This window comes from Mustela nivalis (assembly GCF_964662115.1).
Source record: "Mustela nivalis genome assembly, chromosome: 3".
Classification (NCBI taxonomy): Eukaryota; Metazoa; Chordata; class Mammalia; order Carnivora; family Mustelidae; genus Mustela; species Mustela nivalis.
This window is the reverse complement of record NC_139022.1, coordinates 147,656,187-147,944,544: the sequence shown is the minus strand read 5'-3', so window position 1 is coordinate 147,944,544 and position 288,358 is coordinate 147,656,187. Positions and strand designations below refer to the sequence as shown.

The following is a 288,358-nucleotide window of genomic DNA, read 5'->3' as shown; positions in this document are numbered from 1 at the left end:
TGCATTCTTATTCTTCCACCTGGAAAACATCAAAACTTAAACAACCCATTATTATCATTTTAGGTGAGAGAACACATCTGTAGACTAACTGCTTCGGCAACAGTCAGTTTGGGTACCTCGGAGGCCAGTACTTTGGACCACTCAGTCCTACATTGTGATGGGTAGCCCTCAACCACATTAGTCATACAGTGGCAGACAACTTAGAAAGAAGGTACTAAAGAAGAAAATACAACTTGAAAAAAATTTACTACTTTTCCAATGAGAGATTAAGTCATGTTCACATTGTGTATATTAATAGAAAACTGACACTTTGGCCAGCAAGTGGGAAGCAGAATGCTCTTCTACACAGTTCTCACTTTTTTCCCAGTTTCCTATGCATCCTGAGTATGGTTTTCTAGTTCCAACGTTTACTTTTTTTCATTCTGTCAGGTTCCACAAAAAGAAGTTTCTTAATTCCTATCACTTCTCTTCAGTACAGCCCTCCAGTGCCTCATGCTCTTCTAGGGTAAAAATCTTGGCCAGTTTATGCCATGTACAGAGTCAGCTCTGTGGGGAGGGGAAACAACAACAACAACAACAAAGCTTTGGAGGAGACCAAAAAAAATAAGCTCTTGGTCCAAAATGACTGTTCCAAGTCTAGATGAGGGTAGTGCTTGAGAAAAAAAGATGCAGGCCCAAGTGTAAAGGGACCTGAAGCTACTGATTTTTGCCAGCAGCTATGTTTCAGGTTAGCTAGACTTTATTTGGAATGAAATTCACAACTCAAGTAGACTTTATTGAATTCAAAGTCTCAAAGCCTCCTCATCTCTGAGCTCCTCTTGTCTCCTGCGAAGCCACTCATTTATGACACTTATTATTACTGTAGCAGATACTACAGGATCGTTTCTAAAATAACAACAGTCATTCATTCAAACCATGGAATTAAATAGCCACACCAGTGTCCTTTCTCCATCATACTAGTTGATCAAAGGTTACATGTCAAAACCCACTGAAGACAAAATCTATAATCATGAGTTAAGGTAGTACCCTTATATGAACCAGGTAGGCCCAATTGCCTTCATTATAAATGGTCAAAAGTGCATGGAAAAGTGTAGTGAAATGGAGAATAAAAATAACTAACTATATTCAATAATCCGAGAATTCTTACTACATATGTGCTTGACTCTAAGAATAAATATTCTCACTCCTAAGGGACCAGGAGTCTTCCAGGGGCAGATACACCAACAGTTTACAAAGCATCCACATAGAAATAACTATTTAATAACTTATGTGCAGTCACCATGATAAATTATCCTTGAGAGGGACAGAAGAGAGTTCACAGCAGAAGTATACTATGGAAGAAGGCTTAAAGAATCAGTAGGAGTTTTTTTGGTATAAAAAAAAAAATCAATGACATTTCAGGGCAGAGGGAAATGGAGGAGAATAATCATTTTTCTCTTGGCAATACTTTTCTAGGCAAGTTTTGCATCTTACTTTTGTTTCCCCATCCACAGCACATGGCACCTACCACACACCGCCAGGTAATTTTGTTAATAGATTTAAAATGAAGGTTCCATATTCACTTAAGTGACATGAGATGGGAAGAAAAATGTGCTACTCAGGAAAGTCAAATATAGGTAGTTTTATTAGATTGGATATAATTGAATAAAATCATTTGATGTCGAGAGGTTCGCAGTCTTTCCCTGATATGTTTCGCCTGATTATTTATTTCTTCTTTCTCGCTTCCTCAAGGAGAAAAAGGATGAAATTGCTCCCATATATAGTTTCTTGGTAAAATAACACAGAAGGAAGTACTATACTTCCTGAGGCCTGACTTCATCCAAGTATCAGGAACATATCAGGGGGCCACAGATGGCATAGACAAGATTTGGTCTTAGAACAAAGATGACAGAGACTGGGTAGCATGGATGACAAAGTTCTTTGGGCTAGAGGAATAAAAGACCTCCAGCATGGGAATAAAGGGGAATAGAAGCAGATAGAAGAATTTAAAATAGTTGCCATGAAATATGTATCTGTATCTTTCTCTTTGTAAACAAGTAAAGATTAGACTTTCATATCTGCTTATGCAGATATGACTTTGCCCTGACATTGAATCAGATGGGGCACAGCTCTAAAAGTATTTCATACGTAAAACACCTAATTCTGAAGGGCTGAATAATGCTTAGCACTATGGAAAAGGGACCTGGATGGGGATTTACACTATTAAACACCTGCCATATTTATCACATTTTAGGCATTTTGTTAGACATTTTACACATGTTTCTCAACACTCATATTGGGTTCCTTCACCTTACTTTCAGAGTTACCTTAGCTGCTACATGAAGTTCCTGTTGTACCAGTTTTATATAGTATAGTATAGTGAGACTCCCAGTCCCAGATTTATCCTTCCCTCAACCCTTAGGCCATGGGACATATCACCTATTTTTTTTAAATCTGCAAAAATTTACCTATGTGCCAGATCTCAGCTGGAGAATTGATACATAATTTACACTTTCTTTTCCCATATATAACTCCCCCACACAGGTGTAACTTTTTTAAAGGTTTTATTTATTTATATGTCAGAGAGAGAGCACAAGCAGGGTGGGCAGCAGGAAGAGGGAGAAGCAGGCTCTTGGCTGAGCAGGGAGCATGATGCAGACCTTGATCCCAGGACTCTGGATCCTAACCTGAGCTGAAGGCAGATGCTTATATGACTGAGCCACCCAAGTGACTCAGATGTAATTTTTTAAAAATGTGATTATACATAATGAGATTTTCATTCACCCCATCCATACAGTGGTTATCTGCTCTTGGTTCCTCTCTACTAACAAATGAGGTGTTTCCAATGACTCAGAAAGCCCACCTATGCAATGGCTTCGTGAGGATTCACCATTGTTTCTGACAGCTCTACAGAGTTGCTCCCTCTTTGTATTAGTTTCCAAGAACTGCTGTAACAGATTACTACAAATTTGGTCCTTAAAAAAAACAACAACAAACAAAAACCCATTTTCTCCCAGTTCTGGAGGCCAGAAATCTGAAATCAGAAGTGTAAGGAGGGCCACACTAACTCTGAAGTCTCTAGGGGAAGATCTTTCCTTGCCCCTTCCAGCTTCTGGGGGGCTCCTGGCATTCTTTGTTATGTGGCATCATAACTCCAATATCTGTCCTTGTTTTCAAATGACCATCTTCCCTGTGTCTGTGTCCTCTCCTCTTCTGATGAGGACACCAGCCATTGGATGTAAGGCTCACCTTAAATCCAGGATGATTTCATCTTAAAACCCTTAACTATTTATTTACATCAGCATGGACCACATTTCTAGGTAAGGTCACATTTTGAGATTCTGGTTAGATGTGAATTTTCAGTGGACCCTAGTCAACACTCCATACTCGTTAACATCATCAAACCAAAGGGGGGGAAGGGAGACTGAAGGAGGATAAATGCTCCCCTGAACCATCTCAAGACACTGTTCCATGTTTTACCATCCACCTATCTCATTGGATGGCTTTGCATCAAGGCAGTTAATTCATTGCCTGGTTGCTGTCCTTTGATGGTCTGCAAAGAGGCTGCCTCCCTATATGTAGCTCAAACACTTTGCCTTCTAACTGACTTTCATCAGCTGTTTCCATAAGTCCTTTTTTTGAGACGTCCATCCACCCTAGCACACTCATGGATATTTTAAATTACTTTTCAAACTGTGACTTCTGCAGGATGACTGATGTGTGAGTTTCTCATGTATTGAGAATTGCTCTTTACAGCTATTTTTCTCTATTCCAATCTGCATTTTAATAAACTGGATTCTAGATGTGGCTCAGCTACTATCTATATGGCTTCACTACTCTTTAAGACACTTTTCCCTTTATGACAATTTTCCCATTTCAGCCAATTTCCAGGTGAAAATTGGAAAACTGGTAAAATCTACACCACTCTTGATGCTTGAGAATAATGTCCATGTTTTCTGAACACTAAGCCAAGACATATGGTCTAACCTAGATGAGTGTACTCACTGGAACTACACGTAAGATATCCAAATTTCTCTGGAGAGTCAATTTGTCATAGGAGAACTCAATAAATACTAGCTAGGTTTTGTGAAAACAGCCAACCATAGTGCCCTTGCCATCTGTGAAGACAAAAATACTTCTACAGAAAGAATATTCTCTTGTATCAAATCTCAAACTTGTTCATCAGATTTAGCATCAAAACTAAGATAGGAAATACAAAAAACACTTCAGTTCTAGAACAATTTTTTAGCAAAGCAAAATTTATCTTAATATATACATACTTAGTATTTGCCTTAATATGTGCAAACATATCATTACTCCAAACTTTAATATAGTTGATTCTAAAATCAATCATCTTACCAGTGAAAGCTTATAAAGCTGCTTAAGGTTTGTTGTTTGTTTGTTTGTTTTTTTAAGATTTATTTGTTTGAAAGAGAGAATACCCATGCATGCATGAGTAGTGGGCGGGGCAGAAGGAGAGAGAATCTCAAGCAGACTCCCCACTGCCGTTGAGGCTGAGGCAGTGTGGGTTGATCTCACAACCCTGAAATCATACTTTGAACCGGTGGCTCAACCAACTGAGCCACCCACACACCCCAAAGATGCTTAAGTTTTAATCAGTAAAGTGGCAAAGACATTCTATTTTTTTTAAGATTTTATTTATTTATTTGACAGAGAGAGAGATATAACAAGTAGGCAGAGAAGCAGGCAGAGAGAGAGAGGAGGAAGCAGGCTCCCCGCTGAGCAGAGAGCCCAATGCAAGGCTCCATCCCAGGACCCTGGGATCATGACCTGAGCCAAAAGCAGAGGCTTAACCCACTGAGCCACCAAGGTGCCCCTGGCAAAGACATTCTAGATCATTAATTTACTAATGTAGTATTCAAATTAGACAACAAAGTAGATAGACGTTTTCTAACTCATTGTAAAATACAGTATCTTTGTTTTTGTTTTTTAAAACCATTTTTAAAACTTCTCAACTCCTGATTTATTTAAGTATGCTCATTTTATTTTCTTAGTTAGCAGGATATTGTTGAATAAGGTAACTTGTCTTTCTATTCAAAATATTTAATTTCCTTCTTATAAAAAATTTTTTTAAAAAAATTTTCCCCTTCCTTCATTATTTCACCAGTTATCTGCAAAGAACTTCTCATCTCCTTAGCTACTTTTTCCAGAAAAAAAAATACATACTCATCTTTATTCATACTCTATTTCAGGTCAGAATCCTTCTTCTTGAGTCAGCTAACAGCTCGAATGAAGTCCAGCTATCATCCTTGGGGTTACAGGATAAGTAAATAAACACAATTCAAATAAAACAAAATTACTGCAGGAAATAACTGTTCTAATGCCAGCAATAAACAGCTAAATCCCAAGTTTGTTCAGTCCTCCAATACTTATTTCTGATGTTTTATTCTTAACAAATCTCTATAAATGAACATATGGTCAACATCTGGCCTCTCTGGGAAAATCCACATTGACTTCTTTGTCCCCTTTGGTCTGATCTCAGGCACATATTGAGACAGACACACTCCTGTCTTGCTCTATTCCTGCTCTCCCATGTTTATTCCTCCCTACTCCACAGTCCCTTGCACCCATGTCTCCTCAGATCAATCTTAGACAATCCCAGCTGACACAGAGAACCTGGCAAGAGTTGCAGATACAAGTTGGGGAGTCTCCTTCACCCACACTCATTGTTTCTGGAGCCTTGCTTATGCCCAGAACCTCTGCAGTAATGGGCCACTTCCTGGTCACAGGGCTGGGAACAGTGCTCAGATCAAGCAGCTCTACCCTACGATGATTCCTCAAATTTAGGCACATGAAATGATCCACTAAAAATGAGGAAAGTATCAGCTAAAAATGAAAATTCGTCTTCCTTCTCTGATTCCTACTAAGAGGATATAGCTTTGAATTCTGTAGCTTTGTTTCCTGACACATTTATAGCAAAAGAGAATGAGAGAAGCAGATGCTGGAGATCAGGAGATAATCCCATGATCACTCCCATGATCCAGTTGCCCTAGAGGATATCTCATTCCTTCTGTTGGGTACAAAAAACAAAAAAAAAACAAAAAAAAAAACAATAAATTCTCTCACTTAGATTAAATAAGACTTAGTTGGATGTGTGTCTCTTATAGCTGAAATAACCCTGACTAATATAAGGGTGGGAATCTGGGAATGAAGTTGAGCACAAGCCTTCGGTACATTGTCAACTGGGACCAACAGGAGATTTAACCTTTTGAGGGGATCTGGAGGTGGTGATAATAAGTGGAGAGGGAAATAGAGCACAAGGATGAGAGAAAGGAAGTCCAAATGCATCCCAAAGCGAAGAATGTTATTGTTAAGTAGAGGTAAGCCAAGCACTCTCCAGAGTTCCATGTATCAGAAGAACAGCCGAGGTCTGAGACAAATAAAAGATACATGGCAGCAGGTATCACAGATTTGGTCTTTGAGATACTGAAATTTTTGTCAGAAAAATGCCTGTTTAAAGTGCTCAGCTACAAGACAATAACTTGGTACAGGAAAATGAGCCATGAATAATTAGGAGTTGGTATGCCAGAATCCTACCAGGCCCAAAAAAAAGACTAACTGAATGTGCACTCCACCTGGAGATTTGATTGCCCCCAGAATCTGGGATGGAATAGAATAAGTTGCAAGGACATGTCAACTTCTCTTTGAAGACTTGATTTTAAGTCACACCCCCTGACTATTATCTTTTGCCACTTCTTAATAGATATGAGGGTCTTTCTTGCCAGTCAATTTCCAGTTTCTGAGTTGGTCAGTTTCCAAGTATTTATTGTATGAACTGAAAGAGTAATTCTTCAAAATGTATGAACTTTGCAGGTGTTTAAGGTCTAATCTGAAATTCAACCACAAAGGAAATTATTGCTATAGGAAATGGGCTTTGAGCTGAGAGTCATGAACTCCAAGGATGCATCTCACCACAGCACAGTCAAGCATAAAGGCATAGCTACTGCAGGGAGAACATGGCAAGATCAAGAAAATCCCTTCCCTACCTTGCATCTCTAACAGCTGGTGAAAAGGAAGTGTTGGATGGTCTGGTTATCTACTGCTGTATAACAAATCACACCCAAATCATTTTCCTAAATCTCTTGATCTTGAGGGTTAAGAATTTGGGCAGGGGTGCCTGGGTAGCTCAGTTGGTTGGGCAACTGCCTTCGTCTCAGGTCACGATCCCGGAGTCCCAGGATCAAGTCCCGCATCAGGCTCCCAGCTCCACGGAAGTCTGCTTCTCCCTCTGACCTTCGCCTCTCATGCTCTTTCTCACAATAAATAAATGAAATCTTTAAATTTAAAAAAAAAAAAAAGAATTTGGGCAAGTTTCTGAGGAGAAATTCTTCTGCTCACTCAGAATCTACTGGGATCATTTGTACCTGGTAGTCTATTTCCTTAAGACCTAGAAGACTCCAAGAGCTTCACTGACATGCTAAAACCTTAGCAAGAATAACTGCAAGGCTGGGTTTGGCTGGGTCCCTCTCCATCTCTGTGCAGTCTCAGAGCTTCTCGTTCCTGGAGTAGCAGGACATCTTACATGGCATCTCAGAATTCTACAAGAATAACGTAAAAGCCGCCTGTCTTCTAAAATGCCAGGTCCTCACTGACATAGCATCATCCTTATCACATTATATTCCTCAAAATGGCCCAGGCCAAGCCAGATTCAACGGGAGAGGAAATCAACTTCCACCTTTCCATGGGAGAAGGGCCAAAGAATTTTTATACATTTTTAATCCACTATGGTGTTCCTCTAGGGCTCTTAAGAGGGCTACACACTGTCATGGCCACAGCTCTGGGGTCTTGCCTCATTTTTATGTTCAAGCTCCACTTTCAACCCCCTTTTCTAGAAATTTCTTCAGATGATTTCAATAAGCCCTCACTGATTCACTATTCACTGGGAGAGAATAATGTGCCAGAAACAGTGCTAGGTTCTAAGAATATAATGATAAACAAAGCATATGGATCATTTCTACCCTTACTTAGATTACATTCTGAGAAGAATATAAGAAAATACAAAACAATCACTATACCCACTAATAAGTTTTATGATGGGGGTTTGGAGTATGGAGCACGTTCCAGAAGAGATGGCACATAAAGGGTGACCTACAGTGGACAGCAGCTAGCCAAAGAAGGGAAGAGTATTCAAGGCAGAGAGAGCAGTGTCCAAAGCACTGAAGTTTTTATACACAGATCAGTGTCAGTACAATTCTAGAATAAAGTGGGAAGGGGCCAAAAAGTATATAAGAGAAAAAGGAGTTGAGAGAGGAGGCTAGAGAAGTAATCGAAAGCCAAATCCAAAAGACTCTTGTAATCATTTCAAGAAATCAGGACTCTATTCTTAATGTGGGAACCCAAGAATAATGGAGAACTGAAGGATTTAAGCAGAGAAAAGACATGATTAAATTTTTGTTTTCAGAAGCTCTGCCTAGCTGCAATAGGGGGACAGCTTTGGAGGGTGGCAAAGACGAAAGCAAGGAGAGTGGCCAATTGTGAAATAATATAGGTGAAAGGTCATGGTAATCTGAATAGGGTAGTGCAGTCAGTGTATGAAAAAAGTGGGTAGTAGTTTTGAAAGCTATTTAGAAGAACACATCAATTGGATTTGATGATTGGATGTCATCCAGGGAGATAAAAGAGGAAAGACCACCACCCAGCCACTGATTCAACTTTTTGGGCAGATAATGGTGCCATTCACTGAGGCAGGGAACATAGGAAAAGCCCCAGGTTTGGAGACTAGAGTCAATGTAGTTTGGATGCACTGAACTTGAGGTACCAGTGAGGCATCCACATAGAGATGTCCTGTAAGTGGTAAGAAGAAACCTTTCAAAGGAGGTTTTAAAAAGTCATGGCCAAGAGAGTTAAAGAAAAACAGAAAAGGGAAATGCCACAGAAATCAAATGGGGTCAATGTTCAAGGAAGAGGGAGTAGAGTGATCAGTACATTCAAATAAACTCCTGATGCATAAAGCACTGAGCTAGAAAAGGTGGCTCCCAATGACTAAGACATTCTTCCTGCCCTTGGAAACACTATCTTGTTATTTCCTGTGTCTGTTCTCTACCTTCGCTCCCTTGGTACTGAGATTTTTATCTTTCTTCCCAGAATTCTCCTGGAATCTAAAGTCTTGGCCCAGATTCCAGTCTGTATGGCATGGTACCCATTGTGTGAACGCTTATTCTTACAAAACACCATTGCTGTGGTGCTTGACTTCTCACAGCTAAAAATTGTCTATATTCCTTTTTCTACTTGACTGGGAGGTCTGTTGTTTCTAAGTGTCATTAAGATCTGGCTGATTTTGTTTCTAATTGAGTACAAAGACCAACTAACCTTTCCACTGTCCCTACCCAGCATGAGACACTTGTTCTTATATACAGAATAATCCTAAATGGGATGTTCATAAAACAGGGAACCTGTATTCTTTTTTTTTTTTTTTTAGATTTTATATAATTATTTGTCAGAGAGAGAGCACAAGCAGGAGGAACAGCAGGCAGAGGGAGAAGCAGGCTCCCCTCCAAGCAAGGAGCCCAACGCTAGACTCAATCCTATGACCCTGGGATCATGACCTGAGCTAAGGCAAACACTTAACCAACAGAGCCACCCAGGAATCCCCAGAGAACCTGTATTCTTAAGGATAAGAGTTCAACAGGGGTCTCAAGACTTGTTTTCAGCAAAGAGTTTTTTTCTTGCTATAATTCTGGCAGCTCTCTTGGATGTCCCTTTAAGAGAGGTACTGTGAAATTTTTTACTTCTTTCAGAGGACATTTATCAGCAGGGTACTGACCCTGCAGTATCTTTGGTCAGGCAGATTTCATTCAATACTGGAGCTCTCAGCCTTTCCTCCTGTTAATTTCCTATACATTAGAGTCTCTGCAGGGTAAGAAAATCAGGGCAGTCTATGGAATCATCTGTTCCTTTGTACTGCAATATCACCTGGCAGATGGAACCTTATGGCTGGGCTTAGGAGGAAGGCATTCTTTCCTACCATTGGCAGGAATTTAGGGCAGTTTCTTTCTGGCTCATAAAGTTGTCCTTTGTAAACACTATAATTCTGGCTGTCTAGTCCTTTCTCAATTTTCCATGCTAAAATAAACTGAGCCTTGGCATAGATAATGCACAATATACTACTTGGATAATAATTGGGGAGCATATTATAATGGATGACTTTTTTGTAATAGATGTGATTTTTTATCTGTTAAATGGGCACATAGCTGCTGACAGCAGTTTTATGGAGAGAGGGGAAGGCATTGAATAAAAACCAGCCTATGATTTTTCATATTTGTGGTGAAAATTTTGCATACAGTTTATGAAGTACTGATTATGCTTTTAACCCAACAACACATAAGGAAAATTTAGTTAAAGTAAAATTCAGCATATACCAAATATTTCAGAAAAGTGGAGTCACATCATATAGAAGGTGACCTTCAAAAGGATATTCCAAAAACCAAAATTTGCATAGAAGCAGAAATATTTTTAAATTTTACCATATTTTGACAATAAGTTCCATGCTTTTGATTTGAATTGACTTTTAGTAAGTTCAGAACAGGAACATTTTCTTGTAGAGTTAATATAGGATGCTTCTCCTCTGGTACTTCGCAGGACCCTTCATACTCAAATTCTCATAGTTGCCTTGTATTTCCAGGTATTGAACAAAAATAGAAGCCTTTGAATCTTTGAATAAAATTAGCCAGGCAACAAACTTGTACAACTAGATATACACATAAGTTAGCAATCAGTAGAAGAGCAGTAGGACCCGAATAGACCTCATTTCCAAGAGACACACAAGGTGTTTACTTGTACCTTCTGGACACAGCTCAAGGATCTCACCAAGCCCTATCTCAGAGCGCCCGCCTGGATGGAGGAAGAATCACAGCTATGCTTATGTGATTCCAGCTGGCTTGCTGGTCAATGGACGCTCTGCATCAAGGAGTTAGCACAATAATCTAGTTCAATGTGGTGATAATACATAGCTAGAAACAACAGGCAGTTAAGTGAACTTCACTTGAACTTAAAAACAGTCTAAATTCTCACAATTCTGTGAGAATGGCATGGCCTACATAGTGGGGCTAAATATGTTATGTTCCAATAAGATGCAACATGACTGTAGAAAGAGCCAGTCTGGATCTCTATCACAATATGAGCAAATTTTAGTTTATCACTTTACACATGGAAAATAGCTTGCATCAAGTTGATTCTAGCAACAGCCTCAGAAAAATTTCTCCAGCATTCTCTGTTGTGAAAGATCACTGAAAACACAAATATGACACATTGTGGAGAAACTCCTCCTTATTCCAAATCCACTGCCCATCCCAATAACTACAGCATTTTTATAGGACTGCCTTTCTTTAATTTATACAGCAGTCTTCAAAACTTGGTCTAAAATATTTCATCTTCAGATATTTTATTTTCAAATTGAACCTTGTTAGTTAGTATTTTAGATTTTTTCACAGATGGAGCCAATTAGATAATGTCCTAAAAGAATTTAATCCATGTTTTTGTTTTGTTGTTGCTAGAGGCGGAAAGGTATAGTGGGGATATGTGGGCTTTAGTGTAGATGTGAAACTTCGTACTCTCATTTACTGTCTACATGACTGACTGCACAATCCTCTGTGACTCTAAGCTCTAGTATGTCCATTTATAAAATGGGGTTAGTAATATCTATGGATAAAGTTGTTGGGAAGATTACATAATATAGTTTAAACTGCTGATTCCAACTAAGCCAGTGGTCCTCAAACTTAATTCGCATAAGAATCACTTTAGGAACTTGATAAAAATAGCAGTGCATTCAGAGGTTCTAATTCAAAAGGTCTGCGGAGGATCCCAAGATCCACATCCATTAACAAACATCTCGGGTAATTCTGTTTCAAGTGTTTGAAATAGCATATTGTGAGGAACACTACTTTAGACTCTTAAATAGATGAGTAAACTATTTTCCCTTTCAGTAAACTATTCCTAGCCAAATATAGGAATTGGATTTTGGAGTTAGACATTGTGGAACTTCTCGAAGAATCTCAAAGCCCCAACTCTGTTCTACTGTCAATAACTGACCTCTTGCTGCTAATACCCAAAGAAAATAGAAGCCATATGATGAGAACTGTGCCCCTAGAAACTGAACCCTTTTTCATTCATCCAGCCAATAAATAGTCATTAAGTGACTGATACATACCAGGCACAATTCCAAGGCAACTGTCAGCAAACTATGGCCCACGAGTCAAATCCTGCTGCCTGTATTTGTAAATAAAGTTTTATTGGAACAGATCCATGTTCATTTGTTTACACATTAACTATAGCTGCTTTTGTGCTACAATGGCAGAGGTAAAGAGTTTTGACCAAGACTTTATGGCACTCAAAGTCTAAATCATTTACTACCTGGCCTTTTAAAAAAATGTTTGCAGACCTCTGTTGTAGAGATGGATTTGGGGACTTAATGTCATTATTAGTGTGTATTTCTTACTTCTTACTTGATGTCCCTAAATATTTAGCATTCCTTTTCCTTTCAAAAAGTCCCAACGGTATAAGCTGAAAGCTTCCTTTTTTACTTCAGAGTCAACAGTGCCTTGAGGAAAAATTAAAAAATTCAACATTCATTTCATTAGCTAGTGACTTAAATAAATATGGAGTTATATCAGTTTATATCCTTTACACCAGAAACTAACTTTGGCTAATGTAAACAGAACATAGAATTTGTTAGAGGTATATTTAGGAGCTAAATTCTGAATAAGCCAGAATTTCAGAACCAATTCAGGAATAAGGGCAAACCTAAAGCCTTAAGCTATAAGAACTTCTTAACCATCAGGATGAATGGCTGGATCGGTAAATCCAGTCTATGTATCATTCCCTCAAAAATCAAAGTCCTTGAGAACAGCATCTGATTAGCCTGTGTTAAATCCATGTCCACCCCCTAGAAGTGGGCAGGGCACCATGATTTCTTCCTCACCACGACTGATGGCAATGGCAAGTAGGAAATTCTCCAGAACAGAAAGAAGAGTGCTAGCAGGACAAAGTCATAATTTAAGCAGACAAGAAAGCATCAAATGCCCAACAGCAACTCTGAGAAAGGAGAGGTGGAAGCTCACTTTCTATTTCCAAAGTCCACTTCAGGCTTAGATTGAAAAAGTGATAAGAGATCTGAAAGGACTTGTTTTTTCAGAAAGCTTACCTTTACATCAAAATCACGCCAGATTTCATTTAAAATTTGGCTGTTTCATTTTTACCTTTCCAGAGCTCTTTCTCACCTATTTCACACATTCTGCAGTCTATGTAATGACTCTTAGAACAGTGCTCTTTACCTAAGTCTGTCTCAGTGTTCATCATACTATCTCACCCCCTCACCCTGTTTGGGTCCTGGAAGGCATGGGGTGGTTACCAATTATTAAAAATGTATTATGCTAAGCAAAGTAAGTCAGTCAGAAAAAAAATACCGTGTGATTTCACTCATAAGTGGAATTTAAGAAACCAAACAGATGAACATAGGGGGAAAAAAAGAGAAAGAGGTGAACCATAAAACAGACTCTTAACTATAGAGAACAAACTGAAGGTTGATGGAGGGATGTGGGTGGAGGATGGGCTAAAAGAGTGATGAGTATTAAGGAGGGCACTTGGGATGAACACTAGGTGTTGTATGTAAGTGATGAATCATTAAATTCTACTCTTGAAACTAATATTACACTATATGTTAACTAAGTGGAATTTAAATAAAAACTTGAAATGAAAAATGTTAATAAAGAAGTGGCATAATTAATAACATCTACAAAACCACTAATAAACAAATAATGTATGTATACTGCCGCCATTTCTCTTAATTCCCCCTTTTTTTAATTAAAGAAATCCATTTTATTTTTTTTATTTATTTTTATTTTTTTTAAATTTATTTATTTTCAGCATAACAGTATTATTATTTTTTCACCACACCCAGTGTTCCATGCAATCCGTGCCCTCTATAATACCCACCACCTGGTACCCCAACCTCCCACCCGCCCCCCGCCACTTCAAACCCCTCAGATTGTTTTTCAGAGTCCATAGTCTCTCGTGATTCACCTCCCCTTCCAATTTACCCCAACTCCCTTCTCCTCTCTAACACCCCTTGTCCTCCACGCTATTTGTTATGCTCCACAAATAAGTGAAACCATATGATAATTGACTCTCTCTGCTTGACTTACTTCACTCAGCATAATCTCTTCCAGTCCCATCCATGTTGCTACAAAAGTTGGGTATTCGTCCTTTCTGATGAAGGCATAATACTCCATAGTGTATATGGACCACATCTTCCTTATCCATTTGTCCGTTGAAGGGCATCTTGGTTCTTTCCACAGTTTGGCGACCGTGGCCATTGCTGCTATAAACATTGGGGTACAGATGGCCCTTCTTTTCACGACATCTGTATCCTTGGGGTAAATACCCAGTAGTGCAATTGCAGGGTCATAGGGAAGCTCTATTTTTAATTTCTTGAGGAATCTCCACACTGTTCTCCAAAGAGGCTGCACCAACTTGCATTCTCACCAACAGTGTAAGAGGGTTGCCCTTTCTCCACATCCTCTCCAACACATGTTGTTTCCTGTCTTGCTAATTTTGGCCATTCTAACTGGTGTAAGGTGGTATCTCAATGTGGTTTTAATTTGAATCTCCCTGATGGCTAGTGATGATGAACCCTAATTCCCCTTTTGATCAAGATACATCATCATTAGCCCTCAGGGAGATTCAAATTAAAACCACATTGAGATATCACCTTACACCAGTTAGAATGGCCAAAATTAACAAAACAGGAAACAACATGTGTTGGAGAGGATGCGGAGAAAGGGGAACCCTCTTACACTGTTGGTGGGAATGCAAGTTGGTGCAGCCTCTTTGGAGAACAGTGTGGAGATTCCTCAAGAAATTAAAAATAGAGCTTCCCTATGACCCTGCAATTGCACTACTGGGTATTTACCCCAAGGATACAGATGTCGTGAAAAGAAGGGCCATCTGTACCCCAATGTTTATAGCAGCAATGGCCACGGTCGCCAAACTGTGGAAAGAACCAAGATGCCCTTCAACGGACAAATGGATAAGGAAGATGTGGTCCATATACACTATGGAGTATTATGCCTTCATCAGAAAGGACGAATACCCAACTTTTGTAGCAACATGGATGGGACTGGAAGAGATTATGCTGAGTGAAGTAAGTCAAGCAGAGAGAGTCAATTATCATATGGTTTCACTTATTTGTGGAGCATAACAAATAGCGTGGAGGACAAGGGGTGTTAGAGAGGAGAAGGGAGTTGGGGTAAATTGGAAGGGGAGGTGAATCACGAGAGACTATGGACTCTGAAAAACAATCTGAGGGGTTTGAAGTGGCGGGGGGGTGGGAGGTTGGGGTACCAGGTGGTGGGTATTATAGAGGGCATGGATTGCATGGAGCACTGGATATGGTGAAAAAATAATGAATACTGTTTTTCTGGAAATAAATAAATTGAAAAAAAAAGATACAAGATTACTAACTAGGGATATTAATGGAGCCAGTAGACAAGTTTGCTTTTCATTTACTTAACAAATACTTAAGTCCTTAATGTGTATCAAATATTATTCTAAGCCCTTTATAAATATTAAAGTATTAACAACACTGAGAGGTAGGTATCATGGTTAACCCATTTTGTAGATGACCAAAATGAATAAAAGAAATGTTAAGTAACAGAATCCACCCTGGGGTCACACAGCTAGTAAGTGACAGAGTCAGTGAGTGTTTCCATACAGGCAGTCTGGCTCCCCAAATCAGGCCACCACTCACATGTGGCAAAACTAACTGATCCACAAAGAGATTAAAGACATGTCATTGACCTCATTCGCAAGTAAAGATCGTGAACAGTTTAATTCTCCAGAGTTCAGCTTTATGGAGTTCTATATAGTAAAGTTGTTATACTTCTAATTACCAATATCTACTTATGCCTGACTCAGTTATAGTACACCCTAGTATTGTTTGTTTATTTACTTATACAACAAGCACATACAGACAGTTCTGTATTCAGGCGGCCCTTAAGGTGTTGGGGATACAAAGTGGTATAAGTTTGGGATACTGGAGGAGGGGTATCTAATCCATGCTCTTGGAGGAGAGATACATAAACTATGTGGAAGCTGACCATGTAAGAAAGAGCAGCCTCCCGAATGGGAAACTTGTGCCCAGACTCTTAGGCAGGAAAATACATACTGAGTATGGCCATCATACAAGAAGTATCTCAGACTATAGTCTAGACCTGAACTATCTAGTTTGGGACCCACTTGCTATAGGTGGCTATTTAAATTAACTCATTTAAATTAATTATAATTAAAATTTATTTTCTCAGTTGCACTAGCCATATTTTAAGAACTCAATAGTTCCATGTGATTAATGGCTACCATATTGAACAGTACAAAAAGGGGGAAATTCCATTTTCATAGGAAGTTCTATTTAGATAGCACTGATCTAGACTATCAGCTTGTGATACTGTTTTGAAATGTTAATTTTCAAGTCAAACCTTAGAACTAATAAAACAAAATACCTGAGGATGGAGTCTGAGAATCTGAATTTTTAACATGTCCCCAGGTACTTCTGACTGGAATCCAGAGGTGTAAACCATGAAAAAAGATCCAACAATTGATGAAACCAGTCAGGGAGGCAGAGCGAGACTAAAAAAGACTTTTTTTTTTTTTTTGAGATTTTATTTTATTTTATTTATTTTTTGAAGACTTTATTTATTTATTCGACAGAGAGAGCACAATAGAGGGAGAAGCAGGCAGAGGGAAAGGGAGAAGCAAGCTCCCCACTGAACAAGAAGCCCCAGGCAGGGCTCAATCCCGGGATCCTGGGATCATGACCTGAGCTGAAGGCAGGCGCTTAACAACTGAGCCATCCAGGTGCCCCTGTCCAAAAACCTTTGAACACTGAGCTAAGGAACCAGGATTTGAACCTGAAAATTTGGAGATTGTTTGAGAGAAGAGAAGGAAGAGGTGCAATTAGGTAACATCCTCTAAACTTTTCTCAGTTCTGCTGCCAGAATGGTCTTCACAAAACTCAGATCTCTTATCAACAGCTGGCCAGCCCTTCTACTGCTTTTCGCTAATAACCAAAAGCTCTAATATGACCTACAGCCACCACTCTCTCAAGGATCTTTTAGACCCTGCCCTTCATCCCAACTACACTATGGCTCTGGTGGTGCTCTCACCCTTCCCACGATGTTTCTTCAAAACCCTACTCATTGTTTGCAGCTGTCCACTAAAGATTCTGGCTCCCTGAAGGCAGGGGTCCTATATGCTTAGCTGATTAATGTCTGACTAGCACCCAGGGCCTAGCTCACTGGAGGTGTTGCACAAATATTTATGGAATGAATGGATGAAACCTCACTGGCAGCAGAGTGGAAGATGAGTTGGGGTAGGATTGGGAGTGGCAAGGAATGAAGCAGAAAACCAAGCTGGGAGAGTGTTGCAATAGTCCACAGAACAATAACTGATCCAAAGAAGGGCCGTGGCAATGAGTATGGGGAGATGAGGACAAATCTAAGAAATAGTAAAACGATAGAATCAGCAAGAACTACAGAATCTGCATCAAGGTGAATCTCTACCATCATTTTCGTTCTTTAATGTTATACTCCCTTCACCCCATCCCTTCTAGATGCCTAGAGTTCCTTCTCTGATCCATCATCCTTCAGTGATCCTCATTCCCACCAGGCTCTTCTGTCCTTTACTACTTTTTTAATGGATGCATTTCCTCAAATGTTCAGGGCCATTAACCATAGGGATCTGCAGTGAAGTTTTCTCACTGGCTCTCTCAATCTATAAGCTACAGTTTGATTTTTCTGCCAAAAAGGAAACTGAAACTCAACAAGAAGCTCATTTGTCCAAAAGCACAACATCTGACAAACTCTGGGCTTGTTTTCTCTGGAAATGTCAGATCTCTTAAGACAGAGAACTATTGAAAAGGCTGTCAAAATAGCTATCTGCTTTCACCCATTCCTCATTCCACTATAGCCCAGCAGCCTATAAGGAGGTAATGTAATATATAATTATGAATGGTTTTAAATTCCAAATTCTATGTTTTATTTCTATTTTTCCCTGCTTTATCGCTCAGGATCCACTTACTCAGTCAACCACGTCAGTCACACTATTCTCTGCAACTCTATGGCCAGCACAGATGAACCATACAACCTTACATTTCATCACACCACCCTCTTTCTTTGACAATCCATGTGTGTTCCCATCTGAGCTTCCCATCTAATCAGGATCTGGAAGTGTCTGCCTCTGTTGTCTCCCCTTCCTCACTCCAAGTGCTTAAGTAAGCATGCAGCCTCTCAGTAAATCATTCCCTGTTAACAAATTGAATTGCTTTGTTTTTTCATAACACTTCCTAATTCCCTAATCTCTCTGCCATAGAACTGCCATTCTCTGAAAGAGCTACTCTATTCACCCATTTTGATTTACTCTTTAACTTGAATACCCAGACTTTTCAGCATCTCCAAAAACCTCCACATCTTTGCTCATTTTGATATCAAGCAGACATACTTCATTCACTCATCTTTACTCACCTAACTTGTACTCTTCCTTTAAGATGGATCCATTCAAGATCGTGACATAGGAGGATCTTAAACTCACCCTTCCCCACAGACACCCGGAGTCTGCAGCAAAATATGGAACAACTTCCTCAAAAAAAAAAAAAAAAAAACCTAAAAACTGTGTGATCCTACCTAATCAAGCAAAGGACAGAAGGTCCACATCAAAGTGGGCAGAAGAGGCTAGGACACAGTTTTACCTCAGGTCCCATGCCCAGGTGGCCACCCACAGTCAGGAAGGAACTCAAAACCTGAAGCTTCTCTCCCTGAGGAGCAAAGGGTTTGAACCCTACATTGAGCACCCCCAACTTTTAAGACCTGCATCTGAGAGGCAAGTCCTCAAAACATCCAGCTTTGAAAACCAATGGGGTCCATACCCACAAGAACTACAAGACTCTAGCTATCTGACAAACAGCTCTAATAAGATTTACCCACTCAGACTCACTCGCCCCAGGGCCTGGCATAGAAATAGCAGATCCAGAGGCACCCAGATTTTATGTGAACACAACTCATTTGTTAACCTTAAAGTGATGGCCTGAGGAGCAGACATCTAATTTAGTGCACATCTAGGAGGGCCTGCTGGCCAAAGAGCATTATCTTCATGCTCTCCCCTGGCCTCACTCTAGCTAGCAGGCACCATATTTATTTTATTTTATTTTATTTTTCTTACCACTGGACCTCCCCTACCCCTTTATTCCTCTAGGAAACATCTGTATACTCTCTCTGTCTTATTTTAGTGGTGGGCTCCATCTTCACGCCCTCCCTCTGCCCCACTCCAGAACACGAGTATTTCCTGAAGGGAGCTTTTAGACCCACCTGGTGCCCTGGATTTTGCTACATTCCCCCAGTGGTCCCTACATGATTGCTTGGCTCTCAAGCCAGGGGAGCTTGTGATCCTGGGCCTCATGGGACTATAACTTCCTGAGGGTTCTTGGCAGACGGCCACCACCAGTGCAATACACAGACAGCAGACTGAAAAACACCCCAGCCTTTCCATGAAAGATGCTTACTTGCTTGTCCCTGAGCTTTGGCCTGACGGGCCAGCTTCTGGTTTGGCACAAGACTGGAGGCCTGCAGCAGTGTTTTCAGGGAACAGAAGGTCAGTCTTCTGTACCTTATTCTAAGTAGGTACAGGGGGTTTTTTGGTGGGGTTTTTTTTGATGAGCATTTTGCGGGGGAAAGAATCGCCACTGGGGTGGTTCTCTCTGGTCTAGGGCAATATTCTTGAGAATTCTCCTAAGGCAATGTTCACAGCAACTGGGATATTTACTACCAGTGAAGGAGTTCTGGGTGGAGTACCAACAACTTCCACCATGGCACAAACTCTCAGTGGGGCAGTCTTCCTCCAGGAGGGAGAAATTAGTTCTTGGAGGGTGTGGGAAGGGGAAATCTTAGACATTACAATGGTTTGTGTCTCTCAAAAAGCCGCAGTATATAAGAAAATGTACAATCTATCTATAGTATTAAAATTTTATAAGAAGAGGAAACAATTAGGAAAAAGCATCTGAAAGGGGCTATAATGAAACAAATAAATACACTGAGAAACACTACAATAGAGAGTGTAAACTACTTGCTCTCTAAAGTCCTAATCCACTGATTGTTATATCAATTAATTATACATGTATTTGTATTTATTTTCTATTCCCTTCAGTGCATACAATAGGAGCATGTAATCAATAATAGTTACTCCCTATTTGTGGAATTTAAACAGTGATACAGTGTCAGCAGCTACCCCAGCTTGTGAGGAAGTTCCCACTGGATCTGTTTGGCTAATCCTTGATTAGAATGTGAGGTTTTCTCCACATGCCCTATCTCCATCCAAAGTGTTTCAGTTCAAAGCCCTCAGTTAGGTGCTAAAAACATCCAATGTTAGTCAGTGATCCTCCAACCTCATTCATTCTCCTCCTCTTCCTGGTCCCCAAAGAGATCTTCCTTCCACAGTTCCTCTCCAGTTTCATTAACTCTTTCTTTTTACCCCGTCTCTACCAGCTTCCAGAGTTCAACTAATCATTTATATCTGAAAAACTAGTTCTGCAAACAGGCACCTGTGTCTCTCAGCTCCAAACCCACTTTCCAACTCTGCTTTGTTGTGATGCTGCAACCAGGACACTAAACCACGTCTCACCTTTGCTTAGTGGCTCCAAGTTTGGCTCTAGCAGAATCGGATATACTAAGGACAGAGGCTGACCAAGGGCAGAGGGAGAAGGTACCTGCTCCTTCTTGAGTGCTCACTGTTCTTGAAAGTGTCATCTCAGCAATAGTTTGTCACTGGGCTTGACAGGGGGTTTTGCTTTCCTTTTTTTCCCCAGTCATGTAACTAGCCTCGTTGTGCCAGCAGACGGCCCAACAGCCTCTTCTCAGCAGTCTGGGTCTCAGCTCTGTGAAGTCCCCTTTCCCAGGCACCAGCTCCAACCATTTCCCTTTGATCTTCCTGAAACTACTACATCTGTACCACCTCACTGATGGCTTTTGCCTTTCCCCATCCTCCAATTCCTTATACTAAATCCTCTCTATTAAAATAACCAGTGCGATGTCTGTTTTCCTGACTAGATTCTGGGCTCTGAATCTTAATGTATTGCTTTGGCCCATGACTTCTCTGATTCCTTGTTTCTGCTTTGTAAAAACTGGGGGAAGACGGGTTTCTGGCCTTCAGGATATCTGAGAGAAAGCTGATGAGAAGGGAAATACACAAAAAAAGGAAGAGATTCATGCTCTGAGATCCTGACCACAAAATTATATCTAAGTCCCAAACTCTAGGACCTGTGAATGTGATACTATTTGGAAATAGGGTCTTTGCGGATGTCATCATGTTAAGATTAAGGTCATACTGGATTAGGGTGGGCTATAATCTAATGACAGGTCCTTATAACTAGAGGGAAATTGGGACAGAGAGACAGAGACACACACAGAAATGGCCATGTGGTAACCAAGGCAGAGACTGGAATGAGGCATCTGCAAGCCAAGGAACACCAAAGATCGCTGGTAACCACCTTAAGCTAAGAGAGAGGCAGGAAGAATTCTTCATTAGAGCCCTCAGAGAGAGCATGGCCTTGCTGACATCCCGATGTCAGACTTCTAGCCTCCAGAACTGAGAGAGAATACATTTCTGTTGCTTTAAGTTACCAGGTTTGTGGCAATTTATTACTAGCTCTAGGAAATTAACATAATTTTTTAAAGCCTTAAAGCATTTGTTTCTTATGTGTGTGGTTTTAATATATCTATGCAAATAAGCTCCTTAATTTAGGAAATAATTTTCACTTTCACCAAAATAACAGTGAAGCTAATATTAACCCCTACTTATCTCCTGGTTCTGAATGAATGATTCTTAATCATTATGACACTTAAATATAGGCCTTTTGACCTAAACATTTTACATCCTGGCATCAGGCTCTTACGTAATTCCCTAAGCTTTAATACTGAAAATGCACTTAACTACTTCTCTATTCACAACCCACAAGGACAATGCAATTTTTTACTTAAATACGCAGACAGACACAAATTAGCTATCTTTAGGCTTTGCCAATTACTTATATTTCTTTTTTAATGAGTTATTAGAAAATTATAATTAATAAGCCAGAGACATCCTGTTAACTTTGTTATTCTTTGGGAATAAAAGGCAATAAAAAGGCAAGAATTTTGACCTTGGAAGTCAGAGAGAAATGTGCTCCCAAAGTACTTTTCCATTGTTAATGAATGATGAAAATTTAGGAATTTTCTTCTACTTCAGTCAAACCAAATTTGAAATAACTAAAAGCCAATAACTGCAATCAGATCCTCAATTACACCAGGACAAAAATATATTTTACTCAGGATACTGATGCCATTAGGAGGTCAGAATCCCTAACCACTTCTTCCCAATTATAGATCCATAGACTTTGGTTTTTATCCCATGTTATGAGTTAAGTTGCTGAAGCATCATCACCTTTGATTTTCTACCAACCCCACTGATAATTCTGCCAGAATGGTGATGACTAACAACACTGTGCATGATGACCATGGCAAGCTTTCTTTGTCCTGGGAAATATAATAGGAATCATCTTCCTTTAAATAACTATATTTCTTCCCATATTCTCTTTACCGCTTTCACTGAGGTCTAGTTTCAAGCCATCCAAACATTCAAGTAGAAGTCAAAGTTGTCTTAACTCTTTGTCACATTAGCCGTCTTCTATTTATCCTTAACTCTGACTGTTCTCCAAGCCCCCCTAGAAAGGAAGGCAGTTCATCAATCTTGATATTTCTTTATGTCACTCCTTAGTTTTGTTTTGTTTTTTCTCTTTTTTTTTGTGGTGGGAAAGCTCCACAGTGTAGTAACCAAGTACATAAGCTTTGAAGTAAAGAGACTTGAGTTCAAATTCTGGCTCTGCCAATTATTAGTTGTGTGTCCTCAAGCAAACCATTTAAACTTCTATGAAACCTATAGTCCTCATCTATAAAATCATAACAGTTTCTACTTAGGGTTGTTTTTAAGGATGAGTGAGACAATATACATAAAATGGTTAGCCCTTTTAATATAATAAGTAACAATAAAAAAAAATTGGCTCCTGAATTCCTTTGCTTGATATTTCCCCACAGTCACATTTAGATTAGATGCAAGAAAACTCTGGCACACCCAATATTCCAGTGAGGCCTAACTACTAAATCTCAGGGCAAATTAAAACTCCAATTTTGTTCCACTGATTATAGCATATCCATACAGAAGCACTGTCAGGACATGGGAAATGAATGATCATTGACTGCATGGAAAAATGAGTATAGTAGGTTGAACACTAGCTTTTAAAATACACTGTATCTAAAAAAAATACACTGTATCTAAAAAAAATACACTGTATCTATACAAAAGACAAATGAGAAAGAAAATTAAAAATAAATATATTCAGTGAGATCTATAGCGATTTTCTGTTTATCTGAGTTGTCAGTATGTTTTGCTTTTAGTTTTATTTTTCCTGTAGAACAGTAAAGCTGTTGAATTTTTCTCTGAAAATCAAACCAAGAGAGCCAGAATGTGTCCTTTTTCCTCTGAGAAATATTGCAGATTATTGTGTTCTGTGAATAGTGTAATTATTTCCACAATAACAGAAGACTGAACAGTCACAGGTGTTGGGTTTTGCATTGCACACTGTGGGTGAAACCATCATTAAAAGCTTTGTTCTCAGTGTCACCCAAAACAGGCATCACTGTGCACCTCACGCTTGCCAACATTTGAGTGTGTTCAGAGAGTCAGACTCTCCCAAACACTGTGAAAACACCCCTCCTGGAGGAAGCTACTCATTTAGAATGTAGCTTTCACCATGCCCCTGTCTCCCTCATCCACACACCTGATGAGAGCAGCAGATGTCCAGAGCTACAAGACTCTTCTTAAAAGGCACACCCAGCACTGAATCTTCACTGTCAAATGTCTCCTTGGAACATACTTTCTCCAAGGCTTCCTATGGATTTATTGAGATGAGACTGGCTTGTACTGAGTCTACGTATGTCTTCCCTCTTCCTCCCACGCATCCTTCAGGTATCATGGCCTCTTTGCAATGACTAGAGAGAAACATGACTCCAATAGTTTTGACCTAGGCAAATGAAGGATGGAATTACCACTCATTTAGATAAGGAAGAATGCTTAAGAAGCAGATTTCAGAAGGAAGGGAAATGAGGACAGTCAGGTAGGTGTTTTATTTTTACCACATTCTGTTTGAAGTATCTCCAATGCATTCACGTGGAGATGGCAAGTAAATAGTTGAAAATGAGACTCTAGAATTTCTGGGAGAGGTTAGGGCTAGATATCTATCTATCTATCTATTTGTGTGTGATACCATATATATATATGTATATAAAACTATATATATATATATATATATATATATATATAGTTATAGTTATAGTTAATATGTAGATGGTATTTGAAGACATGGACCCGATGCAATGACCAAGAGGGTTAGGATAAAAGGAAAAGAGAGAAGGACAAAGAATTATAATAAGATGTAGGGGAGATTAGAAGGAATTAGCAATTAGTTTGTTTTTATTAAATCCATTTGCTTCTCTACGTTAAATATTCTTGGCTTCTCTAAGTCATTTTTGTGAGACATGTTTGCCCACTTCCAGTACCATGTTTTATTTTTCTTATGAGAAGTAAATGAACTTAACATGCTAAATGGAATAGAGCAAGCCCTGGAATGAACTGTACAGAGGAAAGAGAGACTGGTATGTCCCATAATTCGAACCCCAGACTTTTGTTATTTCAAGCCATGTTCCATTATTTTCTTTAGAAAACAAGTCACTTAAATCCCCTCTTTTTATATCTGACTCATTTTTGGCTGAACGGACTTGCTTCCTAGTAAAATGTTTATAGCAGTCAGAAATGACAGATGAAGTTTGATTAAAATAGCAAAAATTTTAGTTAATCTATGGTAAGTTTATTATTTTTTCTTTATTAATATTTCTGTTATTCAAGTTATATGTGAACAATGTAATTTTTAAATGTAATTCAAACTTTGTTCCTATCTTTATTGAGATACAATTGACAAGTAAAATTGTATATATTTAAGGTATATAATGCAATATTTTGATATACATATAAATTGTGAAAATTCTTTAGAAAGATAGTTTTGATTACCATAATCAAGAGACATCAATCACTTCACATAGTTACCATTCATGTATGCATGTGGTGAGAACACATAAAATCTACTCTTTTAGGAAATGTCAAGTATATAATACAGTATTATTAACTATAGTCACCACTCTGTACATAAGCTCTCCAGAACCTACTCATCTTACAGAACTGACACTTTGTCCCCTTTGAGCGCTAGCTCCTCATCTACTGTGCCCTTCACCCTTGACAACCATTTTTCTACTCTGTTTCCATGAGTTCAATTTTTTTAGATTACATATGTAAGTGAGATCATATACTTGTATTCCTATGGAAAAATAAAATCTCTTAGAAAAAAACACGGTAACACAAGATCTACTCTCAGCAACTTCTAAGTATACAATACTGCATTTTAAGTAGACTATGCTAAACATTAGATACTTAGGGCTTATCCTTCTTAGAACTATAAGTTTGCACTCTTTGACCTACCTGTTTCCCAATCCTCTGTAATCACTGACAGCCACCTTTCTACTCTTTTTATGAAATTGAATTTTTAAAAAAGATTTCATATGTAAGTGATAGCATACAGTATTTGTCTTTGTCTTTGTCTAGTTTACTTAACATAAAGTTCTCTCCATTCAACCATGTTATTGCAAATCAAAGGTATATATCCAAAAGAACTGCAATCAATCTTGAAGAAACATCGGCACCCCATGGTATTGCACTATTTTCTCATTCTTTTAAGCTACTTGAAATCTTGATTTATTTTTCTCATGAAATAGAAGTACTAAACAGAATTACAAAAAATCCTTTTAAAGAAGGAAGTATCATACTAATCATTTAAACAACTCCAATAAGATGAATTTAATAGTCTCTAGTTTAACAAGAACCACTAAAACCTCTTCAATTTATAGTAATAAAGTCACTAAATTATATCAAATAGAAATTGGGGCCTCTGTGAGAAGAGATACTTAAAGAAATGTCTAGTATTTTATATTGTTACCATTATAAAGAGTAGGCAATTATTTTCACCCACAGTTTTTATTGAATTATACTCAAAAATTTCTTCCATTAGCAGTTGCTATCCTCATATAAATTATGGAATAATGCTCCACTAACACTCTGGTGCCCAGAAAGTACTACCAAGTACTCCTAGATATATGAAGAGAAGGAGCATGTGAGTGTCCATCTTTGTTTCTAGCAAAATTACTTTTGACTCAACTTTCTAACCTTCAAGAAAAAGCTCCTCTAATTTCCAACCCCCTTTCCCATGGATGGTTGTAGCAGCCATCAAAAACATGGTGCTTGGGTGGCTCAGTCATTTAAGTGTCCAACTCAATTTCAGCTCAGATCTTGATCTCAGGGTCATGAGTTAGAGCCCCACTCTGGGCTCTGTGCTCGCTGGGTGTGGATCCTACTTAAATTAAAAAAAAAAAAAAAAGTGGTTCTCACTCTTCAAGAGTAAGATGCTCTGGGAAAATTCTCCCTAATTCAAATATTTTGATAGAGATAATCATATTCTCATTGTCCAAAGGACACTGAGATGAAATTTTTATTAAAGTGAGGATTTTTTTTTTTAATGAAAAGGCAGATAGGTTTCCCAGACTGCTTTGACCTTGGAGGGAAAGCTCATTGGAGTCATAGTACAGTAATTCCCCTTCCCACAGTTGTGCCAGTATAACACTGCCTGTTTATGAAGACTCCAAGTCGAGTCTGAAGACTCCAAGAAGACTCTGTTTTTATGATTATCTGGTTCTTTACATACATAAACTGAACTTCCTATTTTTCTCTTCTTGCCTCCCACCCGGACTGCAGGTGTTTGTGTGAGAGCTTTCCACTAAGTGACACAATGCCACCTTTGTACACTGAAAATTCGAGTACACTGACAGTGCACTGCTTTAAATCACCGAAGCCTCCCATGCCACTGAGACATTCTTGACATCCCCTGAACGGTGAGCCCTTGTCCTGCCTCTATGCTCCAGATGGCCATTATTTCAATCAATAGTTCAAGCTACTGTGTCGATACTATATTTGAATATTCAACAGTAGTAATTCCTAAGGAGGAAAGTCCATTTCTCCCATCTGGGCCAAAATTAAACATAAACTACAAAGCAACACTACCTTGAAAAGATGACCTCTTTATAACTCACTGAGTTCATTACAAAATGCCTTTCTATTTTCAGGAAATCATTAATAATTTTTATTCAAGAAATTGCCTTTAAAAATCTGCTACCATAGTAAAAAATAAAGTTCTTCTTTTACAGTGATAATTCACAACTGAACATTTTCATAGTCTTTTCATAGACTGACATTTTTTAAAGTGTTTCTTAAAATGGAGTTTGAATTTTTTTTTCATTTTTTAGAAAGTTTTAATTTAAATTCCAATTAGTTAACATACAATGTAATATTAGTTATAGGTGTAAAATATAGTGAAGTGATTCAACACTTCCATATATCACCCTGTGTTCATCATGACAAGTGCCCTCCTTAATCCCCATCACTATTTTACCCACTTCTCCTCATCCACCTCCCTACTGGTAACCATCAGTTTTTTTCTTCATAGTTAAGAGTCTGTTTCTTGGTTTGCCCCCTCTCTTTCTCTCTCTCTCTCTCTCTCTCTCTCTCTCTCTCTCTCTCTCTCTTTTTCCCTCTTTGCTCATTTGTTTTCTTTTTCAATATTTATTTATTTATTTATTTATTTATTTATTTATTTATTTATTTTAGAGAAAGAGAAAGAGAGAGTAAGAGTGTGAGTGGGGATACGGGTAAAGGTAGAGGGAAGGGGAGAGAATCTCAGGCAGACTCCCTGCTGAACACATAGTTCAACATAGGGTGTGATCTCACAAAGCTGAGATCATGACTTAAGCCGAAATGAAGAGTTGGATGCTTAACCAACTGAGCCACCCAAATACCCACATTTGTTTTGTTTCTTAAATTCCACATATGAATGAAATCATATGGTATTTGTCTTTCTCTGACTGACTTATTTCACTTAGCATGATACTCTCTAGCTCAACCATGTCATTGCAAAGGGCAAGATTCCATTATCTTTCATGGCTGGGTAATGTTCCATTATCTATACACACCACCTTTTCTTTATCGATTTATCATTGATGAACACTTGGGCTGTAATAATTTCACCTTTTAGATAATGCTGCCATAAACACTGGGGTGTGCATATCCCTTTGGATTAGTATTTTTGTATTTTGGGGGGTGAATACCTAGCTTTAAAAAAAGTTTTTTAATATTTTATTTACTTATTTGAGAAAGGGAGAGAGAGTACGAGCAGTGGGGAGAGGCAGAGGGAGAAAGAGAAGCAGACTGCATGCTGAGCAGGGAGCCGAACATAGGGCTCAATCCCAGGATCCTGGAATCATGACCTGGGCCAAAGCTAGATGCTTAACCAACTGAGCCACCCAAGCACTCCAATATCTAGCTTCTTTAAAAAATCCTTAAAGTCACCTTCACTCTAAGATAGAGGTCCAAATCCTTGGCAAAAAAGGCATTTCTAGATAGGCAGACAATTTTCACAGGTTGCTGTTGTACTCAAATCACCCTTTCCTCTCCAAGTCAGAGTACTGTTCTTTTTATCATCTTTTGAGTCTCTGGAAGTTTCCTTAAGATGTATGATTTCCTAGAGGACCCTAGCATCATTTGTGTGAATGGACACCTGGTAAGCCCAACCCTACAGAATTCTAGAGGAGGTCAGGCATGCCTAAGACACAAAGAGAACACTAATAGAGCTCCAGGTGGGGCCCCAGTATATAAGAAATAAGAAATTATCTTCTAACTTATTTGTTTAAACAACATGAGATATGCATGTAGGTGTGTAGGTATATTCCTACCTACTTAAGGTAGGTGTAGGGTGTGTGTGTGTGTGTGTGTGTGTTCAAAATCATTTCTATATTTACTAAATGTTAAAAGACTGGATTTTCAAATATTACTTAATTGGCTGGGTTTTACATTTCAGATATTACATTACAGCTTATTTTTTGCTCTGAACTACATTTTTAAATGCAAGAAATAACCTTGGGCTTTCAGCTGAGAATGTCTTATTGCTCACAAAGGATAAATCAGGATGGTTTTAATCATGCTGAGATGTACTCTTAGAATTAATTTCCTAGAATTCTGTGTGACTTCATTGACAGTGACAAATGAAGGTGGCCTCCATTTTATTAGTGGACTCCACCATCCTAACTGGGGCACATTTAATACTAAGGAAGTAAGGGAGTAAAGAGTTCTGTGTTTCTTATTAGCAAGTTCTTGGTGTTTGTTTGGTTGGTTGGTTGGTTGTTTTTTGTTTTTATTTTTTTAAGCTACAAATGATAACAAAGCAAAAGAAAAAAGCACACAACTGAGAATAAATTCTCTGCATTTGGGTGCCAATTGTTCTTTGCTATTTCTTTCCCCTAAAATTGAGTTTTATATTAATATTAAAGAAAGTTAGACATCGTGGCTCAGAGGGAGTTTCAGGTTATTAGGGAAAACTATTTCATGGAAGAAAACTGATACCAAAATTGTATTTATGCAGTATTCTGAAATGATTGTGACATTTGAGAAAGGCAGTTAAATATGACCTTCACCAGGAATCACAAGATTACACCATTTTCAAAAGAAAAAAAAAGGACATTAATTACATCAAGCCCTCTTTTGGACTGCATTTTCAAATTTTATCTACTGACTAGCATTTCAATTTATGAGATAGACTTTGTACTACAAAATATTGGTCACTGTTCTATCCAGGTATAGAAAATGTTACAGTGATTTCTTCTACAGACACTAAAATGATAGAATCTGACATCCCAAGGAAATGAAAAGCTATTTAACTGATGAATAGCAAAACAATAGGTGAACTAGGATGTACAATTCTGCTTTTCTCATAGGTGACTCTTGGGATCTATAGTATGAGACCAACTTCAAACTAAATGTGTCTCCTAATCAGGTCCTTCTGGTGTTTCAGGAGCTAAACATTCAAGATAAAATCAGAAGCAGGGAACTCAATGAGGTAGGTAATATCATAATAGTTCTCAATATTCCTTGCAATGAAAACTTTATTTCTCCAAAATTACTTTAGGAAATAAGGTGATTCCTCCTCTTATGACATGGAGTGCTTAGCACTTTATTTCAGAAACCATTAATAACCCGATGAAACTGGGCATCCAGCAGGAAAAGGCACAAAGAGGAACAATTTAAGAAACATGCCAACACAGAAAAAAATGTTTAGATTAATATGTCTAGTTTTTGTCATGTTTTAAACCTGGGTTCGGAACTTAATGTTCTATTCAATTCCTTCTAGCATTTTCAAACCTAAATTGTTCTTTTTGACTGAGGCCATTTGTTCCTTAACTGGGTATGCTAATGAGGACTCCAGAGGAGCCGAGCAGTCTAAGTATGTCTAGGGGGTCACCAGAGACCATAAGCTTATAGAGAATCAATGTTCTTCCCATCTTGATCTGATTCTGTTTTCTTGTCTCCCTGCCACAGGAGCCAGATTCTGAGAATGTAAATTTCCTGAGATGGAGTGGCAAAAAAGCCACCTGAAAGGATAAAATCACATGACCTGAAGTGAGGAGAGCATCTAAAAAATGGGAGAACCTCAGCATCATTGTAGACAAGACTCCAACCAACCTCTAGGTATTAAGCTCTTCAGTTTTGAAAGAAAGCCCAAATCAAATCACCTAAGAAAATAAGGACCATAGGCTCATGTAATTAAAAATCGGGAATGGCTTATATGGAAGCAGATCAAGTATCTGTTGATAGATGAATGGATAAAGAAGATGTGGTAAATATATACAATGGAATATTATATTACTCCATCATAAAATTGAATGAAAGCTTGCCATTTGCAAAAACATGGATGGATCTAGAGGGCATAATGCTAAAAAGACAAATACATATGATTCATTCATATGTGTAATTGAAAAAATGAAATAAAGAAAAAAGGAGACAAACAGAAAAAAAAAAACCATACTTTTTAAGGGGTTTTATTTATTTATTTATGTGTGAGAGAGAGAGAGAGCACAGAGGGAGAGGGAGAGACAGACTCCCTGCTAAGCAGAGAGCTCAACAGGGGGCTAGATCCCAGGAGCCTAAGATTATGACCTGAGCCTAAAGCATATACTTAACAATACTTAGCTTAAGGATACTTAGCAACCCAGGTGCCCCAAAATCAGACTCTTAAATACAGAGAACCAATTGGTGGTTGCCAGAAGGGAGACAAGTGGGGGGATGGGTGAAATAGGTGAGGGGGATTAAGAGTACACTTATCATGATGAACACTGAGTAATATAGAGAATTTTTGAATTGCTCTATTATACACCTGAATCAAATACAATACAATATGTTAATTATTGGATTTAAAATTAAAATCAGCAATGGCTAATCTAACAAATATTGTCAGTAGGACTGGTCTCTGTCTTTATGTTGCCTCTTTCCTCTGTGTTGCTCCCTTTCAGAGAGACATTCTTTGTGTTGGCAAAATGCCTATCAGCAATTCCCTGCTTACATCATTCCAGGTCTAAACCTACAGCCTAGAGAATGAGCCAATAAGTGAGGCAGAAGTCCTGGAATTAGCTCTGATTGGAAAGAAAAGTCACCTTGGTTTAGGTCTTGTTCCATTTGTAAAACAATGTCTACAAATCGAGAGGTATGATTCCCACCTCAAGCAGTCTTGGATAACCTGCTGTCTTTGCAGTCACAGCAGCATCAGTTTGCCAAAAGCACATAGACCGAGAGTGGGTTAAGGATGGTGTCCCAGGGTAAAGTCACATCACCATGACCAGAAAAAGAAGCCATGCACGTTTTTGTGGGCAAAAGCAGTCATTTTGCACTTAGCATTATTCCAGTGGTTTCTCAATATTGCCTACACATAATCCATTGATTACAAACACACATGGGCCTCACCCCTCAAAAATTCTGAAACATTAGTTCCAGGGTAGGAAATGGATATGTGTGTTTTGAGAAAGCTCTGTAGATGGTTGATTCAGTAATCAGTCAGGTCTGCATCATTAAGTGTTCTCAACTAATTCATTTTTTAGATGAGTCTGGTAAAATAATTTAGCAATTCTCAAATTTTCCAGCTGTGAGCCACTTTAACAGAGCTAAGAACACTAGTGCTCACCTACCTACTCACCCACTCATACTTCACTAGCACCAAACTCACCTCCCCTGGTGATGTTGTTTTAATATGAATCCATCCAAGAAATATTCTTTTTAAAAAATTCTAAACAGGATTCTAAGCTCTGCCCTACTTACAGTAATATGTTTGTCAAGGTTACCAGGTTTTCTTAGAAAAATTTTAAGTGTATGGTTAATAGAAAACTTCAGCTTAAACTAAACACTAAAATATAGTAACATTGTCTAATTCAACAAACACTTAGCCTCTGCCTTTCTTGACCTTCTCACCTAGCCACTCTCTCCCATGGTTATACCATAGACCTTGGCATTGCATGAAATTACACTATTTTAAAATAATAAAATCACACCCACCCACCCCCTTTTGACCATAGTCTCTTTCCCTTCTCACTAATTAGGTTGGTGATGTAGCCTCAAGTTCCATGATAATTCTATCCCATTCCTATCCATTGGCCCCTACCTGTCTTTATATCCTTCCTTACTCAAATCAGATTCTAGATTCCTCCAGGATCTTCCAAACAAGTGTGTGAATGGTTACCTGCAGACACCCGTGGGGCTTCCCCTGCCCCCAGGGCCCTAGGCTTTACCCAAACACTCAAGGAGGACAAAGCATTTTTCAGGATTAAAAGAAGTTGTGTACAAAGATAAACTCTAAACGGATGAAAGACCCAAATGTGAGACAGGAATCCATCAAAATCCCAGAGAAGAACATAGGCAGCAACCTCTTCAACCTCAGCCACAACAACTTCTGGCTAAACATGTCTCCAAAGGCAAAGGAAACAAAAGCAAAAATGAATTTTTAGGCTTCATCAAGTTCAAAAGCTTCTGCACAGCAAAGGAAACAGTCAACAAAACTAAAAGGCAACCTACAGAATGGGAGAAGATATTTGTAAATGATATATCAGAAAAAGGACTAGTATCCAAGATCTACAAAACTTATAAAACTAAATACCCCCCCCCAAAAAAAACAAATAATCCAGTCAAGAAATGGGCAGAAGACATCAATAGACATATCTCCAAAGACAACATACAAATGGCCAACACACACATGAAAAAATGCTCAACATCACTTGGCATCAGGGAAATACAAATCAAAATCACAATGAGATACCACCTCACACCAGTCAGAATGGCTAAAATTAATGAGACAGGAAACAACAAGTGTTCACAAGGATGTGGAGAAAGTGGAACCCTCTTACACTGTTGGTAGAAACACAAACTGTTACAGCTACTCTGGAAAATTGTATGAATGTGCCTCAAGAAGTTAAAAATAGAGCTACTCTATGACTTAGCAATTTCACTACTAGGTATTTACCACAAAGATTCAAATGTAGTGAAAACAAGAGGCATCTGCATCCCAATGTTCATAGCAGCAATGTCCACAATAGCCAAACTAGAAGGGGCCAAGATGCCCTTCAACAGATGAATGGGATATTACTCAGCCATCAGAAAGGATGAATGCCACCATTTGCATTGACAAGGATGGAACTGGAAGGGACTATGCTAAGTGAAACGAGTCAAGCAGAGAAAGACAGTCACTGTATGGTTCACTCATATGTGGAGCACAAAGAATAGAGCAGAGGACCACAGAGGAAGGGAGGGAAAACTGAATGAGAAAAACCAGAGGGGGAGACAAACTATGAGAGACTTTGGAATCTGGGAACCAAACAGAGTTACAGAAGGGAGGGGAATGGGTGATGGTTTACCTTTTGGGTTTCTTTTGAATTTTATATCCTGGTTTAATATATGTGGTTTGAATTGGTGGCAAGAGATTAACATTTTTACATTGTTTTACATTGTTTACCTTTTTGGTTTATTTTGAATTTTATATCCTGGGTATGGTTTGAACTGGTGGCAAGAGATTAACATTTTGTAGGTGTTTCATTTACACTTTAACTTTTGTTCTTAGCCATCTTGTTAGTGGTTTGGGACAAGCAGCAGTGACTCCTTGAGCCCATGACCTCCTAGATGACAACAGAGTGAACAGACTTTTTGGCACTTTGGGAACTAGTTGCCAAAGCATCCAGTGAATTGTTAATTGTAGCATTTTTGCATCAGGTTATGGTTTAGATGAATACATTTATCTTTTGGTGTCTGTTACTGAGAACAGACACTGAGCTCAGTGACATACTCTGTAAGCATAAGTACAAAATCTCAAGAGACTGATGTACTAAAAACACAGAAGTATAATTGAAATGTATCCTTACCGTGATGGCAAGGCAATGAAAAGGCTGAAGTTCAAATTTGCTACGGGTTTAAAATATCAACACTTAACATTAAACCACTGGGACTGAGGCCTGAAGAAACTTTAGAGAACACATTTTTGAGCTGGGAGTTATACATACTAATGTTTCTTTGAAGTCATCCCCTTGAAAAACAAAACCCTGTTTTTATATGATAAACTAACACCTCAAAGGGGTCTGTAAGTATGGGAGAGAAAGTGAAGCTGTCTTCTCGAGTTCTGCTGGGAAGATTTGCACTAGATTAATTCAGCTTTCAGATCATACTGTTAGCTAAGCAATAGCTGTCTATTCAGACTCAACTGCAAGCAAACTGAGTTCAGGGATTACTAGGTATTTTTGTCTAGAAATTTGAAAAAGCACAGATCACCGGATTGTAGCAGTTTTCTCTCTACACACACACACACACACACACACACACGTGGATAGATAGATAGATAGATAGATAGATATCTATAGATATCTATATCTATATTAAACACTTAAACATATATTTATATACAATTAAAGTTTGCAACATATCTATCTATATAGATATCTATAATTGTATATAAATATATATTTAAGTATTTAATTTCATTAAATATTGGTAACTTTATACCCTATGAGAACCAATTGAACTGTGACTAGTTTCAGAATTTTCATTACTGATTTTTTTCCTTTTTCTTTTTTCTTTTTTTGCAGTTTTGACAGCCCTATGTACAAACTTTTTCCTCTAGAAACTGGAGACTATGTATCCTTCCATACTTGTGTCTTATGGGTTTCTTATGGGTAACCCATGTCTCCAGGATCAGGGAGGAGGAAAGCTCTGATTTATATTGTTTCCCAGTTTCATGGTGTAAACATCCCCACAGTGGTGATTTCAAGCTTTAACTACTGATTTGAAGAATTTCTGACTATTTCAAGTTGGCTCTTATGAGCCAATTGCATCCATCTCCCAAACCGCTGCTGGGACCAGATCTTCACAGCCTGTGCTCTCTGTCTTGTGGCTTTTCAATGTCATGCAGTATACAGGTTAGAAAAAAATATATACACGATTAAAGTCTGCAGCATAAATGGGTATACATAGCATCACCTTGCTTGTCAATCAAATGAATTCTATTAGGATCATTGTGTTTGGTGTTCAGTCAGGATAAAAGCTCCAAATAAGAAGTCTTCTCATATCTGAAGGTGTTTATGGCTGCCTTCTCCAACAAGACAAAGAACAACAAGGAAATATTAGTGGAACCGTGCTGGCTACACCTAATTGACAGGGCAACTTTCATCTGTCTTCACAGATGGGTACAAGACTGCTCAGGGTTCCTGAAGGTACAGGACAACCATCACAATCTAAAGAAAGAGTATTAGAAATAGAATCCACAAGAACTCTATGGAACTGTTACATAACTTAAGAAAAGAAATAGGTTGCATGGGGCCAAGAAACAGCCCAGAGCTAGCTTTGGGGTTAAGAGAGACTGTGAGCAGTTCGGAAACTGCTGATATCTGAAGATATGACAAATAAAGGCCAGTCCATGGATGGTAAAGAGTCAATGCATGACAGTTTCTGAAACTGGACTCAGAGGACCCCACCCCTGTTAGGGTACCAGTGATGTTGCAGTAAAGTGGTTTATCCCTTAAGTTTATATTCACTAAGTGGATCTGAGGCTTACTAGTCATATCTTGGGGCAAGAGGGCAGAAAACAGGCAAAGGGTACAAGGGCCATGGGCAACATCTCCCTAGAACCATCTGGCTTTGATTATTTTTACCCCATCTACTGAGAACTCTTGAGGCCACAAAATACAGGGAGAAATAATTATTCCCTAGCTTCCACAGCTGCTAAGACAGTTCCATCTGGCACTTCTACACCTGCAGCTATAACCCAGGGACCTCTGAATTTCCTTGCATGTTAGCAGATGGTGATAGCTAAGGGATGTAAGGTCTAAAGGCATTTTAGGCAGTTCTATACCTCAGCATTTGTTCCTTTGAGCTCCTATCAGTGTGTTTGTTCTTTCTCTGTTTCTATAATTATTTATGTCTTAGATTTAAAGGATTAAGTTGGAATATTCCTAGAGTCATTAAAAGCTGGTAAAAGGTCCACTTCCTTTTATCTGCTTTCCTTTCCTCTGGACAGACATGAAGAATGAGGGATAGATCACTTGTCAAATACAGGGTAGGTCAATATATAGCAACAATCATTATCTTACCTTGCAAAAGTTGGGGGAGGGGATAAAAAGCCTATGTTAGCAGAAATGTTAGAATAAGAAATCCTATGAAATTTAATAGAAATTATACAATACAGAAGCCTTAAAACAAGAATGGAATTTTTTTGGTGATTTGGTCATTTTTTTTTTCCCCTCAACTTGAAGGCAGGCCCACTTAATCTACTCCTCTTTTCCAGTTTAGCCAAGCTCACTTCCCATCCTCCCCACCTCCTGCAACTTCTTGACTTCCTCCTTTCTTTTTAATTTTCTTTTCCATTCTCTCCCAAATGCAATCTTCTAGCTTCAGCTCAGAATTTCCTTTGGAGCAAGTCACTTCAAAGCCACTTGGTAACTATGGTTACGGCTCTTCAGGATCGTCCATGAACAGGAGGCAATGTGAAGACTAGATGCCCATAATCTACTCAGGATGTACACACTGAAGATGTTCCACCCAAAAAGCCCAGTTCTCCCAGGCATTAAAGTAAAAATAGCCCCCACTGAAACCATCTCCTGAGGACGAAATCACAGCCAAAGAAATTTTTTTAAAAAGTTGACACCAGAGGGAAGCATGGGCAAAAATCACCCCATATGTTAGAGGCCTATAGTCCTTACAGCATAAAATCAGCAAAGCATTTTTCTAACCCTAAGACTGGCTCTGAATAAAATTTAAAAACAAACCCTGTTCACATTTTTATTAATTTCTATTTCCTCAAAGTAGCATGCACAGAACTGACAGATCAAATAACAGAAGCAGTATAGTTTTGTGAGTAACAGCACAGACTCTGAACTAGGTAGGCTTCCTTGTTCAAATCATGATTGAGTCATTTCTAGCTTTGGTCATGGGCAAGTTAGTTAACTGCTTCATGTTTCCAGTTTCTGATCAGTAAAATAGGAATAATAATTGCATGTATCTCACAGAGTTTTGTAAGACTTTGTATATGTGGATTATGTCCCTTGAAATTTTACGTGTTAGATAACCCCCTGTACCTCAGAATGTGACTGTATTTGGAGATAGCACTTTTAAAGAGGTAATTAAGGTAAAACTAAGTCAAATGGATGAGCCCTCATCCGGTATGACTAGTGTCTTTAAAAGAAGAGATTAGGACACACACACATAGAGGGAATGCTATGTGAAGACAGAAGGCCAGAAGGACTGACCATGTATGAGCCAAGGAGAGAGACCCTCAGAAGAACCCAAGCATGCCAACCCCTTGATCTTGGACTTCTAGCCTCCAGGCCTGTAGAAAATAAATCTCTGTTGTTTAAGCCACTCATTTTGTGGTATTTGTTATAGAAATTAATATAGAGGCGCTTGGGTGGCTCAGTCATTGGGCATCTGCCTTTGGCTCAGTTCATGATCCCAGGGCCCTGGGATCAAGCCCTGCATCAGGCTCCCTGCTCAGCGGGAAGCCTGCTTCTCCCTCTCCCACTTCCTCTGCTTGTGTTCCCTCTCTCACTGTCTCTCTCTCTCTCTGTCAAATAAATAATTAAAATCTTAAAAAAAAAAAAAAGAAATTAATAGAGATCCACATATATAAGTGCTCAATAAGGATTATTATTATATTATTATTGTTATAAGCAGTATTGTAGATATTCTATTATTTAATACTATTATTAATACTATAATAATTAATGTTATTATTAACATATCATCAGGTTCAACAGGCTAAATCTTCAGTCTTTAATTGTCCACCAGTCCCTGCACCCTTCAGAAACCCTTCACCTGTGTTTCTGGCCTACTGGCTATAAATTGGGGGGGGGGGTTCCTCAGCCTTGGACTTCAGATGTCAGTTGCAAGTCCAGGTTTGCACCTGTGACTTCTGCCCAACTAGCCATAAATAAGTAGTGCGCATGACCCCTTCCTTGGGTTCAGTTAACTTGCTAGAGTGGCTCACAGGACTCTGAGACACATTAACTTACATCATTGACTTATTATATATAACACATATAAATAATATATATTACATATCTGTAAGTTATTACAGGAACAGCCAGAGAAGGATAGGCAAGCATGGGGAAAGGGTGCAAAGCTTCCATGCCCTCTCCACTCTCCTAGCACTTCCACATGTTCACCAACCTGGAATCTCTCTAAACCCAGTCCTTTTGGATTTTTAGGGAGACTTCATTACGTAAGTACAATTGATGAAACTGTTGGCCATTGGCAATTGGTTCAACCTCCAGCCCCCCACAACCCCCCCATTTTTAAGTGGGGGTCCAAGAGTCACCAAATTAACATAACAAAAGACACCTTTGTTCCTCTTCTCCTTTAGGGAATTCCGGGGTTTTTAGGAGTTCTGTGACAGAAATGGGATGAACAACAAATATATATTTCCCACTACATATCACAGTATCATAACCTCATATCCATTAAGATGGCTACTATCAAAAAACAAAAAGCAAACAAACAAACAAAAAAACGGAAAATAGCAAGTGTTGGTAAGGATCTAGAGAAAAGAGAAGCCTCATCCACTATTGGTGAGAATGTAAACTGGTGCAGCCGCTGGCGAAAAAAAAGTATGGAGGTTCCTTAAAAAAAAAAAATTAGGACTACCGTATGATACCATATGATCCACTAATCCCAATTCTGGGTATATATCCAAAAAAATTGAAAGCAAGATTTCATAGAGGTATTTGCACACCCATGTTCATAGAAGCACTATTTATAACAATCAAAAAATGGGAGCACCCCAGATGTCCACTGATGGATGAATAAACAATATGTGGTATATACATACAGTAGAACAGTATTCAGTCCTAGAAAGGAAGGAAATTCTGTCACATGGTGACAAAGTTCACTGGGTGAACTTTGAGGACCTTATACTAAGTAAAATAAGCCAGTTAAAAAAGACAAATAATATATGAGTCCACATACACAAATACTTAAAGTCCTCAAATTCATAAAACAGAAATATAATGGTAATTGTATTTACCAGGTAAGTACTGGGGGTTGGAGAAAAAAGGGGCTGTTTAATGGATATACAGTTTCAGATTTGCAAGATGAAAATGCTCTGGGGGTATGTTTCACAACTATGTGAATATACTTAACACTACTGAAGTCTACACTGAAAAATGGTTAAGATGGTAAATTTTATATTGTGTGGGGTTTTGAGAATAAATAAATAAATAAATAAATAAATAAATAAGACATGTACACACTTAAAAGGACAAAAAAGATTAAGTTGAAAGCTCCCTGGAAACACCAGGAGCACCAGCGAGCTAGACGGAAGCACCCTATGCCTGAAGGGGTTTGGAAGGGTGACCAAGAAGGCCTGGAAGGGCTCCTAAGTGATTCCTTATGGGTGGGTGCTGAAGAAACCTTCTGCATTTCATGGTTGTGTCTCAAACCAGCCCTCAGCCTGGTTTTGGTGTTTTGGGGAGAAATCAGTACTCTTGAGTAGGCACATTCATACATTCAGCATTCCTGAGGCTTGACTCCACACCAGGCACTGTGTGGGCCCCAGGAATGCAAAAAGAAAACAAGGTCCAGATTTTAAGGAGCCCTCTGATCAGAGGCTGAACAAAATCTCCAGCTAAGAAATGAAGTTGGTCTCCTCCCAATTTATGGACAAAATAAAAACAACTTTGTACTATGAAAGTGATGGAAACCCAGAAATCGGTTAATTCAGTCCTTCCCTGCTGCCTTCCCTACTTCTCTAACCCCAGGTCGAAATGAACAAGAGTTGCTCTATCTATAAACGTCTCAGGAAGCATCACTCTATCTATAAACATTTAGAAGCAGTCACTTCCGATTGGAACAGAGGTGCACAGAAGGGGGCTCTTGAACTGTGTGCAGTTGCTGCACCAACAGATTCCTGTCAAGTCTCTGCAACTGAGGAAATGGCCTTCTCAAATTTGTTGCGATGGAGGCGGGTCTTTTGTCTTCATCCTGGTATTTGCTTTGCAGCTGGCCTGGACACGGATGCCCACATCCACCTACACAAACCACTTTTCCATCAGCACCTCAGTAGTCGTAAAAGTGACCAAAACCTACAGCTGGAAGATGGAGAAAACCAGCTCTAGGAAGCAGATGTACCAGAATCATTGTGTATAAAGCAGTGTGGAGACAACTAACTGGGTAATCTGCAAATCACTGAAAATTTCTAGGTCACATTTACCTCTTTTTAAAGAAATGAGAGCTTTCATTCATTATCTCTGTTGTCCTGAGATTCTAAGGTCCTAGAAAAATGACCCATGAGTATCACCTGGTTAACAGAGTGATTTCCGAGGTCAGTCTCCTCTGTAGCAGCAGTTCTCAGTACGTGATCCATGGGGCCACAGCTGCAGCGTGACAAGGGAGCTGCTTGTCAGCAGAGCTGCTGGAGAGGGAGGCCAAGGAATTCATGATTCAACAAGCCCTCCAGGTGATGTTGTGCACCCTGAAGTCTGAGAAGCCCAGCTCTAAACCTTGATGGTAGCATCATTTAAAACACCTTTTTGGATTTTGTACCTCATGGGTTGTTGTTTGCAAAACAACTTAACTGCTCTTGAAAGTTGACCCCAGATAGAATTCAGAACTTCCCCCCTTTGTATTTAACACACTACTTCCTATACACGCATCTGCCACAGAATCTGCTTTGTTTTGGAGAATTTATTAATGAATATGTCTGTCTCCAGTAGATTGTAAGATCCTTGAGGGCAAGGAATAAGTCATTTTCAGTTTTGGAGTTCGAGGACCTAGGAGAGTGCCCGAGAATATAAGTGCTATGTTGCAAATGGATACATGGATGGATGGATGGATGAATGGATGGATGGATGGATGGGTGGATGGGTGGAGTGGGTACATGCATGTATGGATAAATAAGTGTTTCAAAATATGTAAAGCCTTGAGTAAAAGGAAGGATTAGTATTGAGCAGCAAGAAATAATGTGTTTGGATTTCGGTAATAGAGATCCGCTATTCCCTTCTTGGTCCCAAATAATTTTTTTTCCAGCTAATAATTATGCTGGTGAAAATACTGATTCTGAGTACAACTGAGATCTGCTCCTCGATCATCTAATCATTCTCAGAACAGCCTGGAGGCCTCACATTGAGTTCCAGTTCTCACGTGAACAAGGCAGATAACACCACCTGCCCCATGCTTATCTCCTGGGGACACCCAGCATGCTAAGTAATGATGACTACAAATGGCTTTTGAAGTTCTGGGAGATGACTGGTATGTAGGCATAGAAGATATTAATAAAAAGTTCAAACATTTGGCAATATCTAAAATAAACCTCACCAACTTTGCCAAAGTCAGGCAGGAAGCAGAAGGGCTGTCTTTCCTCCCCTTATATGGGAATCAAGAATGAGCCACATTCTGTGTCTACTTCTTTCATAACACCCTTCATGTGTGTGGCTCATATAAATCTTTCCTTTAAAATGTGAATGGAAATGTAACACTGAGAACCTGGGAGGAATAGGAGAAGAGAAATAAAAACATGCAATTAATTTATCAAAATGGAATCTTTCTCTTGCATGACATGGTAGGAAGAAAAATAAAATCAAGTGTCCCTCCCCTAGACTTAGGACCATTTTTAAAGAACACATAAAATTGAAATATACTTAGCTATAATTCAGCTTCCTTACCTTTAAAACTGGCAAAACAAAACTCACCTCCTGGGGATGTTGGAAAGATAATATGCCATGATATAGAGAAAATTGCTGTGGTGGCAGGGAGGCTCTTTATCAAACAATACCTTGGGTTTGTGTGTTTCACTTGTTGATAATTCTCTCTGATGGAAAACTGTCCTCAGCATGATACTAACAGCCCCTTGAATGTGTACAACATACTACAGTTTACCAAGAGACTTTACAAACAGATTCTTGATTAGTCTAACCATTAATGCTTTCAAGTGGATGTGAGCGCTCGCATTTTATATTTAAGAAGAGGGTCAGAGAAGTTTAGTCAATTGCTCAAGGTCTTGGTTAGTAAGTGGCCATCCGGGACTGATATTCAAAGTCAACTGCTCTTCCTCCACAACTATTGTGGTATGATGGATAGTACAGACAGAGAGAGAATTTCCTGACACCTCAGAAACCTACATTGTCAGTTCACAGGTTGTGCTATTATAAATCCAGAATATTGGAATATCATTTAAATCTTTTTTATTTAAATCTTCATTTTCTCTACTTTGATAATATTCAGGGGAAAAATGTACAAATTAACATTATCTTACTAACTTAAATCTTTTTTATTTAAAGATTTTATTTATTTATTTGACAGAGATCACAAGTAGGCAAAGAGGCAGGCAGAGAGGGGGCTCAGTCCCAGGACCCTGAGATCATGACCTGAGCTGGAAGCAGAGGCTTAACCCACTGAGCCACCGAGGCACCCCAAATCTTTTTTATTCAAATCTTCATATTTAAATCTTCATATTCTCCACTTTGATACTACTCAGGAAGAAAAATGTACAAAATAACATTATCTTATTAACTCGGGTGACCCTAAATAAAATCTTATGGAGGACTTCAGAATCTTGAAATCTTTAAACCGAACATGATTTTGATAATTAGCACATCCAATTCCTTCATTTTACAAATGCAGAAAATGAGATTAAATGATGTCAAGTGATTTGTCCAAGGCCGTTGTCAGTTAAGGGCAGAGCAGGCCTGAAATCAAATCTGTGACTTTTCAATCCTTCCTTCATCTACTTTCCCACAGTACCTCCCTCAACTTGCATTCTGGTGGTCTGTGAGAGGAAAGAGAAACAGATGATCCAGGAAGCTTACAAAAAGACAGTTACAAGTTATCAAATTATCAAAATTAGTATTATCAGGTTGGACTGTGTTCCTCTGTACTGGGGAGGAGTTATTACTAATCACATCTGTATTCTTCATGTTAGGACAGGGACAGGAACTTAAAAGAGATTTCATCAGAAGGTCCCCTTTTCACATTTTAAGTTTTGACCTCCAAGAGGGCTGCTATCCTCCAGGATTGGAGGGCGGGGGTAAGGGGTATGAGGGCCAGGATCTAGATCTCATTTAGAGAATGTGGTTTCTTTGGGCAAAAAAAAAAAAAAAAAAAAAAAAAAAAAATTATCCCTTCCTTCCTCAAGACTCTTTTCTGCCATCTTCTGGAAAACTGTCAAAGTGTATATAAAATCTATGTGCATGATGGGAAAGTCACCCCCTAGATTTGCACAATGCACACCGTGCACACCATAGAGAGTGACCCCGTACCCAGGAAAGCATTTGATCCTTAAAGTGATCAATGATTTTCTTTAGGCTCATCCTATTCAGGAGCTCCTAGCCCTCCTAGTAACCCTAACCTAGTGTTAACTTTGTCTAAGAAGTAAATGGGTTTTTTTCCTTTTTGAAGGTGATCTGTGGCCTCTCTTCTGGCTCAATCTTACCCAGGTGGTCACTGCATTAAAGCTGCCACAAAAACATACGAAACTGCATGAAAAGACCACCACTGTTGTTAAGCAATTCCAGGTAGTAAAGAAGCCAAGAGAGTTGATTGAGTAAAGGCTATCGTGGCATTCAGAGGTCCAAGTGAGGTAAAGAAGCATTGAGTTGATAAGTTAGGCTTTGTCTAGAGTTTTTTCTCCTTTTTGTAAATATACATTTTCTAGGGGATCCTGTTTGGTTCCATGGCTTCAAATCCTATCCACACACAAGCCACTTGCACACTTTTTATGTTCTGGATTAAACACTCCACTGGGTCCCAAGACTCCACTGCAGTCTCCTATATACAAAAACCGATTCAAAGTTTCTACTTGCTTGTATAAAAAGCGAATTAAACTTGTGTCCCAAACTGAATGCTTTATTTCCCCCTGCAAACCTCTTCCTCATACAATCCATCTTTCATTTCTCAGCAAATAAAATTCCATCCTTCCAGTTTTTAAGTCTAATGCCTAGAGGTCATCTCTGACCTCTCTCTTGGATCGTCCACCACACATGCAATTTCTCAGCAAATCCTGGCTACTTTATTTCAAAATATACCTAGAATGTGACCATTTCAGGACACTTTGACCCCTTACACCTGAATAGTCATCCTGTCCTCTCCGGGTTGTTACATGGACTTCCTAATTGGTCTTTCTCCGTCCACCTTGCTCTCCCCAATTTATTCTTCACACAGCAGCAGAAGCATGGGAGTCAGCTCATGTCACCCCTCTGCTCAATACATAAAATAGCTCCCTATTTAATCAGAAGAAATCCCAAGTCCTTACTGCAGCCTATAAAGGGCTTACCTCGGGGCCCCAACACCTCTCTGATCTTGTCTTTACCACTCTCCCTTCACTTCAGTTTATTGCATTCATTCTGGCCTCCTTGCTGCTTCTTGAGCACATCAGGCATGTCTCCTGATCAGGGATTTTGCAATGAAAGTTCCTTCTGCTAGAATTTCTTTTCCTCTGTATGAACACTGGCCTTGCTCCCTTACATAAGAAGGCACCACACCTTCATCTCAGCCTTCCTTCCAACCTCTTACTAGACTTTATCTTCCTTCACAGCATTTACAAAAACACTCAGATAATTTCTGTCTATTTGCTTACTGTCTGTTTTTATCCTCTACACTGGCACTATCCAATATTTAAGCCACTAATCACATTGCCACATAAATTTATATATTAGTTAATTAAAATTAAATAAAATTTAAAAGCCAGTCCCTTAGTCATATTACCCACATTTTTACTGCTTAACGACCACAGCAAGCCTTGAGACAACTTCAAGCTTCCCAAACTTTATACGTAATTAGAGTCTCCATGGCAGAGGAAAAATAAGTGACAAAAAAGAAACAGTGAAAGAATATTTTTATATTTAATGCAAACCATAAAAGCACAAGTTCAAAAGTTCAAAGAACCCTAAGTGCAAAAAAAATAAAGAAAACTAAACCAAGATACAATCATAATCAAAGTGCTTAAAACAGTGATAAAGGAGAAATCTTAAAAGCAACCAGAGAAAAAATACATGTTATATACATAGGAACAAATATGAAAATTACCCCAGATTTTCTATAAGAAAAGCCAGAAAACAGTAGAGCAACACCTTGAAGTACAGAAAGAAAGAAAACAAAAGCTATCAACCTTGAGTTCAAAAATGAAAGTGAAAAGAAGACTTTTTCAGATATTCAAAAGCTGAAAGAATTTATCACCAACAGACCGGTGTTACAAGAAATGTTAAAGGAGGTCATTCAAGAAAAGGAAAGATAATTCCAGATGCAAATCTGTTCTGTAAAATGAATGAACACTGGAAATGGTAACTCCATTGAAAAAAAGAAAAGAATCTTTTTCTTATTTAAATCACTTTGAAAAATAATTGTCCTTTGAAAGCATAAATAACAACGTGTCATGGAACTTATATATACAAGTTAAATGCCTGATAACAATAGAAAAACATCAGGAAGTGGTGAACGGAAGCATTCTGCTGTAATGTCCCTATACTATATATAAAATACTACATGCGGGTTAAATTGTGACAGGTTCAAGATCCACATGACCGACGGAAACAAAACGAAAATACCAACACAGAGAGTTATAGCTAATAAGTCAAGAAAGAAAATAAAGTCGAACCATTAAAAAATTCTCAGTTAATCTAAAACAAAGCATAAATAGAGAAAAAATAAAGATGGAATGAGTAGAAAAGAAATAACAAGATAGTATATTTAAGTTCAACCATATCAATCACATTAAATGTAAACAAAACTAGACTAATATTCTTCATGAACACAAATGCAAAAATTCTTAATAAAATGTGAGCAACTAACATCCAACAATATATCAAAAAGATAATATATCGGGAGGATGGGTGAGCCTGGTGGTGGGTATTAAGGAGGGTACATACTGCATGGAGCACTGAGTGTGGTGCATAAACAAGGAATCTCGGAACACTGAAAAAATAAAATAAAATTTTTTTAAAAAGATAATAAATCATGACCAAGTGAAATTTATCCTAGGGTTGCAAGTTTCTTTTAACATATAGAAAATCAGTATAATTTAAAGTACAATTAATAGATTTTTTTAAAAAAATCAAACAAGTGATCATTCTAGTAGACACAGAAAAATATTCAACAAAAATTGAATTGATTACTGATAAAAATTCCCAGCATACTAGCAATAAAAGCAACCTTCCCCAACCTGATAAAGGACATTCACAAAAACTCTACATCCAATATTGTGCTTAATTGTGAAAGACCAAATGTCTTCTCTCTAATATCAGGAACAAATCGAGGATGTTTACTGTCACCACCTCTATTCAATAACTTCTATTCTATTGGATCTAGCCAGTTCAATGAGACAAAAATAAATAAATAAAATCTCCTCAGATTGTTAAAGAAGTAATACTATCTTGTTTATAGACAGCATGATCTTCTATGTAGCAAAGCTTATGGAAACTCAACAAATCTACTAGAATTAATCAGTGAGTTTGGGAGGTTCACAATACACAAAAGCCAATGGTACTTCTATGTATTAGCAGAAAACAACTTGTAATTGAAATTAAAAAACAATATGATTTATAATAGCATCAAAAATATGAAATACTGGTACGCCTGGGTGGCTCAGTTGGTTAAGCAGCTGCCCTCGGCTCAGGTCATGATCCCAGGGTGCTGGGATCGAGTCCCACAACAGGCTCCTTGCTCGGCAGGGAGCCTGCTTCTCCCTCTGCCTCTGCCTGCCTCTTTGTCTGCCTGTGCTTGCTTGCTCTCTCTCCCTCTGTCTCTTACAAATAAATAAATAAAATCTTTAAAAAAAATATGAAATACTTGGGGACACATCTGATAAAAGATGTTTAAGTCCTTTACATTGAAAATTACGAAATATTGTTAAGAGAAATGTCTTAAAATTTAAAGGAAAGAGATACAGCACATTCACGGATCATAAGAAAATATTGCTAAGATATCAGTTCTCGGGGCGCCTGGGTGGCTCAGTGGATTAAGCCTCTGCCTTCGTTCCACTCAGGTCATGATCTCAGGGTCCTGGGATTGAGCCCCACATTGGGCTCTCTGCTCAGCGGGGAGCCTACTTCCCCCTCTCTCTCTGCCTGCCTCTCTGCCTACTGTGACCTCTGTCTGTCAAATAAATAAATAAAATCTTTTAAAAGAAAAAGAAGGTGTCACTTCTCCTTATGATGATCTATAAATACAACGTGAATATAATTAAAATTTTTAAAGGCCTTTTGTAGAAATTGACAAGCTGATTCTAAAACTTGTATGGAAATGCAAAGACTCTGTCAAAGCCAAAACTTTAAAAACAAAAACAAAAAAAAAAAAAAAAGGAAATTTTAAGGACTTATACAACCTCATTTTTTTTAACGGGCTCAATACAGGGCTTGAACTCATGATCCTGAGCTCAAGACCCAAGCTGAGACCAAGAGTAGGACCCTTCACCAACTGAGCCACCCAGGTACCCCTATACAACCTTGATTTCAAGACTTATTATAAAACTACAGCAATAAAGACCATGTGTTCTTGGTATCAAAATGGATAAATACATAAGTGGGAGAGAACAGAAAGTTCAGAAATAGGCCCTTACATTTATAATCAATTGTTTTTTTTTTAATGTGCAAAGACAACTGGGTAAAAAATATTCTTTTTAACAAATGGTATTGGCACAGCTGGATATAGAAAGGCAAACAAAGAAAAAAGAATTTGAATCCATATTCATAGCACATACAAAAATTAACTCAAGAGAGATCATAGATCTAAATATAAAATCTGAATCTGTGTAACTTTTAGAAAATAGGAGGAAGAAATTTGTGATTTTTCAGCTAGACAAAGATAGCCTAGGTACAACACCAAAAGCATGAGTCTGATAAATCAAACTTCATCAAAATTAAGAATTTCTGCTCATTAAAAGACATGTCACGTACTAGAGACTATATTATACTGCATATCCAAGGAACTTATAGACAGAATATATAAAAATTCTCTTATAATAATAACACATTTGGACCTAATTTTTTAAAAGGCGGCAAAAGTTTTGAACATGCATTTTTCCAGAGATGATATCTGAATGACAAATAAATTCATGAAAAGATGTTCAAACTCATTAGCTATCAGGAAGGTGCAAATTTAGGCCCCAAGTGAACTACTGCCACATATTTATTAAAATGTCTAAAATTTAAAAAGACCGATCACATCAAGATTTTTTGAGGATATGTAGCAATTGGAATTCCCACATGCAATCAATGGGAATGTAAAATAGTACTACTATTTTGGAAAAACTCTTGAAGTCTCTTAAAAGTTAAATATATCCACCATATGATGCAATGATTCCACTTCTAGGAATGTAGGTAGTGAAATAAAATCATATGTTTATATAAAGACTTGTTCACAAATGTTCATAACCACTTTTGTAACAAGAAACGAAATGTCCATCAACAGGTGAATGGATAAATAAATTGTAATATAGCCATATAATGGAATATTGTTCAGCAATAAAAGGGAAATAAAATACTGATACAAGGAATGATTGATGCAATATGGATGAATCTCAAAAATATCCTGAGTTAAAGAAGCCAGACAAAATCGAGTACATACTATGCAACTTCTTTATATTAAATTCTAGAAAATATAAAACTAATCAATACTAACAAAAAGTAGATCCATGGTTGTCTAGGGATGTCAAGGTGGCTGGGGGGTGAAAGGGAGTAATTACAAAGGGTTGATATATATGTTCGTTATCTTGAGTTTGGTTATGGATTCCTGTGTGTGTGTGAAAACTATCAGCTCGCGCAATTCAAATACGTGAAGCTTATTGTATACCAGTTATACCTCACAAAGCTATTATAAAATAAATTCAGATGCAGTATGAAAATATGCCATTGATTGTTTTGCCAGACAGTTTTAAGGCAGAGCAATAGATAAACTAGATATAATCACTTCAGGTCACTTCCAATTTCTTGCCTAGATGATCTGGTCCCCTATGCATTTTGGTGAACAGAAGTGGGTGACTTCCGGGGTTGACAAGAATAACTGATGAATGTCGTTGAAAGAGGCTTATACAGGGGCCCCTGAGTGCCTCATTCAGTTAAGCGTCTGCCTTTGGCTCAAGTCATGATCCCCCAAGGTCCTGGGATTAAGCCCTGTGTTGGGCTCCCTACTCTGCAGGGAGTCTGCTTGTCTCTCTCCCACTGCCCTGCTCGTGCTCTCTCACTCTCTCTTAGTCTGTCTGTCTCTCAAATAAATAAATAAAGTCTTTTTTTAAAAAGGGGCTTATACATTATTTAAAGTACAAAATAGCTGAATCTATGAATAAATGACAAGTTGATAACCCTCAAAGTACTTGTTCCAGATCCTACGGTTTATCCACCGTCATGCTGAAAGTCAGCCACTGGGCAATGGAAAGACCCAGGGGTTCTGAATCAAGTCTGGACTAAAATCCCAGTTCTGCTACCTACCATCTCTGTGACTTTAGGTAAGTTAATTAAACTCACTTTTTTAATATCCATAAATGAGGATAATGATAATGTTTATCTGATAAGATTTTGATAATTAAATAAGATATCAGACATAAAGACTTAGCTCAGTTCTTAATATGCAACATGTCCTTTCCCTTCCTTCTTTCCCACCTCCTCCAGCAAGATCCACTTCCTTCCTATTCTCCAGATAAGCCAAGTTCATCTCAGGATGTCTCATTTGCTCATGACCATGGTTACTCATACACCGCACATTGCACCTGACTTTAATAGGATACAGTGTACGGATGACCAAATATATATATAGGCTAAATTACGGCATGTTAGTCATATGAAAAATTGGTGCTCACTTAACCAATAAATTGGTTTCAAGTTTCCTCAAGATATCCAAAATCCTCAGAGTATTTAAAATGCCTCTTGATTAACAAACTTTTATTTTTATGTGAAATCAACTCTAATCAATATTTAATTTTCCAGGAATCACTTAATTTCTTGATCAGAATAATATTTTTAAAAAGCAAAATTTGCCCTCTGACATGTTGGAGCAACTAATAATTTGATGTGTCCCTGAAAATAAACTCCACCATGGGAATCATTTACACTCTGAATGCAGAAATTGTGATCCAGTGGGAAAAAAATAGTTTCCTCTCTCACTGAATTAAAATAGGAGAGAAAGACACAGACAGGCACGGAGAGACAGAGACAAACCTCTCAGGCTGGATTAAAAAAAAAGTCCTACTCAGTTCATAAGATTTCCATTTACATGTTAACTACTATCAAACAAATCTTATTCTGTAGAATTTTAATATCAGAAGAGTAAACATGATAAAATTTTCTTTTCCTTTAAATTTTTGCTTAAATCCAATCTTTGTTGAAAGTTCTGGTTTAAAGTTGACTTTTTGAAGAAAGGTTTAGATACATATTTTTACCTCTTAAAAATTCACTCAATATAATGATAAGATAGTGGCAAGATTTTCTGGCATTCTGCATTTAGTTTGTTTCCGTTTTGTTTTTTAAAGCCCGAAATTGGAAAAAAAATAAAGCACATCAAAGCAATGAAGCTGAAAATGGATTTGGATATTATAAAATCACAGATAACTTCAAATTCGAGCAGCAAAGGCTGAAAGGTTTCTCTCCGACCCTCAGCTGCAGACCGTAGGCTGCAGACCTGTGCATCTTAATTTTCTCTTAATTAAATGCTAATTCCTGTACTTACTCCAGATCTTCCGAAGGTGGGTCCTGAGCATCAAGTTAGTCACCAAACACCCCATGTTGTTCTTCACGCCAGAAATTTTGAGAACTCTTGGATTTTAAATTGGAATGGAGGCCAGGAAGTAGGTAGGAAGGAGAAAGAAAAGAAAGAAGAGAAAATTTCCTGTCACTAAACGAAAGAAAAATCAGATGAAGTCACATGAACGACCTTTTTCCACAACTCAGCAGATGCTATACTGAGCCCATTTTAAAGGAGCTACGGAGCTGGCTTTGAAAAACACTCCAGTGCTGACTGGAAAACAGTTCTCCAACACTATGCCACTGGGTTACTGTCCGCCCAGTGGGTGTATCATGGTTACTGTCCCACGGAAGCAGCACATCTGAAAGAGCCATCTTCGGTTCTGGGGTGGATGAGCGGCTTCACACAGCCAGCCCAGGACACCTCTATGTTCACATCACCCTGTATGTGGTGAGGAGCAGAGCGGGTAACAGTGTTCCTAAGAACCAATGGGAAGACATGCAAAGGTTACTCTGAATAGACATCTGCCAGAAGACCTCAGCCAATGGGATAGCCAGATTCCTGTGCCCTGGGCTGGCCCTTTTCAGTTGGGTCTGGATCCCTTCTTACTCATTCTTGGTTGACACTTTGTTCATATCTACAAATGCCAATATAAGTGACGGTGCATGGGAACAGGATAGTCAGACATGACAAAAAGGAAGGTCTTGCCCAATGGAGACCCCACTGTTTACTGCTGACTAGCAGTGTTTATTCAAATCTCCAGAATACGAGGGAGCTTTCCTGCTGTTCTCCTTGTGCCCCTGACCTTGGCCGCACTGCCCCAGGCCACTGCAGGCAGAAGCCTCCCTCTCTGGACGCCAGCTTTCCCGCCCCGTGAACGAATAATAGTAGGGAAAGTCTCGAGCAGCAGCCTCCACAGACACGGCTTCCAGAGGCTGATACATTCAAATTCCCTTGTAGCTCGTTTCTCTTCTTCCTGTCTGAGAGAATGTAGATATAAAGGAGGCACATTTAAAAGGAATAAAAAAAAAAAAAAAAAAAAAAAAAAAGCCTGTTTTCCTGATTGGTGCTTGCACTGTGTGGGAAGGAGGGGAACTGTTAGCCTGTTCTGGGAGGGCTGCCCCTGTGATGGCGGGGGAGGAGGCCACACAAATAACACGTGAGCATGTGGGAGAGGCTGGCACGTGGCCGGGGTGGTGGAGGAGCACCACAGGGTACAGCCTCCTTCCCAGGAAACCAGGACAAAAATTAACAGTGGAAAAGTCAGAATCCACAAAGACTTTCCTCTCGCAGAGGTCCTTTACCTCCCCCGCATTTCGCATCTCTGGCCTAGAGAGGGTTTGAGGCACAGTCACTGCAGAACTTGGATCTTTCTCGCTGAATCGCAGACTGTGTTACCTGTCCGCAGGGCTGAGAGTGGAAGGGAAACCGTTTGTGAGAAGGAGGTGTGGAGGCGACCAGAGGAAAGGGCCCTCACTCTTTCCAGAGGCCGTAAACCCCATTTGTAAGTCAATCCTAAACAAGTACAAACCATCTACAGCAACCCTGTGTTCCTTCCCTTCCTCATTCTCCTCTTTCCACCTGTTCCTGCCACAGAGCCCAAGCAGCGGACTATTTCTAGGTCCCAGCACAAGCGGCCTGAACACCGTCAGCTCCTCTGACGCACGTGGCGCCCTATCTGCCCGCCGGCAGCCGGCGGCCATCATGGGCTTCAGAACCTCTGAGGGAAGAGCCTCAGGCTCAGGAGGCAGACCCTGCCCCACACGGTAGGAATTCTCTTCCAGTACGGGACTAGACCATGTCTACCTCTAGCACTCGGAAACGCGGAAGTATGAATAAGTATATACTCTCTAGCTACACATATATTTATATACGTAAACAGGTAAGTAGATCGGAAACCCGGAAGTAGGAATCAAAGAAGGTCATCAGGCTTCAGTGAGTGTAGTCGCTGGGGGACGAGCCTGGCCGCACTCCCCACACAGGAAACGAGACTGACGCCCGTATCACCGTCCTCCACAGAAACAGAACCAACAGCCTGTGTATATCCTCCGCTTTTCAAAGTTATCAAAGTTCCCATTATACCACTTCGCTATTACGAAAAGACCTATGTCAGTGCCTAGTTTGGCTAACTGAACGAGATCTGTAGATTTCAAAAGAAGGAAGGAAGGAAGGAAAGAAAGAGAGAGAGAGAAAGAAAGAAAGAGAAAAGAAAAAAAGGCAAAAAGAAAGGGAGGAAGAAAGAAAGAAAGAAAGGAAGGAAGGAAGGAAGGAAGGAAGAAAGAAAGAAAGAAAGAAAGAGAGAGAAAGGAAGAAAGAAAGAAAGAAAAAGAAAAAAAGAAAAAAAAAGCAAAAAGCGAAAATGTGCTCAGGGAGGGTTTTGTAAGGAGCCAGGAGAGAGGGGGAGCATTTTCAGAGGAAGTGCTCGCACCCTGAGCAGCCAGAGGAGTGCGGCCAGGTTCCTCCCCCAGGGACTACACTCAGCATCCCAGCAGAAAGCCCCCAGAGTGTCTTCGAGCACCTCTGCTTAATCTTAACTTTTCTGTGCATCCTTCAGCAAGATTTATCCTGAAGTATCAGAAAAGGCTAAGAGAGTTTACTTTTTGAGTTTGGGAACACCAAAAAAATTTCCCTATGAATTAATGGTAATTGATTCTTTGCTCTACAACATCTTGGCTTACAAAAGATGTCATAGAAATGCTCTACATTTGGACAGTGGGGGAAACTCTGTATGTGTATATATACACATAAAATAGGGAGAGAGAAAGTTTTATTTATTATAAGGCATTAACTCATGCAATTATGCAAGCTGAAAGGTCCCCAGGTCTGTAGGGTAAGTCAGCAATCTGAAGCCCCAATGGTATAGTTCCTGCCTGAAGACTGGCAGATCTGAGACTCAGGAAGGGCCAATGTTTCAGTTAGGTCTGAAAGCAGGAAAACCAACATCCTACTTCAAAGGCCACCAGCAGAAATTTTCTTTTATTCAGTGAAGAGTCAGTGTTTTTATTCTGTGCAGTCCTTTGGCTGATTGGATGGAGCCAACTGCACCCCACCACCACACACACACATTAGGAAAGGCAATCTGCTTTACTCAATCCACTACTTCAAATGTTAATCATCCAGAAACAGCCTCTGAGACACACCCAGAAGAATAATATTTCCCCAAATGTCTGGGCACCCCATGGCGCTGTCTGACCATAAAATTAACCATCATGGTTCCCAACAGCTGGGATCTCATAAACCTGACCCTTAGGAAATAATAATCAGTGCACCATTCATAAAGATCGCAACTACCTTACTCTTTATCAGTATGAAATCCTATCTCAGGAGCTGTTCACTGGACTTGTAAGAAAAATAATAGCCTGAGACATCACTGATCCAGAGGTCATAGCCAGGGTGACATTTTTTTAGGAGAGAGGAAAATTGGTTAAGTAGTAAAAGCTTCCCAGCTGTCATGTAAATAAGAGGATGGGCCTATTTTTTTCCTAGAGATAATTGGAATTGAGGAGATTTGCTATTAGAATGTCTTTGTAACCTTCAAAGAGCCCAGCAGCCTCCAAGGGTAAAGAATGGAAGGATAGGATCACTGTCAGTGTCATTCTTACATTCTATGGCTCCTGATTGGTTATGTTAAACTGGAGGTGTACCTCAGCTCAGGGTTTTGCTAGTACCACAGGCTGTTTTGCAGGTGAAAGTTCTTAGGACTTTCACATAAAGGGCCTTTCTAGGACATATTGATCTTTATGGAAACGCTGCTTACCTGCTGATACCTGCTGAATTTATGGTTTTATTTTTATCAGTGCCCCTCGGTCCCAAACCAATCAACCTTCACCAAGCAAGCAGGACAAATATACTTAAGTTCTTTGACCATTAGCTTTTCCATGTCAGTCTTGGAGAAAACCTTCTAGCCTTGATGCAAACTCAAAAAATGGGATCCACTTTCAATGACTGAAAAGTATGTACATGTGGATCTCAACTTCCAGGAAAATGAGCAGAAGGAGCCACTCAAGTGCTCCCTGGTCTCCACTTGGACTTGGAAAGATCTAGGTCATTTGGAAAATTTTGCCTGCATGTATATCGAAGATGCCGGTACACTGGGAGGAAAAGAGGAATCCCAGGCAGTGATGGGAGAAGGGCCATTATTAGACAAGCACACAGCTACCAGAACAACCCTATCTACTGGAAACCATGCTATTTATACACCCCAGTCAGCCCAATAAAGGAGGAAGGCAGTGAAATTGCTTAAAATGAACTCCAAAAGCTAAGCTTAAGCTCAAGGGACGCGTGAAGGCCTGAACTCTCTTACAATTACATAATAAAGTGGCAAATTGCTTTATTTAAACATTACCTCACTGGTAATAAATACTCTAATATTAAAAATATTAACCTGAAGAACGGCAATAAATTCCCTTCAGAGGGACATGTTGTGGCCTCAGTGTATCCTCAGTAAAACCATGCCATTTGCTGCTTAATGTAAAAACACACACTTAGACCACCCCTCCCCACCTGCCCCAACCCTCATACACTTAAGCTACTTTTGGAGGATCTGAGCAGCTTATCTTGGGAACAATCAGTCGATAAGTTTCCACTCTGAGGATCATCAGCATCCAAAAGAGCAGCTCACTCCTTTTGATTCAAGTTTTAGGTATTTATAGAACAAGACGAATATTCATTGCTTAGGTAGAGAGCTGTTTTTGGTTACTTTTTTCCCTTTTCCTTTTTACTCATTTAAACAAAAAGCAGCCATCCTTTGACCATACAAATTTTTTTAATTTCACTTAAAAAATAAAAGATTAAAAAGCCAAGATTTTTTCAAAGATGTGGAGAAAAGGAAACATTTGTGCACTCTTGGTGGAAATGTAAATTGGCACAGCCACTATGGAAAACAGTATAGTGGTTCCTCAAAAAATTAAAATTAGAACTACCCTGTGACCCAGCAATCCCACTTCTGGGAATATATCCAAAGGAAATGAAAACAGAACCTTGAAGAGATATTTGCACCCCATCCAAAGGAAATGAAATCAGTATCTTGAAGAGATATCTTAACTCCCATGTTCAATGCAGCATTATTCACAATAACCAAGGTATGGAAACAACCAAAGTGTTTGTTCTTGGATGAACGGATAAAGAAAATAGATTTTTAAAACATATATATTATATATATAAATGTATAAATTTATATATGTTATGTACATAAATATAAATAAAGTTATATATATAATTATATATAAATAATATATAATATAACTCTTTATTTATATATTTATATATGACATGTATAAATATACATAAATAATATATAATAATCTTATATATATATATATATATATATATATATATAATATATCTCTCTCTCTCAAAATATGTTTGCCCATAAAAGGAGGAAATCCTGCCATTTGTAACAAGAATGAATCTGGAGGACATTATACAAGATAAATACTATATAATCTCACTTGTATGTAGAAGCAAAAAGAGTAGAATTCATCAAAACAGAGAACAGATGGTAGTTTCCAGGGGTAGGTTTTAGGAGAAAGGGGGAAATTTTGGCAAAAGAGTACAAACTTTCAGCTATAAGATGTTCTAGGGATGTAATGTATAATACAGTGACTCTAATTAATAATACTGTATTGGATACTTGTAATTTGCTAAGATAGTAAATCTTAAATGTTCTCATGACACACACATACTTACACACAAACGGTAAGTATGGGAGGGGATGGATGTGTTACTTAACTTGATTGTGATAATCATTTCACCATGCATATGTATATCAAATCATTACATTGTCCACCTTAAATATATATAATTTTATTGATTATGTCTCAATAAAGATAGAGGGGGAAAAAAGCCAAGATGCTTTTAATGGCAATTTGTTATTGGGCATCAGGCAAGAAAAAGGCAAACACAGAAACCTGCTGAATAATGCAGAGAGCTGCTTGTGCAGTGAAGATGTGTAGTATGAGTGTGAGAAGAGGACCACTGCAAATGCATTGGCTAGAACCTGTCTTTGGTGTAGTAGAGGAAAGCAGGGACACAGTGAAGGTTATAGGAAGATGAAGGAAGAATGAGTTGGAAAACTGAAGTAAAACAGCAACCAAGAACTCTAGGAAACACACACATATACACAAACACAGTAGTTGCAAAACAGGGTGGGGGGGAATGAGACTAAGAATCGTAAAGTGATGGTTACTACTTGAACACCTCTGATAATAAAAACTTATTCAAAAACTTGAGTCAAGGACCCTTGGGTGGCTCACTGGGTTTAAGTGTCTGACTCTTGATTTCAGCTCAGGTCATGATTTCGGGGTCATGGGATAAGTCCCGAGTGGGGCTCCACACTCAGCTAGGAGTCTGCTCAAGATTCTCTCCTTCTCCCTCTCCCTCTGCCCCTCCCCCCCAAATAAATAAATAAATACATCTTTTAAAAAAACTGAGTGAAGATATCTAGTATTTGATCAAATCCATCAAAATATGAAACTGATTCTGGTTTTTTGTCAGTCAGAAATAAATGTGATTAAAAAGAATTCTGTTCTTCAGGGATAGTACTACCCTAGAAATGTCGATCCTCTTAAAAAAAAAAAAAAATTCCTCAAACAACCCGAACTGAAAATGTCAACGGCAATGAAATCAGTCAAAAAACAATGGGTTGAAAACCACTTAATATGTCTGTTTTAAGAATACATGCTATTTAGACGTGTTTGGAAAAATAAAATCTAAACATGGCTGAAATTTTACATCTCATATAAACATGAAACAGAAACATGTTGCAGAGAAGAGAAACATACTTACGCAGGTAGAAGGATTTTTATGTTAATTAAATGTAAACCCAGGAAGAAGACAGGATGCTCTGAGATGTAGCAAAGCCATCTTACGATCCTCCAGCAATAAAAGAAAGACCATCTCAATAATTATTTCCAAACCTTATTCCTCTAAAAATGTACACACTTTAATGGTTACATAATATTTCTCTTTTTTGGCTTAACACTTTCAGTGAAGGACTTAATATATTTTTGTTGAGATGGCTCATGTTCTACTCCTAAACATGACTCAAATGCAGTCTGATATCTGGTGGCCACACACCTAAGCTGCAGGTTCCATATTTTGAAGAAATGAGTACATTTATTCCACATACTGAAGTAATTAAAACAAGTAATAGGAGGGATTGGGAGGGAGACAAACCATAAGTGACTCTTAATCTCACAAAACAAATTGAGGGTTGCTGGGGGGAGGGGGTTTGGGAGAAGGGGGTGGGATTATGGACATTGGGGAGGGTATGTGCTTTGGTGAGTGCTGTGAAGTGTGTAAACCTGGTGATTCACAGACCTGTACCCCTGGGGATAAAAATATATGTTTGTAAAAAATAAAAAATTAAAAAAAAAAAAATAAAACTAGAAAGAAAAAAAAAAAAACAAGTAATAGGAAAGCATATAAATATCCTAAAAATAAATGTTTGCATAATTGGTCTCATTGTAATGAAGGTTTTCTTTTCTTTTTTTCTTCTAATTTTTTTAGCTTTATTGAGCTATAATTAACAAATACAATGGTAAGATATTTAGAGTGTACAACCTGATGAAATCTCAAACACACACAAACACACACACATTTTAAGAATTCTCCCTGTGGAGTTAATTAACACATCTATCCTCTCACGTGTTTACGTGTGTGTGTGTGTGTGTGTGTGTGTGTGTGTTTGAAAACATTCAGCTACTACTTTCTCTTTTCTAACTTGAATTATACAACACCATGTTATCAACTATAGTCATTATGTTAAACATTAGATCCTCAGACTTGATTCATCTTATAACTGGAAGTTGGTACCCTTTTTACAAACCTCTCCCTATTTCACCAACCCCCAAGTTTCTGGTAACAAAGTGGTTCTCTATTCTCTGATTGTATGAGTTCAACTTTGTTTGTTTGTTTGGATTCCATATATAAGTGCTACCATCCAGTATTTGTTTTTCTCTGTCTGGCTTTGTTCATTTGGCCTTTGCCCTCCAAGTTGTTAAGTTTGTGATCGCTCATGATAAACACATTTTCTCTGTGGTAATGGTGGGATTTCATGACCTTTCAGAATCTGAGGTTTAACCAAGGATTGAATAAGCAATGCTTTTTACCACTTAATCCTGATTAGTATTGAGCCACCAAGAATACAGAGATATTTGTCAGCCTCTCTTGTAAAACCCAGTTTAGTAGTATCTTCAAGACCTCCAGCATCAGCTGAGGACTATACCCCCTGCCCGTTCTAAAGTTACCTAGTTCCTGAATTCCCGTGATTAAAAATATTCCTTTAATATAAAGTATTGACCACTAAAAGAAAGAGGTAAAGTTCCAACAGATACGCTGAAGACCATTAATACAAGGCACATACCTGTTCATCACACTAGGATAACAGAAAGAGTGTTATCAAGCCAAAGGCTGTGCTTTGCCAGGCACTCTGACTTGAAGCAAACCACTTGACTTCACCAGCCTTCTGACTTATTCTGTGAAATAATCCTAACTGCTCTAAGATTGCTGTAAGGATTAAATGAGATAATAGGTTTTAAGGCATTTAGAGCAGATTTTCTGATGTCTTTTAGGGACCAAATTAGTTGTTTTAAGAACAGAACATTGAACAGTCAGAATTTAATGAAGTGTGTGGCAGATGCTACTATTTGCCTAACCAATTTTTTTCTCCTTCCTTTTTTTTAAATTGATCCAATTTTGCTTGGGGTGCCAATAGGCCTAGATTAAAATAATCCTTATCAGTCGTGAACTCCTTTTCTCTGGATGTGAGAAAATAGACCTATATTTGACCAAGCTAATACAGTTGGAGTTCTATTATCTGAAGTCAAATGCAGTCCTGACTGACGGAGGGAGATAGAGCAAGCAAAGGGAAGCACTGGGAGCACAAGCTGTTGGCTGGAGCATATAGGCTGATCAAGACAGGGTGCAAAAGGGCTAGGAAAAATGTAAAAGGAAAAAGGTTGTTACAAAAAAAGAAAAACCTTGACCATGTTCACACCTATCGCAGACCCAGCCCAACCCTTGGAATGCCCCACAGTGAGGACTGAAGACAGACTATATTGTAAGAAGCCACTCCGATCTGCCTTCCTCTGACAGATTTCCTATTTCTTACATAAAAGTGTTCCTTGCTGCTATGTTTCTACTGTATTAGATGCAAACTCATTTCATAACTCTTAAATTAATTTTGAACCAATTATTATGTTTATGCTTTAAAAAAGCTTTTTCATTGCCAAGCAAATAGAGGATAATAAAAATGATTAGATTCATTTAAATCCAAGAGCAATGGATTCCTATATTTTTTTAATGCTAAATCAGCCCGTGCCTGGGTCATGCATGGAACATGACTGGGTTTGGTTTCCACTTTTAAATAAATTCAATTGATTTTAACTAAACTTCATATATAAAACTGTCCTTGAAGAGAGGGCTAATGCTTAACAGAAATCAAAGCCACAGAAAATTGTTGATTTCTTACCATCTTTTCTATGTTTTATGGCAGAAAGTGTCTGTCCCATGCCACCTAAAGATACTGTTCCCTAAACTCCATGAGCATCCACTGGAGAAGCATCTGTTTGGGCTGTTAACTGTTTAAATCATACCTTAAGACAAAGCAAGAATCAAAACTTGAAACCAGGGGGATGCAAGTGAGGCACTCAGCTCAGGTACAACATTAATGATGTTCAATAAAACTCAGTAATCAGAATAATGTTAAATAATATTTTTATGCAATACTTTTAGAAAAGCAATTGCCTCAAATGCATGATGAATAAAATCTGAAATTTTACATAAAAACAAAGTCTGAATCTGCCCTTGTATGATTCACCTCACTCACTTCATTTTATCCCCAGCCCCAATGTCATTTTAGTTTTTTAAATTTTTTAAAAAAGATATTATTTATTTATTTGAGAGAGACAGAGGTGGGAGCACAAGCAGGGGAAGCGGCAGAGGCAGAGGGACAAGCAGGATCCCCGCTGAGCAAGGCTCAAACCCAGGACCTTGAGATCATGACCTGAGCCAAAGGTACATGCTTAACTGCTTAACCCACTGAGCCACCCAGGCAACCCCAATGTCACTTTAGATTAAAAAGTCTTCTTTGGCTTAGATTTGATCCTGCCCTGATCCTGAGGGATGGCAAATAGAAGCACAGAGAGATATGGCAAGGGCCATTGGGATGAGACCTTAGAAAGAACACTGACTGCTCATGGAGGTTCTGAGGCCCCTCATGGATCTTGTTAATGGACTTCCCCAGAGAACCAGTGTTTTTGCCCTCACATGGTCACATCTCTAGAGCCATGATGATGCCCCCTCTGCCTCTGAGTATTCAAGCATAGCCTGGGAGACTTTCACAATACTGTGCATTCCCTTCAGATGGAATATTCAGCTCCACTGGAATTGAACTGATGCCTCCCCATGGATTCTGGAGCTGAATGACACCAGATGGTCCTCTCTGAACCCAGGCTTTGCTCACGTCCTCAAGCCTTGTGCTCAGGCCCTCCTGGTTCTAACAAGTATGGTGGGGGTGGGGGGAATCAAGTCAGTAAGTAACAATAAATCAATATTTTTCTATTTTTCTCTACTTGAAAAAAAGCTAACACTATATTTTTCTTTTTACATTTTCATAAGAGTAACTGAGTGATACGTCTTCCTGATAATAGATGTTTCATTTATCCCTTAGGCATGGCTAGAACTACCCAGGCAGTATTGGTCTTCATTGTGAAGCCCTCATTAGTGCAAATGGCACAATAAGTAAAAATGGAACTCCACACCCAGGCTTTGTTTTAAATATCATCGCCATATGTGCTCATGAGTCATGCATTATGCTTTTAGGCAATTCTTCCAGTAACAATACTTGATTCAGGAAGGTGTCTGACCTGAGGCATTAACTACAGAAAATAATTTATTCCTTCAATTCTGTCCCAGCAGAGTACTACATTTTGAAAATGGAACCAACTCATGTGGATCATGCAGAGCAGCATGCCTTGCTACAGAATACAGAAGCAAATGTTTCCCAAAAAATCTTGCAGACCGCACTGGAGATGGTCTTTATCATCTCCTGATAATGGTTCTAAATGGCACCATTTGATTGACACTAATGTCATTTGATTTGGGCAAAACTAATCCTCCCAGCCCAGGAGAGCCAAAAATATTTTTGAAGCTCCTTTTTATTTTTTGGAAATGAGACACCATGATTCTTCATAAATTTAACTTGAAATGGACCATAATTTGTTGTTTTTCTCCAGTGTGTTTTTATATAAGGTTTCTTGGTATCAGTCATTGAACCATATGCCATATTTATAAGGACTCTGCACACTTGCCTCCCAGCAGAATGGGCTCCAATGTTACAGTTTCCTTCATTTTTTAATGACAAAAACAATGTCTATTTACTTCTCTCATCTTTCAGTCTTCTTGCTTCAACCAAATAGAGATGGAGAGGGTTCATCTAATCTAGCCCATTCCTTCCATTTTTCCTTATTTTGTGCCATTATTATTATCTCCTACTGAAGTACTTCAAAGAGAGGCTGGCTCTGTCTGACAAGTGGGCATCGGATGTACAGTGACACTATGTGTACTGTAGTGGTCACTTATTAGCACAGGAGGAGAGGAAAGCATGCATTGAAGCTGACTAAGGGATGGGCACTTTGCTTTTCCATCAATAACTCCTGGATAGCCTGGATTGGAACAGGATTGCCTTCAGTCCTATGGTTCCAAGGCCAAGAGGTAGTGAGATCAATCTTGAGTGTGTTTTTGGGGATGAGGGCAAAGTCTTTACTGAAGGAAACTTTGTTGTCTGAGGTCAAGAATAGCAAGGAAAGGAAAGTCTTCTGCTTGGCCTAGGGCCTTGTTTTAATATTTGTTTTTGTCCCAGGTTTACAAGCCACTCAGAAACCTGCCTCATTTCCCATCTTTCATTCCGCTTCTGTGCCCTGTTTGGCTCTTCATTTCTTCATCTCTCTCCATCTTTATTTCTTCTCTTTCTTCTCTCCAGTCAATGTGGACAGTAGGAGAAAAGGCCAGTACTCTCGGGATCTAGGTGAGGTGTGGTAGGGATAAAGTTGGGGTGGGGTTGAAGCAATCCTGTAGCTTCAGCCACTGGATCGGGTTCTGTTATATGGCGCACGTGTTCTCTGTAACATTTTCAGCAAGAAGCTTGAGTATGGAACCTGAACAAACTTCCTGCTTCAGAAAGCAGATCTGGCATTATGACTGTCTGGAACTCTAGACTCCCTGCGTATGCTCATTGAGGATACACAGGCAGTCATTCAGGGTTTAGCTAAGGTAAACGCCTGCCTTCCACTGCAGTCAGTCTGGCAGAGGCTGATCGCCTCAGTTGGCATGAAACTATCCTCACAGGCAGCGTCTGCTCTTACCATGACCCAACTCTGAGATCAAATAGTCCCCTGAAGCCAGCTTCTCATTCTATTCTCTTATTCAGCCCTAGGATCCCCACTGATCTCAAAGGGTATTCCCACAGGGCACGGTGAAAAAGGCCAGGCTGGCCCCTCTAATTGAGCTAGCGGGACCACAGGAGAGTGGGAGTTAAGATTTCTTTGAAATGTGTTTGTAACATGAGGGAAAGCAGGGGAGGCAGGAGTCCCAGCAACACAGAGTCATTTGTGCCTTGTCTTCGCTGGGTTTCATTCCAGAATTTCTGCTCCAAAGAAGAGATATATAAACAAGCTCATTTAGTTCAACAGATTTCAAATAAGGAAGGGCACATAATACAGTTTTAATTTGATATGCCACACATTTGTAGGCATTTTTGGGTTTTCTCTACCCTTTAATGTGAACCGCTGATCAATCTCTTCATTACACATGACTGTCTTGATTAGATAGAGCCTGATGCTAATCAGGTCAAAGACTTCATTGCCAGGAGGACCAGTTAGTTTTACCTCACTTCAAGGCTTCATTACTCATGAATCCCAAACAGCTTGGAAATGTCTGCCATTGTCACATGAGGGGCAAGAAGATGAATAGTTTCACATCTGTCTTTCATGGGATCCATACTATCACCTGCGTATCTGAAGGAAAGCACTGACTTGCTGTTGTTAATGTTGTTGTCATATTGCAACACCCCATGATGCTCTAGAATGGCCAAGAGAGCCAGCAGCCAGAAATAGAAAGTATGGCTGACCCAGGTCTCTGTCCATTTTTCTCTTTTCCTTCTGCCAATTCTTTTTTTTTTTTTTTAAGATTTATTTATTTATCTGAGAAAGAGAGAGAGCAGAGGGAGAGGGAGACAAGCAGCCCCTCCGCTGAGTGGGCCACAGGGCTCAATCCCAGGATCCTGAGATCATGCCCTAGGCCAAAATCAAGAGTCAGATGTTTAATGAGCCACCCAGGAGCCGCTTTTTGCCAATTCTTAATTGTGTAACTTCGGATAAGTCCCTTTTTTCTCTTTTTATCCAAAGGCTTTAATTCTAGAAAATTTCTTTTTTAAAAAGTTTGAATTCAACTCAATTAACATAGGGTATATTTTTAGTTTCAGAGGTAGAATTTAGTGATTCATCAGTTGCATAGAACACCCACTGCTTGGGCATTCAGGAGGGCAATTGATGGAATGAACACTGGATAAGTCACTTTCTTTCAATTTCTTCATCTGTAAAATAAGGATGATAAAACGAATCCCTGTAGTACCTTCCACACAGGACCATTTTGAAGTTCACAGTAGATCAAACATTTGAAAATGCATTAAACATTTTTCTTGGAAAAATTACTCCTTTCGGTTATTTCCTTGCACCATTTTGAGCCACAATTCCCCCATCAATCATGGGTAAAAGCCAGTGGGGTACATTCTGAGGTAGTACGGGATGATTTAGGTTCTATTAGGACAACGTAATCACTGACTTGGAGTGGGAGGAAGTCATCTCTCTTATTACAGAGAACCCTATGGAGACTGGATTCCAAGAGCCTATTTATTCCCTCCCAAAGCAGGTGGACCAGATGTGGGAAAAGAAATGGGCTCTCATCGATGGCATCAGAGTTAGAAAAAGAACAGCTACAGAGGGTAGCCACTAAGGGAGGACCTCAAATGAAGGAGCGCCCACTGAATTTGTGGCACACAGGCAGGAGTGAAGTGGGATATTTCTGAGTGGAAAAATCTTTTTTCCATCAGCAAATTTTTGTCACAGCACTCTAGAGTCTTCCTTGACTTATTAGAGGAGCTCAAGCTGTCATCAGTAACTCATTCTTTTTTTTTTTTTTTTTTTTTTTTTAAAAGATTTTATTTATTTATTTGACAGAGAGAGATCACAAGCAGGCAGAGACGCAGGCAGAGAGAGAGAGAGGAGGAAGCAGGCTCCCTGCTGAGCAGAGAGCCCGATGCGGGACTCGATCCCAGGACCCTGAGATCATGACCTGAGCTGAAGGCAGCGGCTTAACCCACTGAGCCACCCAGGTGCCCCATCAGTAACTCATTCTTGCATCACGACAGATACATATCATGCTGGACAGGTAGAGGGTGCATGAAAGAGTTGTGCAGTGATTTAGACCCTGGGATGCTGAGCAGCTTGTGCTAAGCTCCCCAAATTGAATAGATGAGACATTGCCTGTGCTCCACCAGCACCATAGAGCCCACTTCATGGGTTGTGAGGTAGAGCAAACTCAAAACAACGTGTCTGGCAGACAACAGGGATCATTCCCAGGAATGAAATTTGGGAAGCAGAGGTAAATGAGGAATCCTAAGAACTTCTGACTTTAGCTTAGAATATGGTTATTTTGTAGGTCTTTGGTCCATGGTGCTAATTCAGTGTGTCTGGAGGGATACTCAATTTGGCATGCTTCATTAAGAATTTACTTACAACCTTACAAATGATAATTTTCTAATCTTTTACTAAGATATTTGAAAAAACAAAACCATGAATCTGTTTTTCTCTCGGTAATTTCAAAGCACTTATCTCCACAGTACCCAAGAGGCCAGACAAAGACAAATCTAATAATGAGGAAAGAGAAAATATCCTTGGTGTCTCCTACAGAGAAACCAGGTGAATCTGAACCACCCCATGCAGCATTTGAGTACCCTTCTGTTTCCCAAATGCAAGATTGAAATATGTAAGCCAAACTCTTTAGGATGCTAAGGTTTTCTTCTTCTAGTTTTGGTGGTTTAAATGCAATTCCTCTATTCTACTGAAACATTTGTTTTTTTGGTCTTTATATATATAAATATATATATATATGAGTATATGAATATATATATGTATACATATATATACACACACTATTCTTTAATAGTGTTTTGGGTTTGTTTTTTTTTAGGATTTTATTTATTTGACAGAGAGAGAGAGGTCACAATTAGGCTGAAAGGCAGGTGGGGGGGGGGGGAGCGGGCCCCCTGTTGAGCAGAGAGCCCAATGCAGGGCTCCATCCCAGGACCCTGAGATCATGACCTGAAAGAAGGCAGAGGCTTAACCCATAAGCCACCCAGGCACCCTACTGAAATATTTGTTAACTGAATTATTTCAATCTGTTGTTAATTGCACTGTCTGAAGTTTACACAGATTGGAGAATTTATCTTTCCCAGAGCTTACAAATTGGAGGTAACTAGTCATGTGCAAACATTTTGTATATAGGAGAGAGACCTTGTTGGGTTTTGTTGTTATTGTTGTTTTGTTTTGCTCTCTACTCCCAGCCCCAACTCCAGGCATGTTAGAAACAGAGATAATATATTATTATTAAATTTTATTGAGGAAGATTTATCTCATGGGTATTTCAGTATGTTTATGAAATCAAGATTGTATTAGTTGTACTCTTCAACTCTTACAAGATGACTCACCTCATTTATTTGACATTATCACAAAGTATGGTGTTTCACATAAATGAATTTTCCAGCTAACCATAACTTATCCATTACAGCCTTTGAATGGTTATTTTCTTTGAAAATACTTCTAACATATATTAAATATTTATCTGCCTCATAAACAGAGATTACCTGTCATGATTTTGTCTCTTTATTTTGCTTGACAATTCAGGGTCAACACCATGAACATCCTGTTATCCTGCATGGTTGTCATACAGCAATGCTTTCCAACATGAGGGGAGAGGGCCATGTCCCTGTACAAAATGGCCCCAGACTACTCTGCTATTTTTTTCTTTGAAGTTCTTGAATATGCCTTTTTTAAAAAGATTTTATTTATTTATTTGACTGAGGGAGAGAGTGAGAGAGAGAACACAAGCAGAGGGAGTGGGAGAGGGAGAAGCAGGCTTTCTGCTGAGTAGGAAGCCTGAGATGGGGCTCGATCCCAGGACCCTCGGATCATGACCTGAGCCGAAGGCAGACGCCCGATGTCTGAGCCATTCAGGTACCCCTTGAATATGCCTGTCCTCATTTCCCTGGATCCTCCATCACAATACGGCCATCATGACTTCTCACTCATTCTAATGAGTTTTCCCTTTCTGATATACTGTTTCTAATATATTATGAATTGGGAAAACATACTCCTACACTTGTTAAAATATTGTACACAGCAAGAATACTCAGGGACAAAGTGAAGATCTGAGCTATGTAAATAAACTATATGAACTTAATATATTGAAATTGTGAAATCTATTTGATTGCTTATAGGCTTTTTTAATATATACTTTCTGGCTATTAAATAGCTGATAGAATGAGTGACCAGTGAGAAAGAGACATGCTCAGGCATTTAGACATGTGAGATAGTTTTGAGTCATGTTTTTTTCATGACTTTTTGTTTGTTTGTTTTTAGCTCCTACACAGAGTCCTGGTTAGGGAAGGCCTTATAGTTCCACAAATGTCCAAAGGAGAAAGGGGCTTTGACCACAACAAGCTTTCTCACCTCCACAACCTAGAGGGAATGAGCATGAGTGGCCGTATGCTGTGGAGGCAGAATGTGAAGAGGAACTAGAGCCTTGAGTGTCTGGGTAAGATTGTCACCACCAGGGTCATCTCAGAAAGATGGAAACCTGTCCTGAAACATATCAGAAGCAGTTTATTTCAAAGCCATTAAGGTGGGAGTTTCTGAACTCACTGTTAATTAGAGGTCTTTAAAAACAGATTTTACCTTCTCTCCCAAACATCTGATACCATAGCAATCTGGAAATGGGAGTGGCTGAATACAATCAAAGGACTCTCACAGAGAAACCCAACAGAAAAGGAAGAAATGCCCTTGGCTTAGCTCCCCACTTCTCTTACTAAATAGTTAAGGGGCTCAGATCCCACAAATGGGGGTGCTTGGGTGGTTCAGTTGGTTAAACATCTGACTCTTGATCTCAGCTCATATCTTGATCTCAGGGTTATAAGTATAAGCCCCATTTAAAGCACTTAAAAAAAAAAAAAAAGGAAATGCAATTGCATTTGTTTTACCTCTACTACCTGGAAAGGCTTCTAGTGAAAATGTTTGCAGTTTTGTCCATTATATTTGTATTTTTAAGCAGAGAGTAAAAAAATTAAAAATAATAATTAAAACAAAACAAAACAAAACAAACTTGGGCCACCTGGGTGGCTCAGTGGTTTAAAGCCTCTGCCTTTGGCTCAGGTTGTTGCCAGGGTCCTGTGATCAAGCTCCACATGGGGCTCTCTGCTCAGTGGGGAGCCTGCTTCCCCCTCTCTCTCTGCTTACCTCTCTGCCTACTTGTGATCTCTGCCTGTCAAATAAATAAATAAAATCTTAAAAAAAAAAAAAAAAGCTTTTCTCATCCTGTGATAAGTTGACAAGTTGCAAAAGTTTGAAGGGATGTCTGAACCACACCCCAGCTCTCCTTTAGCTATTATGTGGCCATCAATTCTACCAAAGTCTATTTTGTCATCTGATCAAAGGCTCCCATCCTCTCAGATTTCTGTAAGTCAGAAACAAATTGAAGCTCTGAAGAGGGCTATGACAGGTCAGAGCAAACCAATGTATTTTTAAAACTTGGCCTCAGAGGTTTCCTGGGTGGCTCAGTTGGTTGAATGTCTAACTGTGGTTCAGGTCATAATCTCAGGGTTCTGGAATCCAGCCTGTGTCCGGCTCCTTGCCCTGCAGGGAGGGAGTCTGCTTGTTCCTTACCCTCTGCCCCTCCCCTTGTCCTGCTCTCTCTCCTCTCTCTCAAACAAATAAATAAACTCCTTTTATTAAAAAACACCCTCAGAGACCATAACATTTTGCTTTTGATTATATATGTGTTCTTATTTCAGGTCTAAGAAAATATATATGTATGTGTGTGTGTGTGTGTGTGTGTGTGTGTGTGTGTGTGTATGGAGAGAGAAAGAGAGAGAGAGAGAGAGAAAGTCTTTAAAATATGTTACTGCTATGCAAGTAAGGGCTCTCTCATGGGGCCTGAGGGAGATAGCCATTCATCCATTTAGTCAATCAACAAACATTTATTAAGTATGTAATGCCTACTAAGACTGCCAGGATTTGGGACCATGATGGGGAGAAAAAAAAAAAAATCCAAACTGGACACTTAAAGAGCTTGTAGTCCAATAAGGCAGTCAGGCACTAACAAAATATTACTCAAATTAGTAATTTAAATATCACTATGAAAAGTGCCCTGCAGAAGGTCAGGGAATTCTAACTGGGAGCATAATGAAAGCTGGGAGCCAATACAGGCTTCCTGAGGATGAGACATTTCTGAGGCTAAGCAGATGTTAACAGTAGCCAGGTAAAGAGGAGGAGAACATGCCAGTCACAGGGAAAGACAGACACAGAGACCTGAGGGGAGCTCAGTTTGCTCAGACCAAGCATGTGAATCCTAAGTAGGCATGTTTAGAATCCGCATGGTCACTAAGTACTCTTGTTTGTGAGTCTGCAACCTCTGTCTCTATCCCAATCCCCCCAAGTCCTGGGAGCCTTATCCAACCACCACAGCTGCTTAGATACCTTTATCCTCTAAAATACGTATTATGTCCTTCACTAAGTGCTAAGTACTTACTGCCTTAAGCTACTTTTTAAAATTATCTTCCTGGTTTAGTCTACATGGTCATGACATCCAAATACCACAGCCTGGGTGCCTTAAACAACAGAAATTTATTCCTCACTGGTCTGGAGGCTGGGAAGTCCAAGGCCAAGGTGCTGTCCAGGTAGGTTTCATTCAGAGGTCTCTTCTTTAGGCTTGCAGGTGGCTTATTTGACCTCTTGCCATGTGCTTATTCGACCTCTTCTTTGAAGACACAAGGGAAAGCGAGTGAGCTCAAGGAATCTCTTTGACGTCTCTTCTTATAAGGGCACAAATCCCTCCAGGAGGGCTTCACCTTCATGACCTCATCTAATGCCAATTATCTCCCAAAGGCCCCATCTCAAAATACTAGCACTTTGGGGGTTAGGGACTTCAACATATGGATTTCGAGGGGACATAAACATTCAGTCCATAACATTCCTCTACGCAGGTATATCTTACTTCTACAACTAGACCATGAGGCTGAGAGTTTTGTGGACTTGTCCTATATATCCCTAAATCCCCAAAGCCTCTAGTACATAACAAATGCCAGTTAATAAATTAGCAGTTAACTAATTGCCAATGAATTATTTCTGCCTCTATTCAATTAATCAAACACATAGAACCAATTAAATACACTGAGTCTTATTTAAGTAACTCATGTGAGGGTAACTACATGTCAAGTGATTCAATATTTGACTAAAATCATGAACTTTTTTCTTTTGGCTTCTTCAGTGTACATGCATGTGTGCGTGTGCATGTGTATGGGTTGGGGAGTACATCTTTTTTTCTACCTGATTTTTTAATGGTTTGTTACTAGTATGTTCTATTTCTTGCTGAAATATTTATTTCCATACTTAGTTGAGGTTAAAATAATCAAGAAAAATAACTGCAACAAAATGAATGCTGAAGACAACAGAAACAAAACAAAGGTAGGAAATGGGAATGTGTAACACAATTTCAATTCTGCAATCATCCCTGTCTATATCTATCTATCTATGTGTGTATGTATGTGTCTATCATAAATCAGAGTCAGTAGAGCAGAATGGTTAAGAATGGGCACTAGAATGCCTGAATTTGAATCTGAACTACAACATTCACTAGATATTTGACTCTAGACAAATTACTTAACCTCTCTCAGTTTCTTGTTTTTTGGGGGAGGAGGGATTCTTTAAAATCTTTTCAAGTTTTTATTTAAATTCTAATTAGTTAGCATATAGTGTAATATTGGTTTCAGGAGTAGGGTTTTGTGATTCATCACCTATATATAACACTCAATGCTCATCACAGCAAGTATGTTCCTTTCTTTTTTTTTTTTTAAGATTTTATTTATTTATTTGAGAGAGAGAGTATGAGAGGAGAGAGGTCAGCGGGAGAAGTAGACTCCCTGCTGAGCAGGGAGCCTGATGTGGGACTCGATCCTGGGACTCCAGGATCATGACCTGAGCCGAAGGCAGTTGCTTAACCAACTGAGCCACCCAGGTGCTCCAGAGAATACCTTTCTTAATCCCCATCACTCATTTAATCCATCCCCTCTACCCACCTCTCTCCATCAACCTTAGTTTATCCTCTATCATTAGGAGTCTCTTACAGTTTGCTTCCCTCTTTTTCTTCCCTTCCCCTATGTTCCTCTGTTTTGTTTCTTAAGTTCCACAAATGAGTGAAATCTTAGGTATTTGTCTTTCTCCAACTTATCTCACTAGGTGTAATATACTTTTACTCCATCCACACTGTTGCAAATGGCAAGATTTTATTCTTTTTGATGGCTGAGTAATATTCCATTGTATGTATATGTATACACATGTGTACACACACATATGCATATACACAGACACCACATCTTCTTTACCCATTCATCAGTTGGTGGACATCTGAGCTCTTTCCATAATTTGGCTATTGATAATAATACTGCTATAAATATCAGGGTGCATGTATCCCTTCAAATCAGTATTTTTGTATCCTTTGGGTAAATACCCAATAGTGCAATTGCTAGGTCAGGATAGTTTTATTTTTAACTTTTTGAGGAACCTACTGTTTTCCAGAGTGCTGTACCAGTTTGCATTCCCTTTTCTCCACATCCTCACCAACATTTGTTGTTTCCTATGTTGTTAATTTTAGGCATTCTGACAGGTGTGAGGTGGTATCTCATCATGGTTTTGGTTTGTAGATCCCTAATGATGAGTAATGTTGAACATCTTTTCATGTGGCTGTTAGTCATCTGTATGTTTTCTTTGGGAAAATGTCTGTTCCTATCTTCTGTCCATTTCTTAACTGGATTATTGTTTTTGGGGTGTTGAGTTTGATAAGTTCTTTATAGCTTTTGGATACTAACACTTTATAAGATATGTCATTTTCAAATATCTTCTCCCATTCTGTAGGTTGCCTTCTAGTTTTGTTGATTGTTTCCTTCACTTGAAGAAGCTTTCAATCTTGAAGTCCCAATAGTTTATTTTTGCTTTTGTTTCCCTTATTCTGGAGACATGTCTACTAAGAAGTTGCTATGGTCAAGGTCAAAGAGGTTGCTGCCTGTATTCTCCACTAGAATTTTGATAGTTTCCTGTCTCACATTTAGGTCTTTCATCTATTTTGAATTTATTTTTGTGTATGGTGTAAGAAAGTGGTCCAGTTTCATTCTTCTGCATGCCATCCAGTTTCCCCAATACCCATCTGTTAAAGAGACTATCTTTTTTCCATTGCACATTCTTTCCTGCTTTGTCAAAGATTATTTGACCATATAGCTGTGGGTACACTTCTGGGTTTTCTATGATGTTCCATTGATCTATGCGTCTGTTTTTGTGCCTGTACCATACAGTCTTGATGATTACAGCTTTGTAATACAGCTTGAAGTCTGGAATTGTGATGCTTCCAGCTTTGCTTTCTTTTTCAAGATCGCTTTGGGCTATTCAGGGTCATTAGTCTCTCTCATTTATATCATGGACATAATGATAGTACCTCCCTCATAAGATTGTTATGAGAATTACCAAGTTAATAATTGTAAAGCACATAGAACAGTGCATGACCAGGTTGTGTATGGTCACTGTGGAGCCCCAATACAAGGTCATAGGGAAAGGAGAATGAGGTAATATATTTCCTGACTCTCTCCCATCAAGGTCACTTCACAGGCTGGTCCAATATCCTCCAGCTGGGTGGGGGAAAGCTTGATTCTTACAGCATTGGATAGGCTTCTCTCATTCTTTCCTGCTAACCCATAGGGTGTTGCCCTATTCCTCTGTGGGTTCCCTACACCCTAATCACACTTCTGTGAATGTCCTTTTAGTAGATTCTCCATGATTTATTCTAACTGAGCTTGCCATCTCTGTTCTGCTGGGAAGTCTAAAATATAGGGAAGGCATCATCTGACACAGAGTAACTGCTCAGTAATTGTAAAGCTGGTATTACTATAGAAGTAAGAAAACAGTGAAAAAAGCTAAGTGCCTGGGCTGGAGCCTAACAATCTGCCAGGAATGCAAATTCCTTCTCCTTCTGGAACCTGATGCCTTGTTCTAGAGAATAGAAGATCTCTCTCTCTCCCCCTCTCTATCTCTCCCTGTCTCTCTCTCTCTCTCTCTCTCTCTCACACACACACACACACACACACATATACACCCATACATATCAGTGTATAATACAGTGCTAACTACATGCTGGGCAACGGCCTAAGTTACCTAAAGACCCACTTATGAGGTACATAGTTTATAGATGAGAGAACAGTGGTTATAGGTAGTTAATTAAGCAGGTTAATTAGGACTAAGAAGTCTCCGAAGTGCCTCACTCCAAAATGTATGCTCCTTAACACAAATTCAAGTGGCTCCCTGAGCCCAGGGACCAAGCCAGCAGGGGCTTCAGCCTTTTGGTGGGGGTGGGGAGAGGCTTATAGCAGCTTCCAAGAATACTGGACTATCCTGAACCTCATCAGCAGCAACTGGCAAGGGCAATTCTGGTCTGAAAAGAGAGAACCATAGGAAGGACATATTATAGGCCAATTTTCTTTCCATCATGCAGGGTGATAGAGACGGCCCTTTGCTGGTGAAGAAGGGTGATAATTCTCTGTCATTCTCCAAGCCTAGTTGGTCTTACTTTCAGAGCCCACAGAGTGTATTTTATGCCGTTAGGTTAGCAGGACTTGAGTTCTTTGTCTGATCTAATCCTATCTATCTGTTGATAATCTGCTCATTTAATCATGATGTTGTAAACAAATAAACTATGCTCATTATTAACATGATTTGTTAACCATAAACCAAGAAGTCTTTCTTCCCACATGTTTTGGCCAAGCCTCCCTTTTAACACATGCACTAGAATCTCATGAATTAGATAGTTTCCAAATAATGAGGCAGGTGCCATAACCATCGGAGAGGCAGCTGGTCTAGTGATTAGGAACACAAACTCTGGGACACCTGGGTGGCTGGGTTGCTTGAGCATCTGCCTTCATCTCAGGTCATGCTCTTCCGGTTCTGGAGTCAAATCCCGCACCGGGCTTCTTGCTCAGAGGAGAGCCTGCTTCTCCCTCTGCCTGCCTCTGCCCCTGCTTGCGCAGGCTTCGCCCCTCCTCTGACAAATATAAATAAGTAAAATCTTAAAGAGAGAGGGAAAAAAAATAACACAAACTCTGAAGCCAGATTGCCTGAGTTCACATGCAATGCCATCATTTCAATACCTGTGCCTATTTACTTCCATGCAACAAGAGGATTAACTACCACATCTCCCTCACAGAGCGCTTGTGAAGATCGAAAAAGTGAGCATATACAAAGTACTTACAGCAGTCCATGAATTGTACATGCACAAAAATCTACATTTGACCAGGAACCAGAGCAAGTGCTTTTTAAAACTTTGACAATGCCTGGAGGGAGGTGTCAGGAAGTCGGGGGCGTGATCAGGTTAAATTAACTGGCTTTCTTGCTTGTTTTAAAATAAATAGATACTGGGTATTAAGGAGGGTCCTTGTTGTGATGGGCACTGGGTGTTATATGTAAGTGACAAATCACTAAATTCCATTCCTGAAGCTAATATTACACTATATATTAACTAACCAGAATTTAAATTAAAATAAAATAAAATAAAATAGACCCTAAGAGGAAAGGAACATCACGGCCTCTCAGACAATTCATTCATCAAATATTTCTGAACACCAAATACGGGCCAGGCAATCTTTATTAAGCATTGGAGGTACAGCAGTGAGCATAAGAGGCAAGAGATGATGACACAGACCTTATATTCCAGCGGTAGAAGATCAGCAGTAACTATATAAACATCACACAGACCATAGTCTGTCAAGGTAGTGTGCCAGTCCCTGGGATTAAGACAAAAAGACCTACTTTATCAGAGATACCAGGCTCTTTGGGGAGGCTGAGCTGTTACATAACACTGGCACCTTTACTAAAGGCCAGTGAATGTTACTGCTGAGTACTGTTGAGGATAGAGGTGAAAAGCCTGAGAAGGAGCCCTGGATGCCACTCACTCACAAGGGAAGAACTCAGTGGGGCTACACTTCTCCAAGTTGTTGGCATCACATGTGCAGATTGAAAAGCTCAGTTTAGTTATGGTGGCCAGGGCTGATCCAGAAGTGGAGAACTGACTCCCAATAACCGTATTCACAAAAGAGCAAATGTACAAATCAGTATATCAAAATATTTACAAGGGCATATTCATTTCCTGTGATAAAACCCAATTAAACCAGGGAAGGCGGCCTTCTGCTAGGACTCAGGATACCTGACGGGATAGGAGAGAAAGAGAGGAACCTGAATTCATAATCAGATGTAGTTAGTGAGGTGGGATCAAAGAGAAATGAGTTAGACAGTCATACACCAAAGGAGTTAAATAGTCTCAGATGAGATTGCTGCAGCAGGGGCCATTCCCTTCCAGAACATGCTGGTTTCCTGTGTCCATCACATCAAAGTTCTCTTTTTCCTGGGCTGAGCTAGATATACTCTCTACTAATTTTAAGTTCTTCTTACTTTTGTTCCATGCAGACCTCTCGTTTTTTAATTAAAAGGCTCTTTCTTCAGTACCTTAGATTAAGCAGTTTTAGCCTGATCCTAAGTCTTTTTCCTTCCAGATCTGCTGTGATCCTATCTTTCAGGCTAATGTCTGCTAATGGCTTATACTACAGCTTAGATGATCTTTATAAATTCAACATTTAGAAGGAGCTCTTAGAATAGCATGCCCTGTACCATCCTGTGGACTACCTAACACCAGAGGGTTAGAAGAAACTACTGGTCATGCCCTGAGATGAACAGACAATCTTGCATATAAGAACAACACTTTGAGTAAAGGATGGAGGCAGGAGAGAGCATCTGAAGAACTAAGTGAAGCAAATTTCTAGCAGAGATTGGATCATAATGGGAATATGACACAGAATAAGAGAGATGGATAGGACTATAACATGGAAGGCCTTAAACTCCAAGCCAATAGTTAGTAATATATAAGGAGAAAGGGTCTACTGAATATTGTTGAACAGGATGGTGACATATACAAAGATGAGTCCTTGGAAAATTAATTTGGCAATGATGCATAGGGAAAAGTAGAGAGGTGGGTTTGGATGAAAGAAGAGGTGGCAGCAAATCACTCTTTGGGCTAGGACAAAGAAGAAGACAGCATACCAAACTTTGACTCCATTCTTAAGTTCTAGAAAGTTGGCCACTGATCAAAATGAGCCTGTCTTCCTTCCTTCCTTGTTCTCAACTGTCTTTCCATAAAGCCTCTTTCCTGGCTCCTTCCAAAAGCATCCAAACATTGACTAATTCTTTTCCTTCCAGGCAATTTTATGTGGAATAGAACAAGGTTCCTGGGGTGAAAAAGGGGTCAGGGTGCTGAATGAAGAATCTGGAAACACCAAGGAGTTCTGCATATTTTCTGCTAAACTAGCATACCAGAGCTAATCAGCATCAGGGCACAAGGCACTTGGGAATATTAGCTCAGTCATCAAAGTGAGGATGTTGTTATTACTTTCTGCATCAATAAAACAGGAGAGTTGAGCTAACAAGGCTGTAAGTCAATTTCTAGTGTCTATATTCTAGAGTCTAGATTCCTTTGATTTTAGGAATTCAGATCAGGCCATACCAGCATACAAACTGAGGTCAGGAACAGACATTCATTCATTCAGTAGGATGAGAGGAAGCCAGCAATACGAAGAGCAAGGGAAAAGATTTCCTGACAGAAAGAGTATTATCTCTTAAAGGCTGGCAAGGAGAAAGACAAACGAGGAGGAAGAATTAATAATGGCTTATATTTACTAGACACTGTCCACATACTATATTCTAATTGTTTACATGTATTAGCTCTTTTAGACCTCACATTTTCCTATAGGCAGGTGATGTTATCATTATTATTTTATAGAAGAAGAAACAAGAGGCAGAGAAGCTAAGTTCTTCACCAGTGGTCATAAAGATGGTGGTGATGGAGCTGGGATTGGCTCCCTGGAAGTCTGGCTCTCACACCCACACTCTTAACTGCAATGCTTGGAGTATTTATGAAACAGGATGATGGCAATGAGGCTAGAGTACACGGAGCCAGAAGAATGGCCTAAAGTGAATTTGGAGAGGTAGGTATGGTAGGTAGGTAAGGATGGACCAGCTCATGAAAGGGCTATGATAAATAGCTTGACCTAATTCAATGTGTAGTGGGAAGTACTGAGGGGTTCTGAGGGGTTCACTTTCTAAAAGATCCCTCTGATTGCTAGGTATAGATGGCCTTGGATTAGCAATGTGATCATCATCTGGGAGCTCATCAAAGATGCAGACCCATAAGCTCCAACCTAGGCATATTGAATCTCAATCTTCCTTTTAGTAAATCCCTTGCATTAAGTGTATGCACATTAAAAAAACCAAGAAGCACTGGCTTAGAGATTTCCACTTCATAATGGTTGGAGAGTGAAGAAGCCTATAAATGAGACTGGAGAGGTGTGGCCATTAAGGAAAGAGAAAGGTTGGGAATGAGTAAGGGCATAGAAACCAAAAGAGGAAAATATTTCAAGAAGAAAAGTGTTATGAGTTGCATCAATGTTGCATCAATGGCAAATAAACTAGACAAGGATCAAGTGGATCTGGCAACAGGAAGGACTTAGTGACTGAGAAACAATAGGTCCAATGGACGGGGATGATGAAATCAGAAATTTGACTGTAATCTTGGACAAAGCAGAACAGGCTCCTGGAAACCAAAATCAGGGAGGCAGAAGGCTTGAGCCGAAAAGATGCATTAAGGTCAGAAAGAACTGAGGTTTGAGGAAGAAAGAGAACCTCATGGGGTGCCTGGGTGGCTCAGTAGGTTAGGCTTCTGCCTTCTGCTCAGGTCATGATCTCAGGGTTCTGGGATCGAGCCCCACACTGGGTTCTCTGCTCAGCAGGGAGCCTGCTTCCCCCCACCGCCTTGCTTGCCTCTCTGCCAACTTGTGATCTCTGTCTGTCAAATAAATAAAAATTTAAAAAAAAGAAAGAAAGAGAGAAAGAGAACCTCATCATGTCAGAGTCTGAAAGACAAGAGGTCAGAAAAATAAACCCTCCATCCATGAAAAGATCATTTAAAGGTCTTAAACACCTGTTGCTGTGTCTGCCTCTCTTGACTCATGTAATGTACGTGACAATGTCAAGCATACCCACCCTTTAGGTAGGGGCTAGGTCAGAAAGTCACAATCAACATGGCAATGATCTAAAAAATTTATTTCTTCAGCTACTACTTTCCAGGCATTAATCTAGATGCTGGATACAACAGTGAACAAGACAGACTTATCTGGTTCCTGCCTTTGTGGTCTTATGATGGGGATGGAGCGAGGAAATGAGGATGTCCAGGGAAGGGGTGCAGAAAATACACAAATGGATACGCAAAAAGATGTCAAGTAGTAACAGTACCATAAATCAAACCAGACCAGTGTAATGATCTAGGAATAATAGGTCCTGGTGTTTTGGACAAAATACTCTGAGAAGATCTCTCTGGAGTGGTGACATTTGAGCACTTGAAGAGAGAAATAGGATAAATAGCAACCGATTTATTTTAAAGCACTATATTTTGGACCTATACAGATCGTTCTAGATATGTTGGGAATTCTGGAAAATGTTCGGCAAGCCCTCAGGTGGGGAAGTGTTTTCCAAATTGATAATTACCAAGATGCCCTTCAACAGACAAATGGATAAAGAAGATATGGTCCATTTATACAATGGAGTATTAATGCCTCCATCAGAAAGGAGGAATACCCAACTTTTGTATCAACATGGATGGGACTTGAAGAAATTATGCTGAGTGAAATACGTCAAGCAGAGAGAGTCAATTACCATATAGTTTCACTTACTTGTGGAGCATAAGGAATAACATGGAGGACATTAGGAGAAGGAAGGGGAAAGTGAAGCGGGGGAGGGCGGAATCAGAGGGCGAGACAAACCAAGAGAGACTGTGGACTCCAAGAAACAAACTGTGGGTTTTTGGAGGGGAGGGAGGTGTGGGGTTGGGTAAGCCTGGTGGAGGGTATTAAGGCAGACACATATTGCATGGAGCACTGGATATGGTGCATAAACAATGAATTTTGGAACACTGAAAAAAAATAAAATTAAAAGTAGTAAGGACCAGGCCTCTAAGAAATTGCAGGAAGCCCTACCGACAATGGCTTGGGGCTCTGTCTTTCTATGAATTTCTGGGACAGGAGTGAGACCGGTGAATGTGTGAGGCCCAGGCAAGATGAAGGGGCCAAGCTATCAATCATTATAGTCTAAACAGTGCTAAGTTGTAGGGTGTGGGGAGGCTGTAGGTTCCAGGTTATTCCTGCTCTTATAAACCTCTTTTTTTCTTCTTCCCCTATAATACATTAATATAACATTTACTCCTGGCTGGTTCTCGGGACCACAGTCCCACTTCAGTTCTGTGATAGCAGTTCTCTCAGCAATGGCTTCCTCATGGTACCACCAACCACCAACCCCACAAAAGAACCTATGAGACTGAAGACAGTCATGATCCAGCTTCTGATAAAAGGACGGTCTTAATTACCATATGATCTCCCTGATATGAGGAAGTTGAGAGGCAACATGTGGGGGTTTGGAGGGTAGGAAAGGAATAAATGAAACAAGATGGGATCGGGTGGGAGACAAACCATAAGAGACTCTCAATCTCACAAAACTGAGGGCTGCCAGGGGGAGGGCGTAGGAAGAGGGTGGTTGGTTATGAATATTGGGGAAGGTTTATGCTATGGTGAGTGCTGTGAAGTGTGTAAACCTGGCGATTCACAGACCTTTACCCCTGGGGCAAATAATACATTATATGTTAATAAAAAAAAACACTTTAAAAAAAAAAAAAAAGGACAGCCTTTTTACATCTGTTCTCCACCACAAAAGTTCTTCCACATGAAGACCCAGACCTAAATACATAAAAGCTTCCACTTAGTGAAAGCTGAAAATTTCTTCATGGAATGTCTTTCCACAGATAATTTGGAGCATACCTGAAAACTCTCTCAGAAGCTAGAGCTCTAAGTCAGTTGTTTTTTTCCCATTATGTCCCAGTGAGTTTCTATTATAAGAAAATGTAGTCCCATTTTGTGGATCTTGAAAGCCAATAAAGGAGTTTAGTTCTGTAAATTACATACCTCTATTTAGGCTTTTTGAAAGCCATCCCTTTCCTGGATTATGCCTAATTTTGAACAGGTGGCCTTTTTTATTCAGTTCATTATAACACTATTCCCAGATTGGCTAATAGAGCCCTTGATGCCCTTCTTAGCTGTAACTGGCATAAATGTCTGCCTTAATAAAGCTGAATGTCGAGAGGTGGGGTTTTTTTCTCCCTTGAAAAATGCAATGTCTATGCAGAGTGCTGCACATTCACTCCAAATTTCCTATTTCAGCCAGCAGAGATTTGTCACAATGTGACATGCTGTACATTTCCTTATAGCATATCAAGACTATCTAGAAGATATATTACTTCAATTAGGTGTGTCAAACCATCTGCCACAGAAAATTCAAAATGCCCTCTCTGCCACCTGACGGAACACAGCTGATTTATTCAGAAGGTCGCTGGAAAGTTGGCAAAAGCTCAGTGCTTCATGGAGGGGAAGAGGTGTTGTCATGAGACACAGAAACGAAAACCTCACTCCCCAGAAAAAATGCAAGGCCTGCTGAAGGCAAAGTGGAAGGAAACATAACAGATGCCCTTATTAAATTCACTCAGTTTATAGTAGATTGCGGATCCCAGGTTGACTTAATATGAATGAGTCTCGGCATCATCCTAGGAGGTCGATCCATTATTCTGCAGCTGCTCTGCCGCACCACCTGCATATTTTGTGTGTGGATGATGGGCAGCTCCTAGAAACCACCTCATACGGGCTGACGTTCAAGTCACCACATATGCACAATTTACAATCCCCTGTATATCTGGGCTGGGGGTAGAGAGGAATATGATGAAAATGTGCCATGTCATTAATTGCTCTGGATCTCTTTCCTGCCTGAAAGATTATCAAGAAATGGGAAAGTAAACACTGAATGCTTTATTTTAGAGAATCAGCAGTGAAGTGTAAGCAGTAGTAATGTGGTTGCAAGAAGAAAATGGGAGCTTTATGTATTTGTCCTAACAGGAATGCTCTGTATCATACTTATCACCAAACCTGACTCTTTTGCATAGACAATGTGCAGTAGATCCTACCCAGACTTGTGGTTCTTCCTCCCTGCCCTAAGTCAGCTAATGGAAACCCTTTACCCTGAACCTTTAAACAGAGAATTTCTCAATCTCAGCACTATTGATATCTCGGACCTGGTAATTCTTTGGTGTGTGTATATATGTGAGAGGAGGAGGTATCTTGTGTATTGTAGAATGTTTAGCCACATTTTTTTACCTCTATCTACTAGATGTCTTCAATACCTCCCCAGTCACGACAATCAAAAATATATCCAGACATTTCTTTTTTTTTAAGATTTCATCTATTTATTTATTTATTTATTTGAGAGAGAAAAAGAGAGAGAGAGATTGAGAACACACGGGGGCAGAAGCAGAGGCAGGAACAAGCAGACTCTGCACTAAGCACAGAGCCCCACACGAGGCTCCGTCTTAGGACTCTTGAGATCATGACCTGAGCCGAAATCAAGAGTCAGACACTTAACCAACCGAGCCACCCAGGTGCCCCTGTGTCTAGACATTTCTAAGTGTCCCCTAGGGTGGGAGAGATAAATCACCCTTGATTAAGATCCACTCCATTAATGGTTGTGGAGAGAAGAGATGCCAGAGTTCCCCACAGCAAGTCACATGACAATTTTCAACCAATTGCAGATCACAAGAAGATGATAGCTGTTTCAATGACTAAGGAATATCCATTGTTTCTTCATGTTGGTAGTGGAACTACCAGTGGGATCAAATTCTTGGACATAAGTGATTTGTGGATATAATGCTATTAAAATCCTGTTCCCTATCAGACACGAGAGAATTAAATATGCCATTTTCATGATCTGGAGTAAACTGTCCACGGCCATGAGTTATCTTGTGAGTCTCCCAAGGAAATCAAGGCAGGAAAGACCAAGAACTCATAACCTTCATTTCTCATTGTCTAGTTAACCACAACAAAACAAAGCCCTATTCATCAAGACAAGAAGCAATCAGAGTTCATACTTCAATTATGTCTCCTGTGTGAGTGTCAGGAAGCAGCGAGATGGGCTTCCCACAAACCCATGAAGGAGGTGGGCCGTAAATACTATGACATTCGGGATAGGAAGAAATTCACATGGCCAAATGATAATTGCCAAATTATATTGTAGACTGACATGTGAAAAATGCTTTATGCTTTAAATCAAGAAATAAATGTTAAAGAAACTGACATTGATTTTTGACAATCTCTCTCATACACACACACACACACACACACACACACACACACAGAGTTGCTCATGGCATATTTTAACTTAAGGTTTGGATTCTATTTTATTCAATAAAGAATATGTCCCTGGCCTTAAATCACTAGTGTTCATTACGTAGAAGTTATCCTTTTACTATTTTCATAAAATTGATTAAAAGCACTTTAAAGACTAAGAGACATACATACATGCAAACATATATAAAACCTTTTCTAAATTTCACTCTTTATGAAATTCAAGACATAGCTCTCCAGTGTAGAGGATTCCCTTCTTATACGTCTGTTGGAGCTACATTTTTGTAACAGTGTTCATATGGCACTTAGCATTTTCCCACATATCTCAAGTAATCATTACAAACACAACCATCCTCATTTGACAACTGGGAAAACCGAAACTGAAGTTTTCTTCAAGATCATCTGGGGAGGGGAAAAAGCATGGAAGATTAAACTCTTGCTCCTCTGGTTTCTCTTAAAGTACTTGGATTTGTTGTGATACAAAAGAGACACACTAGCTGCTAAAATACTATAAACTCAGATGTTTGCATCTGAATGATGGATGATAAAATGTTTAAAGAAGAAATGGTAACAAATTTGAAAAATATGACATTCTAGACTGGCTCTTTGAGAAGGCAAAACACTTGTTGGATCATAGTCTTTAAGTATAGCAGTATTAGTGGGCAAGTATAATTGTAAGGGGATATAGACTCTAGGTATATCACACACATGTGTTCCCCTTACTCCTTCCTCCATGAATTTACTCAAGTTAAATCACAGTAACATGAACACCAAGGGTCGCCCTACAGTTAAAGGAAAATCATAGACAAGAGAAGATATGTTATGTGACTAGAGAAGGAAGCAGTCTCCATTATTGTATCTTGGAGATGATAAGAGGGTGTACAGGTAATTGAGAGCCATCAACTCGAGGTCTTTTTGTAGTGCTAACTCACAGTGCTACCATCCCTTTTCTCTCAAGCCAACTGCCTTCTCTGGTGGTGGTCTTTTTTAGGATTGGGGGGGAGGTTTCTTTTCTTTTCTTTTCTTTTTTTTAATTATGTTCAGTTAGCCAACATACAGAACATCATTAGTTTTTGATGTAGTGTTCAACAATTCATTAGTTGCTTATAACACCCAGGGCTCATCACAACACGTGCCCTCTTTAATACCCAGCACCTGGTTAGCCCAGCCTCCCATTCCCCTCCCTTCTGTAACCCTCAGTTTGTTTCTCTGAGTCCAGAGTCTCTCATGGTTTGTCTCCCTCTCTGATTTCCTCCCATTCAGGTTTCTCTCCCTTACCCTGTGGTCCTCTGCATTCTTCCTTAAATTTCACACATGAGTGAAACCATACAATAATTCAGATCATGGTCCTTTTAACTCTTAAGTCCGGGCCAGCCCCCTCACATCACCCTAGCCTCCCTCCAACCACTGAATCTATGGTGGTGCTCTTACCTTGGAATCGTACTGACAGGGGATTAAAATATTAAAAATTGCTTCCTAGTTCAGTGCTTGGGGGAGAATAAGCACTAACAGTTTCATGGTGTCATACTCTCCTCTTAGGAACTCATTTACTCTAAGATATGTTTTCATGTTCAACAGCTTATAGGAAAATTGAGGGTCATAATATAAGCCAACCTCCCTAAGGTGATATGAATATCTCATAACAAAACAATTTTGACTCAGTCAATGTTCAACACATAGTTATAAAGAATAAGGCCCAGGTGATGGGCACTGTATAAACCTGAAACAGAGTAGATTTAGGAATTAAAGCATTCAGAGCTGGTCAGCTGCTCCCCATGTATTAACGTGTGTTCCTGCCAAATAGTGTTGTCCATGCTTGTTGTCCTTTTGCCGTCGCTATGCACCAATTATCTCTGCACATTTATCCTCATTATCTCTAATTATAATAATGAGAATCTAAATTTTTGTGGAGCCTTAAGTTACTTTCTGCTACAAAGGAAGGAACGTTAACTCTTTCAAGTCTTTAGGGTGTCATTAAAGGCATAGCAACAACAGCAGGCTGAATGACACCTGCTGTCCAGAAAAAATTAATCTACCTCTTTCAGTGTTGAGCAGAAAACCATGAGCTCAGTGCAGGTGACAATATAAAATAGTGATATGAATAGTGATCCTAATCTGTGCATTGAGCTACAACGAAAAATAGTCCTTGGGGTGCCTGGCTGGCTCAGTTGGTAGAGAGTGCAACTCTTGATCTTTGGGTTGTGGGTTCAAGCCCCTCACTGAGTGTAGAGATTACTTAAAAAAATAAAAACAAAAAGTCTTGCCATCTGTGGGCCTCTCCTTGGGTGCAGCTAAGATTTTAATTTTTTCGGAAGAGTTTTGGCAGCACAGTCATAGTCAAGCTGGAACTCTGGTTCTTTTGTACTTAATTCCATGACTCTTGCTAAATAATAAAGGCACAGGCCTTGTGAGTCAGAGTCTCTTGAATCTGATAACTCCAGCAAACACATTCTAAGAACTCCAAAGCCCTCAAGAAGCCAACCAGGAGAAGTCAATTCTCTAGAATTTACAGATTATTAGAGACTATAGAAGGGTGTTATATTATGGGTCTAGAAACCAGCTTCTCAGTGAAAAGTTATTAAACAAATAGTCAAAGCAACACCCTTCCAACAGGATCCCTGCCTTTTCTAACCTGTCTGACTTCTTTCTCAGTGTTGTGAGAATTCCAATGTCTACATAAGCCCACTTGTATCATGGAGTATTTGTACTTAGAGCATATTTCATCATGCCCAATCCTTTCAACATAGCAGAGGGCATTCTAATTTGTCTAGAAAGACCCCCTTAGAGACTATGTATCTGCTCAGTAAAGTGATTTTGATTTAGACCCTGATATTTTGGCACATATACCACCCCTACACTGAGTATTTTATCAGTGAACCATTCCCACTCCTGTCCTAAAAGGGGGCATGTGCTCATTTTCTTCCACACTTGATGTTTATGTACTAACTAATAAAACACAAATAACAGAAGGGGAATTTTCACAATTTTAGTTTAACATAAAGGATTTTTTAACATAAAGGATTTTGTTCTTTTATCATAAAGGATTATATACTCGTTGTTGAATAAATATAATGTGAGAGTTTCTTCAACACAAATAGTGTCCTTCTCATGTAGGTTAGTGAATTTTTAAAGTATTATTAATGCAGTTTAAACTTGTATTTCTTCTGAGACTGAGACACCTAAGAGATGGACTTGGCATAAGTCTTGCCATTTTTGTAAAGAGTTGGCTTTTTGTAACACAGTCATAAATCTATACACGTGTTATTACAATCTTAATGAAAAAAAATTGCAAAATACTCCAGACAACAATTTCAGGAAATGTACCCCTACCCTGAATATCTGCTTAACCCAGCATTTTTGCTTCCATACTATGCTTGGCAATTTTTAGAAACTGGCAACAAGATGTAGTTTATGCCTTTATAAGTCTACCCCTAAGCTCATTCAGGGCTGCAAGATTTTGTAGTGCATGAGCCCCTTGCAGTTGCCCACTCTTTAATGAAGACTCCTCAGTTTGGCCTACTGAATGTGGTGTCCTTCTGTATAACTTGCTGCTCTAGATATAACAAGACTCCCTCACATTTCAAATTAAGACACTCACCTATCACATGCACATAGAATAATTTCCATAGCAACACTCTTTCTCTTTAAATTTTTAGTATTATCATTTTTAAGTACTAATTATTTGGTTGTTTGGTTGCAAAAATCACAGACACCCCCCCACCCCCGCAAAAATTGAATTCATTCTGAGTTCTGATGTCTTTGGAAGTAAAAGAATATATTTTAAAAAAAGTTTTTCATTATCATGTATCTTTAGCTATTCTTTTTCTGTCCTCTTACCAAAAACAAACAAACAAAGAAAACAAAAACAAAACAAAACAAAAAAACCACAAATCAAAAAATAAAACCACAAAACAAAAAACACAAAAAAAAACACAAAAACACAGGAGCCAGATGGCCAGATGTAACACTTACTTTAAAAACTGAGCCTATGATCGAGGTAGTTAGCATCCACTCCTTCGATCTTACCTTATTGTGGCAGCTGAAATGGGGCTCTGGAGAGCTTTCCTGAAACTGCTTCTTAATAGATTCTAGGAGAGTCTTGGGTTATTTGAAGAATCCTTGACAGACTCTGATGAAGGAAAAACACTCCATGAAACATACCATACACTTCAAATCTAGAGAGGGTCACGTGAGCAATTACAATTCTATTTCAAAGTTTGTTGATGTGGAAACCTCACAAAAGAGTTGCGCCTCTGAATAACTCCTGGCTCCCATCCCTGATCCCATCTACAGCCCCTTCCCCACCCAAACCATCAGCCAAGGAGCCCTCCTGAACCTCTCTTCCAGGGTGCCCTGGGGCTACACTTGTGCTTGCCTCCACGGGTCATCCGTGAAAGCTCCTTATGTAACATGGGTGTGCTTCCCAGAGGCTTCTAAAAAGATCCAATGATTCTGGAATTCTTAAACCGCTTTTGTCAAAAATTTTTAAAGATGATTTAATTAATTTGTCAAATCTTTCCACTCAGGCATGATGAGATTCAGATAGCAATAGATTCCTACAGAATAAAGCATCATTTCCCAGTAATGCTAAACATCTTCTTTCTTGCTCTTCTTTGTGTTCCAATTCACGATTGGAAAATATTCATGGATTGGTGCAATATTCACAACGGTTGTACTTGGCCGAGGAATACTTTGCAATATTAAATAATTCGTTTTTCCCTTAGATCTGTACATCTAGAAGCAGGATACCATTTCTTTACACTGGCAACTAGCTGGAAGATGAATAATATAATTGCAAATACTTTTAGGAGAATATTTAGTAAAATTGAATATTGAGATATTTTAAAATTTCAGCTTCATTTATTTTTATTTAAAATGTGATATTTATTACAGTACATATTTTCTCCTTTAAATTTAATTGATAACTATGAATATTGAGTTTTATGAAGCTGTATAAAAACAAAAGCTTTACACGAATGTTCTATTTGTCATTATACAAGCTGTCCTTTCTTCCCTTCCAGGCTCTTCGACTGATCTAATAATTAAATTGACATAAGACGGATTAACAGGAGAAAAAGAAATTTAATTTCATACATTTGGGAGCTCATAAAAGTATGAGACTCAAGGAAGGAACCAAAGCAGGCAGCTTTTATAACTTTTAAACAAAGAAACAATTTGTGAAGATTTGGCAAGACAAAGAAAGTTTGTTTATCCAGCTTTCTTGGCCCTGAATTCCCTCTCTTGGTGAGGAGTATTTCTGTTGCTGTCTGGGTACAGGTAGAGTACACTTGACAAGGGAAATTTATTTCCTGCTTTCAGGGGGACAGAGAACAGTCAGAGTGTTCTTATTTTACTGGCTCTTTCTTAAGTAACTTTAATTCAAAGTCATCAGAATTCCAAAGTGGCTTATTTTGGGGTGCCCTGCTCTGAAACTTGTCATGGTATAATTTCAAGATAGGAAGATAAAACATGTTTTATTTAACAGTTTGTCAACTGATTTTTAACTGACAAATTCCTAGGCCACATAAATGCCAGGGGCAGGCCTGTTCACCTTTAGTCAGGAATTCCCAATTTGTGTTCAGTTTCACTTTACCTGGATGGTCTCTTGTCAGGCTCCTCTCCACGTACTACTCTTATGGAGTTTTCTTGGATTCTCCAACGGACATAAAGATAGACCAAAGTGCTGATGAAGCTTCTCCAGCTTCCACCCAGGATTTTATCTTTCATGTTCTGCTTTCTCCCAGCACTCACCAATATATAAAGGCATGATCTCAAGGCTTAGTGGAATGAAAGCCATCAAATTCTCACCAAAAATTTGGGGAAATATTTCCAAGTCTATCTCAGAAAATGTGTCCAAATAAAGAGTTTCTTTCTTCCCCTTCATCTTAGGACGTTATGACCCATTCCAAAGTCATAAAACATTTATTCAGATCAGGTATATAATGTATATTCTGTGAGTAAAGCAAAGTTTTCTGATCAGTGAGTCATTCTCTCCAAAACAGAAAAGACAAATTACTCATGTGGGCTACAATTATTTGGTGAAAATTTCTGGAACATTACTTCTTAACACTCCTCATATTTTTAGATCTTTGTCTTATGGTCTAAATTTAAGAAGCTAAACACCATTTGAACTTTATTTGGAATAAACTAGTCTTATATCATTATTTAAAGAATGCCCGGGATCTAGCTAATTGGGAGGGGGATACTTCCTCAGTTTATGCTCTAAGGTCTGCATGAATCTGTCTCTCAAGATGTAATACACGCGTAAGCTGCTATTAATAATAATTTGCCGTGATTAGGGAAAAAATTAGGTAGTCCTTGACTGTCAGGTTGTTATCTTAATGAAAAGCTGTCAAGATAATTTTATTTTACCCTGAAATGTCTCCATCAATTAACTTTAGCTGATTGCCAGAACATTAACCTTGGTTTGCCTTTCAGATCTGCTGTTCTCAGAATGCTGTGTAAATAAAGACGTGGTATCAAATATGTCACTGTTTAAAGTTGATTTGTTGGATTTCTTCTATGCTATATAAATAAAATCTAGTGTCCTAATCATGAAAAATGCATTGAGTATCTTTCCTGGGATTAAAAAAGTACACTTGGAAGTGTCAAGTAAACTCAAATCTTATGGCAGGTGCAGGTCTGATACAGGTTTTTTCAGTGTCCATAGAACTACCTTCTGATCACATGAAAGCATAAAGTAAGGGTCCCATTGTTATGATTAGCAGTGGAAGTGACATCTATAAGATCTCCTTGACAATTTTGGTGATGATAGTAGGCTCCCCAGGAAGGTTATACTCCTGTTTCACATAAGAGAAGCAGGTGCAGATGACAGAAAGAGCAAAATACATCAGCATTTTAACAGCCCCAACAAAATAGAGTTTTAGGCAGTAACAATATCCTTAAGAAACCCATTTCCACCCCTTTCTGTTCCTGGGTTTTCTTCTGTTAGAGCTTGGTTATCTCCAGAAAAAAATGAGGTGCTGGTACAGAGAGTAATGATTCACAGGTCTCTTGCCACAGAGCTGAGTTCTTAATTACTCCAAATGCATTTGGAGAAAGCACAGGGACACTGCATTATAATATTGAACTTTTCAACAATTCAGCAAAATTTTACATTAAATAGTTTTTATGAACTTCTTCCTGCACTTGACTGAAACCTCCTTAAGGACAGGAACAATATACAGCACATGACTGCCTCCTCAAATATCCAGCATGTTAGTAGATGTTTGTTGACTGAAAGAAAAAAATGAATGGACTCGTGTTTCTGAGCAAACGTTTGGTCAGGTATCCAACTGAAAATAACTACAAAGACTGAGGAAAATACTTGTTAAGCCTTATTAATTGCACTGAAGACCTTGTAAGACTGTGGGGATTCTTCAAGCCAGGTTCTATCTGTAGGAGAAAACTCAGTTTTTCCCTCATGAGAGGAAATCACTTTTACTCTGGGAGCATTTGCTGAACCTGGCAAACTTGAACGTCAGTTCTCACGGCCTCACTGTTACAGGAACAGAAGCCAAACTCAGAACCTGCCAGCTGAGGACTTTAATAGGAGACCTTCTCTTCATAAAGTTCCATTTGTAGTTTAAATCTGAACCAGATGCAAACTACCCCTTCTCCCAACATGAGGATACTTCAAGAAAAGTTGTTTGGGTGCTGAAAAAAGACAGGGAAAATGTCCCTAAAAAGTTGTTTAAGACAAGTTGGCCTGGGGGACCTGTGTGGTGCAGCTGACTGAATGTCTGACACTTGGTTTCAGTTTACATCATGATCTCAGAGTCATAAGATCAAGTCCCCTGCCAGGCTCTACAGTCAGCATGGAGTCCCTCAACCCCTCCCTCAAAAAAATCTTAAAAAAAAAAAAAAAAGTTGGCTATTATGATAGTTTGCAAGCTAAATTTAAATTCACTAAGAAAATATAAAAATCCACACATGTATAGGATACAGATGGTAAGGGAGGCTGTGTATGGTAGGAGAGGGGATATGTTAATTAAAAAAAAAGTTAACTATAAGAGTTCTTGAAAATCCCAAACTGAGTTTTTACCTTAAAAATTCTCCAGGGGTGCGTGGGTGGCTCAACTGGTTAAGTGTTCACCTCCTGGTTTCAGCTCAAGTCATGATCTCAAGGGTGTGAGAGTGAGTCCCAAGGTGGGCTCTGTACTCAGTGTGAGTCTACTTGGGATTCTTTCCCCTTCCTTTTCCCTCCCCCTGCTCTCTTTCTCTCTCAATCATTCAAATAACTGAATGCAATCTTTGAAAAGGTTCCAGACTCTAAGTGCTTCATGTTCCTCTCTTCAAGTCCCCTCAGAAAGAATGTATCAACACTCTAGGCCTTGAGAATTCCCACAAATATTTTTGTCAGGGCATTCACACAGTCAAAACCCAAAAATGTCCAAGGAAATGAGTCTTCATAGTAAAATCCAACAGAAATGAAGCTCTTAAAATTTCCAAATGTTGAAATAAAAAAACTCATGATTTAAAATAAATCAAATACATGATTAAAAATATTTTCAGGAAATATGAAATATAAAATATGAAGAGATTTGAATGACAATGAGATAGGACTTTCAGAAATGTTAAATATAATAATTGCAATAGAAAACACATTAAATGGATTTACCAGCAGATCAGATACCTCTGAACAAAGTCACTGTAAATTGAAAAATAAGCCAAACAAAACACTTCAACACGCGGCACAGACAAAAGAGATGCAGAGTCTTAATGTATAGCTATGAGACAGAGAAGATGAAGTAAGACGTTGTAACATACGTATAACTGGAGTTCCAGAAAGAGGAGAAGAAGAAAGAGACATGGACAATATTTGAAGATATAATGGCTGACATTTCCATACCTGAAAAATGACATTGATTCATAGACATAGGAATCTTAAGGAATCCCAAGCAGGATAGATAAAAAAAAAAAAATAAAATGCATATCTAGTCATAATATAGAGACACTGCCCAACAACAAAGACCACTGAGAGACTCAAGGCAGTCAGAGAGAAAAAGATGATCACCACAAAGAAGCATGATTTCAACTGACAGAGACCATAGAAGCTATAGGAGAATAGAATGCAAATCTTCAATTTTCAGAGAAAATACTTGCCAACCAAGATAAGAGAGGGCAAAAAGGTTAAGGGAGAAATAAATTCATTTTCAGAAAAAAGGAGAAAAGCAGACTCTCACAAAAGGCACTTTTTAAAGAAACATTTTATTTATTTATTTGACAGAGAGAAAGCACAAGCAGGCAGAATGGCAGGCAGAGGGATAGAGAGAAGCAGGCTCCCCACCAAGCAAGGAAACAATGTGGGACTCAATCCCCGTACCCTGGGATTATGACCTGGGCCAAAGGCAGCAGCTTAACCCACTGAGCCACCCAGGCATCCCACAAAAGAAGATTCTAAAAGGAAGAAGTAAAGTGAGCACGTATCTTTGATGCAAGAAGGAATAAAAAGCATAGAAACTCGTAAGTATGAGCACACATAAGTGACCATATTTAAGTATAGGTAAGTAGTAATAGAAATGCAAGCACATATGGCCCAGACCACATAGATATTTTGGCCTCTTCTCGCTACTTCCATTACTGCTACCCGAAGTCAAACCAACATCATCTTTACTTGGATTGTTGCAATGATCCTTCTAAAGTGTCTTTTTGGTTCTGCCCTCAGCCACACTGATCTGTTTAAAATGTAAATCAGTTCATGACACTCCTCTGCTCAAGTCTCCAATAGCTCCCAAATCAGTTAGAATAAAACATAAAGTCCTTACAGATCTACAAGGCCCATATATTCAGGACCCACATAACTGAGCCCCCCATTTTGTCTCTGGCTTTATTTCACAATGCTCTTCCTCATTATCTTTATTCCAGTTGATCTGGACTTCCACTGTCCTTGAACACGCCAGAGTTGCTACTGCCTCAGGGCCTTTAGAAGTTCTGCTCCCTCTGGCCACAATGCTCTTCCCTTAGAAATACACAACTCTCTCCATTACTCAAGTGACCTTCTCAATGAGACGTGATTGGAGAAGGCACTCAGAGGGCATGAACTGCTAAGAGTATATTCTTTCTATCATTTGGGTGTTTGACTTAAAATAATTCATTGAAGATTGTGGTTAATATGCTCCTTTGTGTATTTCAACACTTTCAAAATGAAAAAGAACACTGAATGAGTAAATGAAAGAACCAATGAACAATAGCATTTGATTGGAAATTGCCTTTTCCAAGAGAACTCTTGACCTGGGCTTGCTATGACATTGCCGCTCACATTTTGGGAAAGTTCGTTGAACCGGACTCCTACCCTCCTTCTTGAAATTGCTAGCAGTCCTAGGCTTCTTTTTCTTTCTTTTTTTTTTTTATGAATTAATTTATTTATTTTCAGAAAAACAGTATTCATTATTTTTTCACCACACCCTGTGCGCCATGCAATCTGTGCCCTCCATAATACCCACCACCCGGTACCCCAACCTCTCACCTACCCCCCGCCACTTCCAACCCCTCCTATTGTTTTTCAGAGTCCATAGTCTCTCATGGTTCACCTCCCCTTCCAATTTCTCCCAACTCCTTTCTCCTCTCTAACACCCCTTGTCCTCCATGCTATTTGTTATGCTCCACAAATAAGTGAGACTGAAAGACCCGCGGATCACCTTACCCAAGAATCCAACACTGCCACTGGATGCAAACAGCAAGAGGTTTATTGTCACGCAGGTACCGGCGGGTGGTCGGCAGCTCCAGCTAACCGAGCACCCCGACCGGAGTGAAGCGGGGTCTTTTATAGGAAGGTACAAACAAGTTTTGGGTGGGGCGCAACTGATTGGTGGACAGTTTGAACTTTTGAAAAAGGCATACTTGGTGTTAGTGGATTGGCCATGGAAGACCCCCCTCGCGCGAAGAGAAAGGCGGGAAGGGGAAACAAAGAGGGGAAGTTTGACCTTATTACTCAGCAGAAAGGCATCCTGTCTACGTGACCTACATGACCATGCAGCCCCCTTGCCTACGTGACCTACGGGACCATGCCCCGGCTATTAGGAGAGGGTATCTTGTTCAAACAGGAGTCAAGTGTCATGCCCTAAAAGCCAAGCGGTTACAGAAAGGCAAAAGAGCAGTTAATTAGTTAACAAGTGGTGGGAAGGGTCTTTCAAGACCATATGATAATTGACTCTCTCTGCTTGACTTATTTCACTCAGCATAATCTCTTCCAGTCCCATCCATGTTGCTACAAAAGTTGGGTATTCGTCCTTTCTGATGGAGGCATAATACTCCATAGTGTATATGGACCACATCTTCCTTATCCATTCGTCTGTTGAAGGGCATCTTGGTTCTTTCCATAGTTTGGCGACCGTGACCATTGCTTCTATAAACATTGGGGTACAGATGGCCCTTCTTTTCACAACATCTGTATCTTTGAGGTAAATACCCAGGAGTGCAATTGCAGGGTCATAGGGAAGTTCTATTTTTAATTTCTTGAGGAATCTCCACACTGTTCTCCAAAGTGGCTGCACCAACTTGCATTCCCACCAACAGTGTAAGAGGGTTCCCCTTTCTCCACATCCTCTCCAACACATGTTGTTTCCTGTTTTGCTAATTTTGGCCACTCTAACTGGTGTAAGGCTGCCCACTTTCACCACTCTTGTTCAACATAGTATTAGAAGTCCTAGCAACAGCAATCAGACAACAAAGAGAAATAAAAGGTATCCAAATTGGCAATGAAGAAGTCAAACTCTCTCTCTTCACAGATGACATGATTCTTTATATGGAAAACCCAAAAGACTCCACCCCAAAACTACTAGAACTCATACAGCAATTCAGCAACGTGACAGAATACAGTCAATGAGCAGAAATCAGTGGCTTTCTTATACACTAACAATGAAAATACAGAAAGGGAAATTAGAGAATTGATTCCATTTACTATAGCCCCAAGAACCATAAGATACCTGGGAATAAACCTAACAAAAGTGGTAAAGGATCTGTACTTGAGGAACTACAGAACACTCATGAAAGAAATTGAAGAGGACACAAAAAGATGGAAGACCATTCCATGCTCTTGGATTGGAAGAATAAACATTGTTAAAATGTCTATACTGCCTAGAGCAATATATACTTTTAATGCCATTCCGATCAAAATTCCACCAGTATTCTTCAAAGAGCTGGAGCAAATAATCCAAAAATTTGTATGGAATCAGAAGAGACCCCAAATCGCTAAGGAAATGTTGAAAAACAAAAATAAAGCTGGGGGCATCACGTTATCTGATTTCAAGCTTTATTACAAAGCTGTGATCATCAAGACAGCATGGTACTGGCAAAAAAACAGTCCTAGGCTTCTTAAAAGAACAAAATGTTGTTTTGTTTTGATTTTAAACATAACAATAGCCACTCCTGGAAACTCATTCAATAGCATTTTTAAGCAATCATTCTTTCCTTTTTAAAGGCTTCTTATCTTCAAAGTCCTTGCTAAAGCTTTGGATTTTGTTTGCTTTTTGTTCCTAAACCAGGCAATCTGCATAACAACAGTATTTCATTTGAAACTTCCGTGCAGTGGTTAAAAAGCGGCTGCCTGACCACTATTTGTGATATTTTGTTGGTGCAGCTGAGGATTAGCCGACTAAAGTGATATCTTTAATTATTTAAGGTGTATTAACTCCTACTCTTTTCCCAAGCTTATGTATGGCAGACTTTGGAAGTGAATACGTCTAGGGTCAAATTCTACCTTTGTCATTTACTAACCAGCCTTGAGCGATTCCATTAACTTTTCTGAGCCTCTGTTTCCACTTCGTAGGGTTGATGAAAAAAATATGAAATAAGACAGGTAAGACACCTTCCACCAGGATCTGATGCATAATAGATACTCACTAAATGGAAATAATTATTACCAGAGTACATTTGGCTGATCTAGAGGTGAAGAATATGAAAATGGGGGTAAGAGGAAGAGTCTACGAGGGAGAACAGAATCCATTTCTTTCAACAGATGCTTTCTTCAAAATGTAGGTAGGATTTAGGTCATTTGACAGTTTTTGTAGGTAGATTCATTCCATAATCACAGGAACTAAGATAGGAATGCTAGTTTCCTGAAGGATCATTAGGTCAACAATCTTCCAAATGAGGCTCAGTGCCTCTAGAAAATCGAGCTATATTCTAGCAGCCTCCTGAAGAAATTGAAAGGTCCCCCACTAATGGGTCCGTGATTAAAGGAGCGAGACTGATACAAAGCGAAGACCAAGCAAAGCTTTATTTCGCACCAAGCATTGAGAATTGAACTGACCAGTCAGGGCCGTTGCTTACAAAGAGGCAACCTCTCCCTGCTTTATAGACTAACTTTTTTTTTTTTTTTTCAGACTAACTTTTATAGAGCAAAGGCCATGTGGTTGGGCCTGGCCATACACAAGTGGCCAATGAGATTGTAACACACAGAGAAAGCTGCACAGTCATGCTAGGTCACACATGGGTGGCCAATTGAATCAACTGAATTGCAATTTACCCTATAGTAGATATTTGAACAAGCCTATCACCTTGGTCAGAAGGCGGGACCCACAAAATGACTAATTAATCCAAGATGGAATCGCTCTGGCTAAATAGGCCCTTACAGAAATGAGTTGTGGTTTATCTCAGTTTGAACCTGCAGCTGTCTTCAGCAGCTGAGGCCTTAAAGATCCCTTACGTCCCTTAGGAAAGGAAGGCACCATTGGCTCTGTCTTTAAGCCTAGCTCTCTTTCTGACTCCAATAGCACTTGATGGTTAAAGTTTACTAGGGAACCTTAAAGATCCCTTCAAATGAAGTTCCTGATGCCATGGTTCTCTCCACTGCTAGAAGTTCCTAATTTTTTGGTCTTATATTAGTCCTTTATTCTGTAACATCCCTAAGAAGTTACATATTGACACTGGTCTTGGATCAATTTAACCTCAGAGCTAATCCATGTTTCTCTGCAAGATTGTGCTCATACTTTTTCTTTGACCTTAGTTTTTGCCCAGTTTTTAAAAATCTAATTTTTACATCTTCCTAGAAGAAATAGGGCCATGAGCTGTTTCACAACTTATATAGCTGATTATGTCCTCCAATTTTGTGTTATTCCAACAGCTTCCTTCCAAAAGTTCCTTTCCTTATTTCCCATGCTCTGTGTTCTGTCCTTTCATCATGTAATGTTTGCTCTGCTATTATGAAGGAGTGGGCATATTGTGATATGAGTAGAATGGATAAGGCAATATTTTCTCTTTCCCCAAATGTTCTGCTCACCTAGACTAGGACATAATACAAACTTAGTTCTGTTTGTATAGAACCTAGCAGATCTTTACAAAAGAAAGAGAAAATGGAATAATGATGTAAAAAGTACTGAGAAGCAAAAGGATATTCGTTCTGCAACAAAGAGTAAATGACTTATTTCTGGAATTGCTTAAACTGAAGTAACTAATATCCAATTAGTTTTGTTTGCTTTTGTTTGTTAGTTTGTTTTTCTTTAAAAGAGTAGTTTTCTTTCCTGGCCCTTCCTATTCCTCCACTCCAAACAGATTTTGTTTTCCTTTCAAGCTGGGAGAGGAGCATTATGTATGCCCTTCCTAGTGCCATAGGGGACTTATTTTAATTTTTATTGTTTTTTATAAATATTTTTTAAGGATTTTATTTATTGGTCTGTTTATTTGTTTGTCAGAGAGAGAGAGCACATAAGCAGGGGGAGCAGCAGGCAGAGGGAGCAGCAGACTCCCCACTGAGCAAGAAGCCCAGTGCAGGACTCTACCCCAGGACCCCAGGATCATGACCTGATTTATTGTATTTATGTCTTTTCACTAGTAGAACCTCAGTAGAATAGATTTATAAGTGAACACAGAGTTTAAGATGATTCTACTATTCTAATTATAGGAGGATAGACTCCATAATTTAGGACCAAAAAAAAATCACATATCTATGCCTTTAAGAAACTCATGATGTTACTGAAATAAGAAATAAACACAAATGGGGATTGAGCAGAGGAAGAGATAACCCACTTTACTGAAGAGACCATTGAGCTAGACCTTGATGAATGGACAGGATTTAAACATGCATAAGAGAGGTAAAGAGAGAACAGAATGAGCAAAAGCTATTTTCCAGAGAGGTAAAGAGAGAACAGAATGAGCAAAAGCTATTAAGTGGGAAGGGACTGAGACCAACCATGTGAGTACAAACAAGGTGTTAATTGTTCTGCTCTCTCTACAACTACTCTCCAAGTGGTAACACAATACTTATCTCCAAAAAAATTTTTATTTCCCAAAGACTTCCTTAAAACATCTAAGCCATATCACATTAGGAAATTACCATGTAAGCTAAAGTTATGAATGCCATTTCTCTCAAGTATGTAAAAAAAATTTTTTTTCCGTCATTTCAATACATTTCTTCTACTACCATTTACTCATCTTTCTTGTTAAAGTAGTGAAGAAAGAAGAAAGAGGCTTTGATATAGCCCAATTTCCTTGCACATTTCAGATTATCTGAACACTCCAGTGACTGAGAGTGCCTGATCCAGCCTAGGGCAACATCAGATTCAGTATTTGGCAGGTGGGAATGGATTTGGAAGGAATCCAAGTTGGCTGTTAAGAGTCTTGACAATCTAGGATATAATTTCCTTGGTCCAGCTGAACAGTTCCATGGTATTAGAGGCTACGCCTCTCTCCTGTTCACTAAATATTTCCCAGTCTCTAGCATAATGTCTGGTATATTTGTTGAATACATAAAATGTTTACTGGTCAGGTTATCTTTTGGGTTTTTGTCTCTGCATTTATAAAATGAACTGAAGACAGAATCAGGTATAATCTTCTCTTCATGTCCTTTTTTTGATGGTACACTTTAAGGTAGAGTTCACATAGTGACCCATACATAGGTTTTGTTTGATCTGCACAGTGATTAAAATTTTTAAACTAAATGCCAAAAATCTAAAGAATCACATATCAAATATATATGAAAAATCAAATGACATTACAATATTGTGCCAAGCAATTTGCTTGCCTGACGTCAGTCAAGTTGTTAAACTGGGCCTGAACTCTCTAATGTGCCACACTTCCCACCACTCCCTATTACTTACTACAGCTCATTTTATCTATTTCCTTTAACTGTCTGGTCTCTATAGACATTTGACTTTGTGATACTCTAAGTCTTTCATAAAGTACTCTTCCCATTTAATACATGGGGATATAGACACATAAAAAATTGTGTAATTATATTCAGGTCTCCATTAAGTATCAAAATCTGCAAATGGCAGTCAAATCTGCTGAGACTTTCATTGAAGCCATTATATATTCCTCTTAGCTTTAAATTTCTCCTCACCGCCATTTCTTCTCTGTCCCTAACGTAAAAGACTTCTCAAGATTAATTTGGAAAGAAAAAACATAAAATTCTATACAGTTGTAAAGTCATTTTTGTAGAAACTGTAACAACATCTATATTTTACAATTCTGAATCCATGATTTTAAAGATTAATTTTTCCATGAAGCATTAGGTATACATACTCATGCTATCAAATTAAATAATTTCCCTCATCCTGACCCTAGATTGTTTTTTGTGTTGTTTGGAATGACGATGCTAAGAGTCTGAGAGGCTTTCTGGTACATTATCAAAGGCATCTTCTATTGGGTGCAGGGAGGCTGCTTTTAGAGGACTGTGGAAGTCCGCGTTTTTATTAACAGAAGAGGGAAGCAAGCTTCCAAGATTTGGGCACGTGCTCATGGTCACAAAGCAGTTAAGTGGCAAACTAGAAACAGAACCTATATCCCTTAGCCTCCATTTGAACTCATTTTTCACTACCCCATGCTGACCATGCTTTTCCCACCTCCCTCTTTTCCTTTCAGTCTACAACAATGGTGGTGATAAGTTTAATCAGGGCCCATTCTACCAAGCACAGAGATGTCAACACACTTGTGGAGTTCCACAGTTTGCATCACTTTTTGCTTATTTCTCTAGAATCCTTCCCATCTAAAAACTGAACTGTTACTCCTTGAAAAAACACTGGTTGAAAATGGAATTTCACTGGAAAATTCCACTGCATTAATGTTGGCCATGACTAAACTTTAGTCTTATTGGAGAACAGTCAAAGCACATGAGAACTTGATCATTCTGTTATTAGTCTCTTAACCTGATTAGTTAAGACTGATCATCAAATTATGGACCATCTTTGTGTGTATGTGTGGTGGGGGAGGGAGCATTATAGGGTCTCTAAAAGAAAAACAAGGCCTAGGGAACGATTATTTTCCAATCTTTGTGAGACTAACTGAAAATACAGGACTTTGGTAATGAGACTAATAGAGTGCTCTGGGTTAAAATGAGCAGGCTTCTTGGAAGAGATGGGACTCCACCTGGGTCTTAAAGTAGGAGTAGATTACAGGTAAGTGAAAAGGAAGAAAGGTAGTGAAAATGCATGAGAATTTATACCAAAGCAGGCATAAAGGATGTATAGAGCTGCAAATAAGTGGTCCTTAATTATTATAGGAATGTGTGGGAAGTAGCAGTGGGAAAGTAGTAGATAGGATGGGACAAGACATAGTTTAGGGCTGAATGACTTTCAAGGAAGTGACTGAGTATCTAAATCTAAAAATAACCAAGTCAAAGACAAAATTAAATAAATAAAACTAAACATTTTATACATAAAAATATAAATTAAAAATAACAAAATAACCCAAACCTAAAATAAACATTGTTTGTTCATCTTGTTTAATGATGGTATTCTCTACTAATAACACTGTATTCCATTGTAGGATAAGCACTCCCTCTATCCCCACCACCATATACAAGTTGTATTTGTCATTACAGACCTCAGCTGTGCCCACCTAAAAGAACCTGTTTCCTAAAGAAATTGGTTTACTTTCCAGGCTTGGAGATACAAGACCCATGGATTTATTCTGAGAACTGAATTTCACTCTTAAATTCTTTCAGGACATTTTGTGCCTTCCTGTAGACTGGGCAGTGGTAAAGTAGACCTTTGCCCCATTTCAAATAAATCAGCTGCAAGTTGCAAACTTGTTTCTAGGGTAAGTTTCCTTATTTGGTTTGTTTTTAAAGGCTTATGATTCTGTTTATCAGTACTGACATTTTTGGAAAGGAAGAAAAGACGAATTCTATATTTAAGAAGGAGAGTAATAGTGAAAGGAGTAGGTGAATAGTCAGCTCTTTCTCCCTGTTTCCCTCCCTGTCTTCCTTTCTGGCTTTTTCTTTCCTTCTTTTCTCCTTTCATCTATCTATCTATCTATCTATCTATCTATCATCTATCTATCATCTATTATCTATGCATTACCTTATATTTGCCATTTAACCCATAACTGGGTTACAGTGGCTTTATTGACCCTTAGGGGAGAAGACGGCTTTTTGTTTGGTCAAATACCCTGATCAATTAGGTTGGACACCCAGATAACAATTTGGAAGGAGACAGGTATAAAGAGAGAACAAACTGTTCCACAAACACAAAATAAAAAGGAATTTGCAGGTACAAAAAAATGGGGGTGGGAAGAGAATGAAAAGAAGAAGGGGCAGATCATAATGGCAGGAGGGACCTCCAGAACAGTATCACATAGAGAGAGACTTTTGGGGGCAGGGATAGCCAGATGACCATTAAATATTGGTGAACACCTCTTCTCTGTCATTCCAAACTTAAGCTAATTCTCTACACACAGATGTTACTTGTGTGGGTAGAGATGTGGGGAAATTGAGGAAAGCAAGCTGCATCCCAGGAATATACCAATGGAAGAGAATAGCAGGTGGATATGAGGCACGAGTGAAATGAGGAGTTCAGAAAGAATAAGAACTTACAGTAAGGTCTGATCATAAGAATGTCAACTCCCTGGAATTTGAAGAAACCTTGGAGAGTACATCAGTATTTCCATTTGATGGTAACGGGAGCTTAAAGTAAATTTAATGTAACTCTCAGGTAATGTCATGTCATTGGACATATATAAAAGATATCTACACACTCATCTAGATGTCCATATCTATATCTTTATCCAAAGATAGATACACCAACTAGTGTGTATGACCCTTGTGAGTTAGATTATGGATTTAAGTACTTGTTATGAAACTTGTTATTAATATATTAACCATCTCAGAGCCATTTACATTGCAACTTTCTTTAATTCTTTTTAAATATTTACAAGTCACCTCTACCCTGGCAAACATAATATCCCATAACTCTCCCCTCTTCCTTCCTTTCATGTTTTGTTCTCTGCCCATATCATTCTTCCAGTTTCCTAATTAACAGATTGAAGACTTTCTTTGGCACTCTTTCTTTTTCTGCACATTCCCTAAACAAGCTTTTGGGTATTTCCTTTACAATATATTCTATGTGAGTGCCCTTGGTTTAGTATTCTTATTTACTAATAATTATAGATTCTCACTACTTTTATTCTCAATTGTTAAAATTTGTTAACTAGTCTCACCACCTTGCGTCTCCCTTCTTCAACCACCATCTCTGGTTCCAAACCATTTGTGTTGAGTTTCTGTTTAGCTAAACTGGAAGTATATTTCCCACAATTCCCTTCCCTGCATGGTTCTGCATTAGCAACAGGAGAAAATTGTGTGAGATTGGGAAAATGAAAGTGAGGCAGCTGACATTATATTCTAAAAGGTGGTGTGCAGTATGAGATGCTTTGTAGCTTATACTGTGAGCCAGCAGATCAATTGATCTGATATATTCTCTATGAATGTCCTTGCTTTAGTATTCTTACTTACTAATAATTATAGGATCTGATATATTCTGTATGAGTGCCCTTTGTTTAGTTTTCTTATTTACTAATAATTATAAGTTCCTATTTCTTTTACTTAGCAACTGATCTGCTGGCTCACTTTACAGTGTGGAAAAGTAGCCAGCCCTCCAAGAGCTGTTGGATTTCCTCCTTCAGGTTTTGAGTCCTGGACCAGATGCTTTTGTAGATCCATGATAACAGGGATAAGCTGCTTCTACAGGCCAATGATATTATCAGATTGGAGATGGTAAGAGACAGGTGCAGATCCCACCGTGTTCTCATGGATCCCATTTTGTCCTCCCTCCCCATTTCATGTCGAAATGCTCTTGATGACCAACTGTGCTGACCTGCAGTGACTCCACACTCAATTTCCAGATGCAGAGATAACAGTCTTCCACAGGATTCTTCACCAGCTCCCATATTGTGTCCAAAATAATTCCTATAATAAATTATTTACTCCATATCACTCAGTATGGCTCTGCTCTCCTAATTGATACAGAAATTGGTACCAGAAGTAGTTCTAGCAGATCAGAACTACAAGTATGGTTTCTCTAACTTAGTTCTGGCTTATCCAGAAATGGTTTTCTGATTTGAGGAGAATTAAGGACATCAGTGGTTGTGTTGTCCAGAGGTAAAGGGAACACTGATGGTATATGGCGTGCAGGAGCAGAACAGTCATTCAAGTGATCACTTGTAGACACCTGTAACTAAGCGCTTATAGAAAGTAATGTGTTGGGGTGCCTGGGTGACTCAGTCAGTTAAGTGTACAACTCTTGATTTGGGCATGGAACCCAACCCAAGGTGTGGGTGCCCAAGCACTCTCTCTTGAGCATCCCCACCCCCGCCATTGTGTGCATTGTGTGACCAAATGCAGATCTTAGAGACAATAGATTATCTTAAACTTAATTAGGTAGTGACTCCAACTGTAGCTATTAATAATTCCAGATGTGGTTTCATTGCTGGAGTAAAATCAGTACAAACACTGGCACCTGGAATGTAGCTGCAGATCTGGCAAATGCTTTTTCCTCTGCATCTCTTGGTAAAAACCATCAGAAGCAGGATTTTTGTAGTTCACTGAGCTCACTTTCTTATCTCAGGGAGTCTATCAGTTCTCCAGTCCTATATCATAATATAGTCTGTAGGGATCCTGACCATGTCCCCATTAAACAGGATATCACTCTGCTCTGTTACATTGATGATAATGTTCTAATTGAATCTGATGAGCAGGAAGCAGCAACTAGCTTAGATACTTTGTAAGACATATGTATGCCTAAATCCCCCAAACATTCAGGAGCTTGCGACCTTGATAAAACGTGTAAAGCCCAGTTATCTGGAGTATGTCATGATATTCCTTCCAAGGTGAAAAACAAGGTGGCATCTGGTCCGTCCTACCAATGGAAAAGGGGCACAACACATACATACTCTCTTTGGATTTCTGAGGCAGCATATAATTAATGTGGGCATGCTCCTTATACCTGTTTACCAAGTAACCCAAAAGTTGGCCAGTTTTCAGTGGGTCCCGAATAAAAAGGCTCTGTAACTTGTCCAGGCCACTTTGCAAGCTGTTGCCGCTCAAGTCACATGACAAAGATTCAACGGCACCTGATGTGATGGTAGCAGATAAGAACACTGTATGGTATCTTTTATGGGTCCCTTCTCTGTAAACCAGTAACAGTACAAGCCTTTAGGATTTTGAAGCAAGCTATCCCATCCTCTGCAGAGCATTTTTTTTTTTAACATTTTTTTTATGGTTAAGTAATATTCCATTGTGTGTGTTGTGGCTTTCCACAGGCCCTAGCAGAGAATGTGAGCACTAAGTTAACCACGGAACCTGATTTATGTTTGTTAGAACTGGCTCCCAGTTTGGGTTAGCCATAAAAGAAATTTCCATGGGATTTGGAAGCAGAAATGAAGCAAAAGTTACAGACACTGTTACTAATCTGTTGGCTCATTTGTTGCTATGGGTCCATGGCCAGGACTGTAGCTCCTGTAGTTTCTTCCAGATGTCCTTCTTCAGCTTCTCCAAGTCCTGAACCACGTGTGCATGTCACTCCATGGTGAAGGATGCTGGCTTCTCCTCCAAGCCATACGTGAGATCAAAGTTGGTGGGGGAAACACAAACAGAGGTTCTAGTTTATCTGTATGGCTTCCATTTTGTCCTCACTTTCCCCAGTTTCACATTCAGCTTTTCTTCCCAAGTGCCTGCCTTGCTAGCCTACTTTAGGCCACCACCACATACAGAGGTAATGTTCTTTCAGAAAATTCTACCCTAACTCCTCCCATGTTAATTGTATAAATTCTAATTCCTATGGAAGCCCTTACTTCTTTTTTCTTGCAGTGGTTCTGTGTCATTGAATAAACCCTAACTGAAACACTATCATTGTACTTTCAAATTTTACATAACTTTAAAAAAATTTTTTTTGATTCAAGTATAATTAACATATAGTGTTTTACTTTTAGGGGAACAATATAATGATTCAACAATGTTATACCTTATTCCAGTGCTAATCATGATAAGTGTACTTCATCCCCTTCAGCTATTTCACCTATCCACCAACCTACCTCCTCTCTAGCAACCACCAGTTGGTTCATATTTAAGAGTCTGGGGTTTTTTGTATCTTTATTTTCTTTTCTCATTTATTTCTTAAATTCCACATGAGTAAAATCATATGGTATTTGTCTTTCTCTGACTTATTTTAGTTAACATTATATACTCTAGATCCATCCATGCTGTTACAAATGGCAATATTTCATTCTTTTTTATGGTTAAGTAATATTCCATTGCGTGTGTATGTATGTGTGTATCTCATATCTTTTTGATCCATTCACCTATAGATGGACACTTGGGTTGTTTCCATACCTTGGCTATTGTAAATAATGTTGCAGTAAACATAGGGGTGCATATATATTTTCATAGCTGTCTTTTCATTTTCTCTGGGTAAATACCCAATAGTGGAATTACTGGATCATATGGTAATTCCATTTTTAATTTTTTGAGAAAACACTGTACTGTAAACTTTTTGTATTTTATATTTAAAGTGGTTCTCTTATAAGCTCGTAAGTTGGGTTTTATATATTCATAACTACTAAGAAAGCTTTTAATTGGAATATTTATTCTGTATTTTTATTTCTGATACATTTATATTTGCATACCACTTTTTCTTCAATTTGTTCCATATGTTCAATATTCCTTTTAATTCACTTCCTTTTTTCCCCTTCTTTTGAATAAGTCCAGTACTTTTATTGTTAGTTTTACATTCTTTCACTATTTTTTTAGTGGTTACACTCATGAACCTTTAATTTACTCAAGTTCAACAAAACAAATATGTTCACATTTCTGTGGTTACTGATATATTTAGGTTTACATATGCCAATTTATGATTTTATTTCCATTTGTTCTAGTGTAACTTTTCCTTTATTATTTTTTGGGTCCATCAATCCCTCACTGGGGAAGGATTTGAGGATTTCCCAAAAGTGGCTAAAATGACCAGGGTTTAGGGAAGTTTCCTCTTGATTTAGGGTCTCAACAAGAGTGGTACCAAAATCCATTTGTGCAGCCCTGATTTGGGCTACAATTAGAATGAGAAACTGTAAAAGTGCAGGAGTTAATAGCATTATGAAAGTCAGAATGTTTAAGCAGATATTATATAAAGAGGTTGTATCAACTTTACTTGCAAGTTTTATGGGAATGGATATTATATCTGGCCAGGGAACACTTCCTCTACCTAGCACTGTAAAATCAAAACCTGTTGATAAAGTCCTCATGGAGGCTACAGTTAGAAATGTGAAAGTTGATGGAATTAAGGTAGAAGTTTTTTGGAGAATTTGTATGTTCGAATAGGCTTTATGTGAAGTGGTTGCAACTCTTTTACCTGATTATGTTATGGGTATGGACATTGTCTCTCACGGGGGAATGTTTCCCCTACCTAGTATTGTAAAACAGAAGACCTGCAAATCTGCCGTTCAAGCACTATGAATTGGACTTGCTAAATATGAAGGTAAAGAGTGAAGCTATGTATTACTCAGACCATTTCAGCTTTTGAAACCTAACTGGATCAAATGGAAGCCTACGAACATGAATGGCCCAACTCTGGCCCACGAACATGAATGGCCCAATTCATGTGATACAAAGCTAGACTGAATAGTTACTAATAGCTGAATGAGATTTTAGTAGGATGATACTATCTTTGAATTTTATGATTGTTTTCCTTTAAGAGATTCATGTTTGAAGACAAGGGGTAGAATGCAATATTGTGATTTATAAGAAATACATCTTTGATTATCCAGATTATCTTTCATATATATTTGGTCTTTATCTGTAGTTCTTGCCTCACAGCTCCCCAAACCCCTGGAATTCCCTGAGTGTCAAGAATGACCAAGGTGTCTTTTGTTATGTTAATAAGGTGATTTTTGAGGGGGGGGGTCCCACCTAGGGACCAAAAGAACCAACCCCGTGACTAGAGGACTGGAACCTTCAGTTCCACACCAGACTGCTACAGAGAAGAGGGCTGGAGGTTGAATCAATTGCCAATGGCCAATGATTTCATCAATAATGACTATGTAAGGAAGCCTCCATAAATGCCCAAAAGAACAGGGTTTGTAGAGCTTCTCCATTAATGAACACTTGGAGATGCTGAGAGGAGGTGTACCTAAAGAAAGCATGGAAGTTCTGACCTCTTACCCCATGCATCATCTCATCCTTCTGGCTGCTCTTAAATCCTTTCAAAATAAACTGGTAATTTAGTAAATATAATGTTTCTCTGAGATCTGTGAGCTACTCTAGCAAACTAATTGAACCCAAAGTGGGGGATGGTCTTGGGAAACTCTGATTTATAGCCAGTCAGAAGTACAGGTAACTATTTGGGCTTGTGATTGGCATCTGAAGTAGGAGGGTAGAGGGAGCAATCTTTTAGGAACCCTTAACCTGTAGAATTGGACGTTATATCCAGGTAGATAGTGCTAGAATTGAGTTGAATTATTGGTGTTTTGTGGGATTACCCACCACGCACAGCCCACTCCCCTCCCCACCAAACACACACCCTCCCACAGATGGTAGAACCTAATTTACATTCTGTTTTTTTTTTTTTTTTCAAGAATTCACTCTCCCAATTTATTCTTTCTCCTTTAAAATTAATGTGTTATTTGTTCCTCTGGTTGCGTTTAAGATTCCTCTTATTCTTTGACTTTTATTGACTGGCTGTTGATATGCCTGGGTGTCTGTTTTTGTTTTTAGTCCTGCTTAGTATTGGTGGAGCTTCTTTAAATCTGCAGCTTAAAGTCTTTTGAAAGTCTTGGGAAATTCTTGGCCAATATCTTGCTCATTAAATCTTTAGTCCTATTCTCTTTCTTCTTCTCCAAAATTTTTATAGATATTCAATGTTTTTATTGCGTTCCATGTGTCTCTTACACACTTTTCAGTGTTGTTTTTTTTTTTTATCCTTTTACTCCTTCTCTGCTTCAGTCTGGATACCTTACCTCGTTCTATCTTCCAGTTTATCGATCCTCTCTTTCACTGTCTTATCTGCTCTTATACTCATCTACTGAACTCTTAATTTCAATTTATTATATGTTAGAATTTCTCTGGTTATGTTATCTATACCATCTACTTTTCTGAATATATTAATCTTTCTAAAAACCTTGGTCCACTAATTCCAACATCTCAATCTCCTGTCTGTAAAAAGTTGTGGCAATAATTTGAGGCTCTTTCTGAGGTAAAAAAAAAAAAAAAAAAGAAAGAAAAAAAGAAAAAAGAAAAAAAAAAGGTTTTTTCTTTCTGTTGAGTGTTCATACTATGGATAGATCACTTTATTTCACTCAGAGACTGAAAGGTTTTGGAGATGGATTTTTGCCCTTACAAAGGATTGTCTATTTCTGGTCCACCCTTTCTTCTTAGGTCTAGCACTTCTGGGGGACTAAATTTTAAGATATTTACTAGGTCCTCTCCTTTTTGGCTGGCCCTGATTTCTAATTTTTGTTTTCCCAACTTCACGAGGCAGTTTTAGCTCTTCCAATCTTTTCAGACTTCTAGGTTGTCACTTTAGATTTACATTCCCAGGGCTCTGGACCCACAAATCTTATAAATTAACAAATACCTCAAGAGAAAAATGCCATGGAATGGCAAGCTCAAGAACATAAGATGAACTGCACTGTGCTGTTTTTTTGGCTTCAGAAAATTTTGGTGCATTGTATACTCCTTGATACCCTCAGCATTTTTTTTTGTGGTGGTGGTGATGGGTATTTTATTCAGCTTACCTGGTTGCTTTCTGTGGTCAGTTTTATCTATGGCAATCTATACCACCACCATAATATTCCTCGCTTGCTTGCTTTTTAAGAGTAATTTGTTTTCATTTTACCTTCAAAAAAAGTACTCATTTTTGCTTTTTCATTGTTTGCTTCACAAAAGTAGGTGGACTAAGAAATGTACATGATTACTGGTTTCTCATAATTTCTCTTTATAAGGCCAGAACAGGCTCTCACTGAGTATTTTTACATTTTTAAATCAACAGGTGTTGATTAGAACTGATGAGAGACCACCAGGAGAATTTACCATCATCTTTAATGGCTTAATTGCTCAACAGTTTACATTGCCAGTAATTCTTGAATTCATATGCTACTTGGCCAGGAAGAGATAGATCACTGAAAACCACAGATAATTCAATTTCTCTTTTTGGCCACTGATTTTAAACTTCTCTCCAAACTCAATTTTCTTAAACAAGAGAGTTTATTGTACATAAATATTTTTCATATTCCAGAAGACACACAAGCACATAAGAAAACTTCCAAAGACAAAAGAGAGCAGAAGTAGAAAAGCAGGGGTCCTAAAGTCAATCTAAACATGAAAAAATTATCTCCAATGTGAAAGAGAATTTCTTGAGTGGGTACTATGCATCAGACACTTAAGATATATTTTTAATACCAACAACAGACCTTTGAGGAAAGATAGATCCACCTTCATATTAGAAGAGACCCAACGAGTTCAAGAAACTTGTTCTGAGACATCCAACTAAAGTGTGAACAATATCCCACACTTTAACATCTCTGAAATTGGAATGTGTTTCACAAATGACCGCATCCTACAATTGACTTGGCTCCTTCACCTTTTAGCAGCCACTGCTCTTGAAGAGGCTGAGCTAGGCACCTCAGCTCCCTCCCATCCTTCTTCCAACATGATTCACATCCCTAACCTGTCCATTAACAACTCTTTTTGTTTTAAAGTACAAGTGGGTGACACTCCTAGATAAAACAACTACTTCTTATTATTAATTAGTATGGAGATTACAACCTTTTTACAACCACTTTTTATTCCAAGTGGAAAAGAAATAGAGAACATCCACCAACATTTTGAGCAAATTCAAAAGGCAGTCATTGAACTTTCAGTTATTTTCGCATTTACTTTTTTATTGAAATTTTTATTGAGATAATTTTAACTTCTCATTCAATTTTAAGAATATCAAGATGTCCAGTTCCCCAGTACATGTTTTCCTCCAATGACACTATCTTGCAAAACTATATTACAATATCATATCCAGGCTAATGACATTAATACAACCCACTATCTTATTCATATTTTTTACTTGTGCTTATTTGTGTATTTATGTGTGTATGGACATTTGGCTCCATACTATTTTATCACATGTGTAGATTTGTATAGCTGCAACCACAGGTAAAATAAAGAACAGATCCATCACCACATGGACCCATGGAATGATCCTCTTCTAACCACACCTGCCTCCCTTCCATTGTTTCTTGCAGGTCCCCAACCCTTGGCAACTACTATTCTGTTCTACATTCCTGAAACTACATCATTTCAAGTATGTTACATAAATGAAGTCATCTAGTCTATAATCTTTTGGTACTTTTGCCACTCAGCAAAATTTCCTGGAGATTCACCCTGTTATTATACGTTCATTCCTTTTTAATGCTAAGCAGAATTCCATGTTTCGGATTTACCACAGTTTATTTTACCATTCACCCACTGAAGGACATTTGAGCTGTTTCCAGTTTTGGGCTTTTATGGAAAAACAAAAATAAAAACCAGCTATAGACATTTATGTATGGGTTTCTATATGAACATAAGTTTTAAATTTTCTGGGATAAATGCCCACTTGTATTTGCTAGGCCATATGGTAATTGTATGCTTTGTTTTAAAAGAAACTGCCCAAGTGTTTTCCAGAGTGGCTCTCTCTCATTGTACATTCCCAACAACATCAGACTTATTTAGTATATCCACATCCTCAGCATTTGGTGTTGTCACTATTTTTAACTGTAGTTACTCTGATACATGTGGAGTGGTATCTCATTGTGGTTTTAATTTGCATTTCTCTGATGGCTAATGATGTTGTCGTCTTTTCATGCTTCTTGCACTTGTTTTAATTCCATTTAGCACTGAAATTTGCATTATTGGTAATTGGAAGAATAAAACAATTTTTAAAAACCCATCCTCATATTCTCTTCTCCATTGAGACTTCAGTTCATTTTGATTAAATTTCTCATCCAAAGTCCAAGAGACCATTTCTCTACATTCATATTGCTATATCCCTAGAACCTAGCACACTGCTGGATGACAGCAGGTACTTACATCGGCTATCAATTTATTGTCTTTCAACTCCAAATGCACCCTTCATCATCTTCTCCAAGGTCATCGGAGTGGACCCTGGAAACATCACTCCTTTGCATCTCCTTCAAATCTTTTTCAGAACTGTAGTTATTATAAGAATGCTGAAATGGATATTCATTTATGTTTCCTTTGAAAACCTTTTTGATATGAAAAATTCCATACACTAAATTGAATAACATAATGAACTCTCATGTATCAATCACCCCCAGCTTCAATAATTACCCAAATTTTGCCATCTATTATCTCTTCCCCAATTTTAATTTTTTTTTCAGAGTAGTTTTAAAAGAGTTTATTTATTTATTTGAGAGAGAGAGTGAGAGAGTATAAGCATGGGGGAGGGACAGAGGGAGAGGGAGAAGCTTAATCCCACTAAGCAGGGACCCAGACTTGGGGCCCAATCCCAGGATCCTGAGATCATAACCTGAGCCAAAGGCAGAAGCTTAACCGAGCCACTAGTCACTCCCATTTGCCAGAGTATTTTAAACCAATCCTTGTCATATAACTCTACCATGAATACCTTTCTTGATGAGTTCAAGTCATAAGCTGGAGGACAGAAGTTGACTACAGAGCAAAGGTTCAAATGCTTTCTTTTATTGTTGGAAAACAAGTTCATGCTTTCAGTTCATGATCAATTAGGCAGGTGTATCTCTTGGAAAGTTTTATTGAATTATTTTATTTTATTGAATTAATTACTCTTCTTCTGGACTACACAACCATGTTCTAGACATATAGGTAGATAAATCTTTTTGCTATGGTCTTAATAAAATGAAAAAGATGTTTCCTTATTAAATGGAAAGTCATAGGAGATGAACCCATCCATCTACTGTATGAATAGGACGCTGATTTAAGTTGTCGTTTTTCCCCTCCTCCCATAAGAATATGACTTCTAAGTTTATGCCTGAGTTAACTTTTGTAAAGATGTCCAGTCCTACCACAAGCTCAGCTGTTTTGGGAACGTTTCTGCATTTCCACACTCCTATATGACAATGAGGTCATTTCACAATTGTTTCTTTTCTGGAAAACACAGCTGGCTTAGTTTGGTCAGCAACATTCTCATTGCTGCATTTCCTAAGTCACCACAGTATTTCAACTGACCCCTCCCCAGAATAGATTACATCCATGTAATACATTTTCAAAATAAAACATGCCTAATCAAATGACCACAATAGCCATTGAGTGGTATGTCCCTTACTCTGGACCAGGATTGTTCTAGTTCATATCTTTTCAATAACTATTATCTCACTGAAACTTTAAACTCAGATTTTCTTAAACCAAGCCTAAGAGATGGTTAATTTTTGTCCTCCAACTGCTCCTTACTAGGAGTACAGCATTATTTGTGGCAGAATTCCTTCTGATTTTGTACAGCTCATAACAATTCATGAATTATGTTTTTGTACAGCTCATAATAATTCATGAATTACTGTTTTTCATGGTTTTTTTTAAGAGTCACTTTAGCTTTTTTCTAAACATGGTTACACATTTTATTGAACAACCTGTGTATATTTAAGGATGTGCTGAGCAGAGGCAAGTATGAAATCTAACTTCAAGACCCTCTAAACGGGTTCTCATGGCCCATGTACTTTTGCTTCACAGAAAAGGGAAACTCAGCACAATTACAAATTTATTCTTAAGCATAATTACTTGATTAAAAACCATTTCTCTACATTCATATTGCTATATCCCTAGAACCTAGCACACTATTAGCTGACAGCAGGTACTTACATCAGCTATCAATTTATTGCCTTTCAATTCCAAATGCACCCTTGTCTTCTCCAAAATAATGGGAGTGGACCCTGCAAACAACACTCCTTTGCCAACTAGCATGACATTAAGCCTTGTCAACAGAACTTTCTGAAGAGACACTTGAATACGAAGAGGTTTTTCCTTTACTGTGATATACTTGTGTTGTCAAAGTCCAGCAGCTCAGTTTTCGACAGTCCAGCTCCTGCAGCAAACACAGCTTTTCCAGAATCCAAAATCTCCAATACAAATGGCTTACCTAGTTCCTGACTCCTGCAGTGTGGGGTGGCCAATGGGGACCCGTGCCAGGACTTTCCCCCAGCACTTCTCCAGGGAGTCTTGCGCTGGAGTGTCACAAGACACTGCCCTGTGACATCCCTATCACCTCTTTGAGTGGTTTTGTGGCTACTTCTGAAGGGTGGCATTGCCTTGGGTACAGCTTCCTCTTGGCTCCTCAAAGACCGATTTTTTAAAAAAAAGATTTTATTTATTTGACAGACGAAGATCACAAGTAGGCAGAGAAGCAGGCAGAGAGATAGGAAACAGGCTCCCTACTGAGCAGAGCGCCCGAGGTGGGGCTAGATCCCAGGACCTTGGGATCATGACCTGAGCCAAAGGCAGAGGCTTTAACTCACTGAGCCACCCACACGCCCCTAAAAGACTGACTTCTAGCAAGTTTTGCTAGCATGGCACCATAGTGACTCCTCTGCCATCCATGAGCCACAGCTGTGCACTTTCCAACAGGGCCTGGATCTAGTCCTACAGACTATATTTGAGATGTTCCATCTCAAACCCAGGGTTATGGCTGCTCCTTAAGTCTACTATTCATATATTATTGAGATTTCTCTTTCCTTCTTACTAGCCAATTCCTCAGTACTCCAATTTTGTTATAGTTTACAGTTCTTTACATTAAAATCTCTCTGTTCAGGGAAGCCTGGGTGGCTCAGTCAGTTAAGTGCCTGCCTTTGGCTCATGTCATGATCCCGGGGTCCTGGGAATGAGCCCCCATCGGGCTCCCTGCTCAGCGGGAAGCCTGCTTCTCCCTTTCCTATGCCCCCTGCTTGTGTTCCCATTCTTGTTCCATATCTCGCTGTGTGTCTTTCTGACAAATAAATATCTTTAAAAAAATTTTTCTTTGTTCAATTTGCCATATAGTGTCTACAGATTGGACCCTGATAAAGTGCTCAAAAAATGTCTGTTGAAAGAAAATAAAAAGAGAAAAAAAAATGAAATAGAAAGAACTCCAAATTATTATTGTCACATCCCAAAATAGTTGTGTGTTTATTTGCTATTATTTGAAATCAGGAATTTATGATCCTGTGCCACTGGATTCTTTTTCAATAATTCACCCACTCTATTCATCCCATCACTAAAAATTTATTGAGCAATGAGTTTGCTGAGCATATATCAATAAATTTCTTGGGATAATGAGAGAGTTGGTGAGTCTACAAAAAGAATCCAGACTATAAAGCCCACAGAAATTTCCTTGAATATCAAGACTCCAGGGAATATTTATGATGCCTTTAAATCAGACTACACAATACTTCTCCTGTCCCTCTCCCTCCAACTCCTACCAATAAGTAAATTAATAAATGAATGAGTAAATAGATGGGTAAAGTAATTTAATTCTTGTTCTTTAAAATCTCAATGTCAGGAAATGCTGCTTAATGTCAAAATTAAATTCCTTGCCCCTCCTTTTCATCTTCTTTACTGGGCCTAGGGCATTCTTCAGTAGTTACACACAGTACCTCTTTAAGTTCTTATTAAACCACTCCTTTAGCTTCTCTTGTTCAGTTAAATATACCAGGTACTTTATTCTTTCCCAGTAGTTTGAGTCTTCTAAATTTTTTGTCTTCCTGAGCATTCTCCAAGTTGATCACATGTGTCTTAGTTCAGTCTGCTATAACAAATACCAAAGACTGGTGTTTTAAACAATAAACGTTTATTTTTCATAGTTCTGGAGGCTGGAAGTCCAAGATCAAGGTGCTGGCAGATTCCGTGTCTGGTGAGGGTCCATCTCTTCATTTGCAGATGGTGGCTTCTTGCTGTATTCTCACATGGCAGAGGGAAAACAGGCCCCCTTCTCAGCAGGGCACTCATCTCACCATGAAGGATCCGCCTGCTTAACTTCCTCTAAACCCCATTACTGCCAAAAGGCTCTACCTCTATGTACCCCCATAATGAAGACTGGGGTTTCAACATATTAATTTAGGTGGGGCAGGGGGTGGAGTCACAAACATTCATTTCGTGGTAATTTCATCTCAAACACCATCATTCTGTGACAAGCTCATATAGAGTTTGATACTAGTGATGTCATTTAAGTGCCTCCTCAAATGCTTTGGCCTTCTATATGTTTGTTCATGTATTCGGGTATCTGTGATACACTGAACACCCTTAATTACAAACTGAGGGTTACAGAAGGGAAGGGGTAATCTGGTGATGGGTATTAAGGAAGACATGTGTTGTCATAAGCACTGGGTATTACAATGCAACTAATGAATCATTGACCACATCAAAAACTTATGATGTACTATATGGTGGCTAACTGAACATAATAAAAATAATGAAAACATTTCACATTTATGGCAAACTTGTAATATACCTAAGATAGAAATTGACCACCACATCAAAAACTTATGATGTACTATATGTTGGCTAACTGAACATAATAAAAATAATGAAAACATTTCACATTTATGGCAAACTTGTAATATACCTAAGATAGAAATTGTTTATGGGAAGGATAAGAGTTGCAAGGGGGTGGGGAGGACAGAAGGACATAGAGAGCTAGTTGGAAGGCAAATAATGACAGAAAGATTGTACAATAAGCACTTGGACTACTTGGAAGAACTGTTTTAAAGCACCATTTACATATACACTATTATAATCATCAATTCTTTCCTATTCATAAAGCAGGTTCATAAGTTTTTTCCTATGAAATCAGTTTTGTATATACTCAAAGTTATAATAAAATGTTTCTTTAAAATATTCTTAAACAAGTCATTATGCTAAATGAGAAAGGCCTTAGATGATCCCTTCCAATTTACTGATTCTAAGATGAACAATATCCCACACTTTAACATCTCTAAAATTGGAATGTGTTTCACAAATGACCGCATCCTACAATTGACTTGGCTCCTTCACCTTTTAGCAGCCACTGCTCTTGAAGAGGCTGAGCTAGGCACCTCAGCTCCCTCCCATCCTTCTTCCAACATGATTCACATCCCTAACCTGTCCATTAACAACTCTTTTTGTTTTAAATACAAAAAGGAAATACTAGGCTAACTCATCTGAGACTGGTATACAACAAAATTTATAACTGATGAACAGGAAATGCAATCATAGTGCCTTTTAAATTTGATGGTATCTTCAGATATAAAGACCAACAAAACAGAAGAGCCCAGAAATAAATCCATGCATATATTATTATATATGTTAACATATATGTTAAATGTTAACTGATTTTCAACAAGGGTGTCAAAAGTACACAATGGAGAAAGGATACTTTCAACAAATGGTGTTCAGAAAACTTGATATCCATAAGCAAAAGGATAAAATTGGACCCTTATCTCACATCACACATAGAGATCAACTCAAAGTGGATTACAGATTTAAACTTAAGACTGGAATCTATAAAACTTCTAGAAGAAAACATAGGGGAAAATCTTCTGAACACTGGTCTTGGCAATGACTTCTAAGATAATGATACCAGGAGCACAGGCAACAAAAGCAAAAATTGACTAGTGGGGCTACTTAGATACAAGAACTCCACAAATCAATAGCAAAAATTTAAATAACCCCATTAAAAAATGGGCAAAGGGCTTGAACAGACATCTTTTCAAAGGAAACACACAAATTACCAACAGGTGTATGAAAAGATGCTCATCATCACCAATCAAGGAAATGCAAATCAAAACCGCAATAAAGTATTGCCTCACACCTATTAGGACAGCTATTATTTAAAAAAAGAACAAGTGGTGCCTGGGGCACCTGCGTGGCTCAGTAGGTTAAGCCTCTGCCTTCAGTTCAGGTCATGAGCTCAGGGTCCTGGGATTGAGCCCCACATTGGGCTCTCTGCTCAGCAGGGAGCCTGCTTCCCCCTCCCTCTCTCTGCCTGCCTCTCTGCCTACTTGCGATCTCTGACTGTCAAATAATTTTTAAAAAGTGAAATAAATAGATAAATCTAAAAAGAAAACTATTGACGTGGACATTAGTAAATTAGAATCCTTGCATACTACTGGTGGGAATGTAAAATGGCGCAGCTACTAGAGAAAGCAGTGTGGAGGCTCCTCAAAAAATTAAAAATAACATATGATCCAACAATCCCACCTAAATGTCCATTGACAGATAAATGAATAAAGGAAATATGGTATATACATACAGTGAAATATTAATCAGCCATAAAAAAAGGAAATCCTACCATATGCAACAACACGTATAAATCTAGAGGACAATATGCTAAGTGAAGTAAGCCAGAGAAGAACAAATATTGCATGATTATATTTATACGAACTACCTAAAACAATCAAACTCATATAAACAGAGAGTAGAAGGGTAGCTGCCAGGAACTGAGGCAAGGGGGAAATGAAGAGTTGCTGTTCAATGGGTACAAGTGTCAATTATGTGAGGAACGTTCTAGAGATCTGCTGTATTACGCTGCACCTACAGTTAACAATAATTTGTTAAGAGGGTAGATCTCATGTTAAATACTTTTATCATAAAAAATTGATGGTATCTGATATTCAAATAAAAGGTAGTAAAAGATATTCTCATATGGTATGTGTCTTGATGGCCCTAATGCTTTCCCATCCCCACACTCACCCCCAGTAGCTCCACAGGCTCCAGGGCTGTGACCAATTTTCTTCTTTCCATGGACCCTTTCTTCCCCAGTGAAGAGAATGGCATGAGATCTCACTGAGTGATACTCTCTTTGTGTCACCAGTAACATTTATTTTCAGGTTCCCAATTTCAACCTCATCTCTGGAGGTCAGCTGAATGTGTCTGAGCCACAACTCTGACTTTGAACATGGGTGCAGGCTACTACCAAGGGAAACTATATTTGAGATGTAGAAAGGTGTTTAGTCCTAGAAATGAAGCAATACCCATCAGCCACTCCTACTGTCAGCTTAGCAACCTGACCTGTGGTTGCCTACACAGGGCCTTTCATGTGAGCAAACTCAGTAATTTCAAGTCTTCCACAGGGATAGTTTGCTTGGTGGGTGCCATTATCCTTTTTATTTTGACAACTACCCATTTCCTTATAAACTGGGTTATACAGAAGAGCTGTGATGACAGGGAGAACAATACTTCAAGATCTGTCCCATTAGGTTTAAAGGTTTTGGACTCTCTGTTTTATAGCTTACCAGAGAGCAACAAATCTAGTTCTATTCAGGGGATTTAATTCACATCTCATTAACTACCTTGGCAAAACTCAACATTAGCTTTGAAGGCTAATTTGATTAAAGAATTGATGGACATTACTTCTCTCAGACTAATGAAGTTAATTTTAATGGCGGTTATAATGTCTCCCTGAAAGGTTACACTGAAAATGAAATAAGCTAGCTAGCATATTCTATGTGTTTTGTAAATTATGAAATGCTAAGTAAATGTGATTATCACAGGTCTCTGTATTCCTTTGTTGCAGTTTCTAGAGTCCACCTCTTGTGTCTTCCCTTTTCTTCTCCTATCTCTTCCTTGGAGATCATACCCAATTATTTAACTGAGGGAAATCCTCAAGCCTGGCCTACTATCAACTCATGTTTCAACTAGTAAATTGATTCAATATATACATTTGGAAACCTACCATGGACAAGCCATGGAGTCATCATAAAAATACAAACACACGCTTACAAGAACACACCAGTGTGTATACACACACACACACACACACACACACACACACACACACAGTGTATATTACATCCCAGTGAGGCCATTATGCACACATTTTGAAGCAATATTTGGCTGAGAACCAGTTAGACATCTCTTAAACTCTTACCCACACTGAGTACGTACAAGGCTTGGAACCTGGAGATTAGAGGAGTATTTATGGAGAAAATTTGCAAGGAGTTGTTGGATACCCTAATATCAAGAAGGCTAGGTGAGAGATGCTACCTCCTGTGCCCAGATCAAGAGGGAAGGGAAAGAGACAGAATGCCTAGGAATGAGTCAAAGAAATAAAATGACTGTGTTGGGTACTTGGGCTCCTACAGTTTATCAGTGGGAACAGGAGTGTTTCCTATGGACTCGGTGTGGGTAATGTGAAAGAAGGATGAGGAGAGCTGCCTGAGGTCATTTCTAAGTGGATCATCCAGAGTAATATCCCATTAAAGGTAATAATGGCCATGGCAATTAAGCATATTTAACCTCTAAAGCCAAAATATCATTTTTGTTTCATTATGGTTTTGAGGGAAGGAACTATCTTATCAGTGAGTTACCTGGATTCGTGTAGGCATCACTCTCATGGGACTTGCTGCATGGTCCATAAAGGGTGTCTTTGGATGATTTTACACAGACATAAAAGAAACAAGAGAATTCAAGAGTATGCCGCACAGACATGCACTCAGATCACATAACATCTAGTGATATTTGTACTTAAATTCACATTGATAAATTTAGTATGGTCTTAGGTGGAAGACACTGTAGTTATTAACAAATAAAAAGACAGGAGAAATTCTGTCCCAAAGTAATACTATGACACAGAAAAAAGGTCAGTATTTTTTTTTTATAAACATATAATGTATTTTTATCCCCAGGGGTAGAGGTCTGTCAATCGCCAGGTTTACACATTTCACAGCACTCATGATAGCACATACCCTCCCCAATGTCCATATCCCCACCACCCTCTCCCGTGCCCCCTCCCCTCAGCAACCCTCAGTCTGATTTTTGAGATTGAGACTTTTATGGTTTGTCTCCCTCCCAATCCCATCTTCTTTCATTTTTTCTTTTCCTGTCCCCTAAACCCCCCACACTGCATCTCCACTTCCTCATATCAGGGAGATCATATGATAGTTGTCTTTCTCCGATTGGGTCTGTCAGAATTTTTGCAACATTTTTCAATGTATTAATTAATATACATAATTACATATACATACATACATACATATACATACATGTATTAATTAACATAGCAGTATATTGTGTATACTGCTATGTTAATTAGCAGTATAATACAGTATATTATGTATATTATGTATACTGCTATGTTAATTAATACATGTATGTATGTATATGTAATTATGTATATTAATTAATACATTGAAAAATGTGGCAAAAATTCTGACAGACCCATTATGTATACATAATATACTGCTATGTTAATCTTACAGATATGTTAACTATACCTTACAGAACCATGATGAAAAGCAGTACATTCTTCCTATTTTAAAGATGGAAAACCTGAAAGTCAGTTTAAGAAACTGAAGATCAAAAAAAAAAAAAAAAGAAAGAAAGAAAGAAAGAAACTGAAGATCACGCCCTGCGAGGAAAAGGTTAGTGCTAAAAAACCCATCCATTGAATAAATCTCTGCCTATACTTCCACTGGAATAATTTTCAAAGTTGTGTTGAATATACTGACACTGTAAGAAAAAGAACACCCCTACCCATAACCTTCCTACCCACAGGTAGCACCTATAAATGCTCTTATAGGTGTTCTCTGGGCCCAGCTACAAGCAGTTTTCCTAATATTCTATGCCACTTCTGCAGACCAGATCCCTCTCGAGATTCAAGAATTACAAAAGCTGTTTGAGTTCATACTTTAGTTGGAAATGACAAAGACCCACAAAGATTGAGCCCAAGTAAAATGAGAGACTTTGGGGCTCATATCCAAGCATGGCTAGAGGGAAGCTGGCCTTAGGCACATTGAGAACCAAGAGCGCAAATACCTCTAGGATATTCCTTACTTACAACTCACTGTGCTTGCGTGTCAGCTTCTTTCTAACTGCACCTCAGCTGGTAGGGTGCATGTGTGTGTGTGTGTGCGTGTGTGTGTATGTGTGTGTGAGAGAGAGAGAGAAACAGAAGGGGGAAAGGAGGTGTTGGTTCCACATTCACACTCTTATTGCTTAGTCATTAGAGAGGAATAAGAAAATTTGCTTCTCTTTCATCTCCTGTTTTTAAACATGGGAGAAATAACCTTACTGGTATATTCTGGGTCATAAGCACACCCTGGGTATAACTGTGGACAAATGAGGGAGGAGGCATAATCTGGGCACACACCCCACCCCTTGGCCAGGGGATGAGTCTGTAACCAGAGGGATAACACAGATGCTGGGCAGACTATACTAGAGCCACTTCAAAATCCAAGCAAACTCCACGCACCACTGGAAAGCTGCTTAATGTATATACATCCTAAAAGAATGTAAGATAAAAACAAAAAAATACATATTAACACATGAAGTCTATTTTTATAGATAAATGATTGGCTCTGACAAGGAGTAAAATCAGAATTCATTTAAGTAAACATTTCATTTTTTCTTTCATGAAAAATGGTATTTGTTCTTTGGTAAGATAAAAAGAAAAGCAACAACTTGATTGAAGCAGTAAAGTATGTGAACTATTTATTGTTGGTCTTTCCACCAGTCTCTAGTATATTATTCCCATAACTGGTCACACCGTTCCCAAATAAGAAAAAAGACAATCACGGCGATCTACAATAGTTTTGATTATTTATGCTGTTTTTTAATGTGTTTAATATCCATGGAACTCTTGATAATCAAGAATATAAAGTCATCTACATAGGTTCTGCCACTCAAAGCTGGGAACACACTTCAAACCACATTACCCTAAAGTAATGGACTGGAATGATAAGCAACTAAGTCTGCAAATATAGCAACCATCAATAGCATACATTTTTTTCAAATTATAATTCTAACAGATATGTATTATTCTCCTACCTCACAAATTCCAAGAGTCCTTTTTGTCAGTATTGGGAAAATAAGCTTTCAATCCCACAGCCAGTCAGTTAAGACTATTTTAGATAGAGAGTGTAAGGCCAAAAAAGCCTCTCGCCTCCAATACCATACATAACGCAATTATAGTCCTACCTGAAGAAAAGTGAGTTTAAATGATAACTATCACCTAAACATATGCATAAATTCCTATATCTGGTGCCAGAGCAATAATTATATTGCACTGTTTATGTGCCTACCTCTGTCTGGAGGACAGCTGTCTGACCCGTCTTTAGGGAGCCTGGACTTTTCTCCCATTTGATACCCAGGATGCTTAGGATACCCCCTGAGGCAACTGGGTGGTAAGAACGACTGCTCTGAGGACAAGTTCCTTACAAAACCTAGTCCCCCATGTTTATTTTCTAACAATAGAAGTTCACTGGCTCTTCAAATCCTGGATGCTCATTGGTATTTCCTCTATTTTGATAAAGCTAAAGAAAAGTACTTTATTCAAGGAAGTAGCCTGGGCAGAAAAAAGAACAGTGTTCTATAGAAAAAGGCATTCGATATTTAGAAACTTTTCTGAACAGAAGTAAGAGAGCCTGAAGAGAAAGAAAAAATTTAAATTTTGTTGTCATTGTGACTGGACTTAGGATAAATTATCCCACTGCCCCTTGTGCCCGAAGAGGTCGTCTTGGGTAGCCCACTGAGCCTCAGTAATATAGAGAAAGCCTTTTAGGGACCTCTCTGGATACACAGAAATACTGCATTATTTTAAAATTAAAAAGCTGACTAGATCAATTAGGTTTACAACCCTCTTGTCAAAATAAACCTTGGTCTTTGGCAAAGCACCGATGGTTGGTTTTTAAAGGCAACTTCCTGGTGGGACATCAGCACCAATAAACCCTCTACCCCTTGGTCTCTCCCATGAACCAGTTACTCCCCCTTACAGAGATGTTCCTGTTTGCCTAACTGAGCAACTATTTAGTTATAGGAAGTGTGGGAGGAGAAGGGATGCTTTAGGGAAACAAGATACAATCACAAAATCAGAGGCTCTAAAACAGAAGTCAGGGGAGGCCAAAAGAAAAACATAATCATTAAGACAGAATTTCTCCTATTCAAAATTCACATATCATTCAGGACTGGTACAACATGCTGCATTGGGTATACTCTGGGTGGAGTTATTTTTCTCCCTCATTCTTTTCTCTGTCAGGATTTAGGAGGAAAGGCACATCAATGAAAGTCTTCCTAAGGGTCCATCCTGGTACAATTTAATGTACTTACCACAAAAGATAAAGATAAATCCAAGGTGAGCACCTATTTTAAAGATAAGCCTTCTTGGCACTTATAAAACAAATAAGATAATTATTTATATATATATATATATATATATATATATTTTGCCTTTCATTAAGATGTCATAGCACACTTGACAGAACAAAGTCTATATGGCTAAGGACAGTGGAAGATGCTTGAAGAAAACTAGTCAAAAATTACATGAGACACACAATTACGATTACTGATACCCTTTCAATGAAATCCTATGTGATTAAAATGAAAAACACACAGTCTGGGACAAACATCTATTGCAATTTCAAGTTGTGATCTGCTGCATTGGCATGAGTTTTGGTGAAACCTGGTAAAAGAAAGAGAAAAAAAAAATGACCAAATTGTTAAAAAAAAAAAAAGAAAAGAAAAGAAAACAACCTCATGGCATAAACATCTCCAAACTTGAATGATGTTGGTAACAAACAGCCTTGCCATGGACATCACCTAGAGTTTCCTCATTATTTTCCATTCTAAACCAACAAGACAGACAACTCTTCTGTTGACATTTTGTGTATTTTGTAGTTCTCAACCTTCTTGCACATTATACCCCCTAAATTAAGGATCATTAAGACTCATAAGAAAGGGAGTGGAAGAGGAGCAGACAGAGACAATAAAGGGTTCAGACAACCAAGCTCTCTACTGAATGGATCACTGAGCTCCGAGACTGATACCTCTGAGGCTACTTAAAACAGGGACATAGAGTAAGGATCAAGTCTCAAAATGGTCAAAATAAGCCCCAGTCAATTCATAATTTTGTTAAGAGACAACGTAGTCTTTGGATTAACTGGATACATATTAATGAAGATAAGTATGATCAATGACAACTTCTGTCAGAAATTTCAAAATCAGAATGGAAATGATATAAAGGCAGTAAAAAGATTCCAAGTTATTTTAAAAAAGGAGGTAACAGAAATATTAAAAATTGACCATAATTATGTTCAATGTGCAGAACAGTACATGCATTCCTAGAAGCCCTGAAGCAGAGAAAAATGAGGACAGGTCTATGTTTAATGGGATAGCTGGTGGCAAAAACCTAAACAAAACATAAGTGGTTTGGCTTAATTTTGACTGATCTTTCAAGGTGCAATGTCAGTACAGATGTCATTCAATCTGGCAAATATCTATTGAGTCCTAGTAAGTAACAGTGTCCACGGAAAGCCAGGAGAAGATATTAATGATTCTTTGAGCCCCTCAACAATGAACCGATGGAAGTGGGCCTAGCTGGCATTTTGCCTTCCAGAACAAAGTTAATATTTTGTTAAATTAATGAATGAATGAAACAAAGATTAAGCTTCAAAGAACTAGAGGAAAGTTTTAATAGAGGTTAAGACAGTATTAAAAATAGAAGGCGTAGGCAATTATTTGGCTTTGATGAGGTTAAATATTTTTAGTTCATTTATAAATTGTTTCTGTATTAACTCTTCATAATGTCAAGAGTTAATGCCCCCCTTTCCATTTTTCTACTAAAAGAATGACATGATCAGAACAAAAAGGATTGGTATGGCTTCATATATAGCTTAAAATAAATGACAGCTCATTCAGATTTGCCAGTTCCAAGAGCAGATACATAATAATAGACAAAATAATAGATATATAATAAATAGACAAAAATCACAGCCCACATGTGCATAGATCTTCACTCTACTGAAAAGAAAAAAAGACATATGGGCTCTGTGTATTTCGAAAGTGTGTCTCACAAACAACCCATTTTCTTTTTTTAAAACAACAGAGCATCTGCAGAAATAATTTAATGAAATAAAACTATTTTGTGTGGGGGGAATCACATCCAAAAGATGCTTTGTAGCATTTCCTTTAAAAGAAAACTGGACACCTTAATTTTATAAACTAAACATCTGATCATTTTCCTTGGCATATTGACCCTGTTTGGGGCTCTACTATTTATATCCTCAATGTGGACTCTGACTTCTATGAAAACAAAAAAGCAGCTTTATGCAGACTGACTTGGCCTGTCTATTTTTATAATGAAAAACATCTACTAAACCACCATTTTTCATCCTATTCTCTCACAGTCTTATCAACATGTTAAGCCCATGCAAGCCAAAGCAGATTTAATCTGCCAAGGTGATCTACAGGGTGGCACAAGATTATATGATTTAAGTGTAGAAGATAAGCCAACAATTTGTCTGCCCAGTCCACTGAAATCCCAATGGTATATACTCTTTAATTCTGGTATAATGCCAGTTCATAATAGATACCGAGTGTAAATTTATTCAACTTAGCAAAAAATATCTCCAGCTGCCTTCTTTCAGATTTCACTGCAAACATATAAATAAGCGGTATTCTTATTTAATGTTTTGCCACTGGTGGTTTAGGTGTATTCCTGCCTGGAGAATAAGACCAAGGCCCTTGGGAGTAGAAACTATACCAATTTGTTCTATTTTATTCACATTTCATAACTCAATATGGGATACAACTGGATGTTTAATAAATAATCATGGATAACTAATGACCTCTGGAAGTTTATTTGACCACATGACGTTCAAATATGGACTCAAATTTTTTAAAAAATAAAAACAGAAGGAAATATTCTGTTTCAAAAAAGGTCCACAGACATTTATGGTAAAGAAAAAAATACCTATTTTATGTAACAGAAGCATGCATTAGGAAAGAAAGAAATGAGAAACTGTTTGAATTAACTACTCAGTGGAAAGAGAGACTTTGCAGATAATGCAATTTAGGTGGTGGGATTTCCCCTTTTCTTTCTACTTTGGCCCGTCAAGTAACTGGCAGTAAGTAACACACAGACTGATATACAGAAATCCAACATTTTCATTAGCTGGTCACAGCTTTAATATGAGAAAATATTAGCCAACACATTTTCAAAATTACTTTGACCTAGGTTTTTATCCTTTTTAATTATGCAACAACCTGGTTGTCTAACTATTCCCTTCTAGAATGCTTATGTCCAGATATATAGTGAAGACTGAGTGGGCCTTTCCTCAAGAAGAAATTTTGACTGACTGACATAAGGTCACATATAGAGTAAAATGCGACCTATGCAGTAACAACCACATGGAATAGCTTCTGAAGTATGACAAGAAACACCTTCTGAACGATCAAGAAGTGTTATCCTCAATGTACTTTTATGATTACATGTATTTTATTGATAACCCAGCTATTAAACAGAACAAGTTATTCATTAGAGCATTCCAGTCCCTAGCATTACGGAAAAACAATCGTGATATGTGATTTCATCTGTCAGGGTCCAAAGAGATGCCATTGATCATCAGATCCTCAAAAGTGGGTCCTTTTGTTGAGGCGGTTCAGCTGCTACCACACATTGTCATTTTCAGGACAACAGGAACATACAAATTAACATTTTATCTCAACGCCCTAATTTGGAGGAAACAAGATCGATCACAGGCTCGTGTCAAAAGGAGGGGTGATATGGTAATAAAACGGAAACCAAGAGGTATTTTTCGGTGCATTGAGACATGGAAACTTGCACTTAAAAAAAAAATAAAAGCGCAAAAACAGTAAAACACCACCTTGTTCATCCTGACTTATCTACATGAATGAAAAAAAATAACAACAACAAGGGTCCTTTCTTTGCCTATTCTCTTTTGTAGCCAAGAACTGAACATGATGTGGATCTCAAAATTGTTACCCGACGAAGAAGAGGTCAATTTATTCATATAGGGAAAAAATATAAAGAAGAGCTGATATGTAAGAATTGTTTGCTTTTATCACTGGGGTAAGGAATTCCAAATAAAGTATGAACAAATCTCATTTTTCTTCCTGAGGTTATTGAAAAGCTAATTCAAGATGTGCTTTTTGTGTGAGGTATTGCTGACAAACTTCTTTTTTCAAAGGGAAATTCAAAAAAGGTTAATAGACAAAGACCCTCATACAATATCAAAACAGTTACATGTGGATAATGAATTATGCAGCAGAATTGTTTTTACAGGAATTTGTTATGCACTAATAGGTACCAGCCAAGCAAGAAGTCTATGAAATCTATGCACGATTTCTTGAATAAATTTCGTTAAATCACTTTCTCTAGGATGGGTAGCTTCAAATTTCTTCCCGTTATAAATATATTCCATTTTAACTAGTAAAGCCATTCTTAAAAAGGTATGTGAGAAGGAAATTCTTTTCTTTCAGTTCTTCAGAGACATTTCACCTTTACTTTCGATTCACTTCCAATGGACTGAGCCATCTTCTCAACTCCCATTAGGTAGGTGATCGGTGATTCATTAACAAGCACTGGCATTAAAGGGTGATCATTTATATTATAGTACTATTCTGTTTTAAAAAGAGATTTGTAGGTTTCTTAAATGTATACTCCCCTGATGTATATGTGCTTTGTAAGTCTTAGTTTTTATGAACTAGGTTTTTTTCTTTAAATGCAGTATACACCTATTTTGTGACTATCAGTCAGTGTCGAGCTCATCCTTCTAATACAGTCCATGGATAGAATAATCAGGCATCAAAGTTCATCAAAGAGAAAGCCATAAGCCACAGCTGGGTTTAAAACAAGGCAGTATCATTTCTCCCTGTGTGGCTCACATTTTAGAGTTAATTTAGTCTAGCCACACTGATAGGTAACCAAGAACAAAGGATCCCAAGGGACTTTATACAAAATAGCTTAGAGTTCAAACTCCACCTCTGCTTCCAGCAGTCCCTGGTGGTTCCTCCCCCTCCTGCTTCTGACTCCTGAGCCAAATGCTGGCTGGCCATGAGTCAGAGCCCGCTCCTGCTCCCACCTGCTCTCATCTGAAGGCACTCTCCCTTTTCACTCCTGTTCTCTGTAAAGGTCAACTCCAAAAATGATCACAAATTAATGGTTCATGTCCTGTAAACACCCATTAATCAAGCTCATGATATAGGACAAGTGGCTGGATTTGTTCACAGAAACACTTACTGCAAAATCACACCCAGTGCTCTTTTTTATGTCATCCACGGTCAGGCCTTCCCAGAGTTCAATCAGAGTCAGTCCTTTTTTGCTGTCCACATCAAACACAGCCTGTCAGAACCAAGAAAACGACAATGACAATTTCTATCACAGTAATAATTTTATAACACAAAACAGAAATAACCTCTCGAATTCTTAAAGGAGAGACAAGACCCAGGACAAAAGACTCTGACAATCAGCAATGAGAAAATGTCAACTCTAACGATTATATTTTGGTGAGAATAAATGCCAGCTCCCTAATCGGCAATTAGCTGTGGAACACTGTTGATGCCAGAAAATAAATGAGTGTTGACTATTGACGGCACGTGCCACTTTGTAATCCAGTTGTTGTTTACCTTCCTTTAGTTAGGTCTAACACTTCTGGTCAAAATTTCAATTAGAAAATGATGATGATTTGAAGAAAGAAAGGAATGACGAAAAGTGGGGACGGAGGAGAAATTTGGAAGGCGAATGCACAAGGATGGTGGGAAAAGCTAGTCAATGCTGCTGCGTAAAGAGTTACAGGATATAAAAGAAGGCAGGCACTTGGAAGTCCTGACAAGTAACTGCTGAAAGACTCCCAGGTAAGTATTAAAACTTTGCCTTTAAGTCCTGTGAAGACACTCGGGTGCTAGAGGCCAGCATGAGAATCCCCCTCTGGTATGCACCTCAAATGAAGATGCTTGTGTTTGGGACAAGTACGTGAAGACTCCAGCGCTCTAAAATTCCTTTACAACATTCTGGTTGGTAACACCAGGTGACGGGAGTACCAAGTGGTACAGTGTGACCTCAGCAGGCACACTCAACCTGCCGTATCTGATTCTGGGCACCCGTTGTCACAATGCAGTATGACAACCTGAGTGGGAGGACGGATGAAGTTATTTAGTATAAACTCCCACTCAGGAACAAACATTCTTCTGAGATGGTCACTGGGGTTCTGCTGGGAAACTTTCTGTGTCAGGAGGCTCACTTGGCTCGTGGCAGATTAGACTATGGCTGGGAAGCTCTAACCGTAAGAGGCCTCGACTGCTTCCTCTGTCACTTGCTAGGTCTTCGCCGTTGTCCTCCAGAGCAACAGGACTACGCTCTTTCTAGGCTTCCACAGCTAGTTTCATTTTACCCGGACTTAATGTTTCCCATGTCTCTTCCGTCCGTCCTCCAGATTTACCTTACATTCAACTATTTTTCACAGGCTGATCTTGATTTTCAGCTAGCTTGGAAATCAAACTCTAAATTGCCACATTAAATATACTCCTGCTGGGGTGCCTGCGTGGCTCAGTGGGTTGGGCCGCTGCCTTCGGCTCAGGTCATGATCTCAGGGTCCTGGGATCGAGTCCCGCATCAGGCTCTCTGCTCAGCAGGGAGCCTGCTTCCCTCTATCTCTCTGCCTGCTTCTCCATCTACTTGTGATTTCTCTCTGTCAAATAAATAAAGAAAATCTTTAAAATAAATAAATAAATAAATAAATACACTCCTGCTTAGAAGACTAATATGAAGATACAGCCACATATAGAGGAAAACCCTGGCTTTTGAGGTGGACTGGAAGTCCAGCTCTGCCATGTGCTAGCTAAGTGGTCTTTGGTGAACCTGTCTTTGCAAGTACACATGGATATCAGAACACCCCACTTCCCAAGATTGCTATACAGGACAAATAAAATAAACATACTCTGAGCACCTGGAATCATGCCTAAAACTCAGAAGGGGCACCACACCCACATGTTCTTTCCCCTTAATAGCTTAACTTACTGTCACTTGTGTGTGAACTCAAGTCAAAGTCCCGAAATGTTTATTAATCTCCAGTTTATTGATTTTTCCCCCATGAGCAAAACATTAAGAGGACGAGTAATACCTGCATTCTCTGATAAATTCACGGATAACTTGGTTGATTTTACTGGAAAAGAGGATTTAAATTTTGGAGGAAATATTCTGCCAAACATCCTTTTCATTTACACAAAAAATGTTCCTAAAAAAACCTTTTTTCAGCAGAAATATATGTTTTGAGAGGGCAGAAAATGGTCATTTAGGAATGTCTGTGTGCTGCATTAGATTATTTAATTCCAAAATGACAACTTAAATTTTTTTTAAATGGATACTTTTGTTTTGCAAAAAACGTGTCTGGGGCATTATTCACACTGATTTTCCTTGCCTTGCATTATGAGCAGCTATAAATTTATCAAAATGGAACAAATTTTTTTAAAAAGGAGCCTCCAGATTGTGTTATTAAGAATAGGCAGGAAAGGGATTTGAGGAGAAGACAACTGTGATATCATGAATATAAAGTGATCAGGGAGAGAAAATCTATGGCAAATTGACTTACTGCTTTTAAAAATTTTTAACACCTTTATAAAACCCTAATTAGCTCTCAAGGTTGTATACTAGGAAGCCAAGCATCTATTATTAAAATGAAGGAAATTTACTTTTGAAATATTTAGGAAGATTCCATTTAGCAGTATAAAGTATAAACAAAACCTTGATAAAAATGGGAGACTCTATTACAGATAAAGCAGTTAATCATAGCCCAGATGCTGTCAAGGAAAGCATCTTTCACAATCTCATTCTAGCAGCACAAAACTAGGAAATCAGGGTCAAAACATCTCCAAAGCCTCTTTCAAATGGCAAACCAATGGAATTTTCCTTAAAAGTTGAAAATGGAATTCTAGTCCCACATCTGTCATGGCAGGGCTGAACACATTCATCGCCCTTAATGGCACTGCATTCTAATTCACTCCTTCAACAAAGATTTATTGAGCACATACTGTATCTAGAGCACAGGTAAACATGCACCGTTCCCTTCCCTGAGGTTCCACAACTGCCTTTGGTTTAGTCCAATACTGACTTCCCCTCTGAGCTCCAGATCCACATCTCTATTTGTTTACCAGAAATCTCTGGAGGGGTGCCTGGGTGGCTCAGTTGGTTAAGCATCTGCCTTCTTCTCAGATCCTGATCTCAGGGTCCTGGGATCCAGCACTGGCATCACATCGGGCTCCCTGCTCAGTGGGAAATTTGCTTTTCCCTCTGCAACCCCCCACCCTTGCTCATGGGCTCTCTCTCTCAAAAAAATAAATAACTAAAATCTTAAAAAAAAAAAATCCCTCACCAGATGTTCACATATTCGGGAATAATCAAACCGAGTGTGTCCAAACTGAACCCATTCTCTTCCTACCTCCCACTGCTCCTCCCCGTCTCTTCCCACAGTCTGAGCTTCCTGAGGAATTCTTAGGAAGCACCTCTGCTGCAGCAGTCACATCCAATTCGTCATCTCGCTAGGTTGGGTCCATCTGGGTCTTTCACATCTGTCCTTCTGTCCTGTGGCTTAAAACTCTGATATTTCTGGCCTAGATCACTGCAGGAGCCCTCTAACTGGACTCTCTTCTCATCTCTTCTCCCCCTACTCTCTTCTTCTTTTCAAAATAATGGATTCTTTTCAGTAAATCTTGTCAGTTTGGGAGGGGCTCTAGAAGTGGTAGGGCTCAGGGAATAAATGGTGAAATGAAATATTCTGCCCTTTCATCCAACTTCTATTCTCTGTAAGTCACCTTTATGGAATTCCACATAAACGGCCCTATGGGAAGGCATCATTTAGGACAGAATGCTTTTCAAATGTGGCTCTGTAAGATATTATGAACCTCCTCCTCACAGGGCCGCTTTAGGGCGCTTCTTACCACACCTCAGTGAGGGGCAGCAAACCAGCCGAATGCCAAGATGCTACCTCTACGGCTCTTGGCAAAAGGAACAGCACCCCAACCAGGCCCGATAGAGGTAATTTTGTTGTTTTGCTTTAACCAAGTTATTGAATCAAAATGATGCCCCCCTAACTCATAATGCAGAGAGTTATGTCATTCCAACATTCTAGGTTCGTATCTGGGCCAGAAAAATGACTACAGATAACTGTTGGTGAGGCTGCTCTCAGATCTGAGTCATTTCCAGTTGTGCCATTAGCCAACATTTTCTATCTAAGAAGAAAATCAAGAGAAGCACGAACATGGCTGGTGTGTTCTGAAGTCCACCTTATAAAAGAGAGCTCAAAGCTTGCAAGAACCATAGGACAAATTTCTTGGCTCACTGTCGGACTTTCACTGCAATTTGAACCCAAATGATTAAAACCCAATTTTGGCTGACTTTCTCAAAATGAAATCCAACAATTTACACTTGTGATTTGGGAAAGCAAAGAAGAAAGGTAGGAATGATTAATATATTCTTAACTTTATATATATCATCCATCTTAGACATCTTAATCATCCAAGTAAAAGGATGAATAAAACTTTTCTTTGGTTATACATACTGTCAAAGTTACCAAGGCCAACAGTTCAAGTCTGTATATGGGTATTTCCAGAGTACCATGCTAAGAATTCTACATTTAGAAACATTAAATTGATGAATTATTTTATTCAGTCTACTCATGGATTAAATTAATCCTATGACTACCAACATAACAGTTTTAGAGGGTAACAAAACAAAATTCTAAAAATGCTTATAAATTTAAAAAGTGATGGCAGGCATTAGTGGAAATAAAAACAGACACCGTACCTTTTCAGTAATGATGCGGTTGACACATTGCTTTCCAGTCAGTGGCAATGTACATTTCTCCATGATTTTATGTACATTTCCCTGTTTTAAAGAAGGAATATCAAAAAGAGTAGTTAGGGACCAATTCTTGTTTAGAAGGAGAATAACAAAAGGACAAACAGGAACCACCAGAGAAATGGTCTTTTAGGTACAAGCTGTTCTAAAAATGTTTGCACAGTCACACTTCTGCTTTCTTTCTGGAGACAGCTTCTGCCCCTAAAATAATTTAGGAAGAATACTAAATGAATGGCTAAAGTCATAAATGATTTAGTTGGGAAACACCTTGCCACAAATTGGACTTCAAGTCTCAGTCCTCATATCCCATAATGAAAAATTTCACTTCTAGTGCCCTGCTTATTTCTTCTCTTTCAGGGAATGGTCTCCTTGACAAACACGAGCCATTATTCACCAAGGAAAGGAAGCACATATAAAACATGAATGTCTAATACCCTTTTTAAAATTAATTTGGTTTGCTAGAAAAGTAAAACATATGTGAAAACACCAGTGCCTAGCCTCCCTCCCTTACTTTTAGACCTGTTCTCAACAGGAATCCACTTTATGTTATTTTTCTTAGCATTCCCTATCTCTACATATTTTTCCCGTTACCTCTTCATTTTTAAATATTGTCTTTACCATGCTCTTTCTTTTTTTTTTTTTCTTTAAGATTTTATTTATTTATTTGACAGAGAGAGACTCTGCGAGAGAGGGAACACAAGCAGGGGGAGTGGGAGAGGGAGAAGCAGGCTTCCTACTAAGTAGGGACCCCGAAGTGGGGCTCGATCCCAGGACACTGGGATCATGACCTGAGCTGAAGGCAGAAGCTTTAACCCGCTGTGCCCCCAGGCGCCCTCTACTAACTTATTACAGCACCTGAAGACTTAACTCTCTTAACAAAATCCCAGCCTCCTCCATCCTCTGCATTTCTTCAGCAGAGCTGTGTCACAATTCGTAGTTAACTCTGTGGTTAGAATGTATATGGTTCTGCCTAAATGACCGTGTCAAACTGTTCACTGCCGGGCAAGGCAGTGTGGTCCACCACGCTTACATTCACATGCACATACAGCTATTTGCTTTTCCTGGTGTTTGTCTGAGCCTCAGTTTGCTCATTTGTAAAATGTGTGAGCTGGCTAAAATTCGTATTTTTTTCAAAGTTTCTTTTAGCTACTGTACCCTTTCTTCTCTGGTGAGCACAGCATAATGTACAAACTTAGTCCCTGTGTTATACACCTGAAACTAAGGTAACACTATGTGTCAACTATACCCGCAAAATAAAAAAAAAGAAAGAAAAGAAAATAGTTGAAAGCAGGTTTTCCCCACTTATCTCCCATACTCCAACCCCCATCCCCACATACCAGGTGTGGAGGTGGCCTCTGGGACATGTATGGAACACACCTGAAACAATAGCTCTGATGATCTAAGACTACAATTATGATTAAGGTCCTTTCCAAGTATCAACCAACAGGAGCTTAAATTATTATTCCCCTTGAGGCTGAAGGCTACCCTATCATCTTCTAGATCTTCTATTAAAAAAAAATGGCAAAATGCTTCTATTGCTTCTTTCTGGATCTGAAAATACCCCACATGATGTCATCATCTTTAGCCATCTGACTGTTTTACTACTAAACTATATACCTGCTACCAAGTTTATCTTTCTCTCAGGATTTCTGTTAGACCAAGTATATAGTCCTTAGGCAAGGACTTTCAGATAACTAAGATTAATTAAGAAGACTTTGCTCCTTCATAAACTGTCAACTAACCAATGCACCAGTAATTAAAAGGTTTTAGTGTACTTAACTCAAGTGCGTGACATAAAAAGCATTCAGTATTTTTTTAAATAAATGAATGGGTAGGAAAATGGAAGATCTACTGGGAATCCCAGATGGATTTCAAAAAGCCAAACTCTATTACTTTAGTTTAATCAAAATGAGTGTGAAATACATATAAAATGGATAGACATTACACCTTTAATAACAAGTTATATACTCTGGATCTTACTGTATAAGAACATTCATAACTGTAGAAATAAAAACCTCATTTTCACTTCATTTTTAATGCTCTATTTTCCCTTCCAGTTTCAAAGAAAGTCTGCACGTGTCAGAGAAACTTAATTAAAGAGCTGAAATTAATGATGAATATTCAAGCTTGTACAGTTGTCAGGTCTCCTTACTTTTAATGTAACTCAAATAAGGCATGTCACAGTGAATTGCGGGCCTGCCTGGAAACAAAGTGAACAATCTGGGGGCCTCTGAAGAACAGCTTTTGCAGCGAGCTCTTACCTTGTTCTCATTTGAGCACGATCTGCGTCTGGTGTGAAAGAAACGACTTGGATTTTCATGACCAAACAACTCCATTTTAGGAGGAATCAGGAATTTCAACTGACAGAATTAACTGTGTGCTCCTAGTAGAGAGACCTTTCATAGACTATATGCTGTATAAACAGTATAGTGTATGGTTAAGGGTGTGGACTGGAACCAAAATACCCAGGGGTAAGTCTGGTTCTGCTCCATGCTGGCTATGCAAAGTTCCTAGGCCTATGTTTCCCCATCAGCCTTACCCCACGGGGTTATTGCAAAATGAGATGCAAAAAACCGATTCATCTCATGTTAAGTATCTGTCACTTAACAAGTGCTCAATAAATGTTAGCTACTATTGTTTATACAAAACATGTTTACATTTCTACCGTCTACCAGGAAATTCTTTAGGAGCTCTTAGTTTCCAATATGAAGTTAGACACATAATTGTGCAGAAAATGGTCTAACCACAATTCCTAAAATCACATATGGCTGACCTAGGAAACTGCCACCTAGGAAAACTTTCCCCTCTTGGTCACTTACAGGGAGAACAATGTCGCTAAAGGACTCCATTCACATTTAGCTCCAAGGCACAACACAGATCAAGGAAAAAGAGAAAATGAGAGACAAGAAGATGAAAGAATGTCACAATTTCAATATTCAACAACAGGCTAGCTATGAAGCCCAAACAGGACTAACTCCCACTTTAGTGCTCTGCTCTAACCATGCCAGGCTGAGCCCTACAATGTGGAATGGCAGCTGCATAGATTAACGATTCACAAAGGAGGAACAAGTGCTGAGTCTTTAGCATTTAAAAATAAATCCTAAAAAAGAGATGCAGGATAGTGAGGGTAGCAAAGAACACTGTCTTAAGGACCCAAAGACCCATTTATGTTTTTCTCTTGCATCCGCCTTTGAACGGTCATTTGGTCTATTCAATTCTTAGTGCCGTGGTTTCCTCTACAATGGCCTCGTCTTCCTTACCCGATCACTATAGGAATCACACAAAATGTTCTAAAAATGCAGTAAACTAGGAGTAGATCCACACACAAATATTTAGGGTCAGTGGGGTTGGTGCCTCCTTATCATTCTGCTTCTTTCTATCTTTCCTCATGAAGAAATGCCAGAAAAGGCAGAGGAATGGATACAAAGTGTAGCATTAAAATGCTCTGACTAGCCTCGAGGGCTCGTGATTTCACTACACCCTTATATTTGCTAACTTCTTCATAGCCTTGACCAAGAGCTAAATCTCCTTCCTCTACCTGCTTCCAGTTTTATTCTTTCCCCTCTTGGTCACTTACAGGCTTCATGGAAGCCCTGGGAAGTCACCGTTTTCTTTTTAAATGATTTAGTGTCTCCAGTACTTTCTATCACTTGCTTCATGGTGATCTCTAATTCTTTAGATAATTGTGTGAAATCCTGCACCTAAATTCTTTAGCACCAAACAACTCTGGTTAAATGATAATAAATCCCCCTTGTTATCATGACGGTGAGCTTCATGTTATCACAATGAACTTAATCCCAAACAACAAGCTCTCTTTCTCAGGACACAATGATTTTTGCATTTGATAGCAGCATTTTATTCACCTGAGGCAATGGAGCGTGCATGTAGTAAGGTTTTGCTTTACATAAAACACCATTTTATGCCCGTCTTTTCTGTTAGATGCTTTATAAATGTGGCTGCAATGTATTTCTTCTTTCAGGAAACTTCCTTGGGAAAGCCCTAATGATCAAGTACAGAAAAGGCAAATTCTAGAAGTTGGTTGCTCCTTAAGGGACTGAGTCTTAAGGCCTTCATTCATGCTACCTGAACCACACTCCACCGCAGACTCCATCACCCCACATTCAAGACCCCTAGTACTTAGGACATGGGGTGTAAATATTTTAATTCTGATTGGGGAACTCCAACAGAGCTAGAGCTGTAAAATACCACGTGACTGAGCATCTGAGGCCCACCGGAGACTGCTGTCTAGTCCCAAGATAGGTACTTGTACATTCCCAACATCTCTGAACCCACGAGGAGAAGCAAAGCTAGCAGAAGTATGTGACGAGGCTTAGAAGACTTTGGGGAGATATGTAAAGGTATGATCAAAGGGAGAAGCAAAGATATCTTAAGACTGCAGTATGAAACATATAAATTTATAAGTCAAGAGAGGAGCTGAGTGAATTATGGTTACTCCCCCTCTTCTGCCTACTCAGTCCTAAAACTGCAAGGCCTGCATTAATGCACTGAAAAGAGGCACTACATAAGCTGAACTTGACAAGAGAATATTCAATACATCGTCTGCTGGCACAGTGAAACCTAGGACGGATCTCTCTCTGGGTTTTTGCCGAAAAGTAAAAGAAGCCTGATTGTCACTGTCCCTTGTCTTTCCTTCTCCCCACTGGTCTCAATACTTAAATTAAGGGAAAAAGCATCTATAAACACACACACACAAACACACACCTCACAGGGAATGTGGTATTACAAAACACATGGACTGTCAAATCGCTATGAAAATTGAAAAGAAAACACAGAAAAGAAACACAAGATTGGCTAACTAAAGAAAACCAGGATACACAGGGTAAAAGGACAAGATGCTATTATTCACACCGAGTTTATACTCCTGGGTATTTTTGGCCTTTACACAGCATCTATTTGGCAGGGATTCCAATAATCCACAAAGGACTTGAGCAGAAAGACTCAGCTAGCTCTGAAGTAGAGAACCATTGCTATTACAAATGGTTTTTATATGTGGATGTAATAACCGTTTGTGGTTACAGGCGCATTCTCAAGGGGAAGGCTAACCAAACGAGATGGTACATACAGCAAGGCATTTCCCTGAAAACAGTCGTCAGGGCTTTGAGATCTTAGAATAGGAGGCCATTTTTCTTACATATAACACAAAAATCTTTATCACGGCATTTTATTTTCTCTCTAAAGATTGCATCCTATGATCTCTAGCCTAAGAATGGCACAGCCCAGGCATGAACAGGAATGACTTTCTCTTTCCATTCATGAATTGCTGTTGGACATCAGAAAGCTTCTCTGTGAGCTAGTTTTCCTTTTAAGAACTGTGGATGCTCAAAGCCTCAGAATTTAGAGTTATTAGCTTAATTAAATTTCTATAAGACCATTTTAAAGAGCTTTATTGGTTGTTGGACTGTGTTCTGCTTTTTTTCTTTTCCATTATAAAATTTTTCTTGGCAGGCATTTCCATCATGAATGGAGAAATAAAAAGGGAAAACCATGTAAGGATTTCTATTTTTTTAAAGGTAAATATTTTTTTCCTAAACAGATCCTAGCCACAAAATAGTCTCATTAACAAATTATAAAATATTGACAAGCTTCTTTAAATGAAAAAAAAATTAAACCAGCTGAAACTGTGTTAATTATAAATTATTCCAACAAAGAAATACTTTATTTACCTTGGATACTTCTCAATGCTGCTGAAAATTAATCCAAGAATGTTTCTCAGGAAATAATTAAAAAAAAAAAATCTTTCACATTTGTTGGCCTTTGGTAACACACTTGGTCCAAAACAAATAGGACTAATAAACCTCATTTACTTTATATAATTCCTCTCCATATAATTCCTCTCCAACGTAAAACCACATTCCAGATTTCTATTTTGTTATCAGATATAGATTAGATGTAATCAAAACCTTATTCATAAAGACTTATCCCCAACATCTTAACAATATAATTATGATTCTTTTTATCCTTTCAGAATCCAGACCTCCTACTGTAAAATAAAATCTAAACCTCTTTTAGAAAGAGGGCTTTCATTTATGTTCTCTAAAATAGGTATCCAAGCTTTGCTTGCTTCCAATAAATGACAACCATGACTGAATTTCTCTGCTTTTGTGCTCTGAAAGTTATACCCTTAGGAAATATTTCCGGTACACAATACTGAGAACAAAGCACTTTCTTTTATATTGTTAGTGGTAATGGTACCTGCCAGACAAAAAAGGTTATTAGAAAAAAAATGGGGGCCCAAAGGCAGGATACATGGATTCTCAGCTTGTTTTTGCTCCTAATTGTGTACTTGACTTTTACAGGAGTTTTCAACCTCCATGGCACTGGGTTTGTTTTCCTTTGCAGGGGAAACAAGACTTTCCTCATAGGACCATTGTAATGATGAGATATGGAGGCAGGACTTGTGAAACGGGCTTTGAAAAAGTTAAAAGTGCTCTTACATGTTCAAAGTCTCAGTATTATTCGAAGAATTAATGGATTCAACAAGTATTTACTGAGTCTTAATGTGCATTAGACATGATACTCTTCAGCTCTTAAAATGGACAGAGCCCCTTTCTTCACCGAACTTCCATTCTGGTGGAGAAGGCGGTGAAGGTCCATTAGAAGAGGGGGGACTTCTGTTTTATGGAATAATCAGGGGAAAGCTTCTCTTTGAGTAGAAACCTGAGTGAATTGAGGGAGCAGGCCAAGCAGGTATGTGAGGTGGAGCATTCCAGGCCTCGAGAAGAACAGTTATTTTTGCAGGTAAATATCTTACCAAAGCAAGGAAAGCCTTAGGGGAAACTTAAAAAGGGAAAGTGATCATTCTGAAACCTGAAGCTTCCAGAAAAGGGCAGATTTGGATGAAACTGGTGCAGAGTGTGCTCTGGTGAGGATGCAGCCCGTACGCTATAATGAACACAAGCTGGACGAAGCTGAACAAAGCTCCCGGCTCTCTCACACACCCGGACAAATTTCTTCACCTGCCCACATCTCAGTCTTAAGAGGGGCGCTGAGAAGGTAATGAGATTCAGTACGTGCAACGCCAAGCACAGGGCGATGTGCCTCATAAGGACTCAAACTGTAACTACCTTCCTTCGTTTTCCTGACAGTTTTAGAGGGCAGAAGAAGGACATATCAAGAAGCCTACAAAAAAAGGTAGCTAGACACCAAAAAACTGCCTAGGAAGAAAAAAATAGTGAAAATATTTTGCTTTTGTAAAAAGCTTTAAGTAGGGATTTCTAATTAAACATTTGAAGAACCATTTCTTTTTCTGTTTCAGAAATTCTGGCTGAGATGAAAGAAAAGACTTTGGAAAAAGGGAGGGGGTAGAATTTGCTAAATACAAGTCTAATGTTTTGGAAACGAATGCGCAAAAATAATCTAAAATGAGGTGGACTTCAATGCTTATGCATCAACATTGAAGTAACAACAAAAAGGAAGTCAGAGAGTTTTCTCCAAATTAGACATCATGTTCCAGAAAAGATTTGGATTTGATTTGCATGCTTGGCATCCTTTTTGCCTCTGAAATGAAGTATTCTGGATGCTTTTGCAAGACATCTCTCAGAAGTCACCTGCATTGGTTTCACTTCTATTGTTCCATATTTATGCTCTTCTGCTTCCTTTCCACTGTTTACAAAACAATTCATGATATTTTCATATTTATTACAGTTTTCACAACAAAATCATTTCATGGAACACATCACTCTGTAACAGAACTCCCTCTTGGGAAGCAAGACAGACGCGAATCTTCCAGCTCTATGCTCTCCCACGATGCTGCATCCCTAAATAAGAACAGGGCAACGGATGTCTGGGTGGCTCAGTTGGTCAAGCATCTGATCCTTGGTTTCAGCTCAGATCATGATCTCAAGATCTTGAGATCAACCCCGTGTCAGGCTCCAGTGCTTGAGATTCTCTCAGTCCCTCTGCCCTCCCTGCTCATGCTCTTCCTCTTTGTCTCCCAGAAAAAGACAAGACAAAAACAAACAAAACCAAAAACCAAAAACAAACAAAAAAACAAAACGCAGGGCAGCTGAACTAACATTTCCATTAAAATTAGCAGGTCTCAAGGTCTCAAGGTGAGAACAGGCAGATTTTGTGTTAAAACTAAGAATTATAAAAAATAAGGGAGAATGAACAAAGCATAGACAACGAAGAGAGCACCACCCAGTATGAATTTTGCAAATCATCAGAAACCCATGGATTCAGGTCAGAAAGGCAATTAAGCTCAGTTGGTTCAAAAGCAATGAGTTGGGAACAAGGAGCAAAGTTATACTGACAGCTCTGTAGTTAGAAGACTGAACTTTGGAATCATGAACACTTAGTTCTAATCTCAGTTCCACTAGTTATACGACCTCATGCAAGTAACTTAACTTCTCTGAAGCTGTTTTGAAACCATAAAAAAACACCTATTTCAGATTCATGAGCTTATACATGCAAATACACACAGAGTGGTTAGTATACTGTTGATACACAGTAAGCTCAATAAATGGTAGCTCTCATTATTGTAGCATGATGAACCACCATCATCACAACTATTATCTGACCACCACCAAATGTAAGCTCCATGAGGTCCATGACTTTTGTGTGGTTTGTCTTCCCAAATAATAGAAGTACTTAACACATAATCAATACTCAATAAATATTTAATGATTTACCAAAATAAAAGTATCTTACTTTTCAGAGTAAGGACACTTGCTATCATCAAGTCCACCATTTTCACCCTTCCCAAAATGGCACTTCAGAGTCTTGGTAAGAGTCCGTATTATCCACTTGAAAATAACTGTTGTTGAAAAGCCATATTTTGTTGTGTTTTTTTCATTTTGCATGCAGAGAACAACCACTATAATCATCTTTAAACCTGAATCGTAACATCTGCCCTGATACCTTTTCACTGAGTTTGAAGACATTATAGCTTTTACTCTTACTGTGTATGCAAATAACTAAGGAATACCCCACTGTTTCTTCTGCTCAAAGTTAAAGAACCATTTAGCTGAATGAGAATAAATAACTGTTTATTTGCAACCTTTCTCTCTAAAATATAAATGCTATTAATTTGGAAGAGCCTGAGAAAACAACAAAAACCATGGATGCATGACCGGACATACAGGATTTTGGCATACTGGGAACTTCCAAACACAGCACACATTACCTTTGCAGAATGCTCCATGGTCACCACCACTTTGGTCTTCGCACTGGACACTAGATCCATAGCCCCTCCCATTCCTTTCACCATCTTCCCCTGCAAAACAGAAATGGAAAAGAGGATGTAATTATTTTTCACTTCTTTTGGTATGTGGCAGAACAACATTAACTGGCAAGAATAAGTCACTGGAATAATGAGTGAGAATAACTCACTGACCTTTATTGCTTAGTACTAGAACCTTTAGAATATTAATATTCTGTTATTCTATTATTCTATGATTGAAGGATAAGTTCAGGACGAATGCTTTGATGTCATTTTTATTACATGTGGCTAACGTTACTTTGTTGATGATATACTAGCAGTAAGACAATCAGTAGATAAAAAAAATCTTAAGGGGTGCCCTTAAGCATCTGCCTTCAGCTTGGGTCATGATCCCAGAGTCCTGGGATTGAGTCCCGCATCGGGCTCCCTGCTCAGCAGGAAGCCTGCTTTTCCCTTGCCCATTCCCCCTGCTTGCGTTCCCTCTCTTGCTGTGTCTCTGTCAAATAATAAATAAAATCTTAAAAAAAAAAATCTTAAGAACCATTTCAGAATTCTGGCACTTTATTACTACAATGATAGGAGACTGAAATTCACACACCCCTGACATCCACTTTCTTCTTTTTAAACACAAAATCGGCACCACTGAGTCTTCAATTGCAAACACTTTCTAAAGCACTCTCTTGGATTTCCTATAGATTAAAATGTCATTAGGTAGTAGGCTAAGGCACTTACGGTGTTTTGCCAGTAATCATTAATATGAAAAGGTGGGTCTTTCCACAACTGAGCATTTATCTTGCTCTTAGAAAAATAAGCCAAAGAAAACAAAAAGTATATTGCTGGTAAGCAAAAACAGAAAACAGAAGCCGAGTTCAGGGCCTTTCACCATCACCATTCTATTTTTGTTCATTTGTCGATCTCCTCATTCATTAAACATTTAGCAGCCACATTCTATGGGCCACTCTGAATAATTCCCACTGTCTGTTCTGTTTCCTGGTTCCAGAGTCTTGGAAGAAGCAGGTATTGCCAAAGACGATGAAATAAATTCTTACTCAAGTATATTGAAGGGAAATATCTTCTAACATTGAAACCTCCTTAAAATTTTATTTATTTTTTTAATCCAAGTCCTCTTGATGACTTGACAGTAAACTCTCAGCTCCTTCTCTATACTTCCATAGTGACAAGTAGATGAGGCAATGCACTCACACCTGGCTTTCAAACAGAGAAGTCTCAAGTTCTCAGATTGCAGAAACATTGTAGAAGCCAATGCCAACACTGCACAAACATGAATTAGGTGTGCATTATATAAAGGAAAGGAGCAAGTGGTCAAGATGTCTTCATGGTCCATCTCCGCTAAATGAGATGGGCAGTGGCTGGAAGTGGCTGTGGAGTGGCATGGCGGCAGGAGAGGAGCAGGGAGCAGGGCAGACATGGAAGGTACAAAGGAAGTCTGTCTTCAGAAACGGATGTTTCAGTGAAGCAGAATATCTCTGTAATTTTATGCTTCTATGAGCCATGCCTTCATTCTTAGCTGCGATTTTAATAAGCTAGGCATACTATTTTCATAATATTTCTGTAGAGAAATATATATTCTCTACCTTATGGGATGAAATGTAAGTAATTCAGAGATGGAAGCAATCAATGTCTATCATAAACTCCAGTACTAAGGAAGTTTGAGATTTTAGAGCATCAAAGGACATTAAAGCAAGTCCATTATAGAAATGAATTAACCTGTTGTGGTAAGAACATTCATCCAGTCTCAGCTTTCACAATGTCCTTGGGAAGACTCTAAAGGGATAAGTGCTAGCAGAATGATGAAGCCAAAGAAAAGCAGAAACTAAACTAGAATTTTAAAGACTTCTTGAATTAAAAAAAAATTTAAAAATCTTTGAATTAGGCAGATTTTTTTCACCTGTGGCACAACAATGATAGGTAAAAGCTTATGCCAACCTCTAACAAGAAGCCTGTCCAACTCAGATGAATCTGATTTATACATTTTAAATCATTGTCAATTGTTTAAGAAATATTTATAGAACATGTACTGAGTACAAAACACTGTACTGGCAGGAATATAAAAAGGTACAGAACATGGTAGAAGAAATGTCACTTTGTTTCTGCTAAAAAGAACATTCTTGCCCATATACACGAGCTCAGGAGCAGAATACCAGAGATCTGGCCCATGAACCCCCTGAGCACTGGCAAATTCTCTGAACTATCTCTGAATCTGTTATCTATAAACCAAGAGTAAGAATATCTGCCCTCTCCGAAAGCTGTAATGAGGAGTATGAGATAATGTATGGAAAATTGCAGAATAAATAAAATTTATAAATGTACTGACATATATCAGCATCCAGTGTATTTGGTTTACTGAGTGTCTAGTATGAGCTTGTCCCTGTACTGGGTGCTAGAGTTAGAGATGACCACAGCAGGCCTCTTTTGTTCATAAACTCCATCACTGGGGGGGGGGGGGGGGAGCATCCATGAGTAATTAAGGAGATCTGGACCAATCTTCCTCCCTCAAAGACTTATTTATTTGAGTGAGAAAGAAAGAGTAAGAGTGAGAAAGGGGGCAGAGGGAGGGGGAGAATCAGATTCCCTGCTGAGTGGGGAGCCTGACTCGGAGCTCAATCTCCATGACCTGAGCCAAAAATCAGGAGTGTGATGCTTAATCCACTCAGCTACCCAGGCACCCCAAATTTCCTCCCTTTATTAAAGCCTTGCCACAACTCCTTCATCCCCAAGAGTCTAGTGCTGAGTGCCTACACAGTTCTACACTGGCACATTTGCTAATTAGTCCGTGATTGTAACACAGTGAATTTCAACTTTTTTTTTTTTTTTTTCATCATTTCAGTGCTCGGATGAGTGAGGCGTGAAAGGATTAAATGGGCGTAGGCATGTTTAAGTCCTAGCTGGGCAGTGAGGCCGCCAGGGGTCACTATGCCTGGGGAAGCAGGAGGGGGAAGAGGCAGCTGGCGAGGGGTGGGGAATGGACCTCCCAGAGGAGGTGCTTCCCCAGAGCAGGGTGCCAGCTGGCCCAGAGAACAGCAGCATCACCTAAGAGAAAGTATTTCCAGCAGGTTAGCAGGAACACCTTCAAATACTTGGTTTTCCTGTTTTTCAAAGTAAGTTCATTGTATTGGAGAAAGAAAATAACCTCTTCCCTTCCACTTCAGTTCCCAGGTGATTTCTGAAACAGAATCAATTACTAAAGGAAACCAGTTCATTCTATCTACCCCAGCAGAAAGAAACAGGGTTAGATGAGACTCAACTCTCCAATGGTGAGAAATTGATCACTGCCCTTCAACCCACCTTAGCTGCCACGCTTTTGGGGCTCAACAACTTGCATTTCCCAGTCTGCACTGCAGCTAGGGGTTGACCCTGTGTGTGAGCTCTTGACAATGGAGCGAGGAAGGGGATACCTGTGATTTCCAGGTCCCTTATGCTCTTTTGCCTTCTGCAATCTGGACACTGACATCCAAGGTGACCTTGGAGGATGACTGAGCTTCCTCCATCCTTCGGGGTTTTTCTGGGTCTTTAAATTACTGTGTGCAATAGAGCCCACTTACTCAGAAACACCCTGCACTGTGATATGAGTGAAATGCAAATGCAAATGCAAATGCTAAGCCACTGAAATTGGGAGTCCTATTCCTTACAGCAGCTAGTGTGACTAATATGATGTGACGCCCAAGTGAGTTCTATGGAAGGGACAGAACTGGATGTAGAATCACAACTATTATAGCTGCGCAAGAGAGGAAGGAGCAAGCCTCTCGGAGGGACACCATATCTACTGCTCCCTCACAGAGGGGACTATGCCAGATACCAAAATTTATCCACATGTCCAACACAATGCTTGCCAGTTTACAGAGAGGAGAAACAGACCTCACAGCCATCTCTATCTCCCTCCCCCAAATCCAACAACCTATTTGACATACAAAACAAGACACTGATAAGACAGAGAAGTTACGAAGCTAAAAATATACCTTTACATAAATCACAAGAGTGAAAGTAATTCTCAGAGAAAAATAGGCCTGTGACGCAGAAGAGATTCTGGGCATGATTGAAGCACTGGGCCAGGGTGACACAAAGTGTGCCTTTCTTTAAAATCTCATTAGCAAACATACATTTCTTGAATGGTGCAACTTTAGCTCTGAAATGTATTTTGGCTAGCATAATGGAGAGATGATTGCTGGATACTCATTTCATGGCCAACTCATCTTTTTGCCATTAAAGACGGACGCCAGTATCAAGTATGCAAAAAACACAGCAATAAGATGAACTCGGAATGTTGTATGCTCTATTATGTCACACTTACAAATGTTTCTAAAGAGATACTGACTGAAGCATTATCCTCAACTCATGAATATTTTTTATTTAAGGTCAATTATAAACTAGATAGCAAAACAGGAATTAAGAATAAATAGAGACGCCTGGGTGGCTCAGTTGGTTGAGCAGCTGCCTTCGGCTCAGGTCATGATATAATCCCAGCATCCTGGGATCGAGTCCCACATCGGGCTCCTTGCTTGGCAGGGAGCCTGGTTCTCCCTCTGTCTCTGCCTGCCATTCTGTCTGCCAGTGCTTGCTCTCGCTCCCACTCTCTCTCTCTGACAAATAAATAAAATCTTTAAAAAAAAAAAAGAATAAATAAAAAATACTAACTGAAGCATTATCCTCAACAAATGAATATTTTTTATTCAAGGTCAATTATAAACTAGATAGCAAAATAGGAATTAAGAATAAAAGATGAATATGGTTATCTACTTTTTTTCTAGAAAGTAGATTTAAACTGAAGTCAATATTTTAAATATATTTTACTTATTACTTTGATTCTATTTCCTAATAGAATTTGAAAGAAAATAGAAGAAATAATGTTAATAACATGACATTAAAAAAAAACCTCAATGTACCCAAGTACAAATATTAAATTTCATTCCCAAAGACAGTAATTCAAGCTCAAAACATCACCTTTGGTGATGTTTTAAGGTTTTTACAGAAAGGCAAAATGAATATATTTGAATAGTTCTGTGAAATCCTGTTTAAAATACAGTATCAAACATACTAAAAATGATTCTTGCTATCACCTTTATTATTCATATATAGGTAAAAATGGCTTATTTGCAGATTTGTTACTTATATTCTAGTCTTAAGTGAGAAACAATGTACAATATAAACTATTTTTTCTGGTCATAGAATTTTTATTAACATATAATGTATTGTTTGCCCCATGGGTACAGGTCTGTGAATCATCAGGCTTACACACTTCACAGCACTCGCCATATCACATAACGTCCCAATGTCCATAACCCCACCACCCTCTTCTTATCCCCCTCCTCCCAGAAACCCTCAGTTTGTTTTGTGAGACTGAGAGTCTCTTATGGTTTGTCTCCCTCCCGATCCCATCTTGTTTCATTTTTTCCTTCCCTACTCCTCAAACCCTCCATTTTGCCTCTCAAATCCCTCATATCAGGGAGATCATATGATAATTGTCTTTCTCTGATTGACTTGTTTCGCTCAGCATAATACCCTCTAGTTCCATCCACGTCATTGCAAATGGCAAGATTTCATTTCTTTTGATGGCTGCATAGTATTCCATTATATATAATGGAATACTATCTAGATAGATATCTATCTACTAGATATCTAGATATCTACTATATCTAGTATATATAGTATATATACATATATAATATATATGTATATCTAGATATGCTAGATATATCTATCTAGATATATATAGTATATATACATATGTAATATGTATAATAATATGTATATATATAATATATATGTATATCTAGATCTCTAGATATATATATATCACATCTTCTTTATCCATTCATCTGTTGATGGACATCTAGGTTCTTTCCATAGTTTGGCTATTGTGGACATTGCTGCTATAAACATTCGGGTGCACATGCCCCTTTGGGATCACTACATTTGTATCTTTAGGGTAAATACCCAGTAGTGCGATTGCTAGGTCGTAGGGTAGCTCTGTTTTCAACTTTTTGAGGAACCTCCATGATGTTTTCCAGAGTGGCTGCACCCGCTTGCATTCCCACCAACAGTGTAGGAGGGTTCCCCTTTCTCCATATCCTTGCCAGCATCTGTCATTTCCTGACTTGTTAAAAATTTGTGGCCTTTTTTTTTTTTTTAAAGATTTTATCTTTAAGTAATCTCTACACCCAGCATGGAACTTGAACCCACAACCCTGTGATCAAGAGTCACATACTCTACTGACCAGGCCAGCCAGGTATCCCTACAGAAACAATTTTTAAAGCATTTTAAATTAATGTTATGTGACTTACTGGAAAATGTTAACTGACTGGAATAAAAAGGGAAAGATAGCTGTGGAGTGATTTAATAATAAAACTAGGTTTTGTGGCTCAATACTAAACATCGGTAAGTTCAGCACCCACCTCAATCCAAATATAAGCCTCTTTATTTCTATTTCACTTCCCCATTATGAAATATTCTGTGAAAGAAAGGGCCTCTACACACTCTCCTAGCTAAAGACTAGGAGTGAGGAAGATAAGAAATATAATATCAATATTTGTTTAAATGTAAAAGAGAGGTTAGAATTCCGTTTTAGAGAAAATAAAAGATTTATAATTGCCTTAGTTTTGCCAAGTTATAACAAAGTTAAGTAGTAATATTTCTCTTTGCTGCATTGTACTTTGTATTCAAAACCAAGAAAAATGTGATTTTCCTTTCAAAGATTACCTGTATTTCCCAGGACAGGTGGACTGATCATGTAAACCAGCTAATATAGGGCTAGAAATATAATTGCAGTCTTTATTACCAGGTAAGTTAATAAAATCGTTTGTAACAAATCTCAGTTATCAATCATAATATGGGCTTTAAAAAAAAGGAAAGCATGTAAAAAACCAGCACTTCGACAAACTCAAAACTTCATTTAATAAACTTTCTCATTCCTGTTCTCTGGGGGACTTTGTTACATCAACTATCCCCCTGGCTCCAGTTTCTCGAACCCACTCTGTAGCTCCTTCCTGCTGATTCCTCGTGCGCTAAAATCTCCTTTCTGCCTTGACCATGCTTTCGAAGTGAGAACTACTCTCTCAGGTCTCTAACATTTAACTACCTGATTCAGTAGACATCTCGTGGGTTTACTTTACTATATTCCTGCACCTTCCTACTACATTTTATGCTTTTTTTTTTTTTTTAACCAACTCCTTGAGTGGACTCCCCTGCTCTTCCTATTTCAAGGCTTTCCAGCAGCTCCTTCCCAGCATCCCTTTTCCCACCCCAGCTTTGTGTGTTGGCCAACTTAAAAGTTCTGTCCTTGACCTTCTGCTCTTGTCTCTACTTTTTCTCTGACAAAGTGACTTCATCTGCTCTCCTGACATAAACTGTTCCTGTCTCCAATGACACCCAAAGCAACATTTGCAGCTCAGATCCTTCCTCCAAGTCTCAAACTTCAATAACCAAGTTTCCCAGTCTTCAGGTAGCACAATCTATAAGCTAATTCCCATAATCTTTTCCCCTTATTCCTGGGCACATTTAGTCATTTTCCAGCCTTCCTGAGGTTAGGATTGGTCATGTGAATAAAGTCTGGCCAACAGAGAGTGGGTGAGCGTGACATATAATAAATCCAGGGCTGGACCACAGGCCTTCCCAGCACTATGGTTCTATATTCTTCCCCTTTCTTCCCACTACACGTTGAAAATGGTGGAGCCATGGAGAGAAGGAATCTGAATCCCCAAATCAGTGCACAGAGAGCTCGCTGCCAATCAGGGATACTCCTTTGGGTTCTGTGTGAGAAACCAAAACTTCTTTATGTTAATTTTGACATATCTCTGCTAAGTATAGTCCAAATTAAATAAAGTATCTTTTACCAAGTCAAATATCATCTACTTACTAACTCCCTATCTCAGCTGGTGGCCAACTATCCACATCAAGGTCCAAATCAGAGATTTCCTTACTCTTAACTCTCCTTCATGATCTATGTGCAATCAGCCATTCAATCACAAAGAAATCCAATTTTTCTAATATTTCTTGACTTTTTGCCACCGAAGATCCTTGTGATTTCTCCTAAGTGCTGTAACAACATCCCTAATAGTCAACCTACATCCAGCCTTTTCTCTCTCAAACCCTTCCGACAGCCATGCAAATAATCTCTCTAAAATGAGTATTTTATGTTATTCCTCTACTTAAAACCTTTCAGTAGTCCCCTAGTGTGCCAGGGCAGAGTCTAAACACCTCAGTTGGAATACGAAGCCTGGGACAACCTTGCCTCAACCCTCCCAAAGCAGATCCCATTTCTGTGTCGGGAATAGTGAGCTGCTGGTGCATAGCATATGGCTTCACGCTATGCCCTAAGCACCCATCCTCATTCTAGTAGGTGTACTCCAGCTCACTCATTGTGTACCACATCTTGACTACTTCTTCCAGGAAGTTTCACAGGCCTCTGCCCGACCCCATCAACAAGACTTGAGAGACACTCCTTATGAGAGACACTGCAACTCCTGCCTTCCCAACTCCACCACCATCTAGCTACTGAAAATACAACAGTGGGCCTCCAAGACCCTACCGCCCTCTGTTCTGACTGATCACATTTATTCGGATTAAATCAGTGCCTACACACTAAAGAAATCAATTAACTTCACACAGAAAAAGTGAGTTGTTTCTAGCAATTAACTACCCTGATTCTCTCATTTTGTAAAAGTATAAATACCACTCGATAGTGTCTATAGAGTTCACTTATGAAACCTCATCATTCCAAGTAAAGAAAGAAACTGCAACGCACATAAAATTGATTGTGAATCATTAACTCCACCTTTGTACAGGAGATCAGTAAGCATTTATTAGGTGAATAGTTAGACGTATGAAACTTTCACATTTTCTTTTCCTAAGTTATAATCAATGGGTGACTAGGTCTCTTTTGGTTATAAATGAGGCACTTTGGATAGGTTAACTTCTTTGTACAAGATCAGAGAGACTCACATTCTGTTCTATTTTACTGAATTAATAAAATGGACAGGACAAAAACTTCGTTATTCTTAGCTCTGTTTCAAAGCTATAACTTCAGTTTAGAGTCAATTCATAATTCTGCCAAGATGAAAACAGACATCAAAGAACCTGGCCAAGGGACTTCACCTTGTTTTATCAAACCTCTTACAGAAGACATCAATGGGAAGAGCTTGAGCAAGTGCTCCAGGATACATATAAGGGGATTTTTTTTTATTTAAAATGATTAAGGATTATTACATATGAATAAGTAATATTTAATTGAATTTATTAAATATAACTAAGTACTGGAGTTTCTGGTCTTGTAAATTAACCAGAAACAGAATAAGCATATATACTTAAAATGCAAGGGTAAGTTATCTTCTACATTAACAACCTCTTCCTTCCCTTGGATCACCCACAGAAATGTATTAGAATCACAGGAAATTGCCACGTATGACCATGTATGACCTACAAACACAGGAATTCCATATGGTCCGTTCAAACTCATGTTCTAACAATGGAAAAATAGATTCCATTTACTATCACACATAATTTATCAAAGGCTGATATTATATTTAGGAGTTCCCTAGATAATCACAACGTGTCATGTAAAAATACAAATTAAAAGGTAACAATCATTTTTATTTGTCTGCGTGTATAAATGATAAAATATATCAATTTCTTCAAAAACTCATTCACATAGAATACAAAATTATTACTACTTCTTTTCGGAAGTAGAAAATAGTTGTTTTCAGAAATTTTATTTTCTGATTCTTAAAATGGGACGTGGGTTGGTTGGGATGGAGGGAGAGGTCTGAGAACAAGAACCACGGCTGGAACACAGTTGCTCCATCATCTTCTCCCTCTGTCTGCAAGCTGTAAGGCACACAGTACCAGAGTTACTGCAATTATGCCACCATCTTTGACAGCTGGACAGAATTCCCAGAGAGAGACACAGGGACCAAAGGAACATTATTAAGGAATACATGGAAACCATTACCAGCATTTTTAATCCACAGTAGAAAAGATTTTAAAAATAATGTAAAGGATCATTTAAAAGTTAAAAACAAGACAAAAAAATATCACTTCCAAGAATCTGTGAGAGTATGCTATGTATATTAAGTGTGGGTGCCCTATTAAGCAAGTGTTAGAGGGTTAGATGCAAGGACATGAGACTGCTTTGACTCCACACTTAATAAGTACTCTGTTTGTTCTCAAGATGTCCTCCAGAGTCACCTGATGACCCACTTTAATGACTACCCCATATCTCCTGGGAGTTGACAGCTATAAACATTCATGTCAAACTGATAACCCCTTAGTCATTACTGAAGAGTATTTTTTCCCCTCCTGTGCCAAGTTCTGATCTGTAACATGTTGACCTGATGACTCTAACATATGAAGAAAACTCCCACCTCTGGTAGGAAAGCATTCCCTATTCTTCAGGACTAGGAAAACCATGGGCAACATCATTCCACGGAGATTCAGATCCTGGGGCCAGTATGTGGTCTGACCCCAAGAGGGAGAAGCATACCATCTTTCTGAGAATAACCCACCCTGAGAACAACAGGAAGAGCTAGAGAGCCATGTCACTGTGTGTGTGTTGAGGGAGTGGAGAGCCCTAACATCACAGGGACCAGAAATCAAAAGCACAATTTTTCCTTTGAGAACTCTGGAACTGAAAGTGCATAAGAGCCAAAATGGCTCCTCCTAAAACTGGGGAGAATAAGGTGGAAACCAAGAACTTTTTCAAACACTAAAGGAGGTTGAGAAAATTACTTCAGGGAATTTTCCATGAATTTAATATTTTTGGAAGATCTATAACAAGGGATATTAAGGGAGCATAAATTAATCTCTACCTTCTTATCTTTTCAAAAGCCAGCTCTTGGGTGACCAAAAAGGGAGAGAGAGAGAAAGAAAGGAGAGAGAGATGATGCTGGGAAAAAAATGAAAAGTGAAGTGTCTTTAAAGATTTATTTATTTAGGGGTGCCTGGGTGGCTCAGTGGGTTAAGCCTCTGCCTTCAGCCCAGGTCATGATCTTAGGGTTCTGGGATTGAGCCCTGCATCTGGATCTCTGCCCAGTGGGGAGCCAGCTGCCCCCCCAACCCCGCCTACCTCTCTGCCTACTTGTGATCTCTGTCAAGTAAATAAATAAAAAATCTAAAAAAACAAACAAACTTGATTATTTCAGATACATGTTATATGGAGCCTAAGTTGAAGGGTATTTTAAATGGGCAAAGGACTTGGATATTTCTCCAAAGACATACAAATGGTTAACAGTTGAATGAAAGGATGTTCCATATCACTAATCTCAAAATAAAAAAAAAAAAAAAAAAAAAGTTGCAACTTAAAACCACAATGAAGTATCACCTCATACCTATTATCCAAACAAACAAATAAACCCAAAAGGTAAGTGCTGACAAGGATGTGAGGAAATTAGAACCCTTGTACACTGTTGGTGGGAATGTAAAATGGTACAGCTGCTCACAAAAAATAGTACAGCAGTTTCCCTCAAAATTAAAAATAAACCAACCACGTGATACAGCAATCCCACTCTTGGGTATACAGCCAGAAAAACTGAAATCAGGATATCAAAGAGATGGCCTGCACTCCCATGTTCACTGAAGCATTACTCAAAATAGCCAAGATATAAAACAGCCTAAATGTCCACGGACAAATGAATGGATAGAGACAAGGTGATGTATACATACAATAGAATATTATTCAGCCTTTAAAAAGAAGAAATCCTGCCATATGCTACAACATGGGTAAACCTAGAAGACATTATACTAAATAAAATAAGCCAGTCACAGAAGAAATACTGCATGATTCCATTTACAGAAAGTATCTAAATAATCAAACTTACAGTAGCAGAGAGTAGAACCATGGCTGCCAGGGGTTAGGGGAGAGCAGGAAATGCAGAGCTATTCAATGAGTATAACGTTTCAGTTATACAAGATGAATAAATTCTAGAGATCTGCTGTACAACACTGTGCCTACAGCTATAATACTGTATTGTGCACGTAAAATTATACTGCTTTGTGCACCTGAAAATTGAAGATCTCATGTTAAGTCTTCTTATTTATAATTGAAAAAAAAGAGACCAACACCCTACCCCCACCCCCAAAACAGTAATATAGCAATGTGTGTCTCTTACTTTTGACAAATGTACTGTGCTAATAGAAGACTGTAATAATGAGGGAAATTGGGTGAGAGAATATGAAAAATCTAGTTATTCCAAAATATAGTTTATGTTTTTAAAAATCTCAGTATGTGGCATGTTCCTGTCGTTTTTGTTTGTTCACCAAAATCAAAACAAAATGAAGATTAGTTCTCCAATTTCCCTCTGTGAGGGCCTCTCCTAATAACTCTTCCAGCTTATTGCTAAAAACCTCTGTAAATTCTAACTCCCTAAAAAACAAGTAGATTTATGACTGTTAAAATGAATCCGTGCTTTCTTTTTGGTTTCAATGTTCTCCTGTCATAAGTAAACTTTATGTCTTTGCAGGACCCAAGCATCTACCAATGCAGAGTACACTAACAAAACTACAAGTTAGTAGCTGGATAAAGAATAAGATAGTTCTGAAACGCATATGTGGGTTTTTGTTGTTGTTACAGTTTTTATTTTATTTTTTCTTCTTACCTTTTGACCCTCCTCACCTACTTCTCATAGCCCTATCACCCACCTCTGGCGACCACCAAACTGTTCTCTGCATCTATGAGTTTGCTTTTTGTTTTCTTTTTCTATTCCACATATAAGAAAGATCATATAGTATCTGTCTTTTTCTGACATTTCATTCAGCTTAATACTTTCAGGGTCCACCCAAGTTATCACAAACAGCAAAATTTCTTATTATACGGCTGAATATTCCATTATAGATATACCACTATTTCTTTATCCATTCATTCATCAGTAGACACTTAGGCTGTTTCTGTATCTTGGCCATTGTAAACCAAGCTGCAATGAACATGGGGGTGCATATTTGTCTTTGAGTTAGTGTTCTTATTTTCTTCAGATAAATATCCAAAAAGAGATTTGTTCATTCCTATGGTAGTTCCATTTTTAATTTTTTGATGAACCTCCTTAACTGTCTTCCACAGTGGCTGCACCAGTTTGCATTCCCACCAACGGTGCACAAGGACTCCCTTTGTTGCAAATCTCGCCAACATTTGTTACTTCTTGTCCTTTTGACAAGCCATACTAACAAGGATGAGGCAGTATCTCACTGTGGTTTTGATTTGCATTTCCCTGATGATTACTAATGTTGAGCATCTTTTCACCTGTGTGTTGGCCATCTGGATGTCTTCTTTGGAAAAATATCTATTCAGAACCTCTGTCCATTTTTAATTAAAAAAAATTTTTTTTAAGATTTTATTTATTTACTTGAGAGAGAAAGACAGAGATGGCAATAGAGAGCACAAGCTTAGAGGCCAGGGAGAAGGAGAAGCAGGTTCCCCACTGAGCAGAGAGCCCGACACAGAGCTTGATCCTGGACCCTGGGATTATGAAATGAGCCAAAGGCAGACACTTAACCATCTGAACAACCCAGGTGCCCCTCTTCTGCTCATTTTTAATCTTTTTTCTTTTTGCTGTTGAGTTATAGAGGTTCTTTATATATTTTGGATATTAACCCCTTATGGAATATATAATTTGAAAGTATTTTTTCTGATTTGGTAGACCGCCTTTTCATTTTGATAGATCCCCTTGCTGTGTTTTATTTTTCCCAACAAACTCTACTATCCAAGTTACTGTTATTTTGATTAGCTTGCCCTAATGATAGCTTAGATTTCTGAGAAAGTATTTAAAAAAAAATATGGTAATGAGAACTTTTATATAAAACCATGTTCCGCAGTCAGATTATTGCAAGTTTGTAAAAACTAAAAATATAGACTGCACCTTTGTTCTATGACAAATAAAATACCATTTTAAAAAAGATTTTATTTATTTGTTTGATAGAGATCACAAGTAGGCAGAGAGGCAGACAGAAAGAGGGAGAAACAAGCTCCCTGCTGAGCAGAGAGCACAATGTGGGGCTCGATCCCAGGACCCTGAGATCATGACCTGGGCCGAAGGCAGAGGCTTAACCCTCTGAGCCACCCAGGCACCCTCAAAATCCCATTTTTATTTTCTGCTTTTGCTAGTTCATTTTTCTTGTTATGGTTTACTTGTTCCATACTGAGAAGCTTTTAATAAACACAATTCTATGAACATAATTTCTCATTACCTAAATAGTACTTGCAGAAAGTAGATATTATTCAAGCTTTCTTTTACAAAAAGATAAAAATCGACAAGAAAAATTTAAGTACATTACTTGAAGTTAAAGAACAAGTCAGAAAAAGAATCGGATAAAGTCCTTCCCTAGTTTCAAGAAAGAGGTAATTGAATCCCCACAGAAGATGCTTCCTATTTTAAAATATTCATTATGTTGAATTTATTGCACTATTTTTCTTTCTTACTGTTCCTAATCTGTTGGGTGATGTTAATAGATTTAGTTAAGAATCACAAAGAAAGCCTAGAGATGCCCTATGTAGCTTCAGTTTAAACAACTTCTAAAAAAAACAGTCAGATCCTTTAGGACAACTCATCAATCAGAAATTCCCTATCCAATACTGTTAACGTTAAACGTTGTAACGCTAATCTAGAAATATGCAAAACACATAATGAATGGCTAAAAAAACATGTCAAGTCTCATGTTCCTAAATTAAAGTGTATGAGTCTCTGTCAAAGGACTCTGTGCCAGGCCTTCATGCAAAACATATTTACTTTTTATGCACAATTGTAAGAAAATTAATGTTTTCAAGCCAAAACAATTTTTTTAGGAATTGGTACTTATATAGCTTAATTTGGATGATCTGAAAAATATGATATATATGGAATATCTTATTCTTAATAGTTCTGTTTAAATAAAGTATTATTATAAATATTCTAATGATCTAATTGAGTTAACAAGTGAAAAAATGAGCAATGCTGAATTTACTGGTACTATAAAGTTCAAAAATGCTATCTTTTGGGGGCGCCTGGGTGGCTCAGTGGGTTAAGCCTCTGCCTTCGGCTCAGATCATGATCCCAGGGTCCTGGGATCAAGCCCCACACCAGGCTCCCTGCTCAGCAGGGAGCCTGCTTCCTCCTCTCTCTCTCTGCCTACTTGTGATCTCTGTCAAATAAATAAATAAAATCTTTAAAAAAATGCTATCTTTTACTTAGGAAAATTTAACTATATTGGCTGAGCAGGGGGCGGGGGTGGGGTGGGGGAAGAAAGCTAAATGTAAAATGCTGATGATTTTGCCTGGCATTCTATTTTGATAGTGAAGGTCTAGAAAGAGGATAAGATGTGATATGGGAAACTGATACTCAATCTCTAACTCCATATGCCTCTAATAATGTAAATTTACCAAGATAACTCCAGGGTTAAAGATTTGTTAGATCTTATGACCCCCAAATAGAAGCCAACTGTCTGGTTCTTAACAGCATAGCCATGATCGGATCTAGCACTGTTCCTGTGGGTCTCTTTAAGATACATAACTGTGCTAATATGATCAAATGCTGGAAGTCTTTCTAAAAAATTATGGATCAAAAATGATATCAAAACTAGAATTAAAAATCACCTAAGAAACAAATAACTATAAGAACTTTATGTCTAAGTTTATAGAATGCAATTTAAAATTATGGAGAGCCCTAAATGTTTTTATAATTAAAAGAGAAAGCTTAAAAGTAACGCATTCAATATGTAAATCTATAACTAGTGTAATATTAAATAGAAGATAAATAAGAAAAAGGATATTAATAAATTACTGTTTTTTTAAGATTTTTTATTTATTTTTTTGAGAGACAGAGCAGAGTGTGCAGGCAGAAGCAAGGGGAGAGGCCGAAGGAGAAGATAAAGGGGACCTCGCTCACACACTGAGCAGGGAGCCCAACACGGAGCGGGGAGGGGAGCTGGGGCATGATCCCAGGACCCTTAGATCATGACCTAGCCACTTAATCAACTGTGTCACCCAGGTGCCCCAAATAACATATTTCTTAAAGTACACGTGATTTACTCTAAAATAGGCAAATTTCTTATAAGCCTAATTAAAAGAGAGGAGAGAGTATTAACACCTACAGAATTTGGAATAAAAAGTAGATAACAGTAGCAGTTTTTGAGGATACTAAAGAACTTAAACAAGAATACTGCATATTGTTCTGGATAAATGTGAAAATCCAAAAGAAATGACTGCTTTCTAGCAAAAGAAAAATTGACAAAACTGCTACAGGAAAGGTCACAAAAGTTGAGGTGACCAATAAGCATAAAAATATCTTACAGACTGTTCAAAATTGATCGTTGTATAAAAAAGTAATAACATCTATCAATGTCTATCAAGTTAAATAACGACATTAACAAATTAAAGGGGAACTGTGTGATTAAATCAGTAGTTAAAAACACATTAAGTAAGGGGCAACAGGGTGGCTCAGTCAGTTAAGTGGCTACCTTCAGGTCATGATCCTGGGGTCCTGGGATCCAACCGGGGCTTGGGCTTCCGAATCAGTGGGTCTGCTTCTCCCTCTGCTCCACCTGCACCCGCCCCCCGGCCTCTGCTCCCAACTCATGCTCTCTGGCTCTCTTTCTCAAATAAAAAATAAAATCTTTAAAAAAAAAATACACACTGAATTCAATAGCCATTCACTTTTAAATCTATAAACAAAAGGAAACTTCTAAAACAATATAAAGGACATTCTATTAAAAATACAATCGGCAATATTAAAAGTTAAAATTCTAAATGAATTCTTATCAAAATTGAGAAAATCCTTAAGCACTACTACTTACTCATACTGTTTTGGATATTTTGTTATTTAAAGAAAATAAACTAAGTGATAAGGCTTTTAGAAAAGAGGATTCCTTTTTTTTTTTTTTAAGATTTTATTTATTTATTTGATGGAGAGAGACACAGCGAGGGAGAGAACACAAGCAGGGGGAGTTGGAGAGGGAGAAGTAGGCTTCCCGCAGAGCAGTGGGCAGGGATCCCAGGAGCCTGGGATCGTGACCTGAGCTGAACACAGACGCTTAATGACTGAGCCACCCGGACACCCAAAAAGAAAGAATTCTTATTTATAGATAAAAACATTGTAGAATATTTAAGAGAATTCAAAAAAAACTATACTAGCTAATAAGAGAATTTTTACAAGTGAATAAATAAAAGATAAATATACAAAACCAATAGTTTTCTTTTATATTAGCAAGAACACTTAGAAATTGAAATACCCAGCTTGAAACACTGGCAAAAACTGAAAAATAATTAGGAATAAATGTATTGAAGGACATAAAATGAGACCTGAATAAATGACAAAATATACCATATTCCTGGACCAGAGACTAACTCTTGTAAATCTATTTGTTATTCCTAAATCAATATATTTAATGTTTAGGGCATAAAATGTTTTGCACAGTACCATCATTCACCCCTATTTTTGCCATATTCACCACAGAAATTAATTAAGTCTGCCCACCACTCTATCCAAAGTGGTTAATATACCTAATACAACAGCAACAAAAACAAAAACAAACAAAACTCCTAATAAATTTGTTGAATAAAACCCATGTCATTCACCATATTTTAAAAATAAAGAGGTAAGATCTAGAAAGGTTAAGTAACTTCACAGAGACAGATAATTCAAAGTGTACCTGAAAGGAAAATGGAAGGTTCTGTGTATGGGGATGTTGCATTTCACAAGTAAACTTTTCCTCATAATGGAAACAATATTTCTATTAGATTATATGATAGAAGGGATGAGTTCCAGGATTTGCTTGTTACTAACTAGTGTTGTGACCTGAGTCAGGTGACTTCATTTTTTTGGATTCAAGTTTCCCATCTATAAAATTAAGGTGCTGTATAGCTGGACGATGTTAAAATTATATCCTTCATTCCTTATTGTTTAAGAGGTAAAAGATCAGTGACTTAGAAAAGGAACCTTTGAGTGGTAAAACAAAAACATTAAGGTATGGAATGATATATGTGCTATCTGGGGAGAAGGGGAAAGTGAACAGGAGTATAGATGAAACAAGACTGGCCATGAATGGATAAGTGTCCAAACTGAATATATGCATTTTACTATTCTACATTTGTATATATTGGACATTTTCTGATAAAACTTTTTCTTGTTGGTAAATCAAAATGTTGACCAAAAATTATCTCTAAACCAGAAAAGTAAAGTGAGAAGTACAGATTTCATCAACTAGCAAAGCCAAATCCAGTTCTTTAATAAAATTTAGTCTTCAAGATTCATTAGCCTTTAGCAGCAGGGTCACACCGTCTTCAGCCCTTTAGCTTGATTCCCTGCTAAGTTACATCCGCAGCAGCATTATTTATGAAATTACTAATAATGGTTTTCTAAGAGACCTCATCTAGCATTTCTTTCCTCCCTTTCTTTTAAGTGGGTTGTTGTTTAATAAAAAGGGGCTGCTGCAGTCATACAAATACATCACTAGCCAAAGGGATAATAATAGTTGAAACTATCAAACTCACTCATTGTTCGTCCTCTCTGTAAAGAGAAAGGGAAAGGAGGAAGGAGGAGAGGGAAGAAGAAGAATGAGAAGATGAACATGACGATGACATAATTCACACGCCTTGCGCAGAAGTCTGCCTTCTGACACCAGAGACAATGGAGGGTATATAATCAAAGAAATTCTTAAAATAGCTGCTGCGAGGCCAGGTAGCACAGGGCTTGGAATCAATCAGAAGTCTAGCTCACTTTTTTTTCAGTCTCTGGTTTGAATACATGAGATCTAGTACATAGTTGACATTCTTAGAATTAAGCAATTATTCACAAACATATCATATGCAACATAGCAAGGAGGAAGTATTTCTTTTCCTACAGAGCCCAAAAAGGCTCAGGTAGCAATTAAAAGAAAAAATTTCTCTAAGATAAATGAAAATTGAGATTTCCAAAAAGAAAAATCTATTTCACATTCTCATGTCCCTTGCCTACGGAGAAGATTAACACTGGTGGGGACCTAGGCTGAGTGAGCTGACTTGCCAATAAATTTGCTATTGTTTTTGTCTGATATCAATTTTTTTTAGCTTCTATTGAGGATTCCCCTTTGCAATAATTCTCATATTTCCACAGTTATGTTTCAATGTTTCCCATTTAAGAAATATTAAAAGCTAAAATTATTTTTTAAATCCTGGTAGAAGCCCTGAACTCTTTCAAAAAACTCTTCAATTGGTAAATTATTTAAAAAATGGTAAATAAAATGGGTAAAATACTTCATTCATGAGATTTATGCTAGTTATATGTGATTAGGTAGTGAAGACTTTGGAATTTGAGTGTGAGAGCTCTAAAAAATGATAAGATGCAGAATAAAAGCACATGAAAATGGTGAATCCAGCACCTTTCAAAACCCCAAGTTGAACTAAGATCATACATACAGCCTGTATCCTTCCAATTGCAATAAGCTTTATCCCACACAATGCAACAATAACTTCTTAATCAAGTTTATAGGAATGCTGTAAGAGTATTTCTTTATTTTGCAGGTAGTTTTACTTCTATCATGAAAAGCATTAGTTACATACTTCCAAAAGAAGTGTGGTGGAATACAAAGTGCATAGGAGCAAAGGAAACTATGATTAAATCCCTATGTCGAAACCGGGTTACATATTGCAAACTTGAATGGTTAACTCGTGATCTGTCTCTTCATCTATAATAACAGGGATTCTATAATGTTCTATACCGATTAAATGACAATACATATACAAATAAACAGTACCTGGCCAATGGCATGTGCTTAAATAGCTATTGGTTCCCTCCTTGTGAAAATTTTAGATTTATAATTTAGCTGTGGCTTTTAAACTTTAATCATAGCTTTTAATCACCAACAAGCAGTTTCCTCCAAGTAAAAGGAAAATTCCTTATAAAACTAAAGTATCAAATATGTTAGTCTATAAATATGCTTTTAGCCTAAAAAATACTGGATATAAATAATAAAACTAAGGATTAATTTTCAACATGCTTTCCAGATAGTCACAGATAAAAAGCACTTTTGAATAACTAAATAGTCTCCAAGTAAAGAGCAATAATAAACAGCTTATGTTTCTAATAATTTTCATAAATACTAACTTGTCTTTTTAAAAATGTATGCTCATTTGTTAAATTGTTATACAAGAAGGAATCATTCTTTGCTCTTGGAAATTTTGCAAGCATTAAATGGTCTCTAAATTGGCAGAGGAAATAAAGGTCCATCCATTGGGTCTGAGCAGTATGGGTTTTTTGTTTTCTGACACTCCCCCTTCTCTCCCCTTCCTTTTCCTCCTCTTCTCCCACCCCTTGCCAGCTAGGGATCAGTCAGTTTTTATTAGCCAGTTAGCATAAACAGAGCATGGATAGGTTCTTCCATGGTCCTCTTTTCTGTCTAGGGCAGCTGGCAAACAGAATAGGCTGGGGAATCGCCCTGATGTACAGAAACCATAGATGAACACACCCCTACATGTATTATGAAGGCTTAGGCAAATATGAGCTCAGAGGAAGACTTTACAGCAGCAAGGAAACCACGCCCAGTAACCAGATGTTAAATCGAGAACTTCTTTTATCTTGTTTTTCATGAATGTACAAGTATGATAGCTAGGAGATACCACTATGTAAGACAGATCTCAGAACCACAATTTACAGAGATAGTGGTCAAAAACAAATCCCAAGACCCAGGACGATTGGCAAAATCAGAGTCCAGCAGGCACAGAGGATTGTGTGTGAAGGACTGTGAAGAAAAGCGTACTGTGGTCCTACTTCCTCTACGCCAGCAACATGGAGACGCTAAGTGTCTGCCTGCACCTAACTCAAATGACAGCACAGCCTGGATGACAACTCCAGAGCGTCCCACCTCCAGGAGAAGAGTCAGAAAACAACTGGGGCACAGGGCACCAGACTTCTACCTGAGAAACCTGAAGTGACTGGCAGAAGTGGACAAGAAATGTGTGACATGAGGGCTTCCCAGGTGTGGTTATAAGAAGACAAACCTAAAGATGCTTTAACATTTTCTCAACAGGATGCTGAGGCAAATGAGAATTTCTGTGTGAAGCAGACCACAGGAAAACCGGGATCTGCAGGAGAAGCGCCCGGCCATTGCCCCTCCAGAAGGGGCAAGGGGCTCTCCAAATACCCTGCACAGAAAAAGGGATCAGCTCATAGCACCACCAGCCATTTAAGAACTTTCCTACCCTATTTCCTTGCCTTCTCATTCTCCTGAATTTTTACCCAGGTAGGTGCCAAATAGTGAACTGGGGAAGGAGGTCAAGGAAGAAAAAAGCAGACCACCACACAAAACCTTTCCCAAATGCAGCCAGCCAGGCTTGTCTCGAGCTGGGGAGTCAAAGGGAGAGGAGATGTGCCACTTTTAAACATATGGTGAAACAATGTTCATTGTTTTGAACTGGACTCTTTAAGTCTTGAATCTTTAAGTCTTTAAGTTTGTGAATTAAAGTGACCCAGTGATAGTTATGATATCGTCAGAGAATGAGCTGAAATGTCACGCAGAAGGAGAACTTCCCTAACTAAAGTTAAAGACACCACAGGCGATTAAAAATAGCTGTGTTTTTATTTCATCCCACATGTAGAGCTTGTTCAACATATTGGATACAGAAAACACACACACATGCTTGTTACAGCTGGTCTGTTCAGACACATTCACTAACGCAGAGAACAATCACCCTGAATGTGATCTTTAAAATGACCAAAGACAGCAGCACCCAACATTATTTGATAAGAGGTAACAGCTGCTAAAAGCTAAAAGAGTGGCCTCCAGAACAAAAGAGAAAAGGATTAAGTGAGGAGTAAGGCAGAGGAGTAAGGCACTGCTGACCCTTTAAACAGCCCTAGATGACAGTTTTTAAAAGAAATGCAAAATAATAGAACAGAAAAGATACCAGCACTGGTAATACAATGAAAATAGTTTGAGCGTGAATTGGGATCATTCTTCTGGGAAGTAATTCATTATGTGTCAAAAACCCTAAAAAACTGACCAACATATTCTTTTTTTTTTTTTTAAACCCAACAACAAATGGGAATTTATTCTATAAGAAAAGTAGCAGTTCAAGTTAGTGGAGGGGAACTGTGAATTGCTTAACAGATGGTGATGGGACTATTCTTATATATTTAGGATAAACTATGCATTTGTATTTACATTTACTGGGATCAAACTATTGCATTGGAATCCATATTTTTCCCAATGGGGTTTTTATAATGAATGGTATTGGGTCTCCTGTTTAGCTACTCATGACCAACATATTCTACTTCTAGGAATTTATACTAAGAAAATCATCTAAGAACTATGGTTTCACTTATTTATAGAGCATAACAAATAGCATGGAAGACATGGGGAGTTAGAGAGGAGAAGGGAGTTGGGGGAAATTGGAAGGGGAGGTGAATCATGAGAGACTATGGACTCTGAAAAACAATCTGAGGGGGGTCTGAAGTGGCGGGGGCGGGTGGGAGGTTGGGGTACCAGGTGGTGGGTATTATAGAGGGCACGGATTGCATGGAGCACTGGGTGTGGTGAAAAAATAATGAATACTGTTATGCTGAAAATAAATAAATCAATATTAAAAGAAAAGAACTATATGAAGACAAAAGTTCCAAAATATTATTAATGGTATTAATACAGGAGAGTAGCTTTCAGATTAGAAAACAGGCAGTACAGGACTGTGATCTCTGAGAGAAGGAAAACCAATGAGGTAGGCCTACAAATGCCCCAACCTACTGATTAGAAAGAGGAACCCAGTACAAAGAGGGGAACGAACCCAAGTGGGACCCAGTAACCCTGCTGGGTCAACTAGAATTTGACTAGAAATCTCAAAATACCAAAACAGGTTGCTATACAGAGAGAGAGTTCACAAGATTTGCAAAGGATTCACTTCAAGTCTTTGGCAGAGTACCAATGTGTGTATATATGAAAAGAAATTATTCAAGGCCTGGAAAAGAAGCAACAGGAAGTATTAACCAAAATACTACCCAGAATTCACACAGGTGTGGGAACAATTCATATTCCTACTAGCCTGAGGGGAAAGGCCTTGTAATACGTGGGGCATCAGGTAAAGTGCTCAAAAGGAAATCACAGTAGTGGTGTTAACTACACTGAAACTAAAGGCTTCTCTCAACTAACCTTAAAGCAAAGTTGAAAAGCAAATATTGAAAGAATCAACCTGAGTGACATCTATAAGACTTGCAGTGTAAGAAACATCAAAGGAGGTCCTTCAAGCAGAAGGACAATAACATCAGATGGCCATCTGGATCAATGTAAAGGAGAAGTGTAGGAAAGAGCAAACATGTTGGGCAATAGATAACTTTTATATATAAATTATACTATATAATAAAAATAAAACACACTTTTTTTCTTATTTTCAATCTCTTTAAAAGAGAGTTGAATGCTTAGGACAAAAATATCAAAGTATCATGGGGTTTAAAACAAATGCAGAATAAAATGTATGACCAACAGCAGCAAACAGGATAAGGACAGGGAACAGAAGTTTACAGTGGGTGGTTCTTACATTATATGTAAAGTGATATGGTATTACTTAGACTGTGATCAGTAAAAGGTATGTATTGTAAACCCTTGAGGAACCACTGGAAGAAAACCTAAGAAAATAAGTCAATAGTGAAGAAATCATAAAAAATGGAATCATAAAAAATGCTTAACTGACCCAAAAGAAAATAGAGGGGAAAAAAAAAAACTCAGCTGGCAACTGGCAAAAAAATCATATGCTGATAGATTTAAGCCCACATGTTGATAATCACATAAATGTAAATGGCATAAACCTCCAATTAAAGGTCAGAGATAAAACTAGATAAAAGATCAAGACCTAACTATATATTAACTATACAGCTCACTTAAATACAATGACATTAATAGGTTACAGGTAGAAGAATGGAAAAAAAAAATATATACCATGCAGAGTAACTATATTAATATCAGACAGTAGACTTCAGAATGCAAAATATTACCAGGAATAAGGTGAGCTATAATGACTGAGGTTAATTCATCAAAAGAGCATAACAGTCTTAACTGTGTACTTAACTGTGTAATACAACCAATAATGGAACTCTATAATATACAAAGCAAAAGGTAATACAACTGAAAGTAGAAAATGCCAAATGCACAATTACAGATGAAGATTTCGTTACTCCTTTCTCAGTAACTGATAGGACATAGAAAACTTCAATGCTACTTGTCCTGAGTTATAGGACATTCTACCCAACAGTAGCAGGATACTCTTTCCTAGTGTAGCTGCAACAGTCACTAAGATAGACTATATTCTAGGCCACAAATAAATTTCAAACTTAAAAGGATGGAAACTACATAAAGTGTGTTTTCTGACCTCAAGACAACTAAACTAGAAATTAACAAAGTTATATGAAAAATCACCAAGTATCTGGAAGTGAAATGACATACTTCCAAATAACCAAGTCACAGAAAAAAATCATAAAGGGAGATGAGCAAATATTTTGAAGAAAAGTGAACTGAAAATGAAAGCACCATATATAAAAATTTGTGGGATGTCACTAACACTGTGCATAGAGAGAAATTAATAGCATTACTTGCTTATATTAGAAAATAAGAAAAGTTTCAAACCAATGATCTAAGGCAGGAGCTGGCAAGCTTCTTTGTGCAGTGTTACATGGTAACTATTTTAGGCTTTGCAGTCCATACAGTCTCTGTTGAAATTACTCAGCTCTGCTGTTGCAGCACAAAAGCAGCTACAGGTAATACACAAATGAATGGATGTGGCTATGTTCCAGTAAAACTTTATTTCAAAAAGAGGCAGTGGGCCACAGTCAGCACATGGGCCACATGTGTGGAGCCCGCTAGAACATCAGCTCCCAACTGCAGAGGATTTCATGTCTTTTGTTAACTGCTTCATCTTTAAGAGGCAAGAACAGTACACGGTCCTTAATACATGCTTAATATTTGCTGAATTAACTAGTTTAATCCCCAGAACAGCATAGGAGTTAAACAGTATCATTTTATAAATGAGTATACCAAAATAAAATAATGTGCTATACCACCAATAAGTGACAGAGCGAGTATTTAAGCCTAGGTCTAATCCCAAAATTCTGTACACTTTCCACTACATTACACTGAGATGGCAAACGTATTACTGAGTAACTATAAAAGCATAATACTGCACATACATATTTTCTCTGCCATTTTCCTTACCTCCGGTTTGTAGAACAAGACAAGTGTGTTAAATCCAGCTCTGTATCTATGTGTTACTATCTGTGCTTTAATCTTTATATTTCTGTATCTGTAACTGTTGATTTAATATTTAGACTATACTTTATGCAATTAAACCACGAGATTAAATCCTTTTTGAATTTTCTAACTTTTTCCCAACTTTACTGAGATATCATTACATCACATTGGTTAAATCTTGAACACAAACCTCCTTCGTTGTACAAACAGAAGACTAGAGTTAGCTTTATTTTAAAAAGACACAACTAGAATACCAAACCAATTTTGTGCACTCATACATCTAGCATACATGACTACACCCACTGCTTGTATTTCTTCTTTTAAAATGTACAAAGAAATTTTTAAAATGTGAAGGAAAAACAAACAAAATACATCCTCTTTTCCTTTACCTTAAGACTCCCTTGTTTCAATTCTGCCCATGCAGAAGGGGCAAGCCCTTGGCTGTCATGTCGCTCACATACAGCAGCCATGGCCAGCCGGCCGCGGTTGCACGTTTTCTGTAGCTAGTTCCCATCACTGCTGACACACATCTGCTTCCCCTCACAAGTCAATAATCTATGGCAGCTGTTTTCCAAAAATAGGCATTAGGAAAGCCAGAGCAGTTCTGAATGCAGATTCAAAGGGCTACACATCTGTCCACATTTTCATAGCCTGCCTGGGGTTTTACCATCATCACAATAATCAGGGAACTTGAAGGAGCCAATGACTATTTGGTCACATTCTCTCTCTTTGGATGTTCAGTGCAGAAAATTTAAAACTCTGTGTACAGGAGACAAACACCACATACTAAGAAGCTATCAAAGATGAGACAAAGAGAATCCATACCATTTGCCTGCCTTAAAAGCACAATGTTTACTGTAATCTGACATGGTGGTAATTGATGAGGATACCATGATGCAGAGAAACTCAAGGCTTTACAGCCACTGAAAAATTATTCAACTGACTAAAAAGATAAAAGTAAATGAAAAATGATATAATAAAGCTGAACTTTTCAGCTTAACTGCCAGATCTTGCAATAAAAATATATCTGAATTTTAATAATCAACATAAATCTTTGGGACAAAGAGAAATAGATTTCTCACTGTAACTTTATATAAAGAGGATAGGCTATATCTTCTCCATAACCAGTAAGAGCAAGAAATATGCCCTCAAAGGGTTTAATTTTTGGTACTTGAATATGAACTCAGGATAAGCAGGTTGTACTAGCTACTGTAAAATAGTCTTGCTCAAGCCAGTGTACTTTAAGGCAAATTATTTCCTCTCTAATGTTAAGCAACAGATCACTGAAGAAGATAAAAGTAGCCACTATTTATGGAGTGCTTTTGGCGGCCACTTTTCATTTTCTTCTCAATTAATCCTAACAAAAATATGTACTCTGGATTGTATGATCTGTTAGAAAGAGAAGTGAAATTCAAATTTATTACAAGCTAAAACCCATGGTCTTGATTCTTAACCTATTTTGCATTCGAAAGAGTCAAAATATCCACTATGCATCACACATGAAGAATCCAAGGAGTGTTTATCAGTTATTAAAGGAACAAAAGAAAAGCTCATCAGAAATAACACTACCAGTGTGCCTGGGTGGCTCAGGTCCAAGGAAACCAAGCATCCAGCTCTTGGTTTTGGCTCAGGTCAAGATCTCGGGGTTATGAAATTGAGCCCAGTGTTGGGCTCCAAGCTAGCCATGGAGCCTGCTCAAGATTCTCTCTCTCCCTCTCCCTCTGCCCTTCCCCATAGCCCCTTCTCGAGTTCTTTCTCTCTCTCAAAAAAAAAAAAAAAAAAAGAAAAAGAAAAAAAGAAATGACACTACCAACTTCCACTACCAAAAGAATAGAACCAGACACAAGAACACTTTTTATGTTTAGTTTTTGTTTCTTCAGAACTCCAGAGTTCTCCGTCACCGTCCTACTAGGTCCAATCATTTGGAAACACATGGGCTCTGAGAGTATTAAAAAAATTATAAAGTAACAAACACTGATATTTTAGTCACTCACAGGAATCCCCACAGGATAGGTAAAAAAGTGATACATGTTGAAAAATCTTTCCTGCACAGGAATACAGAATATATACTCTGTAAGAGCTTCTAGCCTCCCTGTGCGCTAAACCATAATATAAACAAAACATAAACTGACTTTTTAAAAATGCCCACGTTCCCCGAAGGCAGAAATGTGTTGAACATGTTTCTGCTCCATACTAATGACCACTGTGCAAACTGATTTCAAAACTTGTTAACAGTCCAGAGAAACAGATGTATTTAAAACTAGATTGTTTCTGTTCATAGTAACTGATTCTATTCCCTTCTCTGCCAGGTACCCCCAATTTTCATTCTTAAGTTGTCAAATAATAATAAGCCATTTATTTAGCTTGTACTCTATGTCAAGCTCATATACATCATATGTAAAGTGATATGTACTTTGTATACATTGTATCATTTATTCCTTTATATAAATAAAGGAGTGTTTATTTAGGAAAGGAAAATTCCTTTATTTATATAAAGGAATAAATGATACAATATAAGTATGGGAATAAGTATTCCCATAAACTTGTCAATCTGATTCACTGTACAACATTCAGGAGATCCTCCCTAATTCCTCTGAAGCCTTCAAAGGCTGCCAACTCTTATAACCATGGCTGATTTAGAATGATAAACATTTTAAAACTAAAATAACAACATATTCCATGATCTGCTAAGGGTTCTTACTATTAATGGTTCAGTGATATTTCTCCCTTATATATTTTTTTCATTATTATTATTTTAAGTAAACTCTATCCCTAATGTGGGGCTTGAACTCATGACTCCAAGATCAAGAGCAGCATGCTCTACTGACTAGCCAACCAGTAGCCAGCTAGGCTATATCCCATACTAATTAAATTGGAAATTCTGGGAGTGGGACCCAGCTGTCAATATTTTTTAAAACTATCATGTGATTCTAATATGCAAGCAAGTTTGAGAACCAGGGCTTTAATAATTATTCAAATTTTAAAATAATAATATCTCATGGTATATTAGATCAAAAGAGCTCTCTGACACTGTCATCAACTATATTAATTCACCTTCCTCAAAAAATTACTAGAGGAAAAAAATACCTAAGAGATTTCAGAAAAACTTTCAAATCATAGAACATCGGCATCAGTTACTTAAACTCCTTTTAGCTGATGAAACAGAAAAATACACAGAAACCCTTAAGTATACACACAAAAAGAGTAACTTGAGCCACCAGCCAAAATGAGCTCATACTTATGGACATGCATTATTTCTTGTTTCCGTACGCATATCACAAAGCAACAACCTGGAATGTAACAAACCACAGTCATAAATTAAGTCAACTGATTACAGTCCTTTTTCCAAAGCTGATTCTAAGTGGTTTTTCCTTGATTTAAGCCATTAGTAAATGAAAACTGCATTTTACAAGCATGTTTAAACATCACAAGTTCTGTATTCCCTAACAGAAGACAATGTGATTGATTACTTATGAGGTCACATGACCAACCAATCAAGAAAGGTCTTTAATCACCATAAATAAGAAAATAGAGCATCAACACAAAATTAATGAACTTGTTAATTGTTCTTTCTGGTTATAAAAACTTAGCTATAACAAATACTGGTATTCCTTATTTTTATCAGATTTAACCCATTTCTTTTTCATCTTCCCCAGTTCTCTGTTCCTTATGAAAAATTATGTTTTGGCCATGATCCCACCTTTTTAGTTCCAACTACATAGTAAACAAGTAAAGCCAAATAGTTCTCAGTAGCTGCTTTACCAAAATTTGACTAAAATATTAAATATTATTTAAAAATGTCCTTATTTTCATAATAATTATGCTGCGCTCTCATAGCAATTCAACAAGATTTTTCTTAAAAAATAATTATGGTGACCCATACTTAATTCAGAAGAAAAATGTCTACTTACAGGTATCATCCAGTTAGCCAGGTCACCGTATTTGGAAACCTGCATTGCTCCTAGCATTGTTAGATTGACATGTCCCCTGAGAGAGAAAAAGGAAATATAAAGCAAATTTCACAAGCTTTGTGTCCGATTTGCTTGAAATTGGCAGCAATTAAAGTAATTCTATACCCTCCAAAATAAATTTGCTTTCTCCCACCCAACCCCGGATCTTCCAAATCAATCAGCTCAAGCTGATGTAGAGAAATAACCATTAAGAGTTCTTTAAAAAAAAATTATAGCCTATATTGTCTCCAAAAACAAATTAAAAACAGGTGTACACAGTGTGTTTGTTTCCTTTGGTGAGGGGTAATGTGGCTTGATTTGAAGGTAAACGCTAGCTAGAAAATGAAAACACAGTTTTGTAGAAAATGTTAGGATCCTCAGAAAGAACTTTAAAAATGTTTACTTCAGTATTCTCAGCACATAGATAAATACTCCATTTGGGGGGTTCTTTTAATAACAGTGAGCTCAATGTTCCAATTCCCAATGCTCAATGTGAATAATTTCCTATCTTGGTGCAGCTGAATGAGCCCATGACCATTTTCTGGCTGGGAGACGTGGCTACGTTTCGAAGCCCTGCTAACACGTTCGGGGATGACTCAGTTCATTCCATGCCATTTGAAACATGGGGGCTCCGTCGTTACATACCCTCTAATCATCGCAAATGATTCATCGCTGGAGAAGTAAGAGGCTCCTGGAAGAACAGTAACTGTTTCCTTGCCTAAACACACATACACAAGAAAGGAAGCAAAGAGAAGAAAAAGCTATTAGATTTCTAAGAGTGGAAATCATGCAGAGAGAGGTCTGTACCTTCTCTGTTTCCTAAAGAACTGAGGTCCCTTTAACCAGACTGCTGTGGCAATGGGGCTGTGGGGTACAGTGGGAACTGTTGCCCTGTGAAGAGGAGTATTTAGTCAGTGGCATTGTTCAGATTTGACCCTGCATGGTGATGACAGAAAGCAGACCAACTTTTGATTTTATTATTGTTTTTGAAATTCTCTACAGACAAAGCACTCCCCCATCACCTCTAACCATTCCCACCTCTCCCCAGCCCCACTCCCTCCACAAGCCCCTGGTAAATGCTGATGAGAGTGAGGGAAAAGGAGTCCCTGGAAAGCACCTGTCAGAATTCAGCGCTACTGTGAGTCACTGGAGCAAGGAGACCGTGGAACAAGCAGGAAGAAATGCAACTTCCAAGGAATGACACAGAAGATGCTCCTCAGATGTTTCTTAAAAATCAAGAAATGATCTAGAAAGCAAGTTGCCCCCTCATTTCATAATATCACTAGGCCTGAACCTCTTCTTTTATTCTCTCTCTCTCTGCCTCATATTTCCTTTCTTGGTCCTGTTTGTTAAAATCATAGGACTTTGATGAGATCAAGGAATAACATCGTAATACTGGTTCACATATCTAATGGTAACTTCCAAGAGGTCCCCTTGGAAAGACCTCTTCCACTTATACCTCATAATAAAAAGTTCAGAGCTGGAAAGATCTCCAAGATCACGCAGTCCCCACACAACCAATCCTACCACCTGACCTGTATATTTCAGCTGTTTTCTTTTTGTGATCCATTTCATGTATGTAAAGTGCCCAGGAGGAGGCTTCTAGTCTTAACCAGAAAAGTGCCCACATGCCATTCTGCCAAACAGAAGCCAACTGTATGAGAATACCCCGTGCATTATCCCAGTGTAATAAAGCAGTCAAACGGAAGGGGAAGAAAAGTTATGATTCCAGGGCTGGAACAATGAAAAGCCAAACCAGAGTGGTCAGATCATGCCCAGGTGTGCAACACAACTGTACCCTCAGCTTCTCAAGCCTTGCCTGCAAGCTAAATTCTCTATCAATATCCCTCTCCACTAGAGCTCAAGTAGAGAGAAAGAGGCTATTTATATCATGCTGAAATATTTATTCCCCAAAGGAGTTGGACTCTAAACAGGGGAAACATTTTCACATCCTCCAAAGTACTATAAAGATGAAAGGTCTGGAAAATACTTTCTGGTGTGGTCAGTAGGGGCTTTTAGGTAGCACATAAAATTTGGAGGAGTAAATGAAATATTGCATGCAAAATCCTTACTACAGCACCTGGCACAGAGAACAGACTCCATAGACAAGCTTTTACTATTGTCATTTTTTTAATCCCTCACTCCAAATCTACCTATAAAATCATGATATTTGGGCAAACATGGTTATTCAATTTCATAGCTACTGAGTCCTTTGGCTCATGATTTAACACATGGTTTACTCAACATCAAGTAAATGGCTACTATGTGCCTTAAACATCACCCCTCTGGGGATAAATGCTACAGGACCCAGCCACTGTCTCATACAGCAGAGCTAAAAGCCAGCCTGGGAGCTCTAGGTTTCAGGACAGGCGTAATACAACTAAACGTGATTCTTTTTTTTAAGATTTTATTTATTTATTTGACAGAAAGAGATCGATCACAAGTAGGCAAAGAGTCAGGCAGACAGAGAAGAGGAAGCAGGCTCCCCACTCAAAAGGGAGCCCAACATAGGGCTCCATCCCACGGCCCTGGGATCATGACCTGAGCTGAAGGCAAATGCTTAACTGACTGAGCCACCCAGGTGCCCCTAAACTTGATCCTAACACTATTTTCATAACTAGCAAATCCGGTTCCTCACTGGTCCTGTGAGGTGGATAAGCAAGGACCAAGAATGTGTAGGGACAAAAAAGCAGAGAAACATAAAAATTTCAATTCTTTGTTCTCCATGGGCTAAATCACAATGGCTTCTAAAGGGCAATCTCCACCAGCTGACAGTACATAGAAGGCATTATTTACCAGACACAGGAAACTTGGAGATCAGTGCAAGACTCTGGCTCTCCCCATGTGATTTATGGAGCATAGCTTTAAGAGCCCAGAAAACAACTCTCATAAAAAATAGTTATTGTCAGGCACCTGCTAATACATTCTGGTGTGTTATAAATTACATTCTCTGGAAGCCAAGTTAGTTGTTAGTATTTTTAAATATCCAATATCTAAATAAAAATAGCTATCCTAAAGTTGAATCCATGTTTTTCAAATATGATGCCCAAATCTGGTCAAGAAATAACTAATCAACATACAATCAATATCTTAAAGAAAAAGAACTTTCTTATTTGACTATTCCTGATTGATTTCTGTTTCCTCCAGTTTTTCTCTGCATGTGTCTAGATCCTTTCATGATATTTGGGCAAACATGGTTATTCAATTTCATAGCTACTGAGTCCTTTGGCTCATGATTTAACACATGGTTTACTCAACATCAAGTAAATGGCTACTATGTGCCTTAAACAGTGTTACAGACCAAACACAGATGCCCTACACTAATGGTTCTCAAATTTTAACACCCATCAGAATTACATGAAAGGCAGATCTCTGAACTAAATTCCCAGAGTTTGGAATTCAGTGGGCTTGTGATGGGGCCTGAGAATCTCTATTTGTAATAGGTCCCCGGTGATGGTGACACTGTTGCTGTCCCACACTTCAGAGAACCACTGCCCGAAGCCAAAGGAATATGCTGTTCAGCTAGAGAGAGAAATATAAATGAATAATTACAAGGCAAGATGAGGGACACTAGATGTGTTATAGGTTCAAAGGAGGGGGCATTTCTGAACCATGGAAGGATCAAATGAACTGGAGCTTTGAGGATGACACATTTCAAAACACATTTCAATAGGAAATTACTGATAAGGAGATGGGAATGCAAAAAGAAGGGGACAGAACAAAAACTCTGGTGATAGGCACAGGACTATTCAATAGGTCCCGAATGCTGTACTCTTTTGTGCCTTAGTCTGCAGGCCTGCGATTCTTCAGTTGTGGCACAACAGGCTCCAGACAAAGCATTATTGACATTTGGAGCTGGATAACTCTTTGAGAGGGGCTGTTTCGGTTATTGTAGGATAATTAACAGCAGCCCTGACCTCTACCGACTACTTGTTAATAACACTGGCTATCAAAAATGTCTCCGGCCATTGTCAAATATCCCCACTTGCTTACTGGAGGCACATGGCAGGGGCCAGGGATATTTATGAGACATGAGATTAACATGGTGGTTCTTTCTAAGGCAGTTTTAATCAAAGGTAAGTCATTTAAAACACTGTATATTAAAAGAAAACAATTAAGAAATGAGAAGAAAGCAAAATGTACATTAATAGGAAAGCTAAAACGTGAGACCCATTGGAAATTTCATAATTGCATCAGAATAATGCAAAACTTAACAGAACCTCTGAAATGTTGCTATAAGCATGGCCCTCTCCACCTTTTTAAAACTTAGGGTAGCAGTGGGTATAGCTCCATGTGTAGAGAAAAAGGCCAGGAGACACTGTGTGAGTCTAGTCCCTAGCAATGGGATCCTGGGGACATCACATACTACTCTGGGCTTCAGTTTCCCAATCTGTTCAGTAAGTTTTCACATAAGACTCAAATGGTATCTAAGTATGAAAAAAATGCTGCAAACAAAATGGTGCTGTAAGGTGAGGTCATTCATTTTTTTTTTTAATTTTATTTATTTATTTGACAGAGAGAAATCACAAGTAGATGGAGAGGCAGGCAGAGAGAGAGAGAGGGAAGCAGGCTCCCTGCTGAGCAGAGAGCCCGATGCGGGACTCGATCCCAGGACCCTGAGATCATGACCTGAGCCGAAGGCAGCGGCTTAACCCACTGAGCCACCCAGGCGCCCGAGGTCATTCATTTTTTCATAACCTTGAGGTTATTATTTAGAAGGGGGTGGTCTTCCAGGTAACTTCCAAATTTGGGGAGTCGGGGAGATCACCAATATGTATTCTGGACTCTTTAGCTTAAAGTATTTCCTCCCTAATTCAGATAGCTCCAAAGGCAAAAGCAACATAAATCCTAAGCAGAACTTTGATGAAAGAGTTAAAATATTAATAAGCTCATCTGCAACTTGGCTTCCAAAAAGCAATGAATTATTGTTTTATAAAGTAGTCTAAGATTATACATGATATTTCAGGAGTTAAAATATAAAACTAGTGGCTTCAGGGGTGCCTGAGTGGCTCAGTGGGTTAAAGCCTCTGCCTTGGGCTCAGGTCATGATCCCAGGGTCCTGGGATGGAGTCCCACATCGGGCTCTCTGCTCAGCAGGGAGCCTGCTTCCTCTTTTCTCTCTCTGGCTGCCTCTCTGCCTCCTTGTGATCTCTGTCTGTCAAATAAGTAAATTAAAAAGCAAAACAAAACTAGTGGCTTCATTACGATTGAGCTACTTTTAAGCTCATGGAATAAAAAATAACTACTGTCCAATAATCATTGAAAAAACTACTTTTCCAAGGAAAGTGGGTTTTATGAACTCAGGCCTAAAATGTGGAAAATGGAGTTATTCATTTTGCAAATAACTCACTAACATCATAAATTAATTAAACCAAGCAGCAAATATTTTCACAGATCAATGAGCTATTGCTAAAGGCTACAGTACAATTAAATTACAGCCTTAGTTAAATGTCATTGCTTTATCACAGTGGGCCTTTCAGGGTTGAGTCGTGTTAGCTAATTCAACTATTCAACCAGAAGCGTTTTTACTTCCAAAAATTCTAAGTATCAAACATCAATTCTGCTTGGCAGCTGGCCTTTATGTTCAGCTAATATTGCTGCTCTTCTGAGATTTACATGTACTATTTTTGAATATGAAGTAAGAATAATACTTTTGTGGGGGTAGATTGAATTCAAGAGTAAAAGAAGGGTAAAAAATAAATCACACTAGAGTATAAAAATCAGCTTCTTCTGAGCAGCCCCATTGTAAGAATAACCTTCAGCCCCAAAGTGAGAATGTTGCCTCAAGCATGGGCAGTAACAATAGCCAAAGGGTCTGGCCTGTTTTTTTCTCCTCTAGGCTGCTACAAGCAACTATGTGTCACAGTCAAATAAAAGGCTTATAATAAAAGGCAAAGCATATAAATGTGGGAATAAGAGAAGACAGGCTAGAGTGCCAGTTCAAAAGTCCCTATTACTCACATCACTGGATTATACTTAGGGGCAGAGTACATCTCTAAATACCCCCAGAACCTCTAAAGGATGCTCTTCTTCTCCAGTGATGACTGGGAGACAGTAAGTATTGTTCAGAACAAAAACACCAGTGTGCCAATCTTTTCTTCTTGCCTCTCCGGATCCACTTGTCATCCTTCTCATCACAAGAAGGCAGACATATTTCAGCCTGGGATTGGCCAATGGAAGGTGCAAGAAGATGATTGAGCAGAGAAGACCTCCACCCCTCATCCAGGTTTCTGCTAGATGGCTGCATTCCTCTACCAAAGGCCATAGATCTGATTAGGTGGCCCTCCCCCACCACTGCCCCTTAAGACCTCAGGGTGATAATAACTCCCTGTGGTACTTCACCATCCTTTTCTGGTTTCCCTCAATCTTGGTCATACCCTTGTAAATGGTCCTTTCCTTTAATTCTCCTCATTACCCCATTCTCAAATGTGCCCTTATGCCCATACATAAGTGCCCTTATGTATAGGCAGGACCCTCACTGGTTGACCCATCAAAGCTCTTGCCATTATATGTAGCCCCACCTGCAATTTCTCTATTATCTTACTTTTCCCTAAGTAAGAGATGATCTTGAAGAGCAAGCCAGGCAAAGAAGAGACTAAGAAGTCTGCTCTCCCCTCCGCAGTGAAAAACACAATGGAGCACTCTCCAGGAAAAAACAATCAAGACAATTAAGCCCAACTCCTTTCTCTTAATTGGCAGAGAATTAAATTAATAGCCAAGGAAAAGAGTGGAAAAACACGTGAGGGAGTTTACCTGCATTGATTAGATCTGCATCAACTTCATTTTGTAGTGGATACGGACCCTGTCAAAGCACACTGAGTTAGTAAAAGAAGTTTCTCACTGAATCACACACTAAAATCATAATATAAATAACTTCTCTAAAAACCCTGGGATAGTACTATCAAAAGACTTGAGGTGAACCTTCTAAAAATAATTCCAGTATGTTCATGGCTATTTCTCATATTGATTAGTCTTTCCCACACTAATAACTGTGATAAATAAAAAATTATTTCCTAGAAATGACCAAGTTTGAAAAGAAATGTTAATATTAGAAATACAGGTCACTAAAACCAACAGTAATTATTTAGTGCCTACGATGCAGTCAGTGTTACTTGTAACTCTTCCTGGTAGCAGCCACGACCACAAACAAAATGGCTGCCTTATTTGACTAGAGGGTTGCAGAGAGGCAAATTTTCATTATTTTGATATGCAGCACCTAAAGGCTCAAATTTGGAGTCCTAACCTTACTTTTCACAACATCTAAGTTTTGAAGCCTTTATTTTCCCTTTGCCTGATTACTCTCAGTTTTGCTTTTTAATTTTGTATGCATTTTTATAAGGCATCTCTACATTACTTGAATGGGGTGAGTTGTTTCATAACATAACATATAGTAAGCAAAACAGGAGGAAATGGAAAAAGGGGGTGGGAGGCATAAGAGAGAACCAAGAGTGAGGAAATCTGAGCTAGGAAATTCCAACATGCTTTCAAAATGAGGGACCAAATATGTATCATTTAAATAAACTAAAGTGGCAACTAGTATTTTAGGACTATGTAAATTTTCCCTTTAAACACTGACCATGGATAAGAGATATCAACTTATTTCCCTTGTCTTCTAAATGAGGGAATTGGTCCCTCTATGGCTGCAACATGAATCTTTTATCCAGACTCATGTCAGTTTTGCGCATCTGAAGATGGTCATGATTACCACCTCAATCAGGGCTCCTGATCATTATTTATGTTTTAAGACTAGATATACTGTTCCATATACACAATTTTTATTGCATGAACAGTTAAGGTCTACTCAGAACAACAAGAGATTAGAAATCCTATAAACTGGCCAAACTATAAATAATCTCTGCCATAGTTAACATTACATAAAAAATGTCATCCAGGAAGCAAAAATATTTCTTATTATTATAGTACTGAGTAAAAATTATATCCAAATTCTGTGAGAATGTTGAGCTCATCTAGAAGGCTAGTCTTGAGGAAGAGAAAAATTCTTTCCTTTTGAACAACATGGCCTCAAAATGAGAATTAGGTACGAAGAACTATTTTAATTAATCGTTTGTCAAAATATGTCCTTATTCCTCGAGTAAAAACCTTACTTTTCAGTTTCTCATTCAGAGTCTTACAGATCATTGTTTACTACAAAATTCTTTATGACCTTCACTACCTTGTCCAACCACACAAAAGTTAAGAAAGCTCATCAGAACAGGAGGACACTGTGAGGTCTCTCTGAAGCAGGTATACCAGGGGAGGAAGACACTGACATGATGGCACAGGAAGAATAGTCAGAAAGCGCAGATAGTCAGGAAACTACCTTAAAAATAAGGCTAGGAACTTCAAGCTAACAACTCTCAGAAGATTTCACTGTATGGACTATCTCGTTTTCTATCGAGACTGAATAAATAAAACATTAATTTCTGTCTTACCAAACCCAGGATTCCATTTTCACTTTGCAGATGAACTGTGATATTTGGGCTGATAAAGTTGCTGGCCAGAAGTGGGATTCCTATGCCCAAATTAGCTGAGGAAAAAAGATGTTAAGGTCCACCGTATAAAAGGTAGAAAGATTATGCCATAAATCTGCCACATATAGAAGTCTGAACTTCTGACCTTTAAAGGCACTTGCTCTGAATGTAATCACTGAACACTCTCCCATCACTCTCCAGGCACTCTTTTGTAATCTTTTTAAAAAACAAAATCCCTAATTTTCAATAACATTAATAGGCTTTCCTGTAAAGGTATCAAAGTGGTGGATTCAGAAGTCATTTTTATTGTAAGACATTTTATTTTCATTAATGTGCTCAGCAAATTTGAACTGGTATATTATGACTTATTATGACTGACACATTATTAAACAAGGCTTGACCTTTGTTTAAAAGTAATTTTCACTATTCAAAACTCCAACTAAAAATAAACAGTGATTTAGTATTCTCAAAAAGGGGTATCATTTTTAAATTAAAATGAAAGTTTTCTGACAATACCAAAAGGTCTGTCTAAAACCGCAGTGATTCCTTTGGGTCACTGAGATAACGTTCATTGGTAACTAAATCTTCTCTAAGCTATAAAGAAGATGGAGGTGGCGGCTAAGTTTCAGTGAATATAACAGACCATATAAAAAGTAGCTGAGCTAAGGAATCAACAGAGCTGAGAGTTGTTGTTTTTTTTTTTTTTTATTTATTTTTTTCAGTGTTCCAAGATTCATTGTTTATGTACCACACCCAGTGCTCCGTGCAATATATGCCCTCCATAATACCCACCACCGGGCTCACCCAACCCCCACCCCTCTCCCCTCCAAAACCCTCAGTTTGTTTCTCAGAGCCCACAGTCTCTCATGCTTCATCTCCCCCTCCGATTTCCCCCAACTCACTTCTCTCCATTTCCCAATGTCCTCTGTGTTATTTCTTATGCTCCACAAATAAGTGAAACCATATGATAGTTGACTCTTTCTGCTTGACTTATTTCACTCAGAACAATCTCGTCCAGTCCCATCCATGTTGATACAAAAGTTGGGTATTCATCCTTTCTGATGGAGGCATAATACTCCATTGTATATATGGACCATATCTTCTATATTCATTTGTCCACTGAAGGGCTGAGAGTTTGACTCTTATTCCTCAAATGATCAAAATTGGGTCCTGATTTGTATAATGGTGTAGATTTAAACTTGCCTCTCAACACTAACAGGCAGATCAGATCAGAGATACCCACACTGCCTGAAACTGCTATCAATACTGTCCACAACCAACACAGACTGCAGGACTGGCCTTAGAATTAGAACAAAGAATCATGGCACTCTGATATGAGATTCCAGGAACAGTGAGATCTTTGTGAATCAGAGCCAGAAAAAATAAGGTTTGTATGTGCTGCAATATTATAGACTATGAAGGCTGGCAAGATGTCAATGAACCAAGATACTGCTTGTAGACACAGTAATTCTAAGCAGCTCTGACAACAGCTCCTTGGTTCATTTCTTACCAGATCACAATCTAGTACAGTGTTGTTTGTACTTCATTTCTCACAGTGATATACAGATCACATTGAGATATTAATTTCATTATGAGTAAGTATTTTAGATAAGGGCAACCCCAATGACAAGCTTCTTACCTGAATTCTTCCATCATATCCTATAATTTTTTCAGTTATTCAATGCTTTTTAGTAGGTCAAATATGCCAGGGATAAAGAAGTCTGGGTACTCTGGGTTGAAAAAAAGTGGGTGGAATGGAAAGACCATTTATATGAACTAACTTGCAAATATTTTTCATAGGCAATATAGTAACAGCAAATAAAGAACACCTAGAAGCCATTATTATCTAAAATTAGTGGTATCATACAGTCAGTGTTTAAATGTCAGTGGGAAAACAACTGACTGATGGTCATTAGAAAACCCAGGGCCTAGCTTTTACCTGCTCAGTTAACTTGGTTGATGCTCTATCTTGCTGATATCAGAGGTAAAGAGAGGCGCTATTATATTTTCCTCCCCCACGTGAATTCTCACTATCACATAAGGTATAAACTGGAAAAAGAAAAATGAGGTGGTAGAAGTAAAAATAAAGTAGAAACAGAGAGTTTCCCCAGTCAGGATCAGTCTGAAAGAGGATATTCATGGTTGGGGGAAGCTCGCAAAATGAAGACAGTTATCATGTTTCTAGATTCTCTTTTAGGAACTTTAAGTATGCCTTTAGGCCTTTAAGTGTGGCTTTTGTGTATTTACAACTCAACAAGTATTTATTTTATCAAAAACCCTTTGTATTTTATGCAATATTTGTTACTGTATAGTTCAATGTTTGATGCATTGAAAATCAGCAAAATGGCAAAGAGACTCACTGTTAAACACATTAAAAAACTGAATGGTAACTGTACTGAATTATCTCAACCTACCTCTTTTTTTTTTTTTTTTTACAAAGTATCTAAAGCAGGATTTGATTCATTCATTGAATACCCTTACAAAGCGTTAGACATAGAAGTATGCACTCATGGGACCCTTGCCAAAGGAAACAGGGGTTGTTAAGAAGTTGGATCTTATGTTTCAATGAGTATGCAAATGTCAGAACATAGAGAAAGCAAATAGCACTGTTATAACTAGTACTTCTGAGATTTGAAACCTCATCTTGGGTAATCTCTTTTCCTAATAACCTTTAGCAAAATGCCAAATTGTACATTAGAAATCCATTGTATATTATAAAATAGCTAAGCAAATTTTGGTTGCCATTTTGTTTCAAGAAGGCAAACAAATTATAATTCCAATTTTATATACTTCAATATCTTTAGGTTATATGGCACAATTTGTAAAAATTGATTCATTGCTTTAAAAGTTATAGCAGACTAGAAAAGAATCACTATGCAGGAGGCCTAGTAGCCTGATGAATACAGAAAAAGTGAGGGCTATGTCTCCGCCCAGCCCCAGAAAGATAAAGGATACCATACATGCCGTCCTCAAATTCAAGAGCTGCCCGCTTGATGATACGTTCCCTTACATTATCTCCAGGTTTATCAGATTTGGTTTTTACATCCTTCTCTTTCCGGACTGATAGACGCTTTAAAATAAACAGAAATAAATTATTCATGGTTGAGGTATACCTTGTATTTTATCATTGCTGAAATATAGAATTTTACTGGAGAAAATTTAAGTCTTTCTCATTACTACTATTAGACAAATCTATAATATAATAGAGAGGGTTATATTTTTTAAAGAATAACATGGGTGGTATTTGATGACCGAAATAATTTTTTAGAAAGTGAAAGAGGTCGGATTTGTTTGAAGAAGATATACTTATTCTGTTCTGGGTTTTTTTGTTTTTTTTTTGTTTTTTTTGTTTGTTTGTTTGTTTGTTTGTTTGTTTGAAGCAAATAATCCCTCTGTTACTGTCACACTGACTGCTACTGCTATGATTCTTAAGACTTCTGAAACTGAATTCTCAGGTGCTCAAGGATTGAGCCAGAACAAAGAAAATGAAGAGACCTTGGGACTCTGTTTTTGCAGGGCTGTCAGAATATTTTTACTAGGTGTTGCTACTGCCAAGTGCATATTTCTACTTGCAGAGTCTGGACTGGTTTTGCTACAAGTGCATCACGGGAATCATAAAAATATCCAGAAACCAGCCAGGAAACTACTTCCATTACTAAATCTTCTTGACATAGACTCTGGTTTCTATTTGCAAATGTCCCACATCCTTTCTCCCTAGCCCCCTAACATTAGTATTAGATTACAAAATGTCTTTGTTTGACACACAGCTGAGGGTATCTCAGATTGCCCAGTATCTCCTACTGGATGTTGTCTATTCTGTTGCTGTTCCCGAGACAGCTGTGAATCTCGATATCAATTCTGGCCCAACTGAACATTCTTTATGCCCTCAGTAGCCTTAGAATACTTCCACTGCTCCTGTTACCTACTCCTTGCCATGATCTCATATCCACCAGCTGCCCAGAGCCTGATGCTAAAGGGAATGACATTCTGGACTTTATAAAGTGCAAACAATTCTAAGATAGACATTTCTGAATAATCAAACATTAAGTCCAGCAGGGCTAAAACCTTCTCTACCCTAGGACAGCCAGTCAAAACTATGCATTATAAATTAAGACAGTTACAGAAGCCTGAAAACAGCCCAGAGATGTCACATAACTTGGTGATATATTTGGTAAACACAAATCACTGTTGGACTGGACAATAACATAGATGATCATGTTCCCTTAGGATGGACACATGAGACTCCTACTAAGATCCAAAGCAAGACTTTCCATTCAGTTCTAATTCCTTATCATCTGGAATTGCTCCAGGGGCACATATCTCTGTTAATCGGATTTATAACTCCTAACGAAGAAGCTAAGTCAAGTACCTCAATTCTTTTCTCATATTTTTCTCCCTTTATAAGGCGATGTACATAGATCTTAGGAATATGGATGTCTTCTGGGGCAAATGATCCAATATCCACAATTTCTTCAACCTAGGCCAAAAAAAAAAAAAAATAATAAATTGAATACCGAGAGCTTAATTCTTAGAAAAGTGAAGTATATTTATTGCTACCTCCAATTTAGATTATATATACAAAGTAAATATATATATGTGTGTGTGTGTGTGTATGTATACATATATCTATATCTATATATCTATATCTATATCTATATGCGTGCACCTGGGTGGTTCAGTTGCTTAAGCATCCAACTCTTGATTTCAACTCAGATTGTGATCTCCAGGTTGTGAGATGGAGCCCAGCGTCCAGCTCTACACTAGGCAGGGAATCTGCTCGGGATTCTCTCTCTTCTCTCTCTCTGCCCCTCCCCCCATGCTCACACGCTCTCTCTCTCTCTCTACCTCTCTCCTTCTCTCTCAAATCAATGGATCTTTGAAAAAATAATACACACACACACACACACACATATATCAAAGAGAAACAATATATTACACACACACTTCTCAACCCTCAAAAAAAGAAGAAATTCAAATACTTATGTCTGAACATGGCATACAGAACACAAAGCTCCATAACTTAGTCTTTGCCTAAAAGAGTCTCAGTTACAAATTTGTCAAATGGTTTCTCAGTACAGCTGCTTGAACTTTCACAAATTGCAGCTCAAAACTTGAAAGCACATCCCTTAAACCCAGATTTTCAAAATTAATGGGAGATTTATCATATCAAAGACAAAAATCTGTACCAACATCTGCTTGGTCAATTGAAGCTTTTTAAATATAGATACAAATGCCATTTGTAACAGTTTTTAATTATTTCTGTTATTAGCTTCCTAGGATCGTGATAGAACTGCAATTGCTGAAATAATTTTACTTAAAGACAAATCTTAATTTCAATATGAAAATCCAAAAAGGAAATACTAACTAATAACTAGACATACTCAATGTAATTAGAATTAAAGTCATTCATAGAGCAAAAGGGCATTTTACAACAGTATGAAAAGCTCCAAGTTAGTCTGCTATTTTATAATTCATTAAAAAAAGACAAAATAGTATTTTTACATCAATATAAAAAGAACCTCAGAATAACAATGATCAAGAAAAACTAAGGTTGGGGTGCCTGGGTGACTCAGTGGGTTAAAACCTTTGCCTTCAGCTCAGGTCATGGTCCTGGGGTCCTGGAGTCAGGCCCCACATTGGGCTCTCTGCTCGGTGTGGAGCCTGCTTCTGCCTGTCTCTCTAGCTACTTGTGATATCTCTCTCTCTCTCTCTCTCTCTGTCAAATAAATTTTTTAAAAAATCTTAAAAACAAACAAACAAAAAACTAAGGTCAATGTTGCTGGGGTCAAAGAATTACCTTTCTGGGGCCAAAAAAAAATATTATCTTGAAGAATGTTGGGTGCTCAGTTCAATATATGCCATATCCAAAGCAAAGAACTATTTGCTTAAATGAACTAACTTGTGCAAGCTGAGTTGTAGTAAACATGCCTCCCACACTAATAACCGAACTCTCTGGAAGTTTTGAGGTCAAGTAGCACTTTTTATGCTATTTTACCCTGTACACTCAGACCATACTCCTCCTCCAATGAAATAATACCAGGGGATACAAGAGTCATTTTGTTACTATGCACTGCTCCCAGACAGCTGGAAAAATAAAATAGAATGTGGTAGATAAAAGCTACCTTCAATGATAATTAGAAGGATTGTAGCCAAAATAAAACAAAAATTACAAGTCGGAGTCAGTAAACATGCAGGCAACAAACTTGAAATAGTGGGTAGAGATGCATATCCCCATTTGTCTGAGAATCTAGCTCTAGAGAGGACAAAGGATTCCCCACCACTGGAATCCGTGTCCTTCCCACAGGGACCTCTGTGCTCTGGTATTTCCAACTCAAGGTGGTGACCAGGTAAAGAGCAGATGGATATAGGAAATGCAGAGCCACAAGGCATTATCACTACTTCAAGGAGTTGGAACTTGTAGCCATTTGAGTTCATTCATATTTTTATACTTATTTAATTCAAACCTTCAGAGAGGTCCAGACTTAAAAAAAATTTGTTTAGACATGAACCCATTATCCTGAGGATATACATGAAGACTCATTATTCATGAAAACATTGGCCACAGCATTTGGTAAAATAATGTGCTGGAGGGGCGCCTGGGTGGCTCAGTGGGTTAAGCCGCTGCCTTCGGCTCAGGTCATGATCTCAGGGTCCTGGGATCAAGTCCCGCATCAGGCTCTCTGCTCAGCAGGGAGCCTGCTTCCCCAGTTCTCTCTCTGCCTGCTTCTCTATCTACTTGTGATTTCTCTCTGTCAAATAAATAAATAAAATCTTTAAAAAAAAAAAAATAAAATAAAAAAAAAAATAAAATAAAATAATGTGCTGGGAACAACCCAAGTTATCCACAGTAGAGTAATGGTAAAATATATGTGGTACATTCACATGAAGGACCAAGACCTTGCTTTCATCATACTTAATGACACATCATAATTTATCATTTCATAAAAATGCAAGATTTTGTACAAGTAAGTATTTACAGGATATGCCCTTTGGCACAATTATCTTTACATTTACAAAAAAATGAAAGGAAACACAGAAATGTTAATAATTATTGCCTCTGGGTAACAGTACAAGTTATTTTTCTTTCACTTTACTTCTACAATGAAAACTTAGATTTTTTTTTTTTTTTAAGATGCAGCAGACAGTAAGGAGTTTCCCAAACTGAAAACTACATGAAATGGAAGACGTCATAAATTCCTTAATCAGTTATACATGTACCAAAAGGACATGTTAAAAAGAAAACAGGAACTCAAAGAAAAACTGCGGTTTCTAAACTCTAAAAGCACTTACACCCTTATGAAATGAATTAAGGAAACTCTTTTGCCTACGCTTTTTAAAGATAATGCGAATTATTCTCCTGATACTGTTCCAAAAGTCAGGGCCCTCCTATCTCTTGCTTCAATTACTACTGCAGCTTCCTAATTGGTCTCCTTGCCCTTCAGCAAGGACAAGAAACATAATGGAAAAGAAAAAAAGACAGTAATCCTTCTTACTTAGACTAGAAATGCTGATGGTAACCAATTGCTATTGTCTTCTGATTCCAGAAAAGGAAGTTTTATCCTAAAACACCATATTAAGACAGTTTCTTTTGGGAACTTGGTTCAGCTCAGTCAGTTAAGCAGCTGCTTTCAGCTTGGATCACGATCCCGGAGTCTCAAGACAGAGCCCTGCATCGAGCTCCCTGCTCAGTAGGAAGTCTGTCTCTCCCTCTGCTTCTCACCCTGCTCCCATCCTCTCTCTCAAATAAATAAATAAAATCTTAACAAAAAAAACCAAAAAACCAGTTTTTTTGTTTTTTTTTTTTGTTGTTTTTTTTGGTTTGTTTTAAACAAGGACAATAAAAGAAATGGGGAATTTTTGAAAGGGACATTTTCATAAAAACAACATTGTGTGGTGTCATGGACATTAGCACTGTCTCTACAAAAAATTGAACAGGGAATTTTCAGTGGACCTTAATTGATGCTGTAAGCATAATACTAAAGCATAATTTAGTATTATTGCTTTTAAATAGGGTCAAAACAATGGGACCTAAGTCATTTTAAAATCTCTATGAATAGAGTATGATTTCTGTTTTTTAACTGAAGTGAAAAATAAATAAGTAGGATCTTACTCTACAACAGACAAACAAACAAACAAACAAAAACAAGGACAATGACATCATGACTTTCACAACAAATAAGGTGACAGAATGTATCCTGACAAAAGAACTCTGACGGAAAGCAAGAATCTGGTTAAATATCATCAGTTCTACACTTTGTCATCCTGATAGAAGTGATTTTCCTATTGTAGAAAACGCATGTGCAGCATTTGTCCAAACATCAACACTCGACAGTATTGAAAACTTCTATACAAAAATCAAAGCTTTCTCAGAGTTGGTTAGCAGAGTTAATAGCAAAGGAAGAAAATATTTGAAGTACAAACCAAAAGAAGAAAACATATGTTTTCAGACAATCTGTGAAAAGGGTTTCAAAAAACTGGAAAGGCAGAACTATCTTAATGCAAGCTACCGAAGGGACCAAAACCTTCTCTACTGCTCTTGTGTGATTTGGAAAGAACCGTATGGGGGAATCAATGTGGGGGTGGGGGGACAGTCTAGTGAGATCAGGCGATAACATTAAGAGCTAAAGGAAACCTGAAAAGAAAAAGAGGAGTAAAATGAGCTTGTTAGGAAAAAAGTAAAAATAAACGCTCATAGGAGCACTCACTAACCATGGCGCCTCCTGACATCAGAAATGGGCGAGACAGAAAATAAAGAACAAAGAAGCAGTCTCAGTGCAAAGCAATGAGCAGATTTAGGTATCCTCAGACAAGAGCAAGAGGGAGGACAGGTAGCTAAGAACACCCAAGAGTTCTCCCCGGCACGAAGCATAGTTCTTATGCAGCACCATCTGGTTCATCTAGAAACCCAGACACTTGAGGCTTCTCTAATTAGTACTTGTCTTCAGTCATTAGCAGGAAAACAGAGGCTAGGAAATGTTAATTATTATTGATTTGAACTTCGTTTTAAAAGGTTGCTTTCTCTGCCCTGTACCCCTTTTAGTTTATCATTCTGAAAAGTTTTATTTTAAAGCTCAGACAAGAATAAGAATTCATCCTTGGGCAACAATGTTTTTTTTTTTTTTTTCCTTTGGCAAACATTATTTATATCTCAGGTAAGGGAACTGCAGCAACTTTTTTTTTTTTTTTTAAATCTCATTTTAGTGACAACCTGAATCCGTGATTGCCACAAAAAAATGGGCCCAACCCTGCAAACCTCACTGTGATACAAAGTGAGGGCTGTTTGGGGAAGAATCACACTGCAGGCTTTTTTCCTGAGTCATTTTAACTCTCAAAACAGGTTAGGATGAACATTCTTCTTTTGCTAAGAAATAAAAAAGCCAACAACGACAAGCAATAATATCTACAATCATGAAAAATACTGACCCCAAATTAGGAAGAGCTGTGGAAGACCAGAAAAATGGAAGAGGGAAGCATGAGCAATAACAGAAAACGTTGCAAGTTAGAAGCCAGAGGTGCTCTGGATGGTAAGATGAGAAAATGTAGAGTAAAAGGAGGTCAGTAGCATGCAGGGTATCCTTCCTAAGAATCCAAGAAAGGGAAAAAAATTTTCCAAAGGAGCAAGAAGATGCATATTGTATTAAGCTTCCTGCTAGGGATGATATGATTACTACAAAAACATAAGTTACAACGGCATGGAAGCTAAAAGGTCCTGGAACAAATTATGTATGGTCTTAGATATTCTATACATACAAGCACAAAGACTGAAAAGATGAGTTGCTATTAAGGAAATTTGGAACCTTAACAACACTGATAAATATAACTGCACAGTTATTACTGAAACTTCGTTGACTGGATCTCAGGTCCATAGATATTCTACAATGTTCAGTGAAAACCAGCTGACAGAAGAACAAGCTATCTCAAGAAAAATATGCATGCCCGGAAAGCCACAGACCTAGTGATGAAACATGGTGAAGTATATTCAACGTGAGTTTAAGAGGCGAAAGAACATCACAGAGGTGGCCACATAATCAGTGCTCACCAAACTAAAGATGCAGAGGACATATTTTTAATAGAATGTCAGCACTGCTCAGAAATACGACAGTCATATCATGAGAAGCCTAATTATCTGAACATCTTCTGTTCACCATATTCCTCTGATAAATTCTGTATTGCCTTCTGACAAGTTCTGTATTTCAGAAGGAAAACGTGAGAGAAATCCCGATTCTGGACTTTTAACCAATAAGGATAAAGTTGGTAAAGTAGAAATGATGGAAACCTTGAGAGAAAATGACAATGTGAAACTGGAATTTGTAAAAAAAAAAAACAGGAACTGCATCCTGGACATTAACATAGAGATGTATCCTGGTCTTTGAAGAAAAGCAGATTTCAAAAAGTTGAGAAAAAAAGAAGCAGGATCAAGTGGTTAGGAACCCTAAATGACAAGCTTAAGAGACTTTTTCATTCTGAAGAGAGGAAAACGGACACCTTGATGATGAAGAGAACAGCACACAAAGAAGAGTGTAAGAGGTATAACATGATGGCTATGTGGTTCTGCATATCTCACAAGGGCTCCCACAGAAGAGAGACAAGTATGATCTAGGACAAATGGGAGTCACATGAAGCCTTCAGAGGTGTGTCATAAGGTATAAAACTGAAATGAGATGAGTCATAACCAAAAATGCTACAGATAAGGAGAGAGTGGTCTCTAGGGTGATTTTGCTGTTGCAGATGAAGAATTTAGAAATGGTAATCAGCATGCTTGAGACAGGACAGAAAGTTCGATTCCATTTTGCTCCTGACTCCCCCATCAGCAAGAAGGAAAGGGCAGTACTAATATGGCTAAGGAGGAACTGAATTCCAAGAAGAGATAGATTCTCTGAACTAATACTAGGCCCTAGACAAAATGATATCCCAGGATTCTTAAAGAGCCTGAAAATACGGTCATAGAATTACAGTCAAGTGAAAAATGGTAGCGGCGTTGAAAGACAGAGAGAAGGAAATAGACTCCTCTTTAAAATAGGGCTTGGTTCACAACAGTACTCTAAATGGGTTATTAAACAGAGAGCTTATAAGGTCATGAAACAGAGAATAGAACATTGGGAGGTACCAGGACAAGCCTCCCCTAGACCACACCATGCAGAATGGACCGCATTAATCTGCAGATCAGGCTAGCACCTGGTAAGCCATCAGAAAAACAGTAATTTTCGCAAAGAACCTGACCAAGTTCCTCATGAACGCTGTACAGATTCAACAGGGAAATGTGCCTTGGATACATTCACTTATGTTCAGCCAATACAGATTAAGCACCTACTAGACACAGCAATGAAGGAAACAGGAAGTCTGCTATGATGTGCAGATAGGTAGATAAGTACTTGAAGAAATTACAGAAGTACTTGATGGCTTGACAAATCCTTAGAAGTCTCTAATACTGTGCTTTTTAACCTAGGAGGAAATGTGTAGTTCTTTACAAATCCCATGAAAGCTACATCCAAAAGAATCTCCCAATATATAAAATCCTTCATGAGATTTCAGGGGTTTGGTCCATAACAAAACCTCCCTATTCTTCAGCCTCAGACAGACCCCGGATTAGAAAAGCCCCCTCTGGTGGGTGAGATCTTTGGTCCTATCCTGTTAAACACCTTTATCAAGGCCTTAAATGAAGACAGAGAACACATTCTGAGTCCACTGTGGTTCAGAGGAAAGGGTCTGTGTGCAATGGGCAATTCTGAACAGATACATTTCCTTCTCTGTCAGAGAAGACAATTTCAGGCTCATGACCCCCCAAGTATTCATCAAAAGTTTGAGGGACAAAAATAGTATTCAAGGAGTCCAAATATCCTTTTAATGTTCCAAGATGAGTCTGCCCCTGGAGCAAGGCAATATCCTTATACCATTGTTACAAAGGGCCAGTTTCTTTCTCCTCAAAATCAAATAAGTTCTTTCGTGCAATTAAAAAGAGGTGCCAAGATAAAATTCTGCCTAGTTTTAATACAAAGAATAGTTGTACTTCACCTGATCTGATCATTAGTTTCCTTTACATGATATGTACTACCAACTACATCAGTCTTCCACTTTTTCTTGACATCTTGTGCCCACTCATGTTTGCCAGGACAGTATGATTTTTTTAGTCAAATTCCAGCTCCATTTTAAAGCCCTGCCCTTGCTTTTCTTTCTTCTTACAGCCCTACTTTAAAATGATGTTGTTTTGTATATATTCCATGTCTTGTAAGCTACCTTACATCATCTCTGGAACAAAATAGGTAAAAATTAAACAGTGCATGTATCAGACTGGAGAATGATACAAGGCCAGAAAAAAAGAGCTGACACTGATAAGATAAATATACTGCCATTTGGGGATCCCATGGTGGCCCAGTCAGCTAAGTGTCTGCCTTTGGCTCAGGTCATGATCCCAGGGTCCTGGGACTGAGCCCCACACTAGACTCCTTGCTCAGCCGGGAGCCTGCTACTCTCTCTCCCTCAGCCTGCTGCTCCCCCTGCTTGTGCTCTCTCTGGCAAATAATATCTTAAAAAGAAATAAAGGAAGGCAGGCAGGCAGGCAGGCAGGTTGGCTGGCTACCATCTGGTCTCTATTGGTTAGGAAAATAAAATGGGTGAATATTAACAGAATGAAATTCAACAGGAAACAAATATTGCAAAGTAATACCTGTCTAATAATTTTTTGAAGAGAAAATATAAAAGTGTTTGGCTGAGCACCAGCACAAAGACTACATGTGACAGAAACATCCAAAAATTCCAGAAAAATCTTCCTTTCTCCCTTTGCTGTGCTGCCTTAGAATTCAGGATAAACACCTTAAACCTCATGTTCCTCGTTACAAAACAAAAACTATCCTTCCACTCTACAATGTCTCATCTCAAACACGGATGAGAAGGAAAACGGATGAAGCCATTTGAGCTCATTAAAAGAAAAGCCTGGGGTACCTGAGTGGCTCAGTAAGTTAAGCATCTGCCTTTAGCTCGGGTCATGATTCCAGGGTCCTGGGATCGAGCCCCGCATCAGGCTCCTTGCTCAGTGGGGCATCTGCCTCTCCCTCTGCTACTCTCTCCCCCAACTCTTGCTTTCTCCATGTCAAATAAATAAATAAAATCCTTTAAAAAGAAAGAAAGAAAGAAAGAAAGCTTTACGTAAAAAATAGCTTAATTGCTTAATTTACTAAAACTATGATTAGCCACAAAATTAATAGACTGTATTCATCCAAAAAAAAAAAAGGAGGAATAATATTACTTCATGGACTATCCCAGTAGTTTTTATAATAGAGAGACTGTATTTTAGAAACAAATTTTAAAGTGGGACGCCTGCCTGGTGCAGTCAGTTAAGTGTCTGACTCTTGGTTTCAGCTTAGGTCATGATCTCGGAGTTGTGGGATTGGATCCCACGTTGGGCCCCATGCTCAGTGCACAGTTTGCTTGAGATTCTCTCTCCCTCTCCCTCTGCCCCTCCCACTCATGCTCTCTCTCCTCTCTCTAAAATGAGTACATCTTTAAAAAAAATAATAAAAACAAATTGAAAGCCGTCTAAGTATTATTTTCATTTCCACGTACTCTAATACTATATCCAAACAGTCTAGTCCATGCTGGGTTTTTTGCTAGCATTTTTTGTTTTAGTTTGACCAAAAAATGTCAATCTTCACTAAGTATGTGATTTAATAACATTCAGGCAGTATTATAAATATCCACATTTTATTTGTCATATCTTTTTCTAAAAGGAAATTTTATTAGGGCTATAGCTAATCCAGAGAAGTAATTAAAAGGAGCACATCCACCCAAAGGAATTAAAACACTTCTAACACATTCATTCAAAGCACCAGTCTTATCTACAATACTAAGGGAAAAAACTACACCATTATCACATACCCCAGGGAAAACAGGGAGACATGATATAATTAAAAGAATTAAACTGGGAACATTTTTCACTGAAGAGAGTTATGGAGAAATAGGAAGTGGAAGAAAGTCTGTGTTCAGTTTTTACAGCCAGCAAAAAACTGCCTATTAGTAATGTCAACTAAAACTTTGAAAGGTTGGTTACTCTTTTTAAAACTGTTTCCTTCCATTTGGGGCTGCTAATCATCCTTGGAGCTTTTTGCAATGTAAGAACCCAGTATTTAACATGTAAACTGCAAAACAGAATTGGGTTAAACTAGCATTTCTGGAACACAGTTCATGATTGCTTAATCTAACAGAGATTGCAACTAGTGTTCCCCTTGTGAATGACTCGATAATTTAAATTTAAAATCCTTCACCATGTGAGAGAGAACAAGAGCTTTCTTTTTTCATTTCACCTTTTAAATGTTTTCTATATGTTTTTATTCTATAAAGCAGTAAGCAAAGTGGCATCCTATTTATTTCATTAAGAACATTAAACGCCGGGGCTGCCTGGGTGGCACAGTGGGTTAAGCCTCGGCCTTCAGCTCAGGTCATGATTTCAGGGTCCTGGGATCGAGTCCCGCATAGGGCTCTCTGCTAGGCAGAGAGCATGCTTCCTCCTCTCTCTCTCTACTTGTGATCTCTGTCAAATAAATAAAATCTTAAAAAAAAAAAAAAAAACCATTAAATGCCATGTTTCTTTTTCCCTGATTTAGTATAAGAAAGGTAGACATAAGAATTGCCTCGGTAGGGCGCCTGGGTGGCTCAGATGGTTGAGCATCTGCCTTCAGCTTGGGTCCTGATCCCAGGGATCGAGTCCCACATCAGCTCCCTGCTCAGTGGGGAGCCTGCTTCTCCCTCTTTTTTTTTTTTTCTTTTTTAAAGAGGTGCCTGGGTGGCTTAAGCTGAACCTTCAGCTCAGGTCATGATCTCAGGGTCCTGGAATATAGCCCCACATCGGGCTCCCTGCTTGGCAGAGAGTCTGCTCCTTTGTCTCCCTCTGCTGCTCCCTCTGCTTGTTTTCTCCCTTGTTCTTGTCCTCCCTCTAATAAATAAATAAAATCTTAAAAAAAAAAAAAAGTAGACAAAATATGCAAAAATAAATAAACTTCAAGACAACATACCCTCCCACCCTCAGAGTAGAATTCCTGAAACTAGATCTTTAAGTCCTAAGGAAATTCACACATATTTATCACCTTCTCAGCCATGATGTTAACAGTAAGAACAAGCAAATGGCCATTCCCTCCATACAAACAGCAGGTACACAGAGTCGATTTTAGAGCTGGCATCACTTTGTTCCTTCTTTCCCCCCCCCACAAAGAATTTCAGCCTTTAGTTATCATCAGGGAAAGGAGAGCCAGTCCTGCCTCTGAGGCCATCGTTCACAGCAATCACTGAAAAACCTACGGTGAATAAAGCTGATGAACTCCCAAACCTAAAATGTCCTTTTGACATATACAGCTCATCTCTGAAACTCAATGCCATATTAAGAATGATAATTAAAAGAAGCACCCTGATCTTTTAGACAGAATTTCCCCCAGTAAAGATAAGTGGCTACGGTTGATGGTAAACAGTAATTTGTTGATGCCAATACTTTGTAAGAGAGTGATTCTGTCCATATGATTCTAATGGCATCTATTTTATCCACTTCTCCTACACTTAAAAAATGAGACAACAGAGGACGACTGAGTACTGGATTTGGGGTAAGAAGATGAAGATTCTGGTTTTTTTTTTTTTTTTTTTTTTTTTTTTTAAAGATTTTATTTATTTATTTGAAAGACGGAGATCACAAGTAGGCAGAGAGGCAGGCAGAGAGAGAGAGAGAGGGAAGCAGGCTTCCTGCGGAGCAGGGAGCCCGATGCGGGGCTCGATCCCAGGACCCTGAGATCATGACCCGAGCCAAAGGCAGCAGCCCAAACCACTGAGCCACCCAGGCGCCCCGAAGATTCTGGTTTTAATCCTAATGTCACCTAGCACTGTGTTTTTATGTGAACCACTTAAAGTCATTTCATCTTTAAACTGTGGAAGTTGAGGTTTTTCTTTTTTAATTTTATTCTTTCAGTGTTCCAAGATTCATTGTTCATGCACCACACCCTGTGCTCCATGCAATACGTGTCCTCCATAATACCCACCACCAGGCTCACCCAACCTGCCACCTCTCTCACCTGCAAAACCCTCAGTTTGTTTCTCAGAGTCCACAGTCTCTCACGGTTTGTCTCTCCCTCTGATTTACCCCAATTCACTTTTCCTTTCCTCCTCCTAATGTCCTCCATGTTATTCCTTATGCTCCACAAGTAAGTGAAACCATATGATAATTGACTCTCTCTGCTTGACTTATTTCACTCAGCATAATCTCCTCCAGTCCCATCCATGTTGATACAAAAGTTAGGTATTCCTCCTTTCTGATGGAGGCGTAATATTCCATTGTATATATGGACCACATCTTCTTTATTCATTCTTCTGTTGAAGGGCATCTCAGCTCTTTCCACAGTTTGGCGACTGCGGCCATTGCTGCTATGCACATTGGGGTACAGATGGCCCTTCTTTTCACTCCATCTGTATCTCTGGGGTAAATACCCAGTAGTGCAATTGCAGGGTAACAGGAAGTTGAGTATTTCATTCCCAGGTTCTAGAGTCTCCCACTTAGATAAAGAATTGTATGAGGGAAGAATTCCAGTCCTTACATGCTGTAAGTCTATATTAGTTCTCAGATGTGCTAATAAAAAGACCTTAAAGTATGCAAATTAATGTATCTTTTTCATTACTCCAGGTTGTTGAATACTAAATCATTCCCCTCTTACTGGGTGTACTTTGTTAAATGCAACACATGATTTTAACTCTGCGCCACTTAGTTACCTTCGATACTCCTTTGGACTTCCATGTTTGCTAGGCCAACGCTCACGTGGGTAAACAGGCAGTTGCATTTACAAGGCCAGTTTATTTGCCACCAATGGATAACCCTCTACCTATGTAGTTAACTACCATTGTTTTTGTTCTACTTTAACTGCTAAGAAAAGCCTACCGAATGAGACACACTATCTATTCCAGCCAGCATTAAAAGGCACACCTTGAGATAAATGATCCCAGGGAAGTCAGAGGAAGCTAGTCACAGTAAAAAGGAAAGGAATTACAGAACAGCTGGCAGCAGATTATCAAGTCTCTCAATTCAGGGCCTGACAAAGGCCTCAAATATAAAGCTGTCAGGAAGAACCACTGAGGATAAGGCATTTTTGCTTCCTTAGACCACAGCAGGATAATGATGCCAATCAAGTAGAATGGGTAGAACATTTCTAAGCCTGCAAAGCAATGCTTATATTTTAAAATCACTGGCTCAGTGACGCTAACCTCATTTAATGACCCTCTATTATGTGCCAGGCATTGGGCCAGATGCTGAGGATACAAAGATGAGTAGGACAAGGTCCCACAAGGTGTTCCCCGTCAAAAGAAGGAGAGAGGTAAACAGTAAATCCCAGTATGCCTGGTGATAAATGCTGTCACAGAGGAAAAGCTCCCCCAGGAAGGCAGAAATGAACCACAGAAAGAAGGGTGAGGATTTCTTCAGGCAGAAGAAATGCAAGAGTGAAGTCCTGGGATCAGGAAAGACTGTGATGTGGGGGAATGTGAAGAGACAGCATGCAGGAACAGGAGCAGCAGAAAGAAGTCTGAAAATTTTATTTTATGAAATGAAAAGCCTAATTTTGGAAAAGCTATCAGAAATGCGAACAGCTATCCCGAACAAAAAAGAAATGTAATTTCATTCATATTTCAAAAAACTTACATGAGAGTTCACCTGAACTTCTTATACTGCTAGGGCAGTTTCTTTTGATTACTGTGGCTTCTCTCCAGAAAAGAAATTTTTAACAACCTGGCAATTACATCCTCTCACTTTATTAATTTTTGGTTGTGCAGCTGGATTTTCTAGGGGCCACTGGGAAATCTGGATAGTCTAATTTTAGAAGGCTGCCATATGCTATGTGCTAAAATTATAATAATGATACATCCTGAAATGTGTTTACAAGAAATATAACCAGTAACACAAAAGGGGTCAATAAGTAATGCTGATCACTTTTCCTCTCACACATGTCTTACTTAAATCATTTATGTAAGCCATGACTTTAAAATGTCTTCTTTTTTAAGCTATACTCTTGAACAAGAAATATTTAGAGAGTAACTCCTTAAAAAAAAAAAGCAGCTAATTTTTAAAATGAAACAATCTTGCATAAGCCCTAATTATCACTTCAGTATTTGTAGATGAGATCTATATTTGAAGTGGAAAAAATAACATTTTTTGACAAGGTCTCTGGAAGGAGTGAGGAAAGCCACTATTATTTTAATAGGAGTGACTTTAAAATCACACGCTAAATTCTTAACACCAACATGGAATAAATCAAGAAGTAGGTCAAAAGTTGTTAGATAAACTAAAGGAGAAAGTAAAATTAGTAAAAGGAATCTTTGTCCTTTTTTGCAATAAGACAGTTTTGTGAGAGAGTATCCCCTCAATTCATACCAGTCATACTGTGCCTTACTACTCAATAACCTTAAGGAGAGAATATCACAGGTAAAGATTCCAAAATCATTGTATTATGTTAGAAATTCCCTCTGGCCTTTTCCTGCTCTCCCTTTCTCAATAGAATCTGTCCTCATTTGCAGTGAGATGATTTTGTGGGAAATCATGACCATAAGTTTTAGAGAGCTGTCTCCAAACTGTGTATCAACAGAGCACCTGACTCATACCTTATTTTAGGAATGGGTTCGTTCTGTGGGTATAGCTGCCAGCCCCAGTTATGTCTCTCTGAGAGCCTTAGCCATTTTAGTTCCATAACTAAATTACTGCTATGGGTTCAAGATACTCTTCCTTTTCTAGTTTACTAGCCAGAGCCAATCCAGTTCTTTCCCAGGGTGGAGCAGCTAGGAAGATACCCCCAGGAAGTTGGGTTCAAACCCACAGAGCCTAGCTTCAGATCACACATGAACCACAATCCTGCACTTCCCTTTCGTCCCTCATACAATCCTTCATCTAAGTGGGAGACTCTAGAACCTGGGAATGAAATACTAAAGACATTCCCACTAAAAGAAGGATAGTGGGGCATCTGGGTGACTCAGCGGGTTAAGTCTCTGCCTTCGGCTCAGGTCATGGTCTCAGGGTCCAGGGATTGAGCCCTGCTCTGCCCAGCAGGAAGCCTGCTTCCCCACCCCCACCCGCCTACCTGTGATCTGTCAAATAAATAAATAAAATCCTAAAAAAAAAAAAAAGACAGTAATACCTATAACACCTAAAATCACAAAAGAAAAATAAATAACCAACAAATATTCAACTTCCCTTGTCATCAAAGATAAATAAACTAAAATCATAGGACAGCATTTTTTACACAGCAAATCATCAAAATAATTTTAAGTATAATATCCATGTTGTCAAGAATGGTTCAAAAGTGACACTTAAATATATCACTACAGGATAACTGAAATTACCTTCCTAGAGAATAATTTAGCAATATTTATCCAAAGTTTGTAAAATGTTGATGCATGCACCCCAAAAAAATCCACTTCTAGGAATTTTGTTAAAGAAAATAATCAGACATGCCCAGAAACAAGAATACTCACTAAAGCACTGTCAGTAAAAGGGAAAGATGGAAAATAACATCTAGCCTCATCTAACAAGCCCAACAACAGAGATTTGGTAATGTAAATTTGTGTATCAGTTATTGAAATAGCCTTTTTTGAGGGAATATTTAATAATATGCAAAAACATTCTTAATGTTTTATGTAGTGAAATATATATATATAATATGGTCATAATTTTATAATATATAGAAACAGGAATTAAAGAAATCAAGCCAAGAGATAATCAATTCTATTGTTCCTTCGAAGCCCTTGGTTCCAGGTAAAAAGTATCTCTACCCAAATGGAGGCCCATTTGGTGGCCCATCCCCACCCAAATATCCTTAGATCTGTGAGCCAAGAGGAAGGGTATCAAATGCCTGGAGTTCTGGCCCCCTTTCACAACACACCACTATAAATAGCTGCAGAAACAAGGCCAAGAAATAGACAGGGGTCCTGTGAGGTTAGAGGTACAAACCCACAGCCCACAACAGCAGGCAGGATCCCATAGCAATTGCTACCTTTACCATTAAATTTAGTACACATTGCTCTAAATGCAACTTCTAATTTCTAGGTGAGCCCTATCTCATCAGCTAGATTCTGAGACTAAAATAATTTCTGTATTATACAGAGCAGATCCCTCTCATCTATGAACTTAACAGTCATGTTTTTTTCTATATTCCCAAACTACTCAGATTTGTTGTTTTGGTAAGCTTCAAACTGGACTCAACATGCACCCAGAATGGATTTCTAGCCGACTATCCACATCCCCTATTTAAGTGAAGTGTTTTTATCTCTACGTGGTCACATGTGCCGTAACCTCTTTTAAGAATAAAACTTTTATTTCCTTGTAAAAGTCTGCACACAATACCTGGAAAGTGGTACTTGGATATTGGAAGAAAAATTACAAGAAAGCAAATACCAAATTCAACTATGGCTCAGACTGAGAGCATGAAACAAGCTCACAATACAATCTATAGGGAAACAAACAAAAAACAAGCAATTTATTAATCTTTCAGAAAGGGTTACAAGCAGCAGAGTGGGTTAGTACCAAGCAGTGCAGTTGCTGAATTACACGTTAAGAGCATGTTTAGTTTTGCTAGAAAATGCCAACTTGTCTTTGAAAGCAGTTTTACATTTTGCATTCTTACCAGCAATGAAAGAACATTCCCATATTTTCATTCTCTCTAGAATTTGGTGTTGTCACTGTTTGGGATTTTAGCCACTCTAATAAGGGGATAGTTCTATCTCATTGTTTGAATCTGAAATTCTCTAAAGACATATGATGTTGCTTATTTGCCATATGTATACTGTCTTTGGTGAGGTGTTTATACAGATCTTTGGCCATGGATTGTTTTCGGTGTTGTATCTAAAAAGACACTGCCAAACCCAAGGTCACCTAGGTATTCTCTTAGTTATAGTCAAGGAGTTTTATAATTTTGCATTTTATATTGAGGCCTGTGCTCCACTTTCTGAGTTAATTTTTGTCAGTTATTTTAATAAAGCGAATTTAAATAAGAAAGTAGAGATCTGAAAAGGCAAAAAAGCATGGAGGTGACACCAATTTAGTAAGTCCAAGAGGGAACAAAAGCAGTGACTAGAACTGGTGCTTGGGAAAGGGGCTTCACAGAGCCGGGGTCCAAAGAGCTAAAAGATGGCATGGGCAGCTAGTGCTGGTATCTCTAGACGTCAAGACGAGGCGAGTACTGGGAATATAGGGGGAATTATCAGGAACAAAAACCAACTGCCACTGCACGCTCACTGAGGATTGTTATGTTTTCATAAAGACTTGGTCCCTTTGTCATCATGGAATGTCTCTCTACTCCTGATAATATCCCTAGCTCTGAAATCTGCTTGTCCAAGGGGAATACAGCTACTCCACAGTTATTGTGACTGATTAGTGTTAGCATGGAATTTCTTTCTCTATCCCTTCACTTTTAATCTCTCTGTCTTTATAGTAAAAGTGGGTTCTCCTCTTCAAACAGTGTTGTTTGCCTTTAGGATGCTTTAAAATTTTTGTTGAAAGCCAGACACGATGTACTGGGTAAATGAACCTGAGGTAAACAGGCCCTTATGGTGAGCCAGCGTTCAGGTTGTATTTACTGTTTGCTGTCGCTGTAGGTGTCAGAGGCTAAATTTTTCTGTGATGTCCTTGTTTTTTTGTGTCCTCTGTTGTCTCTAGATTTCCCTAGAGATTGCTTCTAAAATAAGGTCCGAGGTAGGAAGATCTTTCTGTTGTATTTCCCTATCATAATATAGGAACTCTACTGTGTGGGAGCTACTGTGAAGGTAGGGAAGCCAGGGAAGCATCCACAGTTTTGTGACTAGGTCTGCCTTCTAGTGAGACTTTGCCCCCCAACTAGTGTGACCTTCACTAGTGACTCTCAATTTTGTGGTTTCTCTCTCCTTAAGAGAGACAGGAAGATGAAAGGGGGGCAGGGTTGGTCATTCCCCTTCCCATACCTGGAAGGCTAGAGAGAACTGGAGTTGGGTATTTCCTTTTCCCCAGGTCAGTTAGGCTCTAGTGAAAATGTTCCTCTTGAAGGCAGGCCTTGTCAAGAAGAAGATAATGAGAATACTCTAGGTCTATTTCAAAATGGCTACTTCCCCCTCCTCCTGCCAGAAGCATAAGATTTTTCTTCAATGTTTATTGCAAGAATCTGCTAGAAATCCTGGAGGTAAAACCCAGGCAAGTACGCCCTACCCCACCCAAGATGTGGCCACCTCAGAGTTTTTAACTCTCAGGCTTGTCCACACTGAGCCTCCAGCAATTCATCAGTTAGTTTAGAGTTTCCTACCCGAGTGTTGGTTCCCAGAGAGATTTTTGCTCCTCGGTTTCTCCTCCAGTATGCTATGATTCTCTGTATCAGCCTGTTTGTCCCCATTTTGGAGGCAGTGGTTTTCCTTGCAACCTCAATTCCCTGATGAATCTATAAGAAACACTGCTGATTTTCAGTTTGTTCAGTTTTTTTCTTATTGTAAGGACAGGCTTGGTGACTTCCAGGCTTCTCAGATGCCAGCCAAGAAACCGGAAGTGCTACAGTGGTGAGGGATGTGTTCCAAAATCCCAGTGGATGCATGAACTACAGACAGTACCAAACCCTATATACATGTATATTTCTATACATGCTTACCATGATAAAGTTTAATTTCTAAATTAGGCATAGTAGGAGATTAATAACAATTAATAATCAAATAGAAGTATAATACTATGCTGTAATAAATGTTATGTGAATGTGGTCTCTCTCTCTCTCAAAATATTGTACTATAGTCACCCCCTGCATGATAGCATGAAGTGAGATGAATGATGTAGGCATTTTGATGTAGCATTAGGCTACTACTGACCGTCAGAAGGTGGGTCATCTGCTTCTAGACGGCAACAAACCACAGGTAACCGAAACTGTGCAGAGTAAAGCTATGGATGGGGAGGGGGGCCGTCTGTAGTTTTTAAGTAAATAATCATTGCCAATAGTTATTATATAGAATCCTAAAATTTCTTAGAATCGGACCATTGTATAACACTAATCCACCTCATTCTCATTGGAGGAAAACCATTGTAGCTCCCCAAATGTGAAGGCTCTCATTTTATAGCTATTAGGGGACCATCTTATTTTAAAAGTTTTAAGAGGTTAATATACTGAATGATTTCTAATTTTGTGTTTATGGAAGCATTCACTTTGTCCTGCAGCTATATTTAGTTGACTAAAAAATTCAATTCACTAAAGATCTATGACCCTGCCAGTGAGGAGGTAGTAAACTAAAATAAAACGTTAATACTGCAAAGTATAAAACAAAATGTACCTTAAAATACATCTACCCTTTACTTTTGCTTAAGCACATCAGCTCTGGAGGCAGAAAGAAATATGTTTGGATAAAATTTTTCCCTATCCTCATTTCTCTCCTCTGTAAAGTAAGGATAATAAAACTTAACTCAATGGATAATTATAACGGATGATGTAAAGTGCTCTGCACTTAAGGGCATGGCATAAACAGTACTTGTTCCCTCTGTTGTTATTTGTATTATTACAAGTCTGTAACTCCTTCACCTGCTATTTTCAGTGCTGGAAATATTTCAGGGACAGAGTCTACTGCACTCTGTGTAAGGCATACCTTAGCTGTATTCATTCTACTTAGACCATTCTATGGCCCCTTCTACTTCCTAGGAATGAATTTCATGAAGAAAAGCTTTCCATTCTATTATTTTCCTACATTTTTATAAAACCTAGTTCTCATCAATCTGCATGTAAAATGCTACTCTGTATACTAAAAAATAGGAACCAAGAAAGAAGAAAAATAAAAACTTCTTGGATGCAAACATAATGCCAAAAGCACTGGGAGAAAAGTTAATAAGTTTTTGGCTAAAAACCCTTTTGTAGCAGGAATGAATTTATAGAACTGCTTTTAAAATTCTATTTAATACTTCCTTTATTTCTAAAGGTCTAATTCCACTTCTGAGATGCCAACTCTCAAAATGAATGACGAATAAATTTCCTCAAACTGAGAGAAATTTAAATTATACAAAAACTTTCAAATTCAACAGCTTTAATCCCATAGCTTTTAATAGTCAACCTGTTATTTTTCTGAGTTTGGTAACGATGAATTTTTCTTCCCCAAGTTTTGTCTATGCCAGCAAAGCTTTTCCAAAATCTAAAATGAAATTCGAAACTGAAAAGAATTTTTTCACAACACAAGGCAAAACCTGTATCCTTTCCCCCCAATTATTAAGGAAACTAAAATAGCTTCTTTAAGTGAATAACCCAGCTCCTTTTCACAGAAAGCATGAAAAAGATACCAGAGTTCTTCACATTCCTGTTTAAATTCCCTCCCATAGGATTTGGAACTAAAATTCTCTTCAAAGCAATTAAATGTGGACTTAGTTATTTAGTGACAGAAACTATGTCCTAATGTTAAGTTTCTGAATGGAAGAATTGACCTACATTCTTGGACCTGATTGGTCTTGGTTTTGTCATGGAATGAACCACAGAGCAGAACACCATTACTTTCTAGCAGTTAAGTCATTCTAATAACTTGTTTTCTAATCTTTCATTATTTTTCCCAAATTAAGCAACTGTTTCAAACCTTTTCCTCTAAAAACAAACAAAATGAGACATACTTTTTTTTTCATGAGTTTGTAAAAATTCAATAAGGCAAAGCCTTCATAAGGAAGCACTGAAAACACACCTGCAGTCTTACTTATTTCTATGTAACCGTGTGCTCCATCCTAAGGAATATGGAAAGTATCTATTTTTAAACACTTAGTCCCTCTGGTGTTTGCAGGCAGTGGTGTGCCCATGGGTGAACATAAATCATCCATGAATATCTGAGTCCCTCTGTATTCATTTTGTTTCTCCTGTTTCCAAAAGAATAATTAATGTTACTTTCATTCAAAAGAAGTCAAGCTGGATAGTCAGCACAAGCCAATTTCCTCAGGGAACAAACTTCAGTTTTCAACCCAAGTCAAAGTATTTGAAATCTTCGGACCAAAGTACAAAAAGAGATAAGTATGTCACTAACTAACGCTTCATTTAAAACCTGACAGCTAAGACAGGTCATCAATTTTTGAGCATATGCAACTTATGCTATTGACAGATTTATAAGAACCTTCCTTTCTTCAAGGTGTCCATGACGTTCCCCTTTTTTTTTTTTTTTTTTAAAGATTTTATTTATTTATTTGACAGAGAGAAATTACAAGTACACTGAAAGGCAGGCAGAGAGAGAGAGAGAAGGAAGCAGGCTCCCTGCTGAGCAGAGAGACCGATGCGGGACTCGATCCCAGGACCCTGAGATCATGACCTGAGCCGAAGGCAGCGGCTTAACCCACTGAGCCACCCAGGCGCCCCCATGACGTTCCCCTTAAAAGTCATCACAGTTTGAATGAAAAGATCAACATATTCAGGTTGATTTTTATAAGCCTTAAATATTACATAATTTACTGAAGATTAAAGTTAACAATATATTTGAAGTACAATCTAGGCTAGTTTTTTGATAACTAGGTTAAGATTTTAGAAATTGGAGATGTTATGGAATTTTCATTCCCTTGATCTCAAGAAATTTGGAAGACATGGCAAGGATAAGGACGGTGAGCCTTGCCAGCTGCCACCCACTACACAGAGTTCCAAAGTCATCCTCACTGGGTCAATGAGAACACTAGCAGTCATCTGAGGTTTACTGACTAAAGCAGCAGGAGGGATCAAGGTGAGCACATAGCACTTGAGAGGTTTAGAAAATATATTCAAATGGCCTTTGCCACAAAGAAGCCCAAATTCTAAAGTAATGTGTCCCAAGTCACAATGCTAGCGAGAGACAAAGATACAATTCTGAATCTCAGATTCTGTTCATAAAAAGTAATAACAAAAACAAAGAGACTCTGAGACTCTGAGACTCCTAAGGGCTTAGTCCCAGGACTTTTTTCGCTATGGGGTCTTCCCCATTCCATGACTAATTATCAAATACATGTAGATCATTCCCAATAGCATAACCCCTTCCAGACCTCTTCACTGAGCACCGTACATACGTGTCCAGGGACACCTGTAAAGTTACCACCTGAATGCCTAAAAAAGCCAACTTGCCCCTAGCAGAACCCTTGTTTCCCCTTCTGCCAGGTTTCCTATCTCAGGAAGTGGCACACCACTGCTCTAGTCAGGTCGAGGAGTTATTTTAATCTCTGCCTTTCCTCTACCCAGCACCCCATAACCAGTGAGTCAGCAAGTCTGATGGAGTCCTCTCCCATAATACTGTCTACCTCTATTCCACCTCCCTTTCCCACCTGCACTCCACCATCACCTCTTGCCTGGACAGTGTAGTCATCTCCTCACTAGTCACCCTGCCTCCCTTCACGCCATCGTAAAACTCATTCCACACACAGGACCCATGCTACAACCATGACCCTGTCATTTGTGCTGAAGTCCTACCTCCTTTAAAATCCCACACACCTACCTACCTACATTTTCAATTTTACAGTTTTTACTGATAAGCATCTCAAAAATAAAGCCTTGGTAGTCGTCATAGCCTGCCAATGGCAGATGGAGCTTGGAAAGTCAGGACTGCAACCAGTCTTCCAAGAGTCTTTTTCTTTAGATCATTCAATTTCCTAGTGATCTAGTCCTAGAAACCTACCCATATCTCAGTTTTCTCCTTTGTAATGTTGTAACAAAAGTGCCTCTCCTCCTATGTCATCTGGTGATAAGATGAAATGAGTGAATATATGTGAAAGTACTTTGAAAAACACACAGCATGACACAAACAGTAAGTGATATAAAATGTATGCTACTGCAGAAATGCCGCCTAGGTATGGAATTTTCTGAGCTTCTGTTTACAGGAAAGAGGAGGTAAGTAAATCTATCTAACATAACTGACTTTTGCCTCTTGTCACCAGAATACATAAGGCTGGTTCCAGCCTTCTCTATTGCTTCTGAGGACCAGTGCTGTACAAGAAAGCACAGGGCTGCCCTGGTTTAGTCCCTGATCTCTCGATTTACCTTACCAACAAGTTAAGAAATAACCAGACAAATCCTAAGTGTGTTTCTGACTAAAAAGAAAACAGGAAGCTAAAAGCCAGACTTTGAAAGGCTGAGAAAACCAGCCTCACCATGCCCAAAGTCCCTCTACCCTCTACTTCTCTTCCTCCCGGTCTCCGGGAAGCAAAGGGTACAGCTCCAGAGAAGATGAAAGCCCAGGGCTGTAGGGTTCCTCCCAATGCCAGGAACCCAGGATGACTCCAACTCCAGCCAGACAGCGGGAGCTGCAGCTGCATGGCTCCGGCTAGAGAAGTCCTGAGGTACCGACATTCACCTGCCTGCGCTACAGACATAAGAAACTAGCCCTCAGGAATAAGACAAGTCAAACAGGCAGGAAAAGGCAAGATGCTTCTTTTTTTCTTTTTTTTTTTTTTTTTTAAGATTTTATTTACTTATTTGACGGACGGAGATCACAAGCAGGCAGAGAAGTAGGCAGAGAGAGAGGAGAAAGCAGGCTCCCTACTGAGCAGAGAGCCCAATACAGGGCTCAACCCCAGGACTCGATCCCAAGACTCTGGGATCATGACTCAAGCTGAAGGCAGAGGCCCCAACCCACTGAGCCACCCAGGTGCCCCAAGGTGAGATGCTTCTAATAGGATGGTCCGTTGATTCATGATAATACGAAAGTCAGATTTACGGACAAAGGCACTGAGATTTCAAAGAAATTGTAACAACTGTGGACAGATACACAAGCTGTTTTATCTGATACTCCTTTCATTATGGTTGCCCCAAGAAAGACCTGCCAAACTGCACATTCATTTCACTACCACACAAATTCTTATTATTCAATTTAATTTTCCATTGATTTTTTTTTTTTGCAGTTATTAGTCTATTTCAGTTCTACTTGAACCCCTTGGGTCTTTTTAGAAATAATACTGAGTGACACTTAAGATATTCAGACTACAGAAATGAAAACCATATATACATTAAGAGTCTGCAAACTTGTTCATTGAAGTCCAGTTAATACATCAGGCTTTGTGGACTCTGCCATATAACCTTCTTTTTTTAATAACCCTTTGACAATATAAAAACATTCTCAACTCTGTGTGGTACAAAAAGAGGCCATGGGCTAAAGTTCTGCAACCCTTTTAAATAATAACAGTGAGCTAACAGTATATAGAACATACACAGTTACATAAAATATAAATCAGTCTTTCATTTAACATGAATTGTACTGGTTCCACAGGGTTTTGTTTTGTTTTGTTTTTTTTCCTGAAGCAGGTACTAAACTAGGAATGTTTTGTATTATAGAAGGATGAGGAATATACCCTGATTATTTCTCATGAGGCAAAAAATTTTGCCCAGATATTTTTTCCCCTCCCTAGGTGCTCATGGATAAAAAATGTTCACTTAGAGTTAATGAAGCATCCTTTAGAATATACGTACTTATAGTAAAATGTAAAAGCCTAAGTTTATACAGCACAAGTTGGTAAAATGCAAATTTGTGAATCCTCAAAAATTATAAATAGACACAAAATCAAAAGGCCAAAAATAGAATAAAATTCACCAATCCATCAAAATAAAATATCCATCCATGTGTTATTAAATGACTTTCAAGATCTCTGCACTAACATTAAAAAATAGCACCAAAATTTTGTAAGGATAATGGCATACGAATGACTTGCTGTAATTGGTATTTCTACCCCACAATGCAATGAAGTCCATTGTACCTGAGATAATGGAAATCTCTCACATGGCTGCTGCATTGTTACCAAGCAACAAGAAATAAAATGTCAGGATTAGCACTTGATTTAATATATTTTTATCATCAATAAACCATGTTTCTATTCTGTTATTCTTCTGGATGTAAATGGTCATTAGTCTAAGAATTATATTTAGTAATCTATAAGAGTATGCAAAAAAAAAAAAAAAAAAGAAAGAAAGAAAGAAAGAAAGGAAGAAAGAAAGCAGTAAAGTTATCACCAGGCATTCACCAAGTCCATTTTTTAAAAAAATATTTACTACTTCTTTGGTGGCCAGAGTTAACATAATAGTAATTCTCCTACTGAGGTTATTTTTTTGCCAAAACTACAATTTGTCTTCATTAAATATATCTTCATTAGCATTCATATATTTTCAAACCAATGTAGCATTTCATAAAAATTCAATAGTATTTAAAAATCATAAATGATCTTTAAATACTTTATTACTTTGAAGTAAGCAGAGTTGATCAGTTCAGTCAGTTCAGCTGTGTAAGGAAATTATCATCTTATCTGTCAAAAGACTGCATACCTGGCTAAATTTGTAGCATAAGAAACTTACAGGTATCTCTCTCAAGAGTAGTTCAGTAATAATTATAAACTGAAATGTAAAGCATGAATAAAATATTACAACTAAAAAACTATGAGAGAAAGAAATATAAATTAAAAGATATTACATAGGGGCGCCTGGGTGGCTCAGTGGGTTAAAGCCTCTCCTTCAGCTCCGGTCATGATCCCAGGGTCCTGGGATTGAGCCCTGCATCAGGCTCTCTGCTCAGCAGGGAGCCTGCTTCCTCCTCTCTCTCTGCCTGCCTTCTGCCTACTTGTGATCTCTGTCAAATAAATAAATAAAATCTTTTTTTTAAAAAGATATTACATAATTTAACAGGTCTATAACCAAAAAGCAATGTAAATGATACCCACTGCTTACCACAACCATCCCCAAAGTTAACACCTGGGCAAGCCACTGCATTCTGCCAGGGTTCAAGAGAGTTGGAGGAAAGAAGGTAATTTGTTCTTTCTATATTGAATCAAGTAGCTCTCTTACCTCTCCCTTCCCTTTTTATTTTTATAAGATTTTATTTATTTATTTATTTGGCAGACAGAGATCACAAGTAGGCAGAGAGGCAGGCAGAGAGACAGGGGAAGCAGGCTCTCTGCTGAGCAGAAAGCCTGATGTGGGGCTCCATCCCAGGACCCTGAGATCATGACCTGAGCCGAAAGCAGAGGCTTTAACCCACTGAGCCACCCACCCAGGCACCCCACCCTGCCTTTTTTTTTTTTTTAAAGATTTTATTTATTTATTTGACAGAGAGAAAGATCACAAGTAGGCAGAGAGGCAGGCAGAGAGAGGGGGAAGCAGGCTCTCTGCTGAGCAGAGAGCCTGATACGGGGCTCCATCCCAGGATCCTGAGATCATAACTGAGCCCAAGGCAGAGGCTTAACCCACTGAGTCACCCAGGTGGCCTCCTCCCTGCCCTTTTGAAAGAAGAATTTGTGTCATGTGTTCAATTCAACTGGCCCAGGTGGATAAAGTAATAGCTTCTTGCTGTCTTCATTCTAGTTATCTAACTGAAGTAGAGTTTTACCAGGTAAATACTTACGGGCAGTAGGAGATACTTAGCATCTTATGTCTCACACTGTCAATGTCCAACTTGACAGTCTACTCAGTTTCTCGTAAATATCATGTTTCCACATATCAATCAGAGATTTGTGTGTGTGAATGAATTCACAGGGGTGACCACTAGTAGCCTGCCTAAAGATACTGTGTGCTCCAAACTGAGTCTGTCTAATGAAGTCTCTTATCTGGTTAGAAGTGCTTGTCTTATGTGAGAGAAGCTTTAATTTTTTTCTGTTTATAACTGTTTTTTCTTTTTACAGTCTCTTGCAAAAGTTATGAGTTTCATTGCTTTAAAAGCCATAATATCAAAAGGCATTAGCAATGTCAAGATTAAGAATAAAAGACACTTACGAGGAAAGGAATTATATTTATCCCTCAGGCATTTCTGTGTTCTCTAAAGCAGGAAGGAAGATAACCAAAGTCTCTAAAAACATGGATACATTAATTGGTCTGCTTGGTGGAGATTTAAATGTTCACAGAATCCACTGAAGTGATTAAGTCATGTCACTAAAATCCACTGTGTTCCAACCTTCTAATTGTAAAGTGAAGTAACAACCAGTTTGATCACTTCTGCTAAGATAATTCACGAGGAGTTATCAATGCAAAGTTCTCCAAACAAGGCCAGAGAGTCACAAGAGCCAGGAGGCTCCAATCTTAGAACCATTCTCCATTCATCTCAGAGTTTTAAAGCCAGACTTATGCCTAATCATCTCTTGGGCATTATTACAAAGTGAACTAAAAATACAAATCCTATTTCCCATAGCCTCAGAAGGAGACATTGCTATTGCCCCTGGAGAAAGCTACCTTAATGGGAGGCTCCTCAGCCTACCACCCTGCAACGAACAAGGGAGAATAGGTCCTCCCTCGTCCTCAAAGCCACCAGGAATACTTTCCCCACACGCCTTTCCACCGCTACTCCTACCACCTACACTGCTCCCACTCCGGGAGCTGCAGAGCTGGTGTCCTGACCTCCTACGGGTCTCTACTCAGAAGGCCTTTCACTGACCCTTATTTGAAACTTCAGTTTCTTCTCCTGACATTTCATGTGACTCTTCAGGCATTTTGTTTGTTTTCCTTCACACATATCAACATACAGCATACTGCACACTTCCCTTACATACCGCACGTCTATCTTGAGCAGCACTGTAAGCTCTGTGAGAGCGGGTGTGTCTCTGGTCACTGCTGGACTTCCAGAAGCTAGAAAAGTGCCTCTCCTTAAAATGGGGTTGAGATATAATATCTGGTATTTCTTTACAGATGATAAAGGAGGAGAAACAGGGACAAGGGGATGTAGATGCGGCAGGCGTGACCATGGGCTGACAGTCATTGCCGCTGAGGGATGAGCTCCTGGGGCTTCACTATCCTCTTCTGTTTACTGTTGCACAGGTTCATCATTCTTCATAACAAACATCAAAAACAAAAAATTTTTAATACCATTTATACTGCAATTAATCTTCACCCTTCCTCACCCATCAATCAGAAATGACACATGTCTGCTCGGCAGACGGGCACACATGCCATTTTTTCCTCCAGTTAATCTCCTAAGGAGAGATGGCATGTGCCAGGCATTAGCACAGAACCCAGAAGTCACAGTTCCCAAAGCTTGCCTCTTCTCACACAAGTCTTAGGAGAGCACTCTGGGAAGTAATTTCAATATGTCCGTACCTTACGACTTAGTACATTTTTTTTAAAGGGACTGATAAAACACCACATTCCTGATAATGGTGATGGCTACAGGAGACCCAGGCAGATGAGAAGGAATACGAGCAATCTTCTAATTCTCACCTGAGGTGGGTTCACAGGTGTTCAATGTGTTATTATGCTTCTTAACCCACATGGGCTATACCCACGCAATAGCTGCATGAAGCAAGTCTTTCATATGCAAATATGCAAATATACCATAATGTCAATAACATAAAAATAATTCTATTCAAGTTGTAATCATAAATATACTGTTTTAACTAAAAGCTGAAATCAGCTAAAAGAGAAGAGGCTCGGTATAAACCGTGCTGCCCTCTAACACCGGCCACGGCACAACCCTGATGAAACCAGCGGGGTTGTTTCCGGCTCAGGCAGCCTCTAGAGCCTTCCGTGGCTGAGTCAGACGACCTTTTCTGACAGAGCAGGCATGCCAGGCTGCTTGCAGGAGACAAAAGCTCAACAGTCTCCTGACTGAAGCACTCCAACCCTTCCCCCTGGGTTTTCTATTATAAGGTGCTTTTTTAAAAAATGCAGAAACAGGTCACTTCCAAGGAAAATCCAAAGTGGTGGGATAGGCACCCAGGGAGACTAGCACAGGGGGCTCACGGGGAATTGAGGGATAAGAAGACCCCTCCAAAACCCAAATGAGTTCCCTTAGGAAGACAGGACAGTCCTCACTTCTCATTATACACACAGAATGCAATGCCAAGAGTCATTCCCTGGCTGGTTTTGCACTTAAACTTGTGAAGTTTATCAGGGAAGACGACTGCACCCACTCAAAGAGACGGAGATCTAAAAATATCACTGTCTGGGCCGAAAAGAGAAACATCTTTCTGCCATGTGTGCCAACATGTGCACCCACTTGTATTGTTTTTCCCAGTAGCCACCCAGTTCCTTAAGGGGGTGGGTGGTACAATGGGCACTCACCAGATCACAACTTTGAGGTGAAGCACGCAAGTGGCTGCAGGCTTTAAGAAACATGAATGCAATCTTCCTATCGATTTTATTAAAGGGGAAAACAGACACACTCAGTCACCTTATTAGCTTTATACAACTGGAAAGGGAAAAGTGTTCTGGAAAGGAGGAATATTCCTCTCTTAGAGAAACTGGAAATAACTCATATTGAGAGCAAACTGGATACTCCCTTTAATTCAAGATATAAACATCCTGGTTTACTTCTTGACAGAAAACACTATCTGTAAATTAATTAGAGAAGAAACGATGAACGAAAGAGAAAAAAAAAAAGCAAGAGGCGATTCTATGTTCCTTTGTCACTCTGCTTCTAAGGCCAAAAACAATTTTGGGATGCCTAAGGGAACTATCATTAGTATTATTGACATTTATAGTTCTACCCTCCTTAAAAATCAAATCACAGGACGTAAACGGGGCAAAAAGGCTGCAAAGACGCTGCACTACAGAGCAGCCCAGAGCTTCGGAAGACAGGGTGGAATCCAGGCTCTGCTTCAGAAAAGTCCTCTAGTTCCTCTTTGAGAAGAGAGAGGAGATGAGCTGAGAGTTCTCAAAAATATTTTTTGACTGTCTGAAAATACTAGAACAGACATTCACCATATTTAAGGGAAATATGTGAACCTCTGCAAGGTTCACAGAGGCTACAAGATAGAATGAACTGAGGTGAAGACTGAATGGACCTAGAGAGCTACTGATCCCAGGACAAGCTTTTCTCAAAGCCAGCTCCAGGGTACATAGTCGTGGAGGAGAAAAAGACCATGATCAGGATGACTGGCAAGGAAGAATAGGAGAGAGGAATAAATTAGCCAAAGAGCTCTCTGCTTGATTCTAATAGTTATCATTGAAATGGATGACTTCCAGAGATTCAGTATCTTTCAAAAAGTTTGAAAAATCATCCATTTATGATGATTTGAGTGTATTTCATAAAATAATGGAAAAGAGAAGATACCTGGAATCAATTTCTCTGTAATTCTGGGTCTCCCTAGCTGTGTCAACTGTGTGACATCAGGTCACATATTTAACCCTTTCTGTACATTAAATTTCTTTTCTGTAAAATAAGGATAATACTGGTTCCTACCTTATAAGATTATTATGAGGATTACAACAATAATAATGTACATAAAGAATACAGCAGTGACTAATACATAATAAATACTTGATTAACAGTAGCTATTATTATTGTTAATAACTAGAAGGCAGGAAAAAATGTGGGTAATTGATGATATCTGAAGACTCCTGTTTGATACCACACTGCAGAAACCAGCTCACAATCATCCATCCCACTAAGATCAGCATCAAATAAAGCAGGACAGAACAGAAGAGAATTAGAGAATCCAGGAGGTCTATGCAGATAACACAGTGCACAGAACACAGCAAACAGGAGGAGCTGGAGGTCCAGAGAACTCACCAGTATCAGAATAATACAAAAGTCACAGTCAAAATGGACTCGTCATATCAGAAAATACTCCCATCCCCAATTCCAAATGATTTTCCTTTTTTGAGAACACAGTTTTTATAACTCAAGTTATGACCACATAGACCTCTTCTACCATGGAGCTTAGGATAATCCATTACCTAAAAGCTCTTTTGCTTAGATTCCTAAGATAGAGTGACAAATTAGATTTCCTCTTGATCATCAAAACTAAGCTCTGTCCAATCAAATTTTCACAGTGATGATGTTCTATGTGTTGACCCTAGCACTGACAGTAGTCACTAGTCTTATGCAGCTACTGAAGAGAAAATGAATTTTATCTTAATTTTAATTAATTTAATTTTTAAATATCACATGTGCTAGTGGCCACCATGCTGGACATTGCAGATATAGTCAATTGGGAGTAGCTAACGGAAACACTGTATTGAAAAGGATCCCACAGTGAGTCTATGTTTAGCAGAAAAGAGTACAGCCACAGATAGCGATGTCTGTTCTCAGAGAAGGAGGGGGCTAGCCTTTACCATATTTACAGGCTCAGTTAAGGGAACTGACCTCCCCATCTCTTATGCAAAACAAAACCAAAAGAACAAAACAAAAAACAACTCCTCCCTTTTCTAGTTATCTACAGTGATTCTCAGACACTAGAGGGTCATTTTCTGTTCTTAGAAGAAATAAGATTGGCTGAAAAGAACCAGATTATAAAAGAAGAAGAAAAAAAGAACTTCAGCCAGGAACATGCATAATGCCCTTGGTATTCAGAGAAGGAATGTTAGTTCCAGGAAGAGTTACAGAAGCACGTAAAATCAACACGGTTAAACTACCAATTATTTTAAGCTAGGTTATAGGCTTTTTTTTCAGTGGTAGTGTGTAGATGTGCCATGGACAGGTCATTAAGATGATTTAATAAATTAAAAAAAATAAATTACACAGTGAGAGTAAACCACATTGTCCATTTTGAATGCAGAAAATACACAAAAGCCAATTCAGAAGAAACCACCATGCCTGGGTTGGAAGTACCACATCCTCCAGAACTTTAAAAATAAAATACTTCACTATTCAAGAGAGGAACAGAATTCTAACATTTGATTTTTCAAAAATACCACTATGCTGCCCCTATGAGATACTACCTTGGCCAAAAAGTATGCAAGGAGTCAGATGCCACATACAGTAACACTACCATCATGAGAAAAACCTCAAACATATATTCTCATTTACAGATCCCATAACAGGTTCCTATAAAGCTCTCCCAAAGACAAGCTATCTCAAACTTTCATGAAAATTTGGTTCCAGGGTGATTCTCAAAGCCTCAAGTTAAGAATCATTTTGAAGTCTCCTTTCAGGTTCAAATACATATAAACAAAATGGCATGTTTGGGTAGCAAGCCACCTATTTTTGTCCCAGAGCTGCAGCCCTAGAAAGGCTCTAGAATTAGTGAAGTATCTCCCACACCATGAGATGTCCAAAGAAGAGCCATTAGTTCCTTAATTCAAATGCTCCAAACAGAACCACATCAAAGCAATTACTTGTACTACACTCCTTCTTCCTTAAAGAATTAATAGTATCAAACACAGTAAGATAATGATACAATTCAACTATTCTTCTGGGATTCTATATATAAAAATTCATCTTATAATTTTACCTAAGGAGTCCTATTTTATTCAAATACTAAAGGACTGTTATAAGCTAACCAGTCTCATGGCTTGATCCCAAAGAGAACATTCCAGTGAGCCCCTACCCAAGCAGAAAGCCAATGTTACAGTAAAATTTCAATTATCACAAATATTTCTTTAAAATTTTATTTATTTATCTGCCAGAGAGACAGAGAGAGAGTGAGCAGCAGGGTAAGAGGAGAAGCAGGTTCCCCACTGAGCAGGGAGCCTGATGTGGGATTTGATCCATAATCCGGGGATCATGACTTGAGCTGAAAGTAGATGCTTAACCGATGGAGTCACCTCATTGTGTCCCTCAACTAATACATATTTAAATAGAATCCTTAGATATCCAAAATTTAAAAGGAGTCATTGTTTGCCCTCCAGAAGACAAAAGAACTGTTATATATTTTCTGAACTAATACATAATAGCAAGCTTAAAAAGCAACCTCTGGAAAGCAGAAATAACCTCTTTTCTTACCTCTACCACTGTGGTCTCTGCAGCTTTGCACATTGGCAAATTGAAATTTCTTGCACTTTTCCTGTATTAGGAGTCGGGGAAAGTGGGAAAAGAAGACCAAAAATAAGAAGAGTGTCTCTCAGCTTTATAGATTAAAAGAATTTCTATAAACTAAAAATCTATGGAACTTTTAAAAGAATGTATCATATTTTCCATAAGTGTTAAAATAATTTTATAAATAAAAGCAATGGCCACTTCACTCAATCACAGGTTCTATGGAGTTGAAGGAAAGAGGGACTGTTTTTCATATTCAACATATAGATCACATACAGAAAGATAAAACAGATATTAATAATATTTAAAACTAATTTGCCTAAATCTTTTAACTGGGATCTCACTTTGTTTCTACAGTTATATATTTCACCAAACCTGCTCTTGTTAAATATTAAAAAAGTACCCAGTACTTTATATGAGGGAAGGTATAGTAATTATATCTATTAAAGAGAAACCTATTGCTGAAATAAAATGAAACATTCATTGGTAATGTGTGAGTCATCTACAAAGATCATTCCGGGGGACCAAACTCTAATGAAATTTTTTGAAGTACAACACCCACATTAGACCCTGAGGTGTAAAAATTTCCAAAGTGCCAATTTTGCTGATGATTTTGCACTCAAGTTTTTAAATTAATGCATCACTCACTGCCATCCATAAAAATTTTAATGTTTTTTTTGTTGTTTCTGAGAGTGTAAGCTGATAAAAAAAATGCTTATTTGATAAAGGGAAATGAATTATATCTCTCTTTTACCGGTGTTTTTAGGCCACCAATGTTTATCTCACTTAGATTCAAGGATAAATATAAAGACAGGTGTGTCCCTGAGACAGAAGTCCTTGGGTACTGTCACAGGTTGCTAAGCTGGATTCATCCAGCATGTCCAGCATCGAAAGCTCTGGCAGTGTGGCCAGAGGCAAAGGTGTGCAGGGCTGCCCAAACAATGGCCTAGAAAGACCTTTTACCAATTGTTCCATTAACAGTGAAGGTCACCCTAGAAATCAGAATCTTAAGAATCTGAGTCACTTGACCATTGCTGAAGAGCAGTCTCATCTCCTATCAGTAACCACAGGCTCAGTCAATTCAGTCTTCAGATAACAGAGCCAGGCAACCAAACACATGATAAACTCATGGAAATAGTTTAGATAATTCATTTCCATTTGCTTCTATACAATTTCATTCATCTTTTTAAAAAATGCAACTGAACTAGGGTGCCTGGGTGGCTCAGTGGGTTAAGCCTCAGTGGGTTAATGTCATGGTCTCAGGGTCTTGGGATTTAGCCCAGCACTGGGCTCTCTGCTCAGTGGGGAGCCTGCTTCCCCCTCTTTCTCGGCCTGACTCTCTGCCCACTTATGATCTCTCGTTCTGTCAAATAAATAAATAAAATATTTAAAAAATAAAATAAAATGCAACTAAACTTTGCAAACATTACACCAAGGTGTCAAGTAAGGCAGGCATGATGCAAAATGTGTAACTGCCAAGATCAGTTGTAATCAAAACCTGGTTGAATTAAAAAAAATCAAATACAGCATTAATATCATATAAGAGCTTCAGAAATGAACAAAAACACGAGAATAGTCACTGAGAATTTAACTGTGATCTCACCAGAGATCACAGAGGTGGATTCAGTAAAGATAAAAATTATTACTAATAGTAAATGACCATATTATAAGAAAGAAAACTATTTCTGTAAGCTAACAGGCAAAGTCTTCAAGACTTGTACATGTATATTCAAAGATGGTATAATTTTCAAAACAACCATATAATGTATAAATCCAACATACTAAATACTCGGTATTTAGTATGCTCAGGGTAATCAAAAGACTTTGAAATCCATTAAGCCTATGGCTTAATATCTGTGGCTATCCAAGTAACAGAATGAAAGTTTAGCACCATCAAGATTAATCAACTTTTCAAATAAAACCTACTTAAGTATTTCCTAGTAGACACCAACAGGACTGGAAAAGAACAGACCTAAATGGTTGTTAGCAACATCTTTCCGGAATATCAAAAAAATTTAGACATTTTAGGTAATGCATTTAATAACAATATAAAAAATTAAATGCAATTGTGTGCTTTTTCTCACATTTGCTAAGTACGTCTCAACCCTGTAACTTGTCCTGGCAACTAAAATACACATGGAAAAAAATAGTTTGTACGTGACTATACACAAGGGTAAATTGATTCAAAATAGCTACCAAGCAGTGCAATGTGGGCACCATCCAATCAGAACAGACTCCCCCAAGTACACCACATCATGCACACACTGACCTGTGGGCTTGATTGTAAGCTACTTTTCACGTGAATTTTTAAACAGCAAACACATCAAGATAACTGTTTTCTAATCATAATTTAGGAAATGTAAAGTTCCTGACATGCATTTGTTAATTTTTTTTTTTTTTTAAACCATCATACTACCTGAAAATCACGTTTCCTGCTTGGTCTGCCTTCCACGCTTTCACCAAAGCAAAATCTCCTGTAATTGCTTCCTCCAAAATAAAATGCTGACCGTTAAACTCTCTCACCTGCAGGAGACAGAGAGGGCATTGTCAGGTGTGTGCTCTGACAGAAGCAGAGAATACGGATACGAACCTGGTCGGGGAAGGTTTCTCCAAGAGAGAACAATACACAGAGACTTCGAGGGTGAGTAGTGGGAGGCAACTAGGATTTAGTCAAAGAGGTGGAGGGGGAACCGAGGAACAGCGTGTGTGAAGACTCAGTAGCAAGTGAGCTTGGTAAACTTGAGGAACTGAAAGATCCGTATGTTTAAGGCATGGGCTATAGGTCAGCACTCTTTTTATTATTTGTTATTATTTATATATTTTTATTATTTGTTATTATTTATATTTTATATATTTATATATTATACATCATTTACATACTTTTATTATTTGCTATCATCATATATTATATATATTACTATATATATTAAGTATATATAATATAGAAAATAGCCCATCTTTCCCTCCCCCTGGGGCAGGAGGGACAAAACGATATAAGCTGAGTAAAATGGGCAATGTATTTTGCACAAAAAAGTCATAAAAATCCATTAATCTCTCCTATTTATAACTGTCTGTTGAAATTTTAATTGGAATACCTGGAATTTGCAGATGAAACTGGAGAACTGACATGCCATAGCTTTCCACCTGGGAGCATAATATATGCCTACATTTTCTAAAGTCTTCTTTTACCTCCTTGAATTGCTTTTAATTCCCCCCCCCCAAAAAGCTTTGTATATGTTTTTTAGGCTTATTCATAGGTATTTCATTGGTTTTTGATGTCACTATGAGTATTCTGTGTTCTTCTGTTATACCTTCTCTCCGTCATCACTGGTCTAATGGAATGGTATTGATTTTTTACATGTATTGTCTTTCAATTCTACTAAAGATGGAGTGAGGAGAGGGGAGAAGAAGCATAAAGTAAAACTAGGTCGTGGCATTTTGTTCCTTTTTTCTGCCTGGGCATTTAGCTCTGGGAATTGAAACAAAGAAGAGAGTCTGTGCGCGGTGCTCCATCCCACACAGGAAGGCAGAACTCCATTCTCGTTCCGACACCACCCTCTAGTGGACAAAGCGCACGCAGAGTACAGAAAGCTGCGGGACAAAGTTTGCACTATTTATCTTACTTTTAACCATGGTTTAAAGCAGAAATCCTTTCTTAAAGAACAGCTTCCTTAAAGACCTTATCCCACGTTCCTGCTAGAGACTATTAATGAATCCAGGAGATTCCTGAAAAAGGAAGATCTCACTAAAGTGAAACTTAGACAAATCATATGAAAGATATTCATAAACTGCACATCAATACACAGCTTTTTAGAGTTTCATGCATTTCAAAGTCATTACGGAAAACACCAAGGATGACAGAGGAGTTATGTTGCATACAGATCTAGAAAATTACATACAGATCTAAATATATGCTAGTCCAAGGCAATGTGAAAAAATGGACTTTTTTTCCCCTATTCCAATTATACAATTTCCTGATGGGTCTACAAACCCGCAGCTGCAGATGTTAGCCATTCTAAAATTTTAAAACAGGGAAGAGATTGGTTTTGCCATACTAGCTATTGCACTCACTGTTAAGAGCTGTGTGTTTCCCAGTTACCACTTTCTCTTTTTTCATCCCTTCCTTGAGTCCACTCCAATCAAATTCCCACCTTTCCAGAAAAATCCTCTCTTCCAGAAGAATCATTCTTTAAGGTCACCAGTGACCTCCAAGTTTCTAAACCCAATGCTCAAAGCCCTGTCCTGTTAACTGATCACTCCCTCCTTTGTAAAACTGCCCTTGTCTTTCAAGTTATCAAACTCCCCTCGGTTTTCTCTACACTTTACTAGACACTTGCCCATTCTTCACTGCTCCTTTTCCTCTCCCCACCCTTTAAATACAAGAGGTATTTACTACCTGTACTCCAGCCCCAGGCACTCAGCTAGCCCCACAGATTGCAGTACTGCACGCTGAAGACTCCTAAGTCTCCTATCCCAGGTCTAAACGCTCCCCAAGCTGGAAACAACTGAGCAACTTCCACTGGACCTAAAGGATGTCTCAAATGCACACAGTCCCTGACAAGGCTCTTTGATTACCCCCATACTTTGTCCATCTCAGTAAGCAGTATGCTTGATTCTGGCCATTCCACACACGCTGCAGGCAATCCACTGGTAAATCCTGCTCGCTCTGCTATCAACACATGTCCTGATTCCAACCACCTCCCATAAGCTCTGCTGTTAACCATCTCACTTGCTCACTGCTTCTGTTCTTCGAATACCAAAAAACTCTCTACCAGGCAGCCACAGTGATCCTTCCAAAATGTAACTTGAACACATCACCCTCCGACCTCTGAACTCTCTGCTGTCCTCTCACCGCTCAGTAAAACCCAGACTCATGTGATCTGGTTCACACCTCCCTTCCGCCTCCCATCGTAGTGTTCTCTGCCTCATTTCCTCTGTTCCAGTCTCACTGCCCTGCTGTTCCACAAACAGGGCTAGCCTCCCTAAGGACCATGTCCTTCCTCTTCCTTCTGACCAGAGCACAACCCAATAATCTTTGCCCACTCATTCTCCTGTTTTATTGTGATGTCTACCAACTGTCACTTCCTCAGAGAGGTTTCCCGTGAACCAATCTGGAACACCTTCCCTGGTCAGTGACCATTCTCCCTGCCCTTACACCCTCCTCGATTTTTCTTCACAGCACTTTCATTATTGACATTATGTGTCTATTAATTCAGTTCTCGTCAGTTCCTCCATTAGTCGGGGACTTGGTCTAGATCATCCTCTTTTCTACCATGCTTGGGCCAGTGCCTGGCAAATACCCCTGAATTAAGAAATTTACTCACCTCCTCTTCCTACCATAAGTAGGGGATGTAAAGAGCCAACAAGAATCATTTCAAGAAATTGTTTAGTCACATTCCTAGGTAATTCAGACAAAAGTAAAGAACTACTAGATTTGTGCACCTGACTCCAGGCAAAAATGAACCCAGGCCTTCAGGACAGACTCCACAGTCTATCCTAGGTTTTCCCAGGGCAAGTTAATGCTCTAACTTCTAGCAAACTCTTGAAGTATTAACCTACTTGTTTTGGACATCATTATCTAATTACTAAGATCCATCTTAAAAATTAGGCTCCTGTCTTACTTTGTCGAAAACTTTTTAAACCTAATTAGGCAGTAAAGAAAGAAAGAAAATAGAATATAAAAAAATGTTAATCAAAGCTTTGAGTCAATATAGGTCATTCTAAACAGAAAGGCAAAGCTCCAGATGGAGGACGCTGCTAGAGACAAACACCGAACAGCAAGGGGCATGTTCAATGACCTTTTATCTTTTCTCAAAACATGGAGGTTCAGAACTAACATCACTATAAGCAAAAAAAATAAAAAAATAAAAAATAAAAAATAAAAAATAAAAAAAAAATAAAAACCACAAAAAGCAAGTGGTTAAGAGATCCCTTGATTTACTGAGCTGTCATTTCCTTAGAGCTAAGCTCAGCATTTCTGCAGCCTGAACTAATGCTCTTGAACCACATGGCCGGGGGAAGGGAGAAGGACTAAAAATACAGTAATGGAATATTGGCATGTGTAATTATTACAACTGGCTCAAATCTAAGTATCTCAAATAACCTGTATATCGAGTCATATTCTTCTCTAATATGTGAGTGAAGTTACTCAGTATAAAGGCACTCCATTCTATCCAGCACTTTAAATAAACCTAAATTATTCAGTCAGCTCAAGTATGTTCAGTATACAAAATGAAGAACCAAGGAGACAGGATGAATGCTCTATTTTACTATGTAATTACAACTGTCCCCTGCTTTTCAGAACTGTAGACAAACAAACCTGTGATGTCCTTGGCTTTTATCTTTTTATTCTTCACCCACATCTAGAAGGGGCTTGAGAATGAAAAGTTTAATACAATATATATCATACACCCACTGTCTTTTCCACATGAACATGATCAGAAGTTATAAATGCTCCTACATTTGTTAAAACTCACCATAAAACTAATCTTGACTCACACATACATAGTTTCTTTTCTTCTCATTTACTTATTCTGGTTTCTCTATGTGATTTTTAATTATTGGCAGATGCTCAGCTTTAGCTAGAAATTTTACGTGCCAAACACACATAAATGGAGAAAGAGTCTCTTCTCACACACAGCAGATTTTATCTTATCTACCCACTGAGTCCACCTGGAATCCTAAGCTTAAAAAGGGGGTATTCCAGTGTCACCTGGGTGAAGGGCCACGTCTTACCTCTCTCGGCTTACTGGCAATGGCAATGCTGCCATCCTTGTTGTATTTGATCGGTGCCCCTCCTTGTTGCACCAGGGTCCCGTACCCGGTGCTGGTGTAAAATGCGGGAACTCCAGCCCCACCAGCACGAATCCGCTCTGCAAGCGTGCCCTACAAGTGAGCAACCAACACACCATAAGAGGTTCATCAAGCACACTTCTGTGTGTGGATACAGAAACACTTAACAGACACGGTTCCTCTCTCTAGAGGTTTATCTTTCTAAACAGTACCTAGCACTGTGTTATCGGTGTATTTCGCTCCCACGGTATGCTGGATTAACGGGAAACAAGTATTGTCCCTCCAGACAACAATCTCTCAATTCTTACTCCACATTCAAATGCAACTGCTTCTTTGCATCATTGTGCTCTCAGCTTTCTGGTCTCCCACTGCTCTCTTGACATCATATTCTCTATCAGTTTATTTGTAAAATTTTAAAATCAATTTTCAAATCTGATCTATATCACTATATATATTTAAAAACACGTATGTAAATTTTGTGTTTTACTGTGTGCCCTATGCAGGTATAGCCTGAAGCTCATGATGCATAACAATGCCATTATTAAGATAATAATAATATATTCATTTACTTAAGAGTTATTCTAAAATATTCTTATAAGGGGTGCCTGGGTGGCTCAGTGGGTTAAGGCCTCTGCCTTCAGCTCAGGTTGTGATCCCAGGGTCCTGGGATCGAGCCGCGCATCGGGCTCTCTGCTCAGGGGGAGCCTGCTTCCCTTCCCCTCTCTCTGCCTACCTCTGCCTGCTTGTGATCTCTGTCTGTCAAATAAAATAACTAAAATCTTTAAAAAAATAAAATAAAATAAAATATTCTTACAAGCATTTTATTAACTACATTATCTAAAGAAAAATCAAAAGTTAGGCAAAGAGTACCACATACAGGTAATTTGGTTTTTAAAAGCTAAGAATACTTCAAATTTTATCTCAGAGTAGAAACAACTGTATGCAAAGTTTCTTGGGATCTTCTTTTGATCATCTTTATTCCCTTCCTAGGTACCAGCGGTTCAGACCTGATTTCCCTAGCTCCCCCCTACCCCCAACTACTTTCCAACCCAGTTCTCCCACAGCAGAATAACTCCGGCCCTAAATATCTCCAATCACCCACTCTAACCCTGAAACCCACTGTTACAGTCTAGCTATGTCATATTCATACTACATAACTGATCAATCAGTAGTAAGAACTGGTTTAGGTCTTAATAATATTATGTTGAAATTATCTCAACCTGAAAAAATTTTCTACTTTAACTGGGTCTTTTAAGTACTAAACTCAAAGAAGGGACTGAAAGTTGGGACATCAGATGTGGAGCGTCTGAAGTAGGTGGATAATCTGGGGTAGCAGGACCTGAGGCATAACTGGCAGTCTTCCAGTTAACAGTTTCTCTATTCTATCTAATAGACAGAGATAACTCCGTTTTGTATTGTATTTTAGGTTAATAACAGTCACAGATTAAATCAGCAAATCAACCATAACAATACTCCCGACTATAAAATATTTTTTATGTCTACCCTCCCTGAATACTTTATTCCTACTCTCTATCTACATGGGCAAGGACCTAAAAGTGGACAATTTCTCAATTTCTACAGAAAAGTTCTCTGCAGGTACAACCAACCCCCTACATCCAAACCCCAAAGGAGTCCTAATCCCTACCACTTCATCAACACTTCTCTGGCTTATAGGCTACAAAACACGTTGCCAGAGCCAATGTTTATTTATCTGCCACTAAGCTGGGGAGAGAGACACTGATCTCTTTCAGTTTAAAGAAGGAACATAAAAGAAATACTAAGGAATTCCCATGTATACGCCCTCTGACAAAAGAACAGAAGTAATTGACGGGTTATTTTCAAGGTCTCCACAACCCAAGGGAAAGGTATCTCAATCTATAATGTGAAGAGGAAAAATATATGCAATGGACTGAACTGTGTCCCCATCACATTCACGTGGTGAAGCCCTTACCCCCAACATGACTGTATTTAGAGTCAGGGCTTTTATGGAAGTCACTGAGGCTAAATGAGGTCCTAAGGTAGGGCCCTGATCCAGTAGATTAGTGTCCTTACAGTAAGAGACCCCAGAGTCCTTACTTGCTCTTGCTCTCTCCCTCCCCCGCCTCCTCTCTACCAAGAATCACATCAGCTTGTACTTGACTTTGTACTTCCCAGTTGCCAGAACAATAAGAAATCACTTCCTCTTGTCCAAGCCACCGATTTTGTGGTATTTTTTAAAAGCCTTGCAAGCAGACTAAGACAGGATACCTTTCATTATTTTTAAGAAACTTTCAATAAAAACCAGATAAAGACCAGGCACAGTGCAAGGCTTAAAACAAACACAGCAGCCAGCACTGCAGGATGATCGGCTGTGATGTGAATAATGCTGTGAAGCCTCAGGTAGAAACGTTCTCCGCTGTGTGCTCTTTCTGGACAAATGTATACTGGAGCCCATCATTGATTTTTTAAATGTTGCTATCTCACATTATCACCGATTTAGTGAAGTCAGTAGTAACAATAACTCTGTTGACAAAAATAAAGCAGAGTGGTGGGTTCAATTTCAGAGATGAAGGCAGATGATGTCAAATTAAGAAGACCAATGCAGATAACCTGTAGACCCAAATGGCTTTTAAAAAGTTTCCTCTATGTTATACCCAAACAGCTAGTTATACTCAAATGGCTACAAAAATTTCTTCTAGGGGCACCTGGGTGGCTCAGTGGGTTGAGCCTCTGCCTTCGGCTCAGGTCATGATCTCAGAGACCTGGGATCGAGTCCTGCAACAGGCTCTCTGCTCAGCAGGGAGCCTGCTTCCTCCTCTCTCTCTGTCTGCCTCTCTGCCTACTTGTGATCTCTGGCTTTCAAATAAATAAATAAAATCTTAAAAAAAAAAAAAAAGAAAAAAGTTTCCTCTATGACAAACTCTTTAGCCAGTTAAGACACAGTTTCTGAAATGAATGGAAACTTGCTAGATTTAACTGTAGTAATTGCTTGCTTGGTAAGGCCTGTCAATTCCCTGGAGACCTGGGCTCTGATTCCAGCATATTCCATGACATGGCCAGTTTCACCCTCCAAGGACTTCACTTTCCTGATGCTCAGCAAGAACATATTCCTCACACATTTCTAATTGTATGATTCACAGGAACGGACTCTTGGGACAACCCCCAAGCATTTCATCAAGAACAATGCACACCGCAGTGCCAAAGTTAAAAATTTACCCTGTAGCCTAGATATAGTTCACTAGAAATACCTCCCTTGTTCAGTGCACAGCAACAGAGGCTACTGGGCTTCTAGCAATCCATAGGTGTGACCTACAAACAAATTTCCTTGGCCTGGCAAAATCACATCCTCTCTGCATTACCTCTTTTGCAAAAGAAAATTCCTGGAGGGAAATAGGGAAGTTTTAAACTAAGTTACTATTATAAAAGAGGAGCACAGAAATATTCTTACCTGAGGTGTCAGCTCTACTTCTAATTCACCACTTAAGTACTGTCGTTCAAATTCTGCATTTTCTCCCACGTATGAAGAGACCATGCGTTTTATCTGCTTGGATCGAAGCAAAAGGCCCAGCCCAAAGTTGTCAACCCTAGAGGAAAAATGCAAGCAACTTGCAATCAAAGGAACATCACATAGAACACTAATAATCCTGACTTCCGAAAACATGGAGTATTATTCATGCAAAGGAATTCTCTCTGCTGGGCAGGGAGCCCGTGTTCTCTTGTAGTCTCCTACCTCCCAAAGAGCCTTGCAAGGTGGCTATTCTTTTCTTATTTTACAGCTGAGGAAATTAAAACTCAAGACCTTTCAGTGATTTCTGCCAACAGATATCTTGGGTAGTAAGTGACATAGCTGGTATTCAAACCCACGTTAGTCCTACAAGTCTGCCCTACACCTTTCACTCTCTCCACTGCCCCCAAGTGGTAACAGGGTAGAAGAAAGGCAGACTGGATCCTGCTCTATGCTCTGAAGGCGTACATAAATGCAAAGGCAATGCCATTTTCTTAACCTGCACTGGCTCCAAACAGAGAAATCCATTCTGTCCTAAAAAAATGAACATGCATTCTCATATTTAAAAGGGAGAAGAACAGGGGCACCTAGGCAGCTCAGTTGGTTAACCATCTGACTCTTGATTTCGGCTCATGTTGGGCTCCCTGCTGAGTGCAGGTCTGCTTCTCCCTCTGCCTGTTGCTCCCCCTGCTTGTGTGCTCTCTCTCGCTCTCTCTCACACACACACAGATAAATAAAATCTTTAAAAAAAAAAAAAAAAAAGTAAATACCAAATGCTGGCAAGAATGTGGAACACCCAGAGCTCTCACATATGAAGAAAAGAATGTCAACTGATCCAACCACTTCCGAAACATTAACAGCAGTATCTATAGATGCTGAACATATGGACAAACCTTGTCAGTAATTCTCCTCCTCGGTCTACATCCACCAGGAATGCACAAGTATGTTCCCCAGGAGACAAGGATACTTGGTCGCACTATCCTGGTCAAACATGGAGCCTCCCCAGTACTACTCCACAGCAGAGCAGACAAACTGAGCAGTGAGAAGGAATCAGCTACAACCCCTGCAACAATGGAGGGCTCTCACAGGGAAAACGTGAGCCAAAGAACCACAGGAGAGTACTTACTGAACTAATCCTTCTGTATGAAGTTCAAAGTCACACAAGACTAATGGATACGATCAGAAGTGAAGATAATGCTCAAGTTCAGTGGTAGGAAAAAAGAACAAGGACTCGAAAGAGCATGAGGGGGGCTTTCTGGGGTACTGGTCATGTTCCACTGAAAGAATCTGGGGGCTGGTTACATGGGTCTGCAGCCTGTAAAGATCCCTCAAACTTCACACCTGTGATATTATTATTTTCCTATGTTACTTATATAATACTATAAGGATTTTTTTAAAAGACAGAAATACACTGGTCAAGCCTCCCAGAACACCTCCCAGAAATAGAAGCCTTCTTTTATGATCTCTCCCTCCTAATTCCCAGCGTGCTCTGAGGGCCTCTCCTCTCTGGAACCTTGGTCACCTACATGGTTCACTTATCCCACAGTCCTTTACTAAGTTCTTACCGCCCCTCCACACCTTTCTGCCAGGGCTAGTATCCCAGGTCTTGGGCCATGGGGTCTCTGAGATATTAAGGGATAAACATGTAAAACTATAATGACAATAGAGGGAGAGATGTGCTAAGAGGTCTGCATCGAGGGCTATGAGAACATTGAAGTCGCACGACAGAGGACGAAGAGGTCCAGGAAAGGCTTATGGAAAATGACACTTGAACAGACTTGAAGAAAAAAGACTTTGAGAGCTGAGTAGAGGTGTGGAAGCAATGATCCAAAAAGGCAGGTGGACAGCTTGGCAAAGGTGCACAGTGGTGGGACAAGCTCCGTGTTGAGTGTGACTGCAGTATGGATGAAAGCAAAAGGGAGCAAGAGAGGTAGAAGGCAGGCTAGCTTGTCACCTGTCACAGGTGTCACATACCATGAAATCAGGATTTCATCCTGATGGGAATGGGAGACCCTGTGAATAATTTTAAGTAGAAAATAGTGAGGTATACAATTAGAGAGGTTCAGTGATAAAAGGCCGGAAGAATAGTTAAGAGGCTTGATATAATCCAAATAAGTAGACAATGGTCTGAGCTAAGGCAGCCCCAACAGGAGGGGAGAAAAGGGGGACAAATCAAGGGATATTTGGGGGGAATGAATCACAGGCTTGTTGCCCATCCTGACGTAGACACAGACCCAGCCCAGAATTCTGGCTTTGGCAATGGAACAGCGTGGTTGAATGGACTGGTGACAAATCAGTCTATGATCCCTAGTGTTTGACCTAAGGAGAGATAAGTACGGTACCTTTTGTGACAAACCACTGACATTTTTCCTAACAAGCTCCTTGTCTCCCACTTTCACTCTGCTCTCTGTCCTCACACTCCTCATGCCCGTAAGTGCCCATCCCAGCTCAACTGACTCCCGCATCCCAGGATGTATCACTTCCAAGCCTCTAACCTAGACCAGGAGGACTAGGCACACTGACAACCTCAAAGCAGTCCAGGTAACTATCAACCATTTGCTAAACTAGTTTATAGTTCTAGTCTTCCAGTACTGAGTGTGGTAACATTTTCCTCTCACTGTGAGTATAAAAGTAATAGCTGCATGATTTATTCTTACTTGTTTCAAAAGAAAACTACAACCCACACAACTATTTTCAAGAGTGTGCTTTTGAGATAGGGAGAGAATTCCCCGGAGATTAATAATATGCTTGGCCACTAGAGGGCGCCACATCACCACAGATTCTCTGTCTCTCCTGGAAAATCAGTTCACGCTCACACACAATGCCCTGTTTTTTGTCTGTTTTTTACCTATACTCCTAATTGATACCTAGCTGGGCTTTCAGTTCTTCTTAACAATTCCATTCTCCTAAATTCTGCTTGCCCCATCCCCGCAGATCTTTAGTACAGAAGTAATGGCCGTGGATCTGTCACTTCTAAGTCTACATCACCTATATGGGAAAATCCTGACTCTACCTTCAGAATCTGTCTGGAATCTGAGCATGTCTCACTTTCTCCTTTGTGGCCTGCACCATCTCCTGCCTAAAGATGGCAACCTGCCCTGCTTCTATTCTTGCCCCCTGCAATCCACTCACAAAATGGCGGCCAAAACCGTAAGAATAAAACAAAATGTCAGATCACTCTGCCCATAATGCCACCCTGGCATTCATCCGTTCATGTAAAAGCCGAGGTCTCTAGAGTGGCCTGCATGGCCCCATAAGATGAGATGTCCTTGACATCTCAGACCTCATTCCTCCCACCTCACTTTTCTTGGGCTGACCTCCTCACTGTTCCGCAAACACACCAGGCATACTGCCAGGGCCGTTGCGCTGGCCTTTACCTGTCTCCGAAACTCTTACCCCAGGTAATGCAAGGCTCACCCCTCATTTCTTTCAAGTCTCTGGTCAACCATCACCTCAATGAGCGCCTCCCTGAGTGCCCAATTTTATACTGAAAATTGCCTGTCCATTTTCACATTCCCAGTTCCCCTCTCTTGCTCTTTTTCTTTTTTGTCCATAGACTATAACCTAACATACTGGAAAATTCAGTTGTTATATTTACTATTTATTGCCTGCCTCTCCTTACACTGGCACGTGAGGTCCACAAAGGCAGGGAACTTGGTCTGTTTTGTTCACTCTTGTGCCCCCCAAGTATCCACAAGCTTACACAACACACAGAAGTCACTACATAAACATTTATGGAACATTCACTGAATGAATTTTTTGCTTTATTTCACTTCCCCTCTCCTCACTGGCTCAAAATGAAAATCGTGACGTTCTTATGCTGGATGTTTTCTATTTGCCCCTCCAGATCCATTTGTCTGTCTCCAGCTTGCTCTGTGCTGGGATGGCAGACTGTGTAGACTGACTCCCTTGCCCTCTGGCTTCTGACCAGGTGCAATAAGGATGTCAAGATTCCTATTACCCTGACTCCCTCCCAAGCTACAGCACACTGGACAGCCCTCACCAGAAAGCTTTCTTAGAGGTCCTGGCAGCTCCCTCCCTTCATTCTTCAGGCCTGAGGCTGGTGGTAACAGCACTCCTCTGTTATTAACTCCAGGGCACTTCCATACTAATACTGCTTTCCCTCAACCCTGACCCTTCTTTTAAAGGCAGTCCCTTTAGTAAACTCTCTTCAGTTACCCAATATGAAAGTACCATTGATATATCCTCTGGAGCCCTGTCTAAATAAAGTTGTAACAATAAAATAATCCATGAAAGTGAATATAGTCCTTTTGCTTTCTGTAGTCTTAAATACCTAAAACCTCCCTCCAAGTATACAGGTCTATATGATAAACCGACCATAACATACTTGTTCAGTTCCCTGACTTTGGAGATTTTTCCCATTACACACTCTTTCATGGATCTCTGTTTGACTTTTCAACACATTACACATTTGAACTTAGGTCTGTTTGGAGACGACCTCTCTGTATTTGTTTATCTTGGCTCTGGAAAATATGTATACTTGGCCTTTGCTTTCTTTTTGGATTAGCACCTGGCCTGGCAACCTAGCAGTGCTTAAGGTGCTCAGCCCAGGCTTCCCCCACCAGATGCAAAGTTAGTGTTCATGTCTCAAAAAATGCTGCTAGGTAGCTTATAATAAGAGTGTCTTGCTTGCCACATAACGTTCAAGCTCACAAATTCAGCAAACATGTATCCCTTCTTTACTGTGTATCAGACACTGAGAATACAAAAATGAAAAAGGCAAACCCCTTACAATATAAAGAGAGAAGACAGACACAGGTCATCTTTTACAAATGAAAAACGTGTATTTCTAGTAGAGAAACATGCACATTAAGACATCTTGTAGCTCTCTGAAATTAAAGGTGATTTTGATGGACTTTCAAAGAGATTATCTTGCTTGCCTTTAGTAGCCAACATTTTCCTAGCACACCTAAGGAGAGAGAGATTTGACCATTCTCTTATGGTATAACAAACTCCGGTTTCAAACATTTTAGTGATAAAAGAAGTCTAAAGTCAAGAATTCAATAAAGAGATACATACATTCATGTAAAGCAAAACAGTATTTTATGGAAGACACAAGTGTTTCGCAAACATTTTTCATGTTCTGAATCTGACATTTCATTTTCTGAAATCTCATTAATTGGTAATTCTTGTCAAAACAAAACTCTAATAAAAATGAATTTGCAGCCATATACCAAACTGCATTTCTCTTATTTCCTCTCCTTTTAGGCATGCTTAAATCTCAGTAACAGTGTGTACTTACTATGATAATATCAAGAATATCAAAAGAAAGTGCTGTATTTGGACAGCACATTAACATAGGACACAGTTCATTGGAACAAATGAACACTCGTTTCCACGAGCTGAGCAGAGAAGTTCAAGTACACATCCCCAGAAGTGGTTAGCCCTTCTCAAAAAAAATAATGAAATCTTGGGGGAATGCTTATAATCAGACAAGATGGCCTAAGCTTTCCATTGAGCCCTTCAGACCTGCAGCTGCCTCATCAAATGTAAAGACAGCACAGCGAAGGAGCCACCGCCTTTATCTCCTGGCTCGAAACCACTGATACAGAACAGAAATTTTATTTACAGTGAAAAACTGCTCACTGGGTCCTCACAGAATTCCTACAGCTGACTAGTATAAAGCACATATAAGTAACAGCACTGTCACACAGGCACAGGGCACGTATATTACTACATGGTACTTACAGGCATCCACAGGGAAGCTGGGGGGTCCTTAGTTGTCTCAATTCCCACCTTCAAGAACTGCCATCTAAAATAATCTTGTCATGAGGAAATGAGCATGACTAATAAAACCCATCTCTTCTTGGGACGCCTGGGTGGCTCAGTTGGTTAAGCAGCTGCCTTCAGCTCAGGTCATCATCCCAGCGTCATGGAATCGAGTCCCACATCAGGCTCCTTGCTCCGCAGGGAGCCTGCTTCTCCCTCTGACTCTGCCTGCCACTCTGCCTGCCTGTGCTCGCTCTCGCTCGCTCTCTCTCTGACAAATAAATAAATAAAATCTTTAAAAAAACAAAAACATCTCTTCTTGCCTTACTTCTCCAATTTAATTGGTTGATATATAGTATACTGTAAAACTTTTAGTTCCTATGGGCTTGTAATTCATATGTCAAAGTCTTCTTTAAAGAATCAGTGAAAAGCATATTTTCTATTTTTTCTACTTTCCTAATCAATCTGTATCAAAGTCCTAATTCATCTGAGTGATCCTAAAGGGGAAGTTTTATCTCATCAAGACTAATAGTTAATACTCCACACAAGGTAAGTGATACCTTATGGCAAGAGGTCTCATGATAACTAAAAACAAAACAAAACAAACAGACAATCAGAGCCCTGAGCTTTGGAAGGTCTTCTAATTCAGGTAGACCCTTCCATAAAAAGCCTTTTCTTAAATAAGAAAGCAGTTATTACTTTTTTAAAAAATATCTTATTTATTTATTTATTTATTTGATTTTATTCATTATAGGGAGGAAGGGGCAGAGGAAGGAGGGATAAGCAGACTCCTGAGCATGGAGCCAATGAGGGGCTTGATCCCAGGACCCTAGATCATGACCTGAGCCGAAATCAGAAGCTGGATGCTTAACTGACTGAACCACCCAGGTACCCCAAGAAAGCAGTTATTACTTCTAATTCTAAGTTTTCTCCATTTACTCCATAATCCAAATCATCTTTGTTTCTCCAACAAAGCAATGCTAAGTTTTCCTCATTTATCTGATCTAATGGCCAGAACAAAGCTTTCATTCTTGTAGACCTCTAGGCCTTAAACCCACCTAATTAAGAGTATCAGCTGTCAGTGAGGGTGTGGAAAGAACTTTCTTTGTATTCTATGATGGTTATCAGTACTTACTCTATCAAGGATTTACATTGACTTACACCGCCCCTTGTGAGCACTGAGCTATCTAGAAAAGTACTGGTAGACAAAAGTATTTTTAATAAATACAAAGTAAGCTCAAAAAGCACGGGATATGTTTAAGAAATATCAAGTGATCATGAACAAGTTACTTCTCTATTTACAGATGAGTTTCCTCTGTTAAATGAGGGAAGTGGAACAGATGATCTCTACAATCCCAATCCAGCTCCAGCCCTGGTAGGGAAGAGAAAACTATTTTAAGCAAAAGGATCAGTCCATAATATATACTGGAGAAGGAATACGATTTGGTATACGAAGAAAGGCTAGAAGTGTCCAAAGGAACTCAGGAAGGGGCAAGACCAATGAAGGCTAGAGAAGCTCTATAACTGGATAAGGCTTCTTTGAGGATGTGTAACTGGATTTGGATCCTGAAAAATGGGAAAGATGTAGATTTGCAGAGAAGAGGTAGGAAGGCCTTCCAGATGCAAAGTATAGTGTAAATAAACTTAGCAAAGGAAGAATGAGCACAAATGTAGGATTAGTTCATGTCCTGAATAACTAGCACTATTTACACTAATTGCATTTCTGGTACTTGGCTAAACTGCCAATTTAGTTGTTTTTTTTTTCTAAGTAGGCTCCACACCCAGCATGGAGCCCAATGCATAACTTGCACCTACCCTGACCGAGATCAAGACCTGAGCTGAGATCAAGAGTTGGACACTTAACCGAATGAGCCACCCAAGCACCCATAGTTTTTAAATTTTTTAAAGATCTTTAAAGTCTTTCATTATTGAAAGAGAGCTGATAACTTATCATCTTATATAAAAATAGAATTTTTTCTTCATAACAAAATATATCTTAATGTGCATGTCATTATTAAAGTGTTACAGCTATTGTTGACCATTTTGATGAGATCCTACTGTATTAAGTACTAGCTGCATATCCTCCTCCTACCCAGACCAGCAACATTTTTAATGGTAAATGACCTCCCTCTATATCATCTAGAATGTGGCATACCCGAAAGACTTGAAACAAATTAAAACTGAAATCTTCCTCTATATATAATGACTTATAGTAACATAAGGGGACACCTCTAAATTATAAAATGCACGATTCAATTTGAAAATCTATATTTTAACTTTAACAGTACATTTGGAATTTAGAAAAATAAAAGCACATCAGACTAAGATATAAATTTATGCAAGTTTGCTTTACTTGTGATTATGAAGGATGGTACCAAAAATATTTGAAGAAATGTAACTTCCAACTCTTGAGCTTGTTAAAAACTATCTTTTCATGCTTCAGCATACTGCTCATAAAATGAGGAAATTTTTCATTCATGAACTTTGTATAAATATAGAGAACTGTCATTTCTTTCAAGCCACTTGTTTTCTAAAGGCACATGTACCCGGCATTGTTGCTGACTGCAGTCAGGCCTTTCACTCCAGTCTTCAGCAAGGCTCCTATAAGATTCTCTGGAATTCCACATAACCCAAAACCTGTAAGTGAAAAAGACAATTTGTGAAAAGGGCTATGTTCTCTCAGAGAAATGTAAGTTATTCTTTTACACACACACACACACAATGCAAAACACAAAATTAGATCTATTAAGCAAAACACACAGATGTATCTCAGCAACTCAGTAAATGGCTACATAGCTCTACTCAAATGTTTTGCACCGTTAAATAGCACCAGACACAACTGTAAAACCTTTGAATGCTAAGAATAAAGCCAGGTACAACCAGTTAACATAGCTTACACATCACACATCTTGCACTGAACTGCACATCTACTATCGTCCACCTTTATTTTTTATTTTTTTTACCAATATATTTCTTTATTTTTTTTTTAAAGATTTTATTTATTTATTTGACAGAGAGAAATCACAAGTAGGCAGAGAGGCAGGCAGAGAGAGAGAGAGGAGGAAGCAGGCTCCCTGCTGAGCAGAGAGCCCAATGAGGGACTCGATCCCAGGACCCTGAGATCATGACCTGAGCCAAAGGCAGCAGCTTAACCACTGAGCCACCCAGGCGCCCTATCGTCCACCTTTAGAATTCAACCTTTTTACAGTTACTTTTTCAAGCATGTTTGTTTTAAATGCCTGAGTAGATTTTGCAGAACTGGAAGCCTAGACCAATGACTTTTATTTCTTTATAAATTCTGCAATTTGTCAAATAGAATTGGGTTTAAAACGGACATCAATGACTGGTCAGATGAATGAATGAACAGCAGCCCTAAAAACCAGCCTAGATTCCTACAATCAAGCTCTATAAATTAAAAAAATAAAATAAAATAAAAAAATAAGGGCGCCTGGGTGGCTCAGTGGGTTAAGCCGCTGCCTTCGGCTCAGGTCATGATCTCAGGGTCCTGGGATTGAGTTCCAAATTGGGCTCTCTGCTCAGCAGGGAGCCTGCTTCCCTCTCTCACTCTCTCTCTGCCTGCCTCTCTGTCTACTTGTGATCTCTGTCTGTCAAATAAATAAATAAAATCTTTAAAAAAAAAAAAACTTAAAAAAAAATTATATATACATACATACATACATATATATATATAAAATATATCTCAATCAGGCAGCAAGTTTAATGAGTGTGAGACAGTGGTTCTAAAAGACATTCTAAACAAGGTGCAGCAATAGAACCCAGAGGCCTCAACAACAGACAGATGCTTATATGCTTTCTAGCTCCTAAAATGAGGAATGATAACAGGAGTGGCTAGGTAAGGGCTGATGAGATCAATGCCAATGTTATAGTTAAACAAAATTCCCACGGATCTAGGAATGTTTTCAAAGCTAACAAGACATCACTATTTAAAACTTGAACTTTTCGGGGCGCCTGGGTGGCTCAGTGGGTTGAAGCCGCTGCCTTCGGCTCAGGTCATGATCCCAGGGTCCTGGGATCGAGCCCTGCATCGGGCTCTCTGCTGAGAGGGAGCCCGCTTCCCTCTCCCTGTCTTTGCCTGCCTCTCTGCCTACTGGTGATCTCTGTCTGTCAAATAAAAATTTAAAAATAAATAAATAAATAAAATAAAACTTGAGCTTTTCAAAATAATGGAAAAACACAAAGGGAAAAAGTAAAACATCAAGTGCTAAACCCTGCTAAATTTTCAAGATGAGGATACTAATAATTACATAATAAAATAATTACATAACATGCAATAAATGACTAAAAATAAACTAATAAAATAAGTAATAAAATAACTGGCATTTCTAATTCCACAGCTTTGCCACTGTGATTTCCTGCTCTGCTACAAACATAAGGATGTTACCATCATAAAAAGGAAAACAGTACTATTACTCACCACCAACCAGTATTGTTGCGCCATCAGGGATGTCTTTTACAGCTTCCACTGGATCTGTATAGAATTTGGTGTGGTGACGCGTGCTGGTTGAAAAGTAGCAAACACATCCCTAAAACATTTTAAAAATTATAAGTGAATCATCATTTGGAGACATATCTTTATTTTGCATGTATACCAACATATTCACTTTTCATATATACAAGGATAATTTTATTATCTGCTCTTTGAAACAAAGAGTGGGGCTGCAAGTAATTCATCTTAGAAGTAGGAAGGACAGGGATGCCTGGGTGGCTCAGTGGGTTAAAGCCTCTGCCTTCGGCTCAGGTCATGATCTCAGGGTCCTGGGATGGAGCCTCGCATCAGGCTCTCTCAGCGAGAAGCCGGCTTCCTCCTCTCTCTCTGCCTGCCTTTCTGCCTACTTGTGATCTCTGTCAAATAAATAAATAAAATCTTTAAAAAAAAAAAAAGAAGAAGAAGAAGTAGTAGTAGGAAGGACATCTCTATCCATAGATTATCACCAGAATTCCCTTGTGATCGTGATGAATGTCTTCCATTGTATAAAGGAAAACTCTGTGGCCAACATTTGTGGCCACCCAAAAGACTGAAAGTAGATAGCTCATACACTGGGACTCAGATTCACAATAATAATGCCATCAAGCATCAGTTTCTGATAGTGAGCTAACCTTGCATTCAGTCAACAAATATTCACTGAAAATGTACTATGTGTCAACTATTCTGCTGTTTATTCCCATCTAGTAAATATTAAGACATGACTGCTGCTTTGTGGGAAATCAGGTACAGTGCAACCAACATACAAATACACAGTTTGACCCTGACCCATTCTTTAATCAATGAATGCCTCCTAAGGGAGCAAGTAAGGAACAGTACACAAGAATACCCCTGCCCGGGGCACCTGGGTGGCTCAGTGGCTTAAGTCGCTGCCTTCAGCTCGGGTCATGATCTTAGGGTCCTGGGATCGAGTCCCGCATCGGGCTCTCTGCTCAGCAGGGAGCCTGCTTCCTCCTCTCTCTCTGCCTGCCTCTCTGCCTACTTGTGATCTCTCTCTGTCAAATAAATAAATAAAAATCTTTAAAAAAAAAAAAAAAAAGAATACCCCTGCCCATAAGGCTTGGAGTTTATAGATGCTGAGAAAAACAGCAACTATTATCTGCAAGGAAGGCATGGCTAGTCTTACCACAGTGACCTGTTTAGGCACATAACAGGTTATCTAGTGAACATTTATCAACAGTTTGTTTTTAAACAGTTTCCCTCCCTATGCTTCATCCACAACATGGATAGGAGATAATTAGAGATGACTATGTTGTAATCATTCATAATAATTATCACCTCTCCTTTACTCTTATTATATATTCAACCTAAAAAGGGAGAGAGCAAAGAGAAAGGCTCCTGACTCCCCATATGCCGCCACCACAAGAAGTTCATAAATGTAGGCTCACACACACTGCCTTATTGGTCTTTGACAGACATCCTGTGGGGTCAAGGTAAATCCATTAAGGAGTTTCTAGCATTCTTTTCTTCCTCTATAAACTTCTTTCATAAAAAGTATCCAATAGTACAAAAGCCTATTTCCTTTAAGAGAACAATACTGAAGGTCAAATGAGAGCTGCCAAAGTAGAGGTTACCTAGATGACTTTTGTCCCTTTAAATTCAACCCTGGTTCAGGTCTGGTGTAGAGAGTTGTCTATTCCCAGTTGTCTCTTCCTGGTGGGAAATACATGGCAGCAGAGCTAGCAAGGAACGAGCTTGAGCTCCAGAGAGCTTAGTTCTCTGTCCTATCCTCAGTAGCAAGGGTTTACTGGATTCTGTTTAAACACACAGGTACACATGCAAATATATATATATTTTTTAAATCTTGGAAATAAAAAGTTCAATAGTCTCAATAAAGAGGCCAAAAGATGAATCATAAAGTCGAGGGTATCTGCTCAAAAATAGAAAAAGAAAGATACAGATATTCTAATCCTACCAATTCATTTCACAGGTCAAGTTTTTGCAACTGAGCAAGTTCTCGAAATGTACCCAACAGTGTGTTAAAGCAAGACCAGATCCCGGATTTTAGCCTTCATCACAGCATCTTTCTACCACAATCTGCTACTCACCATGATTTTCAAAAGCCCTCAATCTTATCCTACTTCAATTTCATTATTTACAGCAACAAATCTTTATGAATGCCCTATTTTTTCATGAAAAACTCTATTGTCTTCTTTTCTAAAGAGTGAAGTCATTGCTCTGTACACCTTAAACTGATACACTATTGTTTTGCCAAATACATCTCAATAAAATTGGAAAAAGTCAAAGATACAATAAATAAACAAATCTTAATCTGTATCTCTTACCAAATAAAAAGGGGTGAAAAGTCAGGGCCTGAGCAGGAGGAAGAAAATAAAAGAACTCTTCTACACCTAAGTAGTCAGGGGTTAAAATCACACTGAACTACTTATCCGTAAACTGAGAAACACGAATCCTACAGAGAGGAAGTTAAGAGAAAACTCATTTCTCCTACAGATCCAGGAAACTTTTCAGATTCACAAAGGGAAACAAAAGTATATAAGCACAGACTTGTCAGGAATTCTGTTCCTTTGTTCCAGCTGATAATTAGTGTCCTCATTACAAACAGAAATTATTAAAATGCTTGCCCCACACCTTAAAAAAATACCTCAGAACGGGGAGCCTGGGTGGCTCAGTGGGTTGAGCATCTGACTCCTGATTTCAGTTCAGGTGATGATCTCAGGGTCCTCAGATCCAGGCCCACGTCCGGCTCTGCACTCAGCAAAGAGTCTCCTTGTCCCTCTCCCTCTACTCTTCCCCCGACTCACTCTCTCTCTCTTTCTGTCTCAAATAAATAAAATCTTTTAAAAAAATACTTCAGAAGTATTTTAAAAAAGATTCAAGTGTTTCACACTCATCCAGATCATCAAAAGCTTAAAGAAATAAAAATGTTTGCAGGCAATGTGAGAATGGCTCAAGATTATGAAGAATTTACACCCAACTTTGGTGTTTTTTTTTTCATTTTTCACACATTCAGTTAATATTTGTTGACATTTGTTATCTATTTGTTATACTGACATTTGCTATCTATTTGCTAAGAAATCAATAGTGTGACATAATGGGCTACTCTCCAGTAATCTCGGGGTCAAAATACCTTTGTTTCAAATTCCAGTTCAGCCACAATTGCGAGAAACTGGGAAAATTGCAAAATCTGAGTGTAAGGGGTGCCGACTTTAAGTAATGGATTAAGTAATGGTGCATCAGAACCACACCACTTCAACTGCAGAAGTTGCCCTGGGGTTGTTAGCTTCCTTTAAGCCATGCAACCCTCTCCATTCCCCACCAGGGCAGTACAATTAACTTGCCATTCACTGGGCTTTGGTTTTCACATTTAACCCCCGGCCCCCCACACTCACCTTACCTATATACACAAGCATGTATTACTAATTCTACTAAGAGTTTTTTTTTACCATGACCCATGCTATAGCAAATTAATCCATGCCATCCTTGCTGAGGGTTTTGAAAACTTGAAGATTACTTTAACATGTTTGTCTGTAGTTAAGTATGCCATTCTAAGTATTGAGAAATGACTGGGCAACCTGGCCATATAAACACGGGTAGTGAGGCAAAGAGGAAGGAGAATGTCTGAAACACCAGAGTGTTTCCTGTGGATCTTCAAGGCTTGGAGCCTTGGCGGCAGCCCAGAGAAAGCCTCTAGGTTTGTTTTCTGAACAGGCTTCGTCTCTGCCCACATTCTCTCCCATTCTCCCAGCCTCTGGGAGTTAAGGAGTAACACTGCTGACACCCCCTAAGACTGAGCAGAGGTGGTGTCCTTTAAGGAGTAACACTGCTGACACCCCCTAAGACTGAGCAGAGGTGGTGTCCTGTTTTCATAAATAACTGAATTCAAAGTGAGGTTCTAAACTGCTTTAATTGACCTTTACTTTCTAAAATGCTAAAACAGTGAGGTGAGAAGATTCAAGCAACATCTACTACATAAATAAATAAACAAATAGCCTTCAAGTCGGCAGAGGTCACTAAAAAAATGAAGAGTAATAAATTATACGGCTTCAGCATCTAATGTATTCTGGGGATGATTTTTCTCACCAAGGTCTTCCTTTACATTTGGGTAACATTTCATTTTGTTTTTTCACTCTCCCACCTTCAGCAAAATTACGTTTTATGGCGCCCCTAGCTTCTGCTTTACTATTGGAGGAAGAAAATAATAATGACTATACTGCAAAAGAACAGTTAAGGTCCTGAAAGATAAAAAATAATCAAAATTCTTACATTGCCTTTTTTTTTTCTATTTAATCTATTTCTCCTTTTAAAATTCTCTCCATCTTCACCCTTTGTCCTCTAGTTCAAATCTTACATTTAGAATTTGAGGACTGAGTACACTGTTGAGCCTAAATTTTATCTCATGATTTCCCAATTCAAAATCTCCTTCTTGTCTAACCACTCCTACCATTCTTTCTTTTGCCTAAATTTATTTATTTATTTTTTTGTCATTCAATACTCCACAACTTTAAGAAAATATATACTTCCTTCTGAAGGTCTTTCAGGGAAAATCCATACAGCATACTGCTTTATTTTTAAATGAATCTTATCTTAATGATACAGAACTGTACACCCAGGTGTTATTTACCTTGTTACCTTGCAGTTAAAAAAATCAGGACACAGGGAGACTGATACTGCCCACTTCAGTATCAAAGTTTGATAAACAGAAGTGGGGAGAAGCCATACGGAGAGAGATGAAGATAACCCTGTTGGAAGGTAAAGGCAGTAACATGCAGGTGGATACACGCACTTGGCAAGAATATGGCATCAGTGCCAAGTGGAGGTGGTAATATGTGTTGTAACGCTTACCAATGTCAAGAGTGAATTGACAGTACCAGTATCTGTTAAAGGTGGATGTTTACCTTACACTAAACACTACCAGTTATGCAATTATGACATGAATAAATAAATCACAAAGACCCTACAGGGAGTTACTGACTTAAGGCCAATTCTCTAAAATTGTAGCATACTGTTTTTGAGGGAACATACATGTTCTTTTTATTCTAACAATATAGTGTTGCCCAGCACTTGAAAGGAGCAGAGGTGAAGTCATGATGCATTCTTCCCGGTGTATCAGAAAGCTTGAGTTTGCCAGGAGTTAAAATACTAATGAGGATGGGGAACTCAGAAAGAGGAGAAGCTCTCTGAGAGCTGAGAGGGGCCAAGCCCAGGGCCATGCGGGATCAGGCCCCCATGGAGAGAAGCTTGTGAAGATCAGGCTGGAAAGGAAGACTGGGGAAGGCCTTAAGGACCTCACTCGAGATTTGACTTCTTCCTTCAATGAGGAAGGGACACCAAAGCTTTTGAAACAGAGATGTCAAAACTCATATGAAAGCCTGAAACAGGAAGAGGCAGAGGAAATCATTCTTTCATTCACTCATCCATTTGTTCAAAAATATTCATTCTGTATAAAATATATGAAATACTGGAATACAGCGTTGAGACAAACAAAAAACCACTCAGGCATAGTCCCTGCGCTGATGAAAGTTGCAAACTAGCAAAGGTAACAGTCATTAAGTAATTATAAAAATTTAAATACAAATGTTAATATCTCATCAGGGAGCTAAAAGGAAGAATCAGATAGTTGCTGGGAAAGAGCGCTAAGGACATCCCCAAGGAAATTTCAGCTCAAGGTAAATACAGGACACTGGTTATCCACTGGAGGCGGAGGCAAGAGGGGAGGAAAGAAGGGGTCCAAGATTTCCCTGGATGGATATGGATGCTATTGGCCATAATGGAAACAGAACAAAACAAGGGGGGAAACAATCACTTTATGACTGGTTCACTTTGGGTCAGAAAGAGCTTGAAGGACTAAGTGTCATCCAGGTGGAATGGATTGATAAGTTGTACCAGGGGAGAATGGAATTGGTAAGAAATCTGGGGAAAAAAACAGATTCAAAGAAGAAAGGCAGGTAAGTGTTAATGGTATTTTTAGGAACTTCTTCCAGTAATAATTTTCCAAAGTGAATAGAGAATAGTATTAAATGCTCCTTCTGAAACAGTAATGGAGGAAGAAAGAGAACTTCGGATGGTGTACTCAAATCTAAGTCCATGCCAATGACTCTGAAATGTAGTTCTCAGACTAACCGCATTAACATCATCTGGGAACTCATTTATGTAAAGTGTGGGACCCCACACGGGACCTACTAAATCAGAAACTCTAGAGTTGGACCCAGAATCTGGTTTGCTAAAACCTCCAAGTAATCCTGGTTCATTAAAGCTTGACAGACTTGCCTAACACACACACACACACCCATCTCATCTGTCTCCTAAGAGTTTTGCTGGGCTTCTAAAGTGGTTTAACGCCATAGGAAAGTGAATAAATAACACTTAGGTAAATAAGTAACTACCAAAAGAGGGAATGTTTTTGACCTAGATCCAAGGGTATCGCAGTGTCCTGGTCTGCATATTTCAGCACCCGCAGCAGTGTCACTGAAGGTCAGTCAAGTGCCCTTTTAATAATGCTTTATATACCCAAAGCTACCAGCAATCACCAAAATGCTTCCTAAAATGCATTTATGAATAAAAGGTCCCAGTTCTAAATCATCCCATATCATTTACCTAAGGGGCTTACTGGCCCCTCTGCGTTCACTGTTCTCAGAGACTGGATGCGGGAAAGACAGAGCAACTGGGGCGCGACAGTTCCCTGTGAGCACGCACCTTATGCAAGATACGCTTTCAAGCTCGAAACTATTTAATGCGCTACTAAATAAAAACGCCACTTTTCGTTTTCCCCTAGGAAGGAAGACGCTCCCGCGATTACGCTGATAGCCAAGGTAAACCACCCTCCGGGACCTAGCACTCTCGGCCTGTACTGGCCTCTTAGGGCTCGGGACAGGGACCGCACCTGGGCGTGGGCGTACAGGTAGGGAGAGTCCAGCGGGCGTGCGGGGGGGGGGGTGCTTATCAACCAACAATCGCAGTGAAAAGTGTCTCAGGATACCACTTGGTGGAGAGCTGGCACTAAGGGCGGCACAATGTTTGCTAAGAGTTTGAAAATGGAAATCCTCCAACCCGGATGCCTGCGCCACAAGAGCGCGCGCGACGGGGAAGATGCCCAGACGAGCGCTCCCGGCGGGTTCCCCTTCTCCTCGGCACCGTGCGGCGCAGCCAAATGAGGGAGGACAGGGAGGGCACGACCTTCCACCCCGGCGACCCCGAGCATCCGCCCCCTCCGCGGCGAACCTGCGCGGACCCGTAGCTAACCCGCTCCAAAATCCCCAACGCGAGGCGCAACCTGTCCCCAGCTGCCCTCACCCTTGCCTCTCCCTCGACCGGGGCACCCTCCCAGGAGGCTGCCCGCGGGGCGGAGATGCGAGCCGAGAGGACGCATGCCCCAGAGGACGCGAGTGAGCCCTGAAGGGCGCCGCGCCGCTGCCAGACGCCCTCCGGCCTCCTTTCCGCCCCTCCGCGTGCTCCCACGCCTGGTCGCGCCCGCCCCGGGGCAGCGGCTGCAGAACCGCGCAGAGGCAGACACCCGAAGGGGCAGCGAGGCAAGGCAGAGCGTGGTGCGTCTCGGTGCCCCCGGAGATGGCGCCACGGATGCTAAGTGGAGGGGTGGAGCGGGTGGGTGTAGTCAGGGGAGAACGCGGGCACCACGCGGGGTTTCGTCTGCGTCCTGCCGGCGCGTGGCCTTCTTCGCTGCCACTTTACCTTGGACCAGACGCCCCCGGTGAGGCGGGCGGAGGCGCAGAGCGGGGACCGGGCGGAGAGGAGTTTGAGGGCCGCCATGTTCCAGGCCGGGCGTGGAGCAGGCGACGGGTTGGGGCGCGCGCGTGAGGGTGTGGGAGCGCTGCCGGGCCCGGCCGCGTCGACGCGGAGGGAGGGAAGGGAAGACGCTCGAGGGGCGGGCTGGAGGCTCGACCGCGCGTCGATGACGTCCTCCCCTCCCTCGCCCACTGAGGCTGCAGGTTTAGAGAGACGCGGGGCTGGGAGGGGCCCGGCGGGGAGCGGGAGCCGGGTGCCGCCGGGGCGGTCGGCGGGGGAAGCGCCGCCGCCCTTGGGCGGCAGTGTCCGTTGCCCGCGCGTTCCAGGCAGCCGCGTCGGCGCGCACTTGCTGCTGCAACCCCTCATCAGTCCGTTAGCTTTGAGGGGCTGCGGGGGCTTGCTTTCCCCAAGGTCTGCGGTGAGGGTTGGCCTAGCCTTCGGGCGCCCCAGGGTCTGTCTCGGAGTCTGTTGCTTTTCGGAGACAGTGCCTGGCACCTGTGTGGGCTGCAAAGGGGATACCCCCTGGAGGTCCCCTACTTCGCTTACCCATCCGGGCAGCGTTCCCATTTCTTCCATTTCTCAGTCCCCTCTCCCCACACTTGGCCCTGGCTTGTGTAAAGTTAAGTTTGCCTTAAGAACCAGCCACAAGCCATGTCATTAGGTGTGGCCAGGGAAGCCTAGGCAACACTACCTGGACAAGAGAGACTAGGTTAGGGCTGGGCCTCTGGGACCGTCTCTTCCTTCCTTCCTTTCTTCCCCATCATCCAAGTCTGTATTTTTCAGGATTTTTCTGGCACCTGAGTCCCAAAACCTCCAGAGATTACTCAGCAGCTGTAAACATGCAGGTGTGTATACCCCTGGGCATACTGTCCCTGGGCAAGTTACAATAACTTTCCTGTTTCAGTGCTCTTATCTGAACATTTTATTTTATTTAAAAAAAATTTTTTTAATTTATTTGACGGAGACATACACAGCAAGAGAGCGAGCACAGTAGGGGGAGTGGGAAAAGGAGAAGTAGGCTTCCTGCTGAGCAGGGAGCCTGATGTGGGGCTCCATCTGAAGGCCCCAGGATCTTGACCCAAGCTAGGCAGACACTTAAGGACTGAGCCACCCAGGCGCCTCCTCATCTGAAAATTTTAAATCTCAGAACTATCTAAGATCTACATGAGATAGTTCACGGGAAGCTTCTGGCTCTGCTATAAACAATAAATGTTAGGCATCATTCAAGTTGCAGTCCTGAACTGGTATGGCAAATATATGCTCTCAAAGCCTTATCTTTTGAACAACCCCTTGAGGACATGAGCGAAATCTGATTTCTTCAGAAGTATCCTCTTAGCAGATTAGAAGGACCAAGGGGAAACTCAGTAAAGGCTTTATTTTATTAAATGCTAACCAAGTCCTGGGAATATGGGTGTTAGTTTTGAAACAAAGCAAAGCACACAAGGAAATTAAATGATACCTTAGCTTCCTCAGCAAGTACACCTAATGCAATGAACAATCATGGTCCAGCTTCAAGTCTCTCCATAAAAGCATTTGCCCTTTTATTGTATTCTTTTAGCTCCTTTTCCCTCATGGATATTATCATTTTAATCAACATCAATGAGGGAATAAGATACCAAGTTAGACTATCCAATTACAGTAAGAGAAATTAACTTAGTAATGCTCTATATTTTCAACACATCTTAAGAAGTTGGATAGAGGGGTGCCTGGGTGGCTCAGTGGGTTAAAGCCTCTGCCTTCGGCTCAGGTCATGATCCCAGGGTCCTAGGATCAAGCCCCACATTGGGCTCTCTGCTCAGCAGGGCGCCTGCTTCCTCCTCCTCTCTCTCTGCCTGCCTCTCTGCCTACTTGTGATCTCTGTCAAATAAATAAATAAAATCTTTAAAAAAAAAAAAAAGTTGGATAGAGCTGAAACTCGGGTATTAGAACTTAAATCCCATTACTAGTCCTAATACAGCATACAGCAGTTATTGTACTGTAGCTTACAGAATGTGAAAAAGCTGACATTCACGGTTGGGTCTGTCTGCTTTCCCACTTTCGCCCTTCCAGAGGGCATACGAAATGGAAAACGACTTTGGCAACTTCATCTAACTGTGGTCATATGACTCACTCTTCTTGGCTGGTCTCTGTTGCTCTGGCTAAATTAAAACACACATTTCCAGTCTTGTACTCTGTGTGACTCTAATTCTTGTGGGGGGAAAAATCACCCTCACTATGGTCAAGACACTGTACTATTTTTTAATGGTTCAATGGCTGTGTTTTATACATTTTATCTAACATAGGAGTAACTTGAACAAATTACAGAAGAGTTCTGTACACATTTCCCTCCTGGTTCCACAAAGCCATTTCAATTTTAGTCTGTGAAAAAACCGATTTTTTTTTTGAATATCTGAATTTTTCTGAACTAATAAGAATGGTTCCCCCTTGCTTTAAAGGACAGCTTGTGGCAAATATATTCTGGAAACTTTGTGTAATCTTGCACAGCTTAATTTACACATTCTCAAAAATTGGAAGAATTTAATTGAATTCAAAGCTTTTAAACAAAAGGCCTGATTCCAGAGACTCAATAAGGAAAGTTTATTTTGTATGATGTCATTTTATATATGTGTATTTATATATGTATATCTTATGTTGTTTTTATATACATATACACATTCATTTATATATATGTATGTGTATATATGTGTATGTGTGTGTGTGTATATATATTTTCCCTCTCTGTCGAATGAATATAGACAATTTGTCAAAGTTAGATTGTAAATTGTCATTCTCTGCTTGAGAGAATTTTGTTTAAATTATCCTAAGATGCTATTTATTAGCATCATCTCTCATTACTGAAAGATAAGACATCCTGCCCTCACATTTGATGGAATATTTACTCCTCCACACTGATAAACAGGGGCATTTGAAGACTTGTTTTTCAAAGGTTGTTTGACTGGCTTAACTAGTAATGGGAATTTTTACTAAGTCATTTGAGTCAATTAAAAAAAAGAATGTGTGCTTCATTGTATATAATGGTTTGTTAACATAAAAACAAATCCCTTCAGAGAAATAATTTTCCTCTAGTGGATTTGAAAGACAGAAGTTTGAAATTTTACATAAATCTGTAAATGTATTGTTTTATGATGCAAATCATCATCTCCTAATTTACTTCTTTTGTGTGTTTTCATAGATTCTTTGAAGCAGTGCCTTCTATTAACTAATGTGCATTTAATATTCAGTGGATAAAAGTAAGTTAAATTTTACTTACAATGTAGGGGGAGAAAAGGTAAAATAAGTACATGAGATGTTTGTAGAGGGTTCAACTCCAAGAATGAAAATGAAACTTATGTTAAGGTGCTAAAGAAACAAAGGAGCAAAACACACCAAAGCCATTTTGTACGCATTCACATCTGATTGTTACTTCTGCTTAAAACCCCTCAGTGGTTTTCCCCACTGCCTTTAAGATCCAAAATTCAAGGGCACCCAGGTGGCTCAGTTGGTTAAGCCTCTGCCTCCCTGGATTGGACTCTGCTCAGCAGGGAGACAGCTTCTCTCTCTCTCCCTCCCTCCTGTTCCTTCTTGCTTGTGTGCTTGCTCTCTCTCTCTCTCTCTCTCTCTCTCTCTGTGAAATAAATAAATAAAATATTTTTTTTTTTAAAGATTCAAAGTTCAGGCTTCCTACCCTGGCATAGAAGGGGATCATCTCTTCTGGTTCTCCTTCCCCCTGCATTAATTCCTTTATATATCAAGCTATTCAGCATTTGCCTCTTGACTTCCTCAGGATGAATTCACACAACAAATATTGGTAGCAAAAGTTAAAGCACATGGACTCTTTTAGCCTGCCTGGGTTCAGATATCGGTTCTGCTAAGAATTCTCTAACTCTGGGGATCACCGTGGATAAGAGTTTAAAAAGAGCCACAGAATGCAAGATGTAAGCTCATGTCCAGACCAGCATCTGTTTGCAGTATTCAGGTGCTAGAAGGTTATACCTTGTGAACTTAACTATTTTTCAGATGCTTTCTGATCTGGAAAATATCAGGCAGGATTCAAACCCTGGACTATACAGCATTAAAGATTACTTTTATCTTTATACCTCCCTCTTTTATGAGATGCCTTTGAAGCTGACCCTCAGACCTACGTTTCCCTTATTCCGCCCAAGCGCCCAACTTCAGTTTCAGTTTCTCTTATCTGTTTGATTGCAGTCCCTTCCTAGATAAACTTCCTTTCCCTCTCAGAGTTAACCACCTCTTAAATGATCACTTCCAATACAACTCTGGTCTTCTCACACACTCTCCTGAACTTTTCAGGAATCCTCATAGGCTACAAATTAAAGTTCAACATTCATTTGTAGCCATCTCTCTAATCCAGGCTCAGCAAACCATATAACCTTAATGATTTTATAGAAGTACTTCAGAGTTCCACACACATTATATTTTGAAATGAAATCTTAAATTGTATTCGAGCTACTCTGTCAATTCTAACAAATCAGTAGCATGTGCACTCAATTGTGAATTATCTCTGATTTCAACATACTAACGGTTACCAGATTGCAGTTAGGAGGCAGATCTTTTTTATTTTTTTTAAAGATTTTATTTATTTGTCAGAGAGCGAGAGGAGCGAGAGTGAGCACAAGCAGACAGAATGGTAGGCAGAGGCAGAGGGAGAAGCAGGCTCCCGGCTGAGCAAGGAGCCCGATGTGGGACTCAATCCCAGGAGGCTGGGATCATGACCTGCGCCGAAGGCAGCCGCTCAACCAGCTGAGCCACCCAGGCGTCCCTAGGAGGCAGATCTTAACAAAGTTTCTCTGTCCTCTCAATGCCTATGCTAGAACTTAAAAAATAAATAAGTGTTAACAAAGGTAGAGGCTCTGTACTTAGCTTTTTATCATTTTCACTTTTGCATGTTGACTCACATAATTTTATATAGATGTATAATACTTGGATGCTCTGCTCAGACAGGTCTACTGCCTAGCATTATTTCTACAGCATACTAGTTTTTCAACAAGAGCACCTAAAGCACTTCATGATAATGTCATATTATGGATAGGATTAGAAGTTGTCTTCAATTTTGGTCACTTAATATATATTTGTATATGCAAACAAGAAGTAACCAATATGATTAATGATTGACTATTGAAGCAAACACTTTCTGCTACTTTTAAGCTTCTGATCGGCTTTAATTGAAACAGATTTTAAGGATTTTAGGGCAAGCTGTAATATAAATCAGAATTTTCTTAGTATTGTGCACCCAAAAGAAAAACAAAAACAAGAAAACCATCAGGCATAACTCCATGGTTGTGAAGTTTTTGTTCATCAAAAGAGTTTTGTTATCTTCATTGACTTCATTTATAACAGAAAAAATATTTCACAATTAAAATGAAAAAATCATTTAAATTATAAAGTACCACTTTTATGATATTTTTATTATATATACATATTATTATGTATCATATGTATTATATATACATATTATATATGTATCTTTATTATATATTATAATAATATAATATTTTGTATTTGTTTTATAATATTTGGGTTATAAATACATTTTTACTTTAAAGTAAATGTTTACTAATTATTTGGGTTGTAAATGCAATTTTATTTAAAAGTAAACTATGGCAGCCCACATTCTGCTCCCTGTACATACCAAGGGCCTTTTGACATGGAGTCTTTGCTCATGCCTTCTTTCCTATTATTAAAATAAAATGCAAAGAGGAGACCCAACTTGAAAATTCCCTAAGCAAACAAAATCATTTAAGCCATGTAAGCAAGACTAAATCCTGTTTAATTAATGTAAGTGAAACTTAGGACATTTCTTATAAATGCCTCTGATAATCATAAAATAAACAAGCCATCTTCCTAAAATGGTATAAGATAGTCACTTAAAATTTTTATTAAGGTATAATTGACATATAACATTATTTTAGTTTCAGTTATACAACATAATGATCTAGTTAACAGCCACCACCACATACAAACAGCATGTATTTTCTTGTAATGAGATCTTAAAAATTACATACAATATAGTATTATTAGTTACAGTCACCATGCTATACCTTACACCCCATGATTTATTTATTTTATAATTGGATGTCTGTAATTTTTGACTCCCTTAACCCTTTTTCCCTATTCCCTACCCCTTCTGGCAACCAGCATTCTGTTTTCTATGACTTTGGGGATTTTTGTTTGTTTTTCATTTTTTAGATTCCACATGCAAGTGAGATGGTATTTGTTCTTCTCTGTCTGACTTATTTTACTTAGCATAATGCCCTCAAGTTCCCTCTCTGTGGTGGTAAATGGCAACAATTTCTTTTTTATGACTGAATTTTGTATATATCCATATACAGAAGATGTATATATATATACATATGTATAAAACAATATATCACATTTTCTTTAACCATTCATCCATTGATGAACACATAGACACAGGTTGCTTCCTTGCCTTGGCTATTATGAATTATGCTGTGTGAACATGGAGATGCTTGTAACTTTTGAGTTAGTGTTTTCTTTTCCTTTGAATACCCAGAAGTAGAATTGTGGGACCATATGATATTTCTATTTTTAATTTCTTGAGAAAACTTCATCCTGTTTTCCACGGTGGCTGTATGAATTCATATTCCCACCAGGAACACACAAGGTTTCCCTTTTCTCCACATCCTTGCCAACACTTATTATTTTTTGTTTTTTGATAACAGCTGTTCTGACTGGCATGACTCAATGTCGTTTTGATTTTTGCATTTTCCTGATGGTTAGTGATGTTGAGCACCTTTTCATGTACCCTGTTGACTGGACGATTGATTATTTATTTATTTATTTATTTTTGTGGCCCCATCCACTAGTTGTGCTCTAAGAAAACTACTAATGCCTGCAATAATATATTTCAAAAAAATGCTGCCAAGACATTGTGATACCCTTTATTTCTGTATTATGTTCCATGATTATTATTTTAGCTGCTCAGTAGAGCAGAATTCAGGGTCACTTATCCAGGCATAAGGAACCAATCCATTATATTATAGTACATCCTTTTTGAAAGTTTTATTTTGCCACCACTAAAAAGTAAAAATTTCAAGTGTGTGTGGAAATGTTAAGGATAATTGTAAAAAGCAGAATTCAAACCGTATAACGATCACAGCTTTGTGTCATATAGTTTCATATACGGCCAAAAACTGGAAAAGACCACTGAAAAAATGAAAAAAAAAAACATATAATGAGAGCAGGACTTTAGGTATTTTCTGTCATTGTTTAAAATATTATGTAACTTCTAGTTGACTTTTTTTTTATTATAAACATATATTTTTTATCCCCAGGGGTACAGGTCTCTGAATTGCCAGGTTTACACACTTCACAGCACTCACCAAAGCACATACCCTCCCCAATGTCCATAACCCCACCCCCCTTCTCCCACCCCCTTCCCCCCAGCAACCCTCAGTGTGTTTTAATAGCACATACATATAGGTTTTTTTAAGGTTTTATTTATTTGACAGAGAGAGAGACAGTGAGAGAGAGAATACAGGCAGAGGGAGTGCTAGAGAGCGATGCAGGCTTCCCGGGGATCAGGGAGCCTGATGTGGGGCTTGATCCCAGGATTCTGGGATCACAATCCAAGCTGAAGGCAGACAATTAAGGACTGAGCTACCCAGGCATCCCTATATATAGAGTTTTGATGTGAGTTCAAAATAGCCTTATTTCAGGATCTCAAGGTATGTGTACCACTATATTCATTGCAGCATTATTCACAATAGCCAAGATGTGGAAGCAGGAGAAATATCCATTCACGGATAAATGGATAAAGAAAATGTGATATAGGGGCGCCTGGGTGGCTCAGTGGGTTAAGCCGCTGCCTTCGGCTCAGGTCATGGTCTCAGGGTCCTGGGATCGAGTCCCGCATCGGGCTCTCTGCTCAGCAGGGAGCCTGCTTCCTCCTCTCTCTCTCTCTATGCCTGCCTCTCTGCCTACTTGTGATCTCTCTCTGTCAAATAAATAAATAAAATCTTTAAAAAAAAAAAAAAGAAAATGTGATATATACATACCTTACAAAAGAAGGAGATCCTGCCATATGTAACAGCATGAATGCACCTGGAGGACATTGAAGTAATGCTAATTGAAGTAAGTCAGCCACAGACAAATACTGTAAGATTCCACTTATATGAGGTATCTAAAAACAGTCAAATTCATAAAAGCAGAGGGTAGAATGATAGCTGCCAGGGACTCAGGGAGGGGGGGAATGTGGGAGTTGCTATCCAACATGTGTAGAGCTTCACATATACACAATGAGTAAGTTCTAGAGTTCTGCTGTACAACACTGTGCATGTAGTTAATAATACTGTATTGTGCAGGGGCGCCTGGGTTGCTCAGTGGTTAAGCTGCTGCCTTCGGCTCAGGTCATGATCTTGGGGCCCTGGAATTGAGCCCCGCATTGGGCTCTCTGCTCAGCAGGGAGCCTGCTTCTTCCTCTCTCTCTGCCTGCCTCTCTGCCTGCTTGTGATCTCTCTCTGTCAAATAAATAAATAAAATCTTTTAAAAAATTAAAAGAAAATACTGTATTGTGCAGTCAAAAACATGTTAAGAGGATCTATCTCATGTGAAGTGTTCTTTTTCTTTTTTTTAAAGGTTTTATTTATTTATTTGGCAGAGGGAGAGAGAGATCACAGGTAGACAGAGAGGCAGGCAAAGAGAGAGGGGGAAGCAGGCTCCCTGCTGAGCAGAGTGCCCGATGCAGGACTCTATCCCAGGACCTTGAAATCATGACCTGAGCTGGAGGCAGAGGCTTAACCACTGAGCCACATATGTTTATGTATATAAACATATACATGTTTATATACTTCCTGTGTATAATATTTATACGTATTCATATGTATATACATACAAATATATATTTCCAGTTTGGTAACTAACTTTGCCTTCTCCAGTTCTAACCCGGGAATCCAGAGGAGCATTTCAGGAGACTGAACATGTGGCGACCCACAATGGAATGGCAGTGATAATCTTCCAACGTGTATTTCTCTATAGATGAATGGGGGTTGCAGCCTTTAAAGAAAAAAATCTACATGTACTTCAGTGATAAAAAGCTATTAAGTTGGAAAATAAATAAATCAACACGATAAACATCTCCCCACTTAAAAATTATTAATGGATACTAGCCAGTTCCCTGTAGGCTTGAGCTGTGACTTGAAACATGGCTACCCTCCAGGCATAGCTACACTGGGTTTTCTGCCTATCTCAGAGTAGCCTGCTGTCTCATTTATTGATGTCTAACAAAACACTTCTGCTAAAAGGACAGAATGGACAAATATTACTGATGAGTCCTAGAGCATAACCAGTCTAAAAGTGTTAAAGTGCTATTTTACTAGAATGCAGTTAGGAGAGTAGTGGGAGGAATTCACAGATACCTTTACCTAGAGATACTACACAGCGGTCATAAAGAATAAGAGGGATCTACATGTACTTACAGAAAAACTTCACCAGGATATATTTTGAAGAAATCAAGTTGCAGAATAATGTGTATTATGTGATTTCATTTATGTAAAGAGGAATAAACCAAAATTATATATTTGTGATATTCATATGGAAATTCATAGAAAGATATCTGAAAAAAACAAACAGTGGTTATTCTAGAAGGTTAGAGAGAGTAGGAGTCCAAAGTGAAGACAAATTTATAATTTTCCATCTATATGCATTGCCTTGTTTTAATTTTTACTGTAGGTGATTGTATACTATTTGTGTAATTTTTTAAATTAATCATTATCCAATAAAATTTCTTAAGCTCTTAATTATGCAGACTTTGAAATATTAAAAAGAATGACACATTTCACTATCTCCAAGACATTGAAAAGTCAAAAAATCAGATTAAAGCTCTATGACAGTAAGAATCTACAAAAAAAAGAAAAATTGCTTTTGTTTATTCATGAATGCCCAGGAGAGTATTTATAGAAATTTCAATAGGAGTTACTTTTATTTCAGGTGATTTGACTTTCTTCTTTATGCTGTTATAATTAATACTCTTATTTCATTGTGAATAAAAAGTTATATAACCTCCACCTTCTTTTTGAAATATCTATAAATATCTGTTCCCTAAGAGGTGATAAAAACAATTTTAAAATTTGAAGTTATCAGACATTTGTTCTAGAGCAGGTTCTCTTCTATACAGCAGCAGTATAAGAAGAAATGAAATATATTCCCTTTCATGGGACAAGAAGTCTAGTTCTGTTTTATTTATTTATTTGATAGAGTGAGTGAGAAAGAGAGAGAAGGAGCAGGGGTAAGGGTAGAGGGAGAAGGAGAAGCAGACCCCCCACTGAGCAGGGAGCCTGACATGGGGCTCTATCCCAGGACCCCAGGATCATGACCAGATCCAAAGGCAGACGCTTAACTGACTGAGCTGCCCAGGAACCCTAGACGTCTAGTTTTTCTAAGAAATATTTCTTTGGCATTGCTTAGAAAAGAGCTAGAATCTAATGATTTGGAAACAAGAGAGTCATGTTCTTGTCATAATGAAATGAATAAATTAAAAGTAATATCTTGTGTTTTAGAATAATCTGTGGCCCTCTTTTCTGACAATAATTGGATAGGTATGCAATAATAATTGAATTGTCTATTGAAAGTCAATCCTAGTAATAATAAAACTGGACTCTCTGCATGTAAGAGAGGCTTATTTTTACATCTTTTTAGTTGAAGGGTGGGGCAGGAAGAGAAACAGAAGTATTCCCCATAGCCAGATCTTTTGTAAGGGTACCATTCAAATCATGATAAAAGGAAAATATTAAAATTATAAATATATATGTCACTAACATCAGAGTGCCAAATAAATAAACAAAGAGAGAAACAGACCATTGAATAGTAATAGAGACTCCAATATTCAAATTTAAATAATGGATAGTATAACTAGGTAAAAATATCAAAAGACTTATCAACTGATTTTCAACAAAGGTGCCAGGACTAGTCAATGGGCAAGAAATAGTCTTTCCAAGAACTGGATATCCACAAGCAGAATTAAGTTGGACCCTTTATTCATACCAGAAGCAAAAATTAATGCAAAATGGATCAAAGACCTAAATGTAAAATGAGCTAAACTATAAAATCCCCAGAAGACACAGATGAATTTCATGACCTCAGATTTGGTGATGGGTTCTTAGAAAAGTAAGAAAAACAAAAAAACATGAGCAGCAAAAGAAAAAGGACACCATTAAGAAAGTGAAAAATCACCTATGGAATAGGAAAATATAGGAGAAAATCATACATCTCACAAACGATTTCTATTTGGAATATATAAAGAGCTCTTACAAGTCAATAATAAAAATTTTAATGGCCCATTTAAAAATGTACAAAGGCTCTGGATAGACATTTCTTCAAAGATACACAAATGGCTAATAAGCACATGAAAAGATACTCAACACAATTATTCCTTAGGGAAATCCACATCAAAAGCACGATACCAGTTACACCAGTAACATCCCAGTAGGATGACTAAAATCAAAAAGTGAAGTAATAGGAAATGTTGGTGAGAATGTTAGGAAAATAGAACCCTAACATAGTGGTGGGAAAGTAAAATGGAAAACAGTCTGGCAGTCTGTCAAACAGAGTTACCATATGACACAGCAGTTCATTTCTTACCCTAAAAAAGTGAAAACATAGGGCCACACAAAACTTATACAGAAATGTTTATAGCAATATTAACTGCCAGAGGTGAAAACAACCCAAGGTCCCATCAACTGATGAATAAACAAAATGTGGTATATCCAAACAGCAGAATCTTATTTGGTAAGAAAAAGGAATGAAGTACTAATGAATGCTACAAAAATGGATGAATCTTGAAGACGTTGTATAAGCAAAAGCAGCTAGTTATAAAAGACCGTATGTGATTCAATTTTTATGAAATACAGCACAAGCATAGGTCACATCCATTATCACAGAATGTTCTATTGGACAGCAGCATTCTGCTGGCTGTCCTTTAGACATGAATAATTTCTAACAAGTCTTTTAAGAGCTGGGAGCAAACAATTAGATGTTGGATTCTTATAAGAATCGGGAATGTAAGCAGATTTGATGTCAGAAAGGAGAAGGTGATATGATAAAAGCACAAAAAGTTTTTTTTTTTTCCACAGAAAGATTTGAATCTGCCACATAGCTAGCTCTGAAGCAGATGAAAGGGCTACGAGTTAGGGAACGTAAAAAATGCAGCTCTAGGAGCTGGAGAAAAACAGGAAACAGATTCTTCCCTGGAACTGCGAGAGGCAGTGTGCCCTGTTGGCACATGTTGAAACCGATTTTGGAATTCTGACCTCCAGAGCCATAAGGAAATAAATGTGTGTTGTTTTAAGCCACTGATTTTGTGGCAATCTTTGACAAATATAAACCCAATGGAGGCCTTAGCCAAGTTTCTTTGCCTTTTCTAGGTTCTGGATTTTTTCTAGACTACTCACATTCCTTGGTTCATCACCCCCTTTCTCCATCTCCAAAGTTGGCAAAGGTGAGTCCAGTTCTCCTCTGGCATCACTCTAACGTCTGCCTTCCTCTGCCACTTTTCACCCTTGTGATTATAACGGGTTCACCCAGATAATCCAGGGTAACATCCCTATTTTAAGATCAGCTGATTAGCAGTCTCAATTCCATCTGCAACCTTACTCTTCCTTTGCCATGTAAGGTAACTTTCACAGATTCTAGAAATTAGGATGTGGATGTGTTTGTGGGACTATTATTGTATCTATATCTACCACAATGGGTCAATTATTTTTTTAATAAAATCGAATATATTGGGGGCACCTGGGTGGCTCAGTGGGTTAAAGCCTCTGCCTTCTGCTCAGGTCATGATCCCAGGGTCCTGCTTCCCCCGCCCTCTTCTCTGCCTACTTGTTATCTCTCTCTCTGCCAAGTAGATAAATAAAATCTTTAAAAAAAAATAAAATAAAATCGAATATATTAATCAAGACTTTGGGTGGATAGTTGCTCACCTCTCCTTGGAAAGGAAAGGAGGTAAAATATTCAGAACTTTGTGTCTGTTTGGGTGGAACTGGAATGGGGCTGAGTGAATAGGATTCAAGAATGATTCCAAGATAGGAGCTGGGGTATCACAGATGGGGTAGGAAATGATAATCCCTGGATTGGACATTTTAAATTTGAAATACCTATGGCATTTACAGCTGAAATGCCCAGTAAGTGATTTCATATAACAGTATATGGAAGTATGAAGCTCAATGAAGAGGTTTAGGTTGGAGATAGGATAGATTTGGGTGTCATTGTATACATTGTATACATGATGGCCAAATCATGAGAGTGAGAAATGTTAAACAGAGCAGAAACGATGTGAGAAGTAAGAAGAGGAGATGGTGTTCGAACCCAGGTCTCTCATAGTCTGAGGGCACAGTTGGTAACTGTGTGATATAAAGCATCCCCAAAGGGCCAGTGATTTTGGAAAGTGGAGAGATGGGCAAGAAGGTGAGAGTGGTGGAATGATCAGAGATCTAGGAACCAAGAGAAAGGAGGTTCTAATTTCTACTCTGCCACTCGCTACTTGTGGGAAATTAAACAAGTCATGTAACTTTTTCTGAGTTTCAGGTTTTTACCTATGAAGTATGGAAAATATTTATATCTACCTGCTTCACTGAGTTGTTGAGACTTAGAGATAAGGTGCAAGAATTTTCTGGGAAGTTAAAAGTGCTATACAAATAAAAAAAAGTGCTATACAAATATAATTTATTTGAAGAGTAAAATAATTCCTTTTGTTCTTTTTTTTAAAGATTTTTATTCTTTTGATAGCAAGAGAGAGAAAGGACAAGCTGGGAGGGGGGCAGAGGTCGAGAGAGAAGGAGGCCTTCTCTGGGCAGGGAGACTAGTGTGGGCTTTATCCAAGGACTGTGAGATCCTGACCTGAGCCATAAGCAGACACTTAACTGATTGAGCCACCCAGGCACCCCAAGTAATTCTTTTCTGATACCACTACCACTCTGATTTACTATGTGAGCTCTAAGTCATGCTGTATGGACCAAAATGTGTTTTTGCCTCAAAATCTGAATTAGAAAAAAATCACATATGTTATATTAACACATACACACACAAGATATATTATGCAGGATATATGTACTGGTATGGTGGAGGGGGTTTGGTAAGACTGAAAAAAACAATAGAAGACTATCTGCACAATACCACTGGTGTTAAACCATAAATTGTGCTCAGATTAACTGAGCAAGGGTGTATTGGCCTTTTAGATAATTTTCTGTTAGGGACTTGAAGAATCTGAAGTTTTTAATCTGTATCCATTTAGGAAAACTGGTTATAACTCACTGGGAATAGGAATAAAGGATTGATTAAGACCATGAAGGCCAGGTGGGACAGGAATGAGGAAGGAAAAGCCAGACAGAAGAGGCTGCTTAAAACCATGTTAGAGCATCACCTAGACCTCCTGTGTATCTGTCGTTATGGGAGAGCAAGATTTTCTTTCTGGCAGTGATCTCAATCTCTCTGCTTTTCAGACATCGTAGGCATGGCAAAGGGATCAGGGATCATACAATAGTGAACATTTGTGATTTTGCTGCTCAGTAGCCTCTGATCCACCCTTTTCTGTGTACCGGCAGTTTTTAAAATAAAACTTCCTTTCTTTGCTTTCAGGTCTAACAGTTTGGCAGGGAGGGGTGAACCCACCTGCTCCAAGGGACAGTGATCCCCTGGGGACAGTAATGGCCTTAGGGATGAGCAGCTGATCACATTCAGGCATGTGAGGACCAGGCTCTTAGATTTTGTTCTGGTTGTTAGATTAAGGCTCTTCTTCTTCTTCTTCTTTTTTTTTTTTTAAGATTTTATTTATCCATTTGACAGAGAGAGATCACAAGCAGGCAGAGAGGCAGGCAGAGAGAGAGGAGGAAGCAGGCTCCCTGCTGAGCAGAGAGCCCGATGCGGGCCTCGATCCCAGGACCCTGAGATCATGACCTGAGCAGAAGGCAGCAGCCCAACCCACTGAGCCACCCAGGCGCCCAAGGCTCTTCTTTTTGACTGGCTTATAATTTGAAGAATGGGAACCCAAAGCTGCTGGCAGCCTTTTGCCACCATTGGTACCACCTTGAAAATGGCGCCAACAGAGAACCAAAGGCAATAGGCAGTTCAAGAGAGACCTGGTTCTAATGCCTTTATTTGGGCCTCTGTTTTTCAGTTACATCATTTAGCAAATTTTTTTTTGTTTTTAGCTTATGCCATTTTATGTCTAATTTCTTATCAGTTACAACAAAAAAGCTCCCAGTTGATTGTGGCTGTGTTGGAAAATATCCATTCTTGTCTCTTTCCAGAGTAATGGAACTATGGTGACCAACTGTCTAACATTGAAAATCCTGTGTCTCGTGGAAGCCCTAAATTCCAGACAAACTAGGATCACTGGTCACACTAGAAGGCTCATGGGTTGCTGGGAATAAAGCCTACATTTTTCTAGCTTATTATATCCTGGTATGGCCTAGCTAGTTGGATATAAGTGGAAATGGTCAATGCAGCTTCCAGGAAATACCCTTAGGAGGAGGGAACATGATCTGCCTTTCTTCCTTTCTACTGGCTGGAATATGAATATAAAGCCTAGACTTCCACAGACCACCTTAGATCAAGAGCTGATTTCCTTCCTTAGGAAGGAAACACTTGTGGCAGAACAACAAGATGGAAGAAATCTGGCACCCTGACACCATGGAGTGCTTATACAACTCTGGACTGAAAACTTACAGATTTCTGTACTCTGAGAGAGCAATGAGCATCTGTCTTAAGCCTCTGTGGTTTTGTCTATAACTTACAACTAATTCTAATTCACTGATAGAATGTCGAATTGAAAAAAGCCCTTTCTGGTGTGCCTGGGTGGCTCAGTCAGTTAAGCATCTGCCTTCAGCTCTGGTCATCATCTCAGGTTCCTGGGATGGAGCCCCACATTGGGCTCTCCATGAGTGGTGAGTCTGTTTCTCCCTCTCCCTCTGTGAGCTTTCAGTCACAAATCACAAAGTTGCGTACTGCCATTCTCTTCCTCTAATGGTAGTTTTCTTAGATATGAGGCCTTTAATGGCTACAGCCTTTTCACAATCAGGCTGTGGGTAAAGCCAACATACAAAAAATGCAGAGCCAAAAGACTTGCAGAGAAATGGAGCTAGGGCTGCTGATTTAAGTCAGCATTGAAGCCTGTCCTATGTCTGGGATTCATTTTCCAATTCATTTATTTCCTCATTGTTTAGCTTGTAGTTGATTTTTCTGAGAACTGCAGTCAAAATTATTCTACCTAATAGCGCCTGGGTGGCTCAGTGGGTTAAACATTCCACTTGTGATTCCAGCTCAGGTCATGACCTCATGGTTGTGAGAATGACCTCCACATCTGGCTCTTTGGTGAGTGTGGAGCCTACTTAAGATGCTCTCTGTCTCTCCCCCTCTGCCCCTCCCCTTCTACAGTGTCCCTCTCTCTTTCTCTCTGCCCCAAAAAGATAAAGTCCACAATATTTAACATGGCATCAGAAGCCTTGCCTGATATGCCCCTACTAACATATACCCATTCTGTATTTTTTTTTTTATTGTGGGCAACAGAAACTGAGTCTAATTAGTTTCAGGATAAAGATATGGGAAATTATCAAGAAAAAGTTATCAAGAAAAAGTTGAGATATGGGAAATTATCAAGAAATTATCAAGAAAAATTTATCAAGAAAAAGTTGAGTAACCAAGATTTAGGGAGCCAAAGAAACCCAAGTCCTCCCCTAGGAACCTGTGTAGCAGCAGATGGGTTTCTCCCTGGAGCACTGACATTAGTATGATTAGTCCTATCTCTGTGCTTCTCTCTTCAGTGTTTCAAATGACCTGTAGAAAGAATCTGATTGACTTGGTTTCTGTCCGATTTTTACCTCTGGATCTATTATCTACCATTTGATCTATCTCCACAAAGGCCATTCTGTCTTGTTTATTACCATACACCTGTGCCTGGTATTGAGTAGGTGCTCATTAAACATTGAATTAATGAGCAACTAGGGATGCCTGGGTGGCTCAGTTGGTTGAATTAATGAGCAACTAATTGAATAAATGAATTGGCCATGGCCAGAAGACGGGGTCAATTAATATAGATATTGCCAACAGAAGCTCACTCCAGGGTTTGAAGTTTATTTCCATGGTTATGAGTGGGGCATCCACCTTAAGAGATAGCCTTAAAGCTCACCTTGTTCCACTTTCCCCCTCACACTAGGACCATTTGGCTTCCTTCCATTCCTCCAAACTGCCAAGCAATTTCCAAACTTAGAGTCATTGCATATGCTGTTACTGTTCTGGTTATAGATTTATTGACTATGAGCTCTAAATTTATCCTGTTTTGCCTCTTCTATGAGTAAAATAAATGAATGAATGGGCCCTTTAAGTATTTTTTGGTAAGCTGATATGATGTTAAACATTGTCAGTAGAGGGAACCAGAGAGACACTGTAAGAGACAAAAAGTCTTCCTGGTCCAAAATTTGATTAAACTTAATTAATTTCCTTTTAGCTAATTGGATTTTATCCAATTATATATTAGCAATGAGGATAATGGTACAAATAGATCAATCATTTATTTTAGAAGATAATTTGGTAGATTCATAATGAGTTATTAATTTCTTTGAGAAGTTTCTAAAATCTAGCATATTTTTACAGATTTTTTAAAAAAATAAATATAACTTATAAAGTTGGAGAAAATTACTCATATTTTCTTTTTTAGGACAGGGTTTCTTTGGCTTCAAGTATTTTCTTCAGTGCCTTTCGTGGTGGGGCTGGCTGTTACCTGTCTATATCTATGGTGAGACACTCTTTTTCAGATGCTTACTTTGGTATGGTCTTGCACAAATCACAATATTGTGTACTGTAGGGTTTGGAGAAGTTCACAGTCAAATTCTGCCCAATTTCTTCATCTGGAAATGAAGGGCTGTACTATATGCTCTCACATCCCTTTCAGCTCTCTGAAAACAAGCACATACTTGATTTATTGGTTGAGCAATAATTCCCAGTGCCAAGTATGCTTTCTACTAAAAGTCCATGGTTGTTGAATGAATTATTGGAATCGTAAATTTATTTAAAATGAACACAGAGGTGCCAAATGCTTATTAGAGTTTTGATTCTTTAGCCATACTGATCATAAAATGCAAACTTCCTGGCCTTTACATGCATGACAAGAGAGTAATTTACTGACAAGATAACATAGAATCTTAAACTAATAAACATCTGAATACTTACGATTCCTGTCCATCCACTATGTTGAGAGTGAACTGAAGGAGAAAGAAACTGTTATAAAGATCAACTAAGAAGCCAGTGTGATTAATCATTTATAAATCACAACACTATCACATTCCCTATTTTTAGTATTGCCTATTAAAGAAAAACTATCTTTCATAAAAAGTAAGATAGAGTAGAAATTTTTCAAGATGTACTTTGTCCAAATAAAAAACTAAACACGAGTTAAGATTTGTTTGGAAAGAATATAGAGAATGAAAAGTAGACATTAGACTCGTAGACTAAGTGCTTTAAAATTCATTCTTGAGAGTATGAACTTCACACATAATGAGCACATTGAGGGTTGAGGTGTGTGGCAATGGAACTTTTTGTAAATGCAAAATTTTGGTGCTACTGGACGCGAGACGGTTAAAGTACATTAATACAAGCCAGCCAACGCAGTTCAGAAATAAAACAAACCCAAGTGCTAAAATTAAAGATTTGGAAAAGTGACACTCAACAAGCAGACTAGGAACGCCCACTAGTATTTGGAGCGCCCCACCCAGACACACAATAACCCCTTGAAGACTTTTATGTGCCGCAAAGGGGCTGTCAGGCTTTCCATTTCTGACCAGGAGGTTATAATCATTTTATTTTAGGCAACACCCTTACTACAAGGCCAAATGAGGACACCCAACTTCCAAAGCTTCCCGTCTGCCCTACAGACTACAGCAGCCTCGGGCCAGAGACCCAACGGCGAGATCCGCCAGCCAACCACCTCCAGCCAGTCGCATCCACCCTCTCCTCCCAGCGCCCGCAGAGAAAGCTGGCTTCCCATTGGGCCAACGTGAGGGCGTGGACAGCTCCCCGATTGGTTTGGAGGAGGGGGCGGGAGAGAGGCGTACTCTGACGTCATGCTCGCCGCTAAAGTATACCTCTTGCTCCGGGTTATGGGAGGGAGGGGAAGTCGGAAAGGGAGAAAATAAACGGTAGTTTATTTACCCGCCAGTGTAAGCCCTCTTACGGAGCGGGGGTTCCGTCCCAGCAGCCAGGCGAGCTCCGCCCTCACGCCCCGCCTGCGCCGGGAAATCAGGTGACCGCGGGCTGGCGCAGTCACGTGGCTGGGGCGCGCCCGCCCGTTGTGGCCATGGCGGCCGCTGGTTCCAGTGTGGTGAGGCGAGTGGAAGAGCTCGGGGACCTGGCTCAGGCCCACATACAGCAGCTCAGCGAAGCCGCCGGCGAAGATGGTGAGGGAGCCGAGGAGAGGGGGGCGGGCGGGCCGGCCGGCCATAGTTCAAAGCTGGCACTCTATGGTGGTAGAGGCTGGAGGCTTCGGCCTGTGGTCAGTATAGTTCCCAGACCAGAGCTCCCCAGGGTGCTGGGCTTCTGAGCCTCGCTGCAGGGTCGGTTGTCCCCCTCCAGGAACTCACGTTCCCTTATGCTAGGGCATTTGCGTCGAAACTGCATCTTTTCATAACCCATGACAACCGCTTACATCTCAAATCTGTGCTGCTTGTCTTTATCTTGCTAGCGACTGGGAAAAGGTTAAGATCTGGATAAAAGTATAGAAGTTTAAATGAGTGTCTGAAGGTGTCTGGTAGTACACAAATCAGCAGTGCTTGTTTTGGATGCAGTGAAGATAGCTAGACGCGCCTACCAGTTCCACTTTTTCATTGCTACGTTATACATTTCTTCTGATTTGGATTCTGAATCCAACTGTAAATGGTATTCTACGGAAGAGCTTTACATTGGTATAGTTCAGATGATTCTTTCATATACATCATCTCAATTCTCATAAGGGCTCTGTTAGCATTAGAACACTTGTTTGGAAGTGTCTAAATGGTTTTCTTCGGACAGACTGGCTTAGAAAATTACCTGGACTGTTACTTCTTCTTCTTCTTATTTATTTATTTATTTATAAATTTATTTTTTTCGACTTTTAGTTCTACATTATTTTCTTTTTGAGTTTTGAGCCATTATGCAGGTAGGTTTTTAAATTTTTGTGGACTCATTGTCATCGGACTCACAGGAAAATAGTAGTGAAACATTTTGCCAGATGGTTGATTGTTGGTGAATTTATTGAGGAGGGCCCACGATGAAATGGCTCAAGTTCCAGTGAAGATTATTTGCTGGATTATCTTTTCTCAGGAGTATGTTCTTAAAAACCCGACAGATCACCCTGAAGCTGATTTCTTTTTTGGTACCTGGTAAGGGTATCCCAGGGTTCATCTGAATAGTTTTGGACTGTCGTGGCTATTACCGGAAAGTGTATCCAGATTACCTCTAAATAAACTATACAGTGATCTCCACCTCACCCCCGCTAAAGAGATCGAAGAGTGTTTTTATTCATTTATCACTGAACCCGAAAGCCGTTTTCATTTTCCCATGGAAGAGTTCTTTAATCCAGACTAGAATGAGCAGTGGAAGTAAAAGTAAAGTGCTTTATATTTTTGTAAAGTTTTTTTTATTTTTTTTTACTTTTTTAAGATTTTATTTATTTATTTGACAGAAATCATAGTAGACGGAGAAGCAGGCAGAGAGAGAGAGGGAAGCAGGCTCCCTGCTGAGCAGAGAGCCCGACACAGGACTCAATCCCAGAACCCTGAGATCATGACCCGAGCCGAAGGCAGCGGCTTAACCCACTGAGCCACCCAGGCGCCCGGAGATTTTATTTTTAAAGATTTTATTTTATTTTATTTTTAAGATTTTATTTATTTGGCAGAGATCACAAGTAGGCAGAGAGGCAGGCAGGAAGAGAGGGAAGCAGGCTCCCTGCTAAGCAGAGAGCCTCATGTGGGGCTCGATCTCAGGACCCTAGAATCATGACCTGAGCTGAAGGCAGAGGCTTTAACCCACCGAGCCAACCAGGCACCAAATGATTTTATTTTTAAGTAATCTCTACATACAACATGGGGCTCGAACCTATAACCATAGGATCAAGAGTTGCATGCTCTACCGACTGAGCCAGTCAGGTGCTCCTTGTTGGGACACTTTAAAGTTGTGAAAATTTACTAAAATTAAAATGATAGTGATCCATGTTATGAGCCATTAATCAGTATTAATAGCAAGATATTTTTATTTTATGAAGTTTAAAACGTGGTTTCATGTTTGAACTGAACTTGGCATTCTTTTTTTTTAAGATTTTATTTATTCGAGAGAGAGAAATCAAGAGACAAAGCACAAACAGAGGGGGAGAGGCAGAGGAAGAAAGAGAAGCAGACTCCCCGCTGAGCAGGGAACTCAGTGGGCTTGACCCCAGAACCCTGGGATCATGACCTGCATGGAAGGCAGATGCTTAAGGGACTGAGCCACTCAGCTGCCCCTGAATTTGACATTCTTTTCCACACAACAAAAATAATATTCACTCAAAATGTGCCCTTTAATGTAACAACTATGTATTTTTATTAAGTTATAGGGATTGATAGTTCCTGTTTTCTACCTCAGATCAGATTAGCTGGACTGTGGCTACATATTCCATCTAAGAATGCTCTTTTTATTACTGAGTCAATTTTTGTTTTTTATTTCTCATTGTACAAACATGCTGTGTTTACTATATGGAGGTATGCCATGAGGTGGACTTTTTTTCAGGATTATGTAATAATCACTTGTCTGTCCCTTGCCAAGTGTTTCTTTGACTGAATGGTTCTGGTGAAAGTATTGCATTTTATAAAAGTTTGCTAAAATATGAGCCATTATCCCCCCTCCACTGTACTTAGAGTTTATGTGAGCTACTCCTTCAGCAGTGGCTTACTCAATTCAGTGCAAGTCTTTACATTTAAAATAATCTTGCAATTTAAAAAGAAAATACCAACTCAGTTTCTTTTTTTTTTTTTTTAAGATTTTATTTATTTATTTGACAGAGAGAGATCATAAGTAGGCAGAGAGGCAGGCAGAGAGAGAGAGGAGGAAGCAGGCTCCCTGCTGAGCAGAGAGCCTGATGCGGGACTCGATCCCAGGACCCTGAGATCATGACCTGAGCCGAAGGCAGCGGCTTAACCCACTGAGCCACCCAGGCGCCCACCAACTCAGTTTCTAAGGAGTGCCATGTTCCGTATAATTTCACTTCACAGTAGTTTTTTTTTTTTTTTTTCGGGGTTGTATAGATGCTAATTCTGGGCTCTGGAGGGAGGGCAGTACTAACAAAGTACTTTTCAGTTCATGTGAATAGTGGACTTTAAAAGCAATCAGAGGGGCACCTGGGTGGCTCAGTTTAGTGTCTGCCTCGGGCTCGGGTCATGATCCCAGGATGAGCCCCACTACGGGCTCCTGCTTGGCAGGGAGTCTGCTGCTCCCTCTCCTTCTGCCCCTGTTCAGTTTCTCTCTCTCTCTCTTTCTCTCTCTCTTCTTTCCCTCTTTCTCTCGCACTCTTTCTCTCAAATAGATAAATAAAATCTTAAAAAAAAAGAAAAAGAAAAAGCAATCAGAATCTGATTCAGATACAGATTAGGCCTCTTCTAGGAAAACTTGAGGTCATTGTATGATTACCAGCAGACTTCACTAAAGCTGGTAGTGCCTTTACTTCAACAGTGAACAGCTTAGCTATTTGTATAAGTGCTAAAGCTGAATCAGATGGGCCTGGACCAAGTATTACATTTTCTGTCCATTGGCTAGTGTTGGAAAGGGTTCATATTTCAGAAAGGAAGCACAGAGGGGCAAACCCAAGGACTTTAATATCATGATAGTGGCCGTGTCTAAATTTGACATGAGATGGTACAGAGGGTAGACACCTAGCACCTTGGTATGGACACTTTATAGGTTAGGGAGGAAAAATCCATAAGAAAAAGTGAAACCATAGAAGCAAAGGGAATATGACATTAAAGAAGAGGGAGAAGGTGGACAATGTAGAGGAGAGAGAGGGTGAATTGTTCTTAGAGGACATAATAGAATACTCAATTGCTTCTTTGAAAGAATTAGGTAATTTTTTTCCATTTCGAGGTTTTTAAGGGAATAAAATATGCAGATAGATTATGTAATTTTAATTAATTGTAACAGCTATTTACATATATAAATACATAGACACGGGATAAAGTTATAATTGCTCAGCTTACATTTTGTGAGGCATTTGATTTAATCCTGTTGTAGAAAATTCATTTATGAAATTACAAGTTCAGTGGAAGCCCTTTGTGTAGATTTATGTATATTGCTTGTACTATTCTAATAAAAGTTACATTTATTGCTTAAACATTGTGTGTGAGCATCATAAAAGAAGCATCATGAAAATGAAAATACGAATTGCATTTAAGAAATGACAACTGAATCTAGAAGTCCATTCTAGCTCTCCAGAATAAATTACCATGATAAATTTGTTATGAAGGATTAGGCATTATGATATTTCATGTTTTTTGGGGTTTTTAAAGATTTTTTTTCATTTATTTGAAGAGAGAGACAGTGAGAGAGGGAACACAAGCAAGGGGAGTGGAAGAGGGAGAAGCAGGCTTCCTGCCAAGGAGGGAGCCCAATTTGGGGCTCAGTCCCAGAAACCTGGGATCATGACCAGAGCTAAAGACAGACGTTTAAGGACTAAGCCACCCAGGCACCCCAGTACTTAGGTTTTACAAAGATATTATTAATACCATGCTGCTTCAGTGCTATAACACAGTATCATTTCAGGTACACTTTTTTTCTCTTTAACATTTTGAAACTATATGAACTAATCTTCACGTTTTTATCTCTTAATAGATCACTTTCTAATTCGGGCCTCTGCGGCTCTAGAAAAATTGAAACTTCTGTGTGGAGAAGACAAAGAATGTTCAAATCCATCAAATCTTCTAGAACTTTACACACAGGTACTGAAACAGATGTGATTTCTGACATATTATGGAGAAGATTGCCTATATGAGATGACTGACTCTGAAGTTTACATGTGGTGAAACCAGTTTATTCTCTATTTAACGTGTTTGACTTGGGGGCACCTGGCGGACTCAGTTGGTAGACCATGCAGCTTTTCATCTGGAGGTTGTAAGTTAGAGCACCCTGTTGGGTGTAGAGATTACTTCTAAATAATAACTTTAAAATAAAAACAAAGTGTTTAATTTTTCTCAAGAAGACCTATATATATATATATAAAACATATGGACTTGAAACTTTGAGGCGATATACAAAAAAGTAAGATTTATTATCTAATGTATTAAGGGAAAAAATCTTGGAGATCACAGAATTTCTTCTCTTTATATATAATTAAGCCAACTCAAATACATGCAATTTCCAAGTTCATGAAGGTTATTAGGAAAGAATGAAGATCTCTGTCAAATCCCTGATTATTTTTTTTCCTCCTGAAATTCATCTTTTCTTAGGATTTTCGACATAACTCTCCTGCAAGTGTCATGTAGGTCTATAAGATTTTTCTGTACCCCACCCCCATTTTTTACTTTAAAATTCCAGTCACTTTATGGACAAGACCTATTTTCTTGGTTTTTTCAAACACTGCTGAGGCAAGCTGACATTAAGAAACATAATTCCAGGGGCGCCTGGATGGCTCAGTGGGTTAAAGCCTCTACCTCGGCTCGGGTCATGATCCCAGGGTCCTGGGATCGAGCCCCGCATCGGGCTCTCTGCTCCATGGAGAGCCTGCTTCCTCCTATCTCTCTGCCTGCCTTTCTGCCTACTTGTGATCTCTATCAAACAAATAAATAAAATCTTTAAAAAAAAAAAAAGAAAGAAAGAAACATAATTCCAGGGGCACCTGGGTGGCTCAGTGGGTTAAAGCCTCTGCCTTCAGCTCGGGTCATGTTCCCAGGGTCCTGGGGTCGAGCCCCGCATCGGGCTCTCTGCTCAGCAGGGAGCCTGTTTCCTCCTCTCTCTCTCTCTCTGCCTGCCTCTCTGCCTACTTGTGATCTCTCTCTGTCAAAAGATAAATAAAATCTTAAAAAAAAAAAAAAAAAAGAAACATAATTCCATTATGTAACTAACATTCCTGTAGCACTTTATAGTTGACCAAGTGTTTCCCAGGCTCTTACATGATTGCGAAGATATAATAAAGATGAAGTGGTTATAGGAACTAAATTTGGATAAGCTTCCCAAGTACACACGTGTAGCACTTAGGTGCCTGCCACTCTGTTTTCTATTAGGAAGCTGGGTTCTGCCTTCAGATATCATGGTTCAATGAGCCTGTAAAAACTGGACTCAAAAACCTCAAAGGCCCGCTGTTATTTGTCAGAGCTTTGCCTGGCTAACTTTCCCTTTGGAAGACTCAGTGCTTGTTTCATGTCTTTCACGTGGGAGAGTTCTCAACATTTTATTTATTATTTATTTTTTTTTGTAGGCTCCATGCCCAACATGGGGCTTTAAACTCATGACCCTGAGACGAAGTGTCACATGCTCTACTGACTGAGCCAGCCAAGTGACCGTAAATGTTTTAATTTACTCCTAAAGATAAGATGAAAGGCCTAGAGATATAGATTTAAATTCTCTAGGCTTCCTTGGACCCTAATTTTGGTTCTGAATCAACAGGTAATTATCCATAAGATAATGATCTTGCCCTTTGTGGCTTAAGCCTTCCAAACAAGAACACTTAGCAATTAAGTAATCCTGTGTGCTAGTTCTATGTGCTTTACAGATGTTAATTCATTTTATCCTCAAAGCAAGGAGCTTTGAAAAGCAATTTCTTCATTTTAACAACAAAAGAAAATAGTCTTGTCCTGGGTTAGTTAGGTGATTAGTGGTAGAACTCAGTTTCCTTAGTCTTGGTCTAATAAATTAAAAAAAGAGAAAGGGTTGGTTAGTTTTAAGGTACTTGAACAGAGCATCCCTGTATTTAGGAATGCTAGGGATTTGGTGTTTAAATTGCATAATGTTGGTGATAATGCTGCCTTTATTGGGTGGTAGGATACATAGCACCCAAATGCTGGTTCCACACTTGAGGAAGCAAATCCTTTGAAGATTAAATATGTAAAACTAGAGCTATTGACCTTAAATTGATATAGCAAGCATTAAGAAAATGTTCAAGAAGTATTATGTGTAAATTGCAAAGAGCATAATAATTTTATTTTTCATAATTATATGTGATTAGCTTATCCAAAGTCTCCATTTTATTTACTTATTTTTTTGAGAGAAGCAAGATCATTAATTCAGTATTTTAGTAAAATACCTATGAAGTTTCCTATAAAGTGCATCTCAGATTATATTGTTCTATATATTTACAGATTCTTTACATATACAGATAATATTTTTTAGACATTTTTTCCAACTTTTCAAATTTAAATATTGTGCTGAAGATTTAACTGTCTAATAAAGCATCTGTATATGTAAGGTTAAACTGTACGAATTACTCATTTTTTATGAATATTCTTTTTTTTCCCTTTTATTTCAGGCAATCTTGGACATGACATATTTTGAGGAGAACAAACTAGTAGATGAAGATTTTCCTGAAGATTCTTCACAGAAAGTAAAAGAGCTGATCAGTTTTCTTTCAGAACCAGAAATTTTAGTTAAAGAAAATAATATGCATCCAAAAGTAAGTTTTGCAGTCCTATAAATTATACTGAAATGGTGCTGATTCTTGCTGTATTGCTCTTCAGAATCTGTAGTTTTTCCTCTGGAATGTGTGTTTGTCTCTATTTTAAATTAAGATTAAAGGAGTGATATATGAGAGTTTAACACTTCAGACCAGCGTCATAACTAAAGTATCACATATATGTTTCAGAATATTTGCATGATGGAATTGTGTTGTAATTGATGGTGCCTGATGATTTTCCAAACACAGATATTTGCTGTTTCTGTTCCCTTTACTTTTGCAGGTACTGTTTTCCCTAAAGTCCCCAGTGATCTAATTACCACATCTCTTATGTCCTTTTTACAGTTCTCATCCCCCTGGACATTTGCTGCTTTCCTTCCCATTGATTACACCATCCGTTTGAGGTCCTGCAGGCTCCTCTTCATGTCTCAGGGCCTTGCTCTTATTCTTTCCCAGGCATCGCCCCTCTCTGCCATCCTGGAAGGATAGGCCCTTGCCAAGGATATCTTCCTCATCTCTGATCCTCTCTGTCCTGTCTTTGCTTCATAACTTGTTCACATGCTTTTTAGTGTCCTGTTTAGATGATTCCAAGATTTTTATCTCTAGACCCTGCTACTCTTTTAAGCAAATAATTATTTAACTGCCTGCTGGCTCTCTTTACCTAGGATATTTTTTTTTTTTCCTCTGTGTGTTTATCGGGGGATGCTAACTGTGGAAAAACATAATCCCAAATTTTAAATGATACATCATAGTAAAAGTTTGGTTGATTTATTTTTTTTTAATAGGAATAAAGAATGAAATCACAACAACCTCATTTTAGAAATCTTAACTCAGGAAATAGCCTTGCTTATTTATTTGTTTAAGATTTTATTTATTTGAGGGCACCTGGGTGGCTCAGTGGGTTAAGCCGCTGTCTTCGGCTCAGGTCATGATCTCAGGGTTCTGGGATCGAGTCCCGCATCGGGCTCTCTGCTCAGCAGGGAGCCTGCTTCTCTCTCTCTCTCTCTCTCTCTCTCTGCCTACTTGTGGTCTCTGTCAAATAAAATCTTTAAAAAAAAAAAAAAGATTTTATTTATTTGAGAGAGAGAGAAAGAGTGTGTGCACATGTGAGAGAGCAAGAGTGGAGAGAGGAGGGGCAGAGGCAGAGGGACAAGCAGGCTCCTGGCTAAGCGGGATGTGGAACTCCATCCCAGGATGCAGGGATCATGACCTGAGCTGGAGGCAGATGCTTAATGCACTGAGCCACCCAGGCGTCACTAAAAGGTTCAATTTATTAAAACTGTTTTTTTATATATCTTCATTATTTTATTCTAGCAGTTGTACAGATAAGTGTGATCTTGTTTCAGCTAACATATTTCTGAAAAGTTACCCTTTTTTAAAATTATTTTTTATTGAGATATTGTTGACATACAATGTCGCATTAGTTTCAAGTGTACAAGATAGTGATTCGACAGCTCTGTATGTTATGCTATGCTCATAAGTGTAGCTACATCTTACAAGGCTATTTCAGTACCATTGTACCTTTTTCCCCTGTGACTTAACTCATTCCATAACTGGAAGCCTGTACTCACCTTCACCCGTTTTGCCCATCCCTCTGGCAACCATCATTTTGTTCTCTGTAGTTGAGTCTGATTCTGCTTTTTGTTTGTTTTTTTATTTGTTTTGTTTTGTTTTAGATTTCACATGTTAGTGAAATCATATGGTATTTGTCTTTCTCTGTCTGACTTATTTCACTTAGCATGATACTGAGTCTGCCCATGTTGTCAAAAATGGCAAGATCTCATTCTTTTTTATGGTTGAATAATAATCCTTTGTATATATACACCACATCTTTACCCATTTATCTATAGATGGACATTTGGATTGCTTCCATATCTTGGCTATTGTAAATCATGCTATAATAAACATAGGAGTTTGTGTATTTTTTTTTCAAGTTAGTCTTTGCTTTGGTTAAATACGCACTAATGGAATTACATACTAGTGGATCCATTAGTGGATCAGATGGTAGTTCTGTTTTTATTTTGAGGAACCTCCATATGTTTTCTACAGTGGCTACACTGATTTATATTGCCACCTACAGTGTATGATGATTCCTTTTTCTCCACATCCTTACCAACACTTGTTATTTTTCTTTTCTTTTTTTTTTTTTAAAGATTTTATTTATTTATTTGACAGAAATCACAAGTAGGCAGAGAGAGAGGAGGAGGCAGGCTCCCTCTCGAGCAGAAAGCCCAGTAGCCCAGTGCAGGGCTGGATCCCAGGACCCTGGGATCATGACCTGAGCCAAAGGCAGAGGCTTTAACCCACTGAGCCACCTAGGCGCCCCCACTTGTTATTTCTTGTCTTTTTGATTCTAGCCATTCTGATAGGTACAAGGTGATATCTCGTTGTTTTGATTTGCATTTCCCTGATGGTTAGTGATGTTGAGCATCTTCATGTGCCCTTTCGCCGTCTCTGTATGTCTTCTTTTGAAAAATATCTGCTCAGGTCCTCTGTTCACTCTTTGGTCAGATGATTTGTTTTGTGTGTGTGTGTGTGTGTTAAGTTGTATATGTTCTTTTTTTTTTTTTTTAAGATTTTATTTATTTATTTGACAGGCACAGATCACAAGTAGGCAGAGAAGCAGGCAGAGAGAGAGGAGGAAGCAGGCTCCCTGCTGAGCAGAGAGCCCCATGTGGGACTCGATCCCAGGACCCTGGGATCATGAACTGAGCCTAAGGCAGAGGCTTTAACCCACTCAGCCAGCCAGGCGCCCCAGTTATATACATTCTTTAATGTTTTGGATATTAACACCTTACTGGATATATCATTTGTACATTATCTTCTCCCATTCAGTAGGTTACATTTTAATTTTGCTCATGGTTTCCTTAGCTATGCAGAAGCTTTTTATTTTGGTGTTTTCTCTTTCTTTCTTTCTTCCTTTATTCTTTCTTTTATGTTTATTTTTGCTTTTGTTTCCCTTGCCCCTGGAGACATACCTAGAAAAGTTTGCTAAGGCCAATATCAAAGAAATTACTGCCTGTGTTTTCTTCTAGGAGTTTTATGGTTTCAGGTCTTACATTGAGATTTGTGATCCATATTTTTGCTTATCATGTAAGAAAGTAGCCCATTTTCATTCTTTTGCATGTAGCTATCCAGTTTTCCCACACCACTTATTGAGTGAAAGTTATCTTTTTAATTAGATTATGAAAAATTTTTATTTTAGATATACTAGAATTAGCTACTAACATACTGAAACATTTATTTTGTAAAAAAAAAAAAAATGTAAGTAGGGACGCCTGGGTGGCTCAGTTAGTTGAGCGGCTGCCTTCGGCTCAGGTCAGGATCCCAGCGTCCTGGGATCGAGTCCCGCACCGGGCTCCTTGCTCGGCAGGGAGCCTGCTTCTCCCTCTGCCTCTGCCTGCCTCTCTGTCTGCCTGTGCTCACTTGCTCGCTCTCCCTCTATGCCTGACAAATAAATAAATAAAAAATCTTTAAAAAAAAAATGTAAGTAGGAATAGTTATTTTAATTTTCATGTAGCAATAGATTTCTATACTTCTAATTCAAAGTAAGGCATTCATATGTAAGTAACTAAGTAAAGGGCAAATTTTGTGAAATGAAAGTTGTCTGAATTGCTCAATATTTTGAAATTAATTTTGATTTTTACAGATGCAAGGTTTCTTTTTTTAGCTATGTCTTTGTTGTTTCAGCCCTGTGATTTGCTTGGGGATGAACTCCTGGAATGTCTCTCTTGGAGACGGGGAGCCCTACTCTATATGTATTGTCATTCTCTGACCAAAAGGAGGGAGTGGCTCACAAGAAAATCCAATTTGCTTAAAAAGGTAAAAGGGCATTTCTTATACATTTTTGATCATTAACATTTATAGGTTTCAAAAGCTGTCCTTGATGTATTAAGAAAAGTGGTTGGAGTCAGTAGTCTGAGTTTATATTCCAGCTCTTTTACTTACTAGCTATGTATTCTTAAACAAATTGGAGTTACTGTGAAGATTAAATAAGATAATGTGAAAGCCTTGCAAAGTGGGAAATTCTATGTGCTTTTTTTAAGTTTTGAATTTTTATTTTTTAAAATACAAGCTAGACAGTCTGTCTTAATTTCTAAGCATATTTTTGGCCTGAAGGAAACAAACTTGGTTGTGAACCTCTCTGTCAGCAGATCACTCCTAAAGAACCACCGTGACCCTGCTGCTAGAATACTGTAGCCCTCTGATTCATCTTGGCTTTTCTGACTGAATCAGTAAATCTTAGTGTTAAGTATCACTAGGAAGACTAACTTGAGTTAATTGTACACATGGTTTATGTGAGCCTGGAAGTGAGAGGTCATACTTGATACAAAAGTTTGATTATAATCTTTCTAAATTATAAGTGCATACATATTTTAATAAATTGTTATTGAACTCATCTTTATTATCTTTATCCTTTTTTTCCCCTGATAACATTTTGGCAAGAATATTACTGAATCATGTGTTCTTAGTTAATTTTTTTTTCTCCGTGGTTTTTTGCTAATTGGAGCATTTGGAAGGTTACATTTATAAAAGTGTTTGGGGTGGTGGGTCCTTCTACCATTGTAATACAATAACCATAAGATAGGTCTATATCTTAGCCAATTTTCTCTTGAGTAAAGAATGGGGAAAATTAGCATTTGAAGTTTCTACAGTTCTACATGTAATACTTGTAATTCTTTGACTTTGACTTTCATTTAGTACCTTATTGATGGAATCAGTTACTTGCTACAGATGTTAAATTATCGGTGTCCTGTCCAGTTAAATGAAGGAGTTTCTTTCCAAGACTTAGACACAGCTAAATTACTGAGTGAAGGTAATGTGCTCTCTTTTTGAAGTTTTCTGTTTTGAAGGTTTTTAAAAAATCTTAAGAAATTTATTAGACTTAACTCTGATTTAAATGAATTTCAGGTTACATTATACACCAAAAAATAATAAAAGGGCCTTTAAAAAATTTAAATATCTTCTCCTATAATACAGAAAACTACTGCTAATCTCTTTCTAGCAATTCTGGGAGGATTATATATCATGTTGCCCTGTCACATAAAAATGGTCTGGAGCTGGTTATGGCATCATCAGGTTCCTACCTTTTTCCTCCATCATCTTCAGAACTACAGCTTATGGCCTCAGAGGGAGACACTGTATATAGATAGACTACCATGTAAACGCTTCCCAGAGTTGTGCAGCAAGACTTCCCATTGAGGATACTGCATTCTCAGTGTCTCAGGGTGCTCTTGGGGCTCCTTTTTTTCTCTTTTTCTTTCTTTATTTTTAAAGATTTTATTTATTTGAGATAAAGAGTGAGAACAACAGCCAGGAGACAGAAAGGGAGAAGCAGGCTCCCCAGTGAGCAAGGAGCCAGACACAGGACTCAATCCCAGGACCCTGGGATCATGACCTGAGCTGAAGGCAGATGCTTAACTGACTGAGCCACTCAGGTGCCATGCTAGAACTCCTTTCACCTCACCTATGTTTCAGTCTATAGAATGGCAAAAGGATGTTTCTTTCAGCGAAGACTAAAAGAGCAACCTTCTTAGAAGTTTCTGACACTTAAACTTCCACCTGCATTTCACTGGCAAGAATTCAATCACATGACTTCATACACATACAAGGGAACCTGGGATGTGCTGTATAGCCCTTTACCTGATACACTGCCATCCCAAATAAAATTATCTCTTAACTGAGAAAGAAGGGAGGAATGAGTATAGGGTGGCAACTGTTAGTTCCTGTCATAAATATCTATGCACTTAAAAATGTTAAGGTTTATATTCCAGCTCTTTTCCTTGCTATGTATTCTTAAACAAAATCGAAGTACTGTGAAGATTAAATAAGATAACGTGAAAGCCTTGCAAACCCAAGTGATGCTCTCATTCATCACTTGGGTTTTAGACCGAGGTGTGAGAGGGAAGAACCACTTATTTTTACCATCTTTTTATAAATGGAGGAACTGAGGTCCTAATAAGCCAGATGATCTGCTAAAGGTCACATACCTGGTGAATAACATTCCATGATATGCGTAAATTGTCTTTTATACTTCCATCTGAAATCATGATGGGGAAATATCAAATAGGGGGAAGAAGAAGAAAACTTAGGGAAAATTCTATAGTTTAATTTTATAAGTATATTTTTAAATATTTTTCTTTGTTAGCTTGTATAGGCTTTTCCATTGAAAACATAGTTTAGAAAAAACAGCATGATTTAAGTATCATTAACATACGACTGGCTACTGAAAGTTATTTCAGTTAATTCAGGCAAGTAATTTGTCCTAAAAATTGTGAATACCAAGTGCCATTCCAGTGGGCATGCTATTTTGACAAACATGGGGGTTTTGACATATTTGTAGGAAGTACTTCTTTCAGATAACTAGTACAATGATTAGCTGCATTGGCAATGGCCTTCTAAAATCTTACCCACCCACATGGATTGATAGAAGAGAAACAGCAGAATTGGCACCAAAGCCTATTTAAAATGAAAGAAAGTAAGAAGATCACCAATTTCCCTTATTCTCCCATTTCTAGTCATAGGGTAGGATACTCTTATGGCCTGGAATTTTCTCTAGGATATTTTTGGTACTGGTGTCTTCTCTGTTTTTTGTTTTTTGTTTTTAAACATTTTTATTTATTTATTGAGAGAGAGGCAGTAAGAGAGAGCATGAGCGAGGAGAAGGTCAGAGGGAGAAGCAGACTCCCCGTGGAGCTGGGAGCCCGATGCGGGACTCCATCTCGGGACCCCGGGATCATGACCTGAGCCAAAGGCAGTCGTCCAACCAACTGAGCCACCCAGGCGTCCCACTGGTGTTTTCTCTTAACTCGTAATTGGATTGCACTAGCCCCTAGCTTCCACTGATTCTTCAACAGAAGAATCAAGAGTCTTTCCAGGAAGAAAGAAAACATATCTGTTCCCTAGCACTTTTGCCATAGAGCTCGGTCCTCTTCTGGTGTTAGCTTCTTGCTGTTATCTAAAGCAGTTTGCTTTTCCCTACTTCTTTTTCAAGATGTAGGTTAGAAGCTAGCAAGCCTGTCTTTCACAGGCTGAATTACTCCTGAAACCCCAGTAGAGAGGGGGAAGCATAATTCTGAATAATCCTTAATATTAATTTAAAAAGTTTATATGAATTACCAAAATATTTTTGTGGCCAGATCTTAATGATAATTTACCCAACTTTGGGTAAAACTCAAAGCACTGAATACTTAGTATGATTGTTATTTCTTTTTCCAAGATAAGATAATTATTTTGTCCTCTGAACATTACTTATTATGCCATTAAATTTTCAACTTTTAAAAATTACCAAATAAAGTCTTCAGTAATCCTCTTTTTTTTTTTTTAAAGGTTTTATTTATTTATTTGACAGACAGAGATTACAAGCAGGCAGAGAGGCAGGCAGAGAGAGAGGAGGAAGCAGGCTCCCTGCTGAGCAGAGAGCCTGATGCGGGGCTCGATCCCAAGACCCTGGGATCATGACCTGAGCCGAAGGCAGAGGCTCAAACCTCTTAGCCACCCAGGTGCCCCTTCAGTAATCCTCTTTATGTCATTTCTGAGCCTTACTCTTCTGTGGGCCCTTGTAGAAATAGCCTTGTCAGAATAACTCTGGAGTCAAGGGATTAAATCAAGTACTCCTGAGCTTGGCACACCCTTGTCTTCTGACCTTTTTCACACCATTGAGGACCTCCCTGGAGCCTTCTCAGCAGCATTTTGGCTCGTAGCTTAACCCAGAAATTGGGATTTTAGATCCCCGAAAGAAGCAGCTCTGAACTAGCATTACTAATTGCCTGGTAGCTTGTTAAAAATTAACAGATTTCTATATACCCCCTGCAGGGTCAGTTCAATATATGGAGTGTGAGAATTTGTTTTTAAGAACCTCCCATAATCGGCCTGGGTGCCTCAGTGGGTTAAAGCCTCGGCCTCAACTCAGGTCATGACCCCAGGGTCCCGGGCTCTTTGCTCAGCAGGCAGGGAGCCTGCTTCCACCTCTCTCTCTCTGCCTGCCTCTCTGCCTACTTGTGATCTCTTCCTGTCAAATAAATAAATAACATCTTTTTTTTAAAAAAAAAAAGGAAGCTTCCATAATAGGATGCGCCAGATTTTAGACATCACTCTTCCTAGTGGATATCAACCTAGCTACCTTTTTTTTTTTTCCTTCCTATAGAAGTCTTTCTGCCCCCATTCTCACTTCATGGGTTATTCTCCTCTTCCCTACCTGCATCCTCCATTATCACATGTGTTTTACCAAGTGCACTGACTTGCATAATGCAAAGTGGAATGTTTTATTGAAAACCATGCAGAGCATTAAGAGAAAAAATATTGAGTGGGTTAATCCTCGCCTTTGGCTCAGGTCATGATCTCAGGATCCTGGGATCGAGTCCCACATAGGCCTCTCTGCTCAGCAGGGAGCCTGCTTCCCTCCCTCTCTCTCTGCCTGCCTCTCTGCCTATTTCTGATCTCTCTCTGTCAAATAAACAAAATCTTAAAAAAAAAAAACATGAAGGAAAGTTCATAGGAACAAAAACTCTACAGCTACAGAGTAGTGGAATCCTTGGGGAAGTTGAAAGAGAGAAAGTACCTAATTTACATTGTTCATCTCTTCTGTTGATACTTAACAGCAGTAGCTTAGCATAGTCTCTGGATCAAAATCACCATAAGTGCTACGACTTTGTGAAAAATGCACATTCTCAGGCTCAACCCTATACTCGAATCTGAAGCTCTAGAGTTGGGGGTGCAGCAATCAACACGTTAGCGTGTCCAGGTAATCCTAATGTAGGCTCAAGTTTGAGAAAAACAATTCAGCATATAGCCATTCATTCTCTCTAGTAACATTTTTTCACGGGGTACCTGTGTACCCTGTTCAGCAGTCACTCCTTGTTAATAGAAAGAATGAGGCTGGGGCGCCTGGGTGGCTCAGTGGGTTAAGCCGCTGCCTTCGGCTCAGGTCATGATCTCAGGGTCCTGGGATCGAGTCCCGCATCGGGCTCTCTGCTCAGCAGGGAGCCTGCTTCCCTCTCTCTCTCTCTGCCTGCCTCTCCATCTACTTGTAATTTCTCTCTGTCAAATAAATACATAAAATCTTTAAAAAAAGAAAAGAAAAGAAAAGAAAGAATGAGGCTTAGACTTGGGCGCAAATTGGATCCCATATGTCCCCTAGGCAGACAACTCCTCTCACCATTCCCAAGCGGCTTCACTTTGTGAGACATACCTCTGTTCGTCCTCCCAAAGCTCTACCCTGCTTTAAAGTTCATCCATCCCTCCATTTTTGTTTCTATCTTTTTACTCCCCTCTACCATTCTTTTTAGGAGGAATTAGACAAGGTATAGGATCACAAAAATAAAAACAACATGCATTCAACAAAATGCCATAACTGATACAAAATATAATTCTGAATAACATCTAATGCTTCCTCTCTGAGGTTTATGATCTTTTAACTAAAGGAATAGTGAAAAGAAATAATTATATTTATTAATATCTATGTATCATTTACAATAATAAGTGTTTATACTTAAACATAGTACATAGCACGTTTAAAATATGTATATAATGTTTTATTCATAGAAAGCATAATTAATGTAGAGTAGCCTATCATTTTCATGAACGTAGGCCTCAGATTCTACTCTTAAGTGACTATTTCTTTTATTGATGGTTTAACAAGTCATCTCTCCTGCTAACCCTGTTTTTCTCTTGGTGGTACTAGAACCTCAATTTGAGGTGAAGTGAAGGGGATAACTGTAGGGACAAATTCTGAGACTAAAAAGCTTGCAGTAGATTCAAGACAATAGAGACTATGATAGATTTGAATGTTGGATATTTCTTCTATTTGTATATCTCTGGTACCATCATAGTCATTTCTGATGAGCCATATTAGGTGAGCAGCTGAGATTATGATACTCATTGATGTGAGGTAAATTTTTCTAATCATACGTTAGAGTAAATCATTTATTTGTATTATAGCTGCTTCGAGAAGTTAATGTATCTTAATAGCTTTTTTGGTTTCTAAAACTCTTATATATTTTTATTTATGTATTCCTTAAGACAACTCCATAAAATAAGGTTTTTTTCAGATTTGCAAACCTAGGCTCAAAGTTTTCCAAAATCATAGTCAATAATTTATACCCAAATCTTTTGATTCTAGGTCTATATGTCTACCAAATTAATATACTTAGTGTGCCATAAATATTTAATTATATAACTTTATTTCATAATAAGAATGCTTTTAATTCTTGATGGCAACCCTACATTGTATTCCTTTTTCCTGGGGAATATAAAGTATCTTGGATGTAATTTAACATCTTTCATAATTTAGAATTATATGGCCTCCTAGGGTTATATTTATGTATGATAATTTCTGTAGCCTTTTATAGAAATACAGGAGGTGTAGAATACTTGACTGGTACTGTATTGCTGATCCTAGAATATATCCCAAAAAAGAAGTTGTCTTCATGGGTGAGATTTAGGGAGTCTCCAAATACTCTGAAATTTTATGGAGAATTTAGGGTATATATTCCGGGAGAGGTTCCATTGATTATATTAGCTTCTCAGAGAGGGCCTAAAGAGAATCCCCTAAAGGTTAAGAACAAATGGTCTAAATAATTATTTTTAAAAAATTCTCTGACAGTACCCCGGAGGGTGTGGGTGATGGACCTCTTTTATAAGTAAATAGATAGAGATAGAGATGCCAATTACATAAGGAATGTATTAGTGATAATTCAGCTTTTCTCGGGTAATTGTTAAATGAAGAGGAAAAATGCTTAATGACATAAAAGGAATTGATTAGAGTTTAGTAGCCAGGTTATCTTTTTAAACATTTAAATTCTAATTTCTCAACCTAAATGATTTTCCCAGGAATATTTAGTGACATTCATTTGCTGGCTATGATGTACAGTGGAGAAATGTGTTACTGGGGATTGAAGCATTGTGCAGATCAACAGCCAGAAAATCACGAAGTGGATTCTGGTGTTTCTGGAGCAAGCTACACAACACAAAAAGAACCTCTGGATTTCCGAGAAGTAGGAGAAAAAATTTTGAAAAAGTATGTATTTGTGTGTGAAGGACCCCTGAAAGAGCAAGAATGGAATACAACAAATGCAAAACAAATTTTAAACTTTTTTCAGCATCACACTAACCAGTAAGTTATCTATTCCTTTTCCAAGAGGAAAACAAAACAACCCATGAAATGGAAAAGTTTCAGAAAAGAAGACCTATTGACACTGTTTAAGAATGTTACACTACAGGGCGCCTGGGTGGCTCAGTGGGTTAAGCCGCTGCCTTCGGCTCAGGTCATGATCTCAGGGTCCTGGGATCGAGGCCCGCATCGGGCTCTCTGCTTAGCGGGGAGCCTGCTTCCCTCTCTCTCTCTCTCTGTCTGCCTCTCTGTCTACTTGTGATCTCTCTCTGTCAAATAAATAAATAAAATCTTAAAAAAAAAAAAAAAAAAAAAGAATGTTACACTACATAAAGATACCCGAAGACATATTGACACTGTTTAAGAATGTTACACTACATAAAGATACCCAGCGTGGTTACCTATTTTTAATGCCATCACCATTTTTCATTATATATTTTTAAATCTATGAAAGAACGATTCTTTAATGTTTAAGATGGCATGTATGTTATTCTAACTCAGCCTGAACTGCAGATGTTCTATAACTAATAATAAGTAGGATTAGAGTTTAGCTTTATAAGTTTTAATTAGCTTTTTTGTGACATAAATTGACCATTTCAAATATCTTCAGATTATTTTTAAATCTGTCTTGAAGTTTGCTGTGCTTCAGAGATTAAAATCAAGTCAACTTATCGCTTTAGATATATTCTAAAGACGTAAAGATTGGCAAAATAAAAAATTATGACTAGTATTCAGACTCCATTTCCAGAATATATAAATAATGAAAGATGCCACAAAAGAAATGTTTCATTTTTTGTTTTACCACTACTCATGGCATTTACAATTTTTATGCTATTGGGCATTAAGTAAAAATTTTCAAGTGATTTTCCAATTTTATTTAAAAGAAAATGGATGGTTTATCAAATGAGTAATGGAGATGAAATCAAGTTAGGTTAGTCCATCATTAACTCGTTTGTGTTTAGAGTGCCCCTTTTCATAGGTATTGAAATTTTAATATTTTTGTCTTTAATAGTAGAGATGAGTGATAAAGGCCAGAGAACCTAACTTGCTATCTTGCTTATTGTCTACCTCAACTCCTATTGTCATCTTGGGATGATCTAATAATTTGCTGATATCCTTGACTTCTGTACCAGTGACTTCATCACATTCCAGGAACTTAACTCCCATGGCTACACCTTGAATGAATATCACAATCCTGAGTTTTTCTTTCTGAAATCCTTAAATTTCAGTAATTGATGATAATTCGTATCTTTCCAGCTTTTCACTTCCTCATTTTTACTGATTTTTCTTTCTCCTTTATTTCTACTCTATCTCTTTAGCTTCTTCACAGCCCCTTTTTCTTGACTGTTCTTCCTTCTCCTAAACCATCAGCCCCTTTGAGATTTTCTTCCTTCCCTATCCAGCCTCAGCCTAATATGGGATACCAGATGAAGTACTCTTCACAGTCCCTTCAAGTCCACTGTCCCCTTGTCCTTCAGTCTGACCATTCTGCAAGTGTCAGTGTTGAATTAATCCTGTCACCCACCTTTTCTGGAATGCTGCATCCCATGTGAAATACATGCAGCCATTGAAAGTGTAATCCCTATAAGTATCTCAGCTTCGACTTTAGGAGAGCCCTCAGTACAAGCCTTCTGTTTGTTTCTGGTGTGGCTCCTCTCCTACCATGGTGACTAATCGAAACCTCTCACTTTCCTCATGAGGTCCTCTGTCCCATCCTCTCCCATAGCATATGGCTCTTGGTCCTATCTTACAGAAATTTAAGACTATGAGGACATAAACTTCTATTTCTTGCCTTTGCCCTACTCATTTTCCCCATTTTTAGAAGAAAAGAGATTGCCTGCACGCTGTTGAAAGCCAGTCTCTGCCTTTCCTCATTTCCCCTGGGGCTTCTTTTTTTTTCTGCCTACCTTTTAGGTATTACTCTTCCCCTGGAGGTCTATCCTTTTTCTCTTTATCCCTCTTCTCCCCCTTTTCCTTTCTCTCTCTCTCTTTTTTAAACTTACTCTTAGGTGATGTCATTCATAGCCATGGCTGCTTCTGACACCTGTAATGTTAAGCTTACTTCTAGACTTGCAACTTGAATCCCAGCTTCTGCTCTCTGAGCCTTCTTTCTAACTGCCTATTAAATGTCTTCACTTAGATAATTTTAAATTCAATATGTCCAAATAACTAACCCTCGTCTTTATCTAAAATCTTTTTTGGTTCATGTTTTTGGTGGTTTTGATCTTTCACAGTGCAGGGCAATAAGGAATGCCATAATCTAGTTTCTGTCCACATTCCCTGTTTTATCTCTGCAATGTATCCTGTGTAATCACGTCCTAGTCCAGTTCTAGTCCTCAAACATTAATAACCAGGCTCTTTTTTGATAAATATGAACATTCTGATAGAGCATCTTGGTATAAGGAAAATGTCTTCCTGTCTCAGCCCCATCTTTTCGCTTAATCTTATGCAACTAAGATTTTTATTTAACGTTGCTTTTCAACAAGTTTTACTATAAAAATGCCTTTGTGTTTTCTAAGTATAAAGATTTACATCATTTTTAGTGTGATTTTAAGAACCACAGACCACCCTCCCCGACTCTTTTTGGAGCATCATGGTCAATTGTTAATTAAACAGGTAACACTGCTTTATAGTTCTTTATGAGTTGGTGAACTCTGTATTTAAAAAAAAAAAAAAAATTATACATTGTGCTTAATGAATGGTAGGCCCTTAGTATTTTTTTTTTTAATTAATAAGAGACATGGTTCATAAGTGCCGAACATTGCACAAAAGGGTTGCTGCTATTGGATTCCAAACTGCCATGCCCTTTATACCAGTGGTTGACAAGGCAAATAAGGAATTACTCCTCAAGGGAGTCAAGTATTGTATAGATTTAGAACTTGAGAAAACCATAACTTTCTCTTCAGAAATGGAAATTTCCATTTTGCCTTCGTGACCCTTGTGAACCACTTGGGTTCCTCACTGATTGGTATAGTTCTGAGGGTGCTACTGGGTGCTTTTTGTACTTTTTCATCCCCCAACAATTGGAGAATAATTTGTAGACCATAGCAGTTACAAATGCTCTTAACTGTGGTGTATTACAAAACAAGGAACAACAGATTTTTTTATATGTTAAAGCCTAAGTAAATTCTATTTCATTTAGAATGAAGTATCTTCAAGATAACAGATACTCTGCATAAGGAAAGCAGTATAACTTCCTCATCACTAATTATTATGTGCCTACTACATGCCAGGTTTCATCTTAGGTATTGATGATATAGCTTTGTAAAACACCAATTTTTTGGAGTTTATATTCTAATGGAGGAAGTTAACACATTTAACAAAATAAACTTATAGTGTATTAAGTGGTTAACACTGTAAATAAAGCAGGGTATAGGGCTTGTTACAATCTGGAAAGTAGTACTATATTATTTAAGGTGGTTGGGAAGGCACCTGTGTACTTCAGCATTGGTGGTGTCAAATTCCAACCCTTTGGTTAAATACCTTGCCATCCAGTACATTCATAAAGGTTTTTTCTGATACAGAATTAAGGAATGAGTCATTACTTAAGACCTTTTTACTTTGATTACATTTAAGGTGTTTTCTCCAGTGTGGGCTTTACTCAAGAGTGAGTGACAACCTAAAGGCCTTATTGTGTTTATTACACTGTTTATTACACTGGGGGTTTCTCTACATCTTGAGTTCTCTGATGGTTACAAAAACTTAAACTCTGTTAAAGGATTTTTGCATAGTCCTTAAATTTGTGTGGTTCTTTCCCAGTGCAAATTAGGATGATGATGATAATAAGTAGGTTTTGAAACTTAAAGGCCTGTCTGCTTTGTGGCATTTATACGGTTTCTGGCTACTGTTGAGTTGTGTGATGTTGATTAAGGTGTAAAATCATGACAAGACTTTCCCTCATACCTTTGCATACAGTAGAGTGAGGTGAGTTATGGCTAAAAGCCTGCAATAAAATTACATTCCAACTTTTACATTCACTCTGTGGATTCTATGATGTTCATTAATGTGGGAAATGTGTCTAAAGGTAATTCACAGATTTATTTTAATGGCATTTTTAAAAGCCCACAACTAGATGGCATGCTAGTTTTGGATTACGTGTCACTTTTCTCTTGCCATCTTTCAGGATTCTGTTCCTGGCTCTAATAAGGATACCTTATCTGCAACAGAATCCAGGATTCTGTAGTTCTCTAGTGTCACTTCCTTGTATTATTTTTGACACAGTATGAGATAGTATGTTATTGGAAGTATTATATTAAAATACATTCAGTGTATCTGCAATTAAAGTATTTGTTATGTATTCATGCTGGTGTTCTTTGCTGTTTTTTGTTTTCCTACTTCTAGTGGAGATTTCCAAATGTTTTGGAGCAAATAAAATTTTTTTTTAATAAAACCATATTCCAATATTTCTATCTTGTTCATTTTCTTTTATATCTGAATGTTGTGTCAGAATGAAAACTTTGTGTCAGTTTACATTGACATCTGAATATTATTTCTTATGGTTCTAATAACTTTCAGACAAGGTAGTATAGTGGTTAGGAATATGGCCTCTGGAACCAGAGATTTGAGGTTGATTACTAGCCCTGTTATTTCCTAGTTATGTGACTCCACATAAGTTATTTATCTTTTCTGTTCTTAATATCCTATTATTTAACAAAGGAATAATAATAGTACCTACCTCACAGGTTACTGAAGATTAAATGAGTTAACGTTCAAACTGCTTAGTGCTTGGATTAATTCTTAGGATGCTTAGCACATCTAAGAGCTCAAAATAGTTACTATTTAACTTAAGTCTAGTTCTATATATCAGCTAATCATGCTGAAAAATATAATACTCATCAGCCAGAATAATTGAGTGATAATGTGGATGTGTTAAGTATTAGGTAGAATGGTGATGGAGCAAGACTCATAAATTGGTAACTTGAATCAGCTAATGGATACATGGGATTCCATTACATTATTAATTCTCCTATACATGTTTTAAAATTTTTCATGATAAAAAAATTACAGCCCATACCTTTGTAAGTGTTCACATTTCTTTGTAAAGCTAAGAATCATTTCATACTTCATACTTGAATTAAAACTTTTTTTTCTTGTGCTAGTTCTTTCTTCCTCCTAGAGAGGGAGAAGAAATGCCATATGATTAATCAATTCATGATTCTTTCTCTTGTCTGGCCAGCCTCACAGAAGTAAGCTTGCAATTGAATTAGTTATTGGCCATTAGCAAGAGCATGCAAGGAAGACTTTAAATTCAGATCTCATAGAACCTCAGTTGTCAGGCTTCACTGAATTTCTGTTATTTGACATTGAGATCCCCAGATATTTACTTTTGAAGTATAAATTCAAGCCCATAAGTATTGTGTTCATTATTAAGCATTAAGCATTCGGCTTAATATATGTGAAGGGACAGTGTGTGAGAGAGATGTATGTATATTATGTTAAGTATAATTATGCAGTTAAATATTTGTATATACATACGACTTACATATATGTTCCCTTTAGTTTATCATGATCCTTACAGACTAATAGCTTTATGAAGTTGATGATCCTTTTATCTTGAAGACTAAAAAAAGGGGATTAATTTTTCAACTGGTGACGGGTTATATGTGAGACTATTTTGATGATTAAGATAACACAATGGTAGGTTGATTGTGAAATTTGGAATTTCCATATTTGATATCTTCACAAAAAGAAAGGATAATTGCAGATCTGGATATTGTAAGCAACTACTGGTTGACAGTGAGTTTAAACCAGATTATGTAGAGATCTATTATTTCTGTTCTCAAAAATGGAATTTTAAAGCCCCTGGATTATTTTGAATGTATTTTTCTTGTTGCATGTTGTAACAGATAATGCTGTCTTGCTCTTTATTGAATGATCCTAGAGACTTAAAAGTTTTTATGTTTATAACTTCAGAATGAAATATTCCTTTAGGGAACAGAGCTCTAGTGTTTGAGCAGAGTATTCTTTGGATTAGATTGAAGTAATCTATTTAAAAATGAATGACACATAATACTAAATAAGTATTTGTGTCCATCTTACCAGTAGAGACTATATCCAGTTCCAAATAATAGGTTGCCTTTGTTGAAAAGAAAACCCACAGGCCCCAAATGCAATCACTTATTTTAAGGCCCTCACTTCAGCAAACCAATACTTCATATCCATCCTAACTGAAGTTTCAGACCCCTCAGGAAAGTAACCTTTTTTTTTTCTCTCTCTCTTAGGTAGGCCCCATGGCCAACATGGAGCCCAACCCCAAAACCCCGAGATAAAGACCTGAACTGAAATCAGTAGTTCCAATCTTAGTCAACTGACCCACCTAGGCACCCCAAAAAAGTAACCTTCAACATGGAATTCCTGGTTAGCACTAGGATGGCTTTGTCTACAGTAGTGTACTTTTTGTCAATAATTC

General features: G+C 38.7%; 2 protein-coding genes and 3 long non-coding RNA genes across 8 annotated transcripts; 2 read left to right on the top strand and 3 right to left on the bottom strand.

Annotated features, from left to right (window-relative positions):
• Nucleotides 1–40,913: 40,913 nt before the first annotated feature.
• LOC309860867 lies at nucleotides 40,914–87,034 on the bottom strand. The gene is made up of 3 exons (XR_014309678.1): nucleotides 86,942–87,034; nucleotides 51,217–51,302; nucleotides 40,914–40,981 (listed from the first exon to the last, which is right to left on the bottom strand). It is a non-coding gene; the product is annotated as an uncharacterized lncRNA (long non-coding RNA).
• A 34,451-nt stretch (nucleotides 87,035–121,485) lies between these two features.
• Nucleotides 121,486–244,500, bottom strand: OXCT1 (3-oxoacid CoA-transferase 1). Of its 2 annotated transcripts, XM_082723300.1 has the most exons (17): nucleotides 244,184–244,500; nucleotides 236,465–236,573; nucleotides 234,576–234,666; nucleotides 226,243–226,378; nucleotides 222,759–222,908; nucleotides 218,440–218,546; nucleotides 215,991–216,051; nucleotides 183,811–183,918; nucleotides 182,397–182,511; nucleotides 179,403–179,497; nucleotides 177,724–177,772; nucleotides 171,616–171,688; nucleotides 170,932–171,007; nucleotides 141,812–141,901; nucleotides 132,613–132,693; nucleotides 128,056–128,157; nucleotides 121,486–123,477 (listed from the first exon to the last, which is right to left on the bottom strand). In XM_082723300.1, the coding sequence occupies exons 1-17, from the start codon at nucleotides 244,259–244,261 to the stop codon at nucleotides 123,436–123,438; spliced, it is 1,563 nt and encodes a 520-aa protein (XP_082579426.1). In that variant the 5' UTR covers nucleotides 244,262–244,500; the 3' UTR covers nucleotides 121,486–123,435. The 2 variants fall into 2 exon arrangements, with proteins under 2 accessions (XP_082579426.1, XP_082579425.1); XM_082723299.1 differs by having other exon boundaries at nucleotides 123,411–128,157.
• Nucleotides 173,252–177,582, top strand: LOC309860865. The gene is made up of 2 exons (XR_014309676.1): nucleotides 173,252–175,444; nucleotides 175,649–177,582. It is a non-coding gene; the product is annotated as an uncharacterized lncRNA (long non-coding RNA).
• Nucleotides 243,063–281,956, top strand: RIMOC1 (RAB7A interacting MON1-CCZ1 complex subunit 1; the record flags this gene model as incomplete). Of its 3 annotated transcripts, XM_082723302.1 has the most annotated exons (14): nucleotides 243,063–243,178; nucleotides 243,270–243,306; nucleotides 245,021–245,082; nucleotides 247,410–247,467; nucleotides 253,132–253,202; nucleotides 256,615–256,688; nucleotides 261,900–261,977; nucleotides 263,047–263,234; nucleotides 263,397–263,634; nucleotides 268,067–268,173; nucleotides 270,696–270,839; nucleotides 274,530–274,661; nucleotides 275,541–275,655; nucleotides 281,670–281,956. In XM_082723302.1, exons 5-14 carry the CDS (start codon nucleotides 253,174–253,176, stop codon nucleotides 281,954–281,956), a joined length of 1,392 nt encoding a protein of 463 aa, XP_082579428.1. In that variant the 5' UTR covers nucleotides 243,063–243,178; nucleotides 243,270–243,306; nucleotides 245,021–245,082; nucleotides 247,410–247,467; nucleotides 253,132–253,173. The 3 variants fall into 3 exon arrangements, with proteins under 3 accessions (XP_082579428.1, XP_082579427.1, XP_082579429.1); XM_082723301.1 differs by lacking the exons at nucleotides 243,063–243,178; nucleotides 243,270–243,306 and adding an exon at nucleotides 243,662–244,038; XM_082723303.1 differs by lacking the exons at nucleotides 243,063–243,178; nucleotides 243,270–243,306 and adding an exon at nucleotides 244,425–244,440.
• LOC309860864 lies at nucleotides 251,131–263,461 on the bottom strand. The gene is made up of 3 exons (XR_014309675.1): nucleotides 263,390–263,461; nucleotides 252,253–252,298; nucleotides 251,131–251,401 (listed from the first exon to the last, which is right to left on the bottom strand). It is a non-coding gene; the product is annotated as an uncharacterized lncRNA (long non-coding RNA).
• Nucleotides 281,957–288,358: the final 6,402 nt, after the last annotated feature.

Coding starts and splice junctions, on each gene's coding strand:
- OXCT1 (XM_082723299.1), bottom strand. CDS start 244,261: ATGGCGGCCCTCAAACTCCTCTCCGCCCGGTCCCCGCTCTGCGCCTCC. Junction 236,574..244,183: donor CCGGGGGCGTCTGGTCCAAG/GTAAAGTGGCAG, acceptor AAAATGTTTTAG/GGATGTGTTTGCTACTTTTC. Junction 171,689..177,723: donor TGCAGATCTAATCAATGCAG/GTAAACTCCCTC, acceptor ATGTGTGTTTAG/GCAAGGAAACAGTTACTGTT.